Here is a 288,358-nt window from a genome sequence, read left to right as displayed (position 1 = left end):
TCATTTAGTGGGTCATGAAATCACACACAGACAGCCACCTGTCTCAGGTTTCTTTAGTTTCTCTACTGGTTGTTTGGTTCCCTTTAGATTCAGTTCACTAAACTTTGCTGTAAGCACTATGGGGTGTCCTTAGACGACCTTGTTGAAACCCTTATTCAGTCACACTCTGATTGGCAGTGGTGTCTGAGCCCCGCCCCTTCAGGCGTGCAGTTGGCCTGTACAAGTGGCTGCTAATGCCTCCTACACACTACACGACTTTGAAAGACGTCAGATTGTGGTACCGTTCATATTACACAACTGTCTGTCTTGTCATGGAAGTCGTAGGGTTTTCAAATTACACGAGGAATCGGCGACGGGTGAACACATTACAAAACATTTCACTATTGACGAATCCCCGACGACTCTGCCTGGACTCCAAATTACATTTCACAACAGAGTACACGCGAAAAGTGATACGAGATACGAAAACAAATGCATGATCATATGTTATGCATTTCAGGATATGATGTGTATGTTTTTAATCGCCTAAAGGCATCATAGATTTTATTGGTTACAATATGAAAAAGTACCTCCTACTATTTGCTTACCTGACTGTCCAAGAGAATTGGCAATTTCTCTCCAACTCTTCTCTTTCTCCACCCGGTTGTGGTACAGTTCAGATGAAACATCAAATAGGCACTGGTGCTCCTGCCAATGTTCCACCAATGTTTCCTCCATTTCTTCGGTCCAATGAGACTTTCTTGATACCGCAGCCATGCTAGTTGATGTTCTGTTGCAGGTACATCAGGAGTCCTCCCACTGAAACTTCCTGTGCCCCGTTTCTTGCTCCCTCATTAGCTGTAGGTCAACGCTGCAGTTGTATAGATATCTCGCTGACATCGGCGACGCGTCGGCGCTTCTCTCAGATCATGTCTTTGATAATTCATACATTGCGTTCGTCACTCACGGGAGCGAGCTCTGATTTGCCTATGATTTCGGGCTTTTGTCGGCGATCTCCACAAAACTGTCGGCGAGTGAAAATCGGGCCTAAAATCGTGTAGCGTAAACTCGGCATTAGTCATCATTTCTTCAGAATTTTCTTCCTGCAAGACTTCATCTTCATCTTGGAACCCTTTCTGCTTCGCCGTCGATATACATTTACAGCGGACGGAACTTCTTAGCAAGATGGGAACAGGACAACTTGTTGCCTGTGCTCAGCGCCAGCACCGAAAGGCTTTGAAGAGTTCTCCACATCGCTGTCGAAGATGCTCTCGGTGAATGGGTTCTTCGCTTCAGACGCTCGTTGTTGATCAACATGGCGCTTCAGCAAAACTCCTACCTGCTTTCCATAGCGCTCCGGCTGGAGTTACTGTATTCTTTTTATATATACAATATTAAGCTGCTTGCGTGATACGCATATTTAAAGATGTCATTCCGCAAGTGTTTCCTATGTGAATGGCACATCCTGCCGCATGATGAGCACGAGAGTGGTGGGTGCACCGGCTGCACCCACACACAATCAACTCTCATGGAGACAGACTGCCCTCACTGTGAGGGCATAAATCTCCGGACGTTGCACTCTAGGATCGACCTCGTTCTGAGGGAAGACCCATCCTCTCATGCCCTCCCACCTGCCTCTTCTGTGTTAATTTCCAAGGGACCACATGAGGAGGCAGGGCAGGGCAGTGAGAATTAGAGGAGGATCTCGTGCTGGTGCAAACCCTGCAAGCCCCCAGAACCTCTGATCTAATGCCTGTGCAATATGCACGTGATGAGTTCCGGCCCTCTATTGGAGCCCACGGCCTCGTTACGTTTGGCGGCTCTGACAATGGGGATGATGCTGTGTCACTCGCAGCTTCAGGCGAGTGGTTCACTGAGGATGTTGCCGCCTCTTCCCTCAGCGAAGGTGAAGAACGTGCACATGCCAGGGACTAGGAGCTTCTTCGCATTCTCACGAGAGCAGTTGAAGAGCTCTGTCTTGAGTGGTCCCCTCCAGAAGAGCCAGAAAATCTTGCCTGTATGGATGTTTTTTGCAAACTGGCTGTCGTCAACAGACCGCGGTCCGGAGGAATGCACCATCCTTCCCTGTGGTCCATGTGGAGCTCAAAAAGACCTGGTATGCGCCTTACTCTTCATACATTCAGGTCGGAGGTGCTTCCGTCCTCACTAAAGTGGATCATGCCGATGAAAAAGGCTACTCAAAGCTTCCCTGGTGGAACAGCCGGTCGCAGCTCATCTCTGCCATAATACTGCCATGGGATGGAAATTCCGCCCTGCCCACCACTCCAAGCCATGCTGACTGCGTCCGCACTGGCTGGAAGAGCTTATACAGCAGTGAGCCAAGCTGGTTCAGCGTTACACAGCTTGTCGGTGCTCCAGGTTTTTCAAGCTAAGCTCCTTAAACAAATGAATGAGCAAGGCTCCGATCCAGAACTGTTCAAAGAGCTCCGCAACGCTACAGATTTGGCACTGCGAGCCACGAAAGCTACCGCTCAGGCCATCAGCAAAGCGATGAGCAACCTGGTGGTTCTGGATCGGCATATTCGGCTAACTCTCAAGAAGATGCATAATGCAGAGAAAGCCGCCCTCCTCGACACCTCCGTGTCGCCTGTCAGTCTCTTTGGCAATGCCGTGGAAGGCTTTTCAGAGTGCTTCATCGCAGCGCAAAAGCAGTCTCAAGTGATGAAACACTTTCTGCTAAAGAGAAGTACCTCTTCCCCATTCCCGGCACACTCCCGATCTAATTCCAGTCAGCGCCCGGCAAAGAATCCATCTCTCGCTGCCCCAGCGCAGCCGAAAGCTACTACTGAGCTGTCAGTGAAGCTACGCAAACCGGGGTCCAAACATAAGCACCCGCCCCGTCCGGGCAGCAGAAACGTTCCTGACATGCCCAGACCCGTAAAGAGGAGCCCAGAGCCAAAGAAGGCTCGATTCGAGGCACACAATGTTTCTCTCCTCTTCCCCAATACTGTTCATTGGGAATAAGACATTGTTCAAAATGTTGCTTCTGTGTGTATTACTCAAGCAAATGCATATTGCGAAAGCTGGCCTCATTACTACTTCAGAGTTTCATAATCCGAGTGACTCACTCTTGTCCCTCAGTCAGAAAACTATGAAGAAATGGTGACTGAGCGCCTGGTTATATATGCCAACTGTGTGCCTGAAGGGGCGGGGCTCAGACACCATTGCCAATCAGAGGATTGCCGTGATTGAATAAGGGTTTCAACAAGGTCGTCTAAGAAGGACTCCTCTTAGTGCTTACAGCAATGTCTCGTTCCCTTCATTTCAGGAAACCAAGGTTACATGTGTAACCAGAGACGATAGTCACCCACAGCAAGTCCTGTTCTGATTGTGTCTTCATATTCGTGATTTTTCACATTTATTTCTTACTACTTCAGTTATTACACTGATTCTCTGGGCATTTAAGGTCATTCTCTGTCCTTAAAACTCCATAGTCTCTACAATAGTGATGAAAAGGCTATATTTTTTGTTTTCTCATATTTATTTATTGTACATCATGTATTTAAATCAGTTAAATGTGTGTCAAATTCATCAAATCAACCAAAGTTACGAGAAATCATAAACTTAATTCACATCATAACCTTTACATTTTTAGAAATGTAGGCTTTAAAAAAAAAAAAAAAATATTATCCCCATTTCTCCCAATTTGGAATGCTCAATTCCCAAAACTTAGTAGGTCCTCGTGGTGGCGCGGTTACTCACCTCAATCCGGGTGACGGGGGACAAGTCTCAGTTGCCTCCGCTTCTGAGACCGTCAATCTGGGCATCTTATCACGTGGCTCGATGTGCATGACACCGCGGAGACTCACAGCATGTGGAGGCTCATGTTACTCTCCGCGATCCACGCACAAATTACCACGTGCCCCATTGAGATCAAGAACCACTAACCACCTCTTTAGTATCGCTCAGTCTACAGTATCTCTTATAAAAAGTGTAACACAAAAAAAGTCAAAACTGCTTTCCATGTGAAAGCGCAAAAAAGAGAAGCTCGCAGAGATTCAAACGCCCGCCATGTTACAGACTTCCATATTAAACTATTACTGCTGTTTGTGCTCTGCTGGACACAAATCATGTCTTTTTTTACTGACTGTCGTGATATCATGAGACATTATTGCCATATTTGTTTAATTAGACACATGAGATAATGAGGAGAAATGTAGCAACTTATTTCCAGTTGTGCTTTTGTGAGATGTGTCGGGTTTCATTAAAATAAAAACCAGAAAAAATTATACAATTTCCTACAATCATGCACTAAGTGTATAACAGTGGCATATTGAAGAGCATAAATTAAAAGATTGATTGTTGTGTTTGGTTCCGCAGGGAGAAGAAGGATTTGAAGGTCTTAAGGTGGATCAGTTTCATCGCCACACAAGTCCCTCAACATTTTATTGACATTTATTTTATTTGTGTTGATTTTAAATGCATCAGTCAAGACTGTAGTGTGTTTTTATTTGATCATGCCTCTCGATCTGGACTGTGACGCAGCAGCGAAAGGAACGGTAAGAGTGACAATTCAGTTCGTCATTAGTTTGATTTATAACGGAGCGTTTATGTTCGTTTGCTAAACGACGGCAGAATATACTTGGATGCGAACTAGAGAAAAACATACTTTTTATTCATAACAGACAACACAATTTTGTTTCCATGACAAAATATTTACTCTTATATTATATTACATGAATGACGTATTGAATACATTAGATAAAAGTCAGCATATTTTTCTAGAGCGTCACGGCACGAACTTGACACTTATATCCACGTTTTTCGGGACCAAAAACTGGGCGGTGCCATGATGATTTTAAGTGCCGCTGGAGTGTGTTATGTTTCCGGTCTCTGTTAGAAACAAAGTTAAAACTTTTTATTGCATTGATAAGATGATGCAAAAAGTGGCTTTAGAAGGAAATATATTGTTTACTTCCATATTATTGAACACAAGCCTTAATTATTGGCCTACGCTCCACAGTATTCCATTTTACAATTGAATTCAACAATCTGTCCGAAATAGATTTATTACAAGGGCTTTTCTAAAGATGCGGTTTTTTTTTTACACATGTCTGATGGATGCTTTTGGAGTATCTCACTTTGGTAGTGTGGTGTCATAAACAGCGGTTTTAGGTTGCTTTGTCAAGTTAAACTTAGTCTGAAACTTAGAAAAACACAAAAACATGTTTGAATGCAAGAATGCGTTCTCATCTTGTGCTGTCACTAGTGTCAAGCAAGCCTGAGTTTGGTTTGTTCTCTGTACAGCTGCGCATTGCTTATACAACTGGAGTTTCGCTTACTGCCCCCTGCTGAAAACAAGGGGTACTTCAAGCTTGAATTGCTCCAGTGGTAGGAATATTCCATTTTATAGTACGGGAGCAAGATTAATTGTGTTAATTTTTTTAAGTGTTATTTTGTATATAATTAATCGCACCGAATTAGCATGTTAAATCGACAACCCTAAAATTGTACTTTCTTAAAGGTGCACTCAATAACTTTTGTCTTTGTGTCATCTTGGACTTACACTGACACCTAGTGGCTTGGATGCAGCATCATTTAAAATCAATAGTTTTCAGTTTCAGATGCCATTGTAGAAATGTAGTATTCACAGTCAGCCATGATTACTTTAATCAATTAATGAAAGTGTCAAATAACAGGACGGTTGCTGAGATTAAGCGAGTAGTATTCGGCTGGTCATATGATTCTAACATGGCAGCCCCCATACGCAGACCCTCTCTGTGTAGAATCAAACACCTTTTATAAGGTTACTGATATGACTGGAGTCTTCATTTTAATGTGAGGGCTCGTGATTTCCTACATATATTGCAAAATTACAATTCATGTCTTCAGGAGTTCAACTTTAAGGTATGCATGTGAGTAGAATGAATAGATTCTGGACATACAGTTTCGCCTGATATAGTAGGTTATCCGGTTATTTCTCATTGAGGATTCGGACATACTACTTGTGTGGCATATTGTTTTTGGCATACTTTATACAGTTGTAGGGAAGTATGGATATTCGGACGCAGTGTTGGTCTACACGGTGTAAAAGCGACAAAAACACTCCTGCTAGTGCAGCACTATGTCTTACCCAATTTTTGTGATGCGCTAAATCTTATAGTCGAAGAAGCCATAGTCTGCAAAGTCCCTTGTAGGGCACCGCAACAGCATCGCTTGTTCTCCTTAACTGAAATGGCCCATCTTTGAAATAAATGGTCTAACCATTAAAAGCACTAATGAACATTAACCTGGGAAATCAGCAGAGAGCTAGAAAGATTTTACAGTCCCACTGACCTCAGAATCTCAAGAGTACCACTGCAGTGTCATTGAGGTTACTACTGCGAGTGTGTGTGGGAAAGCTATAGTAACTCAACGTGACTTATCGTTTTGTGCTCAACAGTCAAGCTCAAGTGCTCATACAGTTTAACGGCTGTTCACATATTAGTTATAAGGATTTCAATCTACTATGTAATCTGCTGTGCTGTGCAATATGTATATTCTCATGTCAAATTGAGAGTTTGCAGTGTTTTGCAGGAAGATGCAGTTTACATTGAGATGAAGTCAAAAGTGAAACCATAAAAGAACAGACTGATGAACTTTTGAGCTATTAACTATTTACATTCTCTGTTAATGTGTATGGCATGAAGCTTTTTTGTCATGGTTTGTTTGGGGGAATGAACTGGTTAACTCTTCTGTTTTTATTGGTTTTCAGTGACTTTGCACTAGTGCGGTCTCTTAAACAGGTAAATCAGTTACTAGAGTTTTGGTAATCGATTGTGAACAGGGCAAAAGGTGTGTTAATTGTGGCTGTTTTATTGCATTGCTCATTCTGACGGCCCCTGTGAACCTTTCTGTAGTTATTTATTGCTTGATATAGTATTTATGGCAGCGATCAGAAAATCGAGATCCATTCTTAACTTCTGCTCGCGTTTAGCACACAGGAGTGCACCAACGTCCCATAATGTGTTCTTGAGACTCAATTGTGCAAGACAACTTCAATCCCAAAGTTTAATACATCGTGTTAAGTGTTTTTTTTTGTTTTTTTAAATCTCTAACCCTAAGAATGAGCAATAGCAATAGTAAAAGTGATATTGCAAACACCCCGAATAATTGTCCCAGGTTGTGTGCACTCATTTGGCCTGCAGCTCAGTTGGATTAAGATTAGGCTTTACTTTCATGATAGAACAAATGGGAAGGTGCTGATGTTGTGTTGTCACGATACCAACATTTCAGTAGTCGATACCAATGCCAGTAAAATGTCATGATTCTCGATGCCAATTTTGATACCACAGCAAAAATGTTAAATGTTCTATTGAAAACACTTTTATTTTAGCCTATTTAAAAAGTTAAATATCTATTTAATTTTTCAATAAGGTAAATATTGCTTTAGGTTTTTTTTTTCCCCCCAAGTAGAGCATGTTTTATTTTTTCCCCAAATCTTAAGATATCCATTTTAATTTTTTTTGAAGTTTAATTCAACTTCAACATCAAAATGATGTCTAATTAAATTAACTCATAAAACTGAAAAAATAGAACAAATAGAATTTGAAATATATATATATATATATATATATATATATTATCAAATAAAGTGCTTCTGTGAAGATCTTCACTGCATAATCTGAATCACAACGTTGGTCTTTTTTTTTTTTTGTCAGATAAAGTGCTGCACCACAGAGCATCACAGTATAAATGAAAACATAGATAAAAACATTTAATCACAACAGCAATCTTGCTTGTGAGATATTGCTTAAACATTATTATTACAATCATTATTATTGTGAATATACAGTTTATTGAATATCACATTTCTGCATGTGCTGCACGCTTCTAAGTCAATGCATGAAGCCGCACATATGCTAAAATCACTGCATTAAAAGCATCACATGCACTGTGCATGTTGTAATAGATGTCAGAATATAGCGCTTATACACCATGGAGCACGTAGTGCCTGCAGATTATGTTTATATAATCAAATCGCGGCGTTTTGAACTTTACTAATCAAACTGGGCCATTTAAACAACTGCTAATCCGGAACGAAGGTGTGAAGCTACCGTCCAAAACACACATAAACTTTAAAGCATACATGTCAAAATAAAAGCCAGATTCAGCTTGCAACAAAATACTGTATAGTATTGCAGACAATGTATTTATTTAATTAAATCACATTCTTTTGTGGTTTAATAGTCACACTAGGACCCATCATGATTTTAATTATATAAATTGTGCATTTATTTCCCCCCCCCAAATATGTCAAATTCGTATGTGAGCATTTGAAAGCAGTCTTGTGTCAGTCAGACAGTGTGGGCATCGAATTGAGTCAGTGCTCTGTACACCCGGCACAGAAACACCAGTATTGTGACCAGGGACTAAAATCAAAATACGTTTCATTTTGATTTGTTCTGAGCTGGAACTGTATTTCTTTCATTCTGGTTTCAACGTTCCACTGCCTCCTTTCCAATTGGTAACCGGTTATAACGAAATTAAAAACGTTTAATAATGTTTTGTTTTTTTAAGTGACTTTGTGCTAAGGGTGGGTGATGTACCAGTTGCAGTGTTGCCAAATCTTTAAAGAAAAAAAAAGCGACCTTTTCTGAAAAACATGCTCAAAATAAGGGACCTGCCTCACCCAAAATAATGATAATAAGCAATTAATTTTTTTTCCTAATTCGGGGGGATCATCAGCATAGAAATCATAACAAGCAAAGTATACAGTAGCTTATATAAAATAACGTCTTTTCAGTAAATGCATTTCTAATATTAAATATATCAGCAACATTTCTAAAATACTGTACATCTGGCCATCTAAAATAAATAAATACACTATATCTCTCTCCTGCATGCAGGCACACACTGCTTGGGCTTGTTTGGACTAAACATCATCTTATGTGGAATTATTTTATTTTAAACATCTAATAATTATTTAATAATCAAATTTTTTTGTTTTAATTACAGATCTGCTTCTCAGTCAAACCCAGCAGTATTAAATCTGTATCATTGCATCATATCTAACAACAATTCAGTGAAGACTTGAAAACAACTGAGAAATGTACTTTTTACCTCTATTTTTCCTAGCATCTGGATTAATCGTGCACGTATGCATAGTTATTATAGATAGTTGTCTAAAAGGTCTTCAGCATGTCACAGAATGCGACATCCACAACATGCATTAAGGCAAAGAAATGTGTGATGCAGCAGTTTCCTTCAGAATCAAAGCACATTCTTATCATGTTCTACCAAAAAGAGTTTTCACTCAAACAAATGGAAGTGACTTCATTTTCCAAAAAATGTTGTTTGTTTTCGTTACTTGAAACGTTTTCAGTCTCTGATCGTGACATTTTTTTTATTTTAGTATCGACTTGGTTCCGAAGTACTGGTGCTTTTGACACCCCTATGCTGAAGCGTGATGATTTTGGACTCCGGTCAGAGTTTGAGTCATCATTGAAACATCACTAAAAATGTATGAGTTTCAGTATAATATATTGAAGCTTTTGGGTCAGTTGTCTTTTGTGTGCAGGTGGATTTTTAGTCATTTCAGCTGTGTATGTGTGTGTGTAGTATTCTAGATGGAGGGTAGAGTACATGGAAGGAAAAACAGAGAGAGAGAAAGAGAGGTGCTGGACCCAATAGATTCATTTCACCAGGGAACTTCCTCTTGTTCTCGGCCCCTGTCTGGTTGCTTAGCAACAGCAGTGGCCCAAAATAACCCGCTGACGACAGAAATAATCTGAAGATGACAAAACCAGACAAAACCTGTCTCAATGATCTGATGTAATTTCCTACTATACTCTTTCACAACGCTGCTATTTTTGATGTGTAGTATTCGGAGTCATGTGTTTGCTACTCTTACAACTAACCCACAAACCTGTAGTACAGAATTTACTACCCCTTTTCTTCTATATTATCATGAAAGACTTTTCGAAATCATCCCATAGTTAATAACACAAAGTTATAATGTGATGTCACATCAAAAATAAGACTGTACTACACTGCAAATACTAATAGTTATCTGAAATAAAAAATTGTTAACTTTTTTTTACTATTCTTACTAGTTTTAATTATGTTATCGTTCTGTCTAAACGTTGTCATATAAACAATCAAGTGGTCCTAATTAAGCAGTCCTTGAAATGTCACATTTGGGATTGTAATTCAAATATATTTGTTCTTTAAACTTTGGCTTCGAGTACTACAAACTCAAAATGATCAATTACAGAATTGCGGCTGTGTAGAATACCCATGAGCCCTTGCACTTCTATTCTGTATGTTTGGTCAAGACTTAAGGAACTTATGGAGAAATATAATAATTGTTATTAAAAAGAAATGATATCCTTTTAATTCTTATGACTGTTGTTTTGTTGCAGCTGGTTGATAGCTGTGATTTGTGTGAAGTCACCATTAGGGTGATTAGTGTTACCTCTGGTGAACTTGGAGCATCTTAAATTTAAGCAATTCTTCTTTACCCAATTGTTTTTTACAAAAGTGAAGATTTATGTGCACTTAGATGTTCATATGTGCCATATGGCTAACCGACATTCCAGTCATAATTTCCCTTATAACATAATCTGTTTTCCCAACGTCATTGTTTACCAAAGTATGCAGTTATGGAGAGTGTTTTCAAAAGTCAAAATTTTTAGTGGAGGAAAACGCTGTTTCAGTGTGGATGAGAAGCATAAACGTAGAGAAATGTATGCATTTTCAAATGAAAATGTCTTTGAGTAGACTTGTGTAATCAGGGTTCCCATAGTTGTGGAAAACCTGAATACATACACTGGCAGCCAAAAGTTTGGAATAATGTATGGATTTTGCTATTTCGGAAGGAAATTGGTATTTTCACCAAAGTGGCATTCAACTGATCACAAAGTATAGTCAGGACATTACTGATGTAAAAAAACAGCACCATCACTATTTGAAAAAAGTCTGATCGAATCTAGACAGCAGCCATCACTCCAACACCTTATCCTTGAGTAATCGTGCTAAACTGCTAATTTGGTACTAGAAAATCACTTGCCATTATATCAAACACAGCTGAAAGCTATTTGGTTCATTAAATGAAGCTTAACATTGTCTTTGTGTTTGAGTTGCCACAGTATGTAATAGACTGGCATGTCTTAAAGTCAATATTAGGTCAAAAATGGCAAAAAAGAAGCAGCTTTATCTAGAAACTCGTCAGTCAATCATTGTTTTGAGGAATGAAGGCTATACAATGCTTGAAATTGACAAAAAACTGAAGATTACATACAGAGGTGTACACTACAGTCTTCAAAGACAAAAGAACAACTGGCTCTAACAAGGACAGAAAGAGATGTGGAAGACCAGATGTACAACTAAACAAGAGGATAAGTACATCAGAGTCTCTAGTTTGAGAAATAGACGCCTCACATGTCCTCAGCTGACAGCTTCATTGAATTCTACCCGCTCAACACCAGTTTCATGTACAACAGTAAAGAGAAGACTCAGGGGTGCAGGCCTTATGGGGAGAATTGCAAAGAAAAAGCCACTTTTGAAACAGAAAAACAAAAAGAAAAGGTTAGAGTGGGCACAGAAACACAGACATTGGACAACAGATATTTGGAAAAGAGTGTTATGGATCTTAACCCCACTGAGCTTTTGTGGGATCAGCTAGACTGTAAGGTGTGTGAGAAGTGCCCAACAAGACAGTCACATCTACGGCAAGTGCTACAGGAAGTGTGGGGTGAAATGTCACCTGAGTATCTGGACAAACTGACAGCTAGAATAACAAGGATCTGCAAAGCTGTCATTGCTGCATGTGGAGGATTTTTTGATGAGAACTCTGTGAAGTAGTTTAAGAAGTTCTGAATTTTTTTTTCAAATTGTAATAGTAATTTCTCACATTAGTAATGTCCTGACTATACATTGTGATCAGTTGAATGCAACTTTGCTGTCTAAAAGTACCAATTTCTTTCCATAAGAGCAAAATCTGTACATTATTCCAAACTTTTGGCTGCCAGTGTATAATTTTGTGTTTTAGAAATGAATAACATTTTAGGTCCCGGTTTACATTAGGTGTCTTTAACTACTATGAACTAACATTAAAATATATACAAAACAATTTATTCATTGTGTAACTACATATTGTTCTGCAAAATTCTCAAATTTACATTTGCTACTGAGGTTGAGGTACGGGTTGGGGGGTAAGGTTAACAGTGTAACTACAGATGTAATTAAATGCAGGTACTTTAAATAGAAGTACAATGCAGCAACACGTATGCACATAATAAGTATATTGTATTAAATGCTTAAGTACACAGTAGTCAAAGGTTTCAAATTTTCCAAATGTAAAAAGTCATGGAATTTTCTTTAGTAAAACATACATTTTTCTAGTTATGCTGTGATATAAAATATGTCATCAGCTAGATTTTGCTCTTGTGAAGAGCTGGTATGGATTAAAACTTTTTCACAAGCCATAGTGAACTCGAGGAACCAGCCGGATTAGTTTTGTGAAACGAATCAACTGATTCATTGAGAACATCAGACTCAAAAGAACGATTTGTCACAAATCTGACATTGCTTTCATGAACTGAGAGCTAGGGCGGGATATTCAGTGAATAGTGACTTATATTTTGGTCTGTTTCTCACTGGCTTTGGAAGACTTGAAATATAGAGCATGATTCATATGGATTACTTTTATGATGCTATTGCATCCTTTTTGAAGCTTGAAAGCTTCAGTTCCTTTTCAGTGTAATTGGGAAAACAAGCAGCACAATCTTTAAAATGTTATCTGTTTTGTTCATTGGAAACATCTGGAACAACATGAGGGTAAATAATGACCGCATTTTCAATTTTTGGTTGATGTTTAATGACTATAAACATCCAGACAGGTAGGTTACACACACATTGGTGACTCTTGACCTGTGGGAACTGATTTAACTTCATCTAGTTTCAAAGGTTAAGCCAGAGTAATTTATGAGATAGAGACCCGCATGTTCATAAATCTGCACGTGTGTGTGGTTTGCTCTCATGGTGTCTGTCTGTGTGTGTGATAAGACTAGTAAATAAAAAACCTCAGTGGACACATGGCTGATAGGATTGTTGCCAGGGAAATGACCTCATGGTTTATTCAGCAGAGCAGCATCATGACCTCCTGGAGACAGTTGCTAAGCAGTACTTTCACCTTAGTAACCACTGTCTCCAACATTCGACTGGTTCCCAGTGAGAGAGTTTAGATGGATTGTGTGTGTGTGTGTGTGTGTGTGAATCTGTGCTCACTGCATAAGTAATATTATTAAGAAAAGTCCTTAAAATAAATGTATTTATTAAATTTGTTGTGTTCACTTAAGCAAGCATTACTATTACTCATACTTAGTGTTAGTCATTTGAACAAACCCCTTACCTTAAGTATTACACTTCAGTGCATAACTAATCTCACACTGTACTAAAGACAAAAATTATACCTCAAATCATGTGTTTTGTTGAAGAAAGGTGTGATCAAACTTACGATTTTCAGGTTAACAAAAAACGTTAAAAATAAATCCCTTAGACTTACACTGAAGGAGGGAACCGAGCCATATATAGAGACCAGAATATCATAAAGACTTGGGGATGGACTCTTTTGACTTTGGCCAGTAAGCAACAAACTGGCAACCACCCACAACACCCTAGAATCATTGTGGTGACTTTTACACGGCCACTCACATTTTCTTCAGAAAATGTAAAAATCTATTTTTTTGTTTAATAATACCAGTGCATTGAAACGGAAAGAGAGAGAATGTTTACTCCTAGGATAAACTTGATACTAGCACAGCCATATTAGTTTACAGATATTCACGGTAGAGAAACAGAGAGTGAGTATGTGTGTTTTCTTGTAATTCTGACATGTGTGTTTCCTTGTTTTAGAGTCCAGAGGCGAAACAGGAAGTGTGTGAGGTCACACAGGAAAAGAGTGAAAAAGACACACCGACACGAAGAGTTGGACGGCCCGCTCGGAAACGTAAAGCACCAATAGTGAGTTCACACAAACATACACTGCAGATGCCCACACAACGAACATCAACACATACATAACACAAAACCAACAGCTGATCAAACACTGCATGAGATACCAGCCCCAACCCTGTGTGTGTGCTTTTTATGTGTAATTAAAGGGATAGTTCACCCAAAAATAGAAATTCCATCATTATTTACCTGTAAATAACCAAACTAAACCTGTATGCTGTTATTTTTCCATGAAACACAAGAGGAAAATTTTTACACTTTACCATACAAGGACAGTTCATAGTGACCAAGGCTGTCAAGCTCCAAATAGCACAAAGAAACTCTATTAAAATTCCATAGAAGAATCTTAAAATAGTCTTTGAGTCTTGCACGATATTAGAAATTAAAATGACTTTTAATCACTTTTAACAATCACAAAATTACAATTCAGAAACGGGTTTGACAACAGGTTTGGCGTCACTGCCTTTGGTTTTCATGTGTCGTAATCTGAAGCAACATGCTAGTTTGAAAATGTGGAATGGGGAATGAGATTTAAGAGCTGCAGTGGAGGGGAAGAATATCAGTGGATAACAACCTAAATATTGGTTTTATAATTAATTTTTTTTTGGATATATTTATTATTATTATATCATTATTATTATTTTATTTTTATTTAATCAAAAATATTTTATATTAATAAAATTATAAAATATATATTTTATTTTATTAATATAACATATTTGTTATTATATTAAAATAAAAGTATAGTAATTATTAATAATTTATGAATAATAGAAATATAATTTAAACGAGAAATAGTTATATACTGTATAAAATATTAATACATAATATAAGTAAAATAATTCTAAATAATATATGCATAACTATTTTTATATTATAATTATTATAATAAAATATAATAATTTTATAATGTATAACTGTAAAATGTATATTTATTTTACACTTATAAATCTTATAAAATTAATGTTTTATATTATATTTTTAGATTTATTATAAATGTATTTTATAATTTGCATGATTATTATTTTAATTGTATTTTATATAATAAAAATATTTTTATATTATATTAATAAAATAATATATATATATATATATATATATATATATATATATATATTATTAACATAATATAAAATATTTGTTATAATGTAAAAGCAATATTATAATAATTATGAATAATTTATCCATAATATAAATATAACAATTATATATAAAATAATTATAAATAATAGTTTATTATTTTCCTTTTTTGAATTAACAATTTTTTTATAGCCCAAAACGAAGTGTACACACAGACAGAAACACACATTACTCATTTCATCAGCTCACTAATGGCAGGGAAAGTCCCGCTAGAGTGTCACGCTCTCTAATCATTAGCCGTCAGGCATCACTATACCTGTGACTGAACCTGCAACCCTTGCGGCCCCCTACGCAGTGCTCGGAGCGTGAAGACAGGCCACCTTTAAACAAACTCAATGAGAGGAACAGGAAACTGTGGCTGTTGAAGATGTGATCACATGACTAGATGGGAGACAGAAAGTGTGGAGGAGAGACAGACAGATACAGAGGGAGGTAGAGTTAGTCAGAGAGAGAGAAAGAGAGAGGAGGTGCCGTGTTTTGTCGCCAGTAGGTCTCTGATGATGGTAAGTTTGTTTTGATGTCTCGTTAGCCATTTTAGAGGAAAATTACTGATCTCAGATCATTTCTTTAATTAGATCCATCAGATGTGATCTGTGAGATTACAGTGTTTCTGTGCAAGAACAGATGCTGAACATTTTTACAGTATCTGCTCTAATAGGAAGGAAACGCTCATGTACAGTACAAGTCCAAAGTTTGGACACACTTGACTGAATGTTTCTCAGGAACTTAAAGACCTTTTGATCTAAGGTCTTGAAATTACTTGAAATTAAATTGTAGACAAAATATACATTGTGCCTCCATATGAAGTTCTTTAATAATCAGTTAAAACGTCTTTTTTTTATTAAATTAATGAGTTGGACTGGTTAAGTGAAGAAAAAAGAAATCAGTCAATAAGTGGTTCAGCATACATGTGAACTTCTTGATAATGTTATCTAGAAGATGTGTTCTAGAATGACCATGTTGCTTTTTTTTCATACAATGAAAGCATACAGTGACCAGTGGCTGTCAAGCTCCAAAAATGACAACAGAGCATCATAAAATTATCATGAGGTAGTCCATATGTCTTGTGTGTTATATTCCAAGCCTTCTTAAGCGTGCAATAGATTTCCATTAAGAACAGCCCGAAATTGTATTTGTTATTTAGTGACAGTTCCTCCGTTATAGGTTACAAATTTATGCAGCCCCTTAGAGGACAGGGAGGGAATTTATTTTCTGAAATAGTTAAGCGTTCCCTCGCAATACCAATAGGTTACTGTAGTAAAACCATGGTTAATTTTCGGCATCGATAAAGGTATTGCGAGGGAACTCAAAATAATTGCACATAATTATTACGAGGGAATGCAGAATCTTTTGCAAGGGAACACACGCACTATTGCCAGGGAGCTATTTTAGAAAATAAATTCCCTCCCTGTCCATTAAGGGACTCTGCACAAATCTAATTTGCGCATGCGCATATTCAAACTTGCTGCGTCAAGACGCTTCACACCAGGTTGTACATTTGTGACATCAAATGCTCTTGCATGTCTTGTAACCAAATGCGACATGCACCTTGAAAATGTTTGTGCCATTAAACCAGAAGTGATATTATTAAGCTAGCTAGCTATAAACATGCCAACAGTTTAACTAACTTGCTCAGCAAGATTCTCTTCAAACGTGCTCCACGATAACAGTAGAAGACAGTTCGCGCTAATGCCCGCGATAGTTCCCCTGTGGAAACGCTAAGTACTACAGAAAGCTGTGCTGGAGCGTTTGACAGATGGCGTACAATTTTTGACGGAATGCATAAAATTTGTTTTGAGGGTTGGGAAAGCACCAGGTCAGATTGAAATCAAGTTGGATTACAGTGAATTGGAGAGAGCAACTGCTGCATTTTTGTTGCATGTTCTTGCATATAGCTTGCTTGATTCGCTAGAAGCGTTTGCCTTCATGTGCTTGTGTATAGTATGTTTCGGGCCTTAGTCATTATCCAAAGGGAATGAATGAAGAATGTGTGTGCGCTCTAGAGTTTGAAACACCTGTAGGCCATTTGAGGTTTATAGAGTTTCTCACCTGTTGATTAAAGAAATCAGTAGCAGTCCAAGTGAGTCGTAACCCAACGCCATTCCCACTAATTAAACCAGCAACCACTCGAATGTGTGTGTGTGACTGCATTCATTCATGCATATGTGTGTATTGTGTGCATTCATGTTTAGCGTGTGTGTTTGGCGTCCATTAACTCACAGACAGTAGTAAAACTCACACCAGCCCTCGCTGTACTGAACCAAAGAGAAGTTTTATTGTTCATCATAAAGTTAGCAGACAGCGTCACACCATAGGACGTCCCAATGAACAGCACCCCACCCCCTAAACATTTTATTGATTTCCTGCTCATTTGTAATAGTTATAGTATAGTATTTAGTATTTATGAAGGGATCATATGAAAAGTTCAGAATACATCTATAATTAGGGCTGGGAGTCGATTCCATAAAGAATCGATTCTTCGATTCTGAGGCGTTGGGAATCGGACTTTGATGCCAAAGCTTAAAGCCCACTCCGGGAATCGATTTTTGCCTTGGGGCGTTACTAGGGGTGGGTAAAAATATAGAGTTTACAATGCATCGCGATCGATTCTTACATCCCAAGATCTATCTTTTACTCTATGCGCAACCCTACACTACAATGAGAGAAATTCACTCTCACCAAATTTCGCGCTGTGCGACTAAAATGTATATATTTGGCTGATAAATGACATTTCACTCACCAGTAATTGTGTAGTATAGTGGCGAGATCCTTTCACTGCATTTTGAGAGCAAAAGTTGTTCCGGGTGTCCAAAGACGAGATCCAAGCGACCCATTTGTCATTGATTAATGTCTCTTTTAATACCCTTTCTGTTCTTTATAGTCAGTTGTTGATCAAAAAATGCAAAATAAACATTTAATTCTAATCCTGCATGGCACAGATGAGATAAAGCATTCGAGTCCTCTCTCATTAACATGCGCTCATTTACAGATGCTGTTTACAGAAATGCCGTTTTCTTAAAGAGACAGTACCGGTTTTAGTACATGTTCAACAAATTAATGTAAATACTTGCAAATAGTACAAATTATGCAATTAAACAATAACCATGTAACAAAAATTATATCTGAAATAAAATATCTTGAATACATGGATTAGTTCACTTTTAAAAATCCAAAATGAGACCAAAATTATTAAAAAGTAATAACATATAATTAGTCAAATTAATATTTGCGTAATGTACCTTGTTAGAAGGTCTCCAGTATAATTGACAGCATTAGCTGGCAGAGAATTTCTTACAAATGTAAGCAAAAGGGACATTATAACTAAAATATACCCATATGAATCGATATCGAATTGAAATTGGAATCGAATCGAGAGCTTGTGAATCAGAATCAAATCGAATCGGGAAATCTGTATCAATACCCAGCCCTAGGCATGACATGATCTTTTCTCAGTCATACTATCAATCATAAATAATGTAAAGAATGCTTTATATTGAACTGTTTATTATAAGATTTTACTTTGCATCCTGTTTTTTTCTGAAGAATCAAGAAAATTAGTCTTGAATCAAGTCCTGAAATCGATTTCTTTGATTCCAAAAACCTGGAAACATGGAACAGCCCTATCTGTAATAGGCATCAATAAAAAAACACTGGACATTCATTGGCCCCTAAAAGTATTTTGACACTTAAACCATACTAACTGTAAAAATGTCTGAATGTCTTTGCATTAGATAATAAAATATTAAACCAAGGAGCATCTGCAAACAAATGCTGCTAGAGCTTTTCTCAGAACTAACTTTTTTGCAATGACTTTTATCCAACTGTTCTCAAGATAATTTTTCAGTGAATGTATGAAGTCTAATGCAATGACATAATAAATGTTTTAAACTGAGCACCCCATCTGATGCCGTTTTCACTGTGTAAAATTAGGGATAGTCCCTGTTGCATGTACATTCATATAATGACTTTTGTCTGCTCTATGACACACACATACACACTCATATCACCCAGCACTGACATTTGAATCTGTGCAGCATTCAAAGAGTCACTTGTGTGATTCCGCCACCTCGTCTGTTTTCTCTGTTCTGATAGGTGGATAGTTGTGGCCGTGTGATTGAGGGCGTGGCCTGTATGAAGCAGACTGGTTGTAACGGCGAAACAGAGAGGCGGGTTTCACAGAAAAACCTTGAGCGGAATGACTCCTCCCCTGACTCCGCCCACCACAATGGCTCAGACATGCCCCCTGGACCAGATGAAGACTCTGCCCCATCCACTCCGCGGAAGAAACGAGGGCGACGGAAACTTGAGCACCCAGAACAACGTGAGTCACCCATCTATAGCTTAGTCAGACCAGTCTAACGCGCTATCCAAGATGCAACACAAAGTGATGAGAAATAAACTTTTTCGAAATACTAATAGTAGCTTGGTGAAGAGATTATAAAGCACGGCTATTGATTAATCTGTTTTGATGAAACGTACTTTTCGGCTGTTTATAAGGTATGTTTCTTAGGCCACAGTTTGAAAACTCTGTTTTCAGTTTCCTAAAGTCATTGTTTTCTAAAGAATGCGGTATTGGAGAATGTTTTCTAACATTCCATTTTCGGTGGAGGAATACGCCGTTCCAGTGAAGATGAGAGCAAAAAAAAGTAGCGAAATCAATGTGTTTAAAAAAAAAATATGTAGAAGTGTGGAAGTGGCCCTAGGTATGTGGTAGAAATATATTTCCCAGACAAAGGCATTGTCTCGTGAGCCGAAAGTATGACGTAGTGATAACTGCTCCGAAAATAATTAATTCTGATTTTGTTAAACTAGCACAATTTAATCACAACTTTTTTATATATATATATATATATATATATATATATATATATATATATATATATATATATATATATATATATATAGCACTTGCAGTTGAAAAGAGTCATCCAAATCGTGGTTATCTGCCGTTTTTTAAAATGTTGAATACTTTAAGCATGGAAAGGTATGCAAGAAATTCATGAGATATCTCAACGGTCTCTGTGACAGCACTAGTCTCTGTAAACAACAAACAAAAATGTGTCCGTGGGCCGTGGTCTCTAATGCTTTCTGCCTGTCAATCATTTTATGCGTTTGTATAGTATTGTAGTTGCAGCGAATTATTGAGGCTTAATGCCATTTTTATGCCATGTTGTTCATAACGGTTGTCAGTTGGGGGCGCTATTTTGCCACTGTTGTTTTTGACAACCGCTTCTACTCGATGTCGGTCTCAATAAAGCTTATTTGGGATCTGGAATGCAGGGTTTTGGGAAGAGGGGGCGTGGCTAATCCAACGGCTCTGTTTGTGGAAATTGCTTAAAGCACTTTTAATTTGACATCCCCGCAGTTCCCGTGGCATTACGGTATAGTAAAGTGTCCAATGGATGCGCACTTCTCTCCGGGTTCAGTGGATTTCTCCAGGTATTTCACATCTACTGTTTTATAATAACTGGGGATTTGAACGTATTACACATTTGACACTGCTTTGGCATTCTATATTGTAGGGAAGTATGCATGTATTTGCACACTGGGTGAATAACTTCAGTGTTTGTGTTTTAGATGTGGAGGATGACGACACCAGTAGTGACACCAGCAGAGGAGAGGTGAGGAGAAACTTCATTCCTTATGATATGACTCCTTTGAAAAGTCGCAGGAAAATTCTGAATCCATGTATTTGATTATGTGTTTGCTTTGGAAACTGGTTAAACTTAAACTAACTGGTTAACTGGGCCCGGTCAGAAGTTTCAGACAGGTCTAGTTAAAACATCACTGAGAGGTGAGCATCTGTGATTGATTAATCTACTCTTGCTATAAGATGAAGTCAAGCGAGTGGCATAGCTAACAGGAAGTAGATTACGTGCACACAAAGAACATGAGAACATGCCGACGGAACATTGCAGGCTGCGTGTTCATTTGTTTATGTGAGAGACAAATGTGTAAAGCTGTGAGTTTGCCAGGATGGTTGCTGTAAGTTGTAACACGCCAGCGAAATGTGTTTACAGACAGTTTAACACATTACAGGCGAGTTTTCCGTTAACATACACAAAGTGAATAAGGGTGCCTACACAATAGAGTTTACACTTCATCAGACAACACAGTGAAACCAGCATTCCAAAATTCCAGAACATTTTTACTTTTGCTGCAACGCAGTTTGACGTATTCTGAAGAATTCAAAACAAAGAAAAGTTATGACTTAAAATAAATACAAAATATTAAAGATTCTGCGCTATTTCTAAGTCATTTATCACAAGTGTGTGATGATGTATTGAATTAGAAATGAATGCAAAATAGAAGCATTTTTACTAGTGGTCTCAGATATTTGGATCCCACTGTATGTATGTAGTTGAGAGCTAGTATTTGTGGGTAAGAGTGTTTGTGTTTGTCTTGTAGAGTGATGGAGGCCGTCAGAGGGCCCGACAAGGCTGGGACATCAGTCTGAGGAGACAACCCGTACAGAGAGAGACCTTCCAGGCTGGAGACCCTTATCACATCAGCCGCAAAGAAAGGGAGGAGTTGCTCGCCCGCTGGAGGAAAGATAAGGTGAGAGAGACTATCGGTTTTTAAGGGAATGTTCCGGGTTAAAGGAATAGTTCACCCAAAAATGAAAATTCTCTCATTATTTACTCACCCTCATGCCATCCCAGATGTGTGTGACTTACTTTCTTCCGCTGAACACAAAAAAGAATATTTGAGCTCTGTAGGTCCTTATAATGCAGGTAAATGGTGACCAAAACTTTGAAGCTCCAAAATGCTAATAAAGGCAGCATAAAAGTAATCCATAAGACTCCAGTGGTAAATCCATATTTTATGAAGTGATCCAATTCTTCCTCTTTAAAATATGTGTTGTTTGAGCTGTAATGTTGAACTGTTTTCTTTTTATCATAGTATTTGTTATAATACTTGTAGTTATTATGTTTTTAAATGTGCTTTATAAATACATTTTGAATTGAAGTTATGTAAATTGTCATTTTTGCACTGGGAGTACTGTTGTAGGCAGATTAACTTCTAGTTATTTGATTTTGTTGTAATTCCTGTGTTTGGACATTTTCTTGTATCCTTGAGCATTCTAAGTGTTGGGTGTAACCAGGGGTTAAATTGGGATTTTTGGGGATGGGGAACCCCAACATAGAAATAGAATGAAGTGACGAACAAACTTAATCGTAGGTGCCGGTATACCTTTCGGAACCATTTCGACCCAATTTATCCCCTGGGTGTAATTTAATTATTTAAGTACAATTTTTTAAATTTTTTTTTTAAAGGTTTTGTCTACAGATGACAGACCGAATCACAAGCGCTTTTGTAGTCCATTTTCACCTTAACTGACCAATCACGCTCTCTTCAGAAATTCTCCACTGAACAATCACCGTTTTACTTTGGAGCATGCTCTGAAATACAGTTTGTCTTGGGCACCACTCTCCAGTGTTTTACACATAGAACACGCATAATTCTGATACGGTGTTCCAGCAGTCCCAGAGCGGTTCTGTGCTCGATGCGCATGAAATTAATTCCATCTTGTGCTTTGATTATGTATGTTATATACAGAACAGCTGTGCTCTTCGTGCGTATCACTATTGTGACAAATATAATGTGCGCTTACCGCATTATATTTAAAGCGCTTCAGATTTACTTCAGTTGCACATTTACGTAATTCCAAATATGTTTGGTCATTACAAGCTTCTAAACAAATCTAAAGTAACCCTATGGCACTGGTGTTTTGTGGACCGAGGAGGAGATAAGAGCAAAGAGTAACTCTTTCTATTGGCAAAAAAGCATGGGCAAAACATGACTTAATTTTGTTCAAAAGGAATCATTTACTAGTTTGAACTTGTTCAACATGAGAGCTACTGTTTCATGTAATTTTATATTTTTGGATCTTTTAGAATTTATATCTGTGCATCATGATTATCATTTTCACCATTTTCATGCAGCCCTAAAACACGTTTATTACGTTGTTCTGTTATTTTCCATTGGAAGAGCAGTTACCGCAATTTATGCCTTTTTTTTGTTACACGATATGGTACGAGTGGCATGAAAGAGACAATGCTGCGAATGAAGCTTGAATTTGAGCCTGGAACATTCCTTTAAAGGTGCACTCAGTAAGTTTTTATGTCGTCTTTGACTTATTCTGACCCCTAGTGGCGTGGATGCAGCATCATTCAAATACAATAGTTTTCAGTTACTGATGCCATTTTAGAAAATCACTTTTCACAGTCAGCCATGATTAATTTAATCCACAAGTGAAAGTGTCAAATAACAGGGCGGTTACTGAAATTAAGTGAGTAGTATTCGGCTGGTCATGTGATTCTAACATGGCAGCCCCCATGAGGGGACCCCTCTCCATGTAGAATAAAACAGCTTTTATAAGGTTACTGATATGACTCTGGTCATCATAATTGTATACATGCAGTATGTTTCATAATTACTATTAATTTCTTTAGGAGTAAAACTTTAAATGAGGAAAAAATTACTGAGTGCACCTTTAAAGACAGATGGGGAGCAAAACATGTGTCTGTATGTCTAAGGAATTGAAAACTATTTAGAAAAATATTGAGAATTAAGGATCAGTTGAGTATGAGTTGAATGCATAATGTGCTGTTGTGTGTGTGTGTGTGTGTGTGTGTGTGTGTGTGTGTATGGGGGGAGGGGAGTTGTCCAGTAAAGTGAATGGAAAGTGAACATCAGTGGAAAGTCAGTTGGGTTGGTTTTCACTAAAACACTGTCTACTCGCCTCACAGACGCGTGTGTGTGTTTGTAGTAGTAGTGTGCTTGGCCACATTGTGAGGCCCTGTTTCCTGTAGAGGTGTGTGCTGTGTGTTTGCAGGACACTCTCAAAACTAGGGCTGAGGTGTCTACTTGTGTGTATTTTTACCTCTTTCCAGCGTGTGCATTTATTTTAACAAAAAGAAAAGGGGATTCTTTGCATTTACAGCAAAGTTTGTGATATTTATGTATTTTTCATTTTGTGTGATTGTGTTTTATTACACAGTCCCTGCATGTTCAGATATAGTTTAAAGGAATATGTGACTTGCTCCAACTTTTTGGGTCACCTTGACCCAGAAACACATTTTGGGTTCTATGCACTAAAGTAAAAAGGAGAGTCTCAGGCTTTCTTTGATAATTACTATGTGTGTACTCTAAACAGTTGTCAAGATATAATCAAATGATATAATTAAGTGCTTTCCTTTAGTTCATAAAACTCAAAATGCATCTCTGTTTTTTTAAGTTACTCAAAATGATGGAGCAGATAACGTATGTCTTTATATAGCTTATTTTATCTTATATAGCAAAACTGTAATGCTTCAGTTAACCTTTGTTTCCATTCTTGGTACAAGTTTACTTGCTACTAAGTGCCTCATACAAAATTCTGAGTATCTTCCAAAAAAATCAATGCCATGAACCTCAAAACCTTTGTCACATCCTGTGATTAGTTCTTCTTGAAAAGCGCTCATTGCATCAATGAGCCCTGGAAGTTCTGTAAAGGCAGCCAGTCAGATTGGAACTGGCGATTGCAGCCGGATTCTGCAGATTTTCCTCAAATCTGATTAGAAAATGTGGAGCTTCTGTCAGGGCCCAATAGTGGGTAATGTTAGTTAGAATTCTCAAAACATTGCCCTTGCACTAGATGTGAAAGGGCATCTGATTTATTCCGTGTTTTGTGTAAAGTGTGTGTTGGGGCTCCAGGGCTGTGGGGGTTTTCAAGGACTGCCGTGTCCTCAGCTCACCCAGCCAGGGCTGCCTCTCTTGGGAAGGGCAGCGGGGAGGAGCCCCTCCTACTTCAGCCTCTGGATCTCATCAAAATCTGGCACAGTGCTGCTCCACTGCTTCACAAAGGCCTAATTACAAACATCTGTGTGTGTGTGTGTGTGTGTGTGTGTGTGTGTATGTGTATGTTTGGGAGACTAGCACACATTTTGTGTAAAGTGATTGAGGTTATGAAGACACTATAAAGCCTAACATTATTATTTTAAAATAATTAGCAAAATGACTTTGCAAATCAACATCTCAAACTATCTCTCTCTCTCTCTCTCTCTCTCTCTCTCTCTCTCTCACACACACACACACACACACACATTGATTTAGTCTAGTGTCATAAACTGTGGCCTAATTAAACCTTTCCGTTTTTCTCAATGCATGGTTACCATGACAATTTAGAAATGCCTTGTAAAATCCTTCCCTTCTTAGCAAAGAAATCAATCATTAACAAATCTAAACCCCACACACATATGTTTACTTAGCTGTCTAATGGGTACATGCCATAGATTTTCTACTGTTTTATATAAAGCTTATTGTAATGACTACAGACTAACCCTCAAAGAGCATTTTAGAATAAAAATGAATTAATATCTCAGTTGTTTCTCCTAAATCACAAGTTTAAATGGAGAGCAAATCTCCATTTTTGCCATCTCTTGCTTCTCAGATTGTTCTCCTGAGAGTAATCTCACATTTATTTCCTTTAGAGTGTCAGACGATATCTCAACAATGTCTCAAACTATGCACAGATTTGCCAAGATACCAAAGTAATCAATCAAGAAATCAAACATTTCTTATCAAATCTTCCAAAACCAAATTGTTTTTACTATTGAGCTTTACTATCCACATTAATTTTATAGCTAATAAAATACTAGACAGATAATGAATAACAAATCATGTAACCTAGTTTTGAACTTCATGGTGTTTCTGGTTATTACATTGTGATGAGGAGGATGGCTAGGCTGGGGCGTGATGGAGCACGGCCGGCGCTGAATCAGCTGATCAGCGGGAGAGCGTGATAAAGGGCAGCTGGAGACGGCGTTGCGAGGGAGAGAGAGATGCACGCGGCTGCGCTGCATGTGTGTCTGTTTGTTTATGTTTGTTTTATGTTGAGTTTTATCATTAAACGTTATGTTTACACTTCAGCCGGTTCCCGCCGCCTCCTTGCCCGTCCTTTACCTGCTACATACATGTAGCATAAAACTCAAACACATGTATTGTAGACAAAAATTATACAAATAATGTGCATTACAAATAAAGTAATGGAAAATTGCGATTCTGAATAAAATATTTTACAATATTTCATTTGATGCTTCCATTAAGAATAAATCTGTTCACTTTTTCTGTTGTTTTTATTGCCAGGAGACTATAACATATGATACATTTAATTAATACATTTGATAATCCTGTTTAAAAATAGAAAATATGGGCTAGCCTATCGACACATTAAAAGAAAGCAAAGGCTCAGAGTCTTTATAGTTTTTGGAAGTTGTAATTGTTTGAATATGCTGCCTAATGAATATAAAAATACTCAAATGATAATTCTCTCTAAAGAAATGTGAATTAACAAAATGCAAACAAAAAGCTCTCCGATGTGTGGGTGTCCTCGTGAACGCTGAATGTTGCAGGAGCAATTTAATGTTTTGGTGGTGAACTTGTGTTTGTTCTTCTTCTTGTAGCTTATGGTGGTTAGCCAAACAAGCATTACTGCCACACACTGAACGTTCGTCACGTTGTGAGAAGTTTTGAGGTATTCAGCTCTGGCCTGTTGAAATTCTATGGTTATAGCACCCCTAAGCAGGTTAGAGCTGCTATGACTAATTCACGCAGTGATTGTGGCGGTAGAAAGCCTATTCTGGTTGAAAACCTACTGTATATAACTAAGAACTCTATTTTTCTTGAGCTATGAAAGAGCAACCTCTGAGCAATATTTTCTTCTGGGCTGTTGACGTAGTCTACCTAGCTATCTAAATGTGGACATACAGCACTATAGATTGCAACAGTCATGTTCTGGAAGTAAAAATCTCATTCATTTTCTCCATAGGCGAACAGATTTTTAACGATAACTTATGAACCTTTAAAAACAGACCTACAATGAGCTAAGAGGTCGTTAATCGATGATGTATGCTTCTGTTGAAGCCATCAGCCCACATTATTTCAGCTACTTTTTTAAAAATCGCTAAATAACAGAATTTGTTGTGAAGAACTACACTTCCCATGATCCTGCAGAGAAAGATCCACCAATCAAAGTATCGCAGTGAACAAAGCACACCAAAAGAGCTCTGCAGCGATCACCCATTCCCATGACACACTGCGAGCTTACGTAGTCAATTCGGAATGGACCTTAAAGATCCTAAATCGTTAATCTTACAGTTCATACAAAATCCTTTAGTTTTAAACATTGCCCACCAACATCTACACAGTTAACTCGCATAAAACAAGACTTGTACTACACATAGACAACTGATATTGGCATTATGTTCATGCCATACAGCCAGAGGTGAAATGGCTCCCCCAGCTGAGCCTGGTTTCACCCAAGGAGTTTTGTTTTTTTTGCCACAGTCGCCTTTGACTTGCTCAATTGGGGCCTTAAGACAATCAGTTTTAAGGCGTGTTTTCAGTCACGTTATTCATTAGGACTTTTCTTGAAAGCTGCTTTGAAACAATGTGTAATGTGAAAAGCATCCTACAAATAAAAACGTCTTGAGTGCGAATGACGCAGTCAAGTCGGACTCCCTACACTCTTATTCACATATATGCAAATAGATATTTTGCAGTAGCATTAATATATATTGTTTCTATATTTATAAGCATCAACTTTAAATCAATTGTTTTATATTTTTTAATAGTTTTTCATTTAATTACGTCATTCGCAGTGCTTCATGGGATTGTAGTTCATCCCTCATTCAAAACGTCAAGTACACAGTTTTGTACCTTTTGTCTTTTTGTCAGATTTTCAAATGCTTTTTTGCTTCAAATCAAAGTTTGTAATGTTATGATTCACCTCTGTGCCGGTTGGTTTGGGTCATGTCTTTTATGAAGGATTTTATAAAATCCCTATGGAATAAAATTAAACCAAGACAGCTGATAAAGTGGGTCCGCTTTCTGCATCTTTAGAATAATTATTATTTACTATTCATTACTAACTAAAGGAGGTTTTGTAAGATTTAGCTCACTTCTTGTCTTCAAAATATAGCTAAGTACATGTCTACTCACACTCTTCTGTTCCTCTCTTGTCCATGGTCTCTGCGCCATTCTCATTCAGTGGTGTTTTGTGGCGGACACCCTTCTGGTTCTCCGCCAGTGTTTGCAAACCCTCTTTGACCAATCAGCATGCCCAGTTGGAGTCACATGACCTACAATTCCTAGACAAAAGCTCTGGTGCATGTGTGCCTCTTTTTTTCTGTTTTAAAAGTCTCTTTTAAAGGTCACACACACACACACACACACACACATACACAGCTACCTGAGAGGGACTGCCGGTCAGACACAACAGCATGTGTGGGTACGTGTGTGCATTGTGTGTATGTGGAAAAGACGTACATTTACTGCTGTGTGTGTGTGTGTGTGTGTGTGTGTGTGTGTGTGTGTTTGTGTTGCATAGAGAATAGAGGCAGAATATGCTGACTTTGGCTGTTTGCATAAGTGTGTGTGTGTGTGTGTGTTTTGATGTGTGGATGTGTGTAAATGTGTGAGTGTCTCTTTAAAGCAAACATAGGCACTGCAACTCTGTATCTTTATATAGACAAGCTACAGTATGTTTGGAATGTAATACTAGTTCACTACTTGATGCATACTCTTCAGTATATATTGTATACTGCCTACTATTTTTTTATTATTATTATTATTATTATTTTTTTTTTGTGAAACTATGCATTATGCAAAGATAACCATTTTAAACAGTAGTAAGATACTGCATGTGACCTCATTATGTTTTGTTGCATGTTTAATTCAGCAAGTGTTTGGCAAACATATTAGGGGATTCTATGAATACAGAAAATACACATAGTGTAGTTTACATACTACAGTAATATTACTAATAATAGTAGTATGCGATTCTGAATATAGCCAGAGTGAAAGTGGATATTTCAGTTTTGTTTTTGGTCTTGTATGTCTTTGGGTTTCAAATTGGTGCATTTATTAATTTATCAATGACTTACCATTGAGTTTAAATTTGGACTGAAGAGGTTGTTTAGATTTTCTGTGATTGCCTGTGACTAAATTATTCTTATGTGCTGCATTTGTTTCTCTTAAAATCTCAAATATTTCTCACGGACTGCAATGTGATTAAATTGAGAGTAAATATAAACTCTTGCTTAAGTCTCATGGGGCCAGATTCACGAAACATTCTTAAGAATAAAATTCTTCTTAATTACCATTTTCTTCTTATTTACGAACTTAGTTACGAAAAAATGTTATTCCTGAAAAGACTCCTTCTTTAACGTATTATTGCACTTACGACATGAACTTGAATTCCTAAGAACTAAAAAAAAAATTCTTATGAAGATTTTTATGAATCTGGGTCTTGCTTCTCGGATTTTTCCCCTGAGAAAAAGACTCCAGAAATCTCACGTGTCTCTTCTAGTTTAGAGTTTCACAAAAGATATCAGCAGTGTCTCAGACTGTGCTCAGATTTACCAAGATTTTAAAATGAACTCATCAATACATTTCTCATCAAATTCTCCCAAGACCAAATGATCAGAGATATGCAATCCACATTAATTGAATAGCTCTATACTCTTAACGTGTGTCAACAATTGACTAATTTTAGGAGAAATATCTGATTCAAAGTTGACACTTAAATATGAATGAGAACTCCATTATGTCTCGTGAGCTATAAAAGAGCAATAACATTTTCTTCTAGGCTGTTTTTGTGTTTGTGAAAGTGTCTAAACGGAGTGACCCTGAGTCACACTCGCTCACAGTAGTTTGAGGAAAAGAGACTTTAGGGTCACTGTGAGGTTGGGATCAGAGGTCACTCACGCCTGGGTCACGAACATAAAGCTTGTGAAACTAGTCATAACTGTGGTCAAAAGCCAAAGGTCATCAGGAAAGGCAAGGGGTCAGAGAGTAACTTGGTCATGGTAGGATAAGCTAAGACACTCATAAGCCAAATTTGCCAAAAGTTTCTATTTGTTTTTATGTAGTTAAATGAAATAAAAGAAGTTGTTTGTGGAGTGTTGAGCTGTAATGGAGTGAAGGCTGTGGTTTGAAACAGGAAATGAGGCACTCTGTAAAAGACCGCATTTCCCAGGGTGCACTGGGCTGTGTGCCAGAGGTTGCTGGGTAACCACCAACACAACCACTACTGTATATCGTCATGGAGATTTGACTGGAAAAAGACAGGCAATCATTCCCAGATAGTTGCTCTGTTCCAAACCCTAGTGAGCCGCCTACCTAGGCAGCACTTTAAGGCATCATATGTGTGTTTCTGATATGAAGACTGTTCCAAAAAGTAGGCAACAACATTTTGCTGCCTTTTAGGATACCTTATGTTGGCTAAATTCTAAGGCAGCCTCATATGTATCCTTCACCGATAAAGCAGTCCCAGATTGCGTTACTTAAATGTAATAAAAAACAGATTAATCTAAATGCAAATGGACTAGTTTACCCCATATCTGTATTTATTGTGTATTTTTAAGCAGGGTTATTATAGTTTTGGATTTGTAATATAGTTTTTATGTCTAATTTTATATTCAGTTAGTCATTTTGTTTAGTTTTCGTTTGTTTTATAACTTTGGACTCCATTTTTGTAACCGCGCTAGGCGACCGTGCGTCTTATCCAGCTTTCTTTGAGAGCACTAATTCTAAACACAATTTCCTTGCCAGCACAATGCTGTAGTGGGGGTGGGTGGGAGTGCTTGCGCTACCTGTGGGTATATTGTATTTTAATATACACACAGGTAGTAAAAGTGCCGCAAATCGCAATTTGCTATTTTCCTGAGAATTAGATCTATTCTTGGCGCAAAGTCTAAATTCAGTTCCTGCATTTGCATTTCGAGGATTTCACCAGCAGATGATATCAAAGAGCTTTCGATAACTTTTAATATCGAACACTTCCTTTATAACGCAGCCTACATCTAATTAGTCCTCAGGACCACAATTTCTATGCATATATACAGAGTTGTCATAGAAATATGCCTGACATTCAACAAAGACGTAGTTTAAGCGCAAAAAAAAAAAAACATAAGACACAAATGGAAACTAATGCATTTCAAACAACCCATTTACAAATTCTTATGAATTGTCTTTCTTCATTTATATTGACATTGCTTGACTGGGAATGGAATATATCGTCACAGTCTGATGAAAAACACGTATCTCCAAGAACATTTTTCAAGAGCATTGAAAAACTCTTTTTCTCTAAACAATCTTACATGATACTTGTTAAACATACAGCCTGATTAAACATCTTTTCATTGGTCATTTCAATGCACAATTCAAACAGTAGGAAGAGGTCATTCTGCGCGTTCCGTCTATGGTAAAATGTCAAAATTATGCGCTTAAGATGTAGCGGTCTGTCCATTAGTTTCAGTTCAGTTAGTTTTAATTTTAGTTTTAGATTTAGCATTTAAAGGCCAAAGATAAATCATTTACTGGTATTATTTAAATATATCTAACGTCATTAAATTTCTCTTGATACTGTGTTAAAAAGCTAACAACAAAATTAAATTAAGGTTATTTACATTTTATTTTAGTTAGTTTCCTTTAGTTTCAGTTTTGTCAGATTTTTGTCATCATGTCAGTTTTTATTATTTCCGTTAATGAAAATGTTTTCATTTAGTTTTCATTAACGAAATTTTGTATTATTATTAGAATATAACATTAGCTTAGCGACTTGCTAACATAAAATTCTATTGAGCACAACTGTAGAAATAAGGGAAAGTAGGGGCGTTGGTAAACTTTATCTTTAACACATTTAATGGGATGTACCTTTTAATACATTTCAGAATTGACCACAGAATCAAATGCAGTAACATAAAGTAACAACATAAAAGATCAGATGTCACGAAACATTTTTTTTACACTATTACACTTTATACTTCACAGTCCTCCTGCTGTGCCCAGGTCAACTTCCCTGAAGATCACATATTTCTGACCAACTCTCTCTTTTGGCTGATGTTTTGTGCTTGTCACATAATATTTAGTATGAATAGTATATAAATAGAGACGTGGCTTGTTTCTCCCCTCACATAGCCTGATGTGTGTTCTTGTTCATTGTATTTTCGGACTTTTTCAGCTTTACAGGGGTTGCGCTACAAATATCTGATGGACTGAGTTGTAAAATTTCCATCATGGTCTATTTCTATCCTTCATTTAATTAGTTTGAATTTCCCTGATACTTTGTACATTTGATATTGTCTCGATATAGTCAACATTGTAAGTTATTAAAAAATGACAATGCGTAGCAAGCGTATGGCTGGTTATACAGGTGATCTATTTAATAATTTGCAAAGTTGGGGAACGTACTGTAGTTAGCACTTCAATTAGAAAGACAAAGCTAAAATTCCCGGACATTTTAGGGCAATTTAGTGCAAAAGAGCTCTGCAGCGATCGCCAACTTCCTTGACTCACTGTGAATAACGCAATCGCATCGGTCTCTCTGTACTCTCAAACTGTTTACATATTTGTATATATTTGAATATTATGCTATTTACTGTAAATGTATTGTTTCTAAACTTATAATCAACAACTTTAAATCAATAGTTTTATGTTTTTCCATCATTTTTTAATTCCATTACGTAATTCGCAATGCTTAATGGGATTGTAGTTCAATCCCTCATTAAAGACATCAAGTACATGTGCAGTGTTGTGATTCACCTCGGAGCTGGTTGGTTTGGTTCATGGCTTTGATGAAATACCTATGGAAAAAATGATTGGGAAAAACACTTTGGGATTAATTGTCTAGTCTAGTCTCCTGTGCATTTCTTATGAGGTTTGCCATTTGTGACTTAATTGAGTCTCCATTGACCCATCAAACAGTCCAGTCTCTCTGTATTTCAGTTTCTTTGTGTTTGCGTGCGATTAGCTGCCCTGTGGTTGGCCGTTTATTAGGGTTGAAGGTCATGTGAGGAGCTTATGACCTTCTTGCCAAAGGGCACACAAGAGGAAACAGCTGCTCAAAGCTATGAAAGTTTCAATGTCTCACACTCCTGAAACACTCCCGAGTTCTTCACGCTAGTTATACACAAAGACAGAGCTCTTCCTCCAATCGATACAAAATGATTAACAGACCACAGAATCAGGCTTTTGTTGGATTTTTAACTATATTTAACATTTAGCACAACTGAAATGATGGACTGACCAATCAGCAGTCCTGTTTGTTTTTGTTTGTGTCTTTCAGCAGGACAAAACCCACCTGGGGACTGTCATGAATGACACAATGGACGACCAATCAGCAGTGGGCTCTCAGAAAGAAGAGGAGGAGTCAGCGATCAATCTTTCATCCATGGCCACACCCCAACAGCAGCACACTGACCCCGCCTCCCCAACGGTTGCCACAACGCCTGAGCCACCTCCTGTCGCCTGCGTTAACAAAGTGATTGCGCGAGCTTCAGGGATGGACATGGATTATGAGGTGAAAATCTGCTGTTCACTTTGAAAAATAAAGGTGCTTTGATGGTTCTTTTAAACACTGGGAATCAATGAATCACTTAGCAAATTATAGCCAATAGTGGGATTACAGGGGTTCATTGTCATGACAAAAAAGTTGTAATATTGGATAAAACTTTACTCAGGTAAGGTCACACTAAAATCATGTCAACATGTATAATGTTTACTTTTTGTGTCTGTTCTTTTGAAACAATGTGTATTTCAACATTAACGGACTGGCCCCATTCACTTCTGTTATAAGTGCCGGACTGTAATACCATTTTTATTTTATTTTTAATAAATGAGGACCGAGTCTAAATTCATAATCATAATTTTGCCACAAATGCTGTTAATTGAGCTTAACTTGTATTGAACATGGAACATTCCTTTAAGCCCTTTGGTACACTTGCCCCATAGACTTCCAGTAAATGCATTACTGTAAGTGTGTTTTTATAAACTTACAGACAAGTCAAAACTGTGTTTTTAAGTAACTGACAGTTGACCATATGTCTTACATTATATTTAACCCGTAATATTCTATAGTATGATGTTCATGATATGTTGTATGCTGTGTGTGTGTGTGTCAGGATGGCCGTGGGTTCGGCATTGGAGAGCTTGTCTGGGGCAAGTTACGGGGGTTCTCCTGGTGGCCCGGGCGGATCGTGTCATGGTGGATGACGGGTCGCAGTCGAGCGGCTGAAGGGACACGCTGGGTCATGTGGTTTGGAGATGGCAAATTCTCAGTGGTGAGTCAGTCAACCAATCAGAAGCCAGAATAATTAATGAGTGCTTTTAACAAACATTCCATATAAACATTCTCCCATTTTCTCACAGGTGTGTGTGGAGAAGCTGTTACCCTTGAGCTCATTTTGCACTTCTTTCCATCAGCCCACTTACAACAAACAGCCCATGTACAGAAAAGCTATCTACGAAGTTTTACAGGCAAGTCACACACAAGCAAACAATCGGCATGTTCGGGCACTTTCATGTCCCTGGGGTTGATGTTTAGTAAAATGTTTGACTTTTTGTTAAATGAAGGTCACATTAAAACTGAATTGGAAACTTTTGACCAGACCTACATTTATTTTTGATACTTTTCAAATGCCTTCTTATATATATATACAGATTTGACTGTTTTAGCCTTGTCCCAGACCCAGACTTTCAATATTAAACTATGAAAATCCATTATAAAAATGCAAATTAGTATTATATTTTAAACTATGATAACTTAAAGAGTGAAATAAACACAAACCATTTTAATATTTATTGCGCAAAAATAATTTCCATCAATTTTTCAAATATTACGACTGTCTCACAGTTGTGGCATAATTTCCACCAAACAGTTTTGACCCTAATAAAGTTTTTCCAAAGTCATTTTACTTTTTAACCAAGTTGACAAAAGTGTCAGTGAAGAGCATGCTTGAGATTTAATATGAGACAAGTGACTTTTTAAGAAAACAAAGCAAAATCAAGGGAAATATCACTTGAGTAAATATTTTTATTGGCCGTCATTTCTAATCAAGCTGTAATTTTGCAAAATTATGCAAATAGTGTAAAAATAGTATTCATTTGTGTATGTAGGATACATAAAATGCTAGCTATGAAATTAGCCTCAGCAGTTTTATTTCAAAAACATTAACAATGTCATTTTCATCAGTGTCATTTCCACCACAGAATTCTATTAAACACATTACAGAATTTGAGGAGTGCTGGACATGACACTGTGGTGGAACTTTTCATGACTTTCAGAAAAAATGAAATGCATTAAATCCCCTGTGATGCATGCACAGTACTGTGCAAAAGTTTTAGGCACTTAAGATGTTTCACAAAAGCATTTGTCTTAAGATGGTTATTTATATCGTCAGCTTTAGTGTATCAATAGGAAATATAAATGTTAGACTCCCAAACATTACTTTTGCAAATAGAAAAGATTAGAATAGAAGAACAGGGAGCCCTGCAACAGATGTCATTGCCCCCACAGAGCCCCCACTGAACATAGAGTCAGTCTGAGATTACATAAAGAGACAGAAGCAATTGAGACAGCCTAAATAGATAGAAGAACTGTGGCGAATTCTCCAAGAAGCTTGAAACATCCTATCTGCCAACAACCAAGAAAAACTGTGTCCAGGTGTATCTAGGAGAATTGGTGCTGTTTTGAAGGCAAAGGTGGTCACACCAAATATTGATTTAGCTTTTTTTTATGTTTACTGGACTTTGTATGACATTAATTGATAAATGAAAACTATTTATGGCATTATTTTTGAAGACATCCTCACTATGCAACATTTTTCACAAGTGCCGAAAACGTTTGCACAGTATTGTAAATACACTGTTGTACATTGCTAGCAGACAAACTGAAAAAATAAGAGAGCCCAGGATAGCTCTAAACAAGCCACCAGTCACAGCGATGAAAGTGACATTGGTTGAATTCTGGGAAATTGTCACTTAAAAGAAATCTCTTTAAAACAAAGGTGGATAATGACCATTAAGGGACACCAGTGTCTGTAATTCAACGTATTAACACATTTATTCTAAACAATGGCCAACAAAACCAAACAATTAAACTATCCAATAAATCAAACAAACACAATTTCCACAGCAAACAGTTACAATGAGTGTAGGTGTGTGTGAGCGGTATATGTGTGAATTTGTGCGTGGGAGAGAGTTCAGTTGCTCTGAAATTAGTGAACTGGAGTGTGCTGGGTCAGGGGTGTTTACATGTACCTGTGAGTGAGGTACTGGCTTGCAGGAGCGCAGAGGAAAAGTCACAAGAAGGAACTGGGCATCAAGGAAGGTGTCTGTAAAGTGGCAGGACACCTTTTCACTCTGCCACACTCCCCGCCCAACAACCCATGGTTGGCAAATACTGAAGATGTCTCACCTGTGGTATTTGGAAGACTTCCCAGGAGTCGTTCCTTTTCTTACATTTTTTCTTTTTGAAGTGTGTTTTCAGTCTGGACGAATTATGTTGAATGAAATGTGGGACAGTGCGGGTTTTCCTGTCAATCTGACACTAACATCCCTTCACATACCTTCTCACATCAGTCCACATTGTTGGCCAAAGTGCAATCTCTGCAAGTCTTTTGAAGGTCTTGTAGACTCCTAAATGGTCACCCGTGGTTTTAGTATGAGAGTGCTGGAGGACCCGTGGAATGAGGCTGCCTGGGATGTGAACCCGATCCATTTGCCGTATCCGGCAATTACTCCCCTGAGAGTTGATCTCCTTGGTATGGCATGGTGGATTATTTTCAGGTTGTGGAGACATGGTGATGGGTTAAGGGGGAGGAATGCAAGTTAAAAGGGAGAGGCCGATGCTTGAGCTTCCCATGCTGGTTGGTTGTTGGGCTGATGGCTGTGTAAATGTAAGGTTTGAAGTTGTGTGTAGTCTTTTTTTTTAGGTGGGTGCTGATGAAGGTACTGTAGAGAGTTCAGTGTGGTTGTGATGTCCCGTTTAAATTCAAACTGTAGCTGCATGACTCTGGAATACAACTCTGACATCAAAGTAGCAGTCACTTTCTTAAGCTCCTCTGTAATCAACTGTTTCATCTTCAACACAAGTTGATCCATCTCTAATTTCAAAGTTGAACGGTTTCCATTCCATTCTTCATGTGGAATTGAATAGGAAGAAACCTTGGCTGCAGACTGGGTAGGAATATGGAGATAAATATGAAGTCCTGAAGGAAATTGTTGGTAGACTGATGGCCAGACTGAAGCCTCATAGTCCGGAACTTCTATTCCCAAAAAAGTGGATTGGGGTGGTAGGCCATCTGCCATGGTCAGTGTTGTGTGTGTTTCTGAATGTAATGTGTATAATTGTATAAAATGTCCTTAAATTCAGTCTAACAACTGACAGGTTTGAAGTATTAAGTGTTCACACAATATACACTTTGTGTGTGTGCATCTTTTCTCATGTTGTGGATATCTTTGCAGACGGCGAGCACCCGTGCTGGTAAACCATTCCCTGTGTGTGTGTCCACGGATGACTCTGAATCTGGGAAGAGTGTGGAACTGCAGACGAGGCAGATGATTGAATGGGCCAGTGCTGGATTCGCCCCCTCTGGAGCCAAAGGCCTGGAGCCACCACCAGGTAACAAAAACTACACAACATATATTATTTATTCATAAACAAACCAAGACTTTATTGGTCAGAGCTGCTCTTGCTCAGTAGATTTAATGAAAATCTCAGTTGTATTTAATTTCAGTATTTCATATTTTTGTCTTGTATTCCAGTAAAAATATTGTATTTATCCTTAAAACATCCTTAAAATAAGACAAATCTAACATAAAATATAAATTACTAAATGTATGCTTTAAACTAGAAAAAAACAGGTAAACTTAACTTTTTTTCTCTCAAAATGAGTCTAATTATTTTACACAATTTTGCTTCTTGAGAAATATATCTTATTTGAAGAATTGTTACATAGACAAGAAAATTTACAAGTAAATTATTTTTTTGTAGAGTAGAACAATAGAAAATAGACACACGTAAATTTTGATCACAGACTTTGGTATCTTGGCTAATCTAAGCACAGTTTGAGACATTGTTGAGATCTTTCCTGAAACTTTAGAGAAGACACATTAGAGATGACAGTTTTTTCATTTGTTTATTAATTTTTATTTGAAAAATCAGAAAAGCCGTATACTGAAAAAAAGTCTTCATTTGTTCTCTTTTTAATGTCATTGCTGCCTAGGAGAAACAATTGAGGTATTAAACAGATCTAATTTGTGATTTTGTCTGCATGTTTCCTAGCTGAGCGGAACCCGTATACTGAGGTGTATCCAGAGATGTGGGTGGAGCCTGAGGCTGCTGCGTACACAGCTCCACCCGCTGCAAAGAAACCCAGGAAGAACAGCGTGGAGAAACCCAAAATCAAAGAGATTATAGATGAAGGAACCAGAGGTATGTCACACATACGCATGCAAATGTAAACTGATATAAACACACACGTTCACAAATAAACTCTCCGCATGAGTCGTTTCCCAAAATAGCAATGATTGTTGACATTGTGGTTTGTGTTTTTTTCTCAGAGAGACTTGTGTATGAGATCAGGCAGAAATGTCGTAATATTGAAGGTGAGTTTGCTTTTGGGCATAACCTTTGACCCCTGGAATTTACTTTTTCTTTTTATAGAAACTCACCTAAACTTTTAAAGAAACCATTAATTACTTAACTGTACGGCTGCAACTAACGATTATTTTGATAATCGATTAATCTAACGATTATTAGAAAGAGTATTCGACTATTCGGCGATTATTGCAACGATTAATCATTAGCTCTTAATCGATTATTCAGCTTGTGCCCTGACTTAAAAGCTTTTATTAAACATGCTTACTAACAATAAAAAGGACAAAATCTTTTAAAAATATCTCTAAATGACATTCACTGAATTAAAGGGAAAAAAATACTATTTATTAAGTTTAATTCAGTAAAGAAATTCACTGCAAAAAAACCATATTGGTAGTGGACAGTGTTTTTGTCTTGTTTTCCATAAATCCTTAAAACAAGACACATTTACCTGAGAAGCAACATATAAGATATTTAGACTTGCTTTAAGAGAATGTATCTTAAATAAAAGTGTATTTTGTAAATGTGTTTTTTCACTTGGTTATACTTCTGCGAGTGCAAAATATACTTATATTTATGATCTATTCTCTAAGGGGCCTGGGTAGCTCAGCGAGTATTGACGCTGGCTACCACCCCTGGAGTCACAAATTCGAATCCAGGGCGTGCTGAGTGACTCCAGCCAGGTCTCCTAAGCAACCAAATTGGCCCAGTTGCTAGGGAGGGTAGTCATATTAAAAATTAGATGAATTTTTTTGCAATTAGTCCATAGTTTGTGTGAATGGTGAACATTTAAATTTGAGTGTAAAATTGCGGGCGGCAGCCCACAAATGCACCAGAGTTTATTAACATACTATTTGTGATATATTATTATTTGAAATGCATACTATATAGTAGATAATATACATATTGGGATGCAGCCTCAAACTGTTTGGAATGGATTACTGTTGGAATACTATCATACATCATACTGTAAATATTACATTATGGGACACCCTGCACAGTATGCTCTGTTACTATACATTTTGGCAACTGTAGAAGGACACTCTACAGGTATTATATGCATACAGAACATTTGCATACCGTGCACATTATCATACATACTGCAGACATTGTATGAGTAGTAGGGTAGCGTGCTATTCCATACATAGCCTGTGTTTCATGAAGCTGTGGCTCTATGTGATGATGTCATTTGTATACAGATGTCTGTATTTCCTGTGGAAGTCTGAACGTATCACTAGAGCACCCTCTTTTTATCGGAGCCATGTGCCAGAGCTGCAAGGTACACACACGAACACACACATTTCTGATTGTCAATCAATGTTGTCAGTGCTGATTACTTCTGAGGTGTTATGTATAATGACTTAGCAAGTGTTTTGTACCTCTGCAGAACTGTTTCCTGGAGTGTGCGTATCAGTACGATGATGACGGTTATCAGTCGTACTGCACCATCTGCTGTGGAGGAAGAGAAGTGCTCATGTGTGGAAACAACAACTGCTGCAGGTATGTGTGTGATGAGGCTACTTTCAAACTGTTGCTTATTAAGCAGTGATATTAATGATGTACTTTCTTCTTTCCTCCTTGAAAGTGTGTTTAGAGGGTTCGCACAAGGTTCTTAAAGTGCTTGAATTTAGCTTTTAGAAATGTATGTACTTGAATACCTGGAAAATTGCCTTGAAAATTAAAACAGGTGTTTTTTAAATGTAACGTGTGTTCATCAAAGACGAGATCCACGCACTCCACTTTCATTGAATAATGTGTCTCTTAATATCCTTTGTGTTCTTTACAGTCAGTTGTTGATCAATAGGTAAAAAGAAACATTAATTCTAATCACACATACAGTAGCACAAATACGTTAAAGCAACTATTCGGCGACTCTGTCGTTAATGTGCACTACACTGAAACACTTCCGTGCGGCGCTCGCTGAACTGCCGCTATTCTTGAAGAATTTTAGTTAAAGTTACTTAAAGTTTTAGCGCTTGATAAACAAACTAATTTAAACTCGGTGTAAATACTTGTAACGGTGTGATTATTTGCACTAGGTATAAATAGTACCTGACACACAGCACGGCTATTTGCACTCCAATAGTCTGGTGGAAACATGTAATTTGCAGATAAACTGTGCCCTTTGTGTCGCTGCAGTGGTCTGGGGTGTAACGATGGTGTTACTGTGCTTTTCTCGTGTGGACGACCCGGGTTCAATTCTGTGTAAAAAAAACATTTGATCCAAGTAAAATTAACCATGGTCGTAATATTGTAGTAACCATGTTTTTTGGCGGAAGCCATAGTTTTAATGCAGTTAACCATGGTGTTACTACAGTAATATGGTGTTAATATAGTAAACATGTTTAATTTTGTGGTTACTTTGATTTTACTACAAAATATTGTGGTGATACCATGCTTACTGTAGTAAAACCATGGTCATTTATTGTAAGGTAAGGTTAGGGGTAGGGGTTGTTGTAGGGTGTCTGTGGGACTATTTTCACATTATTTCAAACAGTGACAGCTTATATCATTATTATACTGTCTATGCAATTTCATGACAATATTAATTGATAGAATGAAGAATATGTAAATTAAAAAAAAAGCTAAAATGTGAGGGCCTGGGTAGCTCAGGGAGTATTGACGCTGACTACCACCCCTGGAGTTGCAAGTTCGAATCCAGGGCCTGCTGAGTGACTCCAGCCAGGTCTCCTAAGCAACCAAATTGGCCCGGTTGTTAGGGAGAGTAGAGTCACATGGGGTAACCTCCACGTGGTCGCGATTAGTGGTTCTCGCTCTCAGTGGGGCACGTGGTACATTGTGCATGGGTCGCGGAGAGTAGCATGAGCCTCCACATGCTGTGAGTCTCCGCGGTGTCGTGCACAACGAGACACGTGTTGAGATGCGCGGATTGACGGTCTCGGAAGCGGAGGCAACTGAGATTTGTCCTCCACCACCTGGATTGAGGTGAGTAACTGCGCCACCACGAGGACCTACCAATTAGTGGGAATTGGGCATTCCAAATTGGGGGAAAAGGGGATAAAATAAAAAAATTTGATTATAATAATGATGACAGAAAAATTATATATACACTACCGGTCAAAAGTTTTGAAACACTTACTCATTCTTTATTATAATTATTTTTCTTCACATTTTAGAATAATAGTAAAGTCATCAAAACTATGGAATAACATAAATGGAACTATGGGAATTATGTTGTGACTAAACAAAATCCAAAATAAATCAAAACTGTGTTATATTTTAGCATCTTCAAAGTAGTCAACCTTTGCCTAGAATTTGCAGATATGTACCAACTTCTTGAGGTATCACCCTGGGATGCTTTTTAAACAGTATTGAAGGAGTTCCCATCTATGTTGGGCACTTATTGGCTGCTTTTCTTTATTATTTGGTCCAAGTCATCAATTTCAAAAACTTTCTATTTTTTTTAAATTACATTTTAATTTTATAATGAAATAAATTAATATGGTGGCACAATGATATTTTTGTCTACAAAACTAATTTCAAACATTTAAGCATACACCTTCAGATCAAAAGATTAAGATTGAAAGAAAGTGTTTCAAAACTTTTGACCGGTAGTGTTTAATTCCACCATCCCCTGCTTACCATCTCCTTTAGAGCAATTGTGTCATGTATTACTAAGAACTAATTATTCAGATAAAATATTTTAATTCTCTACGTTTGATGAATAACAGATAAATTAGATTTTGACATAATTGGGGTTGCCAGATTTCAAGAGAGGCAATCCCCCAATCAGATCTTTACACTTGCACAGTTTGGAAATATTCTGCCAGTGTTATACTTTAGTTGTGCAATCTGACAACCATTAGCGTGTGAGCTCTCTCTCCATTGCGAAAAGGCGCTGATGTTCTGAAAACACCGGCAAAATTAAGGTAATAAAGGTAATGCAACAACACTTTCAAAAGGGCCAACAGTTCAAGCAAATCTTTTGACTTTCTTTAAAAAAGAAGAGAACGGATGGTAAGATATCGCTGTGACTGTTTTAGGAAATTTTCAGTGACTCAAAAACATTAAAATAAACCATATACATATTTTCAAATGAAAATCCCTAAAACACTTTTGTGTGTAGAACAACTTTCTTATCCCACTGTTTAAGCATCATGCATAGAGACAGCACAAACGTCTGTTACTTGTTTGGTTATTGGAGTAGAAAAATTTGCATGTGTGACTGTGAGTGAGCAATCGAGAGAGAAACCTTTTTCATGATCTTGACATAAATTCTTCGTCTTTTTTTATTTTATTTTATTTTTTTTAATTCAGCATAAAATACAATAACAGAGGGTAACAGGTGCATAGTATGGCTATGTATATGCATTATGCTGCGAAGACAGCCCAAATTCACTGTAACATGCCCCAAAGTGGCAGCTCTTTTGCGTGAGAGCTGTTTTGATCGGAGTATCCATACGGTAACCATGCGTTTCCATTGCCGTGTTGTGACCAAAGATGAGCAAACGTTTTCAGTTCATTCATATGGAAGTCACGCTCTCGAGGTGGATTGTGGGATTTCCAGTGGCACGGAGAAAGCATTGAGGGCGGTCGAGAGCATCAAAAATGTTGAAATTCCTCTGCTTTATGCAAATGAGGAATGAAAAACGCCAGGCGGGAGACAATTACTGTGGGCTAACAGCAGTGACATCTGTCATAAACACTTCAACATATGAAGAAAATGCTGCAGTTTCTGCTGAATTCAGTTCTTTAATCACAAATGGACTTACTACATACTGCTCTTACTATTTCTGCCATAGACTGATGTGGCAGAAGCAGTAAAAGTAGTATGGGAAGTATGCGATTGCGAAGACAGCCCACATCTGCTGTAACACACCCCAAAGTGGCAGCTCTCTGGCATTGAGTTTTTCTGCGCCAGTGGAAACGTACGGTAAGCCCAATTCACACCGCCAGCGACATCACGCAAGATGATCCCATTCATTTTCAATGAGAGCACAGCGACTTCCGGCGACACGAGCTGCCCCGGCCGTTGGCGACGGAGATCACCGTGGAGAGCAACAAGAAAATTGAGAAAATGTAAACTTGATGCAAATGACGAGCGACAACCAATGAGGGTGAAGACAGCAGAGCTCACGTCATCTGTCTCCTGGCAGACTGGAGACAAGTGCAGGCAAGACGGAGAAGAAGTTTCAGCGTTGTGAGGGATTTTTACTGTTCTCATATGGATTCTATTCATAGAATGAGACAGAAAGCATATTCTTTATATGCAGCATGGACCAAATGACAGCTGGAAGTCACTGTCATGTGGCCTGTGAGGTATTCATGATGTAATAAAATCTAATGTCCATATTTGGCATTTGGATGTTGTTTACTGAAGCCTGCTAAAGATAAATCAATGGGAGTTTACACAATTGAATTGGTATGTGCGTCTTTATTATGTTTCATTTTCATAACTGTCATTTTGATGTTTTGATATTTTGACACAAATAGAGAAATTACTCTCACTGTAACATAAACATAGTAAAACTGTGGCAAAATATCAAAGTTGGAGTGCACCTTTCTAATGATGTATAGGTTGTCACGATTAAATAAGAACTGTTTGGGGGGCCTGGGTAGCTCAGTGGTAAAATATGCTGGCTACCACCCCTGGAGTTCGCTAGTTGGAATCCCAGGGCGTGCTGAGTGACTCCAGCCAGGTCTCCTAAGCAACCAAATTGGCCCAGGTGCTAGGGAGGGTAGAGTCATATGGGGTCACTTCCTCGTGGTCGCTATAATGTGGTTCGCTCTCGGTGGGGCGCGTGGTGGATTGAGCATAGATGCCGCAGTGGATGGCGGATGGTGGAAGCCTCCACACGCGCTATGTCTCCATGGCAACACGCTCAACAAGCCACGTGATAAGATGCACGGGTTGACGGTCTCGGACACGGAGGCAACTGGGATTCGTCCTCCACCACCCGGATTGAGGCGAATCACTACGCGACCACGAGGACTTAAAAGCGCATTGGGAATTAGGCATTCCAAATTGGGTGAAAAAGAAACTGTTTGGCAATAACATGCATTCATTGAAAATATCGATCGCAAGGCAGTTGGTGATCTATGCGACTATCCATTATGCAGTGTGTATATATATATATATATATATATATATGTACACCGATCAGCCACAACATTAAAACCTCCTGCCTAATATTGTGTAGGTCCCCCTCGTGCCGCCAAAACAGCGCCAACCCGCAGAACCTGAGATTATATTCTTCTCACCACAATTGTACAGAGCGGTTATCTGAGTTACCGTAGACTTTGTCAGTTCGGACCAGTCTGGCCATTCTCTGTTGACCTCTCTCATCAACAGAACTGCCCCTCAATGGATGTTTTTACCATTCTGAGTAAATTCTAGAGACTGTTGTGTTTGAAAATCCTAGAAGATCAGCAGTTACAGAAATACTCAAACCAGCCCGTCTGGCACCAACAATCATGCCATGGTCCAAATCACTGAGATCACATTTTTTTTCCCTATTCTGATGGTTGATGTGAACATTACCTGAAGCTCGTGACCCGTATCTGCATGATTTTATACACTGCACTGCTGCCACATGATTGGCTGATTAGATAATCGCATGGTTGATTGTTGGTGCCAGATGGGCTGGTTTGAGTATTCGCCACTGACAGTTAAGCTACCCTTTTGTAAAATCTATTGTTAACACAAATACTGTACATTCACACCAATGAATACAACCAATACAGCTAGATTTAAATAGCATGGAAACATAGTGATATTCAGCAGTATTTAACTAAATATTATATCATTTTTTTAAAATTATTGTAAAAAATATTGTGTGTAGGTGTTTCTGTGTGGAGTGTGTGGATCTGCTCGTGGGCTCTGGTTCGGCACAGTTAGCGATAAGTGAAGACCCCTGGAACTGTTACATGTGCTGCAGCAAAAACGTGTTCGGCCTCCTGAAACGCAGAGATGACTGGACCTCACGCCTGCAGCTATTCTTCGCCAACAACCATGACCAGGACTTTGTAAGTTCATCTAGTGTGTGTCTAAATGATGCCATTTACATCTGGTATTAAGATCTGTCTCGAAGTGCTTAAAGTGAGCCGTTACTGGCTACGGGCAGTGAAGTGAATAGCAGCTATTCTTGGCTAATAAGACCTGCCGGTACGGTGTCCTGCTCCCCGGAGTCCCCCGGTCAGACGGTGAAATGCTCTTCGGGGACCCCTACCCCTCTGTGTGTCCAACTATACATGACACAATGTGTAATCAAGTAATTGAAGTCGCATGTCACCTCTGAGCAATTCCAGTTGTACTGACGTGACATTTGCAGTCTACACGTGAAACTTCTCATTACCCGTTATCAAACCACTTGTATGTGTAATCATAAACCTCTGCAGATAGAGTCCAGACATCAGACAATTGTATTTATTTATTTTTTCAGTTAAGATCAGGAAATGAACTTGTGTTACAGACGGAACAAAAATCGACATGGAAAAAGGAAAATCTGTTCATCTAAAACGCTTTTAAACATGCAGACTTCGGTATGGGATCAATCAAGGCTGCACGATTGATTGAATCTAGATTAAAATCACAATATGGCCTTGCGTGAAAGATGTGTTTTAAATATATTCTGCATTCAGCGCTTCAGTCAGAGTGAGGGAGCGGTGTGGTGTGTCCGGCAATATCAGTTAATAAATGTTAATCATATTAAAATTCAAATTGAAAAAAGTTTGTCAAAATGATCACTTCCCACATAGCTAGAGATGCAGTAAGCTTGGAGTACGTAACAGATCAAATCAGTAGTTGCCAATCTATCAGGATCATCATGGTAAAAGAAAGAGCAGTGGCTGTTTGATATCCCTTTTTGATATCCATATGATTTTTTATGAAGTGCCCGTAACTGTCACATCCGTAACACATTATTATGAGTATTTCAAGAAAACATGCGCACAACACAAGAGGCCAGTTATGGTCCGATTAAGGTGTATCCTCCTGAGACCATAGCGTGACTGCTGTGTGTGTTTTCCATTTCCCTTTTTCATTTCATTTTTTCAACTAGTAGCACCTAATAAACATGGGAAAAAAATAAATAAATCTAAAGTAAATAGATTTCCTAAAAATGTATGTACACGTATGTGGACAGCGGGACTAAGTTGTGAAATGTTAAATAATGGCATGCAATAGAGAGTCTGATTTTCTTTTTTTTTTTTTTTTTTTTTTATTAAATTGTTTATTATGTTTCCAGGAGTGTTGGTTATTCATCGTTACAGACATTACAGTTGATTTTCTGTAAAGCTGCTTTGGAACAAAGCACAAATAAAAAAACTATACAAAAAAAAAAATTATTTGACTTAATGTGACTTTTATGTTACAATGTTTTTTTATCTACTTTGGCAACAAAATTTCAATGCTCTCTCTTTGCACTGTGAAACCAACAAGTGATAGCCAGTGCTGAAGCATTTTACCAATCAGAAATTAGCATAATTTATTCTGATACAAGTAATGGCCAGCATCGTCCATTCACAGCTCCCTTGCTCCCTATTTAGTGCATGACTTAACCTCCAGTGTGCTGTCTGTCTGCACTGGTCTCAGAACAGTTCGAAATGCACCGTATTTTCATCCTTACTCCATTTAAAGCCTTTGAAAGCAACATTTTTCTCAATTTGAAAATGCACACTAAATATTGGATTTCTAATGAAAACCTTGTTCTGTTGTACACTATAGTGTACACTATAGTGTTTAGATGCATAGTGATTCATGATTAATCAATCAAATTTAAAAAATGGCGTATCGGATGAAACTAGAGACTCTTTAGACTCAAACAGGTTTCACTGTAAAAAAAAAAAATTGATGATTATTCATTGTGTTTCTTAACAGATATAGTTTTGTTGGCGTTTCTCCCAAAGACAAACTCTGCTGTGATCAGCGCCATGTTGTTTTGTCATATGACTCCGTACATCGAATGTTTAACCCTTTACTGGCAGCCCAAAATCTCCTGAACTGAGATCAGCCGGTTTAAATGAAATTAAATTATGCGGTGCATATAGTGAAGCCAAAAAACAACGTCCACATGTGTGTGCGTGGGGTCGCACGAGTTTAAACATGCTGGACAAAGTCAAGGTACAGTTTAGTTTGCATTATCGAGGGCGGATATTGGACCAGTGCGATTTCAGTTTAACATTTTGAAAAGACAAATTATTGCTTTAGTGTGACTGAAATCGAACTTTTAAAGTGCATATAAACATACTGATTCACATGTGCGAATGGGATAAAATTTGTTGTCAATGTGAGCAAAACTATCACACACAACGGATAACAATCCGATTCATCCAGATGCAAAAAGTGACCAAGCGTAAATGCTGATATTATTCAGTTCTTTGAAAGCATTTGAGCAGTATCTGTCCTAATCTGTTTTTCTTTCTTAATCTCCCTCTCAGGAGCCTCCAAAGTTGTATGCACCAGTAGCAGCAGAGAAGAGACAGCCAATCAGAGTGCTCTCTTTATTTGATGGCATCGCTACAGGTGAGATCACATCTGTCGACCTGTTACTGCACAGGTGTGTGTGAAAGCAGAGGTGTTGCTTGTGTTTGAACACTGATAATAATCCATGTGTGTCTCAGGGCTGCTGGTGTTGAAGGATCTGGGTATACAGGTGAAGCGCTATGTTGCGTCAGAGGTGTGTGAAGACTCCATCACAGTCGGGATGGTACGACACCAGGGACGAATCACATATGTGGGGGATGTCAGGAATGTCACACGCAAACATGTGAGTGTGTGTCTCTCTATCGCTCTCACTCTGTTCTCTTGAGCACACTTTTAATATCCCTTTCTCCTGTTTGTTTTGTGTGATTTCTCTGTAGATTCAAGAGTGGGGGCCGTTTGATCTTGTGATTGGTGGAAGCCCCTGTAACGATCTGTCGATCGTCAACCCGGCCAGGAAAGGCCTTTATGGTACAACACCTGCTTTAGTTCTTTTTTAGTAAATGAAATCATTTTATCTCATACAGATGGGAAAATAAAGTGGCTGGAGTAGCTTTGCAGTGCGACAAAAATAGAAATGGGTTATCTGCCAACAGCTTTCAGTTCCAGTGTAGGCAGTTTTCACCTGTTTGAGTGTAGCGATACATACATGTGTTCTCATATGTTTTGTCTTTGTGTGTTGTACAGAGGGCACAGGTCGTCTGTTTTTTGAGTTTTACCGGCTGCTTCATGAAGCTCGGCCCAAAGACGGAGATGACAGACCGTTCTTCTGGCTGTTTGAAAATGTTGTTGCTATGGGAGTCAGTGACAAAAGAGACATTTCACGCTTTCTGGAGGTGTGGGCACAATTAAACATACAAAATCACACTTAAACACCCGACAATAAACACAGAAACCCATTTGTATATTTTTCTTTACATCTATTTATTTAAATACATAATGTTCAAAGTGAATCATATGTGTATTCATCAGTGATGCCCTCTTGTGGTTGTATATATATAACACAGTCTGTATTCTGGGTTCTGTATACTGTATACAGCATTTGTGGCATAATGTTGATTACCACAAAAAATTATTTGGACTCGTCCCTCTTTTTCTTAAAAAAAAATAGCATGCACACAAACCCAGATTTGTGCTTTTTTAAAGAAAAGGAGGGATGAGTCAAAATATTTTTGGTTGTAATCAGTGTTATGCTACATGCTCCACTTACGTTCAACAACCAGAAAGCGTCCAGATACTTTTTAGTCTTCATTTCGAACAATGTATCTATTATTTTGTGAAGTGTTTTGTTTGAAAAGTGTGCTTGTGCTTTCTTTTTTCTTAAATGACACTTGGTTTGATATTTTATTATCTAATGCAATGACATTCAGACAGTTTTAAGTGTGACTTAAGTGTCCCAATACTTTCGGAGCCACTGTATTTATTTACAGATTTACATTCACTGTTTCTATGTGTGCGTTCAGTGTAATCCAGTTATGATTGATGCTAAGGAAGTGTCTGCTGCACACAGAGCTCGATACTTCTGGGGCAACTTACCTGGAATGAACAGGTACAACTGCAGATGAAATCCTCAATATTGCACCAATTGACCTTAATTTACAAATTAAGAAACAAACTATCTTTCTCTCTCTCAGGCCGCTGACTGCCATGGCAAATGATAAGCTTGATTTACAAGACTGTCTGGAACATGGACGCACAGCCAAGGTGTGTTCATGTGGATTTACTCAACATAGCTAAATATTATGTCCTCAGAGTATAGCTATGTCCATGAAAAAATCTGTACTCATTACTTTGCAGATGGAGAGAACTTCTGGTCACAAAGTCTATAAAAAAATATTCGCCAATTCCGCCATTCACGTACATTGCCGAGCGATTATTTGAAGTGCTTTTTTTCCCCATTATGTTCTGATATTGAGGTATCATGAATTTCAGATATACCCACACGTAAACAGAGCTTTACAGCTTTACATGTCACTCAGATGGTCTCATTCTTAGTCAGAATAATCTACAATGTGGACTAGGGATGCACCAATATGAATATTTTTTGCCGATACTGATAACAATTTCAACCAAAAGCCTATAGGCTGATAACGATATTTTTCCAATTTCCTTATTTTGTCATCAGATCTTTGTTTTACTTAGGAATTATGCTTTAAAAATGCACAAATGTGGAACAAACGCTTTTTCTCACATTTCTAACTATAAAAAATTTCCATTGAACATGGATCTGTTGAACACATGACAGGCCAAACTATTAAAGAGCCACAATGAAATATAAATAGAAAAAAAGGAGGAAAAAAATATTTAAAGAATAACTAATTGCATGATGATTGATATAAAAAAGGTTATTTTGTACTTCTAAAACATTTTTGCATTTTTGTGTAAAACTCGTAATACTAAAAAATCCAAATTATAACAACAATCTCATCTATACCTCCCAGGGGACTACTGCTTAACTCAATTCTCAACTCTAGTTTTATTCAGATGGAATGATTTTTTTAGTGTACAACCTGCATTATGATCCTTCTATTCAGTAATTTGTTTTCCAGCAAGACATGCAATCATGTGCTGACTCACATTTATATTGTTGTTCTTGGCAAATACCTTTAACAAATACTTACAGGTAGTTAAAAAGAATAGTTCACCTGCGGGCCTGGGTAGTTCAGTGGTAAAAGACGCTGGCTACCACCCCTGGAATTCGCTAGTTTGAAACCCAGGGTGTGCTGAGTGACTCCAGCCAGGTCTCCTAAGCAACCAAATTGGCCCGGTTGCTAGGGAGGGTAGAGTCACATGGGGTAACCTCCTCGTGGTCGTTATAATGTGGTTCGTTCTCGGTGGGGCGCGTGGTGAGTTGGGCACGGATGCCGCGGTGAATGGCGTGAAGCCTCCACACGTGCTATGTCTCCGTGGCAACACGCTCAACAAGCCACGTGATAAGATGCGCGGGTTGATGGTCTCAGATGCGGAGGCAACTGGGATTCATCCTCCACCAGCCAGACTGAGGCGAATCACTACATGACCACGAGGACTTAAAGCGCATTGGGAATTGGGCAGTCCAAATTGGGTGAAAAAAAAAAAAAGAGTTCACCCAAAAATGAAAATTCTGTCATGATTACTCAACCATATGACATTCCAAGCCCATAGACATTTCTCTCTTCTGTGAAACACAAAAGGAGATGTTAGGCTGAATGTTAGTTAGTCCCAGTCACCATTCACTTCCATTTATCTTTTTCCATTCAATGAAAGTGAATGGTGGCTGAGACTAACAGTTTGCCTAACATCTCCTTTTAAGTTCCACGGCATGTGGGTTAGCAAAAACATTAAGGTAAGTGATGACAGAGTTTTCATTTTGGGATCAACTAATCAGTAATAGTAATTAAATAATAAATAGTGGCAGTAATATTATTATTATTATTATTATTAATTTTTACTATTGAGAAATGTATGATATTCTGTTTTTTATGATGTTTTATATGCATTTTTGTATTTTTTAAGTGTTTGAAGGATTTTTCACACGGCATCCCTGATCTCGCCAGATGGCACGCTGGTTGGGAAACGCTGGTATAATGGACAATGGATAATTCCATCCAGACCGCTAGAGAGTGCCACTTGCTCACACAGTGCTAACTCAAGCGCTGAACGCAGACTATATTTTAAAACCTAACCTTGATTCACTTGTTTGACACTGTTTTTCAGTTTGGCAAAGTGCGAACCATCACGACTCGCTCAAACTCCATAAAGCAGGGCAAAGACCAGCATTACCCCGTCTACATGAACAACAAAGAGGATATCTTGTGGTGCACAGAGATGGAGAGGTGAGCAATGTCATATCGAGACCTGTTCTTCTAATGTTTGTTTTTTGTTTTTTTTCCCTCTGTTTTTTATTTTTTTTTAATGTATTTTCTATTGAAATAGGAGGTTGGGCCGGAACATACTGAAGGGCTCATCTCTTTTCTTAATTAGCCATTTGGCTTTAGTTTACACTACAGCTGTAAACAATGATTTGTTACTTGCTATTACTAGACAAAGGCAGGTGATATTTGCTAGAGGTGACAAAGCGCAGCAGTCGGTTAATCCCATTCATTTTCTCCATAGGCAAAAACATTTTAAATGATAACTTATAAACACTTAAAAACAGACCCACTGTGAGCCCTGAGGATGTTAATCAAGCATTTATGTTTCTGTTGAAGCCATCAGTCCCTGTTATTTCATCCTCATTTTTTAATTTTTTTTATTGTGTTTACCTGTGGAATTTCTGGTGAAGAACTACACTATCCATGATCCTGAAGAGAAAGATCCACCAATCAGAGAATCGCGGTGAACAAAATGCGCCAAAAAAGCTCTGCAGTGACCGCCCACTTCTACGACGTACTGTGAGAGATGCAAGCGGGTCGCACTCCTAACCCTAACTATTATATATTTGAATATTTTGTAATAAAATCTAAAATATTTTTCAACACTTGTAATCAACAAATTTAAATCATATATTTTTCCATAGTTTTTCATTCGATTACATCATTCGTAATGCTTCATGGAATTGTAGTTCATTCCCTCGAGAAAACCTTAATTGTCTTATACCTTTGTCTTTTTGTCAGATTTTCCAATACTTTTTTGCTTCAAATCAGTGTTTGTAATGTTGTGATTCACCTCGTGTAACCGGTCCTGCTCGACCCGCTCCGTGCGGGATTCGAATCGGCGTCAGCCGGCATGGGAGGCAGGCGTGGTAACGAGGAAGCTAAAGGCTACAACCCCTAGCATCAGTCGCTAGTGCGCCTCTTGAGGCCAGGGGAGTGAGGTTTACACACTGCACAGCTACCTACCAGCTAGCTCCCATTACACTCACTCCCCTAAATCTTACTCCCATCCGGATCATGGCACCAATGTAACCGGTCCTGCTTGACCCGCTCCGAGCAGGATTTGAATTGCCGTCTGCCAGCATGGGAGGCAGGCGCTCTTACAAGGAAGCTAAAGGCTACAGCCTCTAATGCCAGTCGCTAGTGTGCCTCTTGAGGCCAGGGGAGTGAGGTTTACACACTGCAAAGTTACCTACCAACTGGCTCCCGTTACACTCGCATCTCCTGGTTGGTTTGGTTCAGGACTTAAAAAATTTTATGAAATCCCAATGGAAAAAATGAATGGGAAAAACACTTCTGAAAACAACATGGCTGGAAAGTGTGTGTGCACTGTTGCGCTCTATTGGCATTTTATTATATAAAAATTTGGATATGCTCCTTGAGTGTAAGGTGAGCCATTACAATTTTTGGTCTGTTTTCCCAGACAACTGTAAATTTAAAATTTTGTTTAACTGCTAAAAGATTAATTTGTCAACTTTTAGGAGTAAACAAGCATATAGAGTTGAAGTCAGAAGTTTACATGCACTTAGGTTGAAATCATTAAAACATTAACCACTCCACAGATTTCATATTAGCAAACTATAGCAATTTCCAAATGCCTGAAAGTACCACGTTCATTTGTACAAACAATAGAACTCAAGTATAAACACCATGGGACCACGCAGCCATCATACCGCTCAGGAACGAGATGCACTCTGTCTCCTAGAGATGAATGTAGTTTGGTGCGAAAAGTGCAAATAAATCCCAGAACAACAGCAAATGTCCTTGTGAAGATGCTGGAGGAAACAGGTAGACAAGTATCTATATCCACAGTAAAACAAGTTCTATATCGACATAAACTTGAAAGGCTGCTCAGCAAGGAAGAAGCCACTGCTCCAAAACTGCCATTAAAAAGCCAGACTACAGTTTGCAAGTGCACATGGGGACAAAGATCTTACTTTTTGTAGAAATGTCCTCGGGTCTAATGAAACAAATATTTAACTGTTTGGCCATAATGACCATTGTAATATTTGGAGGAAAAAGTGTGAGGCTTGCAAGCCAAAGAACACCATCCCAACCGTGAAGCATAGGGGTGGCAGCATCATGTTGTGGGGTGCTTTGCTGCAGGAGGGACTGGTGCACTTCACAAAATAGATGCAGTCACAAGGAAGGAAAATTATGTGGATATATTGAAGCAACATCTCAAGACATCAGCCAGGAAGTTAAAGCTCTGTCACAAATGTGTCTTCCAAATGGACAATGACCCCAATCATACCTCCAAAGTTGTGGCAAAGTGGCTTAAGGACAACAAAGTCAAGGTATTGGAGTGGCCATCACAAAGCTCTGACCTCAATCCGATAGTAAATGTGTGGGCAGAACTGAAAAAGCGTGTGCGAGCAAGGAGGCCTACAAACCTGACTCGGTTGCACCAGTTCTGTCTGGAGGAATGGGCCAAAATTAACTTAATGCGAGAAGCTTGTGGAAGGCTACCCAAAATGTTTGACGCAAGTTAAACAATTTAAAGGCAATGCTACCAAAAAGTCAAAGTGTATTGTAACTTCTGACTCACTGGGAATGTGATGAAAGAAATAAAAGCTGAAATAAATCATTCTCTCTACTATTATTCTGACATTTCACATTCTTAAAATAAAGTAGTGATCCTAACTGACCTAAGACAGGGAATGTTTTCTATGATTAAATGTCAGGAATTGTGAAAAACTGAGTTTAAATGTATTTGTCTAAGGTGTATATAAACTTCTGACTTCAGCTCTAGATATTCTCAAAGCTAACAGACGTGGACTAATTTTGATTTCATGCGGTCTGCAAAGAAGACTCAGTTGTGAAAATCTCCTTAAATCCTCTGCTGTGTATTTGTGTGTTCTAGAGTTTTCGGCTTTCCCGTCCATTACACTGACGTGTCTAACATGAGTCGTCTCGCCAGGCAAAGGCTTCTGGGAAGGTCGTGGAGCGTGCCTGTCATTCGCCACCTCTTTGCTCCGCTGAAAGAATACTTTGCCTGAGTCTGAAACTCCGCCCACCAAATGCCATGATGTCCCTCCCCTTCCTTATTTGCATATCCAATAAGCTCCACCTTCTTGTGTTCATGTTGCTGGTGGCCTGTAAATGGCTGGTGCTATTCTGATATTAACCCACTAGACAGCCATACTTTAGCTATTTATTTACAAACATAACTGAGTCCACAATTTTATCTTATTTTATCTTTTTTTTTGTACTTTATTGTCCGTTGTTTTAGTTTGTTGTCATGTTCCAGCTGTGACGACTCTTTCTCTCTCACAAAACTGATCGAGACAAAATGTGTGTGTGTTTGCAAGTGTACGTTTGTCCATGCGCTGATATATATAGAGCACAAATCACTAGTTAGGCTTACTCACCGACCCTTTAATTTAATGATACCCTGTGCCCTAAGCAGGTATGATCCGACAGTTGTCGAACGTCAAGTCATTTTTCTGTCCTCAATGAAATCGCAATGCTGCCATGAAAGCGTTAAAATCACTACCAATCAGAATATATTCAATGTTTAACCCTCAGAGACCCAAGCATTGAAATTGATGCTGTTTTTATCATTTTTGTGACTAACAAGCTGTGACAGTATATATGATTTTTTTTTTCCTGCCAAAACTGTTATATGTTGTTATACAGTTCAGGGTGTCAGCTGTTGTTATGTGTAGTTTTTACTCATATTTAATGACAATTAGATACTATTTAATTCTGCTACGCTGGGTCTCTGAGGGATTATCATAAATACGAGTTTCCTACTCGGAACAACCCCTCGAATCGTAATTACAACTTGGAAACTCAGAGATGATTTTGATACCCTGATTTCCATGTTAGGAGGAGACGTAAATTTTCAACCTGGCGGAGGAGAGTACAGTTTCTGTAGTGAATGATGTTTTATTCATTTTTCTAAATACAGCTAATTGTTAGCGCTTGCTGTTTCGGCCATATACATTTATGTATATTAGTACCCATTTGATGCATGTTGTACATTTTAAACCGAGAAAATCGCATGTATTTGACCAAAATTCCATTATCGTTAGCAAGCTGACTGAGTAACATGTATCACGGTGTCAAAATAAGAGTTCCCCAAGAAATATACAAGAATGAAGCTGGAGTCCTCCATGTTTTGTGTTCTTTCCAACAGCATAGCACTTAAACGCGATGTACTCGTAATTATGACTGTAGAAGTGGGAAGTAGGATAATTCCGACAGCACATAAAGGCAGCACTAATTTCTGGGTCATATTTCATCCCAAAATCAAAAGGAAAAAAAAAGAAATGTTGTTTTTCATAAAAGACAATGAAGCATTTTTAAGGACCATTAATACATTTTCATGACATTTAAGCACATATACCCCTAAATTCTCAATAATGCTCTCCAAAAATGAACTGATTGAAACAAAAACAAAAAAATTATTTTAAGTATTACATACTTTGAGGATTTTTAAACCAAAAAAACGTATACAGTAGTTTATTGCCATAGAATTAATGGTCCTAAAAAAATTTCTTGGTGCAAAACATACATAATTTTTTTTTTTTTTTTGGTGTGAAATATGATCTCAGCATATTTTTGCTAGATTCACCCATACAGCTATGTGAAATGGGATTTTGGACCAGTGAGAGTTCACTGTGGGTGGAGCTACGAACAGCTAAACATCATGAGGAGATCACGACTAGTTAGGACATAAATTGGGTGCGATTTGTCGTTTGATGCCTTAACGTGTCATTCCTGGTTAGGACATGGTATAAGTGTCTGGCACATTAATTTTCACACATAAACACACATACACACACACTTCCTGTGAGAGAGAAGCTGTGCTTGAAGAATCAACATTACACTGTTTACAGATGATTTTACGGTACTACTAAACTACAGTTACTATTCATTCACAACTCGACTAACTTGACTATGGTGCTCTCTCTATAGATATATAGATATATTTCTCTCTCTCTCTCTTAGCAATACCAACGCAATGCACAGCCACTTATGAGGCCTTTCTGCTGGGAGCCTATAGGGCACATACATTGAGAGAGCTGTATTACACACTCATACACATCTTCTCACGCTGGAAACTTAAAGGGGTAGTTAACACAAATGTACTCTCATGTTCCATTCACGATCCTCCTCTTCCTGTAAGTTTATGTTTGCTGTCGTCTTGATGCAATATTGATGCATCAAACAGATGCCAAATTCAAACCTTCCACATACACCGATCAGCCACAACATTAAAACCACCTGCCTAATATTGTGTAGGTCCCCCTCGTGCCGCCAAAACAGCTCAGAATGCTATTCTGAGATGCAGGTTGGTGCTGTTTTGGTGGCACAAGGGGGACCTACACAATATTAGGCAGGTGGTTTTAATGTTGAAGCTGATCGGTGTATAGATACGGCTGGATTTATTTACATAGGATTCTACAAGATCTTGTTTTTTTGGAATACTTATCCAGATACCACCACTTTTACTGTACTTCAGCATGTGTGTGTGTGTGTTCAGTAAGGTATCAGGGATGTTGTTGCATGTTTCTACTGTTGGTGCGTTAACAAGATGGTGCCGCAGATATTCCATGGTGCAGCCTCATGGTGCTTTGTTCTCTTTCCCACTCTCGCCTAAATTGCGTTCGGTTCAGTTTGGCTATGTTCACACTGCAGTTCATTGTGCCCCAAATCTGATGTGGATGACATTGAGCTTGTTTACACAGACAACAGAGAGCAGTTTGTTGCGAAAAGCTGCTTAAGACACATAAGTTGCGTACTCTTTACAGCCATGTACTTGGGGCTCAGTCAGTAAGCAGCTTTCTCTGCAGCGACGTAATGACGCTGGTGTAAATCACGAACATGGGATCTGATGATGACTTTGCCATTTTTTGTTCTCTGTTGCTTCACTTTATTTTCAGATGTCCCACAGTTGCTGCTGTGTTTGTTTCCTTAGCTTTCCATGGCAGTTGTAATAGTTGGGTTTCCCTCTTACTTCATACTCTGGGGTTCCCCCGGTGCACTTGAGCGCATGCGCACTCTTTAAAAACTATAAGAATGGCGCTAACATGTTTACATGGCCACTTACCTTCCCGGGAGAAACTGAGGTGTGTTAAACCACTTTATCTTAATACGTATCTAATATGGCCACATATTTTTGTAAAAACCTCACAAAAAAAATTATTTGAGCAGAAAATCGGATTTTGTCACTTTGAATTGCAGTGTGAATGTTGTGAGTTTTCGCTCTCGCTGAACTGTGAATAAGGATCAGATCGTTGTGCTTCTCACTCGGGATTCTGGGAAAGTGGCCCATCTGTGTCTTGTCATAAAAGCTGGTCACGTGGTGCTCCCAGAATTCCACACTTCTTCGGTGGGCGTGATCTTATGAAATTTCTGTGGCTGTGGCGACATTTTTGCAAAATGGCATTGTGTTTCATTACGCATATCACGGCAGTTCCGAGGTGAAATGTCCACTGTGTGGCGCTAAAAGCGAGTAAAATTTTCCATCAAACAGGTTTTTAAGGTTAATTCCTTTACATCGCAAGTGCAATACTCTATTAGTTAAGCTACCGTGCAATTTGGTCATGCTTGAACAAGCTTGTAAATGTTGTTGGTTTTGTAATGCAAGCAGGTCATCCTTTCAATGTATAACTTTACAAGTCATGTGCTATATTAAAAGTGTTTTGATGTCTTAAGACAGCATTGTGAAAGGAACAGGGCAAAAAGTAGGTGTTTATGAACTGATAATCAGCCGTGTTTTTGTGTCAAAGTGAATAGAAGTCGTCACTGTAGCGCCTCTAATGTTCATTTCACCAGAAAACTGCTTCAGTATGTACAACGAGCCATTTAAAAATTATTTTGCAAAAATGCATATATAGTAATGTGATTCTATGGTTGCTCTTTTGGTGTGATCAGAGTTTTCACACTTGAATTACACACAAACTGGATTACTGTACAACTCTACAATCCATGCTGTTTTATAATCCTGTTTCCTTTCTAAAGTGAACAGGACTCTGGTGCTGACAGAGATGCTCATTCTGTGCTTCGAAATTGAAGATCTTTGTATGAATTTGTTTAATTGTCCCTTTCAAGAGGGAAGAGTTTATACAGACCACATTTAAACCAGAAAACAACCTTTTTTTGGTTTATCTCTAATCAAACAGGCACATTAGTTATATTATTTGAGTGTTGATTACTGCGTTGGAAAATATATGTATTTCATATATGTAATATATGAAAGCAAGTTAACCAGCTCATTACCTGATTTTATTTATGATTACCTGGTTGCAGATTCAGACCTGAATAGTTATATCACAGGTGATTATTTGTTGAAATACGCTTTTGGCCCACAGCTTGTAGTAAACCTTTGCTTTAGCTCATGTTGGAAAAACGTATTTTAGGGAAAACATCCTTCCATATGGACATCTAGGCGTTATCAGATTTTTGTTTGATGGTAATAGTTCACCATTTAAAAAGTCCTTTTCAGTATATTTAACTAATGTTTTTAACTTTAATGTTTTAAATTTAACATGATTTAAAACACTTAATATTTTTTTCTGATTTGAGAAGGCCCACACAGGATCTGCACAAACAGAACAACGCAGGAAGCGAATTCGTACGCAATATTAGATATTTTGGCTTTATTAAACATTCTTTCTGCTACCAGTAAGAGTGTGGTACTATCAGGTTCATTTGGCACATTTTACCATGTTTAAATCCATTTAGTAGAATTCTGCCAATTTTCCCTCCAAATCGTGCAAAAACGATTCTGAAAAAGTCTTACAGACATAATTCTGACCATTTCTGTAGCCAACCGCATGTGCATAATTTGTTTGGATTTGAAGATAATTGTGATGTAATTCATTGCTATTAAAATAAAGGTAACTTTTTTGTCTCACTGTTATATAGAGGGAGAACTTGAGGAGCTTGCATGCAAGCCAAAGTTTAGCTGCTGGGTCCAGTTCATGACGTTTAAAAATGAACGTCTAAAACCCAGGATGTTTTCCTTTAAAAGTTTGCATAGTCAAATCAGACTCCTTTAGCAAAATCGTTGTTGCACTATGCTGGGTCGAACCGCTCGTAGCCTTATAGTCTGTTTGTGTTCGTTTGGTGAAGGCTGGTAAGTCCTGTGACACAACGTGAGGTTTGATTGTTATTAGTACAAATTTCAGTGGTAAATGAATTGTACATAGATAAGTTTGCCTCTTTTTTTTTTTTTTTGCATTTTATTATTACGTTTTGTGTGCTGGGTGTTTTTAAATTCATATAGAGTAATTCTGCCGTAATTATTGGCTAGTGTATGATTATATGCATGGCTGTTATAATAATGGGGTGTGGTCAAAGGCGGAGCTGTGAGCCAGTGATGTCAAAAGGGGCGTGTCCAATTAATGCAGAGAATTCTTTTGTATTTATGAACTGTGGGAAGACAATTGACAGGTGATGAATTTGAGAGCCAACCAGTAACCTGTTGTCAGCTTTAAAGGAGGCGGGGTCTTGAGTGAGGTTATTTTAGGGGAAAAAATCTTTAAAGAGAGACAGTGAAGGTGTTTCAAAAAGGTGCTATACAATTTTATTCTTAAATGATAAAAGAATGACGTGTAACTATATCGTTGGCATTTAAGATTTGACTGGTCTTGACAATGACTGTTTTTATGTTGTGTAGTCTTGAAAAAGCACTATTATTTTACTCTTTTATGAATATATTAACAAAGGCATTTTAACTTTGTACTTGATGAAAATGTAAAAGTAAAAAAAAAGAATAAAAATGTACAGATTCATGTGTTTTAGCCTAGACATTACTGTAGTATGAGCCTCTCAGTAAGAAAACATTGATACATACTGGATTCATATGCTGCCTTCAAGTCACGTCGGAATGATCATTTTTACAAGACAAGTGGAGTTGAACGCCACCACAATATCGTAATTACCAGTGGGATTTTCTTCGAGCCCCGATTTTCTAAATTGGGGGCATGTCGATTAAAGAATCATGGTAGAAGCAAATCGGTTTTAATCATAATTAAAGGAATAGTTCACCCAAAAATGACTATTCTCTCAACCTCAAAAAAGCACATAAAGGCAGCATAAAATTAATCCTCCAGTGGTTAAATCCATATCTTCAGAAGCGATATGATAAATGTGGGTGAGAAACATCAATATTTAAGTCCTTTTTTACTTGCGTTAGTTATCGGTATTTGCAAAATCAGTCAACCTCTAATTCAGACCAAAATATCTTAAATGCACATCACACCGTAATTACGACTTTTGAATTTGTAAGAAGGAATTTTCCAGGAGGACTGGAAGGCAGCAATATTGTACACTGTTACGTAACTTCTTGAAAGTGATGGCAAAACTACATTACCCAACATTCATTTCTACAAACCCCATCCATGTACTCTTGCTATGGTCAGACTGTAATGTTTTTTTTTTTTTATATATATATATATATATGATTGTTGTTGCCTCAATATTTATTGCCTACAGCCTCGTCTGTCTTATTCAGTCCATTTGTGTCACAGGTCTCTCTCTCATTTTACTAGCATACTAGCGTACTACTTACTGAATACTGTGCAGTATATATTGTATAATGCCTACTTTTTTTAAATAGTTAAGTTAAACAGTAGGCATTATTCCAAAATAAACATTTTTAAAAAACAGTAGTATGCTGCATTATCACATGACCTCATTGAGTTGCATGTATGATTCAACGAGTGTCATTCTGTTACCATCTTGGGGGGAAATGTGTTTTTGTATTTTTTTTTTTTATCCAAGTTTGTGAAAATGTCATCATTTGGCAGTCTGATTAAATAATGAGTCAAGAAAAGAGTTAAAAATCATGGTTGGTTTATCCATCAGACAGGAAAAGGAAGGTCAGTATGCATACTATATACTGCAGCGATAGCAAGAGTAGTATGGCAGTACGCTAGTCTGAAGCTTCATTCTTTCTCAACCTTCTTCACCCACTTAAACAAATTAAGTCGCATTCTCTCTCTCTCTTTGTGGCTGTAGTTCTGTTGTGTTTTTGATGGTTATAGTAACAGGTCGTCCTTTCATAACTCTCTCTGTACGCAGTGAAAGGAAAGACAGCCAAACACAATGGCTCCTTTCCTGTGCACTTGTGCTGTGGAACACTTGAATTAAATGTACTGTTTTTGTGCTAAAATCATCCTAGTCCTGTCTTTCTTAAGTTAAAGGGATAGTTCACCCAAAAATATCAATTCTGTCATCATTTACTCACTCTCGTGTTGTTTCAAACTCCTCTAACTTACTTTCCTTAATTGAACACAAAAGGAGATGCTAGTCAGAATGTTGGCTTTAGTAACCATTCACTTTCATTGCATCTTTTTTCCATGTAATAAAAAAAGTAGGGGCCTGGGAAGCTCAGTGAGTATTGACGCTGACTACCACTTCTGGAGTCGCGAGTTCGAATCCAGGGTGTGATGAGTGACTCTAGCTAGGTCTCCTAAGCAACCAAATTGGCCCGGTTGCTAAGGAGGGTAGAGTCACATGGGGTAACCACCTCGTGGTCACGAGTAGTGGTTCTCGCTCTCAATGGGGCGTGTGGTAAGTTGTGCGTGGATCGCGGAGAGTAACATGAGCCTCCACATGCTGTGAGTCTCCGCGGTGTCATGTACAACGAGCCACATGATAAGATGCGCGAATTGACGGTCTCAGAAGTGGAGGCAACTGAGACTTGTCCTCCGCCACCCGGATTGAGGTGAGTCATTATGCCACTACGAGGACCTACTAAGTAGTGGGAATTGGGCATTCCAAATTGGGAGAAAAGGGGATAAAACAAAATTTTAAATAAGTAAATAGTAGCTGAGGCTGACATTTCACCTAACAACGGGTGGTTCTCAAACTTTTGTTAGAGAGAATCTAACAGAAATCTAAAGAAAACGTGCATATTGTACTCAACAATGTTAAAGAATTTTGGTGTAATTGCACGTGTTAACTTGCAGTTCAAATTAAACAATAATTCTAAATGTATTTTGGAATTTTATCTTTAAACTTATGCCGTATGTGTAGGAGCATGTGAACTGAATTGCGTTCTGTCAGTGTTATGTACTGTATTTGATGAAAGACGAACTTCTAGGCCAGTAAAACAGTACGTTCTTTAGGTATGCTTGCAAGTAGTATAGATTCCGGACATACTTCATCCAGGGACATGGGCATTGTCCCATGACCTGGATATATGATGTAATAACAACAACTATTAAATTAATCTACTCTGGTTTTGTTAAACAAACACCATTTAAGCACAACTTGAAAAATCTGTTGGTATGTATAACACTGAGAGTTGCAAAGAGCCGTCTTCGCCTTTTTAAAAACAAAAACCAGCGTTTTGAATATGACGTCGCCTCAGCTCTTGAAGCATTATGGGATAGTAAAGTGTCCTTCTAATATGTCTGTTCTAAAAATTCAATCGGGGTCTGTATGCATATCCCAAGGCGTGACACTTCAATCCCATTTGATGAATTTGATGGAAGGTTAGCTGAGCAAATGTGCATGTATTCTGAAGAATACCATAAATAATGTTAGAAGCACATTTCGTCGACAGACAGTGAGGCTTTATATTAGTTATTGTCCACTACCTTTTGTACACTGATTAAAATGTCCAAACAATATGCTTTAGTTGGGTGATTTTGCAGATTTAAAAGTCCATATTCCATGTTCACCTAAAAATGAAAATTCTCTCATCACTTGCTCACCCTTATGACATCCCAGATGTGTATGACTTACTTTCTTCTGCAGAACACAAATGAAGATTTTTAGAAGAATATCTCAGCTCTGTAGGTCCGTACAACGCCATGCACTTGTTGGCCAGAACTTTAAAGGTCCAAAAAGCGCATAAAGTCAGCATAAAAGTAATCCATATGACTCCAGTGGTTAAATTAATGTCTTGAAGCGTTATGATGAGTGTGGGTGATAAACGGATCAATAATTAAGTCCTTTTTTACTATAAATTCTCCTCCCTGCCCAGTAGGTGGCTATATGCATGAAGAGTGCAAACTGACAAAAACAAAAGAATGTGCAAGTGAAAGTAGAGATTATAGTAAAAAAAGAGCTTAAATATTGATCTGTTTCTCACCAACACCTATCATATCGCTTCAGAAGACATGGATTTAAACACTGGAGTCATGTGGATTACTTTTGTGCTGCCTTTATGTGCTTTTTGGAGCTTCAAAGTTCTGGCCACCATTCACTTGCATTGTATGGACCTTCTGAGCTGAGATATTCTTCTAAATATCTTCGTTTGTGTTCAGCAGAAGAAAATTAAGTCATACACATCTGGGATGGCATGAGAAGGAAATAATGAGAGCATTTTCATTTTTGGGTGAACTATCACTTTAACAATGTAAATGTATTTTTGGAATCGACTCCTAGCCCTAGTTAAAACACTGCCGATCTCTGCAACTATAAATAGCCTACTATTGTATTATTATTATTATTATTATTATTATTATTATTATTATTATTTTAACTGGCAGAGTTCAAATCGCCCAGCAAAACATTATCCAATTTATGTGACATTTCTGCCTTGTTAACTACGATCAGAAGAGCCTTATAGAAATCACACATTCACTATCTGTCCGAGCAACATATTCATCATTAAAATGTGGATTCTCTTGGCTATTTGGATTATATGTTTCGTGGATGGTAAGTATGATGCTTTTAGACTCTTATTTTTTTATTTCAGACAGGGCCGTAACCACAATATACATGGAGGGGGACAAGTACCCCCCAGTAATCAGATATGGCCAGATCCTTCATAAAGGACAAACACTATAAATCGTTATTAAAGGTTCAGTATTAAAACATCATAACAGTAGTCCATATGATTTGTGCACTTTAATCCAAGCTTTCTGGGGACTTAGAGAAGCTTAGTGTTGTATGGACTACTTTTATGGTATTTTAATGATGATTTTTTTCCCCCTCTTTGGACCTTATCAGCAGTGGACAATATGAACAGTTTTTGTATGTAAAAATGAGGCACAACTTGAGGACAGTAAATAATTTTGTGTATTTTCTTTTTGCTAGTCAGCTGATGTTGCGTCATTTTACAGATACATCAATGATGAAAAGAAATTCAAATTATATTCATTTTTTCTTTGAAACAGCACAAAAATTTAACAAAAGATGACTGAAACTGGCATATTGCTAGCAATGCAGACACAGTGTTTGTCTTGTACGGTATGAACTTAAAAAAACATCTTTTTAAAAAGTTTTAAAAAACGCATTTAAAGCCTTTATTCAGAAAATTATTATTTTAAAGGACCATTATATTTGTGACCTCAACACCTGCGACCCCCCCCCCCCACCCCCAAAATGGTTTGGTCCCCCCAATGTTCAAGACTTGGTTACGGCCTTGATTTCAGGAGTAGTTTTAAATAGCCTATATTCTGTTTACACATATGATAGTGCAATAAATGAGGATAGAACAATATATTTACCTATTAATCATTTTTGCATTATTGTGTTTTTTCATTCACAGGAAAAACTATTAACGAGTGTCGTTTGGTTCTTCATGCAGTGAACAGCCGTGTATCAGCTGTACCTGTCACTGTTACCTGAGCGCCATGCCAATGTACACTTCACCAAAGCTGCATGGCATATTATAATCACAATTTATTGCAAAAGTTTTCAAGGTATGCTACTCAAGAAGATCTCTTAAGGTAGTACTTAAAGGGTTTTAGGAACAGCGCTGTATATTACATTGAGGGACCAAGGGCGTAGATTCCAGGGGGGGATGGGGGGTTGTAACCCCCAATATTTATACCATGATCAATGGAAACATGTAAATGCTTCACACTGCAACCCCCCCAATGTTCAAGCTAAATCTACGCCATTGTGAAGGACTGTGTTTATGGTGGGAATCTGTCTTGCACCTGTTGTCGGTGTCAGACACTTCCTGCAGGCGGTGCTGTTTCTCATGTCGACAGTTCGGTGGGCGCAGATTCCGCTGTCCTTTCAAGAAGACGTGGATGAATGGGACAAAGAACAGAAAAAGAGAGGAATCACAGAAACAGAGAGAACAGGTGGAGGAATACCTGTTTGAGTACTGTCAGGATCCGATCACTTCACTGAAGCCGCAGATGAGAAAAAATCACACACAAAAAATACATTTACTGTATCCTCTCAAAACAGAAAATAGTTGGTACTTCCTTAAAAGTGCACTCAGTAACTTTTGTCTTTGTGTTATCTTGGACTTACACTGACACCTAGTGGCTTGGATGCAGCATAATTTAAAATCAGTAGTTTTCAGTTTCAGATGCCATTGTAGAAATGTAGTATTCACAGTCAGCCATGATTACTTTAATCAATTAATGAAAGTGTCAAATAACAGGACGGTTACTGAGATTAAGCGAGTAGTATTCGGCTGGTCATGTGATTCTAACATGGCAGCCCCCATGCGCGGACCCTCTCCATGTAGAATAAAACAGCTTTTATAAGGTTACTGATATGACTGGAGTCTTCATTTTAATGTGAGTGCTCATGATTTCCTACATAAATTGCAAAACTACAATTCATGTCTTTATTACTGAGTGCACCTTTAAAGGTGCTGTTAGACATTTTATCCAGCATACAGCGCAACAGTGCCCGCCCACTTTTTCAGCCATCTGGGTTCCGGAAGTATTTTTCACATAAATTGTTTTCCATAGGATTTTCATAGAGTTTTAAGCCATGAACCAAACCAACCAGCTCCGAAGTGAATCACAACATTACAAACTTTCATTTGAAGCAAAAAAGTATTTGAAAGTCAGACAAAAAGACAAATGCGCCATTGAAGTGGGCGGTCGCTCATGGGCTTGCTTTGCGGGCTTTGTTGGCCACAGTTCTCTGATTGGTGATACTTTCTCTGCTGGATAATCGGTAATGAAGTTATTCACCAGAAATTACGCTATCAAACACGATTGTTAAACAATTAAGTTGAAATAGCGACGACTGGTGGCTTCAAAGGAAGCATATACCATTGATGAACAACCTCGGAGCTCATGGTATGTCTGTCTTTAAGCGTTTATGAGTTATTGTTGAAAATCAATTTGTCTATGAAAAAATAAATGGGATTGAAACTTACGAAACCGGACTGCTACTCACAATTAGCTGCTGAATTAGACCACACCCTTTCTGTCTCGAACTCCGCCCTCCAAAGTGACCGTTCAGACCAAACACGTTCCATATAGCTACAACAAATATGACACAACGCAGGTGTCTCAAAACATGCTTTTAAGTGCCCAAACATACTTCACGTAAGTACGCAGATGCGAGCGCTTTGCCAACGCATGGCCAATGCGTGGTCCCGTTGTACGTACATTGCGAGCGATCTTGTGTTACTCTGGCAGTTACAAACCTTGAGGCCGAAACATACTTCACAAAAGTACGCAAATGCAAGTGCTTGGCCAACATGGCCCCGTTGTCCAAACATTACGTGCGCTCTTGCGTTGCTGTGGCGGTTACAAAACTCAGACCACAAGAGGGCATTAGATTTTTTACGCGTGACCACAAAACCGATGCTGCGTCCAAAACTGGTATTTTATAGATTCATGTCCGTAACCAGGTAAATGCTGCCTTCGGAGGCAGGATGAAAATAAGGTGCATTTTAAACTGTTCTGAGACCAGTTTCTTAAGAGTTCCATTCATTTAAAACAGCGGTCAGTTAAGCCATTAACTGATTAGGCAGCAAGTCAGCGGCCTACGTTTTCGGATGCAGCCCGGATGTGGTAGATGAGTTGATAGTTGAGGAGTGGGGAGAGACATGAAGCAAAAACAAGTTCGTCGAATGGACTGGGGATAAAATGTCGTATATATTTTTAGAAAAGATTCAACTCAAATTGCTGCCCGAGTCTGCCATGGCAGTTGTTGATTGAAAGAATTAAATTTTGCGTAGCAAGGTGTGTCTGCATTCACGTACTTGAGTAGAGTATGTTTGGGCCTTTGGAACACAAGGGGACGAAATAGTGTTTTAGGCGCCACGAAACCGGATGTGGTTGAGTCAACATGTTGACGAGTGTGCTTTCGTATTTGTATTTTTCTGGACAGAATTTTTATTTATTTATTTTTATTTAACTTGTTCGACAAGACTCTCCTCAAATTGCTGCTCCGCCATGACAGTTGTTGATTGAAAAAAAAAAATCTGCTGTTGCACCCCTTGCGGCAACGCTGAGAATACAGCGCATACTTGCATTAGGTTATTAATTGCGCAGAGACACATTTCACAATGTAACGAAGCGTGAAATCAACATTCTTTTGAACCAGACACAGCATCTAGAAAACACAACGCTTACGCACGAGACGTGGCACAATGGACAAAGACATCTGTCTAACCCATGTTTACATAAAAAACCAATGGACAAACATCGGACACGTCAACAAACCTGAATGCGCAAAATGATTGACAGGCATAGAGCGTTTCTGATTGGCTAAAAACGGCGGCCCGCTCCTCTGACCTTTTTTCATTGCTGTTTACAGATTCTTTCACAGGAACAGGGGTGATTTCTCAGGACACCTATTTTAGTCATTTCTGTCAGGTAATAGGGATATTTTATGTATGGTATTCCATAGAAAAATTGCTTACATAACCTTTAAGGAAAGCTTTATATATATACAGTACTGTGCAAAAGTCTTAGGCACATAAGATGTTTCACAAAAGCATTTGTCTTAAGATGGTTATTTATATCTTCAGCTTTAGTGTATCAATAGGAAATATAAATGTTAGACTCCCAAACATTACTTTTGTAAATAGAATAGAATAGAATAGAATAGAAGAACAGGGAGCCCTGCAACAGATGTCATGGCCCCCACAGAGCCCCCCACTGAACATCATGTCAGTCTGAGATTACATAAAGAGACAGAAGCAATTGAGACAGCCTAAATAGAGAGAAGAACTGTGGTGAATTCTCCAAGAAGCTTGGAACGTCTTATCTGCCAACAACCAAGAAAAACTGTGTCCAGGTGTACCTAGGAGAATTGGTGCTGTTTTAAAGGCAAAGGTGGTCACACCGAATATTGATTTAGCTTTTTTATGTTTACTGGACTTTGTATGACATTAATTGATAAATGAAAACTATTTATGGCATTATTTTTGAAGACATCTTTACTATGCAACATTTTTCACAAGTGTCTATAACTTTTGCACAGTACTGTATATATATAGATAGATGGATAGATATTTAATAATCATCTTTACAAAAAAAGCACTGGAGCATTACAATGGTATTACCTTTGTACTTGGTCAAAAAAATAAAATACAAATAAAAATGGTAAAATGATTTTTGTTTGTATAAATGTAAGGAATTATTATTATCAGAATATACATACAGTAATCAATATTTTATTACAATGTTATTATACAAAAATATATATTTTTTAAACTGCACAGATAAAAAAAATTGACCTCACAGGAACTTTGCCATCTCTTAAAAATATGCTAAACCTTTTAGAAAAACAAATCTTTCTGACTATTCATACATTTATTAGAAGAACACACAAATATGTACTTCAAATGTTTAAGTTTTCAAAATCCCTGCACACATTTTGACCACATCGGTGAAGTATGGGGTCACCTATTTTATGGTAGGCAACCTAGAAAAAAGTACAGCTTTATTTTCCTCTACTGTTTTACCTATAATTGCTGACACTCTCCCATGATATTGTCAGCTTATTACAAAAGTATCCCTTGCCTTTATGCCCTAACATGAGTTTTTCGCTATTAGAGAGCGTTTATGAGCTTTTGGTCCCCTTTCAATGTTTCACGCCTCTGAAAACCTCTTTTTGACTACTTGTGAATGCTTTATATCAACAGCTTTTCCTAAAATAAAGGAAGAAAAGTAGTATTTGTAAAAACAGCACAATAATGTGTTTATAACATATTACTCTATTTTTCATACAATCATGAATAAAAAGGTGTCGCTTTCAGATGCAATAAACATACATTTCCAAATGGTCTATACATTGTAAATATTATGCAAGGGACTATTATTTGTCTTTGGCATGCAACACACTATCAACAGTGTCGCCCACATTTACACACAACAGGAGGGTTAATTTAGTTATTTGATTACCAGTTTCATGTTGAACATACGTTTTTAAATGAATACTTTTGTTTTTTGTGGTTGTTGCTCTACTGTAATTTTCAGCTGAATATCTATGTTCTATTGATTTTCACATGGTCAATAAAAACAAATCAGCTGTACATACAATAACAGTCTGATTAATTCTACATCTAGAGCAGCTCCTGTAGGTTTATTCTCTGTTACACTAGGAAACATAACCTCTGTTATCACAACAGATGAGTTCAGCAGGTATAAATGGAGAGATGATTCGCTCTCATCTGATTCTTTTCTTCACAGTTTGGTGTCTGAACTGATACGAGGAGTCAATTCACCATCTGTCATGGACACAACATAAGGCAAAAAAATCTCATTAGATATTCAATTTAATTTTCTACTGAATTACTGTATAATTTAGAGGTTCCAGACCCAAAGCTTTTGCCACTACAGTACACCAACATTATGAGAGAAATTATTTTATTCTACAGCCATTAAGGCAATATTACTGACAGCAGGGTTTAAACTTGAATTTATCAGAGATTTGAATAATTTTTCTTTTGTCTTTGATTAATCCAGTACAAAAATAAATCAGTATACATTATTTACTCAGTAGGTCCCTTATTCTTGTCACTGCACTTTTATTCACACTGAACTCAGTCTGCCCATCACTGAAATAAAGAAAGAGAAAGAAATAGGTCATTATATATATATATATATATATTTTTTTTTTTTTACATTAAACACAATAAGCATGTTAGCATTAATGGCAATAAAACCAAAACAGGTTTTGGCTATACGTTCATTTCTAAAACGTCGCTGCTTACACTTTAGTTTTGGTCAGAGCATCCATCCTGAACAAAGTTGAAAGAACATTTTTTTGTACATCAGATGATAAACACTCATATGAATGAACTTCACCTGTGAATGAGAAAGATAATGATTTCAGACAAAAGCTTAACAGAACAGTTCTCCCCAAATAATGAAACCTCTGTCATCAAAGAGCACCAAAACTGTAGAGTTGTTTTATAAGTCTCATGCACAATATTCCGAGTCATCTGAAGCCATCTAATTGATTTGTGCAAAGATCAAAATTTACATTACATCATTACATCTTTCTTTAATCTCATATGGACTATTTTTATGGGGCTTTTGTTGTCATTTTTGAAGTCCGACAGCCCCAGAAATATCAATGTTTTTTCCACACAAAAAACAAAAACAAAAGTCATATGTGTTTGGAGAGGAATGAGGGTGATTTTACATTTTTAGGTGAACTAACCCTTTATTGAACATTCAGAAAAGTCTATTTTGAACACGGTGTTCATCTTTGGACATGCAATGACCTGTTATCTAATCACTGAGGTCATGGCAAAGATATCCAAAACAGATATCAGATCGACTGTGAGCACCGGTAGTCTGGAATCAGAGGTTATCTGAACGTGATCCCTCACCTGAAATAATGAGCTTCATGATAAATCTGCGGACGCTGTGTAAGAAGTTCTTTTCTGTGAATGTTTGCAAGCTTTCCTCACACAGAAACCTAAACACCACCTAAACACACAGATAAACACTGATATTAATACTGACATGTTGAACGTTTTGCACATACTTGCTTATGGAAATGTTTAAGAAATTCTCACTGGCCCACCGGCGGTCCCATCTGAGCTTAAAGGGTTAAAAATGTAATGTAACTATACATCAGTTTGTGATATATATTTAAGAATCAGAAATGACCCCAATTACCTGATAACTCTCTATGAAAGGCTGCAGAATCGCTCTTAGGAAGACGATGGTTTCCTGGCCTTCATCTCTCACAAAAACCTCTTGATCAGAGCGACCAATTACACCAGACTGCTGTAGCAAAGAACAGCCCTCCTCAAAATCCTGAGAAAGAGTCAAGTCAACTTTATTTATAAAGCACATTTAAAAACAACAAATGTTGAACCGAAGTGCTGGAAAGATACAGATGTTAAGACAGATGTCTTGTGTTCAATGGCTATGCTAAAACACACTGTTTCACCTGAAACACTTGACCAGGAATGAAGACAAATTCATTGGAAAACAGCTCCAACAGAAGGTTAAAATGACGAAAGATGTCATCTGGAAAAGAAACGACACAAGTGACCCTGTTTTCTAAGAAGCGGTTTTCAAGTTGACATTTTTCAACCAAAGAGAAATTAACAGAAGATCAGGAACTGACCAGTCCTATTACTCGCTGCTTTTGTCAGAGTGACCGCCACCATAGCAGGCCGTGTGAATACATGGACAGCTTGATTCCTGTAGGAGGCACACATGAGCACAGCAGTAGCACGTCTGAACACGCCCTCCTCTTGACTGACAGGTACTGGACCCGCCTCCTCCGCTAAATGGATATGCCCTTTATCACAGTGTGCTACTGAGTGATGCAGTGTCAGGTTTGATGACATCACCTCAGAATCTGAAATGTGCTCTTCAAAACAGATGAAAAAAAAATCACATATTGTGTGTTTACATTGTTTAAAACAGCTTTATTTCATTTTGAATCTTCCTCCTTTTTACAAACAGTTGAGATTTGTGTTTGCTGTATTTAGTATTCTGATCTTTTCTTTTAAATTTTTATCCTTTTACATTTTTATTAAGTCTAATATGCATTTTTATTATTGTACAGCACACTGGTCAACTGTCTGACATAACAATTTAAACATAACATAAATTGGCATAACTTTAGATTCTTTGTTTGCAGTTATTATCTGATAGATACTTTGAGATTATATGATTGTAAAACTACATTTTAAAATTTTCTGAAGCTACAGTATTTTTATCCGGTTGCTAAGGTGTCCTGAGTGGTTGCTAGGGTGTTGCTATGCGGTTTCTTTGATGTTCTGAGTGGTTGTTAGGGCATTGCTATGCAGTTTTTATGATGTTCTGAATTGTTACTATGGTGTCTTGGGTTGTTGCTAGAGTGTTGCTATGCGGTTTCTAGGATGTCCTGAGTGGTTGCTAGGGTGTTGCTATGCAGTTTCAAAGATGTTCTGAGTTGTTACTAAGGTGTCATGGGTTGTTGCTAGAGTGTTGCTATGCGGTTTCTAGGATGTACTGGGTGGTTGGTAGAAAATTTCTATGCAGTTTCTAGGATGTTCTGGGTGGTTGCTAGGGAATTTCTATGCGGTTTCTAGGATGTTCTGGGTGGTTTGTATGTGTGACACGCAAATGTATGGTCACATTTTTGTTTAAAAAGGAGTGTATATTTTGTATTAAAAATAATTTATTTGCCTGAGCCATTTTTATGTTATCAGTGTTAATGCTATGTTTTCAATGAGTCAGTACTGCTGCAGCTACAAGGGGGCACTGCTTACGGATGTTAGTGGCACGCGAACTTTCAGCCCTCAGACGCTGACAAGCAATGCCTGAGGAAAGCCACTAATTTGTGTCTTGTCTTCTTTTCTCCTGATTTCTCAGGCAAAAATTAATCTGTCACTCAGGTCCTATGCCTGGGACCTGTAACACTAGGGTGTTGCTATGCGGTTTCTTTGATGTTCTGAGTGGTTGTTAGGGCGTTGCTATGTAGTTTCAAAGATTTTCTGAGTTGTTGCTATGCAATTTCTAGGATGTTCTGACTGGTTGCTAGGGCATTGCAATGCAGTTGCTAGGATGTTCTGGGTGGTTGCTAGGGTGTTGCTATGCGGTTTCTTGATGTTCTGGGTGGTTGCTAGAGTGTTGCTATGTAGTTTCTATGTTGTATTGAGTGTTTCCTAGGGTGTTGCTATGCGGTCTCTAGTATGTTCTGATTGGTTGCTAAGGCATTCCTATGCAGTTTCTAGGATGTTCTGATTGGTTGCTAGGGCATTTCTATGTATTTTTTAGGATGTTCTTGGTGGCTGCTATGTGGTTTTTTTGATGTTCTGAGTGGTTGTTAGGGTGTTGCTTTGCAGTTTCTAAGATTTTCTGAGTTGTTGCTATGTGGCTTCTAGAATGTATTGAGTGGTTGCGAGGGCATTTCTGTGCGGATTCTAGGGTGTTGCTGTGCAGTTTTTTTATTTTCTGAGTGGTTGTAAGGGCATTTCTATGTGGTTTCTAGAATGTATTGAGTGGTTGCTGGGGCATTGCTATGCGGTTTCTAGGATGTTCTGATTGGTTGCTAGGGCATTTCTACCTTGTTTCTATTATGTTCTGGGTGGTTTCTATGGTGTTGCTGTGCAGTTTTTTGATGTTCTGATTGGTTGCTAGGGCATTTCTATGTGGTTTCTAGAATGTATTGAGTGGTTGCTGGGGCATTGCTTTGCAGTTTCTAGGATGTTCTGATTTCACTGCCATGAAGTGTCTAGGAGTGGTTATTAGGATGTTCTGGGTGGTTTTTTAATGCATCGTTTGCCAGGCAAAATCTGTATATCCAATCATTTAAAATAGTCTTGGAATTAACAAGGGCCCAAACTATGTGTGGGTCTGTGTGGTTTCCATGGAAACAGCCCTGAGTTGGGTTGATGTTTTTAGACACTGTCAATCCCTTTCACATGTTTTGGCTTGAGTCCCAGAGTAAAAGAACCTTCACGAGTGCTTCACAATAACAGTGCACAATACTGAGAAAGCTAAACTAGTAAGAGTCCTCTGGAAAGACACATTTAACCCCTAAAGGAGCTGCACATGTGTTGGGGAGAAAAATTAAAGGACGGTATTTACAAAGTCTATTTCTGAGTCTGTTTTAGTGTGGTAATCACTCCTATGTGTCTGTTAGAACACAGGAATCAGGCAATGGACTGAATCTGAGGTATTTAATTAAATGTTGCAGTAGGCATGGGCATACAATTTCCAGGGTTTACTGTACAAGTGTTTGTGTGTGGTTTGTTTGTCAGTGACGCACACAATACTAGAATAATTCTGGAGAAAGTCTCTGCACACTTTTTTCAGAATAGCTCAGTATCGCATATTTGCTATCACATCAATTGGCCTTGACACATGATCTGGATTTAACACTACGCAAAATCCCACAGTATCTTCATTATAAATGTGCATGTAAACACACTGACTGTGTAATGTAAGTTTATTGATTGAATATGCTCTTACTGGGCCAGTTGAGGTGAGCTCCAAACTGCAGGGCGAGTCTCCTCAGCCAGAGCGTTTTGTGGGTTAGCTGATCTAAATCAATGCCCTGGAGGTTCTGCAGGAGAATCACAGCAATCAGGTTCCAGGGGCTTAGTACCACATTTCTCTCCTGCAATCGGACTATCACGTGGGCAAGACCTGACACAAACTCCTGTGTCTGCTTATTGGCCTTCATTGGCAAGTCTCTGTTAATGAGACAGAAACAAGAAGAGGGAACTTTTATTATCTCAGACTCTCTTCACAGCATATTACTGGCAGTGTAAACTATAAGAAAGCAACTAACAACATTTTTCAGTAGCGTCACAGTAGCTCAGCTGTTTTTAGAGAAGATTTTTCTGTAAAAAGCTACTTTTCCCAACAAGTAGCAGTACATTGCTGTTTTTATGTTGCGTTGTATTGAGTGTTTAGCCTTACAACTGATCAAGTTGAGGTAATAATCAAACATTTGCCTAAACCGTCTGTTTCCTCTCAAGTAGCCTTGGAAAAAGTCTGATTAATTCTAGTAAATCGGTTAATTTAAATGGTTTATGTAAATTAACTGCTTCAAAAAAAGATTAACCAATTAAAGTCTTTGAAGTCCTTTAGGTCATTTTTATTTTAGCAAAATAATTTAGTTAAATAGCACTGTTATTCACTTTTTCACTGTTAAAAAGTGATGGTTTTATAAACTTGAGTGTATTAAAGTTTTCTAGTTTAAGTTCAAAACTGATAAAACTCATTAAATTATGTCATTAGAAAGTTATATATTTAAAATGCCTAGTAACTTCATTGTGCTTTGCTAATTGTGTTAAAACCTTAAAGTGTGGCTTACTAGTTTTCTAATAAAATTACTAATGAAAAGTTTTTGATTCTGTCAACCTTAACGAAGACTAGTCAGAATGCGTAACTTGCGAATACACTGTTACATGCAAACTGGCTAAAATATGTAAAATTAATAAAATTCTCTATAGCATGAAGAATTCAGAATACATTAACTTGAAAAGGTAATTCAATTATTTATTAATAATTCTATTATTTCAGAAACTCAGGTTTACACGAAAAAAGACTAGAATACACAATTGTATTTTGTATCTTTTATATGTTTGATACATTTTTTAATTAATAAATGTTTATACTTTTCTAAATATTTAAATATTTGATTAAAGTTTGGTCTGTTACAGTTTGACACACGCTTTTGTCATTTTGCACATTATCATCAACTAAAATATGTTAATTTTGTTGATTAAAATTCTATGCCATTTTAGCCAAAGTAAATCTAACTGAAATTAAACAATATGAATTTACTGGACATTTTCATCAAAAGAATAAAACTATTAGTGATAGACCGATATATGGCCCAGGCCGATTAATCAGACGATATTTGCCCATTTTGCGATTATCGGCATTGGCCGATAACCATGTTCGCTTGGCCGATCAACAGAAGTGTTAACTTTCCTTTGTGTCAGTTCCAAAATCTACCAATAGATTTGTCAATGGATAGTCAACACTTTCTGTTTTACAAAGTTCTTTCTCTTCACGTTTTTGTAAATATTGCATAAAATAAGTGTTTGTTTCACTTTAGAGATTTTGTGTACATCTGATTTGCTGTTGTTAAATTGTATTATGTTTATCGGCATTTATATCAGCCATTGGCCATCCTGCTGTCTAGATATTGGTTTTGTATCGGCCATTGAAAAACCCATATCGGTCGACCACTAAAACTATGACAAACAAAAATCTGTGTAAAAAATGAACACTGCTAGTTTTTCAGCTTTTAGTAGCAAGTAACAGTTTCAATATGGTTACTCCAACACTGATTATTTGGCTGAGAACTGAAACTGCCTGTGTAGTTCAATTCAGTGATTGTAGCTTTTACTGATTCCTGGGCAAATTTCAGAACTAGTTAAGTCTGTGTGTATTACCTGGGCACAAGATTGTACTGTTTGCAGTTCATCTTTCCCTTCACCAGGTCTCTTACAGACACAGGGTTGCCAAAGCACACATGCATGCAGCCGTAATCTTCCTTCAGCACCGTCCAGGCCTTCAGCAAACCCTGCATATTCACAACAAGCAAGAGTAAGTCAAGGTTATCAGGTATAATTTATTCATATTTTGTTCTGTAATGAAAGAGTTTGAACTGTACCCAAGTGGTCTCCTTAGGTTTGGGAAACCCCAGCAGCTCCTTAGCGAGGATCGACTCCTCCAGCACACGGTCGTAACTGATGCTGATGGGGACTAGACTGATATCAAACACTTCTCCTTTAAAAAAAGGCTCCAATACCATTTCCATCATTCCTGTGAGGATCCAATCAGAACTGAGCTGAGAGAACAGCAAAGGACCCAGAACAGGCCCCTGCAGAACCCCACATTTATGACTCTTCTGAACAAGCATCAAATTTAGCCTTTACAGTCAACCTGATACACCATTTGCAACCCAATAAACTTTTACACTTTAAGTACTTCCAAACAGAACAAAATATTCCACATGAAAAAAAAATTTAGGCAGAACTTCAATCCAATGAAAACTGATTGGAACTTGAAAAGTGGGTGTTTCATACAAGGCAAGTTTGCAGTAGATTGTAAAGGGGTACACTCCTCATCGTAACCTTTATTAAATCAACGTTAATCACCATTAAATTACTGCCTTAAATACCTAAATAGCTATATGTTAATTGATTAACATTAGGGATGGGAATCGTGAACCAGTTCTTGTTCAGAACCAGTTCCATTCTTTATAAAAAATACCAGAATCTTATGATTTTCATGACTTTCCCTTCCATTAATGGTTCCCCTATGTGCATTTCCCGCCGATGCATATAGAACACTGTACTAAAATACTCTTGAGTTTTCAGCAGCACATTTCTACAGCAGCGCTGCCCTCTATTCGGTCTACAGGGTAAAACACACAGAGCCACCAGTGTATTGGCGCATCCGGTATAGTCCGATTCCTGAAAGAATGATTCTAATGAGCCGGTTCTTTTGAATCTACAGCGCGAAACATACAGTGCTTCTGGTATAGTCCGGTAAAGTATTAATCTTATACTGATACACAAGATATGAATGTCCAACTCGAAATGAAATAAGAACTTTTTAAGTTTCACAAGCCTGAAGTACAACATTAGGCTGCATAATGTCTAAACAGTCTAGGAACTTTTAGTGCTATGTAATGTTCCTTCAGACATGTGAGACTTTAATGAAGCAGTACAGTTACTGACTGGTTGTTCATATGACAATGCATAATTGCAGCAATTCACCCTGCTGCTCTGGCCTGGTAACCCACTGAAGCTAAGCAAGGTAAAGCCTGGCTAGTACCTGGATGGGAGACCTCCTGGGGAAAACTAGGGTTGCTGCTGGAAGAGGTGTTAGTGAGGCCAGCAGGGGGTGCTCACCCTGAGGTCTGTGTGGGTCCTAATGCCCCAGTATAGTGATGGGAACCCTATACTGTAACAAAGTCATTCAGATGAGATGTTAAACCAAGGTCTTGACACTCTGTGGTCATTAAAAATCCCAGGGCACTTCTCGTAAGAGTAGGGGTGTAACCCGGCGTCCTGGCCAAATTTGCCCATTGGCCTCTATCCATCATAGCTTCCTAATAATCCCCTATACAGTATGTATGAATTGGCTACATCGCTGTACTCTACTCGCCACCAATAAGCTGGTGTGTGGTGCGCACTTTGGCTGCCGTCAAATCATCCAAGTGGATGCTGCACACTGGTGGTGGTTGAGGAGATTCCTCTATAGTATGTAAAGCAATTTGAGTGTCTACAAAAGCACTATATAAATGTAACGAATGAACATAATTAAAGATACACAAGTTTTGTTGTAAGAAGTGGAATTTTATAAAAGAATAAATTATGTGTTCACGTTTCTTGTTTGTTTAGATTTTTTCTTTTAAATATTGTAAGGATCAATTATTGGATTGTATTAATGTCTAAAAAAAAACTAAAAAAAAGTCTGCAAACACACCTTTTAAAAGAATTGTATTAAATGTATTTCTGATTTGTTATATCTGCCCTGTAGAAATCTGAAATGATCTCATCATTTTGCAAAAGACTGATGAGGGTAGTAAATACAATAAGAATTGCATTTCTCATGTAATGATGAGAATATATGTAATCTCATCAAATAATTCTTCCTCAAAAGTACTAAAAGAATTACTGGAACCGTTAAGGAACCGGAATTGTTAAGAGGAATCAGAACTGGAACCGGAATGGTTACATTTCTTACGATTCCCATCCCTAGTTAACATTAACCAATAGCCCACGTGGCTTAGGTGACAGCCAAAAAGTCGTTTTAGAGGCAGAGCAAGTTATCACATTTTGATGAAAAATTATTAAGACAAAAAAAATAATAATATTTCTTTAGAATAACATGCATTGGTGAATTTTGCATTCATACTGACTTTAGGGTACTATCTTACCAAGTTTTGGTATAAGAGATTTCTGTGTTCGACTCCTCCATCCTTCAACATAAAACTCTACAGGTGCAAAACCTGTCTGCAAAAAAGCAGCTACTGTTTTTGACAGTTTCAAGAGTTCATTCTCTGTGGCTAAATAAAGTTTCAGTAGTACAATGAAAAAGATTTTCTATTTGCAAATATGCTATTATTAGTAGTATTATTAGAGCTAAAAAATATTCAAATCAACTCATAAATTGAATTAATCATACAAAAGGAAATTCTGATAATAAAAAGTGGAGTAAATTCTCACTCGGACAATTGTTCTGACATATTCAGACAGCACGGCCCAGTAAAGTTTGTCTGAGCGAACAGCACGACGGATAAAGAACGCTCCCGCCCTCCGAAGAATCTCACCAATCAGCTTCATCCCCATCAGAGCTATGGGAGGAATAAAGATGGACAGATTTAGAAAGAAGTAGACGATTAATTTAGTACCAAAGCTTGAATACAAGTGTGAACTTATGGCCATCTTTAAATTAAAAATGTACATGTACAAGCAAAATATGTCTGAAAAATTAGTGATTGTGAGATTTTTGCACATCCAAGCATGAAAAAAAATCTAGCGGATACTTGCGAATTCCAGCTGCAATGACAGGAATAGAGAGGTCATAGGTGAACATGATGTACGACAGAACGAGGAAGTCCACATAGCTCCTGTGATTGGGCATCAGGATAACGGGATACTCCTGAATGGCCTGCCGCAGCTGAGGACAGAAATTCTGATCACAAACCCTATTCCCATTTCCACTATTGTTTCAATGTTTTCTGTACAACCTTTCACAGAAACGGCTGTACGAATTATTTTCTTTTTTTGCAAAAAAAAAAAAATATATATTTCTGACACCAGTGTATTACGGTGGATTTAAGCATGATTAACAATTCTGTCTTAACTTATTAAAAGACCTTTCACTGACCTGTGTAAGTCCATCCTCATTGACATGTATAGAGCGAAACACACTCTTAAACACTTTGCTCAGTATGAATCCCAGCAGTCGAATGAAGCCCAGCTGAAGGTTCTGACTCATCTCGTCCAGAATCGCAGACGCCTCTTTTAGAAGCACCTCACGAGGTTCATCACTCTCAAGCGTGATCTGTGTGTGAGAGTGAGAGAGTGAAAAATGCTGGTATTAATGTATCCATCTCTCTCTCTCTCTCTTTTTCTCTCACCTCCTGTATGATGTAGCTCAGGTGCTGTGATTCCAGCACCATCCTGTTGAGAGCACTAGCTGAAGTGGGTGCGGCCCCACGATAGGGCTGGGGGTTAAAGGTCCGAAGGGCGTGGCTAATATCACTGCCCTGCCGCCTCTCCTCCAGAATGTCAAAGAAGCCATCAGGTTCTGCCTCCAACGCCTCAGCACTCTTAAACACATAGAACATATTATTTCTAAATCTGACATTTTCATTAAGGAAGAAATCTACATTTTTCGTACATCAAGTAGTAATAGAGCTGTTCAGGTTATAGTCCAAAAACCGGGAAGAACATTAGCATTTTTGAGCCATGGGTTCCCTCTGGGGGGGGGGGAATTCGGCGTTTCGCAGCTGGCCCACCGGTAAAAGTCCCAGTTCTCCCTATGGCCAGTCCGCCCCTGTGTCCAAGTATTGTCAAGACATGTAGTCATGTAAGGTCACAGACCTTATTTTACTCATAAATTGGAAAACCCCATTATATAAACCCATAGGAAATTCCAGAATGAACCCATGTCGAATTAGACTTCCGGCTCTATATAAAAAGCAGAGATAATGACCAATACAATGATTGAGATTCATTTAGGGTTTGTAAGAATGAATTTTAGGCTATGAAAACATGTCAAATCTCACCCCAAAATCAATGACAATAATAACAAATGAGCATAAGGAAAATGAAGCCTATTTTCAGGATTTTATTTTATTTATTTATTTATTTATTTTTTGCAATTCTCATTATTCTTAATGGTGATTCTCATTATATCCACATTGCTGTATTCCAGAAGTTTCTTATTTCGCATTACAGATTTGAAAATAACATTTTGGGCTGTGAAATATGAGCCAGAAATGTTCTTGACGGGTTTTGTGAGATTCACACCTAAAGGGGTGCTTGAATTTTGGTCTGCCTTGAGAGTGCAACAAAAAGTTATTTTATACTTTATCAATGTGACTAAAACAAATATGTGGGGAAAGACATAAAGAACTTATATAAAAACAAATCCAGTTAACACTTACAATAAATTACCAAAACGTTCTGTGGTACTACCATGTTTTTAGACATGCAATAACATGATAGATTTGAGTGTATGTAAATATCTTGAAAAATAAATATGGGAATCATTCAGCACCATGGAATAGGTCTATATGAAATGGTATTTTCTCATAACATCACTGCAGAATGGTACAGTCAAAAAAAAAATTTTTCTTCTAATATTGAAGATAAATGTGTCTGAACAAACCGACAAAACATAGTGTTGTGCTGTTTATATCATTAATTCACTTTCCATGTTTTCCAACAATGAAAGCAAAACAAAAACACTTTTAACTTGGTCTATATACACAAGCGTTTTCCCCGTTGCGTTATAATAGTGTGATTTAATGCATCTCAAGACATCATCGTTCCGTTCCGCTCCGTTCAAAACGGCAACTATTCTTCTGCGTTTATAATTAATTAATTTGATGTATTTTACAATAATGAAAGCGAAACAAAAACACTTTTAACTTGGTCTACATACACATGCGTTTTCCCCGTTGCGTTATAATAGTGTGATTTAACGCATCTCAAGACATCATCGTTCCGTTCCGTTCCGTTCCGCTCCGTTCAAAACGGCGACTATTCTTCTGCGTTTATAATTAATTAATTTGATGTATTTTACAATAATGAAAGCAAAACAAAAACACTTTTAACTTGGTCTACATACACATGCGTTTTCCCCGTTGCGTTATAATAGTGTGATTTAACGCATCTCAAGACATCATCGTTCCGTTCCGTTGCGTTGCGCTCCGTTCAAAACGGCGACTATTCTTCTGCATTTATAATTAATTAATTTGACGTATTTTACAATAATGAAAGCGAAACAAAAACACTTTTCACACCGTGTTTTTACACTGCAAGCGAGCTATGCGACGCAACAAAACTTACAATGCCCGTCAGGAACAAAATAATAATAATTATAAACTAAAGAATAGACAGACTTTTGTTCTTACCGCTCGCTCCATGTCCGATGCAGAAGCAGGTGTTCTTCGCCCTCCGCTGAACGGACGTCCGATCAAACTGAATCTCAAACAGACAGACGCACAGACCTGACGCTCACGAGACAGCCAATGAGCGCGCGCACTGCGGGAACACCTCCGTCGTGCCGCCCGTTACCAAGTAGGCTACCTACTTTTTTTAAAATTTATTTTTTATTATTATTATTATAATTATTATTTAAATGTCAGGATATAAACAAAAATCTTACATAAAAAGTGCAAGTTTACAGACTTAAATAATTTACATTAGAAAAGAAAAGAAAAAATAAATGCACCAGGTATAAAAGCACAGAATAATTTAAAGAGGTAGAGCAAATTTACAGTCTTAAGATCTTTGGTGTTCTTTGAAGGTGAAATGGTTTGGATGTATTGCTCTGTATAAGGGCTTTTGATTACTGAATTTACTTCGGTGTATGTGAAATTTGGCAAACAGAAATAAAAGGTTCATAATAAAATACTAATTCTTTTTTGTTTTGCTGATGCTATAAAAACCAAACAACACACAGGCCTATTGAGAAATCCAAAAGCAAATCTGTATTAATAAATTACAAAATTCTATCCAAAATAATTGTGTAAAGACTGTAACCAAGTAGCCTACTCCTCGCTGCAGACTGTAGCGCGTTGACACAGTGGATCTAATCATATATATATATATACCTAGATGCCTCATTCGGCTCATATGGATACGTCCACCGCGGCGCCATCTTGGAACGGTCAAAAAGGAGAGCTGTTTGAATGTAAATGAATGGAGAAGAAGCCTCAGACCTCTGAATAAACTGCTTTTGTGTGGAAACATTTCATCATGTAATAAACTGACTGGGTGCTAATTTTCAGTATGATTGTGATGATACAGTATATTCATTTGTAAAGGACTTTATTTGCAATTTGCTACGGGGGAACACTGTTTTAGAAGTGAAGTCAGGATTTTTATATCATCTAAAATATTATCCAATGTTTATGGAAAATCAAATAACCTGAAAGATGGCTAGAAAAGACAATAGACTTTTGCAGTCCATATCTGTCAATTTACATTCATGTGTTGACGGATGGCTCTTGAACTATCCAATGGTGGACGCGCCGACGTAACATGGTCCATAGAAATAGCTGCTAATAAGGTATCTATGTTTAGATTTCTATGGGATCTAGTCCTCTGGGTAGTGGATTTTAGTGACGTGGTGGATTTTTTAATGCGCATGCCTATTCATATTTTAATGTTTTGTGTTATTACTGTAGTGCTAAAAAACAGCACTCCAACACCTTATCCTTGAGTAATCATGCTAAATTGCTAATTTGGTACTGGAAAATCACTTGCCATTATATCAAACACAGCTGAAAGCTATTTGGTTCGTTAAATGAAGCTTAATATTGTCTTTGTGTTTGTTTTATGCAATAGACTGGCATATCTTAAGGTCAATATTAGGTCAAAAATGGCAAAAAAGGAACAGCTTTCTCTAGAAACTCATCAGTCAGTCATTGTTTTGAGGAATGAAGGCTATACAATGCTTGAAATTGCCAAAAAAAAAACTGAAGATTTCATACAAAGGTGTACACTACAGTCTTCAAAGACAAAGGACAACTGGCTCTAACAAGGACAGAAAGAGATGTGGAAGTCCAGATGTACAACTAAACAAGAGGATAAGTACATCAGAGTCTCTAAAGTGGTGCTGGCCTGCTTACATTTTTGCATTTGAATTAATTGATGTCGCAATATTTTTTTAAACACATTTTATTACTCTTTATAATAAGTTACTGAAAATAATAATAATAAAAAACATTCAAGTCATTGTCGAGTCATGCAGTTCAAGTCAAGTCAAGTCTTGAGTCGCTAGTTCTCAAGTCAAAGTCAAGTCAAGTCATTTTCTTCATTTAGTCAAGCAAGTCACAAGTCCTTAAATTTGCCACTGGAGTCAGACTCGAGTCAAGTCATGTAACTCGAGTCCCCCACCTCTGATATATATATATATATATATATATATATATATATATATATATATATATATATATATATATATATATTAGGGCTGCACAATTAATCGAAATAACATCGAAATCATGATATGACCTTGTGCGATTATTAAACCGCAAAGGGCTGCGATTTCATTAAATAAATAGTTTGATCATGCTACTCGCTTCAAAGTTAAGTGCGCTGCTCTATCATGTCTGTATTGTGCACAGAAAATGCAAAAGACTCTGCAGATTAAAGTGTCATATTGCTTAATTTAAAGGCCTGCAGTTTTTTATGTGGTAAAGAGAAAAACATGGTTATCACCATTTCAAAAGCTAAGATGTATTAAAGAAAGGTCTCGGTGTAAAACTTTAATACTAAGTAATACTACTCAGTGTAACGCATAAAAACCTGCACTACGTCACCAAAATCCACTACGCAGAGGATTAGATCCACTAGTTTTCACCAGGGCCGTAGCAAGGTCATTTTGGGTCCCCTGACTATATATTGCTCTGGGCCCCTTTCCTATTAAAAAAATACAGTTTAGAATTTGTTGTGGGGCCCCTTGGATCTTTGGGTCCCTAGAATCGTTACCACCTTTCACCCCACTAGCTACGGCCCTGGTCATCGCGCTACAGTCTGCAGGGACCCTCTCCCTGTTACCCCCAAAAATCTTCAACTTTAAACAATCTGTGTCACAGATTATCACATTCAAAAGAGCTTTGATAAAACAAACTAACTGCATGGGGAAAAAACATAAAATATTACGATAAATATTAATCTTAAAATATTAGAAAGTTATGATATTCATTAGAAAAAAGTTTGCTTATTATTACTATTTTTTATGTTTCAAAATGATAGTAAAGTCATCAAAACTATAAAATAATATAAAATGGGACATGGAAGTATGGAAAATGCTAAATAAAACAGTCGGTAGAGCTAGTGTACAATAAGTTGCCACTTTCTTTTATTAATTCATTCTGATCTTATAATAATCAACTTATCTATTTGATAAAATACCTAAAACTATACCTACTTAAATTGCCCACTGATAAAATAAATAAATAAATCAATAAAAAATCAGCACCTGGACACACTGAAAAGCAGAAAAATTCAATTTACAGTCCAAAACTCTATTAATCTAACATCAATAGATGAATGAAATGATAAGTCAAACTGACACAATGGATTTCCTGCTGCAGTTTTACACGTTTGAATCATTAAGTTTTATTTAAGAGCAAAACAAACACATTTCACTTTCAAACAAAAATCACCTGAAAATCATATTACTCATCAGAGCCCCCAATCTACTGATTTGATCTGTTCTTTCATGGAAAAAATTGCAGAAACCCCTCTGACATATCCAAAAACACAAACGTAACTCTCTTTGGAACTAAAGACTGAAAAGAGTTTTCAATAAAAATTCACACACACACACACACACACACACACACACTCATACAAACAAACAACAAAAACAGAAAACCTAGTTCGATCAACTTTTAAACTGTGTCTGTCTCTCTTTAAAATGTTCAATCAACACACACACACACACACAAATACTATGTATACAACATACTATCTCAAATGACATTACATTATTATCTTTCCTCAGTAACCTGAATGCATAAAGTGCTGTTTGAAAACTACACAAAAAGGCAGGAGTATCAGAATATCACTGCTACACACAACAGGTCAGATTATATATCTGAGAAATTCACTGGTGGGTTGCGATGCAACAATGGAAAAAAAACGAACAACACAAAATGCAAATAATAAACTGCAACTAACCATATAACCGTGCATAGTTAGAATAGCAACACAAATAGGCATATCAACTATTAAAAGGGAGGAGAAAACACTTCCCATATCATGTGTTGTTTATGTCAATGTTTGTAAATCACACTTCGGTTGTTTGTGCACTTACAGAATTGTCAAATGTCCTATTCAGCCTATGTCATGTTAATAATTTTGCTCATTACTGAGATTATGCAGTTCATTGTAATATTATAACATTTAAAAAAAAAAAATGTAAGGATATATTTGCTTATTTTTGTGCAATTTTGTTACCGTGTGAGGTTGCTGCTTGATGTTCAATGTAAAATCTGGGTTCTGATGCAAAACCAGTTGACAACCGTTGATCTTTACGACCACAGCACATTTAAAATCAATAGACAGAAATAATAATAATAACTTATTGAATACACAAACAAAAAAGTAGCAAATATGGGTACAAAATAATTCTCCCTTTCAAATGTTGAACTAACAGAATTGCTGGTTTCTCTGAAAAATGTAACATCATTCAGTCTAACTAACAAACACAAATTATCTGTTGAAGCATATATTAACAAACTCCCTCTATACAATAGTAAATATATAGCAAATATTCTGATATGATTGTTTTTCAGTAAATTATTATTTTGTGACAGATGCTTTAAGTTTATGAACACAGTGTGTGTGATTGCCACACACAAAAAAAAAACAAAAAAAAAAAACAAAACAGAAAAAGCAAGAATGTATCCTTCACTGACCTCTTCTCAAAATCCAACTATACAAAAACTTATAGATGAAAACATCACAAATTAAATGAGAAGACTTCTTTGAAAGAAAGTGCATCTATGCCTGAGGTCCAGATGTGATTGTGTGTAATCTGCAAATATTTGCACTGATTTCAGTATGAAAAAAAATAGCATAGCCAAAATTGTTCAAAATTTCCCCCTCACGTCATACAGGTTTGGAACAACATCAGGATAAAAAAATTAATTTGGACTTTTGGCTGAACTAACCACTTTGTATACCATGTCTGTATTTGACTTGCTTTTTTCTGTGCAGTTTATCCGAGTCTCCATACAGGATATAGCGAGTATTAGTGTGTGTGCTGTTCATCGAGTGATGTTATCCATGCTCTCTATCTGCCCGTCCACTAGGGGGAGCTGCTCTCTCCAGTAGGTAAACTGGCTGAAGGTGTCACTGCAGGGGAAATCACATGAACTGCTGCGCTTCAGGAGCGGAAAGACGTGATCCACAACCTCGCCCAGACGCACGTACCTGCACAGGTAAAGCACAGATGAGACTCTCGTTCATATCACACTTTTATCACATGAGCAGACAATCACACAAGCGTACTCACGATGAAATGTTGGTCTTGGCATGTTCCTGGATCAATTCCCCTTTAGGATTGACAGTGAAGATTTTGTTTAAGGGAACACCCACCTCCTTATAGGAAAACACATCCTAGAGATACACAACACAAGCACATCACTAAACACACCACTACACTACATACCACACCATATACCAAAAGGCATCTTTATTATGCACTGAAATAGAAATCATTTGGACTGATACCAAAAGTTGAGTAAAATAATTTTTACTATAGCCAGTAACTGATATGTTGACCAGTACTATAAATCTATGCTGTTTTGTCTGTTGTTTAAAAAAACAGCATTTGCAATAAAATCTCCATTCTAGACAAATTCTACTTTTGTTTCCCACTAAAAAAAATTACAGCATACAGGTTTGGAACACCCTGAGAGTGAGTTAATAATAACAGAATTTTCAGAATTTTGAAGTGAATCATTCCTTTAAACTTACGAAGTAGAAGTTTGTGAAGAATTCTAATTCTAAGACATTATAGATATTACAGTTTCATTTTCTGTTAATGCATGATTTCCTGTAAAGCTGCTTTGAAACGATGTGTGTTGTGAAAGGCGCTATACAAATAAAAATGACTTGACTTGAATTCTGATTTGTTCCGCCATCAAAAGAAATACAATAATTTGTCTGGATTTATTGGACTTTTATTTGCTTATTTTTAGCACTGTCAGTCGATTAATATTTTCAATCGCGATTAATCACATAATTTGTTGTAGTAGTTAATCACGATTAATCGCAGATTTTGAAAGTGCACTATAGAAATTTGCACAATATATATTCTTCTTTTTCTGTCAAAATGCATTTATTTCCATCTTAGGAAAGAAAACTAAACAATATTTAACAATATAATGCTTTATTAACATTTTCCAAACAAAGCCCTCCACAGTATAAAGATAGAAATGCACTAAAATAGCACCAATTCAAGTAACATTAAACATTAAACGTTTCCCAAAGTGGGAGTTTGACTAATTGAAAGAACTAGTCTCCACATAGGTTGCATATTTATTGCAATGGGCATTAAATCTCTTAAACTCAAATCCTCCTCAATATTAATCTGCCAGTTGACTGTGGCTATCCACTTTGTTGCAGCAATTGTGAAGCTGCATTCATGATTCGTGTCAGACCGTCAACGCCAGCATCAAGTGCCGCTTTGAACTCCACACAAAAAGGTCTCATTCTGCATTTTGGTGATAATTAAGGGTGCTTTCACACTAGCACTTTTGGTCCGCACCCAGGGTCGAATGACGTCAAAGTTCGGTTCGTTTGGATAATGTGAATGCTGTTTTCTGAACTCGGGTGCACACCCGCGAACTGCACCTGGGTTTGGTCTGGGGTACGGTTCATGTGAACTCCAGTATGGTTCGCTGCTGATATGAATGCAATTGTACCAAATCGTGGAAGTAAACTGCTTGTGATGACGTTTAATTTGCGTCTTTGCAGGCTCCCGATCGCAATTATTATGGTATAATGCATTTCTCCTACCTGCTTGTATCCAAATACTCAGACTTCAGAAAGCATCTCACATTCTTCAAATCTCTTGCAGTCATGGCAGACAAACGCTAATATTCATCACATCATTGCACATTCAATGCATCTGCGGGACAAATACACGTGTTGTTCTGTGCATGGCAAGTTTTTGTTGGTAAACCCAAAGAGACAAACTTTAATACTTCACTTAACACAAGTGACGCCTTCTCGAGTTGATACCTAGTTACAGTGGTAAACAGTTGCTGCTTGTACTCATATTGATGATGTAATCAGACTGCGGTTCGGACCCAAATAATATGATGTGAACACAAACCAGTGCGGGCAGCAGGACGGGGGAGGAAACAAACTCGGGTTTGGTCCAAGCACTCAAACCAAGTGTGAAAGCACCCTAAGAATTGACGTGCTTCTGTGGTAATTAAAATTTGCTTTAATTAGGCTGAAAAATATCACAAGTCCTGTATGGTTCCCAATGGTACTTATGGTTTTGGATACTGACACCCATCGTCCTGGATTCTGGGAGTCTGTTTATTAAATGCTGCCGCTTTACACCGAAGATGTTTGTTTATCTTCTGTATTGTTTTGTGCGTAGTAAACCTGAATAAAAAGTAACTCAGTCAATTGCATGACACAGTGTCATGTGCTGCCATATGTGTTTATACGTGTACATACTATGGTTTTCATGTTTGCCTTAAGATATGTGTTTTTATAGTGTTGCATAAAATCTCTGGTCAGCTAAACCAGAGATTTGGTTAGTCTAAACAAAGCTTTAGGGCAGATAAAATGCTGTTTGAGTACTGAACCCTGACTGCTCCAAAATCACTGCCACTTTTAATCTGACAGACTGCCAGGATGCAAAGAGAGAGTGCAAGAGTATAACTAGAGAAAAACTGTGAGAGAGAAACCAGGAGAGATCAAATAAGCTGATGTCTGCATTTTAAGTAGTGTGTTTGTGTGTCTTTTTCAATTTGTGAGACCGAGTTGGTGAGTGAGCTCTAAGATATCATTAGAGGTAGAACAGGAAGTGTGTGTGTGTGTGTGTGTGTGTGTGTGTGTGTGTGTGAGAGTGTGCGTGTGCTGAGTCATGTGTGGGCTGACCACAGTATGTGTAAATATTATTTGGGGGCAACCCACTCCATGTAAATATAACCAGCTTTTATTTCTTTATGGATATGACTGGAGTCTTCCTCTCATGTGAGTGTAATGGTAGCCAGCTGGTAGGTAGCTGTTAAGTGTGTAAACCTCACTCCTCATTAGCACCTGCCTCCCATGCCAGACACCCCGGTTCGAATCCCGCTCGGAGTGGGTCGAACAGAACCGGTTACAAGTGAACATAATTTTCAACATATTTGTAAAAAATGCTATTCTGGTCTTTGTGTAAAACTTTTTTAATAAGCAAAAACTTACTTAGTGCACCTTTAATCGTGATTAAGAAAAAAATGTAATTAATCGCATGTGCTAACGCATTAATTCTGACAGCTCTACTTATTTTTCTTTCACTCACAGTGTCTCTGTTCCCAAACGCAGCATAGAAGGGCTCAGTGTTTGGGAGGAACAGGTTCTTAATATCTGTTAAACACGCTACTTTAAACTTCTCCGGTCTCTTCTCAATCACCTCCCTAAAACAGACAGAGAAAGAATGAGAGTGTACTGTATGTGTACAGTATATATGTTTTGCAATATTTGTGAGGGCCATGTTGTTTGAAAATGTCCTCACAAATAGACTAAAACCTGTTTAAAACTGACATGATGGGACATTTTTAAAAAGAAAATCTGCACAGGCATTAAATTGAAGCGTGAAGCAGGCCTTTAAATGAAACCATGTGGCCTGTCCTGACCTGACCAAAGGGGTACTGTCATATTTTGAGACCAAACCCAAATTGTGAGGGATCTCTCTTTATTTCCTCTCTGACTGAATAGATCCACAGCTTAGTGTATGTATCACCTGTGTAGTGCTGAAAACAGGCTGCTGGGACTCAGTAAAACGGGTCCCTGTGGTAACATTGTTCCTCTCTCATTGACCCAGTGCAGGTAACCACGCGTCATATCAGCCATACCAATTGCCCTCGCCGAGCAGTACAGAAACTTATAGCCATTCCTGCAAAATACACACACACACACGTGTTTTTTCATCCTACTGATCTGTTGTGCTCCACTAATCATGTGTCAGCAATCGTGGGCTCTTACAGGCTGATGTTATGATACAGACGAGCAATACCCTGATGTGTCCAGTCTTTACCCAGTGTGGGCAGAATGTGTCCCAGCTTATCTGACCTGTGAAAGTGGGGGAAACAGACATACATGAATGTTATAACATCTTATATAATTAAGAATTTTACATTTCACAGGCAAAACAACAGTAAGGTGGAACTTTGATGTTGGCTTGACAAAGCCGTGTCTTAAAGTTTGACACTAATTAAAAAAAAATGAAGCTAAAATGTTACAGACAGATAGTGATGGCAGAAACGAAGATTTCTGAAACTTCCAGTCAATTGATCCAATTGCTTTGGAAAATGATTCACTGTTTTGAAGCACTTGAAACAACGCACGCTGAGTACATCTGCTGCTCACAGGCATGTAAATGCAGTGTGAAGATTTGAGTCAAAGCAGATACTATGACACATTATGGTATGAATTAACTGCCCTGTATTTGTCATATTTTTCATTCAGTTTATCCTGGAATAAACAGATCAGAATACTTGGGAAATATGTAGACCTTTATATACAGTATACAGTAAGTTGGCCTTTTTATTACTGTTGTAAAACAAAACAAACAATATAAACCAAACAATATTTTTTGTTGTTTTTTATTCTTAAACAACACTTTGATTTGTATAAACAAATTTAAAAAATATTTATGCTTTGACAGACATCTGAAAACAAAATGTTATGGTTGCAAGTGAAACTCAGTCAGTGTGGGACTTGAACTCAAATATTGAATGCTATAGATTATTTGGGAAGTGTGTTAGCCACTACACTGTGCAGCATTTCCAGTGTTGCGAAAGTGGGTGTACTAAATAAAAAAAGAAAGTGAAGGTGCATTATCATGTACAATAGTCGAAATTCCAGATTCACATTTTGTAAAACAAACAAATCTCTTTAAATATCACAAAATAAATGTCTCTTAGAAATTTATTTTTCATTAACACAACATTTTTAATATTTTATTTCCTGTGGAAACATTTTCAGACAGGGAATTTAAAATGACTGAATTCAAATCAGCAATTTTATTGACCTATGTTATTGCTGAACTGACTCTAGATCAGTTACAGCCTGCATTTAACGCTGATTCAGGGTTCCACTGTGGGATTAACGCCCCCTAGCATAACTGCGAAACATTTCGAAACAGTATGACGTAACGAAGCCTCGTTTGCTGAAATAAGGTGACTTGACCAGTTTGATAAGTGCTCCGAAGCACTGGTTCAAATCAAAATGATTCGTAAAGGTTTCGAAGCTTTTTGAAACGTGTTTCGAAAGCACCCATCACTAGAGATAGATAGATGACAAGAAAGAAAAGGAGAGACAGTTAAAACAGATTAAAGTCCTTGTTATGTTTTATTTTTTTATTTGTTTTTACAGTTGGAGTTTGGATAGTCTTGCCGTGTTTGAGCATTCCGTTAATGTAAGTCTATGGGGTTTTGGGGATTTTTGCTGTTAAAAACACGTAATTCTGATCAGTTAGAAAAGTCATAGCAACACGAGTCAGAACAGTCTGAAGGTCTGTGCCAAGTTTGGTGGATGTAGCTTGAAAGCTTTTTGTTTAGAGATTTAAAAAATACAAAAAAAGAACACGTCTGTAGAATAACAGTGTGTTGGCATTGTCAAGCCAACCTAATAACTTAATAAGGTGATTATTATATCATGCCACATGCAGTAAGTGTGAATAACTGTGCATGTGTTCATTACATATGAGAGCGTTTACTTTAAAGGGATAGTTCACCCAAAAATAAAATTCCATCATCATTTACTCACCCTCATGTTGTTCCAAACCTTCAAACCTTATTGGTTTCATCACATCTTATGACGAAACGTGAAATGTGACGTGATAACGTTTGGTCGTGAGATGCAATGAGAACATTTGAGGTTTGATGCTATAGACATAGCCACCATATCTGATTTAAGGACTTTAATGTAACTTAAATTCGCACAAAGTAATAAAATTGCTTCAGAAGACTTGGAATACAGTGCATGAGTTGTATCGATTTCATTTACAATGATTTTTATGGTGTTTTTCGTCCTTTTTCGAGCTTGACGGACCACTATTCACTGACATTACGGTAAATAAACCATGTTTTTTATTGAGTTCTATAGAAGAAAGTCATATGGGTTTGGAACAACATATTGATGAATAAATTATGACAGAATTTTTATTTTCGATGAGTTGTTCCTATAAGATTATGTACCTGGTTATTGTACCGTCTATATCTGAAATTATGATTTTATCGTCCCAGTTCCACAGGTAGATGGTTCCCTGACAGCGACACGTGCCCTGATACTGAGTCGTCACACTAAACACCACGTCATTAGGACCGTCCTTCAGCTGTAGACTAGCCTACAACACACAAAGTTCACTTATAATTACAATTGAATTTAACACAACCATTTTCCACCTTCTCTCCGACTCTTCCAATTAATCAATTTGTTTTTGCTACTGCACCTTAAAGACTATATACATATGTAAAGGACCTCTGTTATGATTGGCTAACCTCTTGAAATGTGAAATGAGTATCAGTGATCCAGCCAAAAGTAAAAACACAGTGCCAAAATACTTAATAGTCGTTGATTTGTAAATGGTTGTGATAAATGATGATTTCTAGACAATTGGTTTTTGCAGCTCTGCTTCAATAAATGTTCAGGGTGAAATGGAGAAGTTTTGCATTGTAAATGTGAGACTATATCTTTTATTTCAAAACAGTTTTCCATAATATGACCACTTAAATCATAGACTCAGTTTGAAAACTCCAGCAGTCATAAGTCATAAGCAGTCTTATATTCTTACGAGTTGTTCAGAGGAGAGGCGGAGAGTCTTCTGATAGGATACGCCCACTGCTGAGAAGGCGGGGTCTGTTTGCACAAGAACAGGGGTTTGACTGGCAGATAAGTGATCTTCATCACTGGAGGAGGACTCATCTGTCCGCCTGCAAGCAAACGTGCAGTCAAACGCATTATTGCTTAGAGACTTTTTGCAATGTCATTTCAGATCATTTGTTGGTTTAATCAGATCTGCACCTGTTCTTGGTGGTCTCGTCTCCTGCGGCACACGCCAAACCATCTGAGACTGAATCCTGCAAACACAAGGTGCAAAACGTGTGTGGGACAGTGTTATTAGTTTTAAAAATCTCACTAGCTTTTATATACTGTATATATATATATATATATATATATATATATATATATATATATATATATATATATATATATATATATATATACTGGCGGCCAAAAGTTTGGAATAATGTACAGATTTTGCTCTTATGGAAAGAAATTGGTACTTTTAGTCACCAAAGTTGCATTCAACTGATCACAATGTATAGTCAGGACATTAATAATGTGAAAAATTACTATTATAATTTGAAAAATATGTTCAGAACTTCTTAAACTACTTCACAGAGTTCTCATCAAAAAATCCTCCATGTGCAGCAATGACAGCTTTGCAGATCCTTGTTATTCTAGCTGTCAGTTTGTGCAGATACTCAGGTGACATTTCACCCCACACTTCCTGTAGCACTTGCCATAGATGTGGCTGTCTTGTCGGGGACTTCTCACGCACCTTACAGTCTAGCTGATCCCACAAAAGCTCAATAGGGTTAAGATCCATAACACTCTTTTCCAATTATCTGTTGTCTGTGTTTCTTTGCCCACTCTAACCTTTTCTTTTTGTTTTTCTGTTTCAAAAGTGGCTTTTTCTTTGCAATTCTTCCCATAAGGCCTGCACCCCTGAGTCTTCTCTTTACTGTTGTACATGAAACTGGTGTTGAGCGGGTAGAATTCAATGAAGCTGTCAGCTGAGGACATGTGAGGCGTCTATTTCTCAAACTAGAGACTCTGATGTACTTATCCTCTTGTTTAGTTGTACATCTGGCCTTCCTCATCTCTTTCTGTCCTTGTTAGAGTCAGTTGTCCTTTGTCTTTGAAGACTGTAGTGTACACCTTTGTATGAAATCTTCAGTTTTTTTTTTGGCAATTTCAAGCATTGTATAGCCTTCATTCCTCAAAACAATGATTGACTGACGAGTTTCTAGAGAAAGCTGCTTCTTTTTTGCCATTTTTGACCTAATATTGACCTTAAGACATGCCAGTCTATTACATACTGTGGCAACTCGAACACAAACACAAAGACAATATTAAGCTTCATTTAACGAACCAAATATCTTTCAACTGTGTTTGATATAATGGCAAGTGATTTTCTAGTACCAAATTAGCAATTTAGCATGATTACTCAAGGATAAGGTGTTGGAGTGATGGCTGCTGTCTAAATTTGATCAAAAATGACTTTTTTCAAATAGTGATGGTGTCAGTAATGTCCTGACTATACAGTTGAATGCCACTTTGGTGAATTAAAAGTACCAATTTCCTTCCAAAACATCAAAATCTGTACATTATTCCAAACTTTTGGCCGTCGTGTGTGTGTGTGTGTGTGTGTGTGTGTGTGTGTATATATATTATATAATTATTATTATTTTATTTTTATTTATTTTTTTAATGAGGTTTACAATTTAATTATTTTTTTCTCTCTTTATTTTAGAGTGCAGACAGGAAAGTAGGGGGTGAGAGAAGAGGAATGAGATCAGGAAACCCACGAGCCAACAGCTCTGAGCAATTTCAGTTAGTTTGGTACATAGTTATAAAATTCTGAAAGTTACTTCTTTTAGTTTAATCTTTCTTACAAGTATTAATTTGAGTTTTCTTCTCATTTAGAATTACTTAACAAATTGTTCCATCACTGTCTTTGCCAACACTCTCATAAAAATGTCAGTCAGACATAGTTTTTCTTAATGTCTTAATGGGATTTTCTTTTTTACAGAATACATAATAGTCAAAAATCTACCTTGTAAAATAAACTTAAAGGAATATTCCAGGTTCAATACAGTTTAAGCTCAATCGACAGCGTTTATGGCATAATGTTGATTGCACAAAAAATAATTTTGACTCGTTCCTCCTTTTCTTTTAAAAAAGCAATAATGGAGGTTACAGTGAGGAACTTATAATGGAAGTGAATGTGGCCAATCCATAAACGTTAAAACACTCACTGTTTCAAAAGTGACATAAATTGACTTCACAAGACAAATAATATACGTGTAAACAGGATTTTATTGTGATAAATCTAACTAACCTTTTCTGTGTAAAGTTATTTCCAATTTTATAACTTCTTTGCCATGACAATGAAATGTTAACAAACTCTAAAACCCTAAAATGACTGTAAAAATGACAATTTAAACAACTTTACAGCTCAAATAACACATTAGTTTTAACAGAAGAATGAATGTAAGTGCTTTTATAAAATTATAAGCCTCACATTTCTGCCTTGGTAATCAACAATATGCCACAAATGCTGTCGATTGAGCTTAGCTTGTAATGAACCCGGAATATTCCTTTAAGTCGGCCATCCAACGTTGTTTGAAAATACAAAAACTGAAGTCTTAGTTGCAGTTCACACGAATGCATGTTTTTAGCTTTGCACAAGTTAGCGGTCTTTGATTACTGTGCTGTAGGTTTTTCTGCGTTGCTCACATGAGCAGTTTTTAAATAGTCAACTTTTATAAAAAATGTTAAAAGAATCTTGAGACACCTGCATTCTGTTCCATTCATTGTGCTGCATCTATTTAAATTTAACGCAAAACAATTTGTATATTTTTTATAATGCGCTGCGGATACGGCAGTCGTCTTGGACTTGTACTGACAAAAAAGCAATACAAAATACAAATGCCATTGTAGAAATATGCTATTCGCAGTCAGCCATTATTCATTTATTCTGTGAGCAAAAGTGTATAACTATAAGCGAGTACTGTACAGTATATAATAATACTACTGCTGCCTTCAAGTGCACCTGGGAAGCTCTTATCTACGAGTCGGGCATTCGTTACTACAACATGTCACGCATTCAAGTGGGAAACAAAATATGTAAGATGCCAGACTTTAACAAATATACACACAATGAACGACAGCAAAAACTATTTTTCTATTGTACCAGTGGATAGTTGACTGTCACATATAACATAATAATATTATTGCAATGGGGGCCTGGGTAGCTCAGCGAGTATTTACACTGACTACCACCCCTGGAGTCGTGAGTTCGAATCCAGGGCATGCTGAGTGACTCCAGCCAAGTCTCTAAGCAACCAAATTGGCCCGGTTGCTAGGGAGGGTAGAGTCACATGGGGTAACCTCCTTGTGGTTGCTATAATGTGGTTTGCTCTCGGTGGGGCGCGTGGTGAGTTGTGCGTGGATAGCGCGTGGAGGCTTCACGCTATTCCCCGCGGCATGTCTCCGCGGTTATGCGTTCAACAAGCCACGTGATAAGATGCGCGGACTGATGTCTCAGACACGGAGGCAACTGAGATTCATCTTCCACCACCCAGCTTGAGGCGAGTCACTACGCCACCACGAGGACTTAGAGCGCATTGGGAACTGGGCATTCCAAATTGGGGAGACAAAGGGGAGAAAATCAAATAAATCAATAATAATAATAATAATAATGAAATAAAGCAGTGAAATCAAAATAACTTCCCATCATCTTTCATGTCGACACGCCCTTCCAACGTCTCAACTCTGCAACTCGGTATCTTCTAGAATTTCTGAGTTTCCCCACTTATAAATATGACTTCGCATTCATATGCTCAGAACTCGTAATTACTTTATTTCTGACTCCACTTGAAGGGCACATATGATAAAGTGAGCAGTATATGGCTGCCCATGTGATCTCAACATGGCAGCCCCCATGAGGTGACCCACTCCATGAAGAATAAAACCATTTTTATTTGGCAGATATGACTAGATTATTCATCTCATGTGAGTGTATACCTGTAAAACGTACTATTCATTTCTTTAAGGGTATAACATTTTAATGAGGAAATAAAAAAACATGCAGTGGTAGATTTTGTGATACAATATTAACTACTGTATGATGTGTGTGTGTGTTTGTACCGGTTTGGTGCTGTTTGTTTTTCCTCTCCATGAAAACCACCATCTTCCTCTGTTTCTGGGCATCTTCTCTTTCATCACTCTCTCTACAGTGGCCTGTGAGGGACATGCACACAAGCGTAACGCTCAACAACTGAAAAACTTGCAAATAAACAAACAGAAGCCAGTTGCACACATGCTGCTCTCTCATACAGGCAGGATAAAGACTATGGGACTGAACTGAGGAAGTAAAAAAATGAAAGAGTTGGTTGAAGACAAACTCCAGCACAGAACACACACAGCTGAACCCTGCAAACTAAATCGCACACACACAGGGAGGTGAGAAAAAAGAAGGGAGAATTTCATCATTGTTATACTTTTTTTACATTTCACTGTATCTATATACTGCAGAAATATTAAGAGTAGTGTGGTTCTATGCTATTCCAAACTTTATGTTTGAAATGGAATACTAGAGCACTGCAAACTGCACCGTATGCTGTACACTGCCTACTATTTAACAGAATATTCCACTAAAAAGGTAAAATCCTGTTAAAGGTTGTTCCAAACCCATATTACTTTCTTTCGGCCGTGAAACACAAAAGGAGAAATTTTGAAGACTGTGCTGGTCACTCTTTTCCATGCAATTACAACAGCTTTCAACTTTCAAAAATGATGCAAAGCACCATAAAAGTAGCACAAAAGTAGTCCAAATGACTCCATGCAATATATTTTAAGTTTCTGAAGCCATACGATAGCAACATAGTGTTTTTCTACTAACTTGGTTTAAACTGAGACCAAACTTTCTAACACTAAATCCTCTTTGAGCTTTCAAGCTACATCCACCAAACTTGGTACAGACCTTCAGACTGTTCTGATTTAAGGCTAAATTATACCAACTGGGCGAACAGGCTTCGCTTAGTTCGCCTACAAATGATGACTAAATGCAGTGATGTTTATGTTCTGCCAATGTTTGAACTAGGAGAACTCTGCTGGTCGAAGAGCGTTGAAGATTGGTTAAAACTAATCGTGGGTGTGGTTTGAAAGTGAAGTTTTTTATTTACAATCGTCATTTAAATGGAAAACCGAAGCCTGTCTCTCAGAGATTGTGCGGAAGTATACTTTTTACATGATTTGCAACACAAACGCTACAAGGAAAGCGTGGCCACGACAAATGAGTGGAGAGAGATTGGAGTTTTTAAAAGTGGGCCGTGACAAGTTTAACTAAGCAAATAAGCAACACGGCGCTAAAAGCGGTGGTCCATAGAGAGAAAAACCTACATTACTGGCTTTACTTGTGGCTGGAATAGTACGTTAAACACCGTGACATCACCCTAAACAAACAAATTTTAAAACGACGCTGCGCTTAATTATAAACGCAGGCTTTGTTCGCCGAGGTTGCGTTTGTTCACCCAAGAGAAAAAAGTTCGGCTTCTTCCAAAGTATAAATAAAAAATAATCCCATAACGTGCGTCCCAATCCGCACACTTCTGCACTATTTTATGTAATTTTGTAGTGTAAGTGGTGCGAGTAGTATGTTTACACTGAAAATCAGCACATCTGACACCAACAATGATGCCACGGTCCAAATCACTGAGATCAAATTTTTTCCCTATTCTGATGGTTGATGTGAACATTAACTGAAGCTCCTGACCCATATCTGCATGATTTTATGCACTGCACTGCTGCCACACGATTGGCTGATTAGATAGTCGCATGGATGATTGTTGGTGTCAGATGGGCTGGTTTGTGTATTTCTGTAACTGCTGATCTCCTGGGATTTTCACACACAAGAGTCTCTAGAATTTACTCAGAATGGTGCCAAAAACAAAAAACATCCAGTGAGCGGCAGTTCTGCGGACAGAAACACCTTGTTGATGAGAGAGGTCAACAGAGAATGGCCAGACTGCTTCGAACTGACAAAGTCTACGGTAACTCAGATAACCACTCTGTACAATTGTGGAGAGAAGAATATCATCTCTGAATGCTATTCTGAGATGTGGGTTGGCGCTGTTTTAGCAGCACGAGGGGGACCTACACAATATTAGGCAGATGGTTGTAATGTTGAGGCTAATCGGTGTATATACAATTTTAACGTGTGTTTTTGAATTATTATTAATTATTTTTATTTTTTTATATAATTTAAATATAAAATTATGTAAAATCTAGGCTAATTAAAACATAAATATATGCAAAAGGTTTTAAAACACTGTAAAAATGTCGAGAACGAGTAGAGAAACGTTAGATTCTCACTTTTATAAGTGCAGCACATCGATCAGTTAAAAGTTAACATACAGATTTATTGATGTGAACTGGGAAGCTGACTCAACTCTGCCATCTCCTTGTTGTAGACTTGTTTTAACATCAGGGAAGTTGTTATTGTATGTCAATTTACTGTCACAAATTTGCCATGTTTCTTGATTATTAGTTTAATCCAAAGTAAAATACAGGCAGACTATCCAAGTCTGGAAAGCAGATGTGTTGAAGGGCTTGTGTGATTACTTCATACAGATGAACAAATGGAGCGGATTTGACTCAGAATCAGATTGATGATCGTTAAGATGCAGTCATTTTATAATCATTTTGTAAATTGTATTAGTGCTGTTAGACTTCTAAAATGTGTAGTAGTTCAGTGGTCGAGGAAATAAACACAGTCTGAAAATATCAACTGGTTTCCCCTAAAGGAATTGACTCTAGCTTTGGAGTCGATTCCAACGTTTTGCGTCAATTCTCGATTCCCAGCGCCTCGGAATCGATTCTTTTTGGAATTGATTCCCAGTCCTACTAGCAAGCGATTTGTCTTGCTGTAATGTCGGTATACCCATCAAACTTCAAACTTTCAGACAAGGCTTTGTCAAATCAACATCAAAGTTTGTCTTAAACTTTACCTATCTAGTTTTAAGTCTGGTACTTTTATGGAAGTATTCCTTTAAACATAGTGTTGCTACTAATGTATTTAAATTTAAATGTGTTTGTGTGTGTGTTTGTGTGTACCTTAGGCAGTGGTTTTTGAAAGGCCTGCATTGCCAGAATAATAGGAGCAGCAGTGCTCCAGTTGTAATATCTGCTCAGGTAAAAGAAAGAAAAAGCATGGGCTCTTATTTCAGCCAGAAACACATGAGATTTGATTAAAGGGATAGTTCACCCTAAAATATAAATGTGGTCATCATTCATTCACCTTCATGCTGTTCTAACCCTTATGACTTTATTACTTCAGTGGTACACAAAAGGAGATGCTGAGCTGAATGACAGCCTCAGTGACAGTCACCATTCACTTTCTTTGTATGGAAAAAAGATGCAATGAAAGTGAATTCTGACTGAAGCTGTCATTCTGTCTAACATCTACTTTTGTGTTCTCAACAACATGAGGGTGAGTAAATGATGACAGAATTTTTGTGCACTATCCTTTTTATATAACATTACACAACTCACTTAGAACCGATCTTCACCACCAGATTTGGGTCGTCAATGATAGCTGGATTCTCTGCAAACTGCTGATAAGACACAAACTTTTGCTGGAAATGTTCTGAAAGAATGAGAGAGAGAGACAGATAAATACTAATCAGTATTGTTCATATGCAAAGTTATTATGCAAACATATGTATTATTTGGACTGAATATAAAACTAAGGCTGCAAACATACTTTACACAAGTATGCAAATGCAGATGTGAATGCTTGGCCAGGGCATTGTAAGTCCCATTACATACTTAATGTGTGTTCTTGAGTTACTGTAACCTCAGTACTCAAGGAGGTGATAGAGTTACCTTGTCTGATGTTATTCAGGTAGCTACCTATAATGTAGACAGTCAAGCTGACTTGGAAGAGACAGTTTATGCTAAAGCCTGTGGTAAAGCGCAAAAGTCATGTCTCGGAAGTAAAAATCGCATTCATTTTCTCTATAAGGGATATTATATTTAACGATAACTAGACCTTTAAGAAAGGTTGAAACAGACCTTTAAAGACAGACCTACCATGAGCTCCGAGGTTGTAAATCGATGGTATATGCTTCTGCTGAAGCCATCAATAAGCATTATTTTGACTAATTAAAAATGTAAACAATTACGTAGAGTATGTTTTGGGCCTAATGAATATGATTTGTGCACATTATGCGAGAGGCTTTGCACCTTTAGTGATGTCTCTGTTTTCAGTGAGTCCTCCACACAGAGAGATGGCGATAGAGGGCAGGTCGTAACTGTCCACTCCACTGTCCGCTCCTGAGCTGCACATGGACTGAGGAGAAACGGTCACACTGCGAAGACCATTCTCACCGCACGAATGCTCTGAACCACTGGGAAAATACACAAAAACAAATAGAATAGAATTTTTATTTAATTATATTTAAGACATTGCCAACTGTGTTAACATTGATGCCTTGCCAATATGCACAAGGCCAGGGGTCTGCAACCTTTTTGACACCAATACCAAATGTAAATTTTTCTTGTTAATTTTAGTGTCATATTTACCTAGCCTCCCAAAAATCCTATGCATAGTCCCCATTTCAAAACACTGTTTGCGGTAACATACCTTTTAGGGAAGTAAAGTGCTGCGACTTTTGGCTCCAGCTCTGTTATATCATCCAAATATACGCCATCTGACCCCAAATGGCGACTTCTCTTATCTGCACGCAAAAACACAGTGAACCAATCGAATACGCAAAAATAAGACTAGCTACATATAAAGAAAACATTTTTGCATCAATGACCTTTTCTTTTAGAGGGAGAATCTGTCTTATTTTGTGGCCATGGTCCAATATTTTCTCCACTCTCATCAACCTCTGACATCACAGTTGCTACTGATGTCACATCCTGCTTTTTAAACTCTTTTGCTCTGTTTAATTGGCCATCAGTGTGTGATCTCATGTCATCATGGCAATGGGCAGCAGTCTCAGGAATGACTCTGAAATGTGTGTTGTCAGAGACGGGGACAGACACTGGCAAAAGGTTTGGCTTTGCTGACAGAAACGATGGCTGTAAATACAGGATTTCATATTTAGTAAAACACAAGTTTAAAGGAATATTTCATCCAAAAATGAAAATTCTGTAATTTATTCACCCTCAAGTTGTTTCAAACCCGTATGACTTTCTTCCTTCTGTGAAAAAAAAAAAGATGTTAGGCAGAATGACAGCCTCAGTCGCCATTTACTTTCATGGAATGGAAAAAAGATGCAATGAATGTGAATGGTGACTGAAGGCACAAATATACTTCATACGAAATTGAAGAACGAACGGGTATGACGTCATTTAGAACAAAATCTGTCCAAAAAGAAGATGTTTGCGTTCGTTTCGGTGGCTCAGAACAGCTCCCCTGGGCGAACTTTTAGGAAAACTTCTAACCGGCTGCTAAACACCTTCTTGCTGCCATTGGTCCACCTCATCGGTAGGTGTGACCTGAAGCTCCACCTACTACTTTGTTTAAATTTTTCAGTCATTATTCAGTGTGGGCACAACGGCGTGCAAGACCACAGGGTTGCCACTTTTGAAGTTTTAAAATAAGGGACACTTAAATGAGGGTGGGGGTGGGGGGGGGTCACTTAATATGCGTTATTAATAAAAATTGTATACGCTTTCTTATATGCTGAAATTACAGCTTTCCTGACCCCTGACTTAAAAAAAAAAAAAAGAAAACATCTTTTATATGTTAAAAATATATTTATTTTTATCTTTTCAATTATTTGTCTCCTTTATCTTATTATATGGTTGGTTTATACATATTTTTTTTCTTCCTTCACCTTTACTTGTCTTTATGACTCAGTGATTGTATTCATACATTGTTTGATCTTGTTGAACATTTATATAGAAAAAAATCCACAGTTTTAGCACCATTTATGGACTTTTCGGACGGTCCTTTACCCACCATAGGCACACTTTCCAACTTATATCAGTGTTAAATTAGCGATCTGGAAAGATTTCACCGTGACACCATCTGACCAGCTTAAATATGGAACAAATCGTGTCCCGTATTGACTCGATACGGGACACATAATTTTATTTTTAAATATGGGACGATCTCGTATTTTACGGGATTGGTCTACAAAAGGAATCAATTTCAAATCTACTCAAATACTCTCATGTGCCATCTGCAGTGAAAGTCATTCACACATCTGCCCAAAGTAAGATATGCCTCTCTTATCATCATTCTTTTGTCTGTATTTTGCCCATTATTACTCTTTTATACACCCATCTTTGCAGTTGTATCAGTGTCATCATAAATTACAATAACAGAGTGTAATTGGCTCATATAGCGTGTTAGCGCATTAGCATTATGAATTCAGAATCTAAACAAGAAAAATACTACTGCATATATTACTTTAAATCATCATCGAGTGGTTAAAACAGCTTCTTTTACTGATATAGTGTGAATTCTACTCATAGAATGAAGCATGAGGTCATTGATAACACATTTTAATGTCACATTAGTTTAGGTTGTACATGTAGCATCCTCATATTTAAATGCTCCTCTAAATGCCTCCCACAGCGGTGTGGCAAATGTCTGAATGTTCAGAAACAGTATACCATTGCTCAGCTTTTTAGAACTTCTTTTTACCCCTGAACGAAGAACGCAGAAGAACTTCTCCAGAAGTATATCAGGGCCTTGAGGCTGTCATTCTGCCTCTCACAGAAGAAAGACAGTCAGACAGAATTGGAACAACATTAGAGTAAGCAAAATGACATTTTTGTAATTTTTTGGGTGAACTATCCCTTACTAACATATGAGAGGTAGCATATGAGGGTGTTAGTGAGGTGGTTTTTGGTGTGATTCTAACCTTGGCTGCTTGCGGTAGTTCACCCCAGGACCACAGCATGGCTGAATCCTCCTGTTGCCCTTTAAAGTTCAATTCAGAGTCACTCTTAGGGGTGCTGGGACGAGACACATTAGGACTGGAGAGAAAGAGAGAGAAAGAGCAGAAGATTATTTTGAACTAATTTCACTGTTTACATGTGTTTGTGTGTGTGTGTGTGTGTGTACATGTGTACCTGTGTACAGGACTCCACTCTCCATCTGAACGAGCATAAACTGTGTTTTGATTGTATCCAGTGGATGAGCTTCCCTTCAAGTCTTTCCTTTAACACAAACCAAAACACTATTGTTTTTATAGTGAGCTAACGGTCGACCGGTCGGTCTGTCTGCAATTTTTTAGATGATCTTCAGCACATTATATATTCTGTTTGTTTAATATGGTGACCATTGGCTGAGGATTTCAGCACAGTGATGGCTATAAAAAAACATAAACACAAGCACAAATCTGGCAGAATCACATCTGCTTTTGTCATCATGTGCATGAAATGTGAAGACCCTCTGTCTACTGTTTCCTTCTGCTTTCACACACACAGATTTTCTCAGTTGTGCTGTGTTTACTTCCTGTGATCTGACCTGTTCTCATCAGGCAGCTCACTGTCATTGATGTCAATGTTAAACACCTCCTCTTCTGAGAACTCCTCTATGCTGTCCTCTCTCTTTACACCCTCCACTCTACACTTCTTTCTCCTCTTCCTCCTTTTCTTTAACACTCCATTCTCTGCACAGCAGCCCATCAGAACACCCCCATCAGATGGGATGGGAGACGTGGCCAGGTGTGATGGAATCACTTCCTGTAGCAAATCAAAGAGAGAGACTTAATAAAAAATAAGTTAATCTGAGACCCGATCAAACAAATACAGCTCTGTTTCTCGGTGACCAAACAACACAATACACACAAGTGCTTTAAAAGTCACTGCTACCCATACATTTAACTATACAAACACACTCAACTAACCCACTTATCCCTGAATTAAACCCCTCGCTGCTCTGAGTTCTACCCAAACACCTTCCTATTATGCATTTCCAAGCTAAAATCCTTACATCCCGCACACACACACAGCCAAATGTGTGTACAGTAAACTCAGCAATGTGCCATCAACAAACACAGATAAGGTGACTCACAGATAAATGTTTGTTTTGGTGCTCACTGAGATTATGTAAATTGAATGTGTAACAGTAAAGAACAGTAAAAAGATTTGTAAGCAAAACACTGTTTACAAGCATCTATGGGCAGAGAAATGAGGATGTGTTTCCAATCAGCTGATCTGCTTAGAACCACAACAGCTGACTCTCCCATCACTGTCGTCTGTTTCTCACGCCACTGTCACGCCAACTTAAAGTATAGTAAATAAACCATCCCGACACCTCACATTTTATTCTCTCAAATTGTTTCTCACTCAACTTGTTCAAGTGTAAACTCATTCAGAACACTGTTCTCTTCTAGCCTCCATTTTCTGTTTGCTGTTCATTTATAGATTTGCTTCTCTGTTCTAGAATCACTGTTCTGTTCTAGAAAATCACTTTCTGAATGCAGCTCCGTTCTAGAATCACTTTGCAGTTCTAGAATGCTGTTTTGTTTTGGAATGCTGTCCTGGTCAAGAATGCTGCTCTGTTCTAGAAGACCACTGTCTGAATGCAGCTTTATTCTAGAATCCGCTGTACTGTTCTAGAATGCTGTTTTGTTCTGGAATTCTGTTTTGGTCTAAAACGCTGACCTGTTCTAGAATCTTTGTTTTACAAGAACACTGTCTGAATGCAGCTTTGTTCTAGAAACCACTGTACTGTTCTAGAATGCTGTTTTGGTCTAGAATGCCGATCTGTCCTAGAAAAACACTGTCTAAATGCAGCTTTGTTCTAGAATTGCTGCACTGTTCAAGAATGATGTTCTGTTCTGCAATGCTGCTCTAGTCTAGAAGACACTGCCTGAATGCAGCTTTGTTCTAGAATTGATGTACTGTTCTAGAATGCTGTTCTGTTCTGGAACACTGTTCTGTTTTAGAATGCTGCTTTGTTCTAGAATCTCTGTTCTGTTCTGTTCTAAAAGAACACTGTCTAAATGCATTTCCTTTCTAGAATCACTGTGCTGTTCTAAACAGCTGTTTTGTTCTGGAATGCTGTTCTGTTCTAGAAGGCTGGTTTAGTTTTTTCTGGAACACTGTTCTGTTCTACAATGCTCCTCTTTTCTTTTCTGTTCTAGGAGACTGATTTTTTTCTGGAACACCGTTCTGTTCATTTTATTCATCGCCTCCAGTAAAGCTCTGTTCTGTTCTAGATGGCCGTTTTAGTTCTGGAATACTGTTCTGTTCTAGAGTGCTGCTCTGTTTTAGAATCTCTGTTTTGTTTTAAAATAGCACTGTCTGAATGCATTTCCATTCTAGAATTGCTGCGCTGTTCTAGAATGCTGTTCTGTTCCAGAATTCTTTTTTGTTCCAGAATGCTGTTCTGTTCCAGAATGCTGTTTTGTTCTGGAATGCTGTTCTGTTCCAGAATGTTGTTTTGTTCTGGAATGCTGTTCTGTTCCAGAATGCTGTTTTGTTCTAGGACCACTGTTCTGTTCTAGAACACTTCTCTGTTCTAAAATGCAGCTCTATTATAAAACACTGTTCCTGCTCTGTCCTAAAGTCAGAGAACGTTGTTCTAGAAATTTGAAAGGAGAAATTCTAGAAAGGAAAATAACAGCTGTTGACTGAGCAGATGTTGATATTTGTGTGTTCTCAACCTGATTGTCTTCTGTCTCCTTGACAAAGAAAGCTTCTCCGTTCTCTCCCAGTTTCATTTGTAAATTAACAGGTACCCCATTGATCTCGATGTCCACCTGATAAACAGACAGAGAGATACAGAGAGGTCAACACATTCTGTACCGACCAGTCTAATATATATTATAGAGCAGTCAGAAGCTATACCTGTGTATAAACCCTACACGGATAACTAACCGTAACCATAACTCACCACTTTCTCTCGTGATCTCAGAACACCCATCTTTCCGCAGCGTACGTGAAAGGGAGAGCAAATCAGAGCTCCATCTGGCTGCCGGACAACGATGACGTCAATGCAGCCGGACAGTGTGGCAGGATTCAGACCTCTGTAGAGCTCCTTCACCTGCACAAACACTTGCCCCGCCAACTGTCCCACGTAATTCATCGTCTGAGTCTACATGGAGTGAGGAGAAAAGAAGTTATTCATTAGTCTTATTATTAGTATGTTATCTTCAGTTTATGGTATAAACTCTTTTAAACTGCTGTGTGCAAATTTTTTGAATACTAACATTTTTTTTATGTTAAAACACTTTCTTCTATCCCAGTTTAATGTGCAGACAACTATAAGTAAGCAATTCATTGGTTGACTTTTTGAACAACATATGGATTTGAACAAATCCCTAACCCTAATATAATAAACTTTTAAAGCATGTAAATCTGCACTTTTTCATGCTGCAGACATGAATGATAAATCAAATCATGTGGCTTGTTGAGGAGAGGTGTGAAATTACTTTTCAAAGCGATCAGACTCATGATTTTTGCCTGGCAGACAATCAAACGGGCAAAAACTGGCATCCACCCACAACATCCAGTATTGCGGCATCAAGTTTGCAAAGGCAGGCACAAAATGTAATTTTTTTCAATTCCGTTTGATGTCACTACTGGTGCAGAAATTACACACTGCATCTTCTAGTTTATAATATAAAGATTTTAGCATATCATTTCTTATTGTTACACTCCGAACAACATCACATTTTGTTTCATGAGTTCAATTTCTCTTTACATCCCCTCAATCTGTCAATCAAACAGTGTTGACCACAATTCATTCCCCCCCCACCCCTGTCAATCTGACACTCTTAGCCAATCACAAGCAGGAATTAGTTATTTATATCCTGTCAGAATCTTTTCAGAATGTCACTGTAAGCCGGGCAAGAATTCTATCACCAGATATTTCTGTGCTTGATGTTTTCAAACAGACATGATGCTTTCATCAAAGACTGTCTGGAAGTTATGAAATGTTCAGAGGTCAACGATCTGACCATAACATACATGCTTGACACGATACTAATAAATAACATGTGCCTGTCAAACTCTTCTACAGGACTGGAGGTAAGAATGTGTTCTGTGATATAGAATCTCAGTGTGCGATAATAGCTGTTGCATTTCTCTAGGTGTCATATTCCTCCATAACTAAATAATCACAGCCCCAGACATCCAAACTCAATTAAGCAAACAGATGATTACAGAAATGTCCAGAGGAGAGGAGGACATTAAAGGCTTCAGTTTCTCATGGAAGTCAGTGTACATACTGTTCTGTTTTAACCTTGGCCTGAGAATTATTCAGATTATTCAAAATGTTACATCACAGCAGAGCCACAAAGGGGAATTTAGAGAAATAGAGATGAGTACAGTTTTATTGAAGTATTCAGAGGGCTCGACAATAAGGATTTTTTTTTACTTCTGATGGCCCAGTCAGGCCAGTAGTTCAGATTTGTACATACCCTGCCAACATTTTCACTATACAGTATATACATTTTATATATACTCATTTACTCTTTATATACACATTTAATTCTGTAATTTAAAGGAATATTTCAGGTTCAATGCCTCACTGTAACCCAGATTTTTGCTTTTTTTAAAGAAAAGGATGAGTCTAAATAAAAAGGATGAGTCTAAATAATTTTTTTATGCCACAAATGCTGTCGTTTGAGCTTAACTTGAATTAAACCCGGAATATTCCTTTAAATTATAGTACATTTAGTTCTCTAAAAATTCTATTTTATTATTACGACACCAACATCATCACCAAACACTCCATATCATTCCTCACTGCACAGTTAATCATACACAGAAATGATCAAAACCAACCAAACACTGATGTTTGTTTATATTTCACTCATTAAAACATTTTATGAGTGAATTCGGAGTAATGTGTCTTTTAAAAATTTGTATTGTATTATTCAGAATAGACATCAGCATAAGAATAAAAATACTGTACTATGTAAATTGAGTGTAAAGGAAATTATTGACTCTTCAACAGCTGTCATTGTCATAATGACTTATGTTACATGTTATGGTTTAGAGTAAAGATGTTTATTTGCCTTGTTTACAGACATCACTATAGAATTTCAACACTTGATCATTTCTTCCTATATATATATATATATATATATATATATATATACACACACACACACACACACATATATATATATATATATATATCCCTCATACTATAAATGTATGACAGTTTCACTCACCTCCAGTAAAGCTCCGTTCAACTGATAACATTGAAGGACAGACCGTTCACAAGCCGCAACAAAACAGAGTAACTGTTACAGAGTAACGTTTATACATTTATATCTCTCCCTCTATTACATTCTACTTCCATACATTCATATCTCTCTGTTACATTCTACCACTGACTGTCAACGCTCTATTAAGGTGTGACGTCACATTCTTCAAAAAAAAAACTTGCTGAGGAAAATTCGACACCTTCACCTCATTGGCTGAACGGTGTCTATGGAAATTCCGCTCAAGAGTCGCCTCCCACGTTAGACTGTTTTAAATGGCATTATACTGCATTTAATTGGGAATATTTTTTAATAACCGTCTTTTAAACTGAACTATAACAGAGAAGAGGAGTTAAACGGGCGCTGATAGTTTGTTATATTATATTCTGAGCTGTTGCGGGTGCCGTGCTGAGTGACAGCTGTGAGGTGATCCTCCTGTCCAATCAGCGCGCGGCTCTCATCGCCAGCTCTGAGTTGATCCTCCTGTCCAATCAGCGCGCCGCTCTCATCGCGCTGAGTGGCGACTGTAAGGTGATTGTCTTGTCCAATCAGCGCGCCGCTTTCACTGACATTCGATGTCTGCTCTGTTTACAGTTCTGCATGTCGCAGGCCCTGTCCTAAAACCCCCACTTGCGGTTTTGGTCTTGCTTACTTACTCACTTGTCTTACGTATTTCCGGTGTTTGGCCACTATGGCGCAAGTAGACGTGAAGGCTGCGAGTGTGTGGATGACTTTTGATTGCACGTTGGGACACTCGTAGACTTAAAGATGTTGGTGCTGGATGTGACAGCTGTTTTTGTATTTTCACTCAGCTGAAGACTGATTGTTTTTTGGTAGCAGTGACTGTTAAAGCCTACTTAAAATAATAAATAACTGAACATTTTACCAATCTTTTCATTTATTAATACACTACTTGTTGTTGGAAGTGTATTGTGCTGTAGAAAATATGTAAGGTTTATAATGTTTTTATTGTGTGAAAATAATTGTAAAAGTTAATTATTTTTTACTCATTTTGATTTTCAATACTCAATACTGATTTTCAATAAAAAACTCTACAATTGTGTCGTCCATAATTGCTGTAAAATATGAAATAAAAGAAATGTCTTTCTTTGTTTCTCAAAACACTGCATAAAACGTAATTTAAAAAAAAATTATAACTTTATTCTATAAACCTGTGTGATCCATTAATAGTTACTATTACAAACCATTTAAATTATATGCTTTGGATTGTCATTTATATAAAATGACCAAAGACTGCTTTACACAACTTATCAGTATGAGGTTTCATACAACAAAAAAGCATTAAAATGTACATTTTAAATACATAAAGATGAGAAACAACTTGTGGTAGTAGTTAATAAAAACATGTATTTTAAAACAACATTTACTAGACTGCATATTTTATGCCACTGGCTGATGTATGACCAAAATCACCAGCAGTATTAGGCAAGAACAAACAAAATAAAGTTATTACTGGGCGAGAATGCGAGAAGGAGGTATATAAATATACACAATTAATATTTTGTAATTATGTTGCTGCTATTAAGTCATCCTAAACACGTTATAAAATGTTGAATACTTTCATTTATCCTAAAATAAATATATGCTTCGCTTACATTTCACTATCTGATTATAATAAATAACTTATGTTCACCAATCGCTCGGGTAGGCGGGGTGTGGCTCCTGATCGTGATGAACTCTGGGATACACTCCGAAGTGGTATTCGCACTAGTGTGGATTTAGTGTGGGTAAAGTGCACTGAGCTTTGGCATGGTTTAGACATGGGACATTCTTGAACACTTGCTTCCTGTCGCGTGCACGCACACTCAAGTGGCCGAGACCGCAAGTGTGGGTATTGGGATAGGGCCAAAGGTTTGGTGTGATGTTGAGCATGAATGTAAATGCAGGTTCAAATAAACGTAAGTTGGTTGCTGAATAAGCTGACATTTATGATGTTTAATCATTTCGTTATGTATTTTTTAAACTATTTGTTTTTTGACTCAGTGGCGGATTTAGGCATGGGCGACATGGGCAGGTGCCCAGGGCGGCATCTTGTGGGGGGGGTGGCACGAGGCACGAGGGGGCAGCTCTGCTTGTATGTAACAAGGCCAGACCAAGCATTTCTAAACATGCAGTGTTTGAGTGTGAAACCTTATGTTTTAACTTCTTAAATCTTAAAATATAAGAAAGTGTTCATTTGTTTAAATAGTAACAATAAAGAATAAGTAAATAACTTTTGTCTGGTACACTGTAGTGGAAGCGCCATCAAAACAAAACAAAGCAAGCAGCTTACCCAAGACCAGCTGGAGTCGATGGCATCTGCTCTGCTCTGGAATTCCACCAGATGTTCTCTGTCAGTTCTTGTCTCACTCTCAGCCTCCTGTTCCTCTTTCTCCATGGTAACGGTGATGATTATTGGTGCCACTGCCAGTGATGTTTGTTACAGATCCTCTCAGATGCTGTTTATTTGAGTTTTAAATGTACAGATTGGGGTTACATTTAATTGCTGTTGATCTGATTGAGCAGAGAGCATGTCTGTGTTTCAGCATGTGTGTGAGGGGCAGAGTCAGTCTATCTATATTTACCTGCTTTACTGAAGTAATCTGAGTATGTGAGTGTGTTTGGTAATGTTAAGTTCACGTGAGACTCTTAATTTCACTGTCCACACACACACACACACACACACACACACACACACACATACACACACAGACAGACAGACAAACAGACATTCTTATGCAAGCACATTTCTGGAGACACATTTGTATGTGAACAACCACTGAAAAACAAAGTTCTAAAATTTTTTGGCATTGTTCTAACCAGCAACAAAAGTGCTAGAGAAGAAGAAGAAAAAAAATGTACAGAAAAATAAGAAGAAGAAGAAAACTTGACTTGATTAGACATTGTTAGTGTAAGACTGAACATAATTAAAGCATAATTTGTGTTAAATTAGTAATAGATTGAGTGGATTATGTTCTACATAACAGATGAAGAGAGACACTTCACTTTCCCATGTGAGATTAAAGTATTATAATAATAAGTAATTATTAAATAATTAAATTATTATTTTTATACACTTGCACCTGTTTATGTTTTTTGTGTGTTTGTTTTAATGAGGTTTGCTTTACGGTATAATAATAATAATAATAATTATTATTATTATTATTATTATTATTATTATTATTATGTTTAATGAAAAGTAGAATTAAAACTTCCTTTCAATTTACATAGAGAAAAAAAAATATATATATATTAAACTTTACTCGTTTGTTTAAAAATGAGCCCCCATGAGGATGCTTGTGTCAAAGGTCACAAAACACTAGACAAATTTCGCATTATTATATCTTCACCCATTACAGTATTTTCATATAAATGTAATACGTCAAATGTGTATGCAGCTATATTGAATCTGAACATTGGCTCATAATCACTAAGAATTTAGTTGGTTATTAAAAAAAAAAAAAAAGCAGAGAGGGTAAATTAATGAAGAATTTATTTATTTATTTATTATTAGTATTTGTATTTTCAGTTAATTTTATTTATTTATTTTCGAGAACGACTTTTATTTTGTGTGCCTACTTTCTTTGTCGTCACCGGAAGCGTGTCTTTTATGAATTGTATTCCGTTTCCGCCGCGGTCAGTCGGCGCAGTTGTTGAGGCGCTATGGTGTGAACGCTCGGCCTCGATCTTTTCCCGTGAGTTTCTGTCGCGTTCTGCGGGTTTCATGTTCCGCGCCGCCGAGATCAAGAGCTTCGGTAAAGCGGGAACCGGCTGGTATGTGTCTTACTGAGGGATTTGATGTGTGATGCTGTCCGTTTGCTCTGTGTTTGATGTTTGTGTTTCTGACCTGATCACAGTCACAATAAAATACCATGATAATATCTTATAGTTTTTGACACGGGACCACGGTATTCTTTGAAGTATTTTGGGATACTATGATAAAACCATGGTATATGAATATAATAACCATTCATTAGAAAGGTATATGTCAAAGTACTATGGTATTACCATCTCTGAGACCGTCACAGTATTGTTTTTGTAGGGGCAGAGCTTGATTGATCCATCGATTGATTGTCCACATTGTTCAGTTCAGTTTATTGGTAACCCTTACAAAAAAGTACCATGGTATTACTATGACCATAATATTGCTTTGGTCTTTATCATGATGGTAATACCATAGTAAGTACCTTGGAGTATCTTGTAAATACTGTAGTGTTTGTATGGGATAGTCTGCATACATTTTATATAACAAAAACACTTTGGGGGGATTTTTCGATTAGGAGTACTGATGAAATGTCAATTCTCTTGTCAGTCTCTCACAAGAGTGGTTCACCTAAAAATGAAAGTTCTTACATTATTTACTCACTCATGTTGTTCCAAACTAAAAATGACATGTTAGGAGACGCGCTATTTACTTTCATTGTTTGAAAAAAATGGAGATGTCCCGATACTGTGCACATGTACTTGTAAAAGTACTCCGACCAGTGTTGGGTGTAATGCATTACTAAGTAATTAATTCCTGTAATTAAATGACTTTTTCATTGAAAAAAAAAGTAAGGGATTACTCTTGATTTTCAGTAATTTAATTACAGTTACTTCTGATGTAATTGCGTTAATTACTGTATAGACTATAGAACAATTCTATATAAAACAATAGTGAATTTAAAATAGAAATTTAATGTCTTATGTTAAAATATGGTTTCTAATTTAACGCTGCCCCCTTAAATTCTTTGGCCAGTTCATGAATAATTTATTTGATTGTATATGAGTTATTTTAAAGAATTAAAAGAACAGTTTCATGTCTATCCTTGTATTTTTCATCTGGTCGATGTTGATAAGGTTTTAGAAAGTAATAATAAGTAATGCAGTTACTTTTCAGACAGAAAAATTAGTACAGTAATCTAATTACACTGTAGAAGATGTAATTAGTAGTTAGTAATTAATTACTTTTTTGAGTAACTTACCCAACACTGCATCTGACGTACGAATGTCATTTTGTAAACATTCAACGCACAAATTACAATCACATTATGTCCTAGTGTGATTATTAAACCGCAAAGGCTGCAATGTAATGAGATAAATATATAGTTTGAATGTCCTCCAATTGTCCTTCTAATGTTCCTTCTAATCAGGCACTTTCAGCGGACGATGGACGAGCTGGTCCATGATCTGGTGTCGGCTCTGGAGGAGAGTTCCGAACAAGCCCGTGGAGGCTTCGGTGATGGTGGAGATCACGCCCTGGCCGTCGGTTGCCTGCTGAAACGACAGGCGCGCAAGCGTCGTGGCCGGAAACGCCGGTCCGATAACCCTCACCCGCCATGGGACACCTGCCACCTGAGCGAAGGATCCGAATCCAGCTTGGAGGAGCAGAAAGACTACCGGTCCTCCACGACAGCAGGGGGCGCTCACACCCGCGACAGCGATAGCGACGAGCAGCTGGGCGCGAAACGGCGGACGCCGCTCACCGCGGACTCCGGCAGGGGGAAGAGACCGCTTTGGATGGACGATTTGAGCGGAGCGGACGTTTTAGGAACGCGTAGTTTACGGAGGCGTCGGAAAGTCAAGCGCATGGCTGTTGATCCGCCACTAGATGTCGCCACCATGCTGGCACCTCCGAGACAGTCCGGAGCGGGTGGCAGCAGGGAGTTTTTGGAGGGGAAAGGAGGTGAAGCGAGCAAAAGCAGGGTGAAGAAAAGGAAGTATATGGCACAGAGACTCGCACAAGATGCGGCGGATGAAGGCGTGGTGGTGGAGAGCGAGGAGGCGGGACAGGCGCCTAAAGACAAGATGGACTTTGAGGAGCATAAGGGCTCAGATGAGGAGATGAGTGACAGGTGGTTAGTGATCTTTTCTCCTCTTTTTGTTTCTCTGTCCATCAAATCAAATCTAGATCATTTTCTTGACATATTTTAGATCCTGATACAGTTTTATAGCTATTGCACAGCTACTAGAAACAAGCTGTCAAGCTCATTGGAATAATACTGGAAAATATGAATAAGTCTTCATAATTCTCACAAAACTTGTCAAGAACATCTATGGGTCACCCCTGTCTCAAAAGAAAGTATTAATAAATGACATTTTTGCATTGTGCAAATTAGGCACCAACATATAGTTTAAATTGTAGAGTAATTAGAAATCATTATAGTATTTGTTGTACTGCTTTTAATTAATGCTGATTTAAAGGGGGAAAATGGGTTGAAAATGTGCCTAATTGTCATGAAAATAATCACAGTGAAAAAAATATTTACTGTAATTATGGAAGCCCATTTCCACCACTTAAAAAATTGTGCTTTAGTAAATCAAAATGATGAGATATAAAGTATTAATTTTGAAATACTATGTCATAATTATGAGATGATTTTATATCTCATAATTTCAACTTTTTATCTCAATATTTTAACTTTTTATCTCATAATTATAATTATGGATTGTGACTTTTTATAATTTAGATTTTTAATCTCATATTTAGTTTTTTTTTTTTTTTTTTTTTTTTTCTCATAAAAGTATGACTTTGTATCTCATAATTTAGAAATTTATTATGCTGTGGAAATGGGCTTCCATATATATTTATTGGACCATATATATGTATATATATATATATATATATATATATATATATATATATATAAAGAAATAAAATATGGTCCTAATTTTATGTATTTTGAATATACATATATACAAAATATTATTATTAAATTACAATAACAAAATATATTTATAATTTTATTATAATTGTATTATAATTTATATTGTAATATATTATTATATTTAAATTTATCTATCTTTAAATGTAATTAATAATGATCCTTTCATATAATTTTACTTTTAAAATATAATTTAATAATTTTTTTCTTTTGTTTTTTGGGGTAAAAAAAAAGGGGGAAATATTTTTGTGACATTCTCTCCTTATATTTAACACAAATGGCTTAAAACATCTGTAATGTGTGTGTGTCTGTGTGTGTGTGATAACAGCGAGACTAGCAGTGTAAGTAACAGCAGTGATGGGGGTCTGTACACTAACGATGAGGGAAGGCAAGGTATGTATGCATAATCATGTATTTCATTATCAAGTCAAGTCAAAGTTTATTTATATTGCAGAACATTTAAAAACAACTGCAGATGAGCCAAAGTAAAAAAAGGAGAGAGAGAAAAAAAGAGATATGAAATGTAATAGAAGACCAAATATCATTGTATTTATCAAAATAAAAAAAGTTAAGTGGATTATGTAATTATGAATTTCATAATGAATGTACCGTATATCTGTAGAATGAAAGCACAGATCTGAATATTTCCAGCATGGTTATTAGTGTTGCTTGTTGTTTTTTTTAGGCGATGATGAGCAGAGCGATTGGTTCTATGAGGGCGAGCCGGGTGGGGCTTGTGGAATTGCGGGCGTTGTGCCGTGGTGGGAGAGAGATTCTAACGAGCTTGACCTCAATGACCCTGTATTCAACAGCATACTCACCGGAGCATTCCCAATAATGTCACAAGGAGCACAAAGAGGTTAGTGCTCACACACAATGTCTATAATGTCATGATAAACTGTGTGCTGATTGCTGCAGTGCACATGTTTGTCCACCAGAGGACAGTGCTGAACAACCCATAATGGAGAGCAGATGTCCGATAGACAAGCAAACCATTATAAAAACCTGGAGTGCAGTTGTCTTACATACTAAACCAAAGTAACTAAACTATATACTGGTGTTTCTTCACCTTCAGGCATTTTCATTTCCCAGGGGTTGATTTATATTAAAACTAACAGATTTAAACTTTTTTCTTTTTGTTGTATGAAGGTCTCTTAAAAACTGAAATTGAGAGTTTTTACCAAGACTTTGGTCCTTAAAAAACGCCTTTTATATATATTTGTATTGTTTTAGCCTTTTCCAAGACCCAGACCCTTTCAAAATTAAACTATTAAAATCCATTATTAAAATATAAATTATTTCATGTTTAAAACATATAACAAAGATGGAAATAAATATAAAACCATTTCAGTATTTATTGTGTGAAAATGATTTGTCAATTTTACAAAATTACAACTGTCCCAGTCCACAGTTGTGGCATCATTTCCACCACACCAAACAATGTTGTCCCTAGTTTTTAATAAAGTTAGTGTACTTGTTAACCAAGTGGACAGAACTGTCAGTGAAGAGTATGCTTAAGATGAAATATGAAAGTGATGTTTGAAGAAAACAAAGAAAAAACAAGACAAATATGCTCTTATGTGAGCAGATTACTTTTATTGGGCATCATTTCCAATCAAGATGTAATTTAGCAAAATTATGCAAAAAGTGTGAAGACTTTAATTGTGTGTATTTAGGATACACAATATGTTAGCAATGAAATTCGCCTCAGCAGGACAAATTCACCTCATTTACACCACAGAATTCTATTAAACACAGTACAGAATTGGAGATGCGCAGTAACCATAAGGCCATGGCTCTGATTTAGAAAGTAAGTTATTAAGGGCAAAAACGTTAGTAGGCCACCCGTCACACATGTCTCTAACCCTGTCTCTCGGTCTTTCAGGGTTTCAAGCACGGCTCGCGCGGCAGGCCTGTCTTCAGCAGTCACAGGTATGTGCGTGGGTCTGAAATATGAACCCACTTTCATATTTTAAGGGACAGTTCACCCAAAAATGGTTTATTTATCCTCATGCCATTCCAGATGTATATGACTTCCTTTCTTTAGCAGAACACAAATGAAGATTTTTAGAAGAGTATCTCAGCTCTGTAGGTCCATACAGTGAAAGTGAATGGTGACCAAAACTTTCAAGCTCCAAAAAGCACAAAAAGGCAAGTAATCCATATGACTCCAGTGGTTTAATCCATGTCTTCTGAAGTGATATAATCAGTTTTGGGTGAGAACAGACCAAAATACAACTCCTTTTTCACTGTACAGCTTGCCATTGCAGTCTCCAGGCGCGATCATGAATTCAAGCTCAATAACACTTCCTAGCACTTGATGCATGCTCAGAGTGCTAGATGGCACTAGGAAGTTTAACTGAGCTTGAAATCATGATAGCCAAGGAGACTGCTGATGCCAAGATTTATAGTGAAAAAGGAGTCAAATTTTGTTTTCTCTTTTGGGTCTGTTCTCACCCAAATCCGATTGGATTTCTTCAGAAGACATGGATTAAACCACTAGAGTCTGATGGATTACTTTTATGCTGCCTTTATGTACTTTTTGAAGCTTCAAAGTTTTGGACCCCATTCAGTTGCATTGTATCACACATACAGTGTTTTCCAGAAAATGTACTGCATTTTTCATGTTTGAAGTCATGTGTGAACACGACCTTTTTGAAAATACTGTTATGTATAATTAGCTCTTGCAATTTCCCTTAATGAGAAGTTCTATCATAAGTACATATGCATGTCCATTTTGATGGTATGTATAATTAGCACATGTTGTACATTTACCAGTAATGGCAGCCCAACAATTTTCCTGTAATTTACCTGGTTGCATGTGTGAAAGGGGCTAGTCATAAACATCTGGGATGGCATGAGTGTGAGTAAATGATAAGAGAATTTTCATTTATGGGTGAACTATTCCTTTATTACTTAATGGTGTTTGCAAATGTTACAATCACTATTATTATTGCTCTTATTTGGGGTTTAGTATTTGAACAAACCCTTTAACCTTAAGTATTAAACTTCGATATTAAACCCCACCATTTGCACTACAGATATTTTTAGATTTGCAGATATTTTGCGCATTAATATCTCAAATTATGTAGCTTGTTTAGGAGCGGTGTGCTATCACCTTTCTAGGCAATCAGATTTACAATTTGCACCTAGTGGACGACGAAGCAGGCAATAAGATCCCATAGACTTGCATTGAAGGAGAGACCCGAGCCATATCTAGCAACCAGAATATCATAGAGATTTAGGGGATGGGCTCTTTTGACTTGGACCAATAAGTAACCAACACCTAGTAACCACATAGCAACACCCTGACAGCCACTCAGAATGAGTTTTGCACAGGCAAGCAGCACTCATGTTTTCCTTCAGTAAATGTAAAAAACGTATGTATATATGATATTTTCTCTCTCTTAACACAGGGAGCCTCTCAGGGAATTGTTCCCAATAGATTACCCAGATTATCTCAGGATCCTCACGAGTAAGTGCTGTTTTGCTCACAGGTGTTTGAACAGCTCAACATCAGACTTGATTTAAGAGTTTATTTACAGTATTTGTTCTCCTCTACAGCCCGTGGTTCAGCGCTGGGGCGAGAAGAGACCAAGTAAGATCACAAGTAGACATGTGATCTCTCAGTAAGGGGTTGACCGTTATGGGTTTTGTGGCCAGTACAGATAAAGTATTTTTAAACATCACTGTGGTCAATATAATGTTGATTATATAATTAATGATAGGAAATGAGATGTACACAATTGCTGAAATGAACACTTGCATTACACAGTATTTAGGTTAATTAAAATATTCAAATATTATTTAAAATATTTGAGAATAGAAAATGTGCTTTATCCATGCTGATAATCCTAAATGGCCAAGAATTGGTCGATTAATAGGCCTTACTCAGTATATATCACTACACTCTATGTTAATGTATTTCTGTCTCTTTAGATAATCAACTTTTTTATAGACTGTATGTCAAAGATTAAGGCTTGAATGCATGTATTAAACTGCACATCTATGATTCTGATATGGAAGTGTTTTACACATATTTATTTATGTTCAGTTGCTTTGGGAATCTCGTAGCGACAGAAGCCACAGGAAAAGCTGCTCTTTAAAGACTGCCAGCAGGTAATGTACATGTGTGTGTATGTGTTGGTAATTAGAGATGTGCAAAACTACATATGTTTTAAATTGAATAATAGTTGACAAATCGTTCTTAAGGAAGCCCTGTATAATTAGGTTGGTTTCAGGTTCAACTCTGACCCTGAACGGACACGTTTTTTTAAAGGAATGTTCCGGGTTCAATACAAGTTAAGCTCAGTCGTCTCATTTGATTATAACAAAAAAGAATTTTGACATCCCTCCTTTTCTTAACCCTCCTATTGCGTTCGGGTGATATTTGACCCGGGAGAGGTAGATAATACTTTTTAAATACCACATCGTTTTTAGTACCGGAACCAAACTTTGTGACTTTATCAAAATGCGCATTATATATATATATATTTTATTTTTTATTTTTTATTTTTTCAGATTTTTAAATAAAGTTGTTTAAGAGATATAACTTAAAGAAATTGTTACATGTTATGCATTCAAGGGTCAATTTTGACCCGGGCATCAATTGTGGCTTTACACATGATATTATGTAGATTTTTTTTGTACATCTATGAATTAGATTCTTTCTTATAAACACTTCACTTACATTTAGCCTCTTTCCCATACTCCCTCGCACACCTTTTTATCTCTCACTGGGACTGTATCTTGTTTACAAACATGCACACACACAGACACACACACATTCCTTTACAAAACAGACATGACAGATGTAACAAGCATAACAGATAAACTGAATCAAAGGTACTACTGTCTAAAGGGGGTGTGGCGAGAGCAAAATTTCATGCACACAGTAGTCTAAATAGGGCTTGAAAAAGTAAATCGTATTTTACTCTGCAGCCATCTGATGCCGAACCAGCTTACAGCAAACTCACGCATCAACATTCGGCAGTTCATGCAACTAAATAGAATAGATTTTGCTTAAAAGTGCACTCAGTAACTTTTGTCTTTGTGTCATCTTGGACTTACACTGACACCTAGCGGCTTGGATGCAGCATCATTTAAAATCAGTAGTTTTCAGTTTCAGATGCCATTGTAGAAATGTAGTATTCACAGTCAGACATGATTACTTTAATCAATTAATGAAAGTGTCAAATAACAGGACGGTTACTGAGATTAAGCGAGTAGTATTCATCTGGTCATTTGATTCTAACATGGCAGCCCCCATGTGCGGACCCTCTCCATGTAGAATAAAACAGCTTTTATAAGGTTACTGATATGACTGGAGTCTTCACTTTAATGTGAGTGCTCATGATTTCCTACATAAATTGCAAAGCTACAGTTCATGTCTTTAGGAGTTCAACTTTTTTTTAATGAGGAAAAAATTACTGAGTGCACCTTTAAAAACATAGTAACAAAGTATTATTGTTATATACTTGAGTTGTACAGTTGTTTGATGAAGTTTAGTTGAAAAAGAATACATTGGTTTCATAATGTTTGACCACCAAGTTGGATTGAGCAGTTATGAGTAATAGGAAATTCATTCAAATTACTAGTAATTCTCACATTAGATGTTAATATAAATTGTATATTGTGTTTTATATATATATATATACACACACACACACACACACACACACACACACACTTACTGGCGGCCAAAAGTTTGGAATAATGTACAAATTTTGCTCTTATGGAAAGGAATTGGTACTTTTATTCACCAAAGTTGCATTCAACTGATCACAAAGTATAGTCAGGACAATAATAATGTGAAAATTTACTATTATAATTTGAAAAAAATGTTCAGAACTTCTTAAACTACTTCAAAGAGTTCTCATCAAAAAATCCTCCATGTGCAGCAATGACAGCTTTGCAGATCCTTGTTATTCTAGCTGTCAGTTTGTCCAGATACTCAGGTGACATTTCACCCCCACACTTCCTGTAGCACTTGTCATAGATGTGGCTGTCTTGTCGGGCACTTCTCACGCACCTTACAGTCTAGCTGATCCCACAAAAGCTCAATGGGGTTAAGATCCATAACACTCTTTTCCAATTATCTGTTGTCCAATGTCTGTGTTTCTTTGCCCACTCTAACCTTTTCTTTTTGTTTTTCTGTTTCAAAAGTGGCTTTTTCTTTGCAATTCTTTCCATAAGGCCTACACCCCTGAGTCTTCTCTTTACTGTTGTACATGAAACTGGTGTTGAGCGGGTAGAATTCAATGAAGCTGTCAGCTGAGGACATGTGAGGCGTCTATTTCTCAAACTAGAGACTCTGATGTACTTATCCTCTTGTTTAGTTGTACATCTGGTCTTCCACATCTCTTTCTGTCCCTGTTAGAGACAGTTGTCTTTTGTCTTTGAAAACTGTAGTGTACACCTTTGTATGTAATCTTCAGTTTTTTTTTTGGCAATTTCAAGCATTGTATAGCCTTCATTCCTCAAAACAATGATTGACTGACGAGTTTCTAGAGAAAGCTGTTTCTTTTTTGCCATTTTTGACTTAATATTGACCTTAACACATGCCAGTCTATTGCATACTGTGGCAACTCGAACACAAAGACAATGTTAAGCTTCATTTAATGAACCAAATAGCTTTCAACTGTGTTTGATATAATGGCAAGTGATTTTCTAGTACCAAATTAGCAATTTAGCATGATTACTCAAGGATAAGGTGTTGGAGTGATGGTGCTGTTTTTTACATCAGTAATGTCCTGACTATACTTTGTGATCAGTTGAATGCCACTTTGGTGAATTAAAAGTACCAATTTCCTTCCAAAACATCAAAATCTGAACATTATTCCAATACTTTGGCCGTCAGTGTATATAAAATTCCACAGAAATGTTGATAAATAAATGTCTTCACATGTATCACACTGCTGTTTTTAAATGTCAAAGAATTTCTACATTTTATTAATAAAAAAAACTAAAAAAAACTATTAATAACTTTTATATTTGTCAGTTAACATGCCAAAAATAGCAATCTTCTTTTTACATGTATGAACAGTTAAGAACCTATAATGACTTAGTTAATTTTAGATGAAAACCATCAGGTTATGAATGATTTATAAGCATGAATCTCAAAATTGACCCACGAATGCAAAAGTTGTACGCAAATTCTGAACGCAAAAAAAAAGCAAACATGTGAGTTACAGTGAAACACTTACAACTGAAGTGAATGGGGCCATTCCGTAAACGTTTATATACTCAAGTATTTTCAAAAGTATAGCTACACGATGTAAACAATGTGCGTTATCATGCTTTTAATGTAATAAAATTGCTTACTAACCTTTTCTGTGTAGTTATATCCAATTTCACAACTTCGTTGCCATGATGACGTAATGCATTAAACCCTAAAACGACCATAAAAGGGGGCCTGGGTAGCTCAGTGGTAGTTCTGGAGTTCGCTAGTTTGAATCCCAGGGCGTGCTGAGTGACTCCAGCCAGGTCTCCTAAGCAACCAACTTGGCCCAGGTGCTAGGGAGGGTAGAGTCACATGGGGTAAACTCCTCATGGTCGCTATAATGTGGTTCGCTCTCGGTGGTGTGCATGGTGAGTTGAGTGTGGATGCCGCGGTGGATGGCGTGAAGCCTCCACACGCGCTATGTCTCCGTGGCAACGCACTCAACAAGCCAGTGATAAGATGCGCTGGTTGACGGTCTCAGACGCGGAGGCTGCTGGGATTCGTCCTCCACCACCCGGACTGAGGCGAATCACTATGCCACCACGAGGACTTAAAAGCACATTGGGAATTGGGCATTCCAAATTGGGAGGAAAAAAAAAAAAAATTTTGTATCAACATTATGCCACGAATGCTATCGATTGAGCTTAACTTGTTTTGAACACGGAATATTCCTTTAAGGTTTACATGAGATGCATGAAATGTGATCTGGATAGGTTTTTGTGAGATTCACCCTGATATATTTGTGTATTTGTGGGTGTGTGCGCAAACAGACAGACGAGTGGTCACCTTGGTTCTTTATGTACTGGAGATATAAAGAGACGACGAAAAGCTGCACCTGTAGCAGCCCCTTCAGCCTCAGGTAACACACACACACACACACACACACACACACACACACACACACACACTCTTATCATAATAGTAATGTAAACAATTGTGAGATCTTCATATATGTTTGTATATAGGGACACCAGACTCACATGCTGAATAATTGTAAAACGTGCCTTTTATTAAGCTTGAATGATTAGAAAATGAGCATCATTAGGATGACAGTGAGGCTTGTAGCCGTGGAAACGGTAAACTCCATGGTGGTTATGTGACAGGATTGGCAGCTGCGAGGCAGATTAGTGTTGAACTCATTCCCTCATTAGAGTCCATCATTTCCTGCCCTGATCTGTGACGCCAGCGGCCCCCAGGGGCCAAAAGTTCACAGAGCTCAAATTCTACATTTCTCAGAAAACTATTCAGAGTTCACGAGGACCTGGAAACATGAGAAAGAAGATCTGGAAGACGAGAGTAGAATCACAGTCTGATTCATTTATGAGACTTCCACTGTAACTATGTCCAGTTTGATTTCCTTTGTCTTGTCTTTTTTTTTTTTTTATTCGTCTTTACATTTTAAACAGTAGAATGCTAATTTTGGTAACATAATTTTTATAGATGTTTTATCAACATAACATCTATTACAACAAAACTCTTATGTGAATGTGTATCTTTAACTACACATTGTTATAAGCATCCAGTCAGTAAGTGAATCAGATATTAATTCAGTAACAGTTCAGATTCAGCAAGACATTTTTTCAGATTAATATTTGACAGCCCATGCATTAAAGGAATATTCCGTGTTCAAGTTAAGCTAAATCAGCAGCATTTGTGGCATAATGTTGAATACCACAAAAATTAATTTTGACTTGCCCCTCCTTTTCTTTCAAAAAGCCAGAATCTGGGTTACAGTGGGGCACTTACAATGGAAGTGAATGGGGCCAATCCGGAAACGTTTTAATACTCACTGTTTTAAAAGTATAGCCACAAGACATAAACAATATGTGCTTAACGCATAATGATTTTACTGTGATAAAATCGCTTAATTAACTTTTCTATGTGAAGTTATCTAATTTTACAGTTTTGTTGCCATGACAATGTAATGTCAGCAAACCCTAAAATGACTGTAAAAATTATGATTTAAACAAATTTACAGCTCAAATAATACATGAGTTTTGTGAGTTTTAACAGAACAATTAATGTAAGTGCTTTTATAAAATTATAAGCTTTACATTTCTGCATTTAAACCCTCCAAAAATTGGCCCCATTCACTTCCATTGTAAGTGTCTCAATGTAAACCAGATTTTTGCTTTTTTAAAGAAAAGGAGGGGCAAGACAAAATACATTTTTGTGGTAATCTGCATTATGCCACAAACGCTGTCAACTGAGTTTAATTTGTATTGAACCCGGAATATTCCTTTAAAAGAACAGGCTCAGAAGAGTCATTTGTTTGTAAATCTGATTTGGTACTGCCAGAAAAGACAACACAATAGAAACACACGTTGTCTATTTATTGACTTCAGTCTTTTTTTTTCTTTTTTTTATGGAAGCCATGGAGTGCCAATTAAAAAGAACGACAGAATAAATTATTAATTTATTCATTTGAAAATATAAACATGAATAAATAAACCAATTTATAAATGTAAAAATAAATAGATACATTTAAATTAAATGTTCAAAAAAATTCATGTTTAAAAATGTAATTATATCTAACAACAAAATTATGCATTAATAAATCATTTATTTAATGCACTTTTAAAACGTAAGTAAATGTAACAATAAAATAGTATATTGATAAATAATTTTTAAATGCACCTTTTAAATTGCATTTAATACAGCATTTGCCAATTGCTTTTCTTTTTCCATTTGACAATTGAGTTTTAAAAAATGCCATTGGACAGTTGAATCGTGGGAACAACCAATGAACTTTCAACTCCTTAAATAGATTATAATAATTAGATTTATCTAATTTATCTAATTCTTTTTTAATTGGCATCCCTTGACTTCCATATTTTTAATGTCATCTCATTCGATTAAGACTAAAACTAATTTGAAAGCAAACCTAAAAAGATATTCAACTTTTTTTCAAAACAGATAAACTGGTAGTAATGTATAATCATTTTCCACCCTGTCTCTGGCCCTCTGTCTGAAACGGTTTTGGCCTAAACGCCTCCTTAAAACTTCAATGTAAATGCCCACTGTTATGATTGGCTAACATCATGCAGCCCCTCGAATACAGCCATATTTGAAACTCAGTTGGAAGAGAATGAACAAGCTCCACAACATTATAAAACTACATTTCAGGCTTTACACACAATGCACATCCAACACAATGCATCCGAATAAATTAAACTGTTCACTGACTATAAGCACATCAGCGCCATAAACTATCAAACAGTGTGAGAAAAATTTTAACCTAAAATCTTGATGTTGAAATCATGGACAATTGGATATGTTATGTGTTTTAGCATGTGTAAACAACTAACCTTGTGCACAGTTAATTGTATTGTTGTGTTTATAAATGCATTTCAGGCTTTAATGTCAAGGTTCAACTAAAGATCTTATGTTCTGAACTCTCTTTCAACTCATCAAATCCATTACAAGAATCAATTAGCTAAACCACTAAATGCAGATTATCCCTCTTTCTGTCTTTTTCTTTCTCTCTGTCTTTCTCTCTCAGGTGTGGTGGCTGAGTGCGCTCCTCCACTCCCCGAGTCAAATGTGGGGAACCGTATGCTGCAAAGTATGGGTTGGACCCCAGGGTCGGGTCTGGGTCCTGACGGCAGAGGAATCACAGAGCCCATTCGAGCGTCTCAGAGGCCGAAGGGAGCCGGACTGGGCTTTAACTGAGCTTCACCTGAAAACAAAGAGAGAAACTCACACAGAGAGGCCTCTCTCTCCCCTTTAACCTCGCCTTTAACAGCAGCCAGCCAGCCAGCAGAGGGCAGCACTGGGGTCAGAGACCTTGAAATGGACAGAATGTATGAATGAAAGTGAAGACCGGCACAGAGGAGGACTGATGCTAGAGCTGCCTCACTGCCAAACACGCATACACACACACACACACTGATTCATTTCATTTCAACATTTCACAGTTAAAGCTCACCAGATATGCAACCATGTGTTAGTTGCTTTAACTTTTAAAGATCATTATATTCAAGAAAATTCATTTGGCATTTTTTATTAATATTCCATTATTTTTCTCTCAAAATAGTGGAGTAGAAATGTTAAGAAAATGAAGCCGGTTTTTCAGGACCATTAAGATTTCTTGCGTCGTCACACTTTTGTCATGATAATTAAGCACATTTTACACCGAAAACATCTTGTCACTATGATGGAAAAACTGTTATGATTATAATAATAATAAGACAAACTCATTTGCATCACTATAATACACATTGTCACGATATATATATATATATATATATATATATATATATATATATATATATATATATATTTATTTTATTTTTTTATTACAAATAAGCAAATTAAATTCAGTGCATCAAATACAATTATGATTATGTATTTTTACAATTGTGTTTTACAAATGCACTTTACAATTGAATATATATTTATTTTTGCACATTACAGTAATGGGAATTTGTGGTTAAAATATTGGCCTAAAAATAATGTCACAATGAAAACAAATTTAATGGTTGTAAAATAGGCTTCATTTTCTTTATGGAAAATATGAATTTATAATTTTTTACTATATATATATTATATTATAATTTTTTGTTTTTTCTTCAATTGTTGAATTATGGCCAGGACATATTCTTGAAAGGTTTCATGAGATACAACCCATAATTCATTCATACATTATTACAAACAAACAGCCAAACATCAGCACTCAGAGGATACCAGCTAAAATTAGCATTGTTTTATGTTTAATTTTTTATTATAATTTTATAAATATTCATTTTCAATTCAGAACGTCTTGTAAATGTGTTTTCGCAGATTAGATCAGTCCAAATTATCCTGTGTCTCCTGTATTCATTTGATATTTCATTAAGAAAATGAATTTGTTTTTATTTTTATTTTTTAATTACATTAGTTATTTCATATAATATTATATATTATTTCCGGTTTCTAAATGTCTGTGCAGATAAGTTGCACTAATAATGAAATGAGTTTCGATAATTCAGCCTGCCACATGCACTCTCATGAAAACCATTCTGCATGTATTAAATGCTGAAATTGTGCAGATTGAGTTGAGCACGAATAGTTCACCCAAAAATGAAAAATCATTTACTCACCCTCATACAGGTTTTGAACAACATGAGGGTGAGTAAATGATCACAGAATCATTTAATGATGACATTCAAAGCAGTTCCTCTTTCCGTGGCCCTCACGGGGGTTTTGGGGTCAATTCCGTATTAATTACAGTGTGTTAAGCTGGTTTTCGCCTCACAATTTGAAATTCAGCGAAGTGCTTGTATTTCTAGGCAGAGTTTGAGTAGTGAATAGGATCAATGGACTGAATTGGCTTAATTAAAAGGGAATTAACCATTCAGCACGATAACACACTTACTGACGATTGTCAGTTCTGGTTGGCACAGATGATTTGTAAAGGTGTAGATCATGGCATTGTTTGGTAAACACTTAAATGCCTCTTATCAGCAATCCCAGATATCTGGAGATTCTTCTAAGTCTTAGCATTTGGTTATCTCTGATGTGGAGAGACAGGAAGTGTCGTTAGAGCACTTCCTGTCTGGCATATGGTTTGTGCAGTGCTGCCATTTAAAGGGATAGTTCACTCAAAAATTAAAATTCTGTCATCAATAATTCACCTTCATGTTGTTCCAAACTTGTATGGCTTTCTTCCTCAGAAACAAAAAAAAGATGTTTGGCAGAATGTTATGGACTGACATCCTCAGTCACCATTCATTCTCATTGCATCTTTGTTTTCCATACAATAAAAGTGAATGAAGACTAAGACAGCATTCTGCCTAACATCTCTTCTTGTCTTCCAGGGAAGAAATAAACTCAAAATATATTTTCATTTAGGGTTTATTATCCCTTTAATATGTTGTAAATGTTGTTTGCACTATGATGTTAGAAATTAGGATTTTAGCATGTCAGTTTGTATGTTTATGATATTTATGACCCACCAACTAAATAAACATGCCACTTTTGTTTACTACTTCTTTTGAGAACAGGGATGTGGTTTCTTTGCGAATGTTACGAAGTCAAAGTGACATACTGTTCATGTACTGTAGATCGGTATTAAAGTATTCTCTGCTCAAGGTCGAACCTTTGGATTTTTTCCATATCCATCCATCTGTATGAATGCCACAGTCATCTCAAACTAACTGCTTTAAAGGAAGTCTAATAATTTCAGAGAGAGCCATCTGTTAGCAGTCCTATTCATTGCAATGGCACTCTGTTCTGGAAATGTTTTTTAGCCAATCACCTTGTCATGTATCAGACAAGAAAAAACCATTCATGTATTTCACTGGTCAACATGATCAAACGGGAAGTCGACATGTTGCTACCGATTGTTCCGGAACCCTGACATCAACCCATATTCTGCCGAGTTACTGACAAGCGGCTTCACACATCTTTGCATAAATTCAGAAGTGTTTACCTTTTCCTGTGCCACTACTGAGCAGCCTCCAAGACACTGATTCTGTTCCTATGGAAACCACTGAAGTAATCGCATTCAAATAATCAATGATGAACGCGATTCAGGGATTGATTTCCTTTTATGTTTACATTTTTACTATTGTTGTCAATTAAATTTTTTAATTGAGATTAATCGCATAATTTTTCATAGTTAATCGCTATTAATCACAGATTTTGAAAGTGCTGAAATTTGACTCTATATATACTTTTCCTCTCAAAATGCATTTACTTCCAATTTAGGAAAGAAAACAAGACAATATGTAACAATATAATGCTTTATTAACATTTTCCAAACAAAGCCTTCCACAGTGTAAAGAAAGAAATGCACTAAAATTGCAACAATTCAAGTAACATTGAACGTTTTCCCGAATCTAAATGGGAGTTTGACTAATTGAAAGAACTAGTGTCCACATAGGTTGCATATTTATTGCAATGGGCATTAAATCTTTTAAACTCTCATCCTCCACAATATTAATCTGCTGGTAGACTGTGGCTATCCGCTTTGTTACAGCAATCGTAAAGCTGCATTCATGATTCACGTCAGGGTGGCAACGCCAGTGTCAAGCGCCGCTTTGAACTCCACATGAAAAGCGCTTGCAGACAAAAACGTCTCATTCTGCATTTTGATGATAGTTAAGACGACGTGATTCTGTGGTAATTAAAATGCTCTTTACTTAGGATAAAAAATACTTGATTTTTGTCACAAGTTCCATCTAGGCTTGTTTTGTACAAAAATAGTGTAAAGAGCTCCTTTATCCATAATTTTATCACTGTCACTGAATCACTGCTGTGTGTGTTGTGAAGTGTGTTTGGTGTCATGACTCTGGGCGGACACATCGCAGAAGTTCCGCCCTTCCAGCCAGTGTATTGACAGTAAATGCGTTAATCACGATTAAGAAAAATGAACGCATTAAACTTTAAGTAATCGCATGCGTTAACACGTTAATTTTGACAGCTCTCATTTTAACTCCACTGGTTAGCTTTAGGGTTGGGGTTTGGGGGTAGAGTTAATAAAATATGCATTCCTTTTGACTGTATTGAATGTTTTATAACTAAAAGCAACTCGCTTTTGGCGCCACTCTGTGGACATTTCAGCTTACACGCACCCATATGTTCAACAACACTTTTAGCTTTAGCCACTGGGGGTCAGTGGTTCTAATTTCAGTAAGCACAAAACGATTTCAGCTGTAGAAAGTTCAACCTACTGTAACCAAATTCATTTATTTCGTCACAATACACAGCTACTTTTGAATGTCTATCAGAAGAGAAAGATGAGAGAGAAAAGATTTTCAGAGGGAACATTTTATTCAGTAAATCACTTTTTTTGTCTGTTTTGGAAAAATGTCTTTTTCAGTCTGTTACTCGCACAAAGCCGGATTCTGTATTGTTTCCGAAGACTTCACTACTGTAATGAACCTTTTTTAATACATTTTGGAGTAGGAGAGTGGGGTAAAATGAGACTATTTTTACATATGTTGTTTTGTCCGATACAAGGACAAATTAGACAGGTAAAATAAAGGGGTAGGTTAGAGGTAAGTTGCTCCTAGTCAGTGGGCAAGCCATCTAGGGGTAAGTTGACCAATTGTATTTTTCCAGCGGTACACTGAAAAGAATCCCACAAATGATTATTTATCTATAATTTCTAATCTAATAATCTACTTATTTATTAATTATAATCTCCTATTTTACTCTTGTTTCCTTTGGATTGTTATTGCATGTTAATGGTGGAACGATTTGGATCAATCACACAGCATAGCATGCAATAAATACCTAAAGTCTTTGCCAGAAAACAAAAGCTCATTTCTTTAGATCTACTTTTAACTTCAAACATTATAAACAGAACAGTTAGTTATAAGAACAAATTTGTTTCAGTAAACAGTGGTTCAACTTTCCCCAGACTTTTCAGTGTATTTTGCCCCCTAGTGATGATTATGGAAAAAGCACCTAGCTTCAGGGCTAATATTGTGCTAATCAAATCATGGGTATTTATACACTGCATATACACCATTATACATATGTCATTTTGTACCTGAATAAATTTGCTATTGCACAACAATCAGTAAACCTCAAATGTAAAATGAATTACTTTGACCAGCAAAAAACACTCTTTGTATAAAAACATACTTCCCTCTTTTTCCATGTGCTTGATAGAAATTATGAATAATTCTTACATACAAGGTTATATGACAACAATATATGTATAGTTGCCTTAATACATATTGTGGGTCAACTTACCCACAGGCTCATCTTACCCCACTCTCCTTTACAGTATTTTAACAGCATCTGTCATCTTTTCACATTTGTTTTATGGAAAAGAGCAGCTCTGACATTCTGCAAATCATCTCCCATTCTGTTCCACAGAAGAATGAAAGCCATGCGTTGAGTAAATTATGACAGAATTTTCATTTTGGGCAGAAACTCAACTTTGTAAGTCCTTTAGTGAACTATTCCTTAAATTTCAGCTCATTTGGAAACTGACTTGTGATTGTTTAAATGACCAGAACCATCAGGTCAGTTCTGTCATAATAGCAATTTCATTTTTTGTGAGCAGCGATGGCCGGTTCCTCATATGACGGTGAATGTGGTGACATTTTAAATCAATAACATCTTTAGCGAGAGAGCATGATTCTAAATTGACATATTTAATACGATGAAAACTTAATTATAGTGTTGATTTTCTTCAGGGTATTTTTGCAGTAATTATTTCAAATTCTGTGTGTGTTTGTTGTGAGGACTGTGTTAGTGGACAGATCAATACTCTTATCAGTATTCTCATCAGTACAGCTGATCTCTGGAGTAATTAATACTGTGTGCAATCTAGCAGAAAATTATACAAACACACTGCCAGTCTTTCCATCTTTTTCAGCAGCTGATACAGTATGTAGAAGACACACTTTATTAAAAAGTGTCCAGCATTGTGAACAGAACAGCATTAGTGTTTGTAGCTTTGTTGTCTTGCAGTATAGATCATGTCTTGCTTATGTTTAAAACAACTTACTTTTTATGCAGTTAGTTTAACGTTACAGAATAGATTATTTTGTATATCTAAACCTTCTCTTTAAATAATGGGATTTGTTTGCTTATTGCTTTAAAATGTATTGGGACACCAGTTTGTACCCTATTCATGGAAAGTTTCATTACTGTCTGTCTCTCTCTCTCTTTCTCTTTGACTTGTGTTTGAGAAAGGTAGATGAGATTGTCTCAATCAGAGGAAATCCAGTGTGTAATCCTGATCAGCACATCACTTTGAGACTGTTACGTAACGCTCAGTAACAAGGTTACAACTGTTACAAATAAACACACATCTAGAAAATCTTACTATTTGCTGAATAATGCACAGTATACACTGTATACTGCCTACTATTGTTTAAAATAGTAAGTGAAACCGTAGTCATTATTCCATGCTAAATACTTTTAATTAACTTTCAATAGTATGCTGAATTTGGGTCACCTGATCTCATCACATTGCACATGAAGTTATCATCTTGAAAAATATTTTAAAATGCTTTTTAAAACTGTTGTTTTTCATCTCGACCAGCCCGACACGACAACACTGGCTCAATCAATAACATGGGTTTGAGGGTCCAATGGGAGACTGTGAAGTGTCATTATTTTTGCAATTGAGCGCAACATTGCCGTCCACTTTTTTGGCCGTCTTGGTTCCGGAAGTATTTTTCCCATTCATTTTTTCCATAGGGATTTCAAAAATCTTCCATCGTAGAGTTCATACAGCTCTCAGTGAATCACATTACAAACTTTTGTATTTCAAGCAAAAAAGGTACAAGACTGTGTCCTAAATGTCTTTAATTTAGCCTAGTCTCATGAAATTTACGTAACAATGTCAACATTTTTGCAAACCAAAATTATGTGCTTCATTACACGTTTGTCTGCAGTTTCCTTGTGAAATGTCCAGCGGGGGGCACCAAAAGCGAGTGAAATAATGTTGTAATCAGACAAGGTTTTTAAGGTGAATATTAGATGGTTTAAATGATAGTTTTAATGAGTAAAACATACCTCCCTTTAGAAAATTAGAGAAATTAGAGATGAACAAAACAGACATTCAAAAATCAAATAAAAAAATCTAATCAAAAATCAAATCACTTTTATTGTCACACAACCATATGCACAAGTGCAACAGTGGGTGAAAGTCTCATTTTACCCTTAATCAACGCCTAAACGTAACCGATAGTGTCATAAACGCAAAGGAGAGGTAAACAAAACAAACATCCTTATTCTAAACCATATATCATATTATAGCAGTATGTGAGTAGAGCGGAAAATAAGTGTTTATTAAGTCCTAAACAGCCATTATAGTCGTGATTTGTGTGAAAATTAATGAATCGCACAGTTGTTGTAGCGCCTCAAGTGTTAATTTCGCTTTCTCCAGGAAACTGCAGCAAAACGTAGAAAGTGGCACGTAAATTCAGTTTGCAAAAATTTCGTTAATGTTCTTTCTATGAGACTAGGTTGCAGCCTTTAATGAGGGAATTAACTACAATCTCATGAAGCACTGCAAATGACATAATCGAATTAAAAATTATGGAAAAATATAAAACTATTGATTTCAATTTGTTGATTATACATAGAAAAGCAAAATAATACAAGTAAATTACAAATTATTCAGATTGTCATGAACCTGCCTATTTCGTCCTGTTTTATTCTTGTGTTGGCAGGATTGTGATCAGTTTCCTCCGCCCATCTCTCAGGTTGTCCCATGTGCTGTTGTTTCTCTCTCCTTTGTGTTTCTCACAGGTGCTGCTCAGCACCTGTATCCTATCTCCTGTTCCTCTATATATTCTCTCCTTTGTCTCATCTTCTCTGCCAGATTCTTTTGTTTTGTTCCCAGTCTAGTCATGTTGTTCCTGTGAATTCCAGCTACCCCAGTCAGTTTGTTTCATGTTGTTCCTGTTACCCCTAGTTGGTTTGTTTTTCTGTTTTATTGTTGTCTTGTTTTATTTTTTACTCCCTCATGAATGTTTTGTTTGTAGTTGTTTTGTTTATTTTTTTTTATAAAACTCCATCATTGCCATCCTGCATCTTGGGTCCTTCCTCAAATCCGTGACAGAACGATCTGGCCAACTGTGGACCCAGCGGAGGCACAGTGGGCATTTTGTTGAACTCCGCTCCAGCCCTTGAGGAATCGGTCTCTCAGAGCCTCGCCCGGTTGCCCGGCCCCCGGGCCTGCTTTCAGCATGGTCATCCCGTCGACATTTTTGCTGAGGAGTTGGCCGAAGCAGCCTCCAGGCAGGGTATTGATGAAACCGTCCTCAAGCTTATTTTTGTGGCAGGTCTGGACAAGCCCATCCGTCCAGAGGAGCTGAGTACGATTTTTCACTTGCCCTTTTGGGATTTGGTGGACCACCTCTGCTGGTTGGCAGAGATGGAATGTCTGCTGCAGGGGCGGCGGCTGTTCCCGCTGCCAACTGCCATCATTGCCATCCTGCATCTTGGGTCCTTCCTCAAATCCGTGACACAGATATATGCAAATATATGAGTAGTTTGAGAGCGTAGGAAGACCAACTTGATTGTGTCATTTACAGTGCGTCATCCGAGTGGGCGGTCACTGCAGAGCTCTTTTGCTGTGCTTTGTTTGCTGCAATTCTCTGATTGGTGGAGATTTTCCTTTCAGGATCACTGGTAGTGTAGTTCTTCACCAGGAATTCCGCATTAAACACTATTTTTACAAAATTACGTTTAAATAAAGTGAACTGATCGCTTTAGCAGAAGCAGATAACATTGATTAACAACCTCAGAGCTCACGGTAGGTCTGTTTTTAAAGGTCTATAAGTTATTGTTAATAATCAATTCGCCTATAGGGATTTGCACTTCCGAAACCAGTCTGTGGTAGTCTGTTCTGTTGGGTGGTGCTAATAGTGCATGAACTGCACACTTCACCAAGTTGCACAAGCATTGTAGATAAAAAGTGTGATTTTTGACACCCTAAATTGATTTGGTTTTTTCTGCCATAGAACACAAAAGGATATATTTAGCAAAATGTCGAAACAGCTCTATTCCATACAGTGAAAGTACATGCTCACTGGCATGCCAGGCTCTGTTGCAGTTTTGCTTGTTTTATTTAAAGATTGTATTATCAGTCATCATTGTTCATGATGATCAAACACTGGCCTCAAAACTGTAATGCGGTGTGGTCAGCCCTGTATGTCTGATCGGGGTGTAGCTGTGATCGGGAGGGAAGAGAAGGATGTTTAATAAGGAGAGTTTCCTGTTGTGTCGTCTGCTGTGACAATAATGATGGTGAGAGAGTTTCAGAATCAGGTAAATGTCAGTGTTATACACAGAGAGCATCATGATCTCTCTTTGTTTGAAGATCGGTGAGTGTTTGCTTTCAGCGCTCAAGTGTACAGAGACTTTGCCCAGTAATACCACTGAAAATAGCGTCTGTTTACCTGTTGCATAATGGAGCCTTTCAAACACACAGCTACGCATGATTTCACATACAAACCTCATTGTTTCTTAATAGTTTGCTGAGCATTAATTAACTGTGTAAAGGTATGGGGCATTAATGTCACAAGGAAAATGTCTGTGTTCATCATTTTGATGATGAGAATGTGTGTTCAGATAGCACTAAGGAAAAACTTGGGGCCAACTTGTAACAGTTGCCCCTCATTTCTTGAATAGTCAGAACCAGTATTGGGTGTAATGCATTACTAAGCAATTACTGTAATTAAATTACATTGAAAAAAGTAAAGTAAGGGATTACTCTTAACTTTTCAGTAATTTAATTACAGATACTTCTGATGTAATTGCGTTAATTACTGTATAGACTATAGAACAATTCTATATAAAACAATAGTGAATTTAAAATATAAATTTAAAATCTAATGTTAAAATATGTTTTCTAATTTAACGCTGCCCCCTTAAATTCTTTGGCCGGTTCATGAATAATTGATTTGATTTTATGTGAGTTATTTGAAAGAATTAAAAGGACAGTTTCATGTCTATCCTTGTATTTTCATCTGGTCGAGGATGATAAGAGTTTTAGAAAGTAATTAATTACTTTTCAGACAGAGTAATTAATACAGTAATCTAATATCACTGTAGAAGATGTAATAAGTAGTTAGTAATTAATTACTTTTTTAGAGTAACTTACCCAACACTGGTCAGAACCCATTTAGCGAGATTTTCAATTTGAATTTTTAGTGGTCAAATTTAAGAAAAGTGAGCCTGGAATATTTGAGAAATCAGGAATCAGAATAGGAGCACTTTAAATAAAATAAACATTATCAGTAAAAACTCAGATGTTAAAAATTACATATTTAAGAGTAGATAGTGATTTGAATAGTCAGAATTGCAATTAAAAATGTTCACCAGAAATTATAACAAGTATAAATGGAATTGTAGAACAGAAATTGGTGTAAAATATTTGTAAATAATTACAGTATTAACACAGTAGAAGTATTCCAACTCCAAGGTACTTCATAGAATCTCATGGTAATAAAACTAAATAAAATAAAATCGTATTAACATTGTACTTTTTTAATTAATTAATTAATTTATACTTATGTCGATTAGGTTTCAGTTTGGTTGATCATAACGACTTAAATTTACATTTAATTTTAATTTTACATTTTATGTTTGTATCGTATCGCTGGCGTCCAGAGTTATCTCTTTATCACCTTCCCGTCTTTCATTTTTCGGTCAGCCTGAAGCGCCATCAATATCTCGCGCTCACCTGCGCGACGCTTATGAATATTAAGAGAAGTGCGCTCCCATTGGTCGATTATCCTACTGCGTCAGCTTAAAGAGCGGGAATAATACAAAACGCTTATTTAATATTCATTAGAAGCCTTGACGGAGTCTTTTAGCGTCTGTGCTGCAGCTGCAGAAATACAGCGAAGAGACGCAGAGAACAGACGAGCATCCATACAATAATACAGAAGAAAACATTTGAGATATTTAGTTTTTATAATTCCAGAAGTTATTTCTCAAGCTGTAGTTTCATTCTGGGCCGTCTAATGGATCTACTGCAGTTTTATCATCCGGAATCGTTTTCCTTCTCTTCTGAACAGAACAAGTAAGAAACTTCATATGGTGATAATTGCGCTTTAATATGTATTCCTGTATTTCTATATGTGGAATGGAAATACTTTTGTTTCAATTTATTTATTGCAATTCTCTGTCAAGAGGCAGCCTTACACAAATGTAACAATGGTAACAATAGTTTCCACCATAAAAAAAATAAAAAATAAATAAAAAAAAGTTAAATAGTTTTGAAGCTTCTTGCACTGTTTTTATTTATTTATTTATTTATTTTTTATCCTATTTTAATATGATTTTATAGTAGCAATAATAACTATAGTTTTTTGGTGGAAACTATGGTATTTGTGCAGATTTATTCAGATAATAAGAGGTGCATATTGAAATGTGATGGAGGATAAACTTTATGTAGGCTATTTGCTCATGAAATCAAATATATTTCAAGAAGAGAAATAGATAGACAGATAGATAGATAGATTGACAGACAGACAGACAGGCAGGCAGGCAGGCAGACAGATATATAGATAGATAGATAGATAGATACATAGATAGACAAATAGATAGACAGATAGATAGACAGACAGACAGACAGACAGATAGATAGATAGATAGATAGATAGATAGACAGACAGACAGACAGATAGATAGATAGATAGATAGATAGATAGATAGATAGATAGACAGACAGACAGACAGACAGACAGACAGACATGATAGATAGACAGATAGACAGACAGACAGACAGACAGACATGATAGATAGATAGATAGACAGATAGATAGACAGATAGACAGACAGATAGATAGATAGACAGACAGACAGACATATAGATAGACAGATAGATAGATACATAGATAGACAGATAGATAGATAGATAGATACATAGACAGACAGACAGACAGATAGATAGATACATAGACAGACAGATAGATAGATAGGTAGATAGATAGATAGATAGATAGATATACAGATAGATAAGTTATTTGCTGAAGGTGCTTTATTTTTAAGAGTAATTAAATAAATGTGGTTTCTGTATTGAAAGTTTTATGTACACTTCACTCTGAAAGAATCTAGAAATTTTGATTCAAAATTCAAATTCCACCGTTCCAACTAATTAAACAGACATGACTCGAAACTCATTCAAAAGTCGCACGTCCTACTGTATATTTACACAAGAATTCATGCAGAGAGAATAAGCACATGCATCTAAGAGAGATTTTGGCAACATTCTCCATCCGTCTTACAGCAATAGGATTTGAGAGCCGGTGATAGAGTCACAGATAATTCCTCTGGATCCCAGACAAAAACCCTGATGGGCTTTAAAATCACGTTACTTGCCGCTCCACACAGGGTGTTTGTATGTGTATGTGTGCTATAAAGGAAGATAATGCAATAGAGTGATAGAACAGGTGTGTTCAGGTGGTGTGTGTACTGTAAACATTCACTGAAGTCTGACATTGTGGGAAATATGAAGTTGTGCTGATGAAAAGGAAAACCACAAATTTGCCATTCTGTCAGATAGCACCTAATTTCAGTTTTTCATGTGCTGCAAAAAAAAAAAAAAAGAAATCATGTTAAATTTACAGTCAAATAAAATGGCAGCTCTGGTTGCTAGATATTTTGTATAATAAAAATATGGTAACAGTGTTGAAGGCATTGCAGGATGGCATTATTGTGCCTTTATTTAACATTTTTGAACCCTATAGCCTGTGTATCATTAGGAAGGAATAGTTCTCCTAACTATTATTTACTCACTCTCATGTTGTTCCAAACACGTATGACTTTCTTTCTCCTATGGATCACCAATGGACAAACTTTGAAGAAAGTACTGGTCACGCTTTTGCACTTTCAAAGAATGAAGACTGAAGCTTTCAAGTTTTACCGGGACACAAAAGCATCATTAAAGCACCATTAAAGTATCATAAAAGTGGTCCATACGATTTGTGCATTAGAAGTCTTCTCATGCCATACAATATCTTATTAGGAACAGCATGAAATTTAAGATGAACTTTCAAAAAAACATATTTTTAACAACATTTTACTGTAAAAGTGTATGTATTAAAAGTGTATGTAAAAATTGCTTAATATAGCATAATACAGTTTTTACCTGTAAATTATCATTTAATTCATATTTTTTACTGCTAAAATGCTTACATTTTTACAATATTTTACTGTAGTTTTTTTTTTTTTTTTTTTACCTAAAGAGTCATAATTTAGTAATATATGATAATTTTTCACCCTGTCTCTGACCCTCTGTCTGAAAAGCTCCATTTTGGCCTAAGAGCCTCCTTAAAACCTAAGAATGCCCACTGTTATGATTGGCTAACATCATGCAGCCCCTCAAATACAGCCATATTTGAAACTCAGTCCGAAAAGAATGAACAAGCTCCACAACATTATAAAACTAAATTTCAGTTTTTACACATAACGCACATCCAAAACATTGCATCCGAATATATTAGACTGCTCTCTTACTGTAAGTGCGACAGCGCCATAAACTATCAAACAGTCATGACATTTGTAATATTTATGAATGGAATGGTAAACTTATGGTTTTTCGATCGGGTCCAAGTGATTTTTTAACTGCCCCCATCCTTCAATAACAGCTCCTTTGCAAAGCTTGAATCGTATTATGACTGTTCACAGGAAATGTATGCTGATATGAGCCTAAAAAACATACAATCTACACTGAAATACCCTGAAGACACATTCACATGATGCACACATATAGTCCAAAGCACGTTGAACAAGACGTACACACATCCAGTTTCCAGTATCATCCTGCACTGATGCACACATCGCCGGAAATGCATCAAAATGGTCAGAGATGTCCATCTAGTGCATGTTTACATACAGCACCCATTAAAAATAGCGCAGATGGGCTGCACACATCCTGGGCACGTTTGAGCTCAAAAAAACAAGATGCAGCTGAATGAAACAAGTTTTCCTTTTTAGAGTTCTGACTTGACTGTCTTTAAAAAGTGCCGTGAAATACATGGCAACGGTCAAAGATGTCTGTCTAGTGCATATTTACATACAAAAATAATTTTTAAAAAAAATGTTTGTGTTCAGGAATATTTAGGAACACTGTCTGTCTGTCTGTCTGTCCTGCTCTCTCTCTCTCTGAGTACGAACTGAGCACCAGTGGGTGGGGCCAAGGGTGCGATGATGTAAAGTAGGCGTTGATGTTTTTTTCACTGCAGTCATGAATTAATGGGCCCCCAAATGATGTAGGGAAGTCGTGGAAGTAGAGAACGCTGTGTTTTTGCAGCTTGGTTTAAATGAATGCTTTTATTGCACTGGGGATTAAGATTTTAGTTCTGAAGTTTACAGTATGTTTTTAGAGTAGAATGACCTCTTATATGTCAAAATATCAAGGAAAATTTGATTCCTCATGACTTGACCTCTTTAAATCTTTAATATATATATATATATATATATATATATATATATATATATATATATATATATATATATATATATATATATATATATATATAATTTATGTGCTGTAACATTTAGGAAATTAACTTGATTACTAGTATTTTTCAATTTATTAAATAAAAAACAAAACAGTTTTTTTTACAGTGTATATTAGAAATTTCAAAAGGCTGTAATAAAGAGAAAGCTGCACATTAAATTTACAAACTGTCCCTGTTTCTTGGTTCTCAAAGTTCTCTTTTGCTTTCTAAGCATCCTTGACACGATGTCAATCAACACTCACCGCCCTGCCTACATCAAGGCAGAACCATCAAGCCCCGGCTCCCTGTCGGACAGTCTGACCCAGCACAGTCCTGGGGCATCGTCGGACACAGGGAGCAGCTACAGTTCAGTTATTAAAATGAACCAAACAGGTATGGACTCTCCCGCTCCATACCCTACGGCCGGGGCAATGTTGAGGCCTTCTGGCGACCCCCGCAGGCTGCTGGAGAAATCGCAAATGAAGTGTGAATACAGTTTGAACTCAGGTCCCAAACGCCTGTGTCTAGTGTGTGGAGACGTTGCATCCGGATTCCACTATGGAGTGGCTTCCTGCGAGGCCTGCAAAGCATTCTTCAAACGCACCATTCAAGGTTAGGACACTATCCAGACTATGTCTCTCTGTCTGTCTGTGTTAGTTTCTTAATTGTTCTCAATAAACAAACAAGCAAATACAACCCCCCGCTTAATATCAAGAGACATAATTGTTGGAAGCCATATGTACTGTGGGTTGATTTTTCCGAAGAATGTATACAATGTGACTTTGGCTATCAACTGTTTTTGTTTGTTTGATCAGTCCAAAACAACAATTTTGGTTCAGCCAATGAGTTTGGGGTGGGACTCTCTGTTTGTCCAACCAATTGTAGAGAATGTAATGTTTGGGAAACCTGTTTGAAAACAAGCGTTATTCCATTTGGTGATGCTAGTGGTGCAGAAATTACACAATCCACCTTTAAAGTAAATAGAAAGTAAAATGAAAAAAGATTTGTGCACTTACAACAAGTAAAATTAAAAAATGTAACTTGCATGTCATAAAGTTTGTTTTAGTCATGTATTGTTTAGTGGTCACCTTTCACCCAGAGAGCGACTTCCTGGGGCTTTTGGTAAAGTTGCAACCGTTGATTTCACGTCATGCCGTGCTGACAGTATTAAAGGTGTGTAATATTGCATCAGTATGAATCAGGCCAGTTTTTAACCAGTTGGGTAAGATTTATCTACGAATCTGGTCAAAGCTCGTCCTGAAGTGTCACTTCTACTTGAACTTGAGCAGAAATGTGCTACTTGCTTGAGTTTGAAAGCTCAACCAAAGACTTCTTTGGACCATTTTGTTGTATTTAAAGTGATATTTGTTAAGGCAAGCATCAGTATTGCTATTGCTTATACTTGGGGTAAGAGATTTCAACAAACCCTAAGCGATTGACCCGATTACCTGAAAGGCGGCTCTTCTTTTACTAATGTTGCGATTTTTCCAATTAATTTTTTTATTAGTGATCTTTCTTCTCCCCTTATAATGTCTCTGTCTGTAGATGAGCTCTTGTGGTTTCTAAGCACTGATTACATGTCTGTATTACACTGGATAATGATGTAACCACAGTGATCAGTCTGCCAGGGGTCAGAGGTTAAACAAAGACTGCCATCTGGCTAGTTAGTGGCAGAGAGGAAAAGTATTTGTGTTTACTTAGCTATACTTTGGTGACAAAGTTGTCCTCAGAAGTGAGAAAAATCTGCTAAAACCTCCCTTTGGGGTCCTCAAAGATAAATAAAGTAAATCATGTTTTTTTTTTAATTTATTATACAAATGCATTAAGTTATTTTTTTAGGGGTAGGTTTGGGGTTTGGGTTCATTTTAAAACAATAGATGTCCATTGTTTGTCCCCATTTAGGTAAATGTGTATGTCTCTGTGTCTTTCTCTCAGGGAATATAGAGTACAGTTGTTCGGTCAACAGGGATTGTGAGATCACTAAGAAAAGGAGGAAGTCCTGTCAGGCGTGTCGCTTCACCAAGTGTCTCTCTGTGGGAATGCTGCGTGAAGGTGAGCATGTGTGTTTCCAGATCACATTTCACCTCAAAATCAAAAGAAAAAAAGAGAAATTCTATTTTGCATTTAGAAAATGAGTTGCAACATTATTTTCATGACCCCCTCCTCAGTTCTCATAACCAGATGTTTAACTTTAATTATTTTTATTTTTTGTAATTAATATTATTCGCAGTGGAGATTCTCAATATATTATTTCACTATATCAAAGTATTAAAATTAAGTTTTACTTAAAAATTTTACATTTTAACATTTTATACATGTTTTTATTTAAACACAGCATTTTAAAGCTGTATATGAAATCTATCATGATGTATAAAAACTTTATACTATATCATTATTTTGTTTTATATCATGTATTTTTTTTATTTGCATTACAGTACTAAATTATTATTATTATTTTTTTTTTTTTTTTTTTCACCTTAAGGTAATGAGAGATTAGGGGCAAATTGTCATGAAAATGATGTCGCAATGCAAAAAATAAAATAAAATAAAATGTAATATTCCTTAAATACGTATGCTTCATTTTCATTAAGCATAATACAGTTTTTCTTTCTTTCTTTTTATTTGTAAATATGTCCCAGACATGTTCTTGACAGGTTTTGTGAGATTCATCCCAGTGTGTTATGAAATTGTTGACACACACTACATGAAGTGTAATATATATATAATATAAATGACACTCTAAATAGGTTGTTGTTGAGTTGCTTTGGTATAAAAGTGTTTGTGATTAAACACAAACATGGATTTGTTTTGTGATATCAAGCGGTTCTGCAAAATGCAGGTGTATACTAAAAGTTTCACACACAAACACGTACAGCCCAGAGAAATTCCCCATAAAAATATTATTCATACTCAGATAAAACTGAAGCAGTCAGCAAACTGGGAGAGAGTGTTACATTAGTGTGCAGTGCACCTGCTTGTTCAAGATGTTCAATTGCATATAATAACAGAAAAAGCTGTTTCATTTTTCATTATGGCTATTAAATCAACTCTGTATTTAAAGCTGATGTGTGTCATTTTTTATGTTTAAATCCCAGCTTAATATGCAGAGACAATTATATGTAAGCCATTTGTATGTTGGTTCCCCTGAAGAGTATCAACACTCACTTTCAAAACATTGCTCTGTTTGTTTGAGCATTCCAACCAGCCTGACATAGCAACAATGTCTCAACAAATGTTGAGTGAGTATCTGTTTTTTTGACCAATGTCTGACGGTGGGAGTGTTCAGGGAAAACCTTTTTGAGAACAATCGTTATTTTTGCCATTTCGTTTGGTGACACCAGTGGCGCCAGAAACACTTCACCTTTTAATACAGTTCACTTTTGTTTATGTCTAATGAACAGTTTTCATCAAATTAAATTTTTTCATCACGGAAATGTCTTTATTGTGTGTGTAGGTGTGCGTTCGGACAGGGTGCGAGGAGGACGGCAGAAATATAAAAGGAGAATGGACTCAGATTCCAGCATTTACCTCAGTGAACAACTACCTCACCGAAAACTATGTGAGAATGAAAACATCATTAAATCTGTCTCAGTAGCCATTTTCACACACAAAACTTGTTAAACTGCAGTAAAATAGTTGGATTGCCTTTTCTGGTAAATGTACCACATCTGCTTGGCTTTCCATCTTTTATCCATTTCACTACGGTTCCCACAACAGCACCAAAATGCCATTAAACTCTCTGATGTCATTCACCAAAAAGGCTTTTGGTTCCCCGTTTCTGAAGGAGGCTAGTTATTTTATAATAAGTAACAGAATCGCTTATTGTTTCTGTAAGCCGTCGAAAAATTTCTTCATCTACTTGGATTAAGAGAGAAGCACTTAGGTTTCACTATCTGTCCAATCAGACAACATTTTGTGACTCCCGAGTCACAGACGTTAAACGGCGTGGAGTAATTGTGTCATATCCATTAGAACTTTGAGACTGGCCCAAAGCAAACTTCTCTCATTAACGTGTCCTGAGCTTGTATGTTATAATTTATCTTACGGCTTTGTTCACACATCGTATCAAAATGAAACTTTATGTGAAATTGCCAGAGCAGATTTACTGGTATTTCCCAACTGGTCCTGTTCACACATGGGGCTTTATTTTTGTGACCGCCCTAGGTGCAGCGCAACAACCATGCGCAACGTCTTATCTCATTTTTGTGCCAGTGCAAAGTGCAAGTGGGTGTGAGTGGGAGTGTTTGCGCTATCTGTGGGTGCACGCGTGCAAACTGTGGGTGTATTGTATGTTAATGAATCAAATAATGTCCCTGACAATCACTGTTGTAGCCGTTTTATGAAACAAAAATGTCATGAGATTTGAGTTAAACTTTCTAGAGGTCATGGTTTATTTTTCAATTATTATTATTATTAGGCGTGGGTAAAAATAACGGTTTTCTGATGCATAGCGATCTTTATTTGAATGATCTCGATATTGATTCTTAAATCCCAAGATCGATCTTTACTCTTTGCATAACCCTCCACTACAAGTCAACCAAATTTTTCACTATGCAGCTAAAAATGTATATTTGGCAACTGGCTAGTAAATGTTTAGATTTCACTCACCAGTTATTGTGTAGTAGAGTGGAGGAGTATTCAGCAGCGAGATCCTTTCACTACATGTTGAGAGTAAAAGTTGGTCTGTTTAATGTGTGTCCAAAGACGAGATACACGTGAACCATTTGTCATTGAATAATGACAATGTCAGTTGTTGATCATAAACAACAAAAAAAGAAACGTTTAATTGTAATCAGGCTCTCATTAACATGTGCTCATTTACAGACGCTCTATACCAAAATGCAGGATTCCCTTAAAGAGACGGTACCGTTTTTTTTAGCACAAATCAATGTAAATACCTGTAAATAGTACACATGATGCAATTAAACAATAAAGATTGAACAAAATTGAATATATGCAATATAATATTATATTTATTGTTTAAATACATTGATTTGTTCATTTTTAAAAAGCTAAAATGTGACCAAAATGATGAAAAACTATTAACTATTAAAACTAAACCCATTTAATATATAATAAGTAAAATTAATAATTTCATATTGTACCTAGTTAGAAGGTCCCCTGTATAAGTCACAGAATTTGCTGGTAGATCATTTATTTCATATGTAAGCAAAAGGGACATTATAACTGAAATATACCCATATGAATCGAATCGAATCGAGAGCTTGTGAATCGGAATCGAATCAAATCGGGAAATCTGTATCGATACCCAGCCCTATTATTATTATTATGATGATGTTTATATTTAGGGTTGTATTTATGATCTAATTTATATTAATATTTTTATGCCTCTTGTCGTAGAGTGATTTTTAAGTCACTGCAAAAGAGGTCGGTGGAAGAAGTTGGAGAGAGTAAAATGTTTGAATTTTACAGGTGGTTATATATGATTTTTTGACCACTTCGTTATTTTTATTACATGTTTCGTTTAAGGTGTAATTTAAATTTAGAAATATTTTTTGTTAAATTTTTTTGATTCAATAAATAAATGTAATTTTAAAAGCAAAAACGAATGACTTTGCACTTGACCCAGCCCATTAGCGCTTTGCACGTGCAATTATCCAAACCCACTTGTGCCTAGACATAACACATGCTTGCGCGAAATACCAAAACTTCATCGCCGTTCCCATTGACTTTGTGCATATGACTTAGCACTTAGCGCTAGCGCTTTTAAAATAGGGCCCCATGACCTCTTTACGGAAAAATGACATTGATTTTATGGAAAAGGCTAGTTAGAATCTCAGTTTCATCCGTTTTTATAAGCAGGAATTGGTTAATTCTCTTCTCTCTCTCAGCATCCTGCAGCGGTCAAGAAGAGAATAAAGTGGTGACTCTCTTGTTGGGGGCGGAGCCAGAGAGGGTGTGTGCCATGCCTGATCCCGCCCTCCCTGACAGTGACATCAAAGTTTTGACGACACTGTGTGACCTTGCTGACCGAGAGTTAGTGCTGAACATCAGCTGGGCCAAACATATACCAGGTACACACACATGTTTATCTAGCTATCTTCTCTCTGTTTTGGATACAGAGGCATAAGTTGCTGTTAGTTCTGATGTGCGTTTGTGTTTTGGGAAACACCTGAAAGGGGGTGGGGATCAGCTGGACACTTACAGCACACATGCATACATACATTCTGTGACACCGGCCAGGGGGTGGGTTGTAATGTTTTATTACAACACATTACACAATGCAGTTCAAATTAATGCACAGATAAATAAAAAAGTATATTCAATGTAGAGATGCCACGGTGTGAGTTTTTGAATGGTAAGAATACCATCTGAGAAAAAAATCGCAGTTAAAAGTTTTTACAATTATATGCACATTTTCTTATTATGCAACAGCACTGATGCAAAAAATGCATATCACATTACAATTGTCTAAACATCTAAGTGGACGTATTTCTTGGGGATATTTTGGGGATATATTTCATGTTTCTTGGCCCTATAAAAAGAAAACTGATAAATACACACACACACACACACACACACAAAAAAATAGGAAGTAATAATTAGGAGGTAATTTAAAGTCTGATAATGACTAAAATTGACATTTATTGTTGAACGCGACGAATTTGTACAGAAACAATGCTTTAATAATGAGGACGAAGTTGCAACTTTTCAAAGTTTACTCAATGATAGTAACTACACGCAAATGCACCGCACGCTGTCAGCACGCTTAAACATTACAAAAAGTGGCATATTTAATTCATCACTTTAAAATCAACACAGCTAAAAATATTAAACTTACTAGTTTGTTGTGGGACGACTAATGGAGCATCCTGTCCCATTTGTAGAATGTGTTTCTTTCTAGGACTTCTGTCTGCATAATTTACATCCGTCGTCTTCAGTCAGTCATTTATATGCTGCCAAACAGCCGGTTTAAGTCGCTTTTTTGATGGATATTAATCTGGTAGATTGAATTCCTCTGTTATATTTTGGAATTTGTGTGTTTAAGCTTCAGTTTCACGCGATACATGGCCATTAAAGCACCACGCGGCCACCGTCCGTAACCATAGCAACAGCTCCAGTACCCACACAGAATTTTCCCATTTAGGCTTACAAAATCTTAAGAAAAACTCTTTTGTATTATATATTTATACATTATATATAATATTTTTGCCACGTGTAAATAAAGCATTTCACAGTTTTTAACCGTGGATTCTAAATTCTTACAGTTAAATTAACTGTGATATTTTTAATTTCGGTTAATAGTAAAACTGTATAATCCAGTCATCCCTAATTCAATGCATACTCTTAAATATTTATACACTGTATCATATCAAACATTCAGAAAAAGCATTAGGGTTAATGTTTCAGAAAAAAAAATGATCCTTTCAGAAAATTACAATTCTTACCTGCTCATCCGAAATGCCTGTCTGCTTTCCTCACCATGAAAACAACTGATAATTACTATGGACGCCTTTAACATTTTCACTGACTCCACATATGACTCATGTGATATATTTCATGTTTTCTAAATTCATACGAAAGTTTTGTGTGGGTAACAAACCTATAGACCGAAATTGCCCATTGTCAGCCACTGACTGTCTTGTGAGTTTTATTCCTGCAGGGGGCGCTTGACGCTTGAAAACCGAATCCTCCATTCATCTGCATTTAAATCTAAGAATGCTTTACATCTATTTGGAGACATTTTACACTGGATAGTTATTTTTAATAAAAACTGATAATTGCAAGGATTCATACCCGTCAATGAAACCGCCTCAGCATTATCTATAAAAGCATTTAAAAAAATCCTCATCCAGTAATAATAAACGACTGTGAGTTTATGCATCCTAGCCAGCGTTGAGAAAAGTAACAGGTACCACGTGACACCGCCGTCTAGTTGGGCGATACCAACTCGTACAACGGAGGGGGGACTTCAGATTTTGCCTCAATATGACAGACTCACAGCCACGCAGTTGCAAGGTATATCATACGAAATTATTTTCAGCACTGATAAAAATATATAAACAAGGACAGATGCATGATTAGGGGGTGGGGGGGACAACTCACCCCCTTCACAGCATTGGGGGGTGACGTGTGCCCCCCATCTCCCCAGATTCTACGCCAGTGCACTAATTTGTCCAAAGACTGCACTGGTATGTCAACTAACACACACACACACACACACACACACACACACATGCATACACACACCCGAAGAACTGGCCAGCACCTGTTTTTGTGTTGATAGTAGCCTCTGTAATAATGCTTACACAACAAACTATCAAACCAGGTGTGCGTGTAAGATTCCCTGTGACACTTGATTATATGGTATGATTAAACCGTTTGCTAAGGCAAGCATCACTATTACTATTGCTCATACTTAGTGTCTGGGATTTGAACAAACTCTTAACCCTAAGTATTAAACTTTGTCATGTAACTGCACCATTTGTGCTACAGACTTGAATGATACCCAAAGCATGTGGCTTGCTGAGGAGATGTGTGCAGTAATTTTTCTGGACGATCAGACATGTGATTTTCGCCTGTACGTAATGGCAGCTAAAAATATGTCCACAAATCTGCTGAACATTTATTTTACACACTATTTACTTAAAATTGATGGATTATCCATTGACTATGCGCACTGTCAGAGGCTTACTGGTCTTTGCTGATAACTTCAAATTGACCAAATATCGGGTGATTAATCGCCTGGCCTATATATTGGTCTATCTTTAATGGAAAGTCCCCACCATTATAGAAAAACAAACATTAGTGTGTGACTCTGACAGCAGTATTGTCTTTCTGGCTGCTGTCTGAAGCAGTAGATTCAATAGTAGATGACATTTGTGATTTAAATGGTTCCAGGGGTGTTTTGTTTGTGTTGTTGTGAGTGTCACAAGGGCCCTTTGATTCTGTTAACACATTTCACAGATGTCGATAATGTTGCGTCTCCAGAGCGCCACGTGAAAGGCAGCAAGGCCTCATTCAACCCACAATTGATCAATGCACAGATCCAATCAGCTAATGAATGTCACTCAGGAGGAAAGAGCAAGAGATACGTGTCATTACGCTCTCTGATAAACATCAGTGATGGGTGGAATAATACATTCGAATCCACCCTCGCCACACCAAAGTAATCACTGGCTGTTTTAATTAAGTGTGAGAGAAATGTGAATGAGAGAATGATTTGTCTGTCATTGATGCTGATCTCCAGACACACAGACACACACACACACACACACACACACACACACACACACATACTAGAAGAGGTACTACAAACTCTTCTAGTATGTGTGTGTGTGTGTGTGTGTGTGTGTGTGTGTGTGTGTGATTATTGTGAAAATTAGCTCCAAAATTACAGTAGGAGGGTTTTATCTTTCTCATTCAAGGCTTATACATCTCAGAAGCACTTATTTATTTTAGTTATTAAAAGCATTTTAGTTTTTTTTTTTTATTGTGTTATGAAGCTGATTATTTATTAATTTAGTTATTTAGCAGATTAGTTGTTTATTAAGTTATTTAGGTGATATTGTTCAGTATTTTAGTTTTTTACCGCGATTAGTTATTTATGTAGTTATTTGGGTAATTCTTTGTTCATTTTATAAAGTTGATTAGTTGTTTAATGAGTTGATCAGTTATTAAGGTGATTTATTGTTTATTTTATATAGTTGATTAGTAGTTTATTTAGTTGATTAGTTATTTCGGTGATTTGGTATTTATTTATTTATTTACCTTGATTAATTATTATGTAGTTATTTAGGTGATTAGCTGTTAATTTAGATATTCAGGTTATTAGTTGTTGTGATTTCATTATTTACCTTGATTAAATATGCATGTAGTTATCTAGCAGATTCATTGTTTATTTAGTTGATTAGTTACTTAGGTGATTTGGTATTTATTTACTTATTTTGGTGGTTAGTTGTTTATTTAGTTATTTGGCTGATTAGTTACTCAGGTGATTTGGTATTTATGTACTTTAGTTGATTAGTTGTTTATTTAGTTATTTGGCTGATTAGTTGTTATTTAGTTGATTAGTTATATTAAGGTGATTTCTGTATTTATTCAGTTATTTAGATGATTTAGTATTTAATTAGTTATTGACTTTGATTATTTGTGTAGTTATTTAGCTGATTAGTTGTTTATTCCATTATTTGGCTGATTAGTTGTTTATTTAGTTGATTAGTAATTTAGATTATTTGTTATTTATTAAATTATTTATTTTGATTAGCTATTTATGTAGTTATTTAGGATCAATCCACTTGTCTGTTTTCGTGTGGTTTCAGATAGGCTTTAAGTCTGTGCTTTGCTTGATGCTGCTTTGGATTATTTTGGAACTATTTTTGTTTGCGGAGCAAAACCAGACAAAATAACTGGCCATATTGTGTCTAAACAACAACACTTTTACTCATGTAATATTACTTAGAGATAGTTCACCCAGAATCTAAAATCTGTCATTATTTACTTACCCTCATGTTATTCCAAACCTAAATGACTTTCTTTATTCTGTGGAATAGAAACGGAGATTCAGGAGACTTTAATTGCATATATTCAAGCTGACTAAGGCTAATATTCTGCCTAACATCTCCTTTTATGGTCCACGGAAGAAGTCATCACGGGTTTGGAACCACATTAAGATTAATTGATGATGACATAATTGTCATTGTTGGGTGAACTGTTCCTTTAAATATCAATATTTCTGATGACTGATCAGTTAACCAACCACTCCTGCAGGTTTCTCAAGCCTCGGACTGTCTGACCAGATGAGTCTACTGCAGAGTGCATGGATGGAGATCCTCATCCTACGTGTGGCTTTCCGTTCGCTGGCCTACGAGGATAGGCTGGTCTTTGCGGAGGATTACATTATGGATGCTGAACAGGCCAAATCAGCAGGTCTACTGGAGCTTCACATGGCCATATTACAGCTGGTTCGCAGGTACAGATCCATGAGACTGGAAACAGAAGAGTTTGTCACACTGAAAGCCATCGCTCTTGCCAACTCAGGTAAATAAACAATGGATAATAGTTTGTTTATAAACATAATTTTTTATCATTTAATTTAAAAAAGGTTACTTTCCCAACTTTGTAACAGCCAAAATTATCATAGACATTTGGGAACCACCACAGAGGAACATATAACCCCCTCAGTATTCCGATTAGTGGTCAACAAATATGTTTTATCAATTGGCAATTTTAAAAACTGTTAACCCCAATCCTAAATATGTGGTTGCAGCCTATTAAAGTGCCAATAGTTTTTATCGTTACTAACCTTAAACCTAACCCTAAAGGGCATTATTTCCAGCCGGTCACACTAAATTTGGAATTCATTAACTTATGCAACCCTGTTACATTAAAACAATTTTGGATGAATGTCATTGCAATCATTATTTATTTTTACTAACACTAATCCAAACCCTATAGCGCTACATTATTTCAACCCTGTTGCACTTAATTTGAAATTTATGTACTTATATATGCCGCCCTGTTACATTCAAAATGTTTTGGATGAATGTCAGTGCAATAATTATTTATTGTTACTAAGTCTAAGCCTAACCCTAAAGCGCTACATTATTTCAACCCTGTCGTACTAAATTTCAAATTCATATACTTAAATATGCAACCCTGTTACATTCTAAATGTTTTGGATGAATGTCACTACAATAATTATTTATCATTACAAAGCCTAACCCTAAAGCACAACATTATTTCTACCCTGTCACACTACATTTGGAATTTATTTACTTATACATGCCACCCTGTTACATTCTAAATGTTTTGGATGCATGTCAGTGCAAAAAGCAGTTATCATTACTAAGACTAACCCAATAGCGCTGCATTATTTCAACCCTGTCACACTACATTTGGAATTCATTAACTTATACATGCCACCCTGTTACATTTAAAATGTTTTGGATGAATGTCAGTGCAATAATTATTTATTGTTACTAAGTCTAAGCCTAACCCTACAGCGCTACATTATTTCAACCCTTTCACACTAAATTTCAAATTCATATACTTAAATATGCCGCTCTGTTACATTCAAAATGTTTTGGAGGAATGTCAGTGCAATAATTATTATTATTTTATTTTTTTTTGGATTTTTCCCCTTTTTCTCCCAATTTGGAATGCCCAATTCCCAATGCGCTCTAAGTCCTCATGGTCGCATAGTGATTCGCCTCAGTCCGGGTGGCGGAGGACGAATCCCAGTTGCCTCCACGTCTGAGACAGTCAATCCGCGCATCTTATCACGTGGCTTGTTGAGCGCGTTGCCACAGAGACATAGCGTGTTTGGAGGCTTCACGGCATCCACCACGGCAACCACGCTCAATTCACCATGCGCCCCACCTAGAACAAACCACATTATAGCGACCATGAGGAGGTTACCCCATGTGACTCTACCCTCCCTAGCAACCGGGTCAATTTGGTTGCTTAGGAGACCTGGCTGGAGTCACTCAGCACACCCTGGGATTCGAACTAGCGAACTCCAGGGGTGGTAGCCAGCGTATTTTACCACTGAGCTACCCAGGCCCCAGCAATAATTATTTATTGTTACTAACTCATTAATTATTTCAACCCCGTCACACTAAGTTTGGAATTCATTTACATATATGTGCAACCCTGTTACATTAAAGTTGATTTGGATGAAAAAATGCGATTTTACAATTTTTCTCATAACAGAGTTCAAATTTTGAGTTTGACGAGGCCAACATAAGTGTTAGCATAATGAAAAGAGAAACTACCTTCTGCATAAATGTGGTCAACAAGAATTTAATGGTGTCACTCCTCAAATATGATGTCAGAAAGATCAGAAATGTCACTGCATAACAGGGCTGAAGAAAAAGTGCAAGGAATAACACAAATTATGCATTGTCTCTGTAAAAGCATAAAGAATTTCAGAAAAACAACATAGTGAGCTATTTTTCTCTCTGTCTGTCTGTCTCTCTCTCTCAGACTCTATGCATTTAGCGGACATGGAAGCAGTTCAGGGTCTCCAGGACACCCTCCATGAGGCCCTTCTGGATTACGAGTGTGCCCGGCACAGGGAAGACCCTTGTCGTGCAGGAAAACTCATTATGACCCTTCCGCTCCTCCGTCAGACCTCTGCCATAGCCGTGCGGCACTTCTGCAGCATCAAACAGGACGGACGGGTCCCCATGCACAAACTCTTCCTGGAACTTCTGGAGGCCAATGTCTGATACTTATTCTGATTGGAGCATCATGCTGAGGTGACTCCGGCCCAACACACAACTGACTGAGGATTGTTTGCAAATCCAGGAGCAATGATAAGCACTGTCATAACATGTGACAATTGATACAAGAAATTCTCCTACTAATACATAATATATAACAAAATATTATCAAATATATGACTAAGTGCTGAAAGTGAATGTGTCATCGATGGAGAAACTACATTTAAAACTTAAAGACATTCTTTAATTTGTTCATTTTTGTTTATCTTGTTATCAACAAAGTAATTCAAGACAAAAAGCTTAAAATATGCTGAAAAAAAGGTTATGGAGACATCAGCTTTGCCAAATAAAATAACAGATCTCCTGAAAAACAAAAAACAAAAAAAAAACATGAAGGAAAAGACAGCATGTTACACACGTTTGTTTAGCATGTTTTAAAGGTTTGAAAAGTTTGAAGGTCTTAACAGCAATATAATTTATAGATTAATGGTATTCTTAAAAGTGTGGAAACATATCAAGTAGGCCAACTAAAGCACCCCTAATTTAAATAAAAAAGTTGTAGAAGGATGTTGCACACACAGAAAGCTCACATAGTCAAATATGACATATGTAAATGAATAATTCCATCATAAAGACATAAATAATGGAGATTCCACAATTTTCTGATCTAATGCTCCAGACTGTGCGGTTCGGAGTCACTTTATATCAGGTGTCTTTAACTACTGTGTACTTAAGCATTTGATACAGTGTACTTATTATGTACATACGTGTTGTTGCATTGTTCTTACATTTAGAGGACCTGTATATAATTACATCTGTAGTTACACTGTTAACCTTACCCCAGTTCTAAACCTACCCGTACCTCATCCTCAGTAGCAGTAAATGTGAATCTTGTGAGAAATTTGCAGAACAACATGTAGTTACACAATAAATACATTGTATTGTATGTATTTTAATGTTAGTACATAGTAGTTAAAGACACCTAATATAAAGTGGGACCTAAAGTTCTTGCTCAGTCAACGACAGATAACAAAGATCATACTAATTATCTGTTTTCAGCAGTATACAAAGATCTTTTAAAGCAATAAAATAATGTTTAAAAGCACTTTTAGTGTACTGAAACACACTGAATAAATTTGTCTTCAAATTAGATCCACAGTGACCTTAACTCAATAAAACAGTTTCATACTGGACTTATCCGAGACATTTCATACATGATATATGCGTATGCCATGTGCTAATTTCACACTGATTGTTGCCTGTTAGGTATTGTGTTTGTCAGATATGAATAAGTTTACCATAAAGAAGAAAACGCTACACAGGAAGTGCATTTACATGAGATACAGAGGAATATCTGGTTGACTGATCTTTTCTGCAATGTTTGTTATTCAAATCTGCACTGGTTTAATAGTGAACTGATAGTGTTCATTCTGTCTTTTAGAGGAATTCTGGGTTTATAATTAGAATATCTATGACAGTCTGTGGTTTTGTGTGTGATTTCAGCTTGTAAAATGTTTGTGAATGTTGTATTAATCTATCATAACCAATGATGTCAGTTTGTTTTGGCAATATCTTTGTTTGATTATGAGTAATATGCAATAACTTTTTTTTTTTCAAATAAATTATAAAAATAATATAAGCCATTCTAGAGTAATGCATTAAATAATGAAACACTCAGGATTTTATTATTATTGCTCATGCTTATTTAATATGAATATGTTTTCTGATCTCAATAATGCATGCCACACATAGCACTCCAATCTCATGTTGGAGTTATGTAAAAGCTAAAATAGAAGCATCAGTCAATATACATGACGCAATATGTCAGAAGAGAGGAGTGTGCTACTCTACATATCGTTAATGTATGGAGGGGCTGAGGGTTAATGCAGCACTCTGACAGCAGTAAATTACAGGTGTGTGGTTTATGTATGCTTCTTCCTCAAGACTCCATTAGCAATTAACCAGCCTGGTTAAACGAGGCTCTTAAACATCATGAGGAATCAGATGCTTGTAAATATATGAAGGACAAACACTAAACAGATCACAGACTGATTCCACAATTCATTTTACTTGATTTGTGCCACCCTGCTAAAAAATAATAATTAAACCACAATAAACTGGTTTGCTGGTCTTAGCAGGTTTAAGATGGTCTAGCTGGTCTCCCATCCTGACCAGCTGACAAATGCCCAAAAACCCTTCCAAAACCAGCAAACCAGACCAGCCTGACCAGGCTTGGAGATCAGCTGACACCATCAGACCAGCTTAGGCTGGTTTAAGATATTATTTTCAGCAGGGCTGTGGGTCATCAGTCATGATGTTCAAAAAGCTCCAAAGAACCATATAGTCAAATCAAGAACCCTTGACAGCCAAAAGCGTTTTTGATAAGAAAATGGTTATTTGCTGAATTTAAGAACCTTCATTTTAACCTTAAAGTGTAATCTGTATCAAAATGTGTTTTTTCACCTTTGATTTGTTCAGTGGATGGCTAGTTGTTTTAATAGTTGTAAACCGAATCAAATGGTAATAATGTTCTCGAAATTAAGATGATTCTGACTGCAGAGCAGCAATATTCTTCAGTGACACTCTGAGAGTTAATCACAAAATCACAGCAGCACAAAACAAATACTGGTCAGATTGATGTTCACAAAGAAGATTATTCTGCTTTATTTCATGTTCAAACAGTAAAATGCCTAATTAAAGTATTTATTTGTGGATTATGGAATGATTGTTGTCTTTTCAAATAAAGAACTGCATGACAAGTATAAACAAACACACAAGCTTATTTTTGACTGCAAACACCTAGAGATTAGTCAATATTTTTGTACCATAAAATAAATGGGAATAAATAATGATATTATTTGTGTTAGATATTTGTGTTAGCCCTGTTTTGAAGTCATAAGCGCTGCACTTGGTCAATGGGCATGGCCATGAGGTTTTGGAATTAAAAAAAAAAAATTCTAGGCACAAATGGGTTTGGTGAAATTACACACACAAAGCACTAATTGGCTGGGTCAAGAGCAATTTAATTCGGAGGTTATTCTCCGGTTATTCCACCATCTGAATCCTGTAATATGGTCCATTCCCTGTCAAGCACCAGTGATACAAACAAAGACAGCACATTTATAAGAAGTTGCTAGTGTAAATGACTGTTTGCAATTAATTGGAAGAATAGAAATATGGATTAAACTCTTTTATGCATTAACTGCGTCCTTGGTGAATGTCAGGTATTCCTTTGACAGTGATATGCTCCTTTTATATGCATGGTTCAGGATATGGATGTAGGCTACATTAAATTATAGAGAATATAAGTATTATTAATCATTTTCATCTACTGACAAACATGGCTAGTATGAACAGTGATAGTATCGGAATGCACTTCACTTCTGCTGATCGATTTAAATTTTGAAAACTTAAATGATTTATTAAAACATGAAAGAATTTAACCAAAAATATTTCTAAATTAAAATTACACTTCAAACAAAATGAAAATATAGTCAAAATAAGGGGTCAGAAAAAATCATACAAACTCCGCTCTGTCCAACTTCTTCCACCGGACCCTTTTGCGGTGACTTTCGACAACAGGTGGAAAAATACCAATATGGATTAGGGGCTCTATTTTCATGAGTGTGCAAAGTGCAGAGCAATGTGCTATGACCATGTGAAACATCTTATCCAATTTTCATGAGAGCGCTAATTCTGTGCAATTTTCGTGCCAGCGCAAAGCAAGTAGGTATAGCTGCAGGCCAGAGACCTCCAAATGGGGATGGAATCTCCAAAAGGGGGCAGGTTACTCCAAAAAGGGGTTGTGGCAACTCCAAAAGGGGGCTTTTTGGACCAATGCCTGCAGCTATACCCTTCTCGTGCAAAGTGCAAATGGGCGTGGGTGGGAGTGTTTGCACTTCTGTGGGTGTAGGCGTGCAAACTTTGGGTGTGTTGTATGTAAATGAAGTGGTGAAAAGCGCAATTTGCTGTTTTCCTAAGAATTTGGTCGTTGCGCCAAGACGTTTCAATACCACGTTTTAACTTAGCGCAAAGTCTGAAGTCAGTTCCTGCATTTGCAGTTTGGAGATTTCACCAGCAGGTAGTAATAAAATTCATGTCCAAACTCTTAAGATATAGTGGAGCATTAAATTAAGTCCCTGACAATCATGGTCATAGCCGTTTTGAAACAATAATAATAATAATAATAATAATCATAATAATAATAAAATAATAATGATGAGATTGTGTTTAACTATCTTTGTGTTAACTTAATTTTCAATTACTATCATTATGTTTATATTTAAAATTGTATTTATGATCTCATTTATATTGGGTTTTTTTGCAAAAGGGGCTGGTGGAAGAAGTTGGAGAGAGTAAAATGTTTTAGTTTTTTTTTGACCACTTTGTTTTTTTGATTATATTTTTGTTTATTTTTTCGAAATCAAAATTGACCGGTAGAAGTGAAGTACGTTCTGATACAATACTAGCCAAGATTTGTGTGTCAGTAGATGAAAATGTTTAATAATACTTACATTCTCTATCATTTAAAGGAGCATACTGTACACACAAATTCTGACGAGAATCGCATTTTCCATTCATTTAAAAGGAGCGTGTGTCACTCATAGAAATATGCCTGGCATTCATCAAGGAGCCAGTTAATGCACGAAAGAACGGAAGTCTATATTTCTATTCTTTTAATTCATTGCACACAGTCCATTTACACTACCAACTTCTTATAAATGTGCTGTCTTTGTTTAAATCATTGGTGTTTGAGGGAATGGACTATATAATAGGCTGCAGACATTGAATAACCGAAGAAGAACCTCAGAATTAAATTGCATTGGTCCAGCGTTTTGCACATTGCGCGCATGATTTCACCAAACCCACTTGCGCCTGGACTTAGCGCATACTTGTACGAAAAAACAAAACTTCATGGCCATGCCCATAGACTTTGTGCTTATGACTTAAGGCATTGCCTAGCGGATAACGCTTGCACTCTTAAAATAGGGCCCTTAATCACAAAAAAAAAAAATGTAAATGTAAACATAACAATAATAATAATTGGAAAAATAAACCATGACCTATGGATAGTTTAACACAAATCTCATAAATTTTTGTTTCATAAAATGGCTACAACAGTTATTGCATTATAGGGTGGTGAAGTTGCAAATGCATTCTAGGGTTAAAACAGATTTTTTTACAGAAGAAAATGTGAGATGTGCATGCCTTGTTAAGATGTTCTGAGTGTTTGTAGCATGTTTGCTATCACTTGCTAGGGTGGTTGCTTACTGGCCCAAGTCAAAAGTGCCAACCCTGAAGTCTCTGATATTCTGGTCTCTAGATATGGCTTGGGTATGGGTACATCCTTTCATGTAAGTCTATGGCATTTTTAGGTCTGTTTCATCATCAACCTATTCAAAATTGCAATTAGAGGCCTGTCAGATCGCTACTAATTTATGTCACCCACCTATCGAGAAGAAAAAAAGCAACTTCTGCATCTGTCTTCAAGCCTTTCACCTCTCGGAGGTCTTTCCACCACTGCAAAGACTCGCTGATGTTGACGCGGCTCCTAGCCCTCGATTTATCATAATCCTTCTTTTTTCGTTTAAATTCGTCTGACCTTTTTCTCTTGGTCTGTTTCTCAGCCATTTGTCCTACTTGGAGTTTAGAAAGTTCGCATCAACCAGATTTGCCATCGCTCTTCTAATGAATTTCCCTCTCGCTGGGGGCAGAGCACCTGTCCCCATCCTGTGCATGTGCAAGAACCACCCCCTGTTGCTGATTGGCTGGAGTAGTGGATCGGTCTGTTCCACTTTGTTTTTGTCCCATTTACAGAGCCAGGGCTGTGTACAAATACTAGATTTTTTTCAGCCCACCCACAGAACAGACAACTAGCAGACTGTGAGGAGATATTTGCAGAATTTGACAAAAAGTGTATTGTATTAGAATTACTGGGTGCACCTTTAAGACTGGATAGGAGAAAGTATTTTAACGTTGAAAAGTTGTTTTATTTACAATAGTGCAATGTTAGTTTTTGATTTTCTTTTAGTTTAAAAATGAGGCTGTGGGGGATAGTAGTGCAGTCTCTTCAACAGTACACACTGTATAAAGTTCCTACACCACGTTTTTCGATTTTGTTTTTTATTTTTAGAAAGATGCTTTTTTCCCCCCCAGTATTTTGTCAGCAGAACGATCCAAAAATCTTTTTTGTTTGTTTGTTTTGGATTTTTCCCTTTTTTCACCCAATTTGGACTGCCCAATTCCCAGTGCGCTTTTAAGTCCTTGTGGTCGCGTAGTGATCCGGGTGGTGGAGGATGAATCCCAGTTGTCTCCGCGTCTGAGACCGTCAACCCGCACATCTTATCATGTGGCTTGTTGAGCGCATTGCCACGAAGACATAGCGTGTGTGGAGGCTTCACGCCATCCACCACGGCATCTGCGCTCAACTCACCACGTGCCCCACCAAGAACGAACCACATTATAGCGACCATGAGGAGGTTACCCCATGTGACTCTACCCTCCCTAGCAACCGGACCAATTTGGTTGCTTAGGAGACCTGGCTGGAGTCACTCAGCACGCCCTGGGCAGCCAGTGTCTTTTACCACTGAGCTACCCAGGCCCCCAATCCAGAATTCTTTAAGCAACAATACAAACCATGGAAGAGACTGTAAGTCTATCCCTCAAAGCCTCATTTCTGTTCCCACCAAAAATTAAAGATGGCGCTACTGTGAATAAAGTCCCTTGCGGCCACACTGAGAATGCAAACATTGCGGTTGGAGTTCACATTGCAAAAAATATATGGGGCAAATACTTAGGGTGTTGTTCAAGTTGAGGATGCCATAGTGTGCTGACTTCCTTTGTCACTCTGTGAGTAATAACTGTAAGTGTCTATGATGAATTACATGTGTGAATGATTTCATATCGGAGCATCAATTCACTAATAAACCCTAAATGCCTGAAACACGACCAGACGAAATGAATGCTGATCAGGGATTTAATGGAATGGCATTTCAGCCTCATAATAAATTATATCAGCTCTGTGTGATAAAGTGACATCAGAATATGACTCATATAGTGGCCTTACATGCGTTGACAGAGCAGATTATATATTATGAATATCTCATTTTCATACTTGCTGCAATTCTAAACATCAGTAAGATCAAATGTGAAAAGGCGTAGATGTTTTGTTCATGACAAGTTTAATCTGAAAAATGATCTTCATACGAATTATTATTATTTTATGTAATTCTATATTTATTTCCATATGGAAGATAGCGAAATGGAGGCGGCCATCTTTGCTCATGGGCAAAAAAAATTCTCTATGGAGAAATAAGCTTTTTGCCATCGGGTGGTGTAGTTCCAGCATCTACCAGCAGGTGCTAACAGGGACCTGCTAACCCCCTGGAATTAGTGGATGTTTCCGCTGACTAATGAGTATCTTTAGTCTGCACTGACCTCTACCGGTTAAGACACGCCATTGCATCGGAACATTAACCACGTAAAAGCCTGACAAAATGAAAGAATTGTCTGAAAAATCAATTTTTCTTTGACATTAAACTGTTTTTAGTACCGTTAGACAAACTATAAAAAGAAATAATAAAAAAATCGCACATGTTTTTTTTATATGTATCATATTTGATACATTGGGCTTTAAAGGTCATTATCCTCCTGAGGTCCAGCAATTCATTTTTGTGTCAGAGATTTGTTATTTAAGTTTTTCTTAGCCCATACATGCTACAGTGGTAAATCTTGGGGTATTATCAGAGGACTCCCTGGGCTTTTCAGAGATACCAAATATTTGAGAGTTTGGCCATGACAGCTTCCTCTCCTTGCTCTATAAATATGGATTGAAATGTATCACAGTTCAATTCAGCACATCAAATAAAATATGAATAAAAAAAATATATATATATCATATTTATTTTATGCAGCAAACACTATATTGACTATATTCAAATAAAGTGATTTGATTTGATTTGATTCACTATATAAAATGGAAATTGTAAAAAGTTTTTTGCTGGGTCTCAGGAATTTATGGTAAGATGACATCATAATAGCTTTTAATGTAAAATAATGAGATCTTCAGAATGACAGAGCAGGCTGCATGTATGAAAATACACAGAAATATTAGTTATATTAGAAATATTAAATACTATATCTTATAAAATGTATATGTCAGAAATTTCAAAGCTCCGGGATTATTATTTTTTTTTATTTATTTTTTTGTGGTGGGCATGAATGTAATGTAGTGGTGATTGAGAGATATGCCTCAAAAGCCTGTTGCATCATATTTTATACATGGATTTCAAAGGGGGATTTTTTTTTTCTTCTTCTCCCCTTTTTCTCCCCAATTTGGAATGCCCAATTTCCAATGCACTCTAAGTCCTCATGGTGGCGTAGTGACTCGCCTCAATCCGGGTGGCGGAGGGCGAATCTCAGTTGCCTCTGCATCTGAAACCATCAATCCGCGCATCTTAACACTTAACACAGCTTGTTGAGCGCGTTACAGTGGAGACGTAGCGCGCGTGGAGGCTTCTCGCTATTCTACGCAGCATCCATGCACAACTTACCACGTGCCCCACCGAGAGCGAACCACATTATAGAGATGACGAGGAGGTTACCTCATGTGACTCTACCCTCCCTAGCTACTGGGACAATTTGGTTGCTTAGGAGACCTGGCTGGAGTCACTCAGCATGCCCTAGATTCTAACTCATGACTCCAGGGATGGTAGTCAGTGTTAATACTCGCTGAGCTACCCAGGTCCCCCCAAAGGGGAATTTTCAATAAAATAATATTTTAACCAACCACAAGTTGATATATTCAGAAAATACTCATTTTAAAATATCAGTTACAATATAATTATTACTGTCACTTTTATTTGATTAAAACAAGCTGTCATTTATCCCAACATAAGAGTCACTTTTCACGCAAGTCTGCCGCCATATTAAATAGATCGATAGAAACATTGAAACCACTTTTGTTTCACAAATAACCACTAGAGGGTGCCATAAACACGTGAAACTTACACACCATTGGTTGTTTGGCTCGTCAGCTTGAACAGAGAGTAAACAGGAGCCGTCAAACGTTGTGTATCATATTTGATACACATGGCTTTACAGGGTTAAAATACATATTGTGCATTGGAGGTAAAAGAAGAAAAGAAAACACACGCCGTAAAAGAAACATGCAGCATGATTGTACATTATGTAAGCTACATGAATGCCAAAACAATGTTGTAATTACCTGTGGGAAACTTTTCTTTGAGCCCCATCTTTCTGAGAGGGATCTGAAATTTTACTCAATGCAAGCATCAATAAAATAGCTGTTTAAAGTTTCATACATAAAAAAAAAAAGTAAGTTTGCCAATGGGGTGAAAAAAGCACTTTTTTTCAAGGTATATTCTCTCTAAAAAAAAAAAGTATTACTTTTTAAATAATTTTATCTTGTTTTAAGGATGCTTGGCTATTTTTTTCTGGAAACAAGACAAAAATACTGATTAAGAAATTTTAATCAGAAATTTTAAGCATAACATCAGAAGATAAACTACATCAGAATTACAAAGAAAACCCCAAAAGTGAGCAAGAAAGCCATTAAGATGAAAGGCATTAAAGGTGTGTCAGCTGTAAGCTGTTTTACTCCACACCTTGACACTTGATCTTCTGAAACATCATAAGGCAACTAACAGGACATTGCTTGATAAATCTGAATTTCTTTTGCATGGAGAGTGTGTGGATGAAAAGAGTGTGTAACACAGGTAGAAACAGATGGTGTGTATCAGGTAAATTGGGTTTATGTGTTGACTAGGTCATATAATAATGACACCGTTTTACTGTGGTAACTGATATCTCTCTCACCTAATGTTACCATAGTGCCCAGGAGTACAATTACAGCTGTAGAGACACCTTACACACCACACACACAAGGTTCTTGTCCTTTCCATATTCACTCACCTTGAGTCGACTACAAAGTAGGAATAGCTTGATCTTGGCATTCTCTGATCTCAACCACAATTAAGGGTACCAGGACTACCATCAGCTAAAATGCTGATGGATTCTCAGGTAATTTTAATGTCACTCTCAGTTTGAGGGCCTTATCTCATGCCACACACACTTGTGGGGTCCATGAGCCCCACTGAGAGTAAGAACCACGGACACAGACGCTGGTGAGTACTACTGAACCTGTTTCTCTGTCTGTCTGTAGAGTTTATAATCATTCTAAAGGACTGTTTGAGCTCCACATTTGATCTGTATTGTTTTCTGTTGGAGTCAGACAGAGAGATACCCCACTTTGGACAAAATGTTTTTAAATATGAATGTTAGATGTTTCACATTCACATAGATCATAGATAAAGTCACAGGCTTTTTGGAATAGCACACTAGCATACTATTCTTTCTATCTCTGAAGTATTTAGTGTTATTACCTTACACAGTATGCAAATTTTCTTTATAGAATAATTGGATGATATTCTGCATTTACAGAACATGCAGTATAAAACAGAGCCAACTGTGTGCAATACTGTATACTCTACAATTAATTGTGCACATTATTTTTTACTCATCATTTGATCAAACTGCCAAAAGTTAAGACATGTTTTACTCAAAATTTAATTAAAAGTGCGAACATGTTTTTATTTCTAAGACAGTATCTGGACGGCATTTACATGCAACGTGATGAGGACAACAATGTAGCATACTTACTACGTTTAAAAATATTAGGCACAAGAATATACATTAAAGGGTAAGTTCACCCAAAAATGAAAATTCTGACTTTATTTCTTCTGCTGAACACTTGCGCTCTGTAGGTCCATACAATGTAAGTGAATGGTGACCAGAACTCCAAAAAGGAGATAAAGTCGGCATTAAAGTAATACATAAGACTCCAGTGGTTTAATCAATGTCTTCTGAAGTGATCTAGTTCGCTTTAGGTGAGAACAGACCAAAATATAACTCCTTTTTGTCTCCTCGGCGATCATAATTTCAAGCTCGATTGCACTTCCTATAGCGCCATCTAGCTCTCTGTGCATGCTAGGAAGTTTAATCGAGCTTGAAACCGTGATCATGCCTAGAGACTGCAATGACAAGATTTATAGTGAAAAAGGAGTTACATTTTGGCCTGTTCTCACCCAAAACCATCTGGATCGCTTCAGAAGACATTGATCAAACCACTGGAGTCGTATGTGTTACTTTAATGCTGACTTGATCTCCTCTTTGGAGCTTTTGGAGTTCTGGTCACCATTCACTTGCATTGTATGGACCTACAGTATATAGAATTTTTCTAGAATTCTGCCCATCAGGGGCCGGTTGCACCAGCTGTGCGTAAGTTCAAACTTAGCCTAGTTGTGGCGTAAATGGGCACTAAGTCACAATTTACGCACTACTAAATATTTGAGCATTGCACCATTAAACTTAGGTAGGACGTAACCCTACGTATAAACTAAATATTTACAGAAGCCTCCAACCAGGAGTAGTGAATGGAATAAAAAAGCATCAGTGAGCTGTTTTGCATGATAGGCATTAATCATTTCAACATACATTATGATTTTTACATTTACACTCATTTACATTTACAAGAGAGAGAAAAATACATACTTCAGCATGAAACTGATCTAATGGTGCAGGTCGCTCAGTGTCAAGTTTCAACACATTCAAAATATATATAGGATATTAAAATGAATAAATGTCTGGTATTCCAGCCTGTTGTATTAGTATTTATTTATCACCCGTTATTTATTTTAGATACAGTTCCTATATATACAGGTGCATCTCAATAAATTAGAATGTCGTGGAAAAGTTCATTTATTTCAGTAATTCAACTCAAATTGTGAAACTCGTGTATTAAATAAATTCAATGCACACAGACTGAAGTAGTTTAAGTCTTTGGTTCTTTTAATTGTGATGATTTTCGCTCATATTTAACAAAAACCCACCAATTCACTATCTCAACAAATTAGAATACATCATAAGACCAATAAAAAAAACATTTTTAGTGAATTGTTGGCCTTCTGGAAAGTATGTTCATTTACTGTATATGTACTCAGTACTTGGTAGGGGCTCCTTTTGCTTTAATTACTGCCTCAATTTGGCGTGGCATGGAGGTGATCATTTTGTGGCACTGCTGAGGTGGTATGGAAGCCCAGGTTTCTTTGACAGTGGCCTTCAGCTCATCTGCATTTTTTGGTCTCTTGTTTCTCATTTTCCTCTTGACAATGCCCCATAGATTCTCTGGCCAGTCAAGCACACCAACACCATGGTCATTTAACCAACTTTTGGTGCTTTTGGCAGTGTGGGCAGGTGTCAAATCCTGCTGGAAAATGAAATCAGCATCTTTAAAAAGCTGGTCAGCAGAAGGAAGCCTGAAGTGCTCCAGAATTTCTTGGTAAACAGGTGCAGTGACTTTGGTTTTCAAAAAACACAATGGACCAACACCAGCAGATGACATTGCACCCCAAATCATCACAGACTGTGGAAACTTAACACTGGACTTCAAGCAACTTGGGCTATGAGCTTCTCCACCCTTCCTCCAGACTCTAGGACCTTGGTTTCCAAATGAAATACAAAACTTGCTCTCATCTGAAAAGGACTTTGGAACACTGGGCAACAGTCCAGTTCTTCTTCTCCTTAGCCCAGGTAAGACGCCTCTGACGTTGTCTGTGGTTCTGAAGTGGCTTAACAAGAGGAATACAACAACTGCAGCCAAATTCCTTGACATGTCTGTGTGTGGTGGCTCTTGATGCCTTGACCCCAGCCTCAGTCCATTCCTTGTGAAGTTCACCCAAATTCTTGAATCGATTTTGCTTGACAATCATAAGGCTGCGGTTCTCTCGGTTGGTTGTGCATCTTTTTCTTCCACACTTCTTCCTTCCACTCAACTTTCTGTTAACATGCTTGGATACAGCACTCTGTGAACAGCCAGCTTCTTTGGCAATGAATGTTTGTGGCTTACCCTCCTTGTGAAGGGTGTCAATGATTGTCTTCTGGACAACTGTCAGATCAGCAGTCTTCCCCATGATTGTGTAGCCTAGTGAACCAAACTGAGAGACCATTTTGAAGGCTCAGGAAACCTTTGCAGGTGTTTTGAGTTGATTAGCTGATTGGCATGTCACCATATTCTAATTTTTTGAGATAGTGAATTGGTGGGTTTTTGTTAAATGTGAGCCAAAATCATCACAATTAAAAGAACCAAAGACTTAAACTACTTCAGTCTGTGTGCATTGAATTTATTTAATACACGAGTTTCACAATTTGAGTTGAATTACTGAAATAAATGAACTTTTCCACGACATTCTAATTTATTGAGATGCACCTGTAGTTATTTACACAGGACAAATATACTATTTATCAAATCTATTTTTATTACGTATCATATTTTCATGGGGATATAATTTATTACAGCTGACAGTTAACTGAGCAAACAAGGTTTGAACATCAACCGTAACAAGATCAAATTGAAGTTCACGGCTTTTTAACACTTCTGTGTATAAATTTGAAGGCTGCTTATTGGATAAATACAGGTAAACGTAATAATATGCGACTGCATTACTTTACCTGAGAGCTTACGAACTACTAGTTAAGTCTTGCCTTAAGAACAGGTGGTGCAACCAAATTAAGCACTGACTTAGTTACAAACTAACTAGTAGTTACTAGGCCCTTAGTGTGAACTTTACGTCCTAACTTACGTGAGAACTTACGCACAGCTGGTGCAACCCTACCCAGATAATTACTGCTTTGCAATGGGTCTAAGTGCCCCTTTTAAAAATATATCTATATGTTTAAGAATCTATATTAAAAAACTAAAAAATGTTGATGACAAATTTTCAACGTCTTCACTTAGTGTAAGAGAGAAACCCAAAACAAACGTGTCTCATTACGGAGATATCTGGCTATGTGATTACGAAGAATGATCAGCACAGATCTTCAATGAAACCAGAGAGAAGTGACATTTAGGCTGTGTTCAAAATGGAATTCAAGAGTAGTAATTATTGCATGCTGTGCAGTAGTCTAAACTGAATGCAGCCTACAAATGTTTAAAAGTGAAACAGTATGCAGTATGTAACTGTAAATGGATAGTAGTGTACTACATGAGTTCGGAATGGCATACTACCATACTACTCTTACTATTTCTCCAAAATATAATTTTACTTAGCATTTTTATTCCAATTTTTTAGTTTTTTTTTTTTGTCAAAATGACAACTTTGTCTGGCAGTGCGATTAAAGTGTCAATGAGATGTTAAAAATTGTGTTTGATATTGCTGCCGACTCATTCGTCACATTGCAATGCACTCAACTTCACCTTGCATTTCCAGTGTCAGATACAGTATTCTGCACAGAGAGATCTGGTTGTATACTGCATATATTACCAAATTTAGTAGGTTAATTCCTTGCACATCACCGGTCCTGCTCGACCCGCTGCGAACAGGATTCAAACCGGCCTCTCCGGCATGGGAGGCAAGTAACTAACCTTGCACTAACAAGGAGGCTAAAGGCTACAGCCCCTAGCGTCAATCGTTAGTGTGCCCCTTGAGGCCAGGGGAGTGAGGTTTACACACTGCACAGCTAACTACCAGGTGGCTACCATTACACTCACCCCCCTAAACCTCACTCCCATCCAGATCATGGCACCAATGTAACCGGTCCTGCTCAACCTGCTCTGAGTGGGATTTGAACCGGGGTCTTTGGCATGGGAGGCAGGCGCGTTAACGAGGAGGCTAAAGTCTACAGCCTCTAGCGTCAGTCGCTAGTGCGCCTCTTGTGGCCAGGGGAGTGGTTTACACCTACACAGCTATCATGTACCAGCTGGCTCCCGCTACACTCACCCCCCTAAACCTCACTCCCATCCGGGTCACGGCACCACTGTCACCGGTCCTGCTCGACCCGCTCCGAACGGGTTTTGAACCAGCATCTCTAGCATGGGAGGTGGGCGCACCAACAAGGAGGCTAAAGGCTACAGCCTCTAGCGTCAGTTGCTAGTGCACCTCATGAGGCCAGGAGAGTGAGGTTTACACACTGCATAGCTACCTACCAGCTGGCTACCGTTACACACACATAAAATTCACATACCGTGAACGGTTTACATTCTGCATACTGCAGAAATAGTAGTAGTATGGTAGAGTGCTATTCCGCATATAGCCACTGAGCGTCGCCAGACACACATATCTGATCACCAATGGCCACTTTTGCTCATTCATTTCATCACTGAAAATGAAAGATTTCCTGATACCTTTTCTATTGTCACTGCAAATTCTTTACATGTACATTGTTGGTAAATTATAATGTTTTATTCAGGGATGTTATTTGTCCTTATCTATTACAGCCTATACACCACCTTTAAAACAGTGTATTACATAAAATTCTGTCGGCACAAGATGTAAACCAGTCTGCTGTTTTGTGATGTCAGGTCTTGAACCGCCCATGTCTGCCGCAGGTCGACTGGGCACAGGGGACGGGGGTTCTCCGTTCTATCGTGAGCTGTGGTTCATTGTGGTTATGGCAGGAATTGGGCTGTTGCTGTTGGCTGTTATTCTGGCTGTAGTTTTACAAAAGGCTCTCAATAAACAGCCGTTCACCCGAGAACGGCCACCCCTCGTACCAATGCCGTTACAGCACAGCAGTCCACGGGCTGTTTACCCTTCAGGCAACTCCTACCTGGTGAGACAAGCGTTACCAAATACCTGCAAAAACAAGTGCTCCCTACAGTCCAACTATACATATTGAAAGCACACTAACAGGGAGGTGAGATGTAACGGTATGTTTATTCTCAACGCAGTTTGACACAGTTCCAGAAACGGTGGGATCGCCAAACAGTGTCACGCTGAAGGCCTTCACGATGCACATGGAGGTCAGACACTCATTTGCATGTACAGGATTACCAAATATAATTTTTTTGGCCAAAATATATCTAAACAAACCTTTTAAAATAGTGCCGTTTTCAAATGTCAATTTTTAAAAACTTTAATGGTTTAAAAAAATCTTTCATCTAAATTTAAACCTGTAATATAACGTAAATCATGCTTTATTATGCTGGTTTCACAAAGCCAACATGCTGTTATTCTACAGTTTCTGTTTCTGTTTTTTTCAAAATCCCTGAAACGAGACAAACATTTCTAACACTTACTCCTAGAGTTCTAACGCTACATCCACCAAACTTGGTACAGACATTCTGACTGTTCTGGAATAGGGTGCCATGTCTTTTTTAATTGATCGGACTTACAGATTTCACACAGCGGATAATGAAAAATGGGAAACATTTCATAGACTTACATTGACGGAATGTTTAAATTGGCCAACGGAATTCTCATTAATTCACACCCCAACTGTCAAAAAATTAAAATGTAAATAAACACACAAAAAGGCATTTAAAGGAATGGGGCAGTTTTTTTTATTTTTTTTTTTTGAGGGTTTCAAGGCAGAAATGTGAATAAATATATTCAATTGTAAAATTTAATATAACTTTACACAGCAAGTGATTTTATCACATTAAAATCATGTTAACATGCATATTATTTACAGATTGTGGCTATACTTTAAAATAGCATTTTAACGTTTACGGATTGGCCCCATTCATTTCAATTGTAATTGTTTCAATTGTATTTCAAATGTTCAATTGCTTTTTTAATGAAAAGGAGGGACGAGTCGACATTAATTTGTATGGTGATCAACATTATGCCACAAATGCTGCTGATTGAGCTTAACTTGTATTGAACACAGAATATTCCTTAAATCTGCTTAAGTTGCAGTGTCTCTCTGAGTCCATCTATTTGGCTGTTTGAATTACTGTTATGTCTGTATAACCATCAAACTTAAAGCTTTTAAAACTGGTTTGAACTTTCAGACAAGGCTTTGTCAAGCCAACATCTAAGTTTGTCTTAACAAACTTTACCTATCCTGTTTTACATAGAATTTGTACACGAAAATGCTACTTTTACTTTCAAAGCCATTTCGAGAAGTGACGTGTCATCTCACATCATGTTGTAATGTTTTTCAGGAGGTGATTGAGAGTAAAGTGATTGAGGGAGACGGATCTGCTGAGGGTGAGACAGGTGTAGTGACTGTCTCAGGTTTGTACACACAGAACCCGTTACAGCGCAGCATCAGTCAGCTGATGGATAGTAAAGATCAAGACACATGGGAGCCACATTTCAGACGGCTTGACAACGGCCTGGTGAGAAACTTGACATTTACGTTATTTATATATTTAAATAGTAATACAGTTTGTCATACTACATATGGACATGTTCCACTAACGTTTGACAACCAGAAAGTGTCAAAATACTTGTCTTAATTTTGAACAACATATTTATATATATATATAATTTAAACCCTTAAAACTTCTTTTGTGAAATTTTAAAAAAAGTGTGCTTGCACTTTCTTCCTTCAAATAAATGCCATTTTGATATTTTGTTATATGATGAAAAGCCATTAATACATTTTTAAATGATGCTCAAATGTCCAAATACATTTTGAGGCCACTGTATTTATAATTTATTGTTGCTGAAATGTGAATGATATGGAAAGGTCACATATTTGCTTCTTTCAGTTTGAGGGTGAGGAGTTTGTGGACACCATCAAAGGCTTCAGCACAGTAAGGAAAGAACACACAATGTTCACGGACACCAACCTTTGACCTTCATCATGACCTCTAAGGAGACACATGGGCAGGATTGACACTTTCTCCAAACATCCTCTTACATGTATTACTGAACTCTGAGCTGCTCTGAAAATTTAGTATTTTTTGGACTCAAACCGGTGACACTGATCATGTGACTAACACAAACAGCCACAAGAGGAAACTAAATCATACCATGGAAAAATGAAACAAGAAAACTGATAAACACTAATATTTCTGTACTGTTCAAAGTTCAGCTGACATTTGTAAACAATTTAGTTTCACTTATGTGTCACCTTTATAATGGATGGATGACTGTGTTATTGCTTTTTATTTTTTTTTAAGAAATCAGTGTTGCAATTTGATGGTAAATATTTAAACAAAGTTACGAGAGGCTATGCTATTGTGAACGTAGTCAGCTAAATATATTAATAATATAATGTATATACACATTATTTTTGTCTTTTTTATGATGAGTGATACTCAAGGACTAAAGTACAAACTTCACTTAATTATAATCATATTTATTTATCACACATTATACATTTGCATGTATACAGTGAAATTATTTTTTTTCCACAAATCCCAGCTAAGCTGGGGTCAGAGTGCAGGGTCAGCCATGATACGGCGCCCCTGGAGCAGATAGGGTCAAGGGCCTTGCTCAAGGGCCCAACAGTGGCATCTTGGCGGTGCTGGGGCTTGAACCCCCAATCTTCTGATCAGTAACCCAGAGCCTTAAGTGCTGAGCCACCACTGCCCCAAAAAAACCTACCTACCACTTTAGGGTTCCCACCCTTTTTGACTAATGCATTTTCATGATATTTCCAGGCATTTGTGATTACTGGATACAGAATTTTAAGTATTTTGATTCAGAATGATTTGCTAATGATTCATTTAGACCGACTTGTGAACCGTTTCAACTAATACATTAAGAACCGACTCAAAAGAATGATTTACTGACAAACCAGACATCACTATGGGTTTTGTGCAAATTTTACTGTACACAATCTCTACAAAAGAGCAATATTTAGCCAATTAGGTGCTTTAGAAAAGAGAAAACTAGAAATATTTACATTCAGTACAGAAATTTCCATGACTTCATGTCTGGAAAACAATTGTAAAATTACCTCATAGGTAGGTTTTCCATGACCGTAGGGACCCTGTTACTTATAGCTCATGAACACAAAACCACAGTCGATCTGATGAACAGAACAGAAAACTTTATTTGAAAACTGTTCGGCTACATACATGTTTGCTTATAAAATATGAATTTAAAAGGACCATTAGCACAAAAGATTTTGCATTAAAAATAAGGTCAGTTTCAATGTACAAAACTTCATGCACTTACAAAGGCAGCGTTAGATTATAGCTTGTATAAATATATAATCTCTAGTTATTATAGAATGTGTACCCTGATGAATTTGACTAATACGTTTCTCTGTGTCAGGCCACTTCAACCTGACAAACATATTCATGACAACAACTCAAAGAGCTACATATAAGAGTTGTAGTTCACTAATGTTTTAGGTGAATGTTGTGTTTTACAAAATCTGCTCTATTCCCTTTTAGAGACAAATTCAAAGTGCATGCAGCAACTTTTTTACTCTGAATGCGTTACAAACATGAAAAAAATCTGACCTTGAAATCTCTGGTTAATCTCTGACATGGACAATAAAACAAAAACAAAAAAACACTTTACTTGCATTAATGAAATAGTTAGTCCAAAACATTAGAATTGTATCATTTACTTGCTCTAATGTTGTTCCAAACTCATTCACTTTCATTGCATCTTTTTCCATATAATAAAAGTAAGTGGTGACTATTTCCACCTGGTATTAAGATGCATTTCGGGTGATCCGATCACATGTGGTCAGCCCTAAATAGAGGTCTAAAATGTTATGTGATAGAATCACAAAAAGCACATATGAATGTGGTCAAAAATGTATGTGTCCACATCACATTTGAGGTGTAAATGCTAATCCATCCTGTATGCATCCCAGCAGCAGTGAAGCTGATTTTTTTGGCTGTACTATCCCTTTAACATGAGCATTCCAGGGCTGCACATACTATATGACCATGGTGACATTTATTTCATACAGACACATGATTTCTTCCTGAGTTTAAGGTTGTGCATCTGCAGGACTCGACACAAGATCTCAACCTCAAAAAACAAAATTCAGCATTTACAACTACACATACAAAAATATCATCTCTGATCTGTGTTTCACCAGTCAAGAAAATCAATCAAAGAAGACTAAGTCAGTGACAATCATTCAATCTCAGTACAGGACCTCAGTGAGGCCAGACAGATGTGTTTCTCTCTTTAGGAGTTTTTTTTGTAATGCTAGTTATTTCTTTGCACCTAACAAGAGAAATCAACTGCAAAGATCTTAAATGACCTGTAAAATACTATGCTCTTCTTATATCAAACCATGTTTCTCTGCCGATATCTCAGTCAATACACTCACTTCATGAGGTCAAAGATCCGACCCTTCAATCTTTAACTGAGCAACTGCTTTTCACTCATTAAAATAATATTAATACTGTTATTGAGAATTTAGAAGCGCAAACCCCAGAGCTGTTCAAAGAGTTTGACAGTACAGTACAAGTCAAAAATATTCCTAGCAAAAATGTGTTGTTCATTAAGTGCTGCTGTAGATTAATCTGTTCAACTCTGGACGAAAGACATGAGGCTTTTGTGCTGATATTATAATAACCTTTAAAATGAATTAACAGCTATACACACTACATGACTTCCCTACCATTTTTTCAATCTTGGCTGGAAACATTGCTTTCAGATTATTAGAAAGCCCATCAGCTGCTAAAGACTTCCTAAAAACTGTTCCACTCGTATGATGGAAAGAATGACAAAGAGAGAATTTCTACATCCAGACAAGAAAACAGCAAAGACCTGCAGCTGAAAACCAACTCATCTGAATATGATGTCAATGTAAATGTGTTACTACTACATGTTACACAATAGCTCCACTGTGCTAAAAGATAAACTAAAATAGAGGAAATGGTACAACACTGATACTGATACATGAACTGCATTAGGAAATAAAGAGTCATTCTGCAAAAAAACAAAAACTAACTAACTAAAATCCTGCAATCTAGCTTGCACACTTGATGAAATCGACATAAAACAAAAAACACATTCAGATAAACAAATAAATGCCACTTGGGGTAAATTCTGTGCATTATTATAAAGGAATATCATCTGCAGGTGCAGACGAATAGATGTCATCTGTACCGATGAAATGAGCCAGTATTCAGCTCCACAACTTTAAGTGGGACACAGCACTGAAAGAACAGAAATTATTGGATAAATGAGCTGTCAGCCATCAGACCTCAGGCAATCAGGTGAAGCAGGAATCAGCTGGGAATAACTCCATAACATTGAGTACTGCATATAACATATTCATTTCTTCATTTAATTGTTGTTCTCCACAACTTCCTGCAATTAATTCAGCTCAAATGTAACTCTAATTGAAGCCTAAAACATTTAAAACACCTGCTGCTTTCCAAGCATTGATATTAGGGATGCACCGTATGGAGGACCGAATATGACAATATTAAAAATAAAGAAAAATATTTGCAAAAAAAATAAATAAAATAAAATAAAATAAAAATTATAATAATTTAAATTGGACATAAGAGTATTTATACATTTATGTCCTCATTTATGCATTAATTTATTTCCACATTTATTTATGTTTTTATTTCCACATTTATGCATTTCTACATTTCTTTGTCCAATGGTAATGAGGGGGCGTGTTTTCTACTTCAGGCAAAGCAATCAAACTCAGAGAGCTCCAGAGTGATGCTTAGAGGCCACAGTGACATGTTGTGGTGCAGTCAAATAGGGAATAAATTATGTAGAGCAGGGCCAAGAAAGCTCACAAACATGTAATATATAATTTTTACTCTCTTGTAAAAAGATGTCATCCGTAGATGTCATTTCACATTAATATGAAAAAAAAAAAAAAAAAAAAAAAAAAAGCCATAAATGCTTTCACATGACAGTTGTGAAAGTGGCACTTACCTATAGGCTACATGAGGGAAACCATCCAAAACGCTTTGAAACCAGCAGACTTTGACTTCTGAGACATCGGTATGATATCCACTAATGCTGCATGACTGATTTAAATAATATTACAATCCCAATATTGCCTTGCGTGATTACTAAACCTCAAAAGGCTGCGTTTTAAAATATAGTCCGTATTCACTGCTTTAATCAGCACTGTGAGAGCAAGCGGCGTCCTCTAGCGGTCTGGACGGCATTATCCAGTATACCACTATACTATAGAATTTTTAAGGGGGGTTTATCCCTTTGGCTAAGACTTTGTACTTTTCCCTGATGTGGTTGACATTTCTGTGGAATTGCCCAACATATGAATAGTATGAATTTGTAATGTTCTATCATATACAGTACATGTATCTTCCATGTATCATATACAGAGTTCTGTTATTTTAAACTGCACAAACAGAAGTGCAAAAAAGTACAAAATAACCTTTTTTCATATCAATCATCATCTTATATTTAGTTACCTTTTTGTATCTTTTTATCTTCTATTTATCTTTAATTGTAGCTCTCTTTAAAATTTTGGCCTGTCATGTGTTCAACAGATCCAATCCAAGTTCAATGTAAATTATTTATTTTTAGAACAGTAAAAAATCCTTTATACCTCTTTGTAGATTTTTAAAGCAGAATTCCTAAGCAGTGATCTGATGACAAAATAAGGCAAGTTGCTAAATATCAGTATCGGCCTATAGTTTTTGGTTAAAATCAGTATCGGCCAAAACTTTTCATATCGGTGCATCCCTAATTGATATTTTAATTCGGAAAATCAACAAAATCACGACAAACTTGGCAACAGCAAGAGCCCTCCAGCCCTCTACAGATCTGTGTGTTTGGGTTAACTTATCTTTTGTTTAGGGACAAAACATTTAAAGGTGAAGAATGTTATTCCTGCACCACCAAACGGAACAAACAGATAATCCCGCCCCCAACTCACGGCATTGGTCAAGTCAATGATATTGTCTCTCTTGAGACAGATTGATTAAACCAAAAGGAATTTTTACAATGTTTACAGTTTTCAAGAAAATTATTCTTACTTATGGCTGTCTCTGCATATTAAGCTGGGATAGGAGAAAGTATTTTAACATAGAAAAAGTTGTATATTTCAGCTTTAACATCTCTTTGACACAACAGACATTACAGTATATTTTGCTGTAAAGCTGCTTTGAAACTATGCTTGTTGTGAAAATCGCTATACAAATAAAAAATGACTACACAAAAGTGAACGAAATTTGACCTTTAAATAAAAATGTGTCTTTTCTATAAATATATATATATTTTTCAGTAAAACATTTTTTAAATAAATTTAGGGTTTCAGTAAATCAGTGATATTTATTTTTGCCTTTCTATAAAAGCAATAGAAGTCTATGATATATCCTTATTTAGATGCACGTGTGTGCTCCACAGGTCAACAAACCTCTGTCTCCATTTCTCACACCAGTGCTAAAGGTCAAATGCAGCGACAGTAAAAATAAAACCAAACGACAGTCAAACATCATCAACACACAAATACACGATCAGACAATCACAATGATGGATATTCATGAGTGTTTGTGATATCTGATACCTTTGAGAATGTAGTCGGTAAGAAGAGGAGGAACTGTCTCACTGTCCTCTCGCATGGCATGAAGAACTACAAAGAAAGATACATACGTTAATAAATGTACACACACACACATAGACCCAAGTAGTATCCAACTCAAGTGAGCATATCAGCATTAAATACAGGTGTAAACGGAGTTGAAAACGTTTTGTGATCTTATAACTCCACTAAAATTAAAATGTTGTGATTAAAATTCAAATATACCTGGTAACATCAGACTTTTTACATTTACATTTAATCATTTAGCAGATAATTTTATCCAAATGTTGTTAACACACACAGCTTGACTTACTCTTGGTCAGAATCTGCAGATCTTCTACAGATGGGGCTCCATTACTCCTATCATACGGGATCACTGTCGTCAAATACTGAAAGAGAGAGAAAGAGAAAAAAATATGACTCATTCTATCAGATTCGGCAATCATTTTGATCGATTCATTAAAAAGAAGCGTATCTACAGAGTGATATGTTCATTAATTGGACAACACATTGCAATATGTTGTAGTAATTTTTCAATGTTAAAATTATTCCTTGCATCTATTGTGTCAGTTGTTATTAAGCCATTTTTAAAGGTGCAACACTGTGGTGCTATTAAAATATTTCTTTGTTTCAGCAGCCTGTCCAGCCCCTCACAGAAACACTGACTTGACCAATATTGTAAGTGCAGAGTGGGACTATCTGCTTGGAGAACCAATGAAGGACGGGGGGTGTTTTCTGGAATGTGTTTAAAAACAGTTGCTATTTTTGAAATAGTATACTACAATACTATTCTTACATTTCTAAAATAGCAAGACTACATGGCACAGTGCAATTCCAAACATAACGGGTGATTATTATTGCAGCTCTGTTTGGTGACGCCAGTGGCGAAGAAATAACACACTTCAGCTTTAACTTGTCAAAGCATTGTGAAGCGTTTTGACGAATGAGTAATTTGCATTCTTACGGTTCCCGGCACGTGTGAGCGGTCAGATCTCTGGACACCCGCTGTGGTCTTCATCTTCCTCTTCTTCTTCAGCAAGTCTCGATGTTCTTTCTGTCGGTTCTGCACATCGATGAGAGCCGAGATGAATGTGTTCTTCACCTCCTTCTCGAAGTCCAGCTCCTCCCTCACAGCTAGATGATCAATCAACTCCTCTGAGAAACCACGGATCTGCCTCTCCACCTCCTCCAGATGCTCCAGAAGCTCAGACACACACAGACCACGTAACCCTGAGACAGAGAGACAATGGCGGAGTATGGGACCCATGAGAAGATGAAACATCAATGGTCTGAAGATGTACAGTCATTCAAACACAAACACATTACCATTTGTACATAATACACTTTGCTACAAAGACTGTTTTTGTGTGTCATTTGTAGTGAAAACTCACAAATAATCACATAATACTGGTGTAATTTTTGTCAGTGTATAAATGCAATTATATTTAAATATTTTAGTGCATAACAGCTGAATATGCAGTAATAGAGAGGAAAAAAATAAACACACACACAGAAATACCAACATTAAAACAATGCCTAATATCGTGTAGGTCCCCCTCGTGCCACCAAAACAGCTCTGACCCGTCAAGGCATGGACTCCACAAGACCTCTGAAGGTGTGCTGTGGTATCTGGCACCAAGATGTTAGCAGCAGGTCCTTTAAGTCCTGTAAGTTGCGAGGTGGAACCGCTGTGGATCAGACTTGTTGGTCCAGCACATCCCATAGATGCTCAATCAGATTGAGATCTGGGGAATTTGGAGGCCAAGTCAACACCTTGAACTCTTTGTCATGTTCCTCAAACCATTCCTGAACACTATTTGCAGTGTTGTAGGGAGCATTATCCTGCTGAAAGAGGCCACTGACATCAGGGAATACCACTGCCATGAAGGGGTGTATGTGGTCTGCAACAATCTTTAGGTAGGTGGTATGTGTAAAAGTAACATCCACATGAATGCCAGGACCCAAGGTTTTCCAGCAGAACATTGCCCAGAGCATCACACTGCCTCCACTGGCCTGCCTTCTTCCCATAGTGCATCCTGCTGCCATCTCTTCCCCAGGTAAACGACACACATGCACATGCACCCGGCCGTCCACATGATCTAAAAGAAAACGTGATTCATCAGACCAGGCCATCTTCTTTCAGTGCTCCATGGTCCAGTTCTGACGCTCACGTGCCCATTGTTGGCGCTTTCAGCGGTGGACAGGGGTCAACATGGGCACTCTGACCGGTCTGCGGCTACGCAGCCCCATATGCAGCAAGCTGCAATGCACTGTGTGTTCTGACACCTTTCTATCATGGCCAGCATTATGTTTTTCAGCAATTTGTGCTACAGTAGCTCTTCTGTGGGATCGGACCAGACGGGCTAGCCTTCACTCCCCACGCTCATAAATGAGCCTTGGGCGCCCATGACCCTGTCGCCGGTTCACCAGTTGTCCTTCCTTGGACCACTTTTGGTAGGTCCTAACCACTGCATACTGGGAACACTCCACAAGACCTGCCGTTTTGGAGATGCCCTGACCCAGTCTTCTATCCATCACAATTTGGTCCTTGTCAAAGTCGCTGACATCCTTATGCTTGCCCATTTTTCCTGCTTCCAACACATGAAATTCAAGAACTGACTTTTCACTTGCTGCCTAATATATCCCACCCCTTGACAGATGCCACTGTAACGATAAAATCAATGTTATTCACTTCACCTGTCAGTGGTTTTAATGTTGTGGCTGATCAATGTATGGCTAATACGACTTTTTTCTGCCTCAGACAATGCAAGTAAACTTTGGTAAGGTGAAAATAGTAGAACTAAAATAAATAAACTGTAAACTAAGCACAAATAAGGATTCAATAATTAGGCCATGATAACATCGCCTGATCGCGATCAACTGACTTAACTGTGATTATTTGAGATAACTGTGATTACTGAGCACTTTAAATTCAAATCACATTTTACTATGCAAATAAGGGAATTTGAATCGAATAAAGAAATGCCATGAACGCAACGTTTTTCGCACATTTATTCACCACTGTCAAACATGAAAAAAAGCAATCGAATTCCCTCAAATTCATGGTTTATGTGGACAAATTATACAAAATTGCAAGCTACCACAAATAATGTGGAGAATGGTTTAATTTGCATGACTGCAAGTATTAACTTTTCAGCATGGAGCTTCAAAGTATGCCAGAATATATATATTTATTAATAAGCGACTCAAAAGCAAGTTTATAGTATATGTCTGATTTATTTTCTCTGCATGGCAAGCAACATGTACTGTGAAATAAATAATATGCACCTAAATCTCACCATACATACATAATTTGATATACATGTTTTTATTGCTACAATAATTTAATAAATACTTTTGAATCCACTAATTGCATTTGCCTTTGTTTTTAAATGTATAGTTATTTTAGAAATGAAGTCATTTTCTGTCAATATACTAATACTAGAATTCGGCTGTGTACTCCAACTCAGAGCTATAAATGCAAACAACTGCGTTGGCTACTATGCGGAGCCTTCGGCGTAGGTTCGACGCAGTAGTATAAATCGGCCTTTAGCACCAAACTACCTCTGAAAGGTGCTAAATACACACACAAAGTACTTACGTTCCTCATAACTGCTGCTGGATGTCGAATGTGTGAGTGTGTTCAAGTCATGGGACATCATGGAGAGGTCAAACTGGGATGGACTCTCATGTTCCTCGCCGTCTGGAGACTGCTGCATGATCTCTTCAATCTCCTCTATAACCTGATAAACACACACACATACGTTATGATCAACACTAATCAAAAGTTTAGAGAAGGAACATATTCTTAGCCAGGTTAAGTGCAGAATTACATGTCAGAGAGAAAGTGTTTATACCTGTTCTGCAGTAAACAGCGGCTCCTCGTTCACACAGGAGATGATGATGGTGTGCATGTCCATCTGATCTCTGAGCTCTTCATCATCAGAAACGTCAAGATTACTGACCTCCACCGGCTGAAAAACAAACAAATCAGTGTGATCGAGAACTGTTCGCACTTACTGGATGGACAGAATGAGGAATGGATGGATGGGTCTCACCTCTTGAGGTCGGAGGTTCAGTGTGTGGAGGTGCAGTGAACGAGTGTGAGAGGTTTTCCAATCCACTGGCATGACATTGCCATAATTCTCTGTCAGAGCATTCCAAATCCTCACAGAGCAAAAAGGAAGAGAAGAAAAAAAGAGACAAAGAGCAAGTTATTGCTTCTGTAAAAACTGACAGTCACATTTCTACACATCCTCTTCCCTCACAGTCTAAACTGTGTATATTTAAGCAAAACTAAACTAGTCAATATAAAGTGGCTAGATTTAATATCAGTGTTGGATGTACTGCATTACGAAGTAGTTAATTACTGTAATTAAATTACTTTTTAATTGAAAAAAGTAATTTTTCAGTAGATTAATTACAGTTACTTCTTATGTAATTGTGTTAAATATTGTATAGACTGTAGAACAATTCTATATAAAACAATAGTGAATTTAAAATTGAAATTTAACATCTAATGTTAAAATATATGTTTTCTAGTTTAACGCTGCCCCCTTAAATTCTTTGGCCAATTCATGAATAATTTATTTGATTTTATATGATTTAGTTGAAAGAATTAAAAGAACAGTTTCATGTATATCCTTGTGTTGTTTATCTGGTCGAGATTGAGTTTTAGGAAGTAATTAGTAATAAGTAATGCAATTACTTTTCAGACAGAGTATTTAGTACAGTAATCTAATTACATAGTATAAGATGTAATTAGTAGTTACTAATGAATTACTTTTTTTTAGAGTAACTTTCCCAACACTGTTGGGAAACTTGATATATTTTCTGTTTTACGTTATATTTTGCATATTTTGTCACTCACTCGTCGTCACGCAGCAGCTCGCGCTCGCTCACGGCGCGCACACAGACGCTCGTGCACTCGTTGTTGTTGGAGAGCGGGAAGCTCGCGCTCAGCATCTCCTCAAAGGAGGTGAAGCTGGGGATCTCCGGTGAATCCTCCGGTTCCGCGGTCCAGCTGTGCGGCTTTTCGGCCGATTTGAACTCGTTAAAATCCTGCCAGTCTTCATCAAACGGAGCGACCGGGGCAGCCATGACTGCGGCCGAGGACGGGGCAAAAACGCGTGCGCGCTCCCGATATGGAGAACGGAGGGGGCGGGGCTTTTGCCACGTAAACATGCGTCGTCAATTCTCCTCCTCCACGTCATTGTTTACATGTTAGAATACTCAGAATAAAACTTTTACAAAAATAGATTCTCATTTGACGCCTGATAAAAGAACTCAAACGAACTCAGAAACTTAATAAATTAAAAGTAGATGGCACACACCAAACAGTTCCCATTTCCATTTGGTTATTCTTTTTGATCCAATTCCTAACGTTCTGGGAACATTCTCTTTACGTTACATATATATTTTTTAACCATAAACTATCCTTTTTATGTGACAACCTTAAAAGAACTTACACAGAACGCTTATTTTTATGTCATATTTTTATAACCACAAACCAACCTTCCCAGAATGTTGCTGGGATACAAAAACAGACCTGCTTAGAAACCAAAAACTGCTTAAATCAGCCTAAAATGACTAAAAGCCTCTTAAAAAACAAATTACATGACATGTGAAGTGCTTCATTCTGTTTCAAAACCCTGAATGCTTTATTGAAAATATGCATACATATCACATCTCCTTCACAACAATACAAAACAGTACAATCACTTTTGTAATAACACATTTAATGCAAATGGATCCCCTTCTTACAGGAGAATTTATCAATTAGATTAAATCATAACCAGTCACTCCTATTACCAAATCAAACATAAGAGCAACATGAGCTGGAAAAGAGACCCTTAACTTGCATATGGTTAGTAATAGTAGGGTTCACATACCCTACAGTAAGAGTAACAATACTACATCCATCAAAATAATGTTTACTGCTTTATCGAGCAGGCTTGTTCTTATATATTTATATCAAAGAGTGATGATGAACGGTCAAAGAAAGTGACCAACTACTCTCAGATCAATTAAATCAACAACAAAAATGTTTTACAGTGTGCACAAGCATCAGCCTGGTCTGAACAGTGACCAATTATTGTTGAGATTTTATTAGTTTTTTGCTTATGGCACAATACGGTCCTCAAGTATTCAGGCAAAATTCAATCAAAACCAAAATACAAAGCTCGAAAAGGGCTTTACAAGTGTAGCTGACCAATTCAAAGATATATCTTGAATCCACTGAAGAAATTAAAATCTCAAAACCCATTTTACATATCTTTAATAACTGAGATATTCGATTGGAACAAAATAAGTGCTCTGAAATAGCTGCTTTCATAATGAATTACACATGGCTCTTTTTGAATTCAGAATGTTGGCCAAGTTGAACCCTAATATTTAAATGTTTCTCCACTAACTCAGGATTGTTCGTGGTAAATGTGTAGTTTTGATGTCATTTCAAAAGGCATTTGGATTAAAGTGGAATTCTTGCCCTCCTGTAAATATGAAGGGACTGTAAGGGAAATAAACAGGATTTTCTTTATTTTAGCACCATCTTGTGACTACGGAAAGCACATATGGATGTCAATAAAATCAATCAATGTAGTTTTAAAAGGGAAAGAATGTTGATAATGATTAAAAAAGGAGGAGACAATTTGTCTGGTTATAGTTTAATATAACGATACAGAGATAATGTCAACCAAAATCGAAAAAAAAAAAAAAAATATTGTAAACCAAGAGTAACAAAAACTTCCATAAAAACAGGCAGAAAAGCATTCTTTTTAAACATCTAATATGAGTCTATTGCAAATATTTATTTCTCAGCAAAAAGGGGGAATCATAATTCTCAATATTTGGTGTATACAGCTCAGATCAGGGAACTTGAGCATGTGAATCTACCAGATGATATAACTGAACAAGCATACAGGCAGAGCTTTCATGTAGATTAAATCTGTTTGGATATGAAGTGCGGCTAGAAGGGGGGGGGGTTTGTTTTAATGCTGGTATGGCTGTCGTGAGAAATATTTTATGGGGGCTCTCAGGTCAAATGTTGCTGCATAAGTCATTTATACACCACAAACTTCTCATTAGGAGCCAAATTTCTTGAGTGTCACAGTATCTTTCTTTCTCAAGTTGTCTGTGGTTGCATTCGGCACATTTTCACAAACATTCTGTGTAAAATGCAGATTTGTCGCAATATTTGTGCATCTGCAGATACACTGATGACCAGAACGTGCCTTTTTTTTTTTTTTTTTTTTTTACTAATAACAAAGTTTATCTCCTAAATGCCACCTCTAAGGTTAGTGGTGAAATAAGGAACTCCACTAAGAATTTTCATTAAAAAATAAAAAATAATATACAAAATGGTTCTCAAGTTTTTGTTCCACAGATGAAGGTCTCTGGGGCTTCAATTCAGTTAAAATTATTCATACAGCTAAACAAGGGACACACTCACGCTGGTGTTAAAGAGTGCCACATGCGAACATACACAAACTCAGTCACAAATGAACACACTTACTCTCTCTCGCTCTCTCTCACACACACACACGGCTGTGCTACAGAAGGGAGGGCAAAGCAGAATTCAGTCGAACACAAACTCAGAAATCAGAACACGTACACACACAAACAGGTGACCTTTGACCCCAGCTGATGTGATGTGGGCAGGGAGTCTGGTCACAGGTTGAAGAGACTAAGCTGAAACAAATGCTTGTGTGTTCTGAAAGATAAAAAACAAACTACAGCACTCCATCTTAAACACTAAAGCCCAATCTGATCAAATGCTAAATGAACAAAAGAGAATTGCTAGGACTAGTATATCTTAAAAAAAAAAAAAAAAAAAAAAAAAAAAAGCGTTTGTCCTCTGTCTCTTAGGATTGAGAGAAAGAGAGAGAGAAACATTACGTTATACACCGGCCGTACCCTTGGTTACCCCCTGCATGTTTTTGAACTTGCAAGTGCCGATGGGCTGCTGCCCAGCATAAAAGGGGGGTGGGGTCTTGTCTTCAGGCCTAATGGGGGAGGTAATGTGGGAACAATCCCGCAATGGAATAAAGATCAGATCTGTTGTTATGGAAGCAGGTCGCTATATGGAGACACATCAGTGTCAGCCTCTGCTGCCTCCAAACTCCTGAAACTGAAGCTCTGAATCTCTTTCATGTTTGCACTCATGTGTCGTTGTGGAGGAGGACAATGCTGTAATCGTGTTTTTCTCTGTTGGATAATCGCATATTTCTTGTCATATGAAGACGCCTGTTCCAGGGCTGCCATCAACTGTCCATACTGCTGCAACTCTCTGAGAAATGAGGGGAAACGAAAGAGAAAAGTGTTTATGCACTTACATCATAATAATAGATTAAGATACTGTTTACAAACAATCGCTCGGTGGCAGCACTTCCGGGTTCTTTTGGCACCACAGAACTGTTTTTAATGGGCACTTCAAATTGAAATTAATATTTGTGGGGTTAAAACACCATTTCCCAAAGATTATTGGAGATTTGGGCTTCTTTAAATTTCAATCAGTGGATCAGGAGAAAAAGATGACAAATTATGATATTTCACGGATCACTGTCATTATTACTGCATCAAATCTATTAAGACCCATTTGCCATTGATTTCTTTTCATGGAGGAGTCGCACAAACTCCGATCACAAATGGCGGTGTTTAATTTCCAAAGTGCAACATCTGTAACAGTTATTATCGAACAATGATTGTAAACCACCACGGAAGATCTAACGGGATGAACTGGACCCCATCTTCACCACCATAGTGCATACTTGCTGTTTGTGAATGGACATGCAAATAAAAATAATGTACTAAGTCTAAAAATTGCCTTAGCATTTATTTTTAATGCAGTAAATAACTCGTTCAGTCTAAATCGGCTGTTTCCTTACTGAATATGTCAAATTTATCATGTTCTGTATTGTGGACCAGTAATTTTTGCAGTAAAGACACATATCGCATGGTAGTTTTCTTTTTTATATGCCACATTTTTTAGGATTTAGAAGTGTGTTAAACGTGTGGGTGTGTCTATTCATCAACATGTTACATGTATGACTAAATCAGACAGGCCTATTGAAAAAAGTTAAAACTGGTTGTCAATAGTTCAATAAAATGTACACATATTTCTTCCAGAGTTTCCGCTAAGAATATTTGGTGCTGGTCAACGTGTCTGGGAATGATAAAGTTTGCCGGACAAATTGGGGAAAATCTGGTCATCTCATTTCACCGATATTTTTTTCTCTGCAACGTGATGCATAGTATGCGATATAATAACAACAACAACACAATCAAGTCAAATGTAAGGTAAATGTTTATTCATTATAGTTGCTTTTCCACACTATTCAAAATAAAAAACGGCAGTCGTGGAATTAACGTCTAATACAACAAATATTAAAAACAAAAACGGCACAGCAAAACACAGATTTTCGTTCACAAAGAAATATTACAATAACAAAAATCATAAAATTTAGCATCTTGGCTAATTTATTTCTCTTTATTTTTAGGACTATTTTCTATGACTTTTCATGGCACAGAGGCATTCTGCTGCCAAAGTCAATTCGAATGTGTCCAGCATTTCTCTGCAGCTTGAGATGTGCATTAGCCTGGTGACCTTCTCCTCCTGAAGGCGGCTATCAAGGCTGTTTTAATGCAATTCTGCAGAGAGAAGCCTCTCTCTGCAGGCATGCTAGAGACGGGAATAACACAGGCTACTGAGCACGTTACAGTACCAATCAGAGCACACAGTAGAAACATGTTTTGCGCAGCCACAGACCTTATAAATGTGTGCAATTGCGTAATTTGAACGTACTCCATTTAATGTATGTGTGCTTCATGTTTATTAAATGTTTTTATTTATCAGACATTAGGACGTTTTAAGGATCAAAAAAAGGGTATTTATCGGCTAACGGAAACCCTGATTTCTTCACTATAAACATTTTCCTTTATAATAACTTTTTTAAACAAACATTATTATATAATGCTTACCAGTTTATTAAAATTGCAGCCCTGCCCATATCCACTACTGAAAGCTGCTGCTCAAAAGAGCCTGGAAGCATGGTTGCCTACTGCGTGTCGTCACGGTAATTTCATTTGTAATGTGTTCCGTTTCATTCCATTTGTAATGTGTTCCGTTTCAGTCCTCTTGATCCTGATTTTTTAAAATACAGTCCCACCCACTTCGACTCAGTGACTTATATTTTCTTTTCACTGAATTGCCTTTCCTGTAGCACAGTGTGACTGCTTCAAACCCAACACAACTGATGAATGTAGTGCCACAAGGCTCTGTCTTAGGTCCTCTGTTGTTCTCATTGTATGTGCTCTATTTAGCCGATATAAGGAAACATTTTTTAGCTTTAATTGTTATGCTGATTTTTCAAGTAAGCGGAGTGTATTAAGGACATTAAAGACAGGATGGACATTAAAGGGGTCATAACATGGGGAATAAAATTTTCCTTGATCTTTTGACATATAAGAGGTCATTGTCATCGTTTTATCACCCAGCCCTATTTCCTTTTATTACTGACATCATGACGAGTATGTATTTCCGATAAGCAATTCAAACGGGTTTGACACAGATTCTTGCTGGTGAATGACTCAAGTGAGATTGAGAGCACAAGTTTCAGTGACAGACGTGGACACATACTGTTTATATGAACACAAGTGCAGCCTGACTGCCACCCTCATGTAACATCAGCTATGCCTAGCTATTCTTTGTTGTTTATTTCATTTGTTACATCCTTTTGCAGTTTATTTCCCTCTCTTACTGTGCTATGATTCAGCAATACAGAGAGCTCTTGAAATACTCTTAAAAATGGACACCTCACAATTCATACACATTTGATAGACTATTGATAAATATATTTTTAGATGATGAAATCATAACGTGGGTCACTAAAGAAGGCTCCGGGTCCACTGTTGAGCAGCACTACTCTACACTTAAGGACCTGAGTGTCATGCTTGAGAGCAATTTGTCTTTCAGCATTCCTTTACCTTGGAAATATTGCTAAGTTACAATACATGCTCTCTGTTCCTGATGCGGAAACACTAAATCATGCATCCATGGTTTCAACACTTAACCGTTAATACTGTAACCACTCAAACAGTATTCAGTTGCAGCACAATAGTTAAATAGTTTTTCCAACACTCTAGAAGAATACTGATGGAACTCTATTGTTGGTTATTGTTGTTTTTTTAGTCAAATAATAGTTAAACAGCGAATCCATGTCACTTCCTGTATATTTTGCGATTGGGCAGTATATGTGTACCGTTGAGAACGTCCTGCTCTTGTGCATCCAGTATGGGGGCGGGACCCCAGATACGGACTGTGCCGTCATCAGAAGCGCTGGCCATAAGACTGGGAATACATGGGTTCCAGCTTACGCAGTTCACTGTGCGTGTGTGTCCTGTCAACTCCACAATTGGCAGCTCACTGCGCTTGTGCCAAATATATACCTTATGATCTGAAAAAGAGAGAGAGAGAGAGAGAGAGAGAGAGAGAGAGAGAGAGAGAGAGAGAGAGAGAGAGAGAGCGCGAGCAGTTTGATAATTTCAGCACCTGAAGAAAGAAGCTGAGAAATAAATAAAAGAAAAATGTCTACAGTACCTTCACTGCCGCTGGCAATGAAATCCTCGTTGTGTCCACCGAAGCACGAGTGAATGGTGTAGAAACCTTGTGTCACACCCTGATACTTTCTGACCAATACACGGTCCTGCAGGTCCCAGAGATGAACACCCTGAAAGACACACACACGTTACATAAAGTCACATAGAGATGTGTGATGTGAGATGCACACACACAGATCCCTCACACCATGTCCTAAACATGTGCAACGTGATGATAGTTTGAGAATTAGATTTTCTGCATTACTGTAATAAAAGTGCTAGGGGGAAAAGTGCTTAACTGCCATGAAAATAATGTCATGCCATGCAAATATTCTTAATGGTCTTAAAAATAGACTTATGTCTTTTGATTGTGAGGCAAAATGCGACCCTGACATGTTCTTGACACTGTTTGCAAGATTCAACCGGTTAAGACATTGTAAGACATGCGAAGGCAAACACACTTACCTGAGTTGCTACATTTAACAAAGCTAATCTTCCATTCTTAGAAACAGTGAAAGACATTATAGGATGATCCTCTTGAACCCTAGAGGAAAAAGAGAGATGAAAGCTCAGACACAGTTTTCCATTAGAACCAGTTCAGAAATATTTAGTACGTTCATGTGATATCAGAATTACTGTAACACTGACGGCTGTGACAAACTCAGAAAGTTGAACAATGTGTATGAACACTGACTTATGAAAGTCCCGATTTGACCGTCGTGACCGAGTAAAAAGAACCAAAATGGCAGTGGTTTATGGTAGTTAAAATATATTGGTGTTTGATATGCCATTTTATTACAGACAGTGTTACCTGGAGCATTTTCTTAGTTCGTAAACATTTAGTGAAAACATAGAGGTAAATAAATTAATGTGGTGATTATATATTTTGCTGTAATCAACAACAAAGCCAGACATAGATCCACTTTGTCATTATACGCATTGCCATAAAACAGTTAATTTCTGATTACAAGGATGTGATAATTCCGACATAACAAAACAGCATTTGCCTAATTCTGATTTTAGAGTCAAACTGCTGCGTACATGTTTCTGTCCGTTAGGTCATCAAAGCTGTATCCACGGATCCGCTGGTGTGTGTCAGAGGCAAGAACAGTGCGGCCGTCATTCATACACCACAGGCACTGCACACGCACGCCTTCCCACGACTCCAACAGGTTTCCATCAAGATCCTGTCCAATCACAATGAACCCATCATTAATAAAGACAAGTCCTGCGAATACTGATGCATAGACCAGTCTGTATCACGTCCACTCTGAACTTACACACTGGTAGAATTGCCCTCTCTGTCCTCCTGTGACGAAGCGCTTGCCGTCAGGGTTCCAGGCAACGCTGGTCAGGCTATCCTCATGAGACTGACTCATTTTTGTCCGCAGTTCTCCTGTCTGACCACCAGGAGGAGAAAAACCATTAAGGGTCAGAGTTTAAAGGGCTACACACAACACAAGCACAACAATTCACTTAAGCCCCGTTCACACCGCCAGCGGCATAGTGACACGATCCCATTCATTTTCAATGAGAGCACAGAGACTTACAGCAACACAAGCTGCCACGGCCGTTGGTGACAAAGATCGCCATGGAGAGCGACAAGGCAAGTTCAGACAATTCCTTGTCAAGGAATTGACAAACTGATTCCTTGTCAAATTAGAATGATATCTTAGTTTTAACGGCAGTATCATATGTAATCAGCATTTCAAAAGCTACTATGGCCAGTTGTACAGTCCACCAATAACGTTAAAGCAGCAGCACCAGCAGGAACGGCCACTAGCGACACAGATAGCAGAGTCCAGCAACACCAAGCGACAATGCCGCCGGCGGTGTGAAAAGGGCTTTAGACTCAAGAGAAAGATGGCTGAACATCAACATTTAAGTGGAGACAAAAACAAAAGAGTTTTTGGCCACTTTGCTGTATAACAGTCATGGGACAAAAGTAGGGCTTGGCGATATAAAAATATATATTGTGCCGATTATATAAAGTGTCTTGATATGTAAATATCCATGTGCGTGGCATGTGTGCATCTATCAGTGGGCAGGGCTTCATGTGAGACTGAGAGAATTGAAGAAACATGGACAGGGTTTTGCCCGCATTAAAAATTTCAATGAATTTCATCAAATTCAATGACATTCATCTTGCTTTCGGTGCGTCATAAGAGCTAAATATGCTTCACATCTGACACGCGCATTTGTGTTTCACTTGAGTATCTCGAGAGAACACAAGTGAACGCGAGTCCAGCAGGATTCCCAATGTTTGAGCTCCAGAGACTGGAGAGCGCCAAGAGGGATCACTTGCGATACTCAATCTGACTTCTCTCGATATCATGGAGCAGACCACAATACTTACGTGACCTATTTGAATTCTGAGTTTGCAACCTTAAACCGCTATGGAGGAAGTCAAAAATCTCAAACGGCTAGACAGCCCAACATTTCAACCACCACTGATGAGGAAAATAGCCAAAATAGCCACGTGTCATGTGCCAAAATAAAGATTATAAACTACATATCACCTGTACTAAAAGTCTGTTCAGTGATGTTTGATATTAGGGGGGGAATGCCATGTTTGCCTACAGATATTCATGCATTCTCTATAGAGATTAATTCAATAATTAAGAGCCTAATGATTTAAAAAAAAAAAAAAAAATCTTATTATTTTCTTTGTTGCATTGACTATGTTTGTCAAGTTCCAAGTAAGAGAAAATTATCTAAGAGGAAGTAGTTTTCATTAATACAGTATTTAATTCACTGACTGGATTATTAAAAAATAGGTATTACAATATGGTTAAAATTTTTATTAATTTTCCAGAAATAAAATTACTATATTGGGATATATACAATTTTGGTCATATCACCCATCCCTAGACAAAAGTGTGACTGTGTGAAGATGACAGAACAGTTTGCAAACTAAAGATTTGGATGTTTTGTTCATCGCTGTCATGATGAAATAACACTGGTTAACAAAAAAGGGCCTAAATCCCTGTAACTTTCGCACGATGAAAAAGGATACCAAAAGAGAGTTTACATGCTGTTTATATAATTTCAGTTTTCATCATTTGCTTCTGTTTTGTGTTATCTGGTCCATGATCAGACGGTCAGAGAAGACACAATGGAATATGGGTGTCTAAACAGTGCTGCTTCATGTTTAAAGCCCTAAAGTAGCAGAACTAAGGCCAAGAATCATGCTCGCTCCAAACTGGTTATGGACTGCGGCCAGTTCTGACGAGTGATTTCTATCGAAACACTGCGTTTAGTGTAGAAGTCCGCTCTTATTTCTGTTCTGTGAGGGCTCTTGAACTCACGCCGGCCAGAAAAGCTGTTGCATCAGTGAGTGATTTTGAATTCTCCACTGTAGTGCAAGCTCATACATGAGGCAGCACAGTGATTAGATGGAAGCGTTCCTTCTCATGAATGAGGAAAAACGCTCAGAATCTAATGATGTAGACACATACTTTCTCACCAATCACATTTCAGACTTTCCACATGTACCTCACATTTTGTGACGTTACTTCAACTTTTGTTTTTAAGCCAGAAGAATGAAATGGCTAAAAAATAAAACCCATAAAATTAACCACGTTCCTCTTAGTATTAACCGTAACGAGTTCTATAATTGTTTTCAAAGATGTGCAATGTGCAAATAACTGTTTTGGGTTTCATGACCCTTAACACACCCTCATGTTGTTTCAAAACCATCTGACTTACAAAAAATATTAAAGAATGTTCACAGAATACTCGTAGTAAAACATGTTGTGAACACAGTTTTATTTTGCCTTTAAGGTTGGAATAAAAGTCATACTACAATGTTTTTGGGTTAACCATTCCTTCAAACTAAAGATGAACTTCAGATTTCAAGATACTAATGAAGTCAAGTTATCATGAACATTGATCTTTCGTCCAGAACTAAAATCAGCCTAGATCTGGAAAATCTCTTCCTCAAACCACTCTGAAAATAAGTATATTTTGGCAGGAAACATTGTGAGCTGTGCTTACCTGAATGTTCCAAAGCCAGAGCTCAGAGCAGTCATCCGGACCGCAGGCGATCAGATAAACATCATCAGGACTCCAGGCCAGATAAGACACACCATACGCGTGACCCTCCAGAGTCCGTAAGATCTTCAACTGGTGAGTGTCCTGTGTGATAGAAAATTAATTTATTCCATATAAGCTCGGAACACCTATTAAACTGTTGAAATTATAATGGAATTATTATGGAAGTAAAATGGTTTTCCAAACTTAAAATATGTGAGTGTAAGATAGTGGTCCTCACTCACCGGCTCCACCTGCCAGATAATTACGGTTGTGTCCTTTGATCCAGTGGCGAGTTTAGTGCCGTCATTAGAGAACTTGCAGAACCAGACTTCATTGCAGTGCTCTGTGAGGATCTGTTGTGTGTAACAGGGAAACTGTTTCCTGCACACACAAACACAGAAATCACATGTGAAATAATGAAATCTCTTGAGGGTGTAGTAGAACCTGTGATGCATAATAATGTGTGAAAACAAACACACCTGCTGCAGACGTGATCCAGCAGTAAGGACACAGAGTCCAGACTGGAGTCCATTTTGGTGTTGTGATAAAGGCAGCGATCTCTCTGCATCTCGACAGCCTGTCTGAGCAGCGTTTGCAGTCGTCGAGGGGGCAACATTACAGAGGGGGGCAGGTACGCTACAAAACACACACACAAATATAGAATCAATTATCAAGACTAGTAATAGACCGATATATTGGCCAATGTTTGGCCATTTTGATATTATATCAGTATTAGATAAAAACCATGTACATTTGGCCAAAGGTCAAAAATAAAAAGGAAACTTAAAATATTAAAAGAAAGCGGCGCTTTTGCGAGATACACTGAAGAATGGCGAAAAAACAGCGAAGAATGGTGAAAAAAACAGCAAAGCATGGCGTAACGGTCAGACACATCTGTCTAACATGTTTACGTGGAAATACAATTTAAAAAACAGTGTACACGGCTGCGAAAATGTGTTCGGTGTGAATGGCCCCTTAGTTCCCCCTTATGTCAGTTCCAAAATCTAATGACAGGACTGTCATCCGCTACAAAACGTTTTCAAATATTATTTTGTGTATTTTGACTAAATGTTTAAAATAAAGGTGGTCGCACACCGGACGCATCTGGCAGACGACATGGTGAGTTCTAAAATTTGAAACATCTGTTTTCAATGAAGGTACGCACACCGCTGCCAACAGACTCTCACCTACGACTCCGGAGGCTGCTCAATTTTCTGCCGCGCCATGGAGTGCAACTCACATATTTTCCATTAAATTCAACCCAAATCATTATCAAAGGACATAGATTATTTACTTTAGTGCTCTTCATTCTGGAACCAGGGAAAAACCTTGGTAACTTTTGTGTGTACTGTCTGCAACCTGAACCGCATTGACGTGCCCCGAGTTTGATACCTGTGCCGTGTCCTAGCCGCGACGCTTCTCGTCCGGTGTGCGACCGCCTTAAGAGTTTAGTTCCAGCAATTTTATGCAGGTCTCATTTTTTACAATCTCTACATTTAACTACTTATACTGGTTTGGAATTATTTCGGACACCCTGCACTCTAGACTAAAAAAAACAATATTGACCAACTACTAATATGACTGGGTAAAAATATCGATTTTCATCAGGGTTCAAGAGAAAAATCTCTATATCGATTCTTAAATCCCAAAAATGATCTTTTACTATACGTGAAACTCTCTTCTATGTGAGGAAATCACTTACATATGAGGCCAAATTTCGCACTATGTGACAAAAAATTTGTGATTAGTCACTGGCTGGTATCTGTTCAGATTTTACTCACCAATGATTGAATAGTATAGTGGCGAAGAAGTTCAGCATCCTTTCACTGCGTGTTGAGAGTAAAAGTTTGATTTGACTCGTTCCATTTAATGTGTCCAAAGACGAGATCCACACAATCCATTTGTCATTGAATCATGTCTCTTTTAATATCCTTTCTGTTCTTTATACAATTGTTGATCAAAAACAACAAAACATAAGCATTAAATTCTAATCGCGAATAGCACAGATGAGGTAAAAAAAAAAAAAAAAAAAAGCCATTCAAGTCCTCTAACATAACGTAACTCTGTTAAGCCTGACATATGAAAATTGTCAGAAAATTCACATTTTTTGACATTAAACTGTTTTTAGTACCATTAGACAAACTAGAAAAATTCTGCATATGTTTATGTATCATATTTGATACATTGGGCTTTAAAGGTCATTATCCTCCTGAGGCCCAGCAATTAATTTTTGTGTCAGAGATTTGTTATTTAAGTTTTTCTTAGCCCATACATGCTACAGTGGTAAATCTTGGGGTATTATCAGAGGACTCCCTGGGCTTTTCAGAGATACCAAATATTTGAGAGTTTGGCCATGACAACTTCCTCTCCTTGCTCTATAAATATGGATTGAAATGTATCACAGTTCAATTCAGCACATCAAATAAAATATAAATAAAATAATATTTTTACAATACATTCTTTTATCATATGTATTTTATGCACCAAACACTTTATTGACATTTAAAAAAGGGAAACTGTAAAACTTTTTTTGCTGGGTCTCAGGAACTTATGGTAAGATGACATCATAATAGCTTATAATGTAATGTAATGAGATATTTATTATGACAGCATGCATATATAAAAATACACAGAAATATTAGTTCACACTTTAAATATATCTCATAAAAAGTATGTCAGAATTTTCAAAGCTCAGATTGTTTTTGTGGTGGGCATGAATGTAATGTAATGGTGATTGAGAGATATGCCTCAAAAGTCTGTTTTATCATATTTTATACATGATTTCAACTGGCTTTTTCAATAAAATAATATCTAAGATTTTAACCAAGCACAAGTTGCTTATATTCATGTTAAAATATCAGTAAATATATAATGATTACTCTCACTTTTACTTACTTAAAATAAGCAAAGATTTCACATTAAATGTGCATGCAATTCAAAAGTGGACATGTTTTACAAATATATTTCCATTAAGAAATGCCCAGAAACATACACCTGGTGGAAGCAGACATCTAGTGCATTTTAGACAAAATTTTGATTATGTTAATGATGCACAGTAGGGCTGGGCGATAGGACGATATAATCAGATATCGACGTTGTCTTACAAAGATCCCAATGCTGATTGCGAACAGACAATGATCGACAATATCGAGAAATGGCAAAACCATGGATCTGGGAAGTTGCCAAATATATTAAACAGTGGCCAGGGTGTGAAACTAGCACCTGCCACATGCAAAATGCGACAAGGCTGAATCCAGTTCGCAAGCTCCTCGTCCAAATGTATTTCATGCTCATCTACCCGCAACAGGCGGGCAACCTGTAAGACGTCTCGGAGTGACACATGACAAGAAATGCAGTTAGTCATTGTTTAGTAGCACTTGAAGAAACACACTTTATTATATTTTTAAGAACAGACAAAAGAAAAGCCGTCAATGCTTGTGTCTGCTTCGCTGTTTGTTCAGAGGCGTGCAGCATGAGCCTGTCATATGGAACAAACGCATGTCGGCATGCAACACAAGCCTGTCTCAGGGAACAAGCGCATGTAAAGAGTTTTCACTCTTTTTTTTCTCCGTTTCATTCGTCTGAAAACTTTTGCAAGAATAATGTTGTCTATGAGAATGCTGCAAAGTATCTCCGATCATCTCGGGAGGTGCTACGAGTTTAGTTAGCTTTATTTCCACGCAGTGGGCATGCATTGTGAACGCAACTCTACAGGTTCAGTATATATATATATCTTTTTATTAAAGAAACAAAGACGAAAGTGATTAAATCAAATACAAGACACGTTCACCTTGAACCTAAAATTGAGTTTTATTTTATTTTGGCAGCATTAATGTAAAATGCTTCATTGTCAGCATTATTGTCTTTACATTTATAATTGTCTTTAGTTCTTAATCTATAGGCTATTAGTAATTTTACACCTGTTGTCATTGACGGATGCTTGCAAATGGAGCCATTGGAGATGGTTGGATTTGGGGAGGTGGTTAAATAAGGTTTTGTGATCACTTTGTTATTTTATTGCCTTTTTCGTTTAGTTTAAAGTGCAATTTGAATTTAGAAATGTCTTTTATGTTTTTCATGTTTCAATAAATTAAATTAAATTTTTAAAGCAAAATCAATAGAGCAAAAAAATTCACCGACCCTTGGCAGGGGGGTTGAAGATGTAATCGGATATCGCAATATTTTTAAGGCAATTTTCGCTAAAATATTCGCCCAGCCCTAATGCACAGGCTTCAGAAAATAGCGTATCAAATCTGATACAGGCAGGTTGATATAGGGTTAAATATACCCATTTTAATGGATTTAGAATCGATTTGAATCAAGAGCTTGTGAATCGGAATCAAATTGGGAAATCTTTATCAATACTATCAATACTTTATCAATACTACTAATCAAGACACATATGAAAATGATCTAAAACTAAGTGCAAACCAGTCAAGAGTTTTTGCTTCATGTAAACACTCACTTTGGAGTTTGTCCAGTAATCTACATCGTGATCCGGCACCTTTTCCCTCCCATTCTGCCTTTGCCTTCAGATCCTCAGCATGACTACACATCAGGTACCTTAAAAACACATAGCCAATCACAACCAGTCATCAAAACCCATCACAGCCAATCACAGAGTGCGTCTCACTGCACTATAAAGAGCTCAACAGTAGTTTTTTTTTTTTACAGTAAAAATGCTATTCAAAATCTTAACAGTGAAAATAGTTTTTAGCAATAATGAAGAAACCTTTTCAAAACCTTTTTTTGTTTAATTGATCAAGTTCAAGCAAATTTCAACACTGCCCATAATCCTGAAGCCAGATCCACCAATCAGAGAAGTTGTTTTTCACAGTGAAATGGGAATCTCAGCAAACAGGGTTAAGGTGAGTTTCGTAAGGCTAGCTAGGTAACGATAGCGAGCTAGCTGCCTCATGTTTGTTAGGACTAGCAAAAAACTTCATCGATGCACAGCAATTCTCTCAAAAAACTCTGCATTGATCCACAAACATTTGTAATCAGGACTTAATAGTTCTGTTTATTGAAAAGCATTTGCAGGACAAAATATTGCAGATACAGATCAGAAGTATCATGTGGTGTGCAACACTGCAAATTAGTAAATTAGAGGGTGCTTCTGAAGCTGCATGAATATACAAAAAGTTGCTCTTACAACTCACTGTTGAGCTCTATGATGGTGGGTGAATGTTAATGTGCATGTTTGTTATGTGTTCGGTACCCGCTGAGCACATGGATACGGTCTGTGTTGTATTTGAGTGGAGTAAGTTCTCCTCTCAAAACCTGCAGCGCTTCCAAAACCTTCCCATCCTCCAAATACTCCAGATACTTCTGCTGTAAGAGCAGAAACTTCATCCGCTACAGAGAGAGAGAGAGAGAGATTAGCTTCAGTTTCATTAGGACTTCAGTAACCCATTCATTAACATTAGAAAATCAACAGTGTGATCAAACTCTATAATTGTCATCAATTGTGAATCAAATATGCTTTAAAGATATTTTCATTTTTTGTGTATGAATGATATTGTTTTATGATGTCTAATTTCACTTGGGTTCAAAGAATTATATCCCTTTATATATGCTTTTTAATACAATACCTGCCCAGGGACTACAGTTGAAAATGAGCTGTAATAGCTAAACTGGCACATATACAGAAATGTTTATTGATGTGCACTGTCCCTGTAAATCTAAATTGAATAAAGAAAAGAACAAAGAGCTATGAATGGAGTGTATCTGTATGGCTGATTAGTTTTGCTAAGGTAACCTCAGATATATGATATATAGCTGATTGTGACTTATTTAGATCTCTTGTTTATGTAACACAAAAGGAGATGTTAGGCAGAATGACCACCTCAGTCACCATTTACTTATTATATAGAAAAAAGATGTAATGAAAGTGAATAGTGACTGAGGCTAATATTCTGCCTAACATCTTTTGTGTTCCATGGAAGACAGAATGTCATATGGGTTTGGAACAACAGGAGGGTGTGTAAATGATGACAATGTTAAACTGTGGGTGAATTATCACTTTAAATCTGTACAGTCAGACTCCAAAAATGATCAGAATGATTTCTACATTGAAAGCATTACAAGGAATATTCCGGGTTCAATTCAAGTTAAGCACAATCGATAGCATTTGTGGCATAATACTGATTACCACAAAAATAATTTTCCACCTATCCCTCCTTTTCTTAAAAAAAAGAAAAATCTGAGTTCTAGTGAGGCACTTACAATGAAAGTGAATGGATCCAATCCGTAAACATTAAAAAACTCACTATTTTAAAAGTACAGTCACAAGACAAACAATATGTGTGTTAACATGCTTTTAGTGTGATAAAATCACTTACTAACCTTTTATGTGTAAAGTTATAGACAATTTTAAAACGTTGTTGCCATAACGATGTAATATCGACAAACCCTAAAACCCAAAAATGACTGTAAACAACTTTACAGCTCACATAATACATGAGTTTTAACAGAATAATTAAAGTAAAGGCTTTTATAAAATTATAAGCTTCACATTTCTGTCTTTAAACCCTCCAAAAATTGGCCCCATTCACTTCCATTGTAAATGCCTCAATAGTAGTAATGTAGTAGTAATATTGAACCCAGAATATTCCTTTAATAGTGTGTGCGGTCAAGTACAATGGTCTTACCACAACAGCGTTGGGTGAATGCATCAAAGCTTTCAGCTCATTCAGGTCATTTTCAGCCTGTGTCAAACAAAGAAACAAAAATGTCACTTCAGCACTGCAATTCAGATGTTTGAAAAAAACAAAAAAAAAAAACAGGTGTAGTACATCCATACTTTCTCTGGCCTTCAAACGTTTATATAGAGAGGTGTAGAGCTTTTCGCTGTATCAAAAAAAGGTCATGGTAACATTAAACATTAAATAAATTCCAAAGTGGTTAGGGGAAGATAAATTAATCAGTACAGAAATATGGTTTGTGAGTCTTGACTTAAGGTTACATCTGTAACCCCGGTTCTCTGATAACAGGAGTGAGGTATCTCACTACAGGAAAACGATGCAAACGTGCAAACGATGGAAGCAATTTTATAGCACCACGTCTGTCCAATGACAGACAAGTCCTGATATAAGCCAATGTCACCTGCCTTTACGTCATTCTCAGCATATCTCTTCCCCGTGCTGCTGCAAGGAGGGAAGTGTGGCGAGATACCTTACTCCTGTTATCAGAGAACAGGAGTTACATATGTAACCTTACATTCTCTTTCAAACAGTCAATCGGTATCTCACTATGGGGTAAGGACAACTCCCGGATTGCAGATATGCTGTCCGAAGCAGACTGACTCAGAATATTGTATGAAACATGCCCAAACTTTATTTCCACTAGGGAATAGTTATGGAATGAGACACTTTAACCCACTATTAAAAACTGAGCCTGTACGTGTGTGCTTATACATCAGTATCAGACCTATTCACGCTAAGGACCATGTGAGCCAGCGAAGGCTCGGTAACATCCAGTCTGTAAAATCTCACAAATGTGTGAGGCAACGCCCAGCTCACCACAGCACAAATGTCCTGGATTGTAATACCCTTAAACAGCGCCCACGATGTGGCCATACCTCTTGTGGAATGAGCTCTTAAGCCCTCCAGAGGCTGCATACCGACGCTATTGTAACTTAATATAGTAGTCACCACCACACAATGAGACAAACGCTGGCGTGATATAGGTTTAACCTAATGAGAGTCAGCCCAGGATATAAAGAGCTGATTACTCTTTCTCAGCGTCCACGTTCTTTCCACGTACACATGCAGGGTGCGAACTGGGCACAAACAATGAAGCTTTTCATCCTCTGATGAGGAAAATGGCGGCAGGTGAAAAGTCAACAAGGTCCACTGATTCACCATTATACAGTGAATCACTCACCTTCTGTACAAATGCGGGGTTTTAAAAATTACTCTCGAAAACCCCGGAAAGAAGCACATGCAAGATTCATGAACCAACAAAGCATGAAGTTCACTTACATGCATTGCAGTAGCGAGATCTAACAATAAAACAGACTTTAGCGAAAGATGCTTGATGCTAATACTCTCTATGGGTTCAAATGGGGGCTGAGAGAGTGTGCTCAGAACCACAGACAGATCCCATGGCAGAATCAGAGGTTTTGAGACCGGATGTAACATTCATAAACTTACACACCAATGGGTGTTGACCCATTGTTCCGGATTCCACTCCAACATGGCATGCCGATATCGCTGCAAGATATAGCTTAACAGTAGAGAATGCTCTACCCTTATCCAAAAATGTATTGCAGAAAGCTCAGTGCATCCGCTACAGAACATAAAAAGGGAAAGATATGTCTGTGTGCGCACCAATGTTCTTCAAATCATAAAACTGATCACGTCGAGGCCACTCTCGCACTCCGATTACCCTTGGAGGCAACCCAGTGGCATTTAAATTCATCCTCTCACGGGCCAGGCCCAAAGAGCTACTTGGTCCAGGTGCGGGGTAAAAATCTCCCCGTGCCCTTGAGATAGGAGATCTCTGCGCAGCAGAAGAGACCAAGTCTCCGCCAACCAAAGTTTCCCCAGCCAGTACAGGGCAATCAGTATTACTGTATGACCGTGCTCCCTTACTCTTTTTACAGTTGGGCCGATCAGGCTCAGAGGAATGAACGCATATAACAGATTGTTTGGCCATGGGTGCGCATCCACACACATGGGTGCATCTTCGCTCACCAGAGAGAAGAACAGAGGACAATGATTGTTTTTGTGTGATGCGAAGAGATCTACAGCAGCCTGCCCGAATCATGTCTGTCTCTGCTTGTTGCCGAGACGATGCACAGGAGCAAATCGTCCAAATATGCGGACACTCTGAGACCCGTTCTCCTCAAGGGAGTACATTTGCAGAAAATTCTCAGGGCTAATGAAAGTCAGAACAGAATTGTAAAAAATTCGTAGGCTATGCCCTGATAGGCAAACCTCAGGAATTTCCTGTGAGCTTTGTAAATGTCTATAAAGAAATATGCGTCCTTGAGATCCACTGATTTGAATATTGTCAGACAGCACTTTGAGCATAAACATTTTGAATCCGTATGTTCTGAGATGTTTGTTGAAGTTCCGCAAATCCAGAATGGGGTGGAGACCTCCCCCTTTTTTGGGGATGACGAAATACTGGGAGTAAAACCTCTGACAGCTCTCTTTCTCCGGTACCACTCGTATTGCTCTTTTTCTCATTAAAGAGGCAATTTCTTCCTCCAAAATCAGAGCTGATTCCCCTTCCGCTGTTGACATTAACAAATTGTTGAAATTTGGTGGTTTCACAGCAAAATGCAACCGATAACCCCTTACTATTGTGGACAGTACCCAGGGGTGGACTGTGCATGTGCACCAACTCTTCACCCGAACAGCGAGCCAGCCGCTTGAGCTCTCACTCACTGATGGCGGTGGCACCATTCCACTTTTTATTTGTTTTGTTATTATTTCGATACTGTTTGGTGCCCTTGGCACACTGCCTGGATACACAGGGAACATGTTTATTTTCACATTCAACACACTCATGCTTGTGAACTCTCTGCCCCTCATACTGAACCCCGTTCCTCCACACCATTTAAACTGAGAAGTGGACAAACAGTTTTGAACTGAACAGTTTATTTTTTTTTCAAATAGAGCAACCGCTCCATCCCACCTTCTCTTCTTGTTTGGGGGGGGGGGAGGAGAACAGTTTGCTCATTTCTTGAGTAGGGGAGGTGTACAGAAAACCCTGGGTGCTGTCCAGTGTCCCCTCTTTCCCACCTGAGATGCAGCTAGGTTGCCTGCCTCTTCTTCCCTCCCTGGGGATGGGCAGGGCAATGTTTCGCAGCTGCTGCTGGAAAGGATGGCTGGTGCCTGCTGTGTGAGGTGGGGCCTGGGGCGAAAACCCACCTGTCCCCCTTTCTGAGGGGCTGTGAAGCTTGCACGAGCCGCCTGAGACAGGTGTGTAATGACCTTGCGAGGGAGGCATGTCTCAGATGCTTCTTTTTTTCCGGAGATCGCACTGCTGCCTCATGGCTGTGACTGATGCCACAAAAAAGCTTTAGACTCCACCGGGCTTCTCTTTGTCAGAGAGATCCGACACCTCCCAGCCATAATGCCCTCTCTCCCACCACTGAGAGGCCCCTGCTTCGGCCGCAGCTCTGAACTGCCCATCGGGAGGTGCATAAATTCAAATCCGCTATAACGCAGATTTCCTCCCACACTGCTGTCAGGAGGGATGTGGCATTCAGAGCCCTCACTGAAAGAGCCGATGACCTGTACATTTTCTGAAAAATGGACGCAGTAAAGCAATCCGTTTTCCCTGGCAGAGAAGCATTTGCGGAGGAGAAAGCCGCCCGGCGCGTCAGATGGAAGTGGTTAGCCACCGACGATTCCACCGGGGGGGGGTCTCTGACATTCCCATCTCCTGCATATTATGTATGCCAAGGCGTGAGAAACCCTTAACAGGCACCCTGTGTGAAAAGTGTTTATCCCAAAACCTTTTCATCTCTGCCATGCACGGCGGAATGGCAGGAATGTCACTTGTCATAACTAGATTGGACTAATGTAACGGTCTCATTGCAGGCCTCCCTGCATGTGCAATTAGACCCCTGCACATGATCCAGAATGCAGCAGCACATCTGGTCTTTAATGAACCAAAGAGAACACGTTACACCACTCCTCGTCTCTCTCCATTGGCTGCCAGTTGATGCACATATCAAATTCAAGGCTCTGATGCTGGCATACAGAACAGTCACTGGGTCTGCTCCAGCATATCTAAAATCATTTATGCAGAGCTACGCGCCCACTAGAAGCTTGTGGTCGGCTAAGGAATGTCACCTTGTTGTACCAACACAAAGAGGCACCATAACACTTTCCCAGACTTTTAGCTTCATCATACCACGTTGGTGGAACGACCTTCCCAACTCCATCTGTGAAGCTGACTCACTCTCTGTCTTCAAAAAATGACTAAAAACACATCAAGGGGAGCTTAACAAGTCATTAAAAAAATAAAAAATAAAAATTCCTGTTGCACTTTATTCTGTTTTGAATACTATTCTAATGCTAGTGAAACTTTATAATACGGCACTTTTCATACCACTGTCTCCTTAAGATGATTCGCTTATGTTTTCCTCTTTTGTAAGTCGCTTTGGATAAAAGCATCTGCCAAATGAATAAATGTAAATGAATGTACTGCTTTGCGGGAGCGAGATGCGACGGCAGACTCTTCCCATCATACAAGTCCCTTTCTGTGCCCTGTTCCATCTGTTGATATGGCCAGTCAAAAGACAGCTTGGCCACCGCCTGATAGCACATCTCGATCAGATCAAGATCCACGGGTGTCGGGTAAGGGGAACCTCTGCTCTGCCCGCTTGGCAGCCTGGACGGTTGAGGTGGAAGGATCGCATCCTCTTTGTTGTCCTCATCATCCTCAAGAAGGTGATTGCTCACATCGTCATCCTCTTCTCGCCTCTCCTCAGAGACATTGAAAAGAGGAAGGTTCAGCGAGGTCTCCTCCATAATGTCCCCCCAACTTCTGGACTACCAGGTTTTGAGGGTTCATTTTCCACCGGGAGCAGAGAAAGATACGGGTCTCCTTTTCCCGCAGCCAAGACTTGCACTCGCCTTTCACGAACCCTTAACGGGAATCTAACGCAGTGCGGGCAGCACTCAGGATTAGCCAAGGCTGCCTGCGCATGTTTTACCCCTAGGTAAGCGATGCATAGGGGGTTCGAGTCCTTGTCGAAATTACAGCCCCGCAAACACAGATGCGAGAAGGTTCCTTGTCTTTTGATCTGCTTGGATTTGCGGTGGCCATGGTCCAGTGACTATCCTCCTGTCTCACCGCAATGTGTTAGTTCGAGGCAGAAAATCACTTCCTGTCTCTTATTTATCGTAACAATGCGATAAAAACACCTCGGCGGTGCAGTAATACTACCAACCATGACCATCGGTAACGTGGAGAGAGACGATAGAGAAATTACCCACCATAACGTGCTGGAAAATTCTCTGACAATTACAGTTTTTGAAAATATAACCGTGTTTAGCAACGTACCCCGACGGCTCATCCTTGAAAACAGTTAAACGATAGTAATAATAATAATAGTCCCAAAAACTCTGCTGAAGGATAGCTTCCAACTCGATCTCCAAGGGGAAGAGAACGAGAATGAAGTAAAGGCAGGTGACAGTGGCTTATAACAGGAAGGCAGGGCTTCCTGGTCACTGCTGTGACTTGTCTGTCATTGGACAGACGTGGCACTATAAAATTGCTTCCATTGTTTGCATGCACAAGGGCGTTTTCCCATAGTGAGATACCGAACGAATGTTTGAACAAGAATTCATGTCTGTTTAATACTGACTTCAAATTTCACACATCTACACAAATCAAATTGTTTTGTCATACAACTTGTGTTATATTACAGTGACAAGAAATAGAATGCAAACCCTTTGGAATTAGCTGGTTTTCTGCATTAACTGGTCATAAAATGTGATCTTATCTTCATCAAAGTCACCAGTATAGACAAACACAATGTGCTTAAGCTAACAACACACAAAAAATAACCTTTCATGTCTTTATTGAACACATCTCATTAAACATTCATAGTGGTGTGGAAAAAGTGAATCATTGGATTTAATAACTGGTCGATCTTCTAGCAATATCCTCAACTAAGCGTTTCCGATAGCTGTGGATTAGACCTGCACAATGTTCAGAAGGAATTTTGTACCATTCTTCCTTTCAGAACTGCTTTAGATCAGCCATACTGATAGGATGTCTGGTGTGAACTACTCTCTTGAGGTCAATCCACATCTCTATTAGGTCAAGGTCTGGGCTCTGACTGGGCCACTCCAAAATATGTATTTCTTTTGTAACCCTTTCCAACTTTATGCAAAGAAACAATTCATTATTGTAACTTAGATGAAGATCAAACCAGATTTTATGACAAATTTATACATAAATGCAGACAATTCCAAAGGGTTCACATCCTTTTTCTTGCCACTGTATATAAGTGAATGAGGACTGGGGCCATCAAGCTCCATAATATCAAAAAAGCACCATAAAGGAGGTCCATATGGCTTGTGTACTAGGCCCTATATTCCAAGTCTTGTGAAGTCTTACGAAGGCTTTGTGTGAAGAACCAACAACTGAAAACCTTGACGTTAGCCTTAGCTCATGTTCATGACAGAAATACTGATGTCAGATTCATGAACAAATTGTTCATTTGAGTCAGCTCTTTTCAATGAGTTGATTGATCTTGTTGACAAAAATGATTCAAACTGATCTCAAGTTCAACTCACTAACTCAATGATCCAAACAGAGCGGTCAATAGCCCACCAGAGAAAAAGATATATAAAAAAAAATGACTTAAATTTTGGACCGTTTCTCACACTAAGCTTTCATATGACTTTAGAAAACTCGGAAAATAGTGCACAAGTAATATGGACTACTTTAATGGTGTTTTTTTTATTTTTTTTTATTTTGGAGCTTAACCTTGTCCTCATTCACATTCATTATATGAAAAAGGGTAGCAAGGATACTCTTTAAAAATTCCCCTTTTGTGTTCCACTGAAGCAAGCAAGTCATATGATTTGAACAACATGAGAGTGAGTAAATGACAGAATTTTCATTTTGGGGTGCTTTCTGCACTACAGTCATTTATAACATTAAAAGATAGAAGCATGTTGGGAAGCAGGGAAAAGCTTCATTTTAGCACCTTTCGTACTGGTGTTCAGAGAACAAGAAAACCAACCAAGAAATGACTGCAGCAGCATTTAGAACAGTTCCACTGACATTTACACAGAACACCAAGCAAACCTTAAACCAGGAACTGGAGCAATTGCTGCTTGTGCTAATAAAACTGAAGGTGGAAACCATTTCCACTCATCATATTAGCCATCACATAAGATAGAGTTGGTCTCACAGAATTCTAACCTTCCATTCTTACAAAACCAAAATATCTCATCTGCTTCACAAAGTGTTGCCCTAAAGGCTGAATATTACCACATGACACATCTTGGAATCATCAGTTAGAATGGGCTGAAAATAATGAACATCTCTGACACTGTATTATTGTACTCTAGCAGATGCATATGAATTCAAAGCCAACACAGAGTTACATTTTTACTTTTTTTTAATGTTTTAAATAAAAAACATAGCTGTCAATCGATTAAAATTTTTACTCAAATTATTTACATGACATGCCAATTAATTAATTGAAATAAATTGCATATATCAATATTTGCTAAGGCGCCCAAATAAAGATACTTCCATATAAATAATACATAATAATTAAATATTTAATACAAAAGAGGCTTTACATATAAGCCTTCAGTTGACAGCCATCCATTTTGCAATAGAGTTCATCAATCCTGTCACTCACAGTACACATTCTTGCATTCCGTCTGAGCTATTTTTGAGCTGACATGGCTTGTAAAAACACAAAGTTACATGTACTTCAATCTTGAATTGCTCCGGGTCAGGAGGCATGATTAATTGCGTAAATCTTTTAACACATTATTTTTTTATATAATTATTCACACTAAACGAACGTGTTGAATTGACAGCCCCATGAAAAATATTTTTGACAATTTACAAATGTAAAAAATGTGGCTAAAAAAATTATATTTGTGGTTATGAAAATGAAGGGCAATTAAATAAATAGAAAAAAAGCACTGATCAACATATATATCCACATTAACATGACCTTTGACCTGCATTCCACTAAGCATGTGACGGTATCAAATTTTCACATCACGATAATTGCTGAAGCTTTTATCACAGTATACAGTATTATCACGGTATTGAATTACATTTCAAAAATGGGTTGAAAGACAAAGAAACTTTGTTGTTTTCTTAATAACAAGTTTAATTACTCAATGCCACACTGGCCTTTTAAATGAACAGATAAAAAATAACTTTTAAAAATTGGCAAATTATACTCTCTTTTGATAATCTTACACCAGGATTTCCGTTAGCCAGTAATTACCAGTTTTGACCGTTAAAATGTCCTAATGTCCGACAAACATTGTCGGACACAATGTCCGGAGAAAATATTAACACGATGCGTCAGCAATCCCTTTAGTTGATGCCACAAGTGTACAGACAGCATGCCAGTGATAACAGCGGTTCGCTGCCAAAGAGGTTTAAACTTCCCTGACCTTGCGAAGTCCTAATCTGCGACTACATCAGGGGTGTCAAACATACGGACCGTGTGGAGTCATCTCCAGCCCGCATGATGATTTGCAGAAAAAATAAATTAGTAGGCTAATGTTTGAAAACATTCACGTTGATTTAGCCTACAACTTGGGTAAGATGTATTCATGCTATTATTTTATTAGCAACAGCAGAACAGATAAACATTTAAATTTGTGGTGTTGCATGCATGTTATAGCTTGCATGATCAGTGGAATTTGTTTTAATTATGCAGGACTTTCAGCACTCGCAGCGTCACGTGTCTGAGGGTGACACATGTTCCATGTCCACACATTCCCACTGTGAAGTTTCTCTCATGGAAATGATGACAACATGGACAGGTCCAAGGATATTATATGAAATAACTGTGGCACTGTTTCCGTCCCATTGAACTGTTGTTAATTTTAAGCAGGTTTCAGTTTCTTGGCATTTATGTTTGGTTTTAGTTAGGTTTATTGAGGCTAAAGCTCCAGCCAAAGAGCGAGTGGTTCTCTATTTTTCTTGTAAATATTTTTGCTTGATTCCCTTCAACTAATTGTGCGTATTTGTGATGTAACCTCTGGTTAATGAAATTATTAAATTCCGTTTTTCCTTTAGTTCAGAGTTTAAAATCAGCGCCCACAACCCACCAAATGTGGATATTTTATGCGCAGTGGTGGGTTATTTCGGTGGTGGGTGACTTATAATAAGTCTTAGAGTGGCATGTGACAAGAAATGCTGTCAGACACAAAGACGCGCGTTTGAAGAAACACACTTGATTTTATTTTGAAATCAGATGAAAGAAAAGCCGTTGATGCGTGTCTGATTCGCTGTGTATTCAGAGGCGCTCTGCCGCCCATTAGCGCAGTGCTTCTCATGGAACACGCACATGCAGAGTGCTCACTGTTTCTGCTGTTTCAGTCATCTGAAAATAGTTTGCAACTGCAAGAACGGTGTCATCCATGAGAACACTGCAAATGATCTCTGACCTTCTCAAGAGGTGCTCTAAGTTTAGTTCGCTTGATTTCCACGGAACAGTTCACGTTTGCACGCATTGTGAATGCAACTTTGCTTAATTCCAGAAATATGTGGCTGAAAACATAACCATACAAAACAAATGACATGCAGCGACATGATATGAATTGACATAATGAATTGTCATGTGTGTCATCATAATCACTACAGCCTCAGAAGTGATGGTTTCATATATACCTTTATGAATAACCAAATGAGCTGGTAAAAAAAACAAAGTGGTTGATGAAATTGGGCATTCAAAGCCACTGTGGCTGGTGGGCAGAAAAGTTTATTTAGTATTTTTTTACCCCAATGTTAACTATGAAAACAGCATTTTTTTATTTTCCTGCTCAATTTCCTTTGCTCCACCGCTGAACTACCAGCATCACTAAAGAAATTATATTTGACCCTATTTATAAGCTTGCAGTATGAATTGAATGTGGTGACATAAAAAGTGTGCACCATGAAGTAACACCAGAACAGCGCACCTTTCTATTGAGCCAGTGCTTTTAAAACAGTGATTCACCAGCTCAAAAGTTCTCGTTTTGAATCAGTCTGACGAATCCATCAGTGAATGAACTTACTGAATTACTCAGAGGGGCAGAATGAATGTGATTTTCTGTAAGCTGCTCTCAGTCATGTCTCAAAATTTTGTTAAAGATAATTAATAATTTTAATACATCATTTTTAAAGTGATTTAAACAAAGTTAAAGTATATACACTGGTGGCCAAAAAGTTTGGAATAATGTACAGATGGAAGGAAATTGGTACTTTTATTCACCAAAGTGGCATTCAACTGATCACAATGTATAGTCAGGACATTAATAATGTGAAAAATGACTATTAAAATTAGAACAAAATTCAGAAATTCTTAAACTACTTCAAAGAGTTCTCATCAAAAAATCCTCCACGTGCAGCAATGACAGCTTTGCAGATCCTTGTTATTCTAGCTGTCAGTTTGTCCAGATACTCAGGTGACATTTCACCCCACACTTCCTGTAGCACTTGCCATAGATGTGGCTGTCTTGTCGGGCACTTCTCACACACCTTACAGTCTAGCTGATCCCACAAAAGCTCAATGGGGTTAAGATCCATAACACTCTTTTCCAATTATCTGTTGTCCAATGTCTGTGTTTCTTTGCCCACTCTAACATTTTCTTTTTGTTTTTCTGTTTCAAAAGTGGCTTTTTCTTTGCAATTCTTTCCATAAGGCCTGCACCCCTGAGTCTTCTCTTTACTGTTGTACATGAAACTGGTGTTGAGCGGGTAGAATTCAATGAAGCTGTCAGCTGAGGACATGTGAGGCGTCTATTTCTCAAACTAGAGACTCTGATGTACTTATCCTCTTGTTTAGTTGTACATCTGGACTTCCACATCTCTTTCTGTCCTTGTTAGAGCCAGTTGTCCTTTGTCTTTGAAGACTGTAGTGTCATTGCTGCACGTGGAGGATTTTTTGATGAGAACTCTTTGAAGTAGTTGGAACTGGAAAAGAGTGTTATGGATCTTAACCCCTTTGAGCTTTTGTGGGATCAGCTAGACTGTAAGGTGTGTGAGAAGTGCCCGACAAGACAGCCACATCTATGGCAAGTGCTACAGGAAGTGTGGGGTGAAATGTCACCCGAGTATCTGGACAAACTGACAGCTAGAATGCCAAGGATCTGCAAAGCTATCATTAGCCTAGTTTCCATCCACTTTTCGCACTATTTTGTTATCGACAAAGTGAAAATGCGTAAAAATTATTTTGCGAAATTTGCCGTCTTCTGCCTGTTTCCATTCAAATGGCCTTTTATCGATAAAAATGGTGTGTGTGATGACGTCATGCCTAAAAAAAAACACTTTGTCGCATAAGTTTTGGTTTAAAGCAAAAGAAATCTGACCTGAAGCCTTTTCCATACAGAAATGTGTGTTTATCGCTAACTCGACTCCCAGATGTTCCTAATTTTTTTTCCTCTGAAGTTTTGGTAAAATGGGGAGAGTATTGAGACAATTCATTAAAATTAGCCAGCTTACTGTCATTTTAATTTCACAAATAAATGCAATCAGAAGATGAGGAATTGCAATCAAATGGGAACAGTTGCCCTTCTGATAGGACTGTAATATCGGTCCTGATGTTGCGCCTATCACAGGTTGCACCGGTTCCGACCCGAAAGCGAATCGTCATGGCCCTGTTCAAGCTGGCAACCTGCACCAAGTAGTGGGGGAAACTTTCGGTCTTAATATGAGGACCATCCATCAGTGTGTGTATATGCTGTGTGCACAGCTATTAAAGAAAAATTGATGCGGTGTAACATCAGTGTTTATGATACATTCCTGATATTCAATAGGCTATTTTGAACAATCATCTAATCTAAAGCATTGCCATCACAACTGCATTACGTCCCGCATATTTGTCCAGCAACTTTTTACGACCAACTGAACTTGATTGTCATCTAAATTTTATTTTAGCCTCACAATGCAATATACATTTTCTGAAGCTCAGCAAATGCGTTCCAAGGTAATGAGAGTTATTTGTGAGAGATGAGAGATTTAAAATATTTAAACATTTTAAAATGTTCAAAAGCTCATTTTCTGAAAGTGAACTCAGCATTGGACAAATAGTTCTGATAGTTTATAGTCTTGAAAAGTGTAGAACATTCTGAGAATGTCATTCAGCCGACTTTATCGTCTACAGAACAGGGTAAGGCTAATTTAAGTTTGTGTAAAGAAAAGGCAAGTATATAGGTCTATTTGTTTGGTAATTAAATTATTTTAATTTAATGCTTTTTTCACTTGGTAATTTATTTAATTTAATACAGGGAAATGTGCTGGCATTTTTTCAATAGTAAACTAAACAATAATTTAATAGAATTGGGCTGTTAGTGTTTCAAAAAAGCACACTGAAGCGTTTCTCCTAGTATTGTGTATTTATTTTTAATTTAAAACATCTTTGTCCACAGAAATATGTTATTTTGTATTTTGGTCTAATTCCATGACTGCCATCTATTATTTTGAATGGTGCAGAAAAGCAACTTCAAAAAACACCATCGTTTCACTTTAGAAGACATTAATTTAACCAGTGGAGACTTATGGATGACTTTTATGCTGACTGTCAATGATTTTTGGAGTCAAATGTGTTCTGCTGAAGAAAGAAAGTCATACACATCTGGGATGGCATGAGGGTGAGTAAATGATGAGAGAATTTTTATTTTTGGGCGAACTATCCCTTTAAACCCCCTTCACGTCTCTCCCGATCTAGAACGTAAAGAACTTCACATTTATACCATCATGACATTATAGGAGACAGGTGAAGATTTGAGACAGCTCACCTTGTCCCATTCTCCTTCCATGACATGGTTTCGAAACTTTGTAGCTGACGGATGCTCCAGTCTACAGCCCGATTCCTGCATTAACAAGTCCACCGTCTGACTAGAGAGAAAGAGAGAGAATGCAAATCACACATGTGCAATTCTAGAGATTTCAAGCATGTGTCCTACTGCAGTTCATGCTGTTATATTTATATATTATTAATAATAATTAATAATTATTAATTAATTAATTAATTAAATTATATTAAATTATTAATTATAATTATAATTATTATTATTATTATATATTTCTTTAAAATCATCCGTTGTTTCTTCAGGAACAGAAGTAGCCAAACCAGCACATAATCAGGAGGTTAGTGCTTTTTAAAATGGTTTAAAGTTATGTTTATTCTGCTTTTTTCATACTCAAATCACCATCACATATTAAAAGCATGGATGAAAACTCAAACGGCTATCAATGATTCATAAAACAGGTCCAAGTCGTAAAAGGGGTCAAGACATGAGGAATCAAATTTCACTTGATCTTTTGACATATAAAAATGTCATTGTACAATAAAAACACACTATAAGTTTCAGAACTCAAAACTTCCTCTTTACTGCAAAAAGAGCATTTGTTAAAACCAAGCTGCCAAAATGACTCGATCTCTACTTCCTCCACATTGTGATGTCACACTGTGTTAGACATTTGCATCTGACCGTCTTCACAACACCACATCAACACCTACTTTAACTTATTACTCCTGTAGCCCAGCCAGTAGTGGTGAGCAGTGAGATGGCAAGAAGAGAGAGCAGGTCAGTCGAGCAGAGAGCCAATCATAACAGTGGGTGTGTCCTCTCAAGTCTTAAAGGAGAAGCAGCACCAAAACCAAGCATTTCTGACAGAGGGTCAGAATGAGGGTGGAAAATGATCATGTTTTTCCAAAATATATGACTACCTTCTGTGCAAAAAAAACCTTATTAATATCATAAGTGAACCTCAAGGAATATATTAAAATAAAAAGTCATGTCATGACCCCTTTAATATTGAGTTACATTTTAGGCATAATATGGCCAGTTTTTTGACTAGGCCTATTTTGCACCTCTAATGACAATAGCGCCAAATGATGCCAACAGTATTATTCATCTAATTTTCATTTTTAGGTTAACTATCTCTTTAGTGTATTTATTATGTAGTCCCTAATGAATAGAAGCAATAAGGCACTCCAGCAGCCCATGCTATATTGTGTATATAGTGCTATATGGTCATGTCTGTTTTCCCTAATAATGGCCTATAGGGGGTTTACAATCAAGAAAGCTCTGACAGAGTATTTTGACAGACAGGAATGTGTAAGTGTTTTGAGGGCCGGTTTGAAATTGAGCATCATTCTCTGCCAGAAAGTAAAAATAATGTGTTGACACCTTTAGCTAAGACTATATTCACAATAACGCACAGCCTCTCAAACCTTACTGCTTATACTTAGTGTTAAAGAGTAGAAACAAAACACTAAATCATGTTAACATGACACAAGGGCGTAGCAGCCACGGGGGAAGTCCCCCACACTCTTGTGATTTGGTCCCCCGCACTTTTTCAAGCTAAACCCATATCAAGTCCAAATGGTGGACTTGTATGCAGTATTCTTTGCGTTTTGTTACTTTGGGGAGATTGAGTGACCATCCAACCAATCACAGGTGAGTTTCATGAGCCGAAACAACCTTTATGTAATAGGCCGTCAGTCAGACAGTCTAATCAAAGCAACTCCGTTCAGTTCTACAAAGTTGCTTTCAATAATGCTCATTTCTCCATGTTTTTTTTTTTTTTTAATCGGCACTGATGATCTAATTAATCTAGAGATGAGGAACATACAAACGATAGTTATTTATCAGCATATCGTTCTTGATTGGCAGCATTATGTGAAATGCAATGCAGAAAACAAAGGACAATCCTTCTTTTAAGCACACATTGTATGTGGAGTTTATATCAGTGCATGAGTCTTCATTAAGTTATGCTTTTTACATTATGTTTGTGAGGTATTAGTTTGATTGATTGTTTTTGCCAATTTAAGCAGATTACTAGATCTGTGTTATGTAAAGCTATTTTTAATATCAGCTCGTTTTTTTTTCCTGTTTTTTGCTGCGTTCTTAAAACACTTAGGCATTTTACTGTTTGTCAATTATGTAGACACACTTTTTTATACATGAAAACGTAGACATTATTGAAACTCATAACTATTATAAGACTATTAATGTTGTCTTTTGATAAAAGTCATGCTCAGCAGCTCAAAAACTGTAGGGAAATTATAGATTTGCTTTGTTTTTATAATGCTTAAAACCTCTACTAAAGTCTCTTTGTAGGTCTGTAGACATACAAATTTTAAAGGATTAAAATTTCCTTTTGATCATTGATTGTGACTAACTCATTTCACACAAGACACTCATTTGTCACCACCTTCTGGCATCACCAGAAATGGTCACTGAACGAGTCATTAAATGGATCTGAACAAATTTTGGTTAACGTAGTCAAAACACTCGAGCCACTTGGATACATTAAAATCCCACAATGCACAAGCACAGAGTAAAAAATAAAGACGATTGTGCATGTGCACAGTTTTATTGTAATTGATTAAATAATTTATTCAGGACCAGCTTGTGCTCAGTCTTTTATTGTCATGTGTGAAACAGAAGCAAGTGCTCCACAAGATGCCCTTTATTATTGCAGCGAATTTTGCAATTAATTTGCAATACTTGAATCTTTAAAATACTACAAATATTAAAAGTATATAATACATACATATTAATATAATACTTATAAAAATACTTGTAATATATTAATACTGCTCTAAGTGCTGGGTCTCTGCACTCCCCCCCCCCTTTTTTTAATGACTGCTACGCCCCTGCCATGACACTAGTCAGGCCAAGGGTTTCCGAGTATAAAAGTGTTTTTCTGTGTCTGAATGCAGAGACTCAAATGAATGACGTCATCCTATGATTACAAAAGAAAGCGAGAGAACGAGAGAGAGAGACAGGCAGACAGAGTGTGAGGGGGGAGGGGTTAATGTTTTCATCTTTCTTCATGCTTTTAGTCCATCTTGTTTTTCAACTCTTAGACACGAATGTGTTCGTACTTTGATTTGGATTCTGTTATGAATTTGTGTTTTGGTTTGAATCTGCATTGCAGTTGATGATGGCTTTAGCAGATCTTCACTAAAATTAGATTCAAGCTTCAATTCTAATAAAAACCAGCTGCAACACACACACACACATTCCACAGCCGCCATTAAACCACAAACACAATCAAAGGCCGGATGATTATCTGATTATCCAACATTGATCAACATATGACATACACAATTGATCAGACACACTGATGGTCATGACTGTCATCTGTTCTGCTCCACGTTAATAACTAGAAAAACAAAAATGTTGATTTCGGGCCATCTGACAGAAACACACAGCTGTCATCTGATCAGATCTCTTTTGTGTGTTATGTGACTGTTTGACATTTGTCTGACATGCTTGGTTTGATTTTTAGATATGTACGTTATATTTTGCTCGATTGTAATGTGATTTAATGCACGCTGATTCGACGTTGTGGGCTTGCGTTACAGATAGCTTCGCTGATTATATATTATGTTTGTGTCGCGACGCTCGCGCTGTCAACCGAGTTTAATCAGAACCCACCCGGTCCGGATTGAATCCTCATGCCTGAAACTTACTTCAGCCCCAACCCGTGTAAATGCTGTCCGATCAGGCGAATGACATCTTCCTCCGCCTGAGACAAGCGCTTCTTCTTCTTCAGGGAGCCCGTGCCCGAGGACCCCGAACCCGAGCCCGCACCGCTGGGGTTCGCATTGTTCTGAAGGCCGTTGGCGTCTCCGTTCTGCGCGCCGGCCGTATGATTCTGCTCCTGTCCAGTCCCGTTCGACTGCATGTTGTTGCCGGTTCGGCTGAGGTGAGTCGCTGACGGAAGGCCCGCTGAAGCCCCTGACTCTCCTGCTCCCTCCGCCGCCGAGGCTCGGTGCTTCTTCCGCGGGGGCGGCGACGCTCCACCGGTGTCCGAGTCGGAGGAGGAGGAAGCGGAGGCCAGAGTTTCCTCACCGAGAGCGGCCGTGGTTAGAAGCCGTTGAAGCCCGGTGGAGGAAAAGAGGCGTCGGGCTCACGCGGTCCAGATCGCGTTCCGTCGTGCGAGTGTCGTTCGTGTTGTTGTTTCTCTTCAAACTGCTGCATAAGTAATGTCGTCCAGACGCGCTGACGTCACCGGATATTCCCCTGCTGCCTCACTTCCGGCCAGCGATCTAACTAACAGGGGGCGCAGTTTGCAAGATATTATCAATAAATTATCACTTATGGAGACTTTACATTATTCTCCATGATCTGAAACAAATTTTCATAGCAGTGGGTCTATAAAAGACGTATAAACCCATTACTGGTTTATGATAGACCTTACAATATAGTCCCCACTCAAATAAAATACTCTCCTTCAATCAGCATAACAATCTTTCTGTCATTTTGTTTACATTTCTTTTCAGTTCAACTTTCAATACATTTCTTTATTTATAACTTGAGTGGCTAATACCAAGTTTTTCTCTTTGTTTAGTAATATCTGACCAAGGTAACCATGGTGACCAAATTGCAAATATTTACATTGGCAAACATTATTAAAACTCAACAAGACGGTATTAAAGTTTGGCTCTTTTTAATGTACCTTGTAAAGAGTCTTGTAAAGATATTTTACATCAGGCAAACAAAATGATTTTAAACACTGAGAATGGCAAATCCACACATAGAACTGCAAAATCAATAATCTACAAATATTCCACACATTCTGAGAACTGAATCTATAACCATGAGTTTAATCAAAGCACACATGAGACAAACTGAGCATCAGAAGTGAAACGCAAGTGGATCACCGGTACATAGCATATATCAGACACCACCTTTGTATTTGAGCTATGGACCTGAAGAAGTTTTACTATTAAAATGCCATTTAATCAATGGCGAATTCTCAGGGCCAGCAAAGCCTTCTCTGCTTGCCTAACATGCCAAATAAATAAATATTTTTCATCCTTTAATTCTCTATCACCTTTTTGCCTATGTATTTTTAATCGCTTTCCACTCTTAATTAATCTACAAACAAATAGAGAAAAACTTAAAGTTTATCCAGTCAGAATTTATTCCTTGATACTTACAAGCAAAGTGTTACAACTGTTTCACAAATCACGTCCAAAGCAACAGGTGAGTCTGAGCTCCACCCCCTCAGCCCTTCAGACTTTCTACAGAATCCCTCAACAGTGCAAATGAATGGGAAACTAAAGTCAGATTGTCAGATTGTCAGATTGTCAGATTCATCAGCCAATCAGATTGATTTATTTGTTCTTGGTGGGTGGGATATGTCCCGGTCAAGGCCTTCTAGCTGGCCTTGAGTGACGCAATCACACTTTAAGTGACGTAATTTGAAAGCAAAGAGCGCAAGATCTCGTTGACGAGTTGGCTGTTATCACTGCAGCTATCGCCATTCAGAAAGAGATCCTTATGGATTTACAAACCTGAGATGTTCTGCATGACCGTGTGATTGCTTAATTTATTAATCATGAAAGGAGGACTGATTTTCACCTCAAGTAAATTGGTAAGTGCTTTTTGCATTGTTTTAGCAACATCAGGTGTTTTCTAAGTGTAAATTAGGCTGCTTGAGCATTCAGTGTCAGATCAAGTTTTGAAAAGTAGTGCTGTGTTCCATTCAACTCGGAAAGTCGTATTTTACCACTTCCTACTAGGAAAAGTGCAATGGAATGCATCTTGAAGTCAGAATTACAACTTGTAGGCTCCTGCAGAATTTCTCAACACCGATTTCACTGAGATGCAGGGGCATGATGTCACACAAACATGATGCCAATGTGTGAACGGCTTGTAATGCAACTTAAAAAAATGAGCCCTTCCTGGACTTCCTAGGTTGCCTATTAAAGCCTGTAGACTGATTTTCATGTGAAGGGAGCGGGTCGCTTTTGCCGGGAAAATCCAAAGGATGTGACGTTTATGCGCGATCCCGAGAGCCTTGCCTCAGACAGTAATAGCTTCTCTTCCGCTATTCAGCAGTGACAACAAACTGCAACACTAGGTAACGTTGTCTTAGAGATGGAATCCAGCAAACGCCCGGCTCCCAGCACAACACCGACTCCTACACAAACTCAGAGTAAGACAAATAACCCAAAAAAACATTTATCTACTGAATCCCGTCTGGCTAAGCGGGAACGTGATCGTGGTCGAGTGAAAACTAGAGTGAACATCGGCAGGGCATTTATTTCATGGAGGGACCTTCGTTTGGTTTTGGGGATCAAAACCGACCCTGAATTGGTGTTCTTCTTATTGGACAGGTAAGCTTACATAACTGCAAAGCATGTGAAATATAGTGCCATAAGGATTAATCTGTGTAATTTTAGCTAACTTGATCTTGCCTGCTGACGAATTGCAAGCTACCTTGCTTCGTAAATTTCTAATAATTTCAACGATCTTAAAAGTCAGGTATGGTGATTCACAGTAACTGACATAATGTTAATTTGTAATTATTCAGCAAGGTAAACTACAATAACACATGAAATGAATGCTAGACAATGTTCAAGATTAATGTAACTTGGTTATACAGAAAATATATACATTCTATTATTATAAAACAATAGCGCATCGATATATCAAAATGACAGTTGTGATGGAATCACATCAATACTGAATTGTGTCAACATATTTATAATATACAGTCTATTTTATAAACAGCTACTGTCATCATCAACCAAATTTAGCTAACAGCTATTGATAAAGCTGGCTAGCTAGCTAATGCTGACTATCGTATAAATGCAGTCAATGTATCATGCAAAAAAAAGAGATTACTTCAAACTACAGTCTCGCATAGTCAGACCTATATCCACACTTTGTTTTAGCCCTGTTCCAGCACTGGAGTCAAATATAATATACAGTCTCAAAGTTTGTAGTAAAACAATCATAACTGTGTAATTTTAATTATGCTACCTCATCTGTCAGCATGATCCGGGTGAATCACGTTGTCTCTTTGTACATTACGTCATTGTTTTGGTCGATGCTCGCTCGCTCGCGTCCCTATGGAGTGTGTGCACGAGCAACAGGTAGCTGGCTGCAGTTCACTTAATGGTCACAGGTGTCATTAATAACAAGGGTTTCTGAATCTTACATATTGCACCTTTAAGTAATATTGATAAATTAGTTTGTTTCCACATTACATGATATTAAAGCTTGTTTAACAAACGCCTGCAGAAACAGCTGTATAAAACATTATAATCTCTTTTGATAATCATACACCTGAAGCACAAATGCTAGCACTGCAGCATTGTTTATCAGTTGGGTTGCTAGGAGACATCTCTAATGAGAGTCAAACCCCTGCTAAGCGAATGGGAGCGTTGCAGTTCTGAATATCGGGGAATGGAATGCATAAATGGTCGGAGATATCATGTAGGAATATCTCACATCCTACTTGAATGGAACGCAGCATAACCGTGTACCCTGACGAAACGAAATTTATTGCAAGCAACATTTAAATCGCAAATATTATTAGATAGATTTTTCCAGGTATTATAGACCTCCTTGGTAGATTCATATGAAAAATTATGATTTTTGAATGTCTGTTCGGGAGATGTTCATTTCACAAAACAGTCATGCTTCAGTTAAAATTAGGCTTGCTTGAGCATTAAGTGTTGTTTCAAGTGTTTTTAAAATGTCAATTGTTATTACTAGTTAGCTGCGACATAATGTATGATGCCCAAAGGCATAGGGTGTCTTATTCATTGTGAAACTGTGTTTTCTTAATGGCATGAATCACACTGAAGGCCTAGACTTTTAATGCACGGCCCACCACTGCATTTGATTAAGTATAAAAAGACCCTGACTACATAATAAGAATATGGTTTCAGTGCACTATTCTCGGTTATTCTACAATTCAATCAATTGATAAAAAAACTCTGCCTTTTGATAACACTCCCATAAGAGAACATTCTGTAACCTTTAGAAAGTAGAGACAAACATATTTTTGCTCAATCTTGATTACGTGTTGACATACATGTGCGCAGGTTGTGGCTTTGTGGGTAGTGCATGCACTGCAGACATGTTGAGCTGTATTGCTCATGTGGGAGACACAGGTTTGATTCCTGCCAGTGTATTGCTCTGATTCCCCTCTCTTTCCTCAATAATTTACTGCCCCATCTTTGTCTTTATCAATAGAATGTGGAAAAGCCCCAAAACACAAAAAAGAAAGCATCATGTCCTTGTCTTTAACAGTCTTCTCAGGATTTGTCTAGTATTTGATGTGGGAGAGAGACGGTTGTGTTTGTGACAGGTTTATCTTTGCCCTTCATGAAGTAAGTGAGCAATTCTCCTTTTCCTTTCACATAGATGGGTCCTCTTTTGACGAAACGGAAACCGTACTCCTTCAGGATGTTATAGCAGTCCTCCACCACCTGAGAAAACACCAACATCACACCATAAAAATACAAAGACCTCTGTATATAAATTTTTAAAGTAACCTTGTTTTGTTTCTCTGTCTGTCTATTGATCTATCCTAACCTTTAGACTGAATAAATCTTAAACTATTCAAATTATATTAGGCCTTTAAAACTTCTAGGATTTTTAAAACTTTTTTCAAATGTAAAATAAACGAACATTCAAGTTTGTTTCAACAAAATTTCCTGTTCTAATTATTATTAATAATAAGAGAAATACTTCAGTCACCTGTATGTTACCCATGACCCCAGTGGACTCCATACGACTGGCCACATTCACAGTGTTTCCCCAGATATCAAAATGAGGTTTACGAGCACCAATGACTCCAGCTAATATGCCTCCCTTATTCAGACCTGACAATAAAATGCACACAATAAAACAATACTGCCAAACTACTATACTGTAAATATGACACATTCTCAACTATACTTTTAATACAGGTCTATAATCCAGTCAGATGTCTGCTCACCTATGCGCAGCATGAAGTTATTAAATGACTGTTTGTTTAGATTTCCAAGAGTGACTTTCATAGCCAGGGCGAAGTCTGCCAGATCAGCAAAGTGTTGCCAACGCTCTAAAATGGACTCATCCTCCAACTGTATCACACACAGACATACACACACACACACACACAGCGTGACACCATCATTATCATCAGAATCACAGGATACATCTTCGTAAGCATTGCACGCTCTTGTATGTGTCTAGTGTGTGTTGTGCAGTTGACCTTGCGGTTGCCGTATCCGTTAGTGTTGCTTTCTGGTGTCACACCTGATGCAGCCATATACGTGCTACCGATGGTCTTAATCTTTGTGATGAAACGAAACTCGGAGCGATCCAAGAGCTACTCAATGAAAAAAAAAACACACAACAAATTATTTTAAAGAGAACTTTAGCTAAACAAATGATGAAACATGAGTGTACTAATTATTAAACACAGCCTCAGAAACACAACTGAGAAATAAAGTAAGAGAAAAAGAAAGAGAAACTCACGAGACTCACACTGTCAAAGTCAGAGATGATCTCATTCAGGATGCGAAGGCATTCTATTCCTCCATTGTTTATGCTCTCCTCTGTGTAAAAGTCAGAGAAGTTTGGAATAGAGGCGAACATCACGCCAATCTCATCATAAGACTGACTGTAGAGCTCCTGCAATAGACATAAACATCAGTAAACATATTTATTCATAACTAAACTCAATTAGAACCATACTCTTGCTGTACTCAATCAGAACTAAACTCATTCAGGACTGTAGTTATTCAACACTATACTCTTGCTGGACTAAACTCAATCAGAACTAAACTCATTCAGGACTATACTCTCTAAGGACTAGACTCTTTCATGAACACACTCATTTAAAGAACACTCAACCAGGACTATACTGTTTCAGTACTAAACACATTCAGAATTACACTCTTTTATAATTTAACATTTTTATGTTAACAGTAAAGACTACTCAACTACACTATACTCAGTCAGTACTATACACAATCAGAAATATACTTATTTCTAACTTTACTCATTTAGAACTATACTTAATACTATGCTTATTTAAAACTATACTAAATTTAAAACTACTTATTTAGAACTACACTCAATCAGTACTATATACTCAATTAGAACTATACTCAATCAGAAATATTCTCATTCATAACTATATTCAATCAGATGTACACTCATTCAAAACAATACTCAATCAGAAATTTACTCAATCAGGTGTCTTATTCTCAATCAGAACTATACTCATTCAGAAGTATAGTCATATCCTCTACTGAAACAGGACTATATTCAGTTAGAACTAAATTCATTCAGTCCTACACTCAATCAGAACAATGCTCATTAAGATCTATACTCAATCAGATCTGTACTCATTCAGAACTATACTCATTCAGAACTGAACTCAATCAGAACTGTACTCACTCAGAACTATACTCAATCAGAGCTATACTCAATCAGAACTTTACTCAAACAGGAGTCCTACACTCATTCAGAACAATGCTCAATCAAAACTATACTTAATCATAATTATACTCAATCAGATTTATACTCAATCAGATCTGTACCCAATCAGAATGATACTCAATCAGGACAATACTGATTCAGTTATATACTCATTCAGAACTGTACTTATTCAGAACTATAATCAATCAGAACTGTACTTATTCAGAACTATACTCAATCAGAAATATACTCAATCAGAAATGTACTCAAACAGGAGTCCTACACTCAATCAGAACAATGCTCATTCAGAATTATACTCAATCAGAACTATACTTAATCAGAATTATACTCAGTCAGAACTATACTCAATCAGAACTGTATTCATTCAGAGCTATACTCATTCAGAACTGTACTCATTCAGAACTATACTCAATCAGAACTATACTTATTCAGAACTATACTCAATCAGAACTATACTTAATCAGAACTATACACAATCAGAGCTGTACTCATTCAGGACTATACTCAATCAGAACCATACTCATTCAGAACTATACTTAATCAGAAATATACTCAATCATAATTAAGCTCAATCAGAACTATATTAAATTAGAATAATACTCGATCAGAATTATACTCAATCAGAACTGTACTTAATCAGAACTATACTCAATCAGAACTTTACTCATTCAGGACTATACTCAATCAGAACTGTACTCATTCAGAACTGTACTCATTCAGGACTATACTCAATCAGAACTGTACTCATTCAGAAATATACTCAACTAGAACTGTACTCAATCAGAACTTTAAACGATCAGAACTTTACTAAATCAGAACTTTACTCAAACAGGAGTCCTATACTCAATTAGAACTGTACTCATTCAGAACTATACTTAATCAGAACTATACTCAATCATAATTAAACTCAATCAGAACTGTACTCAATCAGAACTATACTCAATCAGAATTATACTCAATCAGAACTGTACTCATTCAGAACTATACTCAATCAGAATTATACTCAATCAGAATTATACTCAATCAGAACTGTACTCAATCAGAACTATACTCAATCAGAACTTTACTCATTCAGGACTATACTCAATCAGAACTGTACTCATTCAGAACTGTACTCATTCAGGACTATACTCAATCAGAACTGTACTCATTCAGAACTGTACTCAATCAGAATTTTAATCGATCAGAACTTTACTAAATCAGAACTTTACTCAAACAGGAGTCCTATACTCAATTAGAACTGTACTCATTCAGAACTATACTCAATCAGAACTATACTCAATCAGAACTGTACTCAATCAGAACTATACTCAATCAGAACTATACTCATTCAGAACTGTACTCATTCAGGACTATACTCAATCAGAACTTTACTCAAACAGGAGTCCTACACTCATTCAGAACAATGCTCAATCAAAACTATACTTAATCATAATTATACTCAATCAGATTTATACTCAATCAGATCTGTACCCAATCAGAATGATACTCAATCAGGACAATACTGATTCAGTTATATACTCATTCAGAACTGTACTTATTCAGAACTATAATCAATCAGAACTGTACTTATTCAGAACTATACTCAATCAGAAATATACTCAATCAGAAATGTACTCAAACAGGAGTCCTACACTCAATCAGAACAATGCTCATTCAGAATTATACTCAATCAGAACTATACTTAATCAGAATTATACTCAGTCAGAACTATACTCAATCAGAACTGTATTCATTCAGAGCTATACTCATTCAGAACTGTACTCATTCAGAACTATACTCAATCAGAACTATACTTATTCAGAACTATACTCAATCAGAACTATACTCAATCAGAACTTTACTCAAACAGGAGTCCTACACTCAATCAGAACAATGCTCATTCAGAATTATACTCAATCAGAACTATACTTAATCAGAACTATACACAATCAGAGCTGTACTCATTCAGGACTATACTCAATCAGAACCATACTCATTCAGAACTATACTTAATCAGAAATATACTCAATCATAATTAAGCTCAATCAGAACTATATTAAATTAGAATAATACTCGATCAGAATTATACTCAATCAGAACTGTACTTAATCAGAACTATACTCAATCAGAACTTTACTCATTCAGGACTATACTCAATCAGAACTGTACTCATTCAGAACTGTACTCATTCAGGACTATACTCAATCAGAACTGTACTCATTCAGAAATATACTCAACTAGAACTGTACTCAATCAGAACTTTAAATGATCAGAACTTTACTAAATCAGAACTTTACTCAAACAGGAGTCCTATACTCAATTAGAACTGTACTCATTCAGAACTATACTTAATCAGAACTATACTCAATCAGAATTAAACTCAATCAGAACTGTACTCAATCAGAACTATACTCAATCAGAATTATACTCAATCAGAACTGTACTCATTCAGAACTATACTCAATCAGAATTATACTCAATCAGAATTATACTCAATCAGAACTGTACTCAATCAGAACTATACTCAATCAGAACTTTACTCATTCAGGACTATACTCAATCAGAACTGTACTCATTCAGAACTGTACTCATTCAGGACTATACTCAATCAGAACTGTACTCATTCAGAACTGTACTCAATCAGAATTTTAATCGATCAGAACTTTACTAAATCAGAACTTTACTCAAACAGGAGTCCTATACTCAATTAGAACTGTACTCATTCAGAACTATACTCAATCAGAACTATACTCAATCAGAACTGTACTCAATCAGAACTATACTCAATCAGAACTATACTCATTCAGAACTGTACTCATTCAGGACTATACTCAATCAGAACTGTACTCAATCAGAACTATACTCATTCAGAACTGTATTCATTCCGGACTATACTCAATCAGAACTGTACTCAATCAGATCTATACTCATTCAGAACTATACTCAATTAGACCTGTACTCATTCAAGACTATACTCAATCAGAACTGGACTCAATCAGAACTATACTCATTCAGAACTGTATTCATTCAGGACTATTCTCAATCAGAACTGTACTCAATCAGATCTATACTCATTCAGAACTATACTCAATTAGAACTGTACTCAATCAGAACTTTAATCGATCAGAACTTTACTAAATCAGAACTTTACTCCAACAGGAGTCCTATACTCAATTAGAACTGTACTCATTCAGAACTATACTCAAACAGGAGTCCTATACTCAATTAGAACTGTACTCAATCAGAACTATATTCAATCAGAATTATACTCAATCAGAACTATATTCAATTAAAATTATACTCAATCAGAACTGTACTCGCTCAGAACTATACTCATTCAGAACTATACTCAATCAGAACTGTAACCAACCAGAACAATACTCAATCAGGACGATACTGATTCAGAACTATGCTAATTCAGAACTGTACTCATTCAGAAATATACTCATTCAGAACTATACTCAATGAGAACTATACCCAATCAGAACTATACTCAATAAGAACTGTACTCATTCAGAACTATCCTCAATCAGAATTATAATTAATCAGAGCTACTCAGTCAGGACAATACTCATTCTGAATTATATTTAATCAGAACTGTATTCAATAAGAACAATCCTCAATCAGAACTACACTCATTCAGAAATATTATCATTCAAAACTATACTCAATAAGAACTGTACTCATTCAGAACTATCCTCAATCAGAATTATACTTAATCAGAGCTACTCAATCAGGACAACACTCATTCTGAATTATATTTAATCAGAACTGTACTCAGTAAGAACAATACTCAATCAGAACTACACTTATTCAGAAACATTCTCATTCAAAACTATACTCAATCAGAATTATACTAATTTACTCTTCATCTTAAACTACAAAAGAGAACGTGTAATGTATCTCTCTCTCTCTTGTACCTCATCTCGTTTCTTGGAGCCCAGAAAGTGTTTGGCTACATGGTCAGGCAGCATGTTAGTGACCAACGCCTCATTGTATGTTCTCATTTCATACACTTTCTCCTTCTGATCATGCACCTCAATCTTCCACAGAAACAGCTTACGTGACTGTCTTTCCACCTGAGAGAGAAATAAACAGGGACAATATATGCTTATATTTTAGCAGTGTTATATAAACAAAGACAAACTTTTAAGGTATTTTCTGACATACATGACGTGCAAAGTAGTAGAAACTGATCATCATAATAATAATCATCACGGTGAGCAGATATCTGGTGGGAACCACAGAGTACCTGTAGACGCACACACATAGTCACATGAAATTCAGAAAAAACAGGGAAACACTAAAAGCATTCAGTTGTTTGTACATACACTATATGGCCAAAAGAATGCGGACATAGTGTATACCTGTAGTCCAGGTAGCGAATTAAATCGTAGATGTCGTAAATGTACATCCAGCTGTGAATGTTTACGGCACCTGTTGCTATGGTAACCAACAGCATGAGCGCCAGCTTGACGACATGGCTGAGCTGGACGAGCATGACGGTTGCCACAAGCGACAACACAGATATGTAGCTGTAATGTTTGGGGTTCTCTGCACACCCACCATCACCCAGAGATTCGAGAGTCAGGCCAGAGCTGGAGTTGAGCAGCAGCAGAGGAGGCTGAACACAGCTCAGCTGAAAACCACAACAAAATCATGATCTGTTGAGATTGAGTGTATGTTCTTTATGTTTGTGGTTTATGTGTAAAAATAATAATGGTAATTGTGAATTTACTTGAATATTTTGATGTTCCTACAACTTACAGTAATCATAACCCAGTAGACAGATACAGTATTATGGAGGTACACCATCAGTCTGCCTGATATGATGCATCCATTTCTGGTCTTTTTGTTCTCAACTAAAAGGCTGATGAGTTGAATTGGGTGTGTTAGATTAAGGAGACATCAAAAACATGTACTGTTGGTGTGCCTCCAGAAACAGGGTTGGAAAACACTGACCTAATATAGTCCCTGGTGGAAAAAGGTGAAATGTGTCATGTCTCACCATATCGGCCACCTCAGCCATAGTCAGAACAAATATAGCAGCCATGGCCCATGTGTTACGAGCCCAACGTGTGCGATCAATCCACTGCGAGAACGACACCAACCTCCGGGAGAACACCTTACACACACAGATCACACTGTTAAACAGACTTTCTCTCTTATGACAATAACAATCGGGTGAACTGGGTGAAATAAATGCAGGGCATATTTTCCCCCAAAATTAAAAAAATAAAAATAATAAGATTTATAAATAATAAATTATATTTTGCATATAGAAAATGAAGCTTATTTTAGGACCATTAATGAATTAAGAAAATTTCCACTCAGTTCTCAATGCTGTAATGCATTCGCCATAGTAGTATTTGTTGTACTGCCTTTAATTTACAGTGATTTCAATGAAAATAAAATACTGTGTTATAGTAATGTGAATCAACATTGAGAAAAAAAGGGAATGCAAAAAAACTCAAAAGTACAACATCCGGGGGCCTGGGTAGTTCAGCAAGTAAAGACGCTGACTACCACACCTGGGGTTGCAAATCCAGGGCGTGCTGAGTGACTCCAGTCAAGCTTCCTAAGCAACCAATTAGCCTGGTTGCTAGGGTGGGTCACGTTGGGTTAACCTCCTTGTGGTCGCTATAATGTGGTTCTCGCTCTCAGTGGGGGGCGTGGTGAGTTGTGCGTGGATGCCGCTGAGAATAGCATGAGGTCTCTGTGGTAACACGCACAACAAGCCAAGTGATAAGATGTGCGGATTGACGGCCTCAGACGCAGAGGCAACTGAGATTCTTCCTCCGCCACCCAGATTGAGGCGAGTCACTACGCCACCACGAGGACTTAGAGCGCATTGGTAATTGGGCATGCCAAATTGGGGAGAAAATAAATAATTAAAAAAAAAGTACAACATCCAGACACATTTCAGTAATGAGAATGCAACAGGTTGAAAAAACGTCCTAAAAATAATAAAGAACGGCAGAAAAATCACAATGGTCCATTAAATGTAGGCTTTATTTTCTTTATGCAAAATACAATTTCTTATCTATTCTTTCAGTTTTGGGGTGAAATATGAACCAGATGTTTTTTGTGAGATTCACCCAAAATCTCACAAAATTTGACTTCAAAATCTGTCAAAATCCTCATGGTGATATTGGACTCACTCGAGGGAAGATGGCAGCCAGTGAACACAAAGTCAGAATCAGCAGTAATACCTCACCCACAGCCAGAGTCACATAATTCACAATCAACCTGTTGCAAATGCATAAGACAATGAATATTCCATTTATCATGTTGTATTAGTAATGTAGTAAATCTTTCAAGAGGTTCACTCACTGTGGATCTATGAGTATTTCCATGGCAGAGGTGAAGATCAGAACTACACAACTGCAGCTGAAAGCAACACCAGTCAGTCTCTCTTTCTCTGCAGAATAACGAGTCTCCAGATCAGAGTCCACAAACCTCAGAGACAGAACAGCTGTCCTCCTCTCCTTCAGACTTAGACAGAAAGAGGCAGTGTTGTGAGACAGGAACATACAAACCAAACCATGATTTCAAATCAGTTTTCAAACTCTAGGTCTGTCATTACGTCTCTTCTGACTCTCTCTCCAGCAGAACTTCGTTCAGCAGATGGGTGAGATCCTGCTCATCTTCCATCCCTTCATCTGCCATTCCAGCCAGCTGCAACTGCTGAGAAAATACACACAGGTCAAACGTCATGCAGGCATATTGTTAGACGGACAGACAGACTGATGGATAGATAGATACATAAACAGAACAACAGACAGACAGACTGACAGATAGATAAACAGAACAACAGACAGACAGACAGACAGATAGATAGATAGATCTCTCACCTGTGTTTCTGTCTCCTCATGTGTGTTTTTTAATGACGTGTTGCTGCGTCTGGTCTCTGTGGTGTTGATCAGCTGAAGAGAGTTGCAGGACAGACAGACATTTAGAGAGGAGAACTACAGATCAGAGAGAGAGAGAGAATTAATATCATGATACTCACCGTCCCGTTGGTCACTCCGTTAGTTTTTGCTGTTTCTTTAGACATGAGTACCAGGTACGTGTCGATGCCTTTCTCCATTAGATAGTCACAGCGCTCTCCTCCGTTCCCCGGCTCCAGTTCAAACTCACCGTGCAAACAGTCCTTTGTGCTCTGAGATATGTGTACACGCCTGCAAACACAATTGTGCAAATACAAATGAAGACATATCATAAGGAGTCTTTACACAGCTGAGTTAAGGCTGCTCTCTGCCTGCGCAAAGAAGCAATGCCGTATTGAAGTCAGACTAAATTCTGCCTGCTCTGACCCAAATCAGCCCCTAGTATCAATGGCAGTTCTGATGCTGCTTTAATACAAAAGTAATTAAATTCAACATCAGAGCAGCCTTAAACTTTGTTGTTGTTATGATAGAGCAGTTATTTTATAGTTTATATTTTTATTTTCATTCATTTCATGTTTCTATATTCATAATTTTATATTTAAATCATGAATCTCATAACATTATTTATGCATCAGGTGTATATTGTGTACACTGATAAGCCAAAACATTATGACCACCTGCCTAATATGCTGTTTGTCCTCAACGTGCTGCCAAAAAAGCGCCGACCTGCTGTTGTATTTGGCACCAAAACATTAGCAGCAGATCCTTCAAGTCCTGAAAGTTGTGAGGTGGAGCCGCCGTGGATCGGACTTGTTGGTCCAGCACATCCCACAGATGCTCAATCGTATTGAGATCTGGGGAATTGCAGGACCCGACCAGCCGACTTCATGACAGCTTCTTCCCCCAAGCAATCAGACTTTTGAACTCTTGATCTCTCATGATCAATATACATCAGCACTGCACTTTATTAATCTTATTATCTCACACTGGACTGTCATAAATTATATTCTCTTAACAACACACTGGCAACTGACTATCAACTGACAGCCTGAATGTCAATACAACCTACTGTACATTTTATATATACTATATATACTATTTTTTTTTTATTGTATAATGTGTATTCTATATTGTGTGTATTGTATACTGTACAGTGTATGTTATTATTTGTATATTGTGTTGTGTGTAATTATGTGTATATTAGATTTTAAATTGTGTTGTGTTAATCTGATATTTATTGTAAATTGGTATATGTCTCATCACTGTCACGACTGCTATGTTGCTCGGAACGGCACCCAAGAATTTCACACACTATTGCACTTGTGTATATGGTTGTGTGACAATAAAAATGTGATTTGATTTGATTTGATTTGAATTTGGAGGCCTGGGCAAAACCTTGAACTCTTAATCATGTTCCTCAAACCATTCCTGAACAATGTGTGCAGTGTGGCAGGGCACATTATCCTGCTGAAAGAGGCCACTGCCATCAGGGAATACCATTGCCACGAAGGGGTGTACCTAGTCTGCAGCGATGTTAAGGTAGGTGGCTTGTGTCAAATTGACATCCACATGAATGGCTGGATCCAGGGTTTCCTAGCAGAACATTCCCCAAAGCATCACACTCCCTCCACTGGCTTGTCATCTTCCCATAGTGCATCCTGGTGCCATCACTTCCCCAGGTAAATGGCGCACACTTACACGGCCGTCTACGTGATGTGAAAGAAAACGGGACACATCAGACCAGGCGACCTTCTTCCACTGCTCCAAGGTCCTGTTCCGACGCTCGCGTTCCCATTGTAGGTGCTTTCGACGGTGGACAGGGGATCATGGGCACTCTGACCGGTCTGCGGCTACTTAGCCCCATATGCAGCAGGGTGCGATGCACTGTGTGTTGTGACACATTTCTCCCATAAAAATTTCTGTGACTTCTGTCACAGTAGACCTTCTGTCAATTCAGACCAGACAGCATAGCCTTCGTTGCCCTCGTGCATCGATGAGCCTTGGGCGCCCAACACTCTGTCACCGGTTTGTGGTTTGTCCCTCCTCGGACCACTGTCGGTAGGTACTCGCCACTGCTGACAGGGAGCACCCCACAAGCCTTGCCGTTTCAGAGATGCTCTGACCCAGTCATCTGGCCATAACAATTTGGCCCTTGTCAAAGTCACTCAGGTCTTCACTCCTGCCCATTTCTCCTGCATTCAACACGTTGACTATGAGAACTGATTGTTCGCTTACCATATCATCTACCCAGACCTTGACATGTGGCCTTGTTAAGAGATGATGAACCTTTTTCGCTTCACCTGTGAGTGGTTATAATGTTTTGGCTCATCTGTGTATATTAGCTAAGCTGTACTGAGTGGTATTTTTTGTGTGTTACTATCTGGTTGCTATGGTGTTGTAGATGGTTCTCAAGGTGTTGCTACTGCATATATTAGCTAAGGTGTTCTGAGTGGTTTTTAGTACATTACTATGCAGTCACAAGGGTGTGGTGGGTGGTTGCTAGGGTGTTCCAATACAGTTGCTAGGGTGTTCCGGGTGGTTACTACTGTATACATTTGCTAAGGTGTTCTGAGTGTTTTTTAGTGCTTTGCTATGGGTTTGCTAGGGTGTTGGTGGGTGGTTGCCAGGGTGTTGTTACTGTATACATTTACTAAGGTGTTATAAGTGGTTCTTAGAGCATTACTATGCAGTTGCTGTTGTGGGTGGTTACCAGGCTGTTGTAAACCTTTGTTAAGGTTTTTTTTATGTTTGGATGTGATTTAAGTTTAATAATTTTTGTTTAAATTTTGGAAAAATATGTATGCTTATGGGGAATGTATTTCTATAATTTCTATCTTTTGATTCCTACATTTTATTAACATTCACTTTGCCCTGACAACCACCCACAACACTTCTACAACCATCTATAATAATGCACTAAAAACACACAAAAGACATTAACAACTGTATACAGTAGCAACACCATGGCAACCACCCTATTAACCGCATAGGAATGCACATAAACCAGATGAGAACACCCTTAGCAACTGTATAGCAACACCCTGGACACACCTACAAATTGCTGTGTAAATGCTTTTATGCCACTTTTGAGCAGCATAAAACAGTCTGTGACACCAAATTGCCCCTTCAGATGCAGCTTCTGTGCCACATTTGCACTGTAAAGATGGCTATAGACTTCTATTGTTTTTGTTTATTGATACTGATTTACTGATCTCACCCTGGGATGCCCCCCGACTCCATCTTGTTTGCCACGGTAACATCAGTGGACCAGACATCAAACTGCCAACGCTTCTGTCCCAGGACTCCTCCTAGAACAGTACCTGTGTGCACGCCTACACGCATGTCCACCCCCGTCTGAGTTTTCTCACGCACATAGCTGAGCACAGTTGGCAAGCATGAGTCATTATTAATTATAATACCTATAAAATACTTTTAATATTAGCTACAAGCCACTCATTACTTAAAGTGGTTAAACTACATACATACATCATCACTTTATTCATGGAATTGTAATTGCTGTGTAAATGCATTTATGCCACTTTTGAGCAGCTTTAAACATGTGCTGTAAATCAGTGGTTCTTAACCTGGATCCCAAATGCAACCAAGTATGATTATAGCTCCATTGCTGCATTTTCTTTTATGGAAATATGAGACAAAATATACAGACAATTAAAAAATATTTCTACGGTCCCCCTACAATTATGCCACCTAGGGGTCCCTAACTGAGAAACACTGTTGTAAGTAAAGCCCCACATTACTTGTGTTCTGTAGGTAAAGCCCCTCTCAGCGGGCGTGTACTCACGAGATGGCATCTACCATGGACAGGCCCATCATGATCGAACAGGCCGCGTGATCTTCACGGTAATCAGGCAAACCGCAGATACAGTAATAACAATCACCCAGAATCTTGATCCTCAGCTGATGGTGTTTCTGTAAAAAAACACATACAGATGTGGTACATAACTTCTGTAGGAACTGTCCTTTTTTGTATTGTCTCTGGTAGGTGGACATCAATAAATATTTTAAATGTTTTCACTCACTTGTGCTAGTTTGTCGAAACGAGCGAAGAGCTCGTTGAGTAGTTTAACGAGTTCTTTAGGAGTGACAACAGACGACAGCTGAGTAAAACCTACAATATCTGCAAAAAGGATACTACCCAGAGATGAGAGTGGCTGTCAGGTCATTACACAAGTCCATTTTAATATATAAAGTTTGAACAGCCTTGTTTAAAGTCAACCCATTTTACTTGCATAATGTGACATTTTAAGGAGTGAAGCAGTACTCGTAAAGAAAGAAATGTTGGGCGGATCTTGGTTTTATCCATCATCAACCAGCATTTCTGTAAATCACTATTCGCAAGATTTTGGAAAGGCTATATTACCTACAAAAGAAGCCTACATTTTTTTTTTTACCTGACATTTTCATGGCGGTACATGTACATGGTGTTGAACTGTTGGGCATCTGATTTTTGGTTGGCCCCTTTCTTCATCCCCTGAAGCATCTCATCTGCTATGTGCTTCGGCAAGATCGACAACAACAACTCCTCCTATAGACACACACACACACATAATACAAGAGTATATCATGAATGTGTGTGACAATTTTCTTCTACAAAGATATCTGACAAACATATTTTTATCTTTTGGTGTTGTTTCGTTTACTCGATTGACAGACAGAGTTATTAGAAGGCATATATTGTGCTTGTGACAACTACTTCAACAGAATATGATAGAAAACCATTATGATATAATATCATTAAATATCATTATTAACATAATATTTAAACAAATACATAAACTTTGCATGTTCTCACAATATTTGAGCATCAATAACCCGTTTTTAAACTTTCAGAAATTGAGGGTCTCAAACACAACAAACTTGAGCATTAAATTCCCACTAACAAAATGTATTTGGTTTTATTAGTCTTATTGAATACTTTAAAGTGTTAAGGGTTGAATAAGAAAGAAAGAAGGATGGACGGTCGAACAGATGGATGAGTGGGTGGGTGAGTGGATGTTTGTATTGATGGATGGATGGATGGATGGATTGGGTGGGTGGGTGGATGGATGTCTGTATTGATGGATGAATGGATGGATGGATGGATGGATTGGGTGGGTGGATGGATGGATTGGGTGGGTGGATGGATGGATGTTTGTATTGATGGATGGATTGGGTGGGTGGATGGATGGATGTTTATATTGATGGATGGATTGGGTGGGTGGATGGATGAATGTTTGTATTGATGGATGGATGGATGGATGTTGGATGGATTGGGTGGGTGGGTGGATGGATGTTTGTATTAATGGATGGATGGATTGGGTGGATGGATTGGGTGGGTGGGTGGGTGGATGGATGTTTTTATTGATGGATGGATGGATTGGGTGGATGGATTGGGTGGGTGCGTGGATGGATTTTTGTATTGATGGATGGATGGATTGGGTGGATGGATTGGGTGGGTGGGTGGATGGATGTTTTTATTGATGGATGGATGGATGGATTGGGTGGGGGATGGATGGATGTTTGTATAGATGGATGGATTGGGTGGGTGGATGGATGGGGTGGGTGGATGGATGAATGTTTGTATTGATGGATGGATGGATGGATGGATGTTGGATGGATTGGGTGGGTGGGTGGATGGATGTTTGTATTGATGGATGGATGGATGGATTGGGTGGATGGATTGGGTGGGTGGGTGGATGGATGTTTTTACTGATGGATGGATGGATGGATTGGGTGGGTGGATGGATGGATGTTTGTATAGATGGATGGATTGGGTGGGTGGATGGATGGAAGGATGGATGGATGGATAGTTGGATGGATAGATATATGGAAACAAACATAGTTATGGAATGTATGTTTAATTGCAAAGGTTTTCATTGCCCCTGTGAAGCTTGAATTGGTGTATGTGAAGTCTGAACCATTCTTTATTTCCTCCTCTCCAGTTCACGAACAGAAGAATGATGTGGGATTTCGGGAATTTGATCACAGAGCATGTTTGTCTCTTGACGCTGTTGCCATGGTAAGCTAAACCAGTCAGCTGCACTCTGATTGGTTGGCTGAACTCATCTCTCAGAAACCCCACTTGTCCGTGAGGCATTCTGGGATTGAGAGGGTCTCTGGAGACCACATGACCACACAAGCAGGACGGACAGAATGAGATGGAGAACAGAAAGCAATTAAATCAGAATACTAATAAATCAGCGTTAGTCATTTCGGATTCCGTCGACTATAAATATGAGACCAAAATATTTGTAAACAACAGCACATATTGTTAGCTTCACGTAGAACATAATCTCCCAAAATCCACTTACTTCTGATCTGTATAATGTTATATGCAGAATTGCAAGGAAAGTGCAAGTGTGTTATTTCTATGCCTCTAGCGTCACCAACCATAATTACAACAACACAATGACTGTTGGGATAGGAGGAAGAATTTTAACAAAAAATAACAGGAAAAAACAGGAAACCTGTCAAAAATTATATCATTATTGTTGCAATTCTGTTTGGTGCCACTAGTTGCGCAGAAATGACACACTTCATCAAGTTTAGAGAGGAAGTGGAGGAGGGTGTCACAAGCATGACTGAGAAAATCACTCCTTTTTTCCCTTTTCCACAAAAGCTGTTTCTCACTTGAGCACATCTGTCTTTCTGCCACATGCATACAAGTGCTCCTTTGAGAAGTACTGTACGTCTTGCTGTAAGACACACATTGCCTTATCATATGTTGTTTTTGAAAAATGGCGTGAACTCTAAAATTAAACTGACTTCTAAAATTGATAGTTCTGGCCCTGGATGCTGATTGGTCAACACAGCACTTCAGGTCTGCTAAAATACACAATATAGTGATAGGTATGATGTGAAAACCCTGTTCAACAGCTACTGTACTGATCACCACACAGCAACCAACTATTAACCCTTAATGTCAGAGACTATATCTTCTAGGATGACACTTGATGAATTTGCTTCATCAATAAATATTTTTAACAAAAATGTGTCATTAACAGTTGTCATTAATGCTTATTCACATCATATATGTCTGCTAAGGACTGATCATTCAGCTGAGCTCAGTATGCACTGTGTGACCAACATAAAATACTGTGTAATGGCAAATGTGGACTCTTGGGTCTTTATTGCTGTCGCAATAACAGCAGTCTAGGGAATTACTTCATTACGGCAGTAAGAGTAACAAGAGGACACAACCTGCAGTCTGAGTTTGTGTATGTGAGCGCGTTGTACAGTGAGTTCTGCTCTGATGTGCCAATTACAGGTAACAGGACACCTGGGTCCCCGAGCAGAGCTCCACCACTGAGCCCAATTAGAGCATCTCTATTACCTGTTCATTAAACACACACATATTCATGTTTACATGGGTATCTAAATGGGGACATACCATGTAGGAATACCTTTTGTTTTTATATAAAGCTAATCATAGTACTTACGATCTACAGTTGTCCTGACCAACCACTGGGTGGCGCCATAATTATTTTGATTGCCGCTGGACTGTTTTCAGGTTCCGGTCTCCTTAAGAAGCAATGTAAAAAACTACAGAAACGAGCGATCCAGATGGAGAACAACAACCGTTTTAACCCTTGTGCGTCAATAAAAAAAAAGTTACTCAGAGGTCCTTAGAGGACAAATATGTCTGCTTCAAAAAACTGCCATAATAATATTATATATTAATATTATTTTCCACTTTCAATTAGTTAATTTTTTTAACCAACATCAGTCCTGATCATAACTACCAAATATTCATTCATTTTCAGGATTTTAACCCTTTAAATGCCTATTTGTTTACATAATGCCACTGTTGTTTTTTACACACATACACACAAATTTCTCAATACAAACATACAAAACACACTCTAACATCCATACCAACAAACACACACAATTTTAGCTGCATCATTTATTCAACTGGCCTGCAGTGGTCTATAATACAGCTAACAGAAAATAGGAAAAAAGCATGTATTTGCTCCATAGGCTAAACATGAGAAAAATGCCGCAATCTGGTGGAAAATATTACACATTTACATTTTGAAGCCAGGGTTCCGGAATGAAAGCATAATATCATAGAATTCATGATTTTATGCTTTAATGGCACTGGGATAAAATATTGCAGTTTTAATGGGTTTCAGTGGGGACATTTCTGTCCTTAAGGTCCTGAGTGTAATTATTTTGTGTACACAGTGTATTATAGATGTATTATAACTGAGGTTGAAATATCAAAATTCCCCCAAAAATACACAACTTTGGCAAAATGTATGCCGTTGGCATTAACACAGCCAAAATGATCGAAAAAAACTAAAATGTAAAAGACAAAAATGTCCTTACGGTTACAGGGTTAAGTGTTTATTGGAGTAAAAATGAGTTCTCTTGTCCAGTGGTTGGCTATCATAACAAATCGAAGAAGGTAATGAAATCAACGTAACGAACCTTGAGCCATCACTACATTTTCAAATTTTATGTGATCTTCAGTAAGACTCAGAGTCTTGTTTTAATTCAGGCAAAATTAAATATGGCGTATAGCCTGACTAATACTTTCTGGGTGCATTTTCCTCAAAAAACATACAATTCACTTAAAACTTTTTAACCTGTTATAAGATAGAAAATGCATTAGAGAATGTGTTTTTGTGTACCTGTTGTTGACTCTGCTCCTTTAGTGTAAGACTGACTTCCAGAGATTGTTTGGCCTCTAGAAACGCTGTGCGGTATTTTCGGTCAGCCATGAAATAAGACATCACGCCCACCAGCATGACACCAAAATACAGCATCAGATTCGCCACAAGCTACACAAAAACAGACTTGTGTCACTGTTGCCTTAATTCAAACATGCTAAAACAGTAAAACATTTTGGAGATTATGGTTGCTAAGAGATCATAGCCTAAATATAAAGCCTTTCTTCATGACATAATGAATCTATTAATATAAGTATTTGAAGTATAATATAAGTATTTTAATGACAAATGTCTTAGAAAAAGAAAAAGCATGCTGAATTGCACTAAATAAAAAATAAACGCATTGCATTAACAGTGCTTGCATTTTTATTTTTTTTATTTTTTTATGCAATTTCATATGTTTAGATATTTAAGCTGTGAACCTTTCAATTAAAAACATTTCGCACAAAATTTCATCATTAAAAATTCAGTAATAAATATTCACCTTTAAAAGTTGAGTTCCAAAATATTTCCATTATATTTCGCATTGCAAAGTTGCCTCTTAAATTTCAGCGGTTATATTTTGGTTGGAAATTCAACAGTATTAGTGCCGATGCACAATCTTCACTCGCTGCTACAATGCTTCACCACCGCTGAATTTCTAACAAATTTTAACTACTGAAATTTTAGATGCAAATTTGCTAAGCAAAATATATTGGACAGAATATTACCTGTCAAATAATAACGATGGGAAAAAAACGAACTGAACTTTGGATGGTGAATATTTCTTATTACATTTTTAATGATTAAATTTTGTGTGAAAAGTTTTCAATTGAAATATTCATAGCTTAAATATACAACCATGCCAAATTGCATCCCCCCAAAATATAAGCACTCTTAATGTAATGCATTTATCTTTCAATAAGTGCAATTCAGTGTGCTTTTTGTTTCAAAGACATTTGTCATTAATATACTTCCATATGAATCTTTCATCATACGAGTTTCCACCCTTTGTGTGTATGACATGTAGCATAACACATTTCTCGGATGTGACTCAGTGTTTCAGTCAATCAATAAACTTGAATGGATCATTCAAGTTTAGTGTCTGATGAGGACATGCTTACAGACTGTACAGCAAATTAAAATAACCTCAATATACTGACAATTAGCAGAGTGAAACCAATCTGGTGCTTTTATGAATTCTAGTTTTAGGGATATTTTGGAGAGAAACTGGTCATTTTCTGCACTGAATATGAACTCTTTTGCTGGACCTTCAATGAAGAGAGGTAAAAAAGACACATGCAATTGTTAAGCTACTTTTCAGGAGATATTTCTACCTGGTTTGACCCTTAAAAATGACTTATCAGTCTGATTAAGTAACTTTATCAGATTGATTCAGTCATATTAAATAATTTAACTAACAAAAAGTAACAGTTTCTTGGACATGATACTGTAGCAATTAATATGAATACATGTAATTTGCATAGTACTTTAATATGGTAATCATTCAGTACCATAGTATACAACAATCAGTCAACGATTTGGACACACATGACTGCATTTATGTTTCTCATTCTCTCAAAAACATTTTGATCTATAAACTGTGCTTACTTTTGAATTTCTTTACAAAACTAGAAAAAAAGGCTGTAATCTTGGAGAAAGGTTCACCCAAAAATGAAAATTCTCTCATCATTTACTCACCCTCATGCCATCCCAGATGTGTATGACTTACTTTCTTCTGCTGAACACAAATGAAGATTTTTTTGAAGCATATTTCAGCTCTGTAGGTTCATACAATGCAAGTGAATGGGTCCAAAACTTTAAAGGTCCAAAAATCATATAAATGCAGGACAAAATGAATCCACACGACTCCAGTGGTTAAATCCATACCTTCAGAAGTGATATTATAAGTGTGGGTGAGAAACAGATCAATATTTAATTCTTTTTTACTATAAATCTTCACTTTCACATTCTTCTTTTGTTTTTTGGCGCTTCACATTCTTCATGCATATCGCCACCTACTGGGCAGGGAGGAGAATTTATAGTGAAAAAGGAATAAAATATTGATCTGTTTCTCAACCACACTTATAATATTGCTTCTGAAAACATGGGTTTAACCTCTGGAGTCGAATGGGTTCCTTTTATGCTGCCTTTATGTGCTTTTTGGAGCTTCAAAGTTCTGGCCACCATTCATTTGCATTGTGAGGACTTAGAGAGCAGAGATGTTCTTCTAAAAATCCAACTTTGTGTTCAGCAGAAGAAAGAAAGTCATACACATCTGGGATGGCACGAAGGTGAGTAAATTTTGAGAGGATTTTCATTTTTGGGTGAACTATCCCTTTACATGAAAGATGGTTGTATTTGTTTAATTTTCAGTCATATTTTACATACTATCATTTGTGCTATATCATAGTGTTAGTGACTTTACTCTAGTCGTTAACATCACTCATGGTACCGACATAGTAGTACTTTAAGTGTTTGCGTGTTTCTCACCTGTCTGATCAGTATTGTTATCTGAAGTTTGTCTTGGTATCTCTGCGTTATAGTGACTCCCAGCAGCACCGTGTGCGCGGCGCACGAGAGCGCGCTCAGTAGCGCGATGGGCGCGAGCGGCAGCGGGAGCGTGAGGAAGAATGAGAAGATGAAGAAGGTCTGCCATCCGACCGAGTCACTGGCGGCGTAAAACCCCGCGAAATTCAAACCGAAGTAGCACAGCACGTGTACCGTGATGAGTAGCCAGAGCGCGTACGGCACGAGGCTCCGGGACACGGACTCGGGCAGCAACCGGAACCGGGACAGGGTATAGAGCAGAATATCCAACACCAGACCAGCGGCCGCCACCGCGAGAGTGTTCAGTTTATCCTGAGAGTAAACCACCGCGCACATGATGACCACATAACCGTTAAAAAGAGCCGCGAACACGATCAGCACCAGTAGGGTCTCCTGCCGCTGGCGGAGAAAATACGTCTGATAGGCTTTCTCGAGGGATTCAGGGGTGAACGTGAGACGCATGAAGCGCGGAAGCGACAGACAGCCATCCGAGCCACGCGCCGCTGTCACCTTCCGCGCACCTGCGGCCGTGTGCGGCTCCGATACGGTCACCGGACGGTCCTGAGTCCCGTTCACCGACATACTGAAGCTCTTTGAAGTTTTGACGTGTAATACTGCTTTGTGTGAACGATCCGTCACGGTTTTCCGAGTTTACTCCGCTCGGGTTTGAGTGATGACAGTGTTCCGTAGAAACACACCGGAGAGATTCAGTCTGTCATTCATCAATGATCTCCGGTGATTCCGTTTCCATGACAAACACATCTTAGGCTGCTCCTCCACATCCTTAAAAGAACAATAAATCTATTATTATCTATCTATCTATCTGTCTATCTACAAAATGCAAAAACTACTATAATTATTTTTAACTTGATTTCTGTTTTACATATCACAAATATATATATATATATATATATATATATATATATATATATATATATATATATATATATATATATATATACACACACATACATTAAAACCACCTGCCTAATATTGTGTAGGTCCCCCTCATGCCGCCAAAACAGCGCCAACCCGCTTCTCAGCGCCATTATTCTCACCACAATTGTACAGAGTGGTTATCTGAGTTACCATAGACTTTGTCAGTTTGAACCAGTCTGGCCATTCTCTGTTGACCTCTCTCATCAACAAGGCATTTCCGTCCACAGAACTGCCGCTCACTGGATATGTTTTGTTTTTGGCACCATACGGAGTAAATTCTAGAGACTGTTGTGCGTGAAAATCCCAGAAGATCAGCAGTTACAGAAATACTCAAACCAGCCCGTCTGACACCAACAATCATGCCACGGTCCAAATCACTGAGATCACATTTTTTTTCCTCATTCTGTTGGTTGATGTGAACATTAATGGAAGCTCCTGACCCGTATCTGCATGATTTTATGTCCTGCATTGCTGCCACACGATTGGCTGATTAGATACTCTTATGGATGATTGTTGGTGCCAGATGGGCTGGTTTGAGTATTTCTGTAACTGCTGATCTCCTGGGATTTTCACGCACAACAGTCTCTAGAATTTACTCAGAATGGTGCCAAAAACAAAAAACATCCAGTGAGCGGCAGTTCTGTGGACAGTAATGCCTTGTTGATGAGAGAGGTCAACAGAGAATGGCCAGACTGGTTCAAACTGACAAAGTCTACGGTAACTCAGATAACCGCTCTGTACAATTGTGATGAGAAGAATATAATCTCAGAATGCTATTCTGAGATGCGGGTTGGCGCTGTTTTGGCGGCACGAGGGGGACCTACACAATATTAGGCAGGTGGTTTTAATGTTGTGGCTGATCTGTGTATACTCAGATAGCACATGTACATCTCTGAGATATCTGTTTTAGATCTTTTCATCTGGAAAGTGTCACAATCTTATTAACATCTGCTAAACATCTTAAAAAGATCAGATTTATAAACATTCTAAATCATAAATGTCTCAAAGACATTTGCTGAACAGGGCCGGATTAACCAGATGGGCAATGGGGCACCACGCGACGCCATTTGTAAAATTGTCCAAGGTCCGTTTTTAATTGAATGGTTATTAAAGTTTTTCAGTATTATCCAGAGGTCCGGACCATTACCAAAACAGAGCGTTTGTCAGCACTGGAAAGGATGGGCCAATCACACTCGTTTATTAATGGATGGGGGATTTTAGTAATGCTTTTATAGAGACTGCTGAGGCAGATTTACATTCACTGGTATTAATCCTTGCAATTATCAGTTTTTGTTAGAAAATTACTATTCAGTGTAAAAATGTCTCCAATGAGATCTAAACCCCTGTAAGATTTTTTTAGGTGAAACAGCGCGTAGATGGTGCTGTCACGAGGTACATGTTCCTTTTCTCAGCGCTGAATAGGATGGACCAGTCACGTTTATTCTTACTGGCAGAGGATTTTAGATACTGCTGAAGCGGATTTACATTCACAGGCATGAATCCTTGAAATTATCAAGTTTTATTCAAAATAAATCTAGTGTAAAAATGTCTCCAATGAGATATAAAACGTTCTTAGATTTAAATGTAGATGAAAGGAGGATTTGGTTTTATGAGCCATCGAGCGCCCCTGCAGGAATTAAACTTTGTGTCTTATATGACACAGTCAGTGGCTGAAGACATTTACAACTTCAGTCTATTCCACACACAAAACTAGCATATGAATTTAGAAAACATAGAATATCACACGAGTCATATGGAGTTTGGAATAAAGGGGGGGCACTGCATAAATTCATGCCCAGGGGCACTGAGTCTTAATCCGGCCCTGCTGCTGAATGTCTTATAGTCATCAAAGACAAACTTATTGACATACGTCTTACAGATGTACTTTAGATGAGCAAACAGCGTTAAAAAGACGTCTTCCAGATGTAAACAGACACATCAAACAGACGTCTGGGTGATGTTCTTGTGCTATCAGGGAAGAAACGTGTTTTGTTTTAAAGGTCTACACCCAGATAGCACGCATACATCTCACAGATGTCTGTTTTAGATCTTTTCATCTGAAAAGCATCACAATCTTATAAACATCTGCTAAACATCTATAAAAGTTCAGATTTACAGACATGTCTTATTGACGTACGACACACATCAAATAGACATCTGGGTGATGTACATGTGTTATCAGGGTAAAGAACTGTATTACGAGCACCAAAAGACTTGAGTTAAGCAAGGCGAAACTCAACAGATTGCTCTTCGAAAATCACTTAGAAATTCGTTTTTTTTTTTAACTCATGTAATTCTCACTCTGATTATAAAACCTATCATAACATAACAGTTTAAAGGTTGATACTAACTATGATGCAAAACAAAATGGAATAAGCAAATTTACTTCTCACCTGATTCAGAAGGAAACTGGTAATTAATTGGTCAGGTTACCAATGTTATTGTGGTGAAAGAAAAACATTTCCTGTTAATACAAATCAAGCAACTGGAACCTTCACTGAAAACATTAAACTTTCATTGCGTTCAGTGAATAATCCCCACTAAAGCCAAATATTCCATCTTCTTGAAGTTTAGTTAAATAATCCAAGACACTGAAGATGCTCTAATAATCTTCATGTATGACTGTCAACAGCCTCAGCAACAAAGATCTCTCTCTCTCTCTCTCTCTCTCTCTCTCTCTCTCTCTCTAAAACAGTGTTGCTGTAATCAAAACAAACTCGTTCTCGGTTGCTGCAATGTGATCTCTCAGGACCAGGGGTGTTTGTAGACTTTTATCACCACTGGGGCACAGCACATTGACAAACCATGTTAACTTTCATCGCCCCACTGATTGCTCCCAGCAAACAGATAACAAATAAGTAAAACTTCAGAGCTAATTAGCTTAAATCTACAACTAGCAATTTCAAGAAATAGTTCACCCAAAAATGAAAATCCTCTCATCATTTACTCACCCTCATGCCATCCCAGATGTGTATGACTTACTTTCTTCTGCTGAACACAAAGAAAGATTTTATAAAGAATATGTCAGTTCTGTAAGTACATATAATGCAAGTGAATGATGGCAAGAACTTTGAAGATCCAAAAAGCACATAAAGGCATCATAAAAGTAATCTATTAGACTCCAGTGGTTTAATCTATAAATTCAGAAGAATATTATAGGTGTGGGTGAGAAACAGATCAATATTTAAGTCCTTTTTTATTCAGTCTTCACTCACACTTTCACTTTTACATTCTTCTTTTGTTTTTGCCAATTTGCGTTCTTTGTTCATATCGCCACCTACTGGTTGGGGCTGGTCAAAGGTGGAGATTTATAGCAAAAAGAGGACTTAAATATTGATCTGTTTCTCACCCACACCTATCGTATCACTTTTGAATATACAGATTTATCCACTGTCTTTTGGATTACTTTTATGCTGCCTTCATGTGATTTTTGGTCCTTTAGAATTCTGGTCACCATTCACTTGCATTCAATGGACCAACAGAGCTGAAATATTCTTCTAAAAATCTTCATCTGTGTTCTGCAGAAGAAAGAAATTCATACACATCTGGGATGGCATGAGGGTGAGTAAATGATGAGAGGATTTTCATTTTTGGGTGAACTGTCCCTTTAATGAGTAAACAAACTAGCTATCCCCCTAAATGACTTAAAATAGCACAGTCTTTCTTACAAGTCGATTAGTAACATTAATTATCTTTGCATATGGGGTTCTGTTGCAGGGAAGGAGGAGAAAAGAGGGCCACAGGGGGGCGAAGGTATATTGTTTGGATAGGTCGCTAATGAGGAAAACTTTCAATTCAACAGGCGTCACAATTAGTCTCTTGTTTTGAATAGGAAACCAGATTTCCCAGATCAGTATATCGGTTCACGGTTCAGTTTTATATCGTGCCCCAGTAAAAGGGGTCTAGCAACGCCCCTACTCATGAGGACAGCCCATCCTCAATGGAACTAGAAATGTGTTGTCGCACAAATTTTTCATCCAAATATGTTCCTTATGTTTAAGGCTTTCTATGTTTAATCATGGACCCTTTTCACACACTGTGATGATGCGTTTCCATCGTATTTAGCAGCACAAATCTAGAAAACTTTTTTTTATATTTGCATTTTTTTAATTATTTAGTGTAAATGTATTAACCTGTAACAAGTTTTAAAAAACGTGTTACCACACCTGCAATGAGGCTTCTAAGCTGTTGAGTGAGTGATGGAAAATTTGACATTTTTCTTCCTTCTGACTGCTGTTATACACCACTGTCTATTTTTTTCTTCTTTTGGAAAGCTGTGAAAGTGTAATAGTGGATTTTTTCTTTTGCTGTTGGACCAAATGGGCAAGCAAAAATGATATTTAGCATGGTCTTCCATTCACCAATATACAAGTTTAACCTGCTATCGTTTACTTCTGCATTCCAAACCCAAATATGTGAAAAGGTTCTTTTATATAGTATTTATTCCAGTGTGTTTAAATACGACCTTTAACATTTCATTCTGATTACAAAATCTATCTGTAGATTTCACATAATTTTATTTACTTTTTCACAGATACAAATGTTTCCTTCCTCCACATTTGAGAAAAATACACAGCAGTTCTTGGAATAGAAATATTCAGCTGTATTTGTATGTAAAAAGAACATTTAGAATGTTTCACTAATTTAACATCTTAAATGAGTCGTATAGAAAAACATTCGCTAACAATATTTGTGAACAAGATACACAATCAACATCATTTTCTTGTTAGAACCTAGTTCAGTCATTTAATTAACATTTCACAGAAATAGAATAAAATAAATGATCATATGAATCAGACTTGGCATCTAATGAAATCTAAATTGAAAACATTCATTGTGTCATTGCCAGGCATGTTTGCAAGTAGCCTACATTGCACACTACAGTTGAAATGCTTGCATCTTACAGACATGTCATTTATACTTAAAAGATTGCATTGAGTTTTGTTCAAGGGGCAGGTATTAATTAACTTTAACACAAAAATACATATATATATATACTATAATTATATATATATATATATATATATATATATATATATATATATATATATATATATATATATATATATATATTAAAAATTATAGTCACCAAAATTCTTATATTTAGAGGTTTTTGTTTTATTTCTCTGATAGTCATTCCTCAGTAGTTCATTTTAAGACCACTGCAATGCCCGCTGATGGTTGTTTACGTGGTTTAATTATGACTCAACCAAAGGTCAGTGACTGCAGTTCATAGGCGGATTCTGCGCAGGACTCTGGCGGCCTCTACCGGTCAGAGCGGGTAGTGCGGCACGCTGATGTGCTGATGAAATGCGCCGTGGTGCGGGCTGTAGAGAAGCTCTGTGGACGAACCGCTCAGGCCCGTGCACAGCGGCTCGTGGTTGCTCAAGACCGTGGACAGATATTTGGCCTCTTCTGTGAGTCTCTTCACCTCTTTCCTGAGCACTGCGTTTTCCTTCTCCAAACTTTCACTCTCCTACAGCACAGACAGAAAACAGACAGCTGAAGCATGACATTCTGCACCACTAGCGCCACCAAACGGAATTGCAAAAATAAACATGGGCTGTTTCTCAACGCTAAGAACAAGCTACCTTAAAAGAACGTAGACCGAATCTATGCAAGTTTCGAGATGTGCTGGGAATGGTAGATACAACAGCCGCATATCTATTTTATTTCATTTTTTTTTTTTTTTTTTCCCCAGTGGTGGATGATGATGTCAAACGAGTCCACAATAAAGTGAAAGTGCATAAAAACGCACATTAGGAATAGTTCACCTCATAATATACTCACCCTCATGCCATCCCAGATGTGTATGACTTTCTTTCTTCTGCTGAACACAAATGAAGATTTTTAGAAGAATATTTCAGCTCTGTTGGTCCAATGCAAGTAAATGGGTACCAAAATTGTGAACCTCCAAAAAGCATATAAAGGCACCATAAAAGTAATCCATAAGACTCCAGTGGTTAAATCCATATCTTCAGAATTGATATGATAATGTGGGTGAGAAACAAATCAATATTTAAGTCCTTTTTTACGATCAGTCTCCACTTTCACATTCTTCTTCTTTTGTTTTTGGTGATTCACATTCTTCGTGCATATCGCCACATACTGGGCAATATTAAATCTTAAATATTGATCTTTTTCTCACCCAGACCTATGATATCACTACTGAAGATATGGATTGAACCACTGGAGTCATATGGATTACTTTTATGCTGCCTTTATGTGCTTTTTGGAATTTCAAAGTTCTGGCCACCATTCACTTACATTGTATGGACCTACAGAGCTGAAAATATCTTCTAAAAATCTTCATTTGTGTTCAGCAGAGGAAGAAAGAGAGTAATGAGGGAATTTTCATTTTTGGTTGAACTATCCCTTTAAGAAACACCTACTGTTTTCAAACAGCTTTCCTGAATACCCTGTCTTCCATTGGTCGAACAGACATAAAGCATTTTAACATAAGAAAATGTACACCCTTCAGCTTTAAGATTTTTTTACATTTTCTGAACAAACTGTGAGTGGCGTTTACCCGACCTAAACATGCTGGATTTGAGGTTATCATTCATGTCCATAATATATCATGAGTTACTCACCAAAGAGCTAGGAATTTTAAGCAATACCTAATCCTAAGTATGAGCCTGTAGCAAACACCGATAATTAAAGGTGCACTCAGTAATTTTTCCTCATTAAAAAAGTTTGACTCCTTGAGAAATTAATTGTAATTGTGAAACATATTTATAAAAATAATGACCACTCACATAAGATGATGACACCAGTCACATCAGAAACCTTGTAAAAGCTCTTTTATTCTACATGGAGAGGGTCCCCTCATGGGGGCTACCATGTTATGATCACATGACCAGCCAAATACTACTCAATTACTCTCAGGAACTGCCCTGTTATTGGACACTTTCCCTCAGGGATTTAATAAATCATAGCTGACTGTGAATAGTGAATTTCTACATTGGCCTTGGTAAAACTATTGCGTTTGAATGGTGCTGCACCCATGCATCTAAGGGTCAGTGTAAGTCCAAGACTACATACTGAGAACACCTTTAACAAACAGTACATTTCATGAGACATGCATTTTGTGTTCCGTCCTCTAGAGGTCCTCACAGCTTATGAACTTCACAGAATGAAGACAAAATAACCTAGTAATCATTGATTACACTAAATTCTATCAATTATAACTGAGATCCTTTTACATGACAGATGTCACGTAAACAACACATTCATTATAACTGATTTAGACCCCAATACCATTTTCAAATATTTATAAAACACTCTGTGAAGTCAGTTTTATTTCTTAAGCATTTTTCACAGTACATATTGTTACTAATTTACCTAAGGCTGTGCATTAAAACCTCCCAGTGAGCTAAAGAAAAAAATCCCTAAAAGAATGTTTTTGTAGATGAAGAATCCTTAGGGGGAGCCCATCCTCTTCTGCCAGACGCCTATTTAAATATATGTCCATAAGCCAAATTTTAACTTGCTAAATAATGTTTACTATAATTTGTTGGGAATAGATAAGTGTGTACATTATCTGATTATGTTTTCATGTTTACATGTTAAAAACACTGTTAACCCCACTATACAGTCTTTATTGGCCCTTGTTTCATGTTTGAGTGACGTTAATCTATAGGGGGTCATGATGGTTCCCGCACAGAGATGTCATCGGTCTGTGAGCTGCATCTCTACTAGCCGCTTCGCTGCCTTCCAGTCACTCTAGGGTAAAGCCCCTCTGACAAGCGTCATTCAGCTTTATCTGCCCACGGGCCCTTAGCGACACCTTACCAGAAATGACAGCTGAACACTCCCCTTGACGGCCCACGTTTCTCAGACAGGCCTCAACAAAAAAACAAGCCATGAGAAGGCACTACAGGAAACGTGTCATACGGAGGGAAATTTCAGCTTCCTGTTTATCAAGCATACCCGTATAGAGTGTAACCACATACTACGCTGAACACAGAAGAGTGTTGTCCTATTCACCCAGAATCTTACTTTACCATTGTATATTAATTTTAGGACACAACAAAAGTGTCTTTATTCAGTTGGAGTTTTACAAACTACAACAGCAGAGCAGATTATGAGCTTAATCCATATCTTTAAAGGGCCAGTTCACCCAAAAATGAAAATTCTGTCATCATTTACTCAGTGGAACACAAACCGAGAAATTCTGAAGAATGTAGCGGTCGCTTTTTTCCATGCACTTACAATGAATGGGGACTGGAGCGTTATAGTTTCAAAAGGACCATAAAAGTGATCCATATGTTGCTGAAGTCATACGATAATTTTGACTGAAGAACAGACCCAAATTTAAATGAAGTCATAATGCACTTAGCTAATATAGTGCATAATATAGCTAATATAATGCATTCATTGTAATTGCACGATTTGCGGTTCCTGGTAAGTTGTATATGTGTTGGGGAAGCATCTCCCACTTTGTGTTTAACCGATTGAGTTCAGGGAAACTCAGATGAGGTCAGTGCGTGTGTGTTATCTAGGGCTGCAACTAACGATTATTTTGATAATCGATTAATCTAACGATTATTCGACTATTCGGCGATTATTGCAATGATTAATAATTAGCTCTTAACCGATTATTCAGCTTGTGCCCGACTTAAAAGGTTGCATTATAAGTGCTTACTAACAATAAAGAGGACAATATCATCTTTTACAAATATCTCTAAATGGCATTCACTGAATTAAAGGAAAAAATGCTTTTTATTAAGTTTAATTCAGTAAAGAAATTCACTGCAAAATATCCTATTGTTTTCAAGTGTATTTGTCTTGTTTTCCATTTAAAATGGTCTAAAAATCCTTAAAACAAGATACATTTACTTGAGAAGCAACATATAAGATATTTAGACATTGCTTTAAGAGAATGTCTCTTAAATATCAGTGTATTTTGTATATAAGTGTATTTTTCACTTGGTTATACTTCTGCGAGTGCAGTAAAGACCAAATATTCTTATATTCATGATCTGTTCTCTAAAAGCAAGTCTAAATATTTTATATGCTGCTTCTCAGGTGAATGCATCTTTTTTAAAGGATTTTTAGATATTTTTAAATATTTGTATTTTTAATATTATATTCAACATTCTCAGATATTTTTATTTTCTTCTGCAGTATAACTGCCAAAGTAAATGTATGTTGTTTTTAAGGAGTTTTAGATATTTATATTGGAAAACAAGCCAAAACTAAAACAAATAAAAAAAAGTATTTTGTTGCAGTGTATAATGGGGCGAAGACTACCCTCTCTCACCTTTCTGTTCACTTCAATCCATCTTTAACTCACAAAAAAACAAACTCTCTCTGATTAATAAAGCTGCGTATTGCCAATTTTCTTCACGATAAGAAACACACAGTGACATATATTATGATTCAATTAGTCGTGAGCCATCACGTTATAATCTAGCTGCAGCAAGACGAGCATCCCCACGACAGAGTGTGCATCAGCCGGGTGCAGTTTCAATCTCTCCCCATTAGATCAGGACATTCGCACAACTCATAGAAGAGGCGCTGACCGCACAGAGAAATGCTAGTTTCGGAATTTGTATTTATTTACATGATCTGCTTCCGTATTATTTGAACTTTAATAAAGCTATAACGCATTAAATATAACTGTATTAAATATGTAATGCCGGGATGTTTCCTTAGTTTTGCTTCAGCAGAGCGGCAGCTCCAGCTCCGTTAGAATTCCCTCATACTTTGCGATCTTCATCACCTGAAGCTGTTTGGAAAGTTTAGAGTGGATCTGGACTGTGAGCTGTGTTTTCTTCCTCTCCTCAGTCAGGCGTGAACTGCAGTGCTGCTCTCGTGCATCATCATTAGAGTTTCATATGATCTCATGTTATGTTAAATGACTATTCGACAACGAAAATGTATTGTCGATAACATCGGCTAATCGTTTCAGCCCTATTGTTATCAGATAAAAAATGCTCAGAACTGCAGCATGGGACTGTCTGGAGGGACAACAGGTCATCTAGCTAATCAAACCTCAACCTAAAATCCGTTCTCTCTCTCTATAAATCTAACTACACCTCATTCCCAAGCACAATAAAACCTCACCCTTATTTATAGCCTATTAAAGCTTTTGTGATTTGACATTGTTTTTAAGTGTATAAAGGAGTAGCTCAATGATAAATGAAGACAGAAATGTCTTTAAAAACAATCAGTTATATCTCAGAGGATCTACTCTTTTAGCAAAAATGTTCATTATGTAATTGATGTAAAGTCACATGTAACTGCACTGGGCCCACAGTCTGTTCTATTGAGACTTTCAAACACTAATGATCAGGTATGCCGAGGAGCAAAACCTTCAGAAGCAGTGAAAAGACATGAGTAATAACAAAGGGAAACACCCATATAACACAGACACACAGATGCTGAATGAAAGTGATGGAGGGTTTTGGCTTTGAGTAAGGGCCAGATGCAATCAAACGGTTTGGTGACTGTTAGACAGGCGTGTGCTTGAATTCAGAACTGGCAAATGAACATTTTAACACACAACAAATGCATGAAATAAAATGTACTGAACATGCAGAATGCACAAAATCAGATTTCTCTAAGCATACATGCAAAAATGAGGGCTGTTGTTGTCTTGATAAAATACCAAGAATTTAAGAGGTGCACGGCCGCTCTATTCAGCTGAGCATTTCACCCACGCAAAGTAATTAATGCCAGAATCTGAAGCAAACAAGACAAGAGCCCACAACAAGTGTGAAACACGACAGAAGCCGTGACGCATCACCACATGGTCAGTAAAGCTTCATGTAAATACAGTCAGAGCAGATCAGCATCAACGCCTGTAACACAGCTGGACATACTGATGCTAAACGCTTTTGTCTTTTAGTGTTTGTTTTACTTTTGGGGTTGGTTGCTTTTTCTAACAGGGATTCTTTGGCTGCCCAAACCTTAAAACTCTCTCCTATTCATGGCGGTGTCTAAGGGGGGGGGGGGGGGGGGTTAGGGGGGCTAGATTTGCCTCGAGGTCCACCAGAACTTTCTGATGCCAACGCATAACTGATATCTAAACGATCAAGGGGCATTTCACCCCCTCGACTGATGGTGAAATGATCAGCATTACCCCCTGTTAACTTACAAAAATCTGTGTTACAGTGAGTCACTTACAATGGAAGTGAATGGGGCCAATCCGTAAACATTAAAATACTATTTCAACTGTATGCGCCTTTACATGATTTAAAAGTTGTAAAGTTGTAGTCTATTTTACAACTTTGTTGCCATGACGATGAAATGTCAACAAACCCTAAAATGACTAATGATTTAAGCAACTTTAAAACTCAAATAATACATGAGTTTTAACAGAAGAATTAATATAAGTGTTTTTATAAAACTATAAGCTTCACATTTCTGTCTTTAAACTCTCCAAAAATTGGCCCCATTAACTACCATTGTAAGTGCCTCACCGTAACCTCGATTTCTGCTTTTTTTTAAAAGAAAAAGAGGGGCGAGTCAAAATAAATTTTTGTGGTAATCAACATTATGCCACAAATGCTGTCGGTTGAGCTTAACTTGTATTGAACCTGGAATATTCCTTTAAGTCACTATTTGCATGGAAAACTTAACTAAATGCAGAAAGTTCATGGAAGTCGTTTGTTTTGTTGAAGAATCACTATTCACAGAACTTTATTTTAACTAGTATGGAACTAAATCTCAGATGTGTATCAGGTCAGTTTAGGGATGGAATTTGAAAGCTCTCACCAGGTGCAGGCTGTCTGCTCTCTGAGTTTGTCGCATTCGGCTCTTCTGCGCCGCAATTCGGTTCTTCTCTCTCCTCATCACCTTCCTTACGTCATCCGTTGAACCCTGAAAATCAGTGCAAAAGAGACGAGTTCACATGTATGTCAGCAAGAAAATACACAACTTTAAAATCAACATAAAACAGCATTTGCAAACCCTTTTACTGCCCTAATGACGGATTTCAAAATGAAACATTATATTCAACGAGAACTTTTTGGGAATTGATTGAATGATGAAAAAAAGGGCATTCCATGCCAGAATCGTGCCAGACTTTAAGCGAGTTTGCAGTTAATTATGGATGACTAAAACACGCTAGCACCTACTTTTGACAAGGTTTTTGAATGGTAAGTTAAAAAAAAAAAAAAGGAGCACTAATTGTATACAATAAGTATTAAAGATATAGTTTTGAACATAAAGGTGGAACATGTATTAAAGGTGTAGTTTAACATGCATTAAAGCTCTGTAGGTCCATACAATGCAAGTGAATGATGGCAAGAACATTTAAGGTCCAAAATGCACGTAAAGTCAGCATAAAATTAATCCATAAGACTCAAGTGGTTCAGTCCATGTCTTCAGAAGCGATATGACAGGTGTGGGTGAGAAACAGATCAATATTTAAGTCCTTTTTTACTATAAATTCTCCTTCCTGCTCAGTAGGTGGCGATATGCACGAAGCCAAAAACAAAAGAAGAAAAATGTGAAAGTGAAGATTTATAGTAAAAAAGAACTTAAATATTGATCTGCTTCTCAGTCACACCTATCATATCGCTTCTGACGATATGGATTTAATCACTGGAGTCTTATGGATTACTTTTATGCTGCCTTCATGTGATTTTGGAGCTTCAAAATGTTGGTACCCATTCACTTGCATTTTGAGGACCTACAGAGCTGAAATATTTTGTGGTATAATGTTGATTGCCACAGAACTAAAATTTTTTACTCGGCACGCTTTTATATAAAAAAAGTAAAAATTACGGGTACATTAAGGCACTTATAATGGAAGTGAATGGAACCAGTCCATAAACACTAAAATACACACCGTTTCAAAAGTATAGTCACAAGACAAAAACGTTATACATGTTAGCATCATTTTAGTATGATAAAATCGCTTACTAACCTCATCTGGGTAAAGTTATATCATATATAACGACTTCGTTGGCTTCATAATGACGACGTAGCGTCGGTATACCCTGTAATCCCGGCATTGGATATAACAACACAGATACGGTTAGTAAGCAGTTTTATCACACTAAAATCATGTTAACAGATATAATGTTTACATCATGTGGCTATACTTTTGAAACTATGTGTATTTTAGCATTTATGGACTGGCCCCATTCACTTCCGTTGTGAGTGCCTTAATGTAATCGCTACTTTGGCTTTTTTATATAAATAAGGGACGAGTTTAAATAATTTCTTTGTATTAATCAACATTATGCCACAAATGCTGTCGATTGAGCTGAACTTGTATTCAACCCAGAATTTTTTTTCTAAGTAGGTCAATGTTGATTTCATCTTGACTTTAAGACATGAAGGGTCCCACCATGTAACTTTTAAATCAGCATGACCAAGGATCACTTTTTCTCCTACAGAGCTGATTTTTTTCTTTTTTCTGGTAGTTTTAAAAACAACCCCTTGGTTGAAAGGCACCACTTACAGGTAGTCAAAGGTGTGACATTTTCAAAGATAGAGGCCAATCTTTTCCCACAACACCATGACGTTCTTTACTGAACCCACAAGAATCAGACTGACTTTTTCCACATGACAAATTCCCCACAACAACAGACCCTTCAAATGTGTGTTTGCTGATGTTAAATGGTTTTTGTTGTCATATAGCCACATACTGTATGTTCTTGAGTTTATAGCTAAGCTGCATTCCTCTCTATTTCCCCCTGTTTACCTCTTTTCATAAAATTTGTTCATTGGGTAGATCAGACCAATTTTCAAATGTTGTAAGCTACGCTGCTTCAGTGGTTTAAAAATGTAATTGCAGTTACTGACAGCTGATTGCAAGGTGTCCAAGCAGAGTAACCACAAGAAACTTGTTTTAGTGAAATGTTTTGCTTGAAGAGTGTGCTTGTGCTATCTTTATTTTGTCAAAATACTCTTTGGGGCCGCTGTCTTTTGCATGTATGAAGGAAGCATGCATGTAAAAATAATAAACCAGGTTTTACAGGTTAAGGATGTCCTCTCATTGATAAATGTCTCTAGTCCAGTGAGGTTGGAGAGGATGTGGAGACCGTTGCAGTCAGATCACCCTCGACTCATTTGTGCCATCTTAACGGCAGTTTCACAATCACTAACATTCTGACAAACTCTCATGCTCATTAGAGTCACTGCACTGTAGATTATTATTTTTACAAATGTTGAAATATAGCATTTCAGGGTACCAGCAGCATGAGTATAGTTCGATCTAAGGGGTTAAAATCACCAACTGCTTCTTGACTTAAACTCAACAGCACCTCTGATGCCTGCATGAATCATACTTTTTTACACACACACATGCACATGTGCAAATATACATCAATACATGCACAAACACTCACCCACCCATTCATGATTAATTATATAGACAGCATTTGAAATGCCTGTGTGATCAACAGTAAAATAAGTGGAATGAACCAGCCTGCCACTAAAGTTTTGCAAGTTCACTGATTATGATTATGTGCATATTGCATCACTTTCAGATGTTTCAATGTAGAATAAAAGCTAATTTTAAGAAGTTGCAAAATATTATCACTTTCATCAGATAATAATTTATTTATAGTAATTGGTCATGATTTATACATAAGATTTATAGTAATGTATCAATATTTCCTGATAGTAGTCATCATCGTTATTATTAAATAAGGTTTTAAATGCATTTCCAGAAAGGGTCTGGTTTTGCCTATATTTTGGTGACCAAATGTCCCTTCAAGGATAGTAAAACATGAAATCACCTACAGTACATTGTGGAGGAAAACAGTTTAATAAACATTAAAGATAGACCAATAATCGGTTCGACCGATATTTTAAACCGCTATTTACACTTTTCCACATAATCGGTTATCGTTTCTTTAATATCAGGTTTCACTATATAAAGTTAGACACAAAAGACTTGGAACTTTTTTTAGTTAATTAGCAGAGGGGATTTGAACAAGTGTATATTGCAACTTAAACTACTTTAATTCTTTGTAGACTGTGCACAATATTTATTTTGTAAAGTACACTATTCACCTTCAGAGGATAGCGATAAATTATTAAGTTGTTATTTGGTTAAAAAAGTAGATAAGTAGACTTAAACTGTATATATATATATATATAAAAAAAATACAAAAAAATCAGTTTTGTATCGGTCATTATAAACATATGTAATAATGTAAAAAAAAAAAAAAAAAAGGTTTGTTTGAAGGTTAGGTTTAGGTGTAGGGAATAAAATTATCATTAGCTCTGTAAAAAAACAGTAAAAGTCAACGAAAAGTCCCCTTCATGATATAAAAACGTGTTTGTGTTTACAGGGAGTATTGAGGAAAAAGCTGCAACTGGTGCTGGTTGAGTCTCTCTTACCTGTTTATTGCCCGGTGATGGGGATTTGGTGTAGCTGGTATCGTTATTGTCAGAGCCCTGTGCCATGCCACTTCAATCCCTATGAAACCTCTGACCTCCTTCAGCGTCTGTCTCTGTCTTTCTGTCTGTCTTTCAATCTGTTTCTCTGTCTGTCTGTCTCAGAGTATGTAAGACTGCATGTGCTCAGCAGAGAGAACTGAACTTATCACGGTCCACTGACGAATGAGTAGATACTGCAGCTCTAGCACTCTTTCTTTCTCTATCTCTCTCTTTCTCTCTCTCTCTCTCTCTCTCTCTCTCTCTTTCACACAGCCTAATTAGCGATGTGTGATGTGGTCTTAGATAGAAACCTCTACAGCACTAGACTGGAAGTCACATGGTTCCTGGAAACTTTGCATTAAGATAATTCACAGTAGAGCCGACGAACCCTCAGAATGAGGACAGACGGACAGGTCACCACTTAATATTTTCTCCAAATGTACATTGCCGCAAAGAAGTATTTGGACACTTATGAATGTATTGCATTAGATGACAGAATATCAAAGCAAATGGTATTTATTTTAATGAAAGATTGCATAAGCACGGTTTTCAAGCAAAACATTTCACAAAAAGATATTTGTTAGATTTTAAATGATAAAACCTTAGATAAACTGTCCAAAATCAAGATATAAAGTGTTTGGACACTTTCTGGTTATCAAATGTTAGTGGATCATGGTCACACAGTAGTTAATGTGCCTACTCAGTAACACTTTACAATAAGTTTCCATTCGTTTACAGTAGCTAATGCATTAGGTATCATGAACTAACAATGAACAATATATATTTTACAGCATTTATTAATCTTTGTTTTAACAACTGTTCATTGTTGGTTCATGTTAGTTCATTCATAGTGCATTAACTAATGTTAACATATACAACTTTTACAACACATGTGTTACTGTGTATTGAATTGAAATAAACATTAACCAAGATTAGTAAATGCTGTAAAAGTCTTGCTCACTGTCAGTTAATGTTAACTAATGTTAACAAATGGAACCTTATTGTAAAGTGTTACTGATTACTCTGCTAGGACACCTGAGTGAACGTTAGGGGAACTGATTTCACACTAAAACTCAGCCTTGAGACCAACTGGTTAAAAAACATCACAAAAATGACTTTTGTTTATCTAATAGCTCATTAGTTCACTGGTTCATATAGTCCTGGAGCACATTGAAGTAAACATATTTGGCATGCAATCCATAATGAAGGGGCTCGAGCACAGGACTGAGATCCCCCTGCTGTGGACTATCTGACTAAAGGACTAGAGCAAGAAATCGAAAGACAGTTTTTGAAATAATTGGTATAGGTGTTATGAAATATAAAGGTGGAGGGATATCTGAAGAATCGTCACGGGTGTGAAGGAAGCAGCCACTTGTTTATCGTTGGGATATGATTGGCAGACCTATATGAACAAGCTCTTCCCAAACTTATGTTTGGAACATCATAAAGAGATTCAGACAGTTTTAAGTGTCACATAAGAGTCCATATACTTTTGGGGCCACTATAGTATCTATTAAAGAGATAGTTGACCCAAAAATGAAATTCTGCTCAACATCTCCTTTTGTGTTCCACATAAGAAAAAAAGACTATTCCCATTGTCCTCAATGATCATTCTCTGTACTATAATATGCATTTATTTTTTCCGGTTTTACAGTAAACATTTCATTACAGTTGGGGAGTAACGGAATACATGTAACGGGATTACGTATTTAAAATACAAAATATTAGTAACTGTATTCCACTACAGTTACAATTTAAATCATTGGTAATTAGAATACAGTTACATTCAAAAAGTATTTTGATTACTGAAGAGATTACTTTGCATTTTATTGTCATTTGTTTCATTTAATGTTTAGTCTATTCAGTTGGACAACATCTATCCATATAAATGATGCGATCCAAAGTGCATTTGAACAGCGGTGAAACACTTTCTTTTTTTTCCCCTTTTTCTCCCAATTTGGAATGCGCAATTCCCAATGTGCTTTTAAGTCCTTGTGGTTGTGTAGTGATTTGCCTCAGTCTGGGTGGCGCAGGACGAATCCCAGTTGCCTCTGAGTCTGAGACGTGCATCTTATCACGTGGCTTGTTGAGCACATTGCCACGAAGACATAGCGTGTGTGGAGGCTTCATGCCATCCACGCTCATCTCACCACACGCCCCACCGAGAACAAACCACATTATAGCAACCATGAGGAGGTTACCCCATGTGACTCTACCCTCCCTAGCAACCGGACCAATTTGGTTGCTTAGCAGACCTGGCTGGAGTCACTCAGCATGCCCTGGGTTTCAAACTAGCGAACTAGCGAATTCCAGGGGTGGTAGCCAGCGTCTTTACCACTGAGCTACCCAGGCCCCCAATGAAACATTTGTAAAAAGTAGAAATAAACCTTGCGTAAACTGTCATGTAAACATTTAGCTGTATGCTAAGCTAAAATGCTATTTCTAGCCATTTTACATGCACATGTTACCAGGCATGATCATATTTGTTTTAACAAGAAAATTCACGTTAGATCATAATTTTTTTCTCAAGTAAGACTTTTGATATTAGGTCAAAAATCTTATTTTTGATGTGTAATAATTGATTTTGTATTGTTTTTCTGTAAAAATATCTAAAAATCCTTAAAACATGATCAATTTGCTTTTATAAGACACTGCATAAAATATTTAGGTTTTTCAGAGAATGTATTTTAATATGTGTATTTTGTATTTACTGTACTGGCAGAGTTTTTATAGTCAAAACAAGTGAAAAAATCTACCAGTGCTGAAGAAGTAATCCAAAGTATTTAGAATACGTTACTGACCTTGAGTAATCTAACGGAATACATTACAAATTACATTTTACAGCATGTATTCTGTAATCTGTAGTGGAATACATTTCAAAAGTAACCCTCCCAACCCTTGATTACACATTGTTTTTCTAGATTAAAATCCGAGAAAATTAAAAACAGTACCAAGGGAGTACTACTATGATGTATAAATACCTTAAAATTTAAATATAATTTTTTCCCCACATTGCGGTAATTAGAATATCATAATAGCCATCTTTTTTGCATTGCAGTAATGAGAACTGGGGGTAAAATGTGCAAAACTGTCATAAAAAATAATGTCACTATGTAAAAAAATAAAAATAATGGTCCTAATAAACTTGCTTTTCTACATGCAAAATATAATTTCCTATTGTTTCTTTTAAGTTTGAAGTAAAATCAGGACAGGTCGGGACATTTTCAATCACCCCAATGAGTTTAGGATCTTGAAACTTATTATATAAACATACTTGTATACTATTATACAGTATATTTTATTATATCATTTACTCCTATATGGTATTATATTTGTTAATACTACTTGTTTACTCCATTTGTCATATTGTTATTTTACTTTTTTTTTCTTCTTCTTCTTCTTTTTCACTGCTTTGGCAACACAAATGTACAGTTTATTTTTCAAACTAATAAAGTACACTAAATTAAAAAAACATTTATTGAATTGACAGAGAGCAAGAGAGAGAGAGAGAGAGTGAGACAGAGAGAAAATCAGGTGCTTTCCCTTCTGATCTGGAGTATTTCAGCAGGTGCACACTGGTATAGGCTACTATATCACCACTTATGTTCAAAAATTCCATCTGACCTCACCCTCTGCATTACCATAACATGCATGCAGCCAGAATTCTTTCAGCAGCAGATTTTCATAAATGCTGTCGATGACAGATCTCCCACCAGAAGCCTGCTGGCAATCCAGTCGCGCCAAAAACAGCGCACTTACTGTCAGTGATGCAAATTACGCCCAGTGCCAAATAATGAAAACATTAAATTCTGTGATCTTTACACATTGATATGTTTCCACAAAATGACACAAGCTTGTTACATGATACAGGAATTAAAACAAAATCAGTTTCAGTTTCTCTCTTTTTCTTATATGTGAGAGATAAAACATGAATTGCTGTGTTCTGAAGAATTGTTATGATGCAGTTTCCATCCCTATAACTATTATTGTTCATACTTGTTGGTTGGGATTTGAACAAGCTTGCAACTTGTCCTGCACTATTCGTGCAACGGAAATGAATGGTCCCTCAAATTGATTGTTATTACTTTGCTAAGCAATTTAACTTACATTGAAGGAGAAACCCAAGCCATATCTAGGGGCCAGAATATCATAGAGGCTTCATAGAGACTGTGTTGGGTCAGTAACCAAACTTTATATCGCTCTTGTCAGTGATCTTGTCCAACATTACGGTAACATCACAATACCAAATAAACACTCTAACATCTGCTTTAGTACCTTTAAAACTTAGCTTTGAATAATCTGTTCATTTAAATATGAAGTCAAAAGAGTAAGATGAAACATCTGGTTATGTACTCATTTGATGGGCTTGTAGAACATGTCAGGAACAGATTTGAAGACGGCATACTTCATCAAGTGAGCATCTGTGATTATTCTATGTCTAGTAATGTATCAGAATTCAGTGCAAGGCCTCGAGAACACAAATTGAGTGATTTGTGATGTGTGTATGTGTAGGAGTATCCCTTAAGTGCAACACAATAGAAAAATATCCATTCATATCTCTGTGATTTTGCAGCTTACTCATACACACTGAGCGAAAGCAATGATTTCAGAAGACTAGGCGTTAAACGGTGACATTTTGTTTTGCTGTACCATTCCGGTAAACACACGACACACAGAACATCCCACTGTACATTACTTAACTTCAGAGAGATTCATTCAAAAACTCTTTGACATTGGGCCATGTAACACAAATTGTTTTTTGATGGATAACGTCACACTCCATTTGTTCAGTATGGAACTTAGAGTAGTTGAAAACGAGGCATTGAGGAATAAACATGCACTCCTTCCTTTTGCACAGCTTTATTGCCAAGTATGCTTACACATACAAGGAATTTGTCTTGGTGACAGGAGCTTCCAGTGTACAGCAATACAAAAACAACACAAAAACAGCAGCAAGACATAGATAATAATAAAAAATAAAAAATAATTATACACATACATACATACACACACAGACACACACATACATACATACATACACATACGTAGTGCAAATCCAATACTTATCTGTTATGTACAGTGCAAATACAAATCTGTTATGTACAGTGTAAATGTTTTTTTTTGTTTTTTTTTTCAGAGGAATGAAATGGCAGAAGAGGTTGGATGTGTTGGATAAATATAAGAAAGACTAAACTGTGTATTGCACATAGTTATTGCTCAATGGGGCAATTTAACTGTTCATGAGATGGATAGCCTGAGGGAAAAAAACTGTTCCTGTGCCTGATGGTTCTGGTGCTCAGAGCTCTGAAGCGTCGGCCAGAAGGCAACAGTTCAAAAAGGTAGTGGGCAGGGTGAGTGGGGTCCAGAGTGATTTTTCAAGCCTTTTTCCTCACTCTGGAAGTGTATAGTTCTTGAAGGGGGGGCAGAGGGCAACCAATAATCCTCTCAGCAGTCCAAACTGTCCTTTGTAGTCTTCTGATGTCTGATTTCGTAGCTGAACCAAACCAGACAGTTTCTGAAGTGCAGAGGGCAGACTCAATGACTGCTGAGTAAAACTGTATCAACAGCGCCTGTGGCAGGTTAAACTTCCTCAGCTGGCGAAGGAAGTACAACCTCTGCTGGGCCTTTTTTACAGTGGAGTCAATGTGTGTCTCCCACTTCAGGTCCTGTGAGATGGTAGTGCCCAGGAACCTGAATGACTCCACTGCTGCCACAGTGCTGTTTAAAATGGAGAGGGGGGGCAGTGTTGGGGTGTTCCTCCTAAAGTCCACAATCATCTCCACCATTTTGAGCGTGTTCAGCTCAAGGTTGTTTTGACTGCACCAGACAGCCAGCTGTTCAACCTCCCTTCTGTATGCAGACTCGTCATCTCGAATGAGGCCGATGACAGTGATGTCATCTGTAAACTTCAGGAGCTTGACAGAGGGGTCTTTGGCGATGCAGTCATTAGGTGCATGCAGTCATAAAGGTGCTGCAAATAATGTAAGCCATTTTATTAACTTCCAATGAATTAGATTGCATCACTCTCTAAATTCCTGCCCTCCAAAGACATGTCAGTAAACCTGAGTGCTCAAAATGACTGATAGGCAGAGGGTGTCTCTGACTGGTTTAAAAAAAGATTGCAAACATTTTCTGTGTGCTGTTTAAAAAAAACACACCTACAGCAGCACCTTTAATTTTCTCTGAGAAAAAAAATAATGTTTTGGAAAGACATGTTTTCAATATTTCACACCAACCTGACTGTACGTCTACACTTCACAGTCTCGTTTTCATTCATGTCAAATTAAATAACGCATGTTCCCTGACTTCTAAGCCCAATGCAAAAGCTTTGGTTTGTTATGAAACTCAAAGCTGACCCCCTAAATGCAGCACCTTCTGAGTTTGAAGCTGCATGTGATGTGAAGAAGTTCTCTAGAACAGTGGACTTTCAAGTCAGTCCTTTCGACACTGCGTCATAGCTGACGCTATGGGGTTATCTTCATAGGCATAGCCGATCTCTGAAACTCTTTAAAATCATGCCAATTTAATTGGTGGATAGTGCTTTATGTTCCACCCCCTTCGTGCATTTCATTGGGCATACAGCAGTGCACAGCAATATATGGTCAGAATTTTCTCCTTTAGGGTAGCAATATCTCCTCGTACTCTGCTCATCAACTAAGGAGAACTTCTACATTTACATTTATTCATTTAGTAGACTTTATCCAAAGCGAGGGTACAACATAAGCGATTCATCTTAAAGCTGCACTACGTACGATTTTTGGGTTAAAAATTAACAAATTGCCATTATAGATTGAGGATATTAACAATCAGTGTTCAAAACAATGTCCTTACCTTACCTCAATTCACTACGGTAAGCCTATAAAAAGTATATTTATTTTGAGCTATCAGGTTGGATTTGGCGTGAAATCGCTGGCTATGTTCATTCTTGCGTCATTACATTATGTCCGTAAACACAAAAAAGAAGAACCGGCTGTCTCATGTTCTAGCTGGAGAAACTACGTTCAGCTCAGAATAGCATCGCAGCAGTCTGGATGGATGTTTATCTTATATCCGTTTGGGGAAGTTGTTTGCCTGCTATAATGATTGGATATGTTGTCTGGTAGGGTTGTTGAAGCTTATATTGCTTGTCATGCTTGTATGAATGCAACATTACTCGTGTCTTAACCAATTGCTGTTGCTATGTTATCGGGTGAAGTTACTGTGGCATTTTCAATAATATTTATGAAATTGACTTTTTGTAATTGTTATATTGCATATTTAAGCATATTATTTTCATGTTTAATAACGTTTTACTGAATCCTCATTTTATTTTTGAAGTTTACAGTGTTACTGTGTGCATTGCATAGACATACTATTGTAGTATTACGGTTCACTTGCATTATCAGCTGAGGCTGTACAATATAATAAAGTCTTCAATTGAACTCGTATCAGCCATTTCACAAGTTTCAACTCTTAAATTGATAATGATAATGATTTGTCTGTGCTTTTTAACTATCCTGTTGGTTTTAGGCATCGTTTGCGCATGCGAATCAGTAGCACGGCGTGATGTTATGCGTTCCTCATAGTGTCAGCTATGACGTAGCATTGAAATGACCGACTTGAAAGGGAACAATAAGGCTACGACTGTAACCCTGATTCCCTGAAAGAAGGAAATGAGACGCTACTGAATCTTTACTGCGAGGGCTAAGTATCGCTCTATTCCCTTCAGTCGAATATTCTGACTAGATAACACTGTGCACCGGCGTATATACGCCTGATTACACGCACGAAGGGGGCAGAGCACAAAGTGCTATCTGCCAATTAAATGCCATGATTTTAAAGAGTTTAAGAGATTGGTTATGCCTGCGGAGATAACCCCATAGCGTCAGCATCTCATTCCCTCCTTTCAGGGAACCTGGGTTACAATCGTAACCTTATCGTTTTCAACCATTCAGAACATGCTCCCCTCTCCGTTTGTTTATCTAATATGAGCTTATGTGCTGCCCACCTCAACCCAAAATAAATTGAGAAAGAAATGCATGCAAACATCCTTGACATAGTATTAAAATAATATAAGTATGGTTGTGTATGCTACATGCATAGGCTACTGATAAATTAAATAAATAGACCTAAATAGAGTGGTGGTTTGTGGTTTGGCTGTTCATTGATTGTTTTTGGTTTGACTTATCTTTGAAGGTTGGGTGTTTGGTTCATCTAAGTCTCGCAGTTTTTAAACTGTCCTTTTTAAGCACATCAGAACTTATAACACTGTGGACGTGGTTCGTCATTTAGCTTGATGCACGTGAATCCATATTTTATGTAGACCTCATCATGTTTCCATCTTTTTTGCTCACTTTACTGTATGCTTATTAGTGTTTCATTCACGAACTAATCTGTGTTTTTGAATTAATCTTTTAAGTGAACGAGTCATTATTTTCATTTGTTTTGATAATGAATGACGAATCAGTATTTTAAACCAATCAGTTGTATTCTAATCAATGGTTCAGTGACTCACTCATAACACATAAAGACGCTCATTTTTCACCACCTAGCATAGAAATAGTGACCGAACAAATATATTTGGTGATTGGATTCAAAAGACTTGACTCACTGAATTGAAAGTTTGAAAACGTCCTGCTTTAGAATATTACTGGTGTTCTTCACAACTATTATTTTATCTTCAGTAGGAAGTTTGGAGAGTTCTGAAACAATGAAAAGTTAACATATTAATAAAGAAAACTTAGTTGAGTACATTGTATGATTCAGAAAGTGAAATATGTAGAACTGTGGTAGGCCTTATAAGAATTATCACACCTAATTACACATTCATTAAAATAATTACGTGTTTTTAAAGCGACATTTAAACCTACTTTGAATATTATTTTAACATTTAACTGGGTGTGTTTGGGTGGATCTCTGTCTGTTGCTATGTTCCTCTATTGAAGTAAAGCTGTTGAGAGGCTGGAGGTTCCCATAGAAAAAGCAGACCTTTTAGGACTCTGCTAAAGCAGGATTACTAAAATACTGAAACTCTGGCATATTAAAATGCAAAGAAGAATGATAATGCTGAGTGAAAGACACAATACTGAGACACTGACATACTGAAATATAGAAAACAGCATTTTTTCAATTACTGAATAATCTACTCTCAGGGGTAAAACGAGACCACATGAATCTCGACTAAGAACTTTTATGTCACTGTGGTGGTATCGTGAGGGATCTCAGTCTGAGCTGTTTGTGTTCAGATCTGCCTGTTAAAAACAGTTACTGAGGTACAGTAGCACTCAACCAACACTTTTATTTTTTCCCCTGATGCGCTTGGAGAATCAGGGTGAGGAGCAGATTCTGACAACCGCCCACGTGAGAAACATGTTCTGCTAAAAAGACACATTTTTAAAAGGCTGGAACTGCTGAGCAGAAGGTCAGACATTTGATCAAAGCAGCTTTCAGAGTGTGAAAGAGACTCTGATCAGCCCAATTCTGATGTGACAAAGAGAACTAAAGACGGAGAATGAATAAACAAGCAAACCACTCAGCTCTGCTTCACTGGGAACTTTCAGTAGTTTTAATTATAAATCAGAAACAATATACTGTGGCCCTCAAAAGGTATTTAGACACTTAATCAACTCTACATACTAATGTGTGAGAGTAAAGTTTAAGCAGACTTTTTAATCAAATAACATTTTACAAAAAGTTTGTTTGCTTTTAAATGATACATACCATTTAAAATAAAGGCAATTTGGACATTTGTGGTTGTCCAACTTTAAGGGAACATGTCCATATTTATGGATTGAACGACACCTGTGGTTACTCTGCTGGCACTTCTTTGTGAACTTCAGGGAAACAGATTTCACACATCCACTAAAAATCACATTGAGACCAATTATGGCCCGAAAAAGTGAAATTCTGAGAAGCATCTTTTTTCCTTTTTTTTTTGCAGATGCCATTGGTTTTGATATTTTGCTATCTAATGCAATGAATACTTGTTTCTCAAAATACTTTTTGGGGCTATTGCATCATGTAAGAAAGGAAGAAAATATGAGGGGGAAAAAAACAAAGAGAAAAAAAATAAAAGAAAAAGGAGGAAAAAAGAAGAGAAAAAAAGAACAGAAAAAAAGAGAAAAAAGAATGAGAGAAAGTGAAAATGTGAAAAAAAGGAGAAAACAGGAAAAAGAGAAGAGAAAAAAGGAGAACTAGGAGAAAAATAGAGAATGAAAAGGAAAGACAAGAGAAAAGAAAAAAGAAAAAAAATTGAAGTGAAAGAGAGAGAAAAAATATGAGAAAAAAGGAGAAAAAAAATAAGAAAATAAACTCAATCAAGTGTCATACTGTTTTTAAAAAATAGGTTTTATTTTGATGCCCAACATTAGTAAAAAAAAAGTGCCTGTTCCACAGGCATCGTGAATATACAAATACATAACTTATCATATGATAGCACAATATAAATGATTACATATCATAAACAGAGTGCGGTATACATGTACTGTATTAATGCAAACAACTGTAAACAAGACGCCAGAGTCACTGAACAATGGAGTTGATCCGACAGCGCCCTCTGGTGGCTACTGTGAGAATTTGGCATTCATGCACAGTACCAAGGTAAAATCTTATTTACAATCAAATAAACAACTGAAAGATGCTACACTTGTTTCTCAACAGTAAAGACACACCTGCTATCAGGGAATTTTATGGCAGTGTTTGCAGAGATCCATAACTCTTTTCATTAATCTCAGGGAAAGGTTGCTTTGTATCCACACAGCAGACAAGCAGACTTTACCGGTTCCCTTTTCTACTCAAGGTCTTTGTTTACACTGCTCATGTTTGGGATTGACAGTTGTAAGAGAAGAAAGGGCTTGACTTTGGTTATTCGTTCAAACAGACAGTATGTCACTGTTATCAATCCCAAACACTGACTGTGTGAACGTAGCTATGTAAACTGATGGACAATTCCATGGTTTGCCATAGAAAGAGATATTTTCACATTACATTTCCGACCACAGACCTTTGTAGAGTTCTGTTATCACTTTTTGTCGGACAATAAATGTTAATCCTGCTGTGGTCTCAAGAACAAGTTCCATCTTCCGTTTCTTCCTCGCATCTGCTGCATACTGCCGTTCTAATGCATAATGCAGACAAATGTGGTTCAGTTTTTGGTATGTTTGCTTGTCTCTCTCTCTCGTTTCAGTCAGACTGATCTGTGAGATGACCCACAACGTGTTCGTCTCCCTCTGGGGTTTTCACACTGTCTGTTCGGACGATGCAGGTGGGCCTATGGTGGTTAAGCATCACAATGAGTTGATGTCTCTCTGATTTCAGCTTCTCAATTTGAGATTTCAGCGCCGAGTTCAACATCTCCAGCTGTTCTGACTCCTAGAGAAGCAACAAGAAAGCATTGAGTAAATATATAAATAAATAAAAATCTATCCTGCCTCACTAGACACAAAACAACAACATGATTCTAGTGATTTTCAGTAACACTTTATTTGCCAGTGTTTATGTAACAAATGAACATCAGGATTTTAGGTCTCAAGGAAAGTGTATGTTTTTAAATGCAGTTTCTGGTCACCATTTCAGTTATTCACCACTTCTAATCACATTTTTGAGTTCACATGTCCTTCAGTGTGACCAAGAATTTATAAAACTACAAATATTCGGGGGGCCTTGATAGCTCAGCGAGTATTGATGCTGACTACCACCCCTGGAGTCGCAAGTTCGAATCCAGGGTGTGCTGAGTGATTCCAGCCAGGTCTCCTAAGCAACCAAATTGGCCCGGTTGCTAGGGAGGGTAGAGGGGTAACCTCCTCGTGGTCGCTATAATGTGGTTCTCGCTCTCGGTGGGGCACGTGGTGAGTTCTGCGTGGATGCCGCGGAGAATAGCGTGAAAGCTCCACATGTGCTATGTCTCCATGGTAACGTGCTCAACAAGCCACGTGATAAGATGTACGGACTGACGGTCGCAGACGCGGAGGTAACTGAGATTCGTCCTCCGCCACCCAGATTGAGGCGAGTCACTACGCGACCACAAGGACTTAAAAAGCACATTGTGAATTGGGCATTGCTTTAATTATTTAAAAAAAAAAAAATTTCCAATTTGGAATGCCCAATTCCCAATGTGCTTTTTAAGTCCTTGTGGTCGCGTAGTGACTCGCCTCAGTCCGGGTGGCAGAGGACGAATTCCAGTTGCCTCCACGTCTAAGACTGTCAACCCGCGCATCTTATCACGTGACTTGTTGAGTGCATTGCCACGGAGACATAGCACGTGTTGAGGCTTAACGCCATCCAACGCGGCAATCACGCTCAACTCACCACGCACCCCACCAAGAACGAACCATATTATAGCGACCACGAGGAGGTTACCCCATGTGACTCTACCCTCCCTAGCAACCGGGCCAATTTGGTTGCTTAGGAAACCTGGCTGGAGTCACTCAGCACAACCTGGGATTCGAACAAGCGAACTCCAGGGGTGGTAGCCAGCGTCTATTACCACTGAGCTACCCAGGCCCCCATTGTCTTTTCTGCTTTATTAAAAACACTGATATGATAGTAAATCCTCATAAGTGGTTTTGCATTTTTCTAACTCACCTTCTGTAGAAAGTCTGTTTTTTCTTTCCTTCTGTTCCGACAGCGAGCGGCTGCAACTTTATTTTTTTCTCGCCTTCTTTTCCTGCGTTCTTCATTGTCATCTGTCTGAAGGTCAGAGGTTTAGAGATCAGCTTATACATTTAGGCTCAGTGAAATTACACAAATTAGTTTCTGTGGTTAAATTTTTTTTTTTAAATACTGATACAATAGGTGACTCAAAATACAGTATAATTTTAAATAATTACTACAGAAGCAAGATATAGAAAGCTAAACAGATCTGTGAAAAGCACTCTTCTTAAAGACACACAGCCTATTTTAGATCTGTCCACTCTTGGCTAGATAAGGCGCTTCATAAACAATAGGATGTTGGTTTAATTTTCTCAAATGGTCACACATATTTTAACAGTAGTGCTGATGTTGTAAATGAAATTGAAACAATTGAAAACACATTATAATACGAGTTCTAACTACAAACATTATTAAATACAAGCACAAAGAAAAGTGAATTGCAGGGAGTTTTAGTTTTTCAATAAATATAAATGTCATGATAATTTCTCACCTCACCCTTGATGACACCGAGCGGTCTCTTGGCGTGTCTGTTCAGGATGCTGAGAGGAGACAAAACTGCACCTAGTCTGTAGAGTTCTGCTAGTTTGAGCTGGTCTGTGAGAGTAGTGGCGGGAATGCCAGCCAATGGGCCGACACTGGGCAGAGAACCGGCTGGAACCATTGGATCAGGGATATGACCGGGCATCATTGCTGATGACAGAGAAAGAGAGAGCTGTCATTATTAATCTTTGTTATACAAAAAGAGTTTTGATTTGTGTTTTACAGATACAAGTGCAACTTTGGCTCTGTTACAAAACCTAATGAGCTGCCTTGCTGTTTGGAATGCTCTACATACTGTAGGCAACAACTCTGTGCTTTATACAAACAGCTCTCCTCAGGAGCATCTCATTGGGTTCTGAAACAAAGCCTTTGTGTGCAATACACTGTAGGTTTTTGCTTGTTAAAAACTTTAAGAACAAGTTTTTACAGGGGCCTGGGTAACTCAGCAAGTATTGACGCTGACTACCACCCCTGGAGTCGTGAGTTCGAATCAAGGGCTTGCTGAGTGACTCCAGCCAGGTCTCCTAAGCAACCAAATTGGCCCGGTTGCTAAGGAGGGTAGAGTCACATGGGGTAACCTCCTCGTGGTCGCTCTCGGTGGGGCGTGTGGTGAGTTGTGCATGGATGCCGTGGAGAATAGCGTGAAGCCTCCACACACACTATGTCTCCGCGGTAATACGCTCAATAAGCCATGTGATAAGATGCGCGGATTGACGGTCTCAGATGCGGAGGCAACTGAGATTCGTCCTCCGCCACCCGGTGAGTCACTATGCCACCACGAGGACATAGAGAGAATTGGGAATTCCAAATTGAACCCCCCCCCCCAAAAAAACACGTTTTTACTCTGTAATAAGACTGATATGTCTTTATAAAGCACCGTGGAAAGCCACAGATAATAATTTAGTTTCCATGAGAGGAACACATAAATCTGCTTCTCAGAGAGTTATAGGGAAACTTCAAGATTCCCAAGTGCAAAACAACACCTACGCACTTTAAAAGTGATGCTCAAAACAGCCCTTGAATTGTCCGTAAGGGCCATTACAGGATTATGTAACAGAAAGTTATGTTAATGTTTCTGACCTGACAAACTATGGCTCAAATGAATTGAAAATATAAAAATGATCTGAATGATCACATATCTTAACGCTGACCTCTGTGCAACTGAAGTACATACTTTAGATATTTTACTGGTCTGAAGAGATTTAACAATGAAAGAAAATTACATTGCACATTAATTTCTGCATCAGCTGAACACAAATGCATACAGATTGTCGATTGTCAATAAATTTTATTTCTTTCCTGATCCCTGGACATACAGGTGTTTTATTTATTTTTAATTTAACCTTTATTTAACCAGGCAATGTACTATTTCATATCATAATTTTATTTTTAATTAACTGGACAAAGGAAACCGAGTGCAGCAATTGCACAAAATATTCAATAATTTTATAAATTAATTTCAAAATTATATTTTCACATATATAACAGAGAAATGCAATGGCAAAACTGCACATGGAACTTTTTTTTTTATTAACATCAGGATTTTAAGGTTTACATTATATGTGTGAGATAAAGTGCATATGTTTTACCTTTTACATTTCAGTTTATTGCAGTTCACTCAAATGATCCTTTAGTGTGACATAAAGTACAAATATTGCATTTGTCCCAGTTTATAAAAAGCCATAAAACCGAAGTATATAAGTTTAGAAGAATAAGTTTTATAAGTAGGCTATATACCATTTCATACGTCACCTTTTCATGCAAACTATATAATACTCGCTCTGCTTCTTTGAACAGTATTTTAAATATTTACACCATTACAAGCCGCATTGTGTTATATAATAGCACAATAAACAACACGGCTGTTTCAGACATATATTAAGCAATGCACCTGCAATTCTGTCTTGGTAAAAGTTTTTTTTTTTTTGTTCTATCGAGTCTCAACACTCTTATGTAACTGAGGCAAACTGCTGCAGGACGGATGAAACTTTCACTGCCATTAAGCCCAATGTTTCATATGTTTAACCGCTACACATGCTTAAAAACATGAAGAACTGTTCGTTGTTTTCGATCTATAAACCGCGTATGACATGGTCTTATAAAACAATACATGTTGAGATTGCTAACTCTGTCAAAGCTCTGCTTATGTCACTAAATCTACGCATAAAATAGCAGTAAAATAAAACACTTACTGGTTTTCTGCGGCGAGACCGTGATTGTTCGACCGTTCAGTGCGTTTGTGATATGATTCGTGTTGCATCAGTGTGTTTAAGTATCGCTGAGCGCGCTGGAATGCGGAACCAGAGAATATTTAGCAGAGACGAGCCACTTCTATTAAAATGACTGGGAAAAATTGGAACGCTCAACCAAGAGGCGCTAGCGCCAAACGGTCAACGGACGTAGAAAGGAAGTCCCGCCTTACAGTTAAAAGAGCCAATCAACTTTTAGATTCAGACATCAAATGTCAATCAACTCTAGAACGCGCGTGCGCATTAGCTATACACGTTGGGAACGTTGCGTTTTTCTTTTTTGTTTTAGCGTAATAGGAGGTAAAGAATCACAATGTATGATTCTAGTATTGTCAGATTTTATTGGTGATTTGAACTATGTTCTTTGATCGTAATCTTGACCAACCGTTTTTTAAACTTTGGTCTTTCTCCATTCACGTAGATAGGAGCTTGCACTGGCATGACTGGACCTAGCCTCCCGAGAGCGTTCCAAAGATGGCCGACAGTGGACTGACTTGCTAGAAAGCCTTGGCGGAACCCTCCGCGTCCTGACGTCAGCACACTTTATAAAAATAAGAGAAAACGGGCTTCCGGCCCCGCCTCCTAGCAACCAAAAAACACACAACACGGCAACGAGCGGTACTCCCTGTTGTTTGTGTCGGCGCGATCGGTATATCCCATCAAAACATAAACAAATGACGATGCTGAACTCATATCTGAATCTCCATGATCAATGAAAAACATGTAAATGCTTCACACTGCAACCCCCCAAATGTACAAGCCTTAGTCCTTGGTTGCCATGACAATGTTAGGTAAACCCTAAAACACCTATAAAAACAATCGTTTTAGCAGAATTAATATTAGTGCTTTTATCCACCTTATTTTTCAGCCTAAGTAGGACGACGCCAATTATCAACCTTGAATGTAGACCACTTCCGGTATAAGCCACTTCCAGCTATTTTAGCGATACAAAAATACTACATTATGCTTCTTTATATTACAGGCTGGCAACATATTTCGTCATATTATTATCATTAATTACGGTTTTCATAAACTCATTGGTTTTGAGCGCATATAGCATATAGTTTTACCGTATATCACATTTTGCCATTGTTTTATCACACTGTTGCACAGGCAGAAGGAATGAGAGATCAGGCGCTGACAGGGACAGTCATCCGCACTGTCTGACATGCCTCCACAATTTTACACAACCAGCAGAGAGCAGAAAGCCGCTAGGCAAATGCTGCTTTAACTTTCTTTGCACCAAAACTCCATCTTGTTTCATCTTGGCAAATTAATAAACACATTTTACTCTCCGTTGTTGTCAGAGAGCATTCTCTCTTTCTTAGCGATGTATAGTAAACAGACACGCAATTCTGGTATTATTATCCTTCTATTTATTTACATTGTGGTCAATAACAGTGGGACTTTGACACATTCACCGGAAATGCAGCCGCTGCTTACTTCCGAGTTGCAAAATAAGGTGGATAAAATTATAAGGTTCACATTTCTGCCTTTAAACCCTCCAAAAAATTGCCCCATTCACTTCCATTGTACGTAAGTGCCTCGCGGTAACTTTGTTTTTGCTTTTTTTAATGAAAAGGAGGAACAAGTGGAAATAATTTTTTTGTGGTAATCAATATCATGCCCACATGCTATCAGTTGAGATGAACTTGTATTTAACCCTGAATATTCCTTTAATGTTACTATTTGGATACTTAAAATGTCTGTTTGTCATTGCATAACAAAGTATCAACCCAAGTGCCATTTATATTAAAGATAGCACAATCACAATAGCGCGAAGCCTCCACACGCCCTATGTCTCCGCCGTAACGCGCTCAACAAGCCACATAATCAGATGCACGGATTGACGGTCTCAGACGCGGAGGCAACTGAGATTCGTCCTCCGCCACCTGGATTGAGGCGAGTCACTACGTCACCACAAGGACTTAGAGCGCATTGGGAATTGGGTATTCCAAATTGGGGAGAAAAAAAAAGATAGCACAATCACACTTTTCTTTTTAAGCATGCAACATTTCACAAAAAGAAACATTTTAAATGATAAACAATAGATATAGTGCTCAAAATAAAGACAAAATATATTTTGACACTTGGTTGTCAAACGCTAGTGGAACATGTCCATAGTTAACGTTGTGAACTACATTTGTGGTTACTCTGCTAGAGCACCTGTGTGAACTGGAGGGGAACTGACTTCATACATCCACTAAAAATCACCTTGGCACTTACTGCAATAACGTCTGTTAGTTCTAAGAAACACTGTAGCATCGGGGTAGCTCAGCAAGTATTGACGCTGACTACTACACCTGGAGTCGCGAGTTCGAATCCAGGGCGTGCTGAGTGACTCCAGCCAGGTCTCCTAAGCAACCAAATTGGCCCGGTTGCTAGGGAGGGTAGAGTCACATGGGGTAACCTCCTCGTGGTCGCTATAATGTGGTTTTCGCTCTTGGTAGGGCACATGGTGAGTTGTCCGTGGATGCCACGGAGAATAGCATGAAGCCTCCACGCATGCTACCTCTCCGCCGTAACGTGCTAAACAAGCCACGTGATAAGATGCATGGACTGATGTCTCAGACATGGAGGCAACTGAGATTCGTCCTCCGCCACCCGGATTGAGGTGAGTCACTACGCCACCATGTGGACTTTGGGCACCATGAGCGCATTGGGAATTGGGCATTCCAAATTGGGGAGAAAAGGGGAGAAAATCACAACAACAACAACAAAAAAAAAACACAAAAAAATGCTGTAGCATCATTTGTTTGCAGGTGTCACTTGGTTTTATATTTTGTTATCTAATGCAATGGCATTTATACATTTTAAAATGACGCTTAAGTGGTTAAAAGTTTTTTTAGGCCACTGGATATTTGACAATGGTATTAATAGCCTACATGTTTCTGTTTCCTCAAAAATAAATAAATAATAATAATAATAATAGTAATAATAAACATTTAATTAATCAACTTTAAAGACACACATTCTCCTGCTATTTAATATGAAGGTTGGTTTCAGTTACCTAAAAAGGTGAGGTGTTGGAAAAAGAAAAAGAAAACGTATACAAATTAAAAAAGTATAAAAGTATATCAATTTATAACTGTGTCTCTATCTTTCCCAAAGTTACAGTGATTTAAAGACTGCATTACTAATGCAATAGGTTGCTGCATACAATATTTTCCAAAACTCTGGAGAGAGAAAATATTTTAAACACCCAAAACAAAAATAGCCTATATTTCAAAGGGTCTTTGTTCTATTCTGGTGCAATTTTGGCTTAAAAAATATATTGTCATGTAATATCGTTAATAATGACCACAAGCAATTTGACCAAAATAGTCCTTTTAGATACAGCTTTTATTTGTTTGCTTGTTTATTGTGTAATATAACTCTCCTCTCCATTGTGTCAGCATGATCATGTGCATTATCCAATTAATTCATCCATCATATTTTTATTTATTTAACATATCCGACCTCTTCTGCACATTACATTACATTCCCATGCACATAACTGTATATCTCTATATAATGAATTTGTACATACATATTGTCCAATTGTGTATTTCTCTATATAGTTTTATCTACAGACACATTTGAGCTAGACTTTCAAATTTTCATATCAAACATATAAAATCATATTACACCCACAGGCACATGAGAGGGAAATTCACCTAATATAATGAGCATATGTGTCTGTCTTAGAATCTATGTGTGCATGGCTTATACATTTATGATTAAACAATCCATCAGATTCATGGATAGTTTTTGTCTGCACTACACTGAAACAGTTACAAAACAGACAGACCACAAACACAGTCACCTCTGTGCTTCGCCTGTTACACACAGACACACTTCCTCTTTCACATTTATTGTCCGACAGCATTATTGTATCATCAGTAAAGTCATCAGTATTCATGCGGCCTGGAATTTTCAGTCGGAAGTAAAATTAAATGAAGGACAAGCTCAATGTGCAACAGATTCTCTGCCTTTATCACACAGAAGCACACATCTTAACGAGAAAAAGGATAAAAAGGGACATAAAACCTGATGAGAAATGATTCCAGAACCTCTCTTATTTCTCAATCATTGGCTGTACGATCACATTCAGCTCCTGATGAGCAATGCTGAGTAAACACTTCTGCATTTCATGATAATATTAATAAACACACGAGAATGATTAACCGTTTTTACTGATCAAATAGCAGCAGCCAGACATTGTTCCAAACAGCCCATTTTTGATCCTGGAAACATGTTATAATCGGAAAGACAGTCATTTGGAAATGCAGAACACTGAAAAAAAAAATTGGCTAGAAAGATTTATTTCATTTCGCAAGTTTTTGCTCACAGTTTTTCGAAATACATTCTAATGGTATGATAAAGTTAAAGTTAAATCTACTAAACTTCATGACATAATACTGATTAAAGTGAGTAAATTTAACTGAAACAATGTCAGTTAATACAGTAACTTTTACTTACAAATCTGATGCACATGGTCCTTAAATAAACTTAATAAAATTTAACATTTTACACTTGTCTTATAAACATGAATTTAATCATGTTCCACATGATGGAAGCCTTCCACAGGGAAGCTTAATGCATGCTAGTTTGTAGTCTATTAGTTAACATCGCCTTGCATCACTGGCTATAGAAACAAGATGCAGAGCTGTGCATGCAGACAATCAACAGATAACTTTTTTTGATCATGAATGGTTAATTTTGAGTAAAACATTTACTGCAGACTCCATAAAACAAGAAGTTACCAAACGTAACAATAAAATCAACAATAAAAACAGCGTAAACAAACTTGCAAACAGTAAAACCATGCAATCGCATTAATTATTCAAGCCACAAGCATGCAGAGAACACCTGTCCAGTTCCGAAAAGTTACGTCAAATTTAGGTATTCTATTTACTGGGGTAATTTACTCAAATTAATGAATAAATGTCACAAGGTTTTCTACTCTAGGAATGATATATGGCACATGTATCATTGACACATTGTAAATAAACAAACAATCATTTTTAATATTTACAGAGAATTCATTTGTACATGCTTGAATTGAGAACAAATTTGGAACTTACGTAATAATTTAAAGTTCACCCAAACATGATCATTCTCTCATGATTTACTCACCTTTAAGCCATCCCAGGTGTGTATGTCTTTCCTTCTTCAGCACAACCAAAATGAAGATTTTTATAAGCACATTTCAGCACAATATGTCAATACCATTAAAGTGAATGGGTGCCATGAGGCTGTTGGCTGTTTGACTGTCCAAAAGGTATATTTAGGCAGCATAAAAGTAATCCACACGAAGCCAGTCAATCAATGAATGTCTTCTGAAGCAAATTGATATGTCTGTGTGAAACTTAAGTTGATAATTACAACTTTATTAACCTTTAAAAAACTCTTCCTGCTACCAGTCGACCCATCACAGAGCTGTTGTGTGACGTAAGCGCAACGGCGCATTCACGTGAGAAGTCAGAAGCGCACGCTTTGTTTACAACAGAGGAACGAACATCACGTGAGTCATTTCAAACATCAATACAGCTGTGGGCGGAAGCAACAATTTACATTAAAAACATTTTAATTATCGATTTGTTTCTTACACAAACGTAACGATTTGCTTCAGAAGACATTCACTGATCAACTAGAGTCATGTGGATTACTTTTATGCTGCCTAAATATGCCTTTTGGGAAATGATCCCTTAGTATCAGTTAAAGTGTCTAATACTACAGCCTTGCTCTGTGTATTCAAGAAGACCCCATTTTTATTTGTAACATTTAATTTATTTGCATACAATTTCCTAGAGAGAATGGTGGGTTTATAACACATCTTTGCATTCTTTAAAAATGCATGCATTTTCAGCAATGCTCTGTCTCATGACAAAGAATTGATCTTCCTTAGGGCAAAAACTTTTGTTTTTAATGTCTTTTCAATAAAAGTTAACTTATGGATTTTTTATCTATTGTTGTAAACTCCACTAACATTTATTGCAAGAAAAAAGTACTGTAAAAAAAACTATTATGTAAAAAAAAAAAAAAAAAAAAAAAAAAAAAAGGCCATTTATTAAAAATATTTTTTTATGAAAAAACAGTTTTGTCCCAGACACATGGCTGTAAACTTCAGTATCCTACAGTATATGCTGTTATATTAAAAACTGCACTCTTGACAAATTCAGAGAAAGAAGAGGAAGTCCTGCAGAACATAATTGTATTGCAGCCAGCTCAGATGAATCATTAGCCATGGCACATGTTGACTAATCCAAGTTAAAACTGAATTAAACTGAACATATACTGTACCATCATGTCTATCTATCTATCTATCTATAGGCTCAATATAAAGAAAAAATTATACTGTGTTTGCACCAAGAACACTCTGTAACATAATACTGCCAACAGCAGAAGATCTAAGCGCTCTGAGCAGAAGGTGCTTCTGTGGGGAAACCCACAGGAGTTTCACCTGCAACAGGAGACAGATTTTATTTGGCTCATATTACATCAACGTCTGAGTGTTGGATGATATTCTGAGCAATGATAAGGGTGAATGCTGTGGTGTGTTTCAATATGGAATATCAATGATTTATGATCGTAATTGAGAATAATAAAGAAAGCCTATCCTGTAACATAGAGTGGGTCCAAAAGTCTGAGACCACACTGAAAATGTGGGATGTTTTTCATTTAAACCTACAAACAGGTAGAATGTTTTAATATTCTGAACATTTAACCCATTGTGCTGTTTTCCTCATTGGCTACCACTCCTTGTGTTCCTGTGTCGAAATGACCAACCCATTTATGAATCTCACATAATCCATATATTATCATTAAATATTGCATTAGACCTTTTTTTAAAGTTGATTCCTAGTAATTAGAACAGGTTTGTACCTCTTTTTGGAATTGATTGACAAATAGGCCTAAATTACCTGAGCTAATGCAACTTAATTTTTGTGTTAAAAAAAAAGCATTTTTTAATAGATATTTTTACCATATTAAATAACATTTATATGATGTATGTCCTGTTTATCACACTACTTTGCTTTAATGTTCAACCAGAAATTATTTTTGTGGTGTTCCTGGTCAAAAATGACTGGCCCATTAAAATGTATACAGTATAAATCTCTAATTAAATTTTCACTAGATATTGCATTATATCTTTTTGTTAACTTGATTTCTAGTAATTAGAACAGGATTTGTACCTCTTTTTGGAATTTATTGATAATAGGCCTAAATTACCTGAACTAATGCAACTTAATTATTGCCTTAAAAAAGCGTTTTCTATGGATATATTTACTGTATTAAATACCATAGATACAATTTCTGTCCTGTTTATCACACTATTTTGTTTTAATGTTAAACCAGAATTATTATTTTTTTTACTCTTTTATTTTGTGAAATATGGCAGAAAGTCATAAATGGCCAGCCCATTAAACTTTATATACATTTCTCATTATGAATATATTTTCACTAGACATTGCATTAGATCTTTTTGTTAACTTTCTTTTATTTTTTTCTCCCCTTTTCTCCCCAATTTGGCATGCCCAATTCCCATTGCTTACTAGGTCCTCGTGGTGGCGCGGTTACTCACCTCAATCCGGGTGGCAGTGGACAAGTCTCAGTTGCCTCCGCTTCTGAGATAGTCAATCCACGCATCTTATCACGTGACTCGTTGTGCACGACACCGCAGAGACTCACAGCATGTGGAGGCACATGCTACTCTCCGCAATCCACGCAAAACTTACCACGTGCCCCATTGAGAGCGAGAACCCCTAATCGCGACCTCAAGGAGGTTACCCCATGTGACTCTATACACTCCCTAGCAACTGGGCCAATTTAGTTGCTTAGGAGACCTGGCTGGAGTCACTCAGCACACCCTGGATGTGAACTCGAGACTCCAGGGGTGGTAGTCAGCGTCAATACTCGCTGAGCTACCCAGGCCCCTTCGATCTATTTGTTAACTTGATTTTTAGCAACTAGAACAGGTTTTGTACTTCTTTTTGAAACTTATTGATAGTAGGCTTTATTGACCTGACCTTATACAACTATGGAGTTAAAAATAGCATTATTTATTGATTATTTTGACTATATAAAATAACATTAACAAAATTTTCATGCGCATATGTGCTTATATAATGGTTGGACAGGCTTCTGAACACTCATTTTTTCATTTTTTTTTTTTTAGCCCCACCCATGCATTTCCAATGACCGGTCATTTTTGACCGGGAACTCAACAAGTGTAACAATGTGAAATAAAACCAATAAAATGTAAAGAAAATTGTCCAAAGTCTTTTTGTGTTTTCAGATGCCATATGTGAACTAAGTCAAGGAATTTTATTCCAATTAGATTAAGTAAAAAAAGAAAAAAAAAATCATAAAAAAAATTAAAAATAAAAGTAATCAGGTCAAAATGACCGGAACGCAACATAAGGGTTAAAAGAAAGAATAATAAAATGTTGCAAATTTGTGACAATATTTGTGCCCATATTAGCTCCTTTGTACAACATGATTTCCTTGCTTCCACTGAAGAACACAAAATGCTCTTTGAAACATTCTCACATTATACTGGATAACATGATCACTGGGATCAACTTGTGGAGTCCATGACAACTCGAGTGCAGGTGACATCACAAATACTTCATGCAAATAAATAAATAAATCACTTCTTACTCAAATAGGTCTATTAAATAGCAAAATAATACAAAACAGAAGCATTTCACTAGTGGTCTCAGACAAATACAAACAAATACACTTCTATTTAATGTAGTTAAACCAATATTTCTTGTATTTTACTGTAAAAGCATGAGTGTTGCAGCTCGCACGTGTCTTTTCAGTCACCAGATGTGTGCACAAGATTTAGCCACACAATGTTTTTGTTTATCTTACATTTAAATTCTTGCAAACTCTTTGCAGTGGAGCTGTGGCCAGTTTATTCCATTTTACCTCATCGGAACAGACCGTGCAACACGAGGCTACATATGACCGCAACATTAAACACTTTAAACGTACATTGGACAACCAGATCAAGATATGGAATGTTACATGGATTCTTTAAGCAGGTTAGCGACACAAAACGGTTCCCGTAACATACCGAGAGCCCCTCTCTCTCTCTCTTTCTCGTTTCCGGGAAAACCTTCATGGGTGAAACCAGACTCTGCTGTTTCCATAGAGATCGAACAACAGAGCGTTTTCAAATCCACATATGGGCACGGAAGTAAAGCCAAAAGGAAAAAACCGGCGTGGCGTGCAGATACGCATTGACGTCATGCACGTTACGTACCAGGCGTGAACTGAACTGGAGAGAAACGAAATCGCGATGGATGAATAGTCACCCAGAAACCTTAAAAATATTCACGATGTCAACAGCTGCACAAACATATCAAGACTTAACCCCCATTTTAAGCATTTATATAAGCTGAATGAAGCATTCATGAATGTGACCATATACATGACAAAAATATTCGAGACGATGCGTTCGTTTTGCCCATGCACGTGGCAGAATAATTGTCCTAGCTGCTTGAATTCTGGCTTTTATAACTCAGTTCATAAATAAAGCAAAATCAGCAGTTTTTCTGATAACACATACACTAAAAAAAAAAAAAAAAAAAAAAAAAAATTCCAAATACTTCCTAATTCTTTCATTGTTTATTAGAGGCATGCCAGACCACAGAAACAGAAGTAGGAAGAACAAAAATGCATAAAGTTAAAGGACTCAGTAGATTTTTTTTCTTCCTCCATGGTCAGGATCACATTTTACTTTTGAGTATACCACAAAGTACAAGCTGTTAATCAAACAGTCACACTATGTAACAGACTGCACTGCACAGCACAAGATCACCTGATACAAATTGATTTGCATTCAAAAGCATGTCTTTATGAACAACAATACATTCAACAAGTTGAAGAAACAAGACTGTCTCAGTACAATAGATGTGTCTTATTTTTTAGAATGTTATTACACAGCTTTTACTATATCTGCTGAAACACTGAACATGTTTTTAGGGTTTTTCTTTTCATGAAGAATTCTTTTAAAATATTTCACACCAACAACATTACCGTATTGTTTACAATGTACCAGAGCCTTCATAAAGTCATCAAGATTTCTTTGGTTGCATTAGATTTACTCAAACCCTCTTTGTTACATGTTTCTCTAAATCTGCATTGTTGAAGCTGAAAACAGGTACAGCGTTGCTGCTGCTGCTACAGGTGGGGCTACATGTAGGGGAGCTTATAGGTTCTAACCCACCTCCCATGTACATGTACAGGGTTTCCCATTCACTCAAGCCCAAAGAGCTACTTAAATCAATGTCTGGCACTAACAAATCCATGTCATCACCACTGTCTATCACGTTGCTAATGTCTTCCATGGTCACATTCCTCATATCAGTATAGGGTTCCACCTCAACGGCACCCAGTTCTGCACTGGAACACAGAAGGATGTCGGAGTCCCCGAAGATCGCAGCGCTTATGGGGTCAGGCTGTTGGGGAGAAGCGGGCACCTGATGATGTTCTGGGGAGGTTTTAGGGGCCTGTGGGGGTGTCTGCTCTGCCTGCGCTTGGACTTGTTCCTCTTTTTCCCCAGATGTCTTCTCCTTTAGTTTACAGTGGGGTTTGTGAGTAGAAAGAATATGTTTGAGTCTTTCTTTCTCTTTTAACAGACTAGCGATCTCAGACTGCAGAGCTGCCTTGTCTTCCTCAAGGCTATCGGTTTCCTGAAAACACGCATGCACAACAGGATCATAAATTAACAAGGGCTTGCTAATTGTTCAGATTAACAGTTTACTGTAATATATTGATTACAGATGATTACACGTTTGACATAGAAAGAAGTTAAAAGGAAGTTGCCCCTCATAAAGGTAAAAAATGGCCCTTGGGCAGCAAATATTACCCCTTATAAAAGAAAAATGGTTTTAGACAAGACAATAGAATACACTGAATTTTATACTTACAGCTTGGAGACTGTTGGTTAATTCTCGTCTGCGATTTCGACACTTGGCAGCTGCAAGTTTATTCCTTTCTCTTCTGATCCTCTTCCTCTCTTCTTCCTCTGGAGAAAGCTGAAAGAAACACACATATGCAGATATATATATTTGTGTTTTATATTTTTGAACACACATTTTTAGAGGTATCAAGAGTTATTATCAACATTACAATTCTGTTATATTTTTCTCACCCTCATGTCGTTCCAATTCCATTTGCTGTTATTTTTTCCATGGAACACAAAATGAGAATTTTTAAAGAATCTTCTCAGAGCTCTTTTCTATACAAGTGTAAGATTTCCGAGCTTTTGCGAAGGGGAAAATTAGCAGTGAATAGCAATTTAAATTTCGGTCTGCTCCTCACGTAAAAATATCGAATGACTTGGAATAATGTGAATAATGGAAAATGCACTGTGTTTATAGTGCATTTATGGTCTTATTTGTTCTTTTTGGAGCACTGCAGCAGTGGTCACTATGATCTGTCATATGGAAAACAGCTGCATGACGATTCTTAAAACATTTTCCTTTTGGGTTCCACAGAAAAAATAACAACATAGTGGTTTGGAACGACACAATGGTGAGTAAATAATGACAAACATTTTATTTTGCATGAGCAATTCTTTAAAAATGCATATTTGCCTGATCTTTCACCCCTTTTCTCCGGCCAGTGGAGATCTTTCGAGAAGGTTTGTTATCCATAGAGTGAGCTGAGCTCTGTGGTCTCTCGTGTCTTGCAGTGCTGCAGGGTGACACTGAAGAGATGTCAGTGGACAAGACCATCCACTTCAGATCTGGAGCTGAAGCTACAGCAGTGACCGTTGGAACAAAGGGACCATCAGCTGCGTCTCTCTTTGGACACACGTCCTTCACAATACCTACCTTCTGAGAATGAGCATGAATATGTTCATTTTTTATGCATCACATAACATGCTCTCTCACATAAAAATGTATGTACATTTTAACTTCAGTATATTCAATATATATTATTAGATCATTACATAATCATTACAGCCATTTTTAAATAGCCCATTTTGATAATATTAACATGCAATAGATTTTACCTTCATTTGAGCGGCTGATGTGTGCAGCTGTTCTTGCGTTTCTAACGAGGATGCGTTTCTAGGCATCACTTTCGCTAGATCACACCAGTAGATGCTGAGAACTATATTGTGTCACTAATGTCACCAAATGTTGTTTTGCCCCCCCCCCCCCCCATTTAGATTATGGTTACTACGCTAGGAGGCACGAGCCACCAGAGTCAGATATTTATGAATGAAATCTTTGGGACGAGACTGTACCACTGCTCCGGAGATGAGAGAGTAAACACCAGCCAAATATATACAGAATTTCGCAGCTATCATTTTCATTCATAATTTTCTTCAATTGTATGCATTTAAATTTTACGAAATGCAAGATTTTTGGTTAGGCTAAATAATGTTGAAGCGTTCACATAAATGAACAAGATACGTCATTTTACGTGCCTTGCTTGCAGCCTGTGTCTTTTACATTCCTTCGTGAGGTTATGATATAATTTATGCATATTTTACAGAGTAGAGCCAAATATGTTAAACATGTACTGGTCTCCTCAAACGGTGATCGTGCTATTTAAGGGGTAATATAATTGATACAAAAAATAGCAATGTAGCAAAGCTGCGTTTGGCCTAATGTAAAGATGTAATTTTAAAAAAAGACAGTTTTGATCAAAATTTACCAAATGTGCTGGCTATAGGCTATCACAGAAAATAAATAAAATAAACAAGCTCCGTTAACAGTCTGATGATTGTTTTGATATTTCAACCGCACCCTATTAAAAACGATTTTTTTTCGTATCCCTTGTCAGTCAGAATAATGGATCTCCCACTGAAAGCGCTCCAGCAACAACCCTGTCGCTAATGTGAGCAGCCAATCAGAAAGCAGCATGTCCTGACCATATATGGAGTATCCGGTGCTACTGCGGCACAGCCTATTTTTATCACATCACTCTTAATACAGTGACATTCTTCTGACATCTTCGCCAAGAACCCAAACTTATCTACTCGTGTGTTTTTAGTTTCATCTAACGAAAGTAGGCTGTTTCATAACTGCTGGTAAACATTTCCCATTAGCCTAAATTACATCTCTTAAAGTCGTTCTATGTAAAAAAATAAATACATTTAAAAAAAAGTTTTCCATTTTCTGATTTGCATTGGACTCTACTAAAACGCTATTCGGACACATAACATGTTTTAATATCTCTATTCATAGCTCAAATTAGGTAATCCCTGCTTTCACATGAGGGTGTGTGAGAGGGGCCTCCCTTCTGTCCTTGGTCCAAGTGTTTCCCGGCAGATCCGCCTCTGGTTGCTGATCTGCGTGTGCCCTTATGAACGGAACAGGGTCATATGCAGGAAGCACTGCTCAATGCAATTGCATTAAGCAATTATTATCTGCCAAGAATTCAACAGAAACATTTCCTGTTTAATTCCCAAACTGGATGCCAAAAAATACATATATATATATATTTTCCAGTTAAATAAAGGTTACTATTTTGTTCTGGAGCGGCCATAATGACAAGACCAAAAAAAAAAAAAAAAAAAACTGTTTGTTTACAGTTAATATTAGACTTTCATTATGTCAAAGGTGAAACTTCAGACCAGGTTTGCAAAGGTTCATATTGCAGTGACGTCTGTGGGAGGGGCGTCGCTCAGACAACGCGGAAGATTAAACAAAACATGCACAGAAAAGTAGAGCAGACAAATGTGACGTCACATGGGAAAGCTGTATTCCTTTGTTAATTAATAACAAAGTCTGTCTGTTTCAGTCATGTTTATTCAGTGTTAATGGCAGAAAGTTAAATATAAAATGTAAAAAGATACAAAACGTTAAGTAGCTCAGATCAGACGAAAATAAGAAAAATAGACCAGAAAAGAACTTTGAATTGAAAGAGTTGAATTCTAACGTCGAATATTCAAAATATAAATAATTTAATATACAAAAAGGACAGAAGTGTGCATATAGGGGTCCAAATTAACATAAATAAAGGCCATAATAATAATAACAATAATAATAATAATAGTTTGGCCTAAGTCTATAATTGGGAAATTTAGGATACATCATATGAAAATTTCTTGGTGTGTTTAGTGACCCAACATTCACATCTAAGAGCCGAGCTCAGCATTTCATAAAGGGATTCCTCAAACGTGTGAAAGCATTTGAATGTTGCTGTCATTCGACATGCCTTTTTATTACCAAAGGTACGAACACGGCCCGAGACCATGAATGTCTTGTGTTTTGAAGAAAGTATTAAATCTAACAACATTAAGTGCCAGGTAAACATCGTTTGAAAAGGGAATAAACTGCCATCAAACCAATTACATTTATGTATAATAGCCAATAATTTTATAAAACAATGTCATTAATGATTAAACTATAAAAGGGTGGCTTTGTGAATCAAAGCTATTACATGTATCCAAAGCAGGCTTTATTTTGTTTTTGACAACACTGAGGTCTTCTCGATGTAACTTTACATAATTTATGAGTATTTCCCATCAGCGCTCAGCCTCTTCAGGAA

General features: G+C 37.5%; 11 protein-coding genes across 21 annotated transcripts in view; 3 read left to right on the top strand and 8 right to left on the bottom strand.

Moving 5' to 3' along the window:
* LOC127409611 (DNA (cytosine-5)-methyltransferase 3A-like) overlaps nt 1-69,322 on the top strand; it is a 70,199-nt gene extending 877 nt beyond the window's left edge. The window contains exons 2-23 of one of the 4 annotated variants that reach the window (XM_051644294.1): nt 4,321-4,499; nt 13,837-13,944; nt 19,168-19,396; nt 20,653-20,696; nt 21,484-21,633; nt 33,188-33,421; nt 34,023-34,181; nt 34,270-34,377; nt 37,366-37,522; nt 38,186-38,335; nt 38,464-38,508; nt 39,700-39,779; nt 39,888-40,000; nt 45,304-45,487; nt 47,900-47,984; nt 48,083-48,228; nt 48,323-48,413; nt 48,630-48,778; nt 49,406-49,491; nt 49,577-49,646; nt 51,639-51,757; nt 65,259-69,322. In XM_051644294.1, coding sequence (XP_051500254.1) covers nt 4,458-4,499; nt 13,837-13,944; nt 19,168-19,396; nt 20,653-20,696; nt 21,484-21,633; nt 33,188-33,421; nt 34,023-34,181; nt 34,270-34,377; nt 37,366-37,522; nt 38,186-38,335; nt 38,464-38,508; nt 39,700-39,779; nt 39,888-40,000; nt 45,304-45,487; nt 47,900-47,984; nt 48,083-48,228; nt 48,323-48,413; nt 48,630-48,778; nt 49,406-49,491; nt 49,577-49,646; nt 51,639-51,757; nt 65,259-65,271 — 2,562 coding nt within the window. In that variant the 5' untranslated portion in view covers nt 4,321-4,457 and the 3' untranslated portion in view covers nt 65,272-69,322. Of the gene's footprint in view, nt 1-4,320; nt 4,500-13,836; nt 13,945-15,488; nt 15,579-19,167; nt 19,397-20,652; nt 20,697-21,483; nt 21,634-33,187; nt 33,422-34,022; nt 34,182-34,269; nt 34,378-37,365; nt 37,523-38,185; nt 38,336-38,463; nt 38,509-39,699; nt 39,780-39,887; nt 40,001-45,303; nt 45,488-47,899; nt 47,985-48,082; nt 48,229-48,322; nt 48,414-48,629; nt 48,779-49,405; nt 49,492-49,576; nt 49,647-51,638; nt 51,758-54,659; nt 57,024-65,258 lie in introns of those variants that run through there. The other 3 variants (XM_051644293.1, XM_051644292.1, XM_051644295.1) reach the window with 3 other exon arrangements.
* Nucleotides 68,948-82,631, bottom strand: LOC127409636 (dihydroxyacetone phosphate acyltransferase-like). Of its 2 annotated transcripts, none has more exons than XM_051644333.1 (16): nt 82,499-82,631; nt 80,495-80,686; nt 80,242-80,418; nt 79,902-80,031; nt 79,578-79,705; nt 79,289-79,364; nt 77,012-77,163; nt 76,791-76,921; nt 74,851-75,074; nt 72,011-72,259; nt 71,831-71,910; nt 71,554-71,694; nt 71,262-71,361; nt 70,638-70,731; nt 70,411-70,481; nt 68,948-70,151 (listed from the first exon to the last, which is right to left on the bottom strand). In XM_051644333.1, the coding sequence occupies exons 1-15, from the start codon at nt 82,508-82,510 to the stop codon at nt 70,412-70,414; spliced, it is 1,956 nt and encodes a 651-aa protein (XP_051500293.1). In that variant the 5' UTR covers nt 82,511-82,631; the 3' UTR covers nt 68,948-70,151; nt 70,411. The 2 variants fall into 2 exon arrangements, with proteins under 2 accessions (XP_051500293.1, XP_051500292.1); XM_051644332.1 differs by having other exon boundaries at nt 68,949-70,151; nt 70,420-70,481.
* A 4,078-nt stretch (nt 82,632-86,709) lies between these two features.
* On the bottom strand, nt 86,710-110,467 carry lpin1b (lipin 1b). Of its 2 annotated transcripts, XM_051644299.1 has the most exons (20): nt 110,282-110,464; nt 107,995-108,195; nt 107,765-107,860; nt 105,619-105,836; nt 105,222-105,308; nt 105,011-105,125; nt 102,950-103,214; nt 102,772-102,865; nt 102,372-102,535; nt 101,679-101,772; nt 101,241-101,310; nt 98,274-98,366; nt 94,359-94,414; nt 94,129-94,267; nt 93,533-93,681; nt 91,317-91,403; nt 91,075-91,227; nt 90,634-90,748; nt 87,619-87,722; nt 86,710-87,536 (listed from the first exon to the last, which is right to left on the bottom strand). In XM_051644299.1, exons 2-20 carry the CDS (start codon nt 108,184-108,186, stop codon nt 87,371-87,373), a joined length of 2,457 nt encoding a protein of 818 aa, XP_051500259.1. In that variant the 5' UTR covers nt 108,187-108,195; nt 110,282-110,464; the 3' UTR covers nt 86,710-87,370. The 2 variants fall into 2 exon arrangements, 1 of the variants encoding a protein (XP_051500259.1); XR_007892021.1 differs by lacking the exon at nt 90,634-90,748 and having other exon boundaries at nt 87,388-87,536; nt 110,282-110,467.
* A 3,483-nt stretch (nt 110,468-113,950) lies between these two features.
* Nucleotides 113,951-129,085, top strand: gpatch2 (G patch domain containing 2). Of its 2 annotated transcripts, none has more exons than XM_051644394.1 (10): nt 113,951-114,088; nt 115,447-116,148; nt 117,287-117,351; nt 117,644-117,817; nt 118,844-118,890; nt 120,375-120,433; nt 120,523-120,556; nt 121,013-121,077; nt 124,951-125,039; nt 127,683-129,085. In XM_051644394.1, exons 1-10 carry the CDS (start codon nt 114,039-114,041, stop codon nt 127,850-127,852), a joined length of 1,455 nt encoding a protein of 484 aa, XP_051500354.1. In that variant the 5' UTR covers nt 113,951-114,038; the 3' UTR covers nt 127,853-129,085. The 2 variants fall into 2 exon arrangements, with proteins under 2 accessions (XP_051500354.1, XP_051500353.1); XM_051644393.1 differs by having other exon boundaries at nt 115,447-116,151.
* A 9,377-nt stretch (nt 129,086-138,462) lies between these two features.
* LOC127409671 (estrogen-related receptor gamma-like) lies at nt 138,463-158,016 on the top strand. Its single transcript, XM_051644404.1, has 7 exons — nt 138,463-138,665; nt 142,322-142,701; nt 144,025-144,141; nt 145,544-145,648; nt 147,942-148,124; nt 152,821-153,090; nt 155,038-158,016. Exons 1-7 carry the CDS (start codon nt 138,607-138,609, stop codon nt 155,280-155,282), a joined length of 1,359 nt encoding a protein of 452 aa, XP_051500364.1. The 5' UTR covers nt 138,463-138,606; the 3' UTR covers nt 155,283-158,016.
* Nucleotides 158,017-174,060: 16,044 nt separating this feature from the next.
* Nucleotides 174,061-183,661, bottom strand: fez2b (fasciculation and elongation protein zeta 2b). The gene is made up of 8 exons (XM_051644452.1): nt 183,394-183,661; nt 182,582-182,690; nt 182,381-182,497; nt 182,125-182,266; nt 179,488-179,753; nt 178,837-178,912; nt 178,509-178,574; nt 174,061-176,163 (listed from the first exon to the last, which is right to left on the bottom strand). The coding sequence occupies exons 1-8, from the start codon at nt 183,621-183,623 to the stop codon at nt 176,147-176,149; spliced, it is 1,023 nt and encodes a 340-aa protein (XP_051500412.1). The 5' UTR covers nt 183,624-183,661; the 3' UTR covers nt 174,061-176,146.
* Nucleotides 183,662-184,159: 498 nt separating this feature from the next.
* On the bottom strand, nt 184,160-217,850 carry LOC127409652 (WD repeat-containing protein 26-like). The gene is made up of 14 exons (XM_051644360.1): nt 217,306-217,850; nt 213,614-213,713; nt 200,804-200,860; nt 199,372-199,508; nt 198,619-198,716; nt 194,633-194,789; nt 194,396-194,534; nt 194,115-194,255; nt 191,399-191,518; nt 191,160-191,305; nt 190,584-190,662; nt 190,120-190,249; nt 189,782-189,976; nt 184,160-186,810 (listed from the first exon to the last, which is right to left on the bottom strand). The coding sequence occupies exons 1-14, from the start codon at nt 217,518-217,520 to the stop codon at nt 186,785-186,787; spliced, it is 1,740 nt and encodes a 579-aa protein (XP_051500320.1). The 5' UTR covers nt 217,521-217,850; the 3' UTR covers nt 184,160-186,784.
* Nucleotides 217,851-221,104: 3,254 nt separating this feature from the next.
* On the bottom strand, nt 221,105-242,624 carry LOC127409986 (adenylate cyclase type 3-like). The gene is given in 20 exon segments (XM_051644960.1): nt 221,105-222,066; nt 222,338-222,462; nt 222,579-222,705; nt 222,837-222,953; nt 223,112-223,258; nt 227,974-228,132; nt 228,224-228,356; nt 228,421-228,692; nt 229,062-229,178; nt 230,215-230,302; nt 230,387-230,548; nt 230,640-230,740; nt 230,908-230,979; nt 231,066-231,234; nt 234,161-234,319; nt 234,746-234,873; nt 234,984-235,095; nt 235,356-235,489; nt 239,580-239,729; nt 242,091-242,624. Coding segments are annotated over 20 exon segments (3,165 nt in total). The 5' UTR covers nt 242,610-242,624; the 3' UTR covers nt 221,105-221,892.
* Nucleotides 242,625-247,518: 4,894 nt separating this feature from the next.
* LOC127409753 (basic leucine zipper transcriptional factor ATF-like) lies at nt 247,519-258,601 on the bottom strand. Its single transcript, XM_051644519.1, has 3 exons — nt 258,396-258,601; nt 254,811-254,915; nt 247,519-248,562 (listed from the first exon to the last, which is right to left on the bottom strand). Exons 1-3 carry the CDS (start codon nt 258,459-258,461, stop codon nt 248,359-248,361), a joined length of 375 nt encoding a protein of 124 aa, XP_051500479.1. The 5' UTR covers nt 258,462-258,601; the 3' UTR covers nt 247,519-248,358.
* A 10,141-nt stretch (nt 258,602-268,742) lies between these two features.
* On the bottom strand, nt 268,743-273,939 carry LOC127409748 (jun dimerization protein 2-like). 3 transcript variants are annotated; one of them, XM_051644514.1, is made up of 4 exons: nt 273,797-273,939; nt 271,560-271,754; nt 270,996-271,096; nt 268,743-269,783 (listed from the first exon to the last, which is right to left on the bottom strand). In XM_051644514.1, the coding sequence occupies exons 2-4, from the start codon at nt 271,750-271,752 to the stop codon at nt 269,595-269,597; spliced, it is 483 nt and encodes a 160-aa protein (XP_051500474.1). In that variant the 5' UTR covers nt 271,753-271,754; nt 273,797-273,939; the 3' UTR covers nt 268,743-269,594. The 3 variants fall into 3 exon arrangements, with proteins under 3 accessions (XP_051500474.1, XP_051500473.1, XP_051500472.1); XM_051644513.1 differs by having other exon boundaries at nt 270,996-271,100; nt 271,555-271,776; nt 273,797-273,938; XM_051644512.1 differs by having other exon boundaries at nt 270,996-271,100; nt 271,555-271,754; nt 273,797-273,938.
* A 9,522-nt stretch (nt 273,940-283,461) lies between these two features.
* Nucleotides 283,462-287,195, bottom strand: LOC127409712 (protein c-Fos-like). Of its 3 annotated transcripts, none has more exons than XM_051644465.1 (4): nt 285,870-287,195; nt 285,460-285,690; nt 284,779-284,886; nt 283,462-284,541 (listed from the first exon to the last, which is right to left on the bottom strand). In XM_051644465.1, exons 1-4 carry the CDS (start codon nt 285,933-285,935, stop codon nt 283,954-283,956), a joined length of 993 nt encoding a protein of 330 aa, XP_051500425.1. In that variant the 5' UTR covers nt 285,936-287,195; the 3' UTR covers nt 283,462-283,953. The 3 variants fall into 3 exon arrangements, with proteins under 3 accessions (XP_051500425.1, XP_051500424.1, XP_051500423.1); XM_051644464.1 differs by having other exon boundaries at nt 285,448-285,687; XM_051644463.1 differs by having other exon boundaries at nt 285,448-285,690; nt 285,870-287,194.
* Nucleotides 287,196-288,358: the final 1,163 nt, after the last annotated feature.

The sequence above is a fragment of the Myxocyprinus asiaticus genome, chromosome 19, assembly GCF_019703515.2.
Source record: "Myxocyprinus asiaticus isolate MX2 ecotype Aquarium Trade chromosome 19, UBuf_Myxa_2, whole genome shotgun sequence".
Taxonomy (NCBI): Eukaryota; Metazoa; Chordata; class Actinopteri; order Cypriniformes; family Catostomidae; genus Myxocyprinus; species Myxocyprinus asiaticus.
This window is presented reverse-complemented; position numbering and strand designations above follow the sequence as displayed.

Excerpts from the sequence above, each read along its gene's own strand:
- LOC127409671 (XM_051644404.1), top strand. The coding sequence starts at position 138,607 with ATGGATCTACTGCAGTTTTATCATCCGGAATCGTTTTCCTTCTCTTCT. Across the intron at positions 138,666-142,321 it reads TTCTCTTCTGAACAGAACAA|CATCCTTGACACGATGTCAA; the intron begins GTAAGAAACTTC and ends TTGCTTTCTAAG. Across the intron at positions 142,702-144,024 it reads CTTCAAACGCACCATTCAAG|GGAATATAGAGTACAGTTGT; the intron begins GTTAGGACACTA and ends TCTTTCTCTCAG.
- LOC127409712 (XM_051644463.1), bottom strand. The coding sequence starts at position 285,935 with ATGCCTAGAAACGCATCCTCGTTAGAAACGCAAGAACAGCTGCACACA. Across the intron at positions 285,691-285,869 it reads CATCAGCCGCTCAAATGAAG|AAGGTAGGTATTGTGAAGGA; the intron begins GTAAAATCTATT and ends GCTCATTCTCAG. Across the intron at positions 284,542-284,778 it reads TAACCAACAGTCTCCAAGCT|GAAACCGATAGCCTTGAGGA; the intron begins GTAAGTATAAAA and ends GCGTGTTTTCAG.
- LOC127409652 (XM_051644360.1), bottom strand. The coding sequence starts at position 217,520 with ATGCAGTCGAACGGGACTGGACAGGAGCAGAATCATACGGCCGGCGCG. Across the intron at positions 213,714-217,305 it reads TTACACGGGTTGGGGCTGAA|TCAGACGGTGGACTTGTTAA; the intron begins GTAAGTTTCAGG and ends CTTTCTCTCTAG. Across the intron at positions 190,250-190,583 it reads TGTTAAATGTAGCAACTCAG|GGTGTTCATCTCTGGGACCT; the intron begins GTAAGTGTGTTT and ends TGTGTCTTTCAG.
- gpatch2 (XM_051644393.1), top strand. The coding sequence starts at position 114,039 with ATGTTCCGCGCCGCCGAGATCAAGAGCTTCGGTAAAGCGGGAACCGGC. Across the intron at positions 117,818-118,843 it reads GTCACAAGGAGCACAAAGAG|GGTTTCAAGCACGGCTCGCG; the intron begins GTTAGTGCTCAC and ends TCGGTCTTTCAG. Across the intron at positions 118,891-120,374 it reads CCTGTCTTCAGCAGTCACAG|GGAGCCTCTCAGGGAATTGT; the intron begins GTATGTGCGTGG and ends CTCTTAACACAG.
- LOC127409753 (XM_051644519.1), bottom strand. The coding sequence starts at position 258,461 with ATGGCACAGGGCTCTGACAATAACGATACCAGCTACACCAAATCCCCA. Across the intron at positions 254,916-258,395 it reads CATCACCGGGCAATAAACAG|GGTTCAACGGATGACGTAAG; the intron begins GTAAGAGAGACT and ends ACTGATTTTCAG. Across the intron at positions 248,563-254,810 it reads GAGCAGACAGCCTGCACCTG|GAGAGTGAAAGTTTGGAGAA; the intron begins GTGAGAGCTTTC and ends TCTGTGCTGTAG.
- LOC127409748 (XM_051644513.1), bottom strand. The coding sequence starts at position 271,752 with ATGATGCCCGGTCATATCCCTGATCCAATGGTTCCAGCCGGTTCTCTG. Across the intron at positions 271,101-271,554 it reads TCGGTGTCATCAAGGGTGAG|ACAGATGACAATGAAGAACG; the intron begins GTGAGAAATTAT and ends TCTGACCTTCAG. Across the intron at positions 269,784-270,995 it reads AAACAGACTTTCTACAGAAG|GAGTCAGAACAGCTGGAGAT; the intron begins GTGAGTTAGAAA and ends TTGCTTCTCTAG.
- fez2b (XM_051644452.1), bottom strand. The coding sequence starts at position 183,623 with ATGGCTGCCCCGGTCGCTCCGTTTGATGAAGACTGGCAGGATTTTAAC. Across the intron at positions 182,498-182,581 it reads TGAACCTCCGACCTCAAGAG|CCGGTGGAGGTCAGTAATCT; the intron begins GTGAGACCCATC and ends TTTGTTTTTCAG. Across the intron at positions 178,575-178,836 it reads TCTGCAGATTCTGACCAAGA|TTCTTCATGCCATGCGAGAG; the intron begins GTAAGTCAAGCT and ends CTTTCTTTGTAG.
- LOC127409636 (XM_051644332.1), bottom strand. Across the intron at positions 76,922-77,011 it reads AACCTAAGGAGACCACTTGG|GGTTTGCTGAAGGCCTGGAC; the intron begins GTACAGTTCAAA and ends GTGAATATGCAG. Across the intron at positions 72,260-74,850 it reads AGCTCACCTCAACTGGCCCA|AGCACATTTCAGATTCTGAG; the intron begins GTAAGAGCATAT and ends TCTGTTTTGAAG.
- lpin1b (XM_051644299.1), bottom strand. The coding sequence starts at position 108,186 with ATGAATTACGTGGGACAGTTGGCGGGGCAAGTGTTTGTGCAGGTGAAG. Across the intron at positions 105,309-105,618 it reads GAGCTGCCTGATGAGAACAG|GAAAGACTTGAAGGGAAGCT; the intron begins GTCAGATCACAG and ends TTTGTGTTAAAG. Across the intron at positions 87,537-87,618 it reads GCCAAGACCAACATTTCATC|GTACGTGCGTCTGGGCGAGG; the intron begins GTGAGTACGCTT and ends TTACCTGTGCAG.